This window comes from Myotis yumanensis, unplaced genomic scaffold (genome assembly GCF_028538775.1).
Source record: "Myotis yumanensis isolate MYYU_CA2020_CCGP unplaced genomic scaffold, mMyoYum1.0.hap1 SCAF_7, whole genome shotgun sequence".
In the NCBI taxonomy this organism is placed as follows: Eukaryota; Metazoa; Chordata; class Mammalia; order Chiroptera; family Vespertilionidae; genus Myotis; species Myotis yumanensis.
The window spans coordinates 93,647,159-93,929,038 of NW_027223758.1; the positions used below are offsets into that span (position 1 = coordinate 93,647,159).

The window sequence follows — 281,880 nt, forward strand, 5'->3', positions numbered from 1 at the left end:
CTCCCGGGACTGGGGCTGAGCTGATCGGGTGACTCAGGGGCCTCGCCCCGCGCCCGCCCTCGCGCCGGGGCCCACAACGCCCTCCCCGGTGACCGATGACCGCACGCCCGCGCCACTGCGCCGCGCCTCCGGGGTGCGCGGGCCGCGCCCAGGCCGGACCCCTTTCGGGGACTGGGTTCGGAGCAGAGCTGGCTCGGACCTAGAGTCAGCACGTGTTCCGCCGAGCGGTGGGGGCCGAACCAGGAAAAAGCGTCGCCAGGACCTCCCGTTTGCTAACACCTCCTCGCCCACCATCTTCAACCAAAGAAAAGGACAAAAAGGGGAGACATGGATTTAAAGCGCGAAAACCACACACCGTTGCTACAACCCCAGAAACACTCTCCCGGGGGATTTCAGAGCTAGCGCCCAGCCCAGGCGGAGCTCAGTGGTTAGCGCCCCGGTTCCACACGCCCTGGTCCGGCGCGCACAGGAGTCAGCCGATGGATGCGTAAATAAGTGGAACAAATCGGGTTCCCCTCTCCCTCTAAAATCAATCAACAAACAAGTAAATTAAAAAGAAAAGCCCAGAAGTTGAGCTGACCTAGTCTGGGAGGCCCTGGCCCCACTCCGCCCCCCGCGGGACGGAGCAGACAGGTGCGGAGCCGGGACTCCCGGAGGCCGCTGCGGCCGGGTCTGGTCCGCGCCCCTCCGGGCTGTGGCCCCGCCCGCCCAGCTAGGCCCCGCCCCCTACAATCCCGCCCGCCAGCTAGGCCCCGCCCCCTCCATAACCCCGCCCACCCGGCTAGGCCACGCCCCTATAACCCCGCCCCCCTCCATAACCCCGCCTCAGAGCGTCCTCCTGGCCAAGCAGCAGCGGCCCCGCCCGGAAGGGGGCGGGTCTCACGACGCCTCTTCCTTCCTGACCTGCGCGCGCAGCCCCGGCGCTGGGTCCTGCTTGACAGGTCCTGCTTTCTGTGTCCGCGGAGCCGGGACTGGGTTCTGAGGGACCCGGACCGAGTCGAGCCGAGCCCAGCCCAGCGGAACCTCCGCAGCCCGCAGCCCGTGACATGAGTGCGCGCGGCCTGACCCTGGGCCTCCTGCTGCTGCTGTGCCCGGCGCAGGTGAGCGGCCGGGAACCGGGGCTGCGGCCGGGAACGGGGGCTGCGGCGGCGCGGCGGGGCCGGGAGGCCGGGAGGGCGGCGGGTCCTGAGGAACCACCCCGGCCGCGTCCCGGCCCCGAGGTGGAGGAAGGCAGCTCTGGGACCACGGTTCGGCCTGTTTGGCGCCCGTTCCGCTGTGGCCACCCCAGTTCTGGGTGGAGGACGTGGGGCAGGGGCGGGAGGGGAGCGGGGGCGGAAGGGTCCTGTGTAGCCTGACTGCCTTCCTCGTGCTGCCGCGTGCGTTCCCGCTCTGGCCCATGGTTAGGCTCCTACCCGTGTGTCCCTTCTCCTCCCCAAAGAGGAAGGCGCGAGGGAGGGGAAGCGGGTGAGCTCGTCGAGCAGCTGCGCGGACCGGACAGGAGTCAGCTCGGTCTCCTGAAGGGTGCAAGTTGCTTCTTACCAACTCTTTCCGCGTCTTTGGAAGCTGAGTCCCAGGGGCCATTAACTCCCCTGGTGGCAGGACCTGGTGGCTCAGGACCCAGAGGACTCGGTGGCCCCAGGACCCGGTGGCCCCAGGACCCGGGCGATTCTGTGGCCCCAGGACCCAGGGGACCCCAAGGCCCCAGGACCCGGGGGACCCGGTGGCCCCAGGACCCGGGGGTCCCAGGATGGGCTGGTTCCCCTGGGTCAGGCCGCCTGGGCAGCAGTGCCTCACTGCTGTGTGTGTATCTAAGTTTCCTCTTTGAAAATCGGGGCACGGAGGGGGAGTCCAAGGATCAGTGCTGGTTAAACCTGATCAGGGTGAAGGGGGACCTGGGATGCTGTGCCCTGTGCCCACCTGCCTGCAGGGGGTGGCAATGGGGTGATGAGTCGCACGGCCGGCAGACCAGGAAACCTCTCCTTTGCTTCTGTGCAGCCCCGGGTAGGGGGTCGGAGACGCGACCCAGGCAGGGTCCGGAGCCAGGGGGGCGGTGGCTCCCTCCTGGGTGTGTGTATGGGGGTCCCAGCCGCGTGGGCGGGGGTGCCGCTCACCAGCACTGGCTTTGGGCACGTTCCTATTTCTTTCTTTTTTTAAAAAATATTTTATTGATTTTTTACAGAGAGGAAGGGAGAGGGATGGAGAGTTAGAAACATCGATGAGAGAGAAACATCGATCAGCTGCCTCCTGCACATCTCCTACTGGGGATGTGTCCGCAACCCAGGTACATGCCCTTGACCAGAATCGAACCCGGGACCCTTCAGTCCACAGGCCAATGCTCTATCCACTGAGCCAAACCGGTCAGGGCGCATTTCTCTTTCAAGCCTCAGTTTTTTTCTGAAGATACACAGTAAACACCTCAGAGGATTACTCACGTTGTTAGGTGTGATTTATGGAGAGACCCCATTGCTTTAGTGAAAACTCCAGAGATGGCAATGATGTGCCTTAAAGAAAGTGCAGCTGTCTAACTTCCCCTGCTTAGTCAGGACCTCAGGGGCTTCCCAGGGCCCAGCAGCTTTCACTGAACAGTGAAACCCCTTCGCCTGGAGGTGGTACCCCGGCTGCTGGCCAGAGGCCCTCCTAGGACTTTGGGGGTAGGTCAGAGGTTGGTCACGAGTCTCAAGTTTCTTGCAAAATGCCTGGGAGCCGGGACAGGTCTGTAAAGCTTAACTGGAAAAACTCCTATTGTGATCTCATGAATCAACTCACTGAGTCTGCGGAGGCTCGCAGAACACTGAGCAGGTGGGGTGGGCGGGGCGGCTGTCTTCTGAATTCTGACCTCTGACAGCAGCGCGTCTGGGTTCTGTCTGAGCACTCATAACGTTCCGTCATAGAGGGACAGGATGGCTGTCCTCTGATGGCCTCCAATACATTTTGGAGGGATTTTCCTTCATTTTAAATTTTTACAGATGATGAAATAACATTACTAGACTGAATGGTTTTTTTTTAATTCCTTGTAATCATCCAAATAATGTGTACAGCTTTGAGAAATAGGTTGTGTGTGTGTCTCTATAGATATTATATACATTTATCCTGACTATATTTTATAAGCTTTTTCTAGAGGAACAGGGAGCATAGTGAGGCCTGGGTAGGAATGAAGTCATTCGAACGGCTTTTCCTGAGCTTGGGGATGGTTGACGTTTTTGGCCGAGAGCCTTGAAGAATAACCACCTGAGGATGGCGCGAATGTGGGTGAACTTTCCCAGTCTCTCTGCCCGGGTTGCTGCTGTGATAGCTACTCTCCGGACATCAGCGCTCAGGGAAAGTAGGTTTCCCTCCAGCCAGTGGGCAGCAAGAAAAGGCTCGCTGAATAGGTCTTTGTGCTCCGCAGTGTTTGTCGTGCCACCAGAACAAAGGGCCCCTCTGCTCATGGAGACAGTGTGTCCTCGCGCTCCGGGGCAGCCCTGCCTCCTAAAAGGGAGGCTTCTCGGGAGTTTTAAGGGTGACACCTTCCCTCCTGCGGAAGCCTGGGTCAGATCACGTCTCACCTGACCTCAGTGCCCCTGTCCCCCTCACGCCACAGCTCTCTCCAGCCAAACAAACGACTTGCTGTCAAACCCGTCCGTCTTCCCAGGCCAGTTCAAATGCCCCATCGTCCTGACCTTGGCTTCCCTGCGCCCCCAGCTAGCATGCCTTCCCCGGGAAGCTGTAAGTCTTTGTGTAAACTCCCGCAGCGGCATTTCTGCCCAGCAAACGACTGTGAATTGAAAGACGTGGGTGTGGGTCTGGCCTCCTCCTCTTCCCAGGAGTGACCTTGGGCCAGCAGTGATCCCCGAGCCTCCGTTCCCTCCTCTGTCCACTCAGATGAACAGCTATCCCCGCTGTTCAGGTGCGTGCGGAAGAGAGGACTAGTGTTGGAATTGAACGAGTGGGTCGCCTCCAATGTGGCCGGGATGCTTGTGCGTTTCTCAATCACCAGATCATCAGGCTCTCCTGGGTTCAGGTGAGAGGGTGGGGCGGGGGAGGGGTTCCGAGGCTGGCGGAGAAATGGCCCGGATTTGCACATGGTGTCTTTGTTCTCCATAACCAGTCACCAGCGGTGGCCATGCAGGTTTTCCGATGTTTGGACTGTGCCTCTTATTTTCAAGTCTTTGGAATGTTTGCTTTGGCTAGAAAACGTTAAAGAACAAACAGAACCCTCGCTGATGCAAGTGTGCTGTTGGGGAATTTCAGAGTGAAACTTTAAAATGTGTCCTTTATCTTATGACTTCCCCTCAGGCCACAGAGGAACTCAAATTACCGTCTTGCACTAATTTTATAAAAGTGTTTGCTGTGGACACAATGTAGGAAACAAAAGTAGATCCAACGAGTAAACGTGTAAACGATGCAGAGGGCAGTCTACACACTGAAGTGCTGTGTGATGTTAGCAGCCTCTATGCGTCTTATTCATAGTTGACGGGACGAAGAGTAAATATAGTGTAAAAATCACAATGCAAAGTGTGCTTAGTAAAAGCAGGAAGAGAACGTCCTAGGAGCCCATGCGTTAGCTGACCTCTGCAGGGTCACTCACCAGGTGGACAAGAGGAAACGGGACGAAGTAGGGGGCGGTTACCGAGTTGTTACTAAAACCTGTGCACTTGAAAAGGGTGGACTTCATGGTATCTGAGTGACCTCAGTGAGCCATTGGAAAATAACATCCCAGTTGACAAGAAACTAAAGGGAAAAGAGCCACCTGATTTTTGCCTAGCACTCCCATGGCTGGGGCTCGTCGATCTGGTTGATCTGCAGAGCACCTTTAAGGTAAGTGCGATGCTGTGCTGCAGATGTGGAGAGTAGGGCTCAGCTTTGTCCCGGGTCACATCCCTCGTACATGGCAGGCGGGGGCTTGAGCCTCTGTCCTTTGGTTCCGAACGGTGGGGGTTTATTTACAGTGAGCGAGCGAAGTTGAATGTGTGTTCAGCAAATGTTCCGTGTGGCCAGTAAGGCCCTGGCTTCAGTGTGGTTTCTCCAAGAGTCGGTGATAAGTCAGGGGGATCAGCCCGCCGGCCTGACCATGGCTCAGTGGCCACACTGTGAGTATCCCATCGGAGAAAAGCCTGCAGACAGGTGCACCCCCATCCACTCCCGCAGTTTCATGTTAGTCTTGTTTTTCAAACCATGGGTGCTGGCGCTCAGCAGTGTCTGATGGTATTATTAGGGGTATGATCCTGGGTGAGTCACCTACAGAAACTGCCAACTACTTACCCACTCACTGAAGATAGCTGAGTCCATCTAAGGACAAATGTGTGACTTACACACCCATCTACGGTGAGCCCGGTGCTCACACAAATCACTCCTTGTTTTGTGGATGTGTTCACCCCAAGTTGCTGTAAAACAGAGTTCCAGAGATTTCCCTCGATAGAGTTCAGACCAGACAAGCCTCCACGCCAGTGTCCTGCCGTATGTGTGTGGTCCCCTCGCTGGGGCGGGGGCGTCTCTAGGTTCTGCCTTGAGCTCTACCCGGCAGGACAGGGCAGAGGGAGGGACCCAGCCCTGCACTGCACCTGCCTGAGGTGGAGGAGAGTCACCTGCACTGAGAAGGTGAGCCCTGAGCCGATGGCTGCTCAGCGCTGGACTGAAAAAGATGTCAATGGCACTCAAGTGGCCACGTGTATGTAGGAAGAGGGACACGTGTAGGATTGTAACGATGGGACAGCCCATCACTGGCACATTGTCCAAATCTCATCATACACCTTATGTACCAACTGACTGGAGTTGTGAACAGTACAGCAGCTGGGGGTGGGATGGGAATAGGATGGAGCAGGCTAACTTGGTGCTCAAACCTCCATTCTCAGCACTGGTTTCCTCATTGGTGAGCCATGTGGCCTCAGAGACTCTTTGAGCCTCAATTTCCTTTCCTGTGAAATGCTACAGTACTGCTCCATGGCGGGGGCGGGGGCCGGGGGGAGGCGGGCTCTGAAAAATAAACGAGGAAGAAATCACGTAACCTGGTTGACGTTTGGTAAGCGTTTGAATATGAGTTACTTAATACTTTATTCATTGGGATTTTTAAAAGATATATTTTTATTGATTTCAGAGAGGACAGGAGAGGGGGAGAGAGATAGAAACATCAATGATGAGAATTTTGGATCAGCTGCCTCCTGCACTGCCCCCACTGGGGATCAAGCCCACAACCTAGGCATGTGCCCTGACTGTGAATCGAACCGTGACCTCCTGTTCATAGGTGGACGCTGAACCACTGAGCCACGCCGGGCGGGGGGCGGGGGAGGCAGGATACCCTAAGGGCAGCCTGGAGGACAAGGTCCCGTTGCTGGTGTTCAGAGCTCCTCCATGTGATGAGATGCTTTCACGCAGCTTCCTAGTGGAGTCCTTTTAGCAAGTTGCTGTAGTTCTGACATTTTTTTAGTCTTTCCTAAACTATTCTTATTATTTTTAAATATGTTTTTGTTGACTTTTTTTTTTTTTTTTAGAAAGAGGAAGGGAGAGAGAGATAGAAACATCAGTGATGAGAGAGAATCAATGATAGGCTGCCTCCTGCACACCCTCTACTGGGGTCGAGCCCCCAACCAGAACTGAGCTCCCGTTGGGTCGCGTGCCCTTTTGGCTCTGGCGGACCTCGAACATTGGTGTGCTTTTCCCTACTGGGCGCAGTCCTTCCTCCCGAGTGGGTGTATTCACTGACCTGACATCAGCACCAGGTGCTCCGTATCCTGGTAAAGGCGGACACCTTGCTCCTGTTATCAGGTGCTTGCTGAGGAAAGCACGCCGCGGGCCTGTGCGTGAGCCCTGGGTGCGCCCTGTCCCTCCATCTTGTCAGCATGTGCTGCCCTGACATCCAGGGATCGTAGGTGCATCTGTCCTCTTTGTTGACAATGTCCTGACTGCCCTCTGTGCTCTGGCGATTTGGAGACTGAAAATCCAATCGCTCAGATGCCAGCTGGGTCCTTGACGGGATACAGAGATGAGGGTGGCCTCAGTGCGGCAAGAGGAGTGAGAGATCTGGCTTGAGAACCAGCCAGGCTGGGGTAGGGTCTGGCCTGCCGTTTCTGAGGTGGGCCACTTTACCTGTGTGGCTCGTCCTCCGTCTCGTCTCTGTAAAGGGTGGTGTTTTCGTGCCAGCTTCGCAGACCTGAGGTTAAGGGAGCTGGTGAAGGCACACTCAGCAAGTGACGGGCGCTAGACTGGGCCCGGTGGGTCAGGAGGTGAAGGTGGAAAGTGGCTGTGATGGGGAGCAGGGGTGTGGAGTGCAGGGAGGGGGCTGGAGGGGCATGAACTGGGAAGGACGGGTGGGAGGGGAGCGGATGGTAGGTTCTGGGCAGCAGAAAACCTGCGGCGGTGGCTCAGGAAGTACCAAGTGGCAGTGGACCACACGGAGGACCACACGGGTAAAGTGACCCACCTCAGAAACGGCAGGCCAGACCCTACCCCAACCTGGCTGATTCTCAAGCCTCTGAGACATTGCCCAGGTCTGGGTGGAAGGTGCCATGAGGGCAAAGAATGGCGCCGGGCTCGGCAGGGGAGGCGTCTGGGAGGAAGAGCACAGGAGGCTGCACCAGGGAGCCTCCTGGGAGGTCGGGAAGGTGCCCCGGCTTTAGGCCCTGAGGAGCAGACACTGGTGATGTGGGGCTTCCGAGGAAGGTTAGCTTCCTTTTGAGCACCTGGGTGGCTGGGCAGGGAGGCGGAAGTGGGATAGGGTGAGGGGTGGTTTGACGGCGGGAGGATGAAATTGGAGCAGCATTCACAGGCAGGCGCAGGTGAAGGGGCCAAGAGAGATGGGGTTGGAAATGTGGAAGAGAAGGCAGTCGGTTGGTGGAGGAAGCGCAGGAACACCACCCACCGGGGCCGGGGAGAGGGAGGGCAGCCTCCCACCTTTAGCTGGAGGCGAGAACAGGAAGGTGAAGGTAGAGAGAGGTTTGGGATGGAAAAGGGGCCGCCCCGAGCCCAGGGCAGCAGTGTGACACGTGTGTGCGCTTTGCACAAGGTGGGGAGTGGGAGGGGGGGTAATGTTAGAATGAGGACCTTAATTATACAGTAGATTATGTTTTATTAAGACTGTTTCCTGAAACAACGATGTCCTGGTTGAATCCTGGTCCTGCCACTCTTGGGCAAGTTACTTAGCCTCACTGTGCCTCATCTCTTCATCTGTAAAATGGGTATAATAACAGCACCTCCCGCATCAGCTCATTGTGAGATTCCTTAGTTCATACATGAAGAGCAGTTCAGACCGTGCCTGGCTTGTAAAGGGCTTGTAAGTACTTTGGGCCCCACTGGCTGAGGGCTGCCTGAGGCAGAATGACTTTGGAAGCAAGCCCAAGGACGTTGAGTCCAGCCCAGTGTCGTGTCCCTGGGCCCAGAGGAGCCGGGTGTTTTATTTCCTTCAGGTCTCCGGAGCCTCTTTGCTGAGGTCCCACACGGCTGGGAGACGTTAGGAGTAATTCATTGGTTTGTACCGTGCTTTCACGTTCACCAAGCCCTTCCATGTGTATTCCCTCCTGGATCTTCACACCAACCCTGTGAGGTGAGCGGTAGTGTGACCACATTCACGGGCAGAATGCTCGGCTCCGCGGGATTTGGCACCTGCTGCAGCTCGATTGGCCTTAACAAGCCGTGCCCTGAGCACCCTGCCCTCCCCTCCCCGTCCCCGCCCCCCAGATGGTGAACACTCTGCTTAGAGATAAGTGCTGTCGATTATGAAGCGTGATCTTTGTGAACAGGAGCACACAGCACTGGGTCATCCTTATTTCCTCTGGAGTGCTGAGTGCTGAGAAGGGGCAGTGGGCGCCAGACGCCCATCTGCTGGTCATGCCCGAGTCACGGCTGTGGTTTGTTGGCTGGATTTCTGCCTCTCCAATGGGTGACATGCCAGAGGCCGCCCTCCTTGCCCCCGCCCCCCCACCCCCCCCCACCCCCACCCCCGGGCCCAGACTTGCTTGCCATGTTGGGCTGTTGAGAATGCTGTGAGGTCCAGGGTGGGTTTCTTCTGTTTAAATGGCACGTAAATATCAGCATCGCCTGTCCCGTCCCATCCTCATTGGTCAGCTTTTTTGCCTTTTCAAACTTCAGTAGATGGACAATGACCTTTCAGTTGGAACCCAGAGTCTTAGAAGGAACAATACTTTCCCTAGAATTGGAAATAACTGGGATTCTTTTTGCCTAAAAATGCGATGGAATTTTGTAGCATCTTGCCAAAGGTTTGATATGTGGTGTTTTCGAATAGTTGGCACGTCCTCATTTGTATCATTTGTGTAATGAGTCGAGATAAGGATGTTCTAAAATACCCGAATGAATTCAGAGACAAATCATATCGACCCCTCAGGTTCCCCCCACATATGTTCCCCCGCCTCCTGCTTGATTTTTCTCTCATGTTTCCAGGTCTTCAGGGCCTGTTGTGGGATTTGTTCTCAACACTGAGGACCACAGCACAGACTGACGGCCCTCTCGGGTGTGTGGGTCCTGTGTCCCGGCCCCCGGAGAATGCGCGGCGGCCTCGGTGCAGATTGTTTAATTTGGCTGTCCCTCCAGGCGTTTGGGAGCCCGGTCGGATGTCCTCCGTTTCCCCAGCGACAGGGGACGGCTCGCTTGTGCAAGCCCGCGGCCCCGGTGGCTGGCAGGGCCGGTGGCAGCTGACCCGGTGACTCACACGGCACCTCCTCCCTCCTGAGTTCCTGCAGCCTCGTGACTCTCACATGAGGGACATGAGGGACATGAGTGGCTCTTGAGAAATCTCTACGGGAGAGGCCGTGCATTTTTCTTTTAAGATCGATGAGGTGACTTTCCTTAAAATGAGCACGTTGCTTACCGTCCCCTGACCTTAGGACAAGGTGTGTGTTGCTGCTGCTTCTTACTGAGGGCTTATTGGTGTTGGTGGTTGTGTTCTCCCCAAGAGTCATGAGGGGCTGCTGTTAATTCTCCAAAACAGAGAGGGGCTGTTCTCCCTTCCTTAGCGCTCCTCGCTCCTTACTCAGCTGTGCAGACACGGTGCCTCAGTCATCACATGCTGCCTGTCCTCCTGGATTTTTAGCAATTCTTAGTCATAAACGACAGCTTTCTCTTACGAACCACTGAACTGGCAGGAATAGGAATCGTGCAAATAGGTCGTTTCTGTTACCTCCTTCACCGCCGTGCTTGACCAGGTTTTGGGGGTGGCATTTGCTTTACTGAATTTTTTCAGGATGTTGACCTCGAAGTGCCTCTTGCTGTCACCCCTTCCCAGGTGACAGTGGGAGGTTCTGTGTGGGAGCTGAGGGGTGCTTCCTGCTGCTGAGGCCCCATTTGTGTTGGCTCCGCAGGTGTTTCCGCAGTCCTGCGTCTGGTATGGAGAGTGTGGGATTGCTTCTGGAGACAAGAGGTACAACTGCGCGTATTCCGGGCTCCCGCGGGCACTGCCGAAGGACGGGTATGACTTAGTGCAGGTAAGCCCATCCTCTGGGCGCTGGGGACATGGATTCGAATTGGAGAGCCTCTGTGATCATGTCTGAGATACAGTGGGGCCTTGACTTACGAGTTTAATTCGTTCCGTGATGGAGCTCGTAACTCAAATTACTCGTATGTCAAATCACTGTGACGTTCGCTGCGCCAACCAGCGGTGGGGTATCTGAAGCTGGCTCGTACGTAACCCGAATTTTAGCTCGCAACTCAAAGCAAAAAATCGGCCGAGAGACGGCTCGTATCTCGAAGTCAAGGCCCCCCTGTATTACTGTGCGCGGGGGTTGAGGGGAAACACCTGCAGGGTTAACTCTGCCCCGAAACCACTAGGCAGCCTATGACGACAGAGGAGATACGACGACTCCAGGGGTGGGTTTTCGGGGCTGACGTCACGCCTTTCCCGTGAAGTTTCTCGTTGCAGGTCACTGTTGGGGACTGACCCTGGTGTCCCAGAGGTGCTCTTTGCACCTTCTTCCAAATGGGCTGGAAGTTAGCTTCGCCTGGTTCTGGATTTCAGGACCTGAGTGGACGAGGCAGCCGCGTGGCTGTGGCTTCTTTGTCCTCCGTTCATTTAGTGGTTCCTTGGTCTTCCTCTGAGAGCCTGTGGGCTTGGCTGCTACCAGCATTCTGTTTTCTGTCGTCTCCTTCACCATCCCTGGTACGCAGAGATGTTAGGAAGAATTGGGAAAATCAAGGTGAAAGACTAGTTTAGAGGCGTAAGCATCTAAAATCAACTTGACAGGGTAGCAGGTGTTGCTCCTTCATCCAAATAGTTAAAGGCATTGACCTACCCTGGAGTGGCTCGCGGATACACAGTGAATAGCATTCTGGTCCAGCGTAAATGAAAAAGCACAAGGACAGGTAAGCTGATTGGTCAAGGGAGGAGAGTGAGCTTCCAAATAAGAAAAAAAGTTGAACTGTCTCTACTTTTGTGAATCCTTAGCTTTGAACTGGTGCATTGATGGCCTTTAAAAGAATTCCGCAAGGCCTTTGCCAAGAGGGTCTGAGCCTTGTGCACGGGAAAGGGTTGATAAAGCTGCTTGTTTCCCTGGTGATGTCTGTCTGTGTTGGACTGCGCTGCCCTAATTTCCACACTTTCTCCCCCAAAGGAACTCTGTCCGGGGTTCTTCTTCGGCAACGTCAGCCTCTGCTGTGATGTGCAGCAGCTCCGGACCCTGAAAGACAACCTGCAGCTGCCTCTCCAGTTTCTGTCCAGGTAGGTCGGCCGCCAGGCAAGCAGGAGAAGACGGCGCTAGGTCTGCAGGTCCTCGAATAAGGCCCTTTGCTTCAACGTCATTTCGTTATAATGTCGCCGAGATGCCGTAGGAGCTGAGCTCTTGTGTCTGTCAGTCACTCTGTGGTGACATTGGTTTATTGTTTGTGGTTTCCCTCAGAGCCATTGAGCCTGAAGAAGGCGCTGTGCAGGGCCTCCTGCACTTCTTAGCCGGCACATTCCCGTTCCTTTAAGGTTTTGTTTTATTTTGAGAAAGCAATCTTAAGACTTCCAGGAACAGTGCATACTTTCTGATAAAGTAGTAATGATCAGACTTACTTTTCTTCTAGAACCTTACAGCCAGAAGTATACTTGGTTTTCCTCCGAGCTGTCTTCACCCCCAAGGGCCTCTGCACTGTGACTAACCAGGTCCTTCCACACGGAGCTCTGCGCCCGGAGGTTCTGCTCAGGTCTCTGACCCACACCTTCATGTGGAGTCTCTCGTCGCCCCCCTTCACCTCCCCGGGTTTGCACACGGTCTCTTCCGGGGGTGACGTGATGTGCTTGAGGCCGGGCCTCCCGAGAGCTGGCCTTGACTGTTAACAGGATTGTTCTGGCGTAGCCGGCTGGTTTTGTCAGAGTCAGTTTGCTGTCCAGTCTGTGCTCTATGACCAGGGCAGTGAGAGGGTTATGTGCGAGATGTTCTTGTCTAAGCTATGCAGCAGCTCTCACATGTGCAGAAGGACAAGTGGACGTGGTCTTGTCACAAGGCCAATGGGAAGGACGTATGACATGGGGATGCTGCTCTGTGCAGAGATCTGCAGGCAAAGGGCCCACGTCGGCGTCCACCGAGGAATTTCTGTTCTTCCCAGAAGTTTAAGATGCCGGTAAAGAGGGGAAACAGTCCCCCTTTCCAGGACGACGTGCAATTTAATGACAGATGGAAAGTTAAGATCTGATTGGGCGGCATGTCCTGTGGTGCCGATGGAGCCAGCCTGGAGCCACCGCTCGGCAACCTCGTTTCTTTAGCACCGCCCAGGGGGGGGCATTACGATGTCAGAGGTAACCGCATCGTCTCCATGTTGTCAGCGGTGCCAATGCTTTATCCACAGTGGAAACGATGGGAAGTCGCTCTGTGGAATGCCAGGCAGCTGTCAGATCGAGGACTGTGGAGATTAAATGCATAGCCTGGCGGGAGTTTGTAATTCGTGGAGAGTGACAAAACTGCACCAAAAGTGGTTTTATAAATGGTGCCGGTGTCCTTCCCGTTGTTGTCACGGTAGCGCACAAGACTCCCGAGGGTCAGGGTGTGTGGCTCTGTCTTCACTGAACCAGGGTCTGGGAGGCCCAAACACGTCCCGAGTGGTCGCCCTCGGGTCGGAGCGGTTGTGATTGGTTGTGCTGCAGGTCCAATGAAGCAGTCGTTTGCAGAGAGCTGTGAGCCCGAGAGGAGAGAGAGTGCTTTTGCCATAAAACTCCACCTCAGGAGCTTAAGCTTCGAGCCTGAGGCCCGCAGGCAGCTGTGGTTCTGCTCCTCCGGCCACCAGTGCTGTCTCTCCTCAGGCCACGGAGTGCTCCTGGGTGAGGGAGGCCTGTGTTAGCCGGGGCTGGGAGAGCCCTTCAGTGGGCCGTAAACTCATCACTGTCACCAGGAGGCGTTTAAGTCCCTTTAGCTTCAAGTCATGGAAAACATTTCTCTAAATTAGAAAGTGCAGAATTCAGAGACGCATTTTGCTGTTTGACATTACATCTGGACAACATAGATGTAGTAATAAGGGCCGTGTTTAGAGAGGTGTCTTTATTTTAACACGAGGGTTTAGGCTTATTTTAGTGGCTGGGTGTAATGTGTCTTCATGATAATAAAATTTAAATATGCTTTTCCTATTTTAAATCATCGTTTTGTTAGTCCTATTTTCGGTGACATCATACAGAGTATGGTTACTTTTTCTCTAGATGTCCATCCTGTTTTTATAACTTGATGAACTTGTTTTGTGAGCTGACGTGTAGCCCTCGACAAAGCCAGTTTCTGAACGTTACAGAAACCGAAGAGTATGTGGACCCTGTTACCCACGAGAATAAAACAAACGTGAAGGAGTTGCAGTACTATGTTGGAGAGAGTTTTGCCAATGGTAAGTACACTTTCAGTTTTTCCTCCTTTACAATTGGTATCCGGGCTGTGGATCAAGTTGTTCCTTTTTGCTGTCCTGTCAGCTGTGTGACAGTGACAGTGTGTGTTTCATTGGCCGTGAGTGCAGGTTGTTGCTGCTTGTATCCGAACCCTATTTAACAATCTCCTGAAAGAGGAGATTTGCTTTAACTGCTTCCTAACTATATGCTTCCACATGGAATTCTGAGTATGTGCAAGTTTCCTTCTGTACATTTTAGAAACAATGGAACTGTGGTTCTACTGGGCATGAATTGTGTAACTCCATGAATTACTGCGAGACTGAGGAGCGGGGTGGAGAGGAGAGTAGTTGGCAGAGAGGACATTTTGACTGTGAAGAAACAGGTTGCCATGAGGGAAAGGAAGCAGGTATAGCAGTCCAGGGAGTGGGACCCCAACAACTAGAAATAATAGGACAATCTGAAAAAGACCATATGATGTAAGGAATTTTTTAAAAATATGTTTTTATTGATTTGAAAGAGAGCAGAAGAGAGAGGGAGAGAGAAACATTGATGGAGAGAGAAATATTGATTGGTTACTTCCCACAAGCACCCAACTGGGGATTGAACCTGCAACCTGGACATGTGCTCTGACCAGGAATCGAACCAGCAGCCTTTTGGTACATGGGACAACGCTCATCCATCTGAGCCACACTGGCTAGGGCGGAGATGAAAGAATTTTGAAAGAGTAAGATTCTAGAGAAAGAGAATGAAAGATTAGAAATAGAACCACCTGGACCTATTAATGAGAAATAGTCATTTAAATGGCTAAAAGATAAGCAGCAGATCAGACACAGCTAAATAATGTGCCCAAGAATGACCTATAAAGTAAGAGAGTAAGAATTTGACAGAGTTGTTGATTAGAAGAGCAACATACAACTTTAATTGTAATGACCAATTAAAAATATAACAAAAAATTAATAGATAAAAGTCCCACTCACAGAAGCAACAGAAAGTAAGATGCCTAGGAATAAATTTGCCAAAAGATGTGACATAAAAGACAGTCTGCTGAACAGAGAGAGGTCATTCTGAACCAGGCATGTGAAAATTGATCCATGTAACAGGAGTGCTGCTACTGATTAAGGAAAGTGACTGGTTGATAGATGAAGTGAGAGAATTGATTCCTCTATTCATCTAGTTTCTATTTTTGCTCATTATACTAAAAAATATTTAGACTAAAAATGCTAACCTTGGAAATTTTTAGAAACAAATAAAAAATCAGAGACACTAATGCTAATTAAGAGAATGGATAATATATGGGAGCATAGTCATAGTCAATAATGGAATACTTAAAACTGTTCAAATATCTGAGAGTTAGGGCATTCACATGAATGACTCTCTAAAACAGAGGTCCTCAAACTTTTTAAACAGGGGGCCAGTTCGCTGTCCCTCAGACATTCCACACATGCGCACTGCGGGCCCAGGACGAGTCGGCTGCTCAGCAGGACAGGCAGCGGCGGCAAAAACACCTGGCGGGCCGGATGAGTGTTTTCGGCGGGCCGCATGTGGCCCGCGGGCCGTAGTTTGAGGACCCCTGCTTTAAAATGTTGACTGAAAATGTTACAGAATATACATGTTAATATGTTGTTTATATTAAACAATGCTATATATTCATGAATATGACATAAAAGTGTGTGCATGCATAGGAAAGATAAGCATCAAATTCAGGATGTGGTTGCCTTAAGGATGGAGGATGGTCACAGGGAGGGGAGTCAGCCTCAGTTGTGTCTTTAGTCTTTTTTTTTTAATGTTGAGGCAAATGTAAAGTAGTAAGATAGCTATAGTGGGGTGGTGAGTAAATGGGAATTGTATTCTCCATGTTTTCTGTGTGCTTGAAATATTTACTAAAACAAAAACCTGAAAACCAAGTGGCAGGCGGGAAGATGTGATGGAATTACCCAGAGGACAGCAGAGACTTGCACAGATCATTACAGAAGTGGCACGTGGGGTAAAGTGAGGGGCTCTGACAGAAGACAAGAGAGAGAGAGTTGGGGAGACAGTGAGCAAAAGGAAAATGGCTGAGGACCCTCCAGAATGGATGAGAGAGGAACCCCCAGACGTAGGGAAAGGAAAGAAAAATGTCAGCCAGACAAACTAGAAAGAAACAGAACACACAGGTGGCAGGTGTGGTCCCGTACACTCGCAGCGCATGCTCTGCACGTGAAGTAAGAGAACAGTCCTATTACAGTGCAGTTCCTGCCGCAGGAGGTTTCTGGAGCCAGCTTTGTTGGCCGAGGGGCACTAAGCTCTTAGCTGTCCATCCTCAGCCTCAGCCGCACCTCCGTGCAGGAGGGAGGGTGCCTCTGGGCAGCGTGGGCTCCCGGGAGGACTGGCTTCCTGCCTGTCGTGTGTGAGACTGGACTCTGGCCAAGTCGGTGTGATGAGCTGGGCCAGGGGTGATCTCCAGGGCCGCCCTTGTGCACCGTGGCCGCTCCGTCCTGCCTTCTGCCCTCGGTGCACGTGCACGTCCACTCCAGGTCACACACGGAGGCCTTTGTGGTCTCGCCCTGTGACGGCAGCGGCATTTCCGCCTTCCTCCCTTTCCCCTGCTAGCCATGTACAACGCCTGCAGGGACGTGGAGGCCCCCTCGAGCAACGACAAGGCCCTGGGGCTCCTGTGTGGGAAGGAGGCCGCAGCCTGCAACGCCACCAACTGGATCGAGTACATGTTCAACAAGGACAACGGCCAGGCCCCCTTCACCATCACTCCCGTCTTCTCAGGTGGGCACGCGCTCAGGGTGGCGCAGTCAGGGTGTTAGCGCCCAGGAGCCTTCAGTGCGGCAGGAAGATGAGCCAGGCGGAAGCCTGGGTGTCCCTCCCCTGAGCAGGGGCGTGGGGGAGGTACGGGTGGGGGGGATGGGGGTGGGGGGGGCACTTGTCCTGCCCTGGTCACCGGGGTCTGGGAGGGGAGTGGAGGAGGAGGAGGACTTGCCTTCAGGTGTTGCTGCATGATTGAAAGGGTCACCTGGGCTTTTATTTAAAAAATAAAGGCCAAATCCTTGCAGAAGCCCGGTCAGGGGCTCTGCGCTTGTGTCAGCCTCGCTGCTCAGTGGGAACCAGGCCTTGGAAGGGGAGGCACTCAGATCTCAGCGACAAACCGTCTGTGCTCAGAGTTACCGCAGCAGCTTAACATTTTACAGGACTCAGCGGCAGCACAGACTCTGGTCAGACAGACACCTCCAGTCGTGCTGTAGAGCTCAGGGTGCTTATCATTGGGTTTCAGTGTGTTTAACGCCAGCTCTGTAGTGTTTTTAAATTGAGACTGTCACTCAACACCGTCCTCGCTGCAGACCTCCCGGCCCACGGGATGGAGCCGATGAACAACGCCACCAAGGGCTGTGCCGAGCCTGTGGACGAGGTCACCGGGCCCTGCAGCTGCCAGGACTGCTCGGCCGTGTGCGGCCCCCGACCCCAGCCGCCGCCCCCCTCCCGTCCCCTGGAGAATCTGGGGCCTGGACGCCATGTACGTCGTCATGTGGGCCACCTACATGGCGTTTTTGCTCATGTTTTTTGGAGCCATTTTTGCCGTGTGGTGCTATAGGTAAGCCGTTCGTTTGTCCTTCAGAGTAAGAAGAGCACATGACCCAGACCTTGGGCAGTAAGACAGGAAACAGTTCTCTGCACTAAAGCCATCCCGTGGATGCTTATGTCCGGCAACAGGAAACAACCAGGGCCTGTGCAGACACTGGGACATTAGAAGCTGGTCTCACTGATTCATTCAAAAGGATGTGAATTAGCACCGTGCAGAGACCACCCATTAGAAAGTCTTCGGAACCTAATCGGATGCAAATTTACTTAAATGCAATACTATACTATAGTCCCTTTAGATATTTGCATCTTGATTTAGGACAGTTCATTTTATTTAACTTTTTATTTTAAAATAATTTTAGACTTAGGAGAAAGGTACAAAGATGTGCTGTGTGTGCTGTGTGTGTGTGTGTGTGGGGCGGGGGGGTCTTAATTCATACTTTATCCTTTACCCAGTTTCCCCTAATGTTGTAATTACATAACCCATCGTTTATAATTACCAAAGCCACGGAAATGACAGTGGTATAATCTTAGCTAAGCTACGGACGATATGAAAACCTGCCTGTTTCCCCTGTCGGACCCCACACTGCACCCCCTTTTGCATTTCCTTGGTCTCCTCTAGCCGGTGACAGGTAGTGCCTTAGTCTTTCCCTTTTGTGACTTCGGCACTTCGGGTGAGTCCTGGTCGGTTGTTTGTGGAATGTCCCTCGATTCAGCTTTACCCGCTACTTCTCCTGGTTGGGTGAGGCTGTGGGTTTTGCCCAGGAACCTCACAGCCCTGCTGTGGCACCTCTGTCAGCACGTCCTGCCGGGGGCACGTGATGTCAGCGAGTCCCCTTGTGGGCGCTCCCCGTGAGCACTGGGCTCTCCACTGTGGAGTCACTGTTTCTCTCTGTAGTTGATCGATGTCTTGGGGGAGAGACATGGACCCTGTGTGGCACTCTGTGAACTTGGGGGGCAGAGGACCATGGGAGGAGGAAGGAAGCTTTGAGCGGGAATGTCAGAGACCTCCTTGTGCTGAAACCCCCTGATACTACTTACCTGCTTTCACTTTTCAGAAAACGGTACTTGGTCTCCGAGTACACCCCCATTGATAGCAGCATAGCTTTCCCGATGAGTGTCAGCGACACAGGTAGGCCCCTTGAACTTGAATGAAAGGGTGGGTTGTGTTGGGTGTTTATGCACCTGTGGGGACAGACTGCTCCGGCTGAGGACAGTTCGGAGCAGGACAGACAGGCCCTGCCATGTCACTACAGGCTAGTGGGGCGGCAGGTCGGAGCCAGGTAATTACCAGCAGCCGTGGGTGACCGTGGGCAGGGACCATGGGCGGGACAGAGCTGGGTGCTGACCAGGGCTGAGGCGGGAGCAGCAGGGAAGGTTACGGAGCTGCTGAGCTCAGGGTGCCAGAGAGCTGGCCTTTCAGAGGCGGGTACCTGAGCATCGTCCTCCTGGGGTGGGCCTGGCGGTCATGGTGGGCAGGCAGGAAGGGTGGCCTCCAGGGCAGGTAGGACGCTGAGGGCCAGCGCACGGGGAGGTGCAGCCAGGACTCCTGCCAGGTGGAGGCGTAGCTGATGCTTTCCCTGCCCAACGTTCAGGAATGGCCTGGCCCTTACCGCCCCCACTTCTCCTCCAGGGGAGGCCTCCTGCTGCGACCCGCTTGGCGCCGCATTCGAGGGCTGCTTGAGGCGGCTCTTCACCCGGTGGGGCTCCTTCTGTGTCCGAAACCCCGGCTGTGTCATTTTCTCCTCCCTGGCCTTCATCGCCGCCTGCTCCTCGGGCCTGGTGTTCGTCCGCGTCACCACCAGCCCCGTGGACCTCTGGTCGGCCCCCAGCAGCCAGGCGCGCCTGGAGAAGGAGTACTTCGACACCCACTTCGGGCCTTTCTTCCGCACGGAGCAGCTCATCATCCAGGCGCCCCACACCGCCGTGCACACTTACGAGCCGTACCCCTCGGGGTCCGACGTGCCCTTCGGACCTCCGCTCGACAAAGGGATCCTGCACCAGGTAACCTGCGCCTCGAGGACAGCGGTTCCAGGGCACACGGTGGTTTGCCGGCTTCACCACCAGCTCTGGGTGTGAGTGTGGTGGGAGATTAAAAACCTTAATGGTGAAAGTAGAGCTAGTCCTCAAGAAGGTGAATGACGGGTGTTGTATGTGCTGCATGTGGACGGTCTTGCTTCTTCTAGAAGCTGGGGTGAGTGTTTCTGGACTGAAGCGTCTGTGTTCTAGTTCCCTTGGGAACCTGGGACTCTCCCGCTGGGCATTTAGAGATAATGTGCTAGAACCCAGAGGCCTGAGCCCGCCGGTCCTGGGCCCTGGGAAGAGTGGCCACTGCTCTGCCCTCAGGGGTGACGGTGCCACTGGCTGCAGCTACTGAGGCGTCTGGGACAAGATCCACCTGTTCTCCCCATCTCGCTGGCCCCGGGGAAATGTGCCTGTGGACACACTGCCCCCCGCCTCCTGTTTAATCAGCGATTGCACAACGGCATTAAACTTTGGGTTTCAGGGGGTATTGGTGTGAGGGGCGTGTCGGAGGAGAAGGCCTGCTTCTCTCTGCTGGCCCTACTGGTCAGTGCTGCTCCCTGCCGGTCATTGCCGGTCACTGCTGCTCCCTGCCGGTCACTGCTGGAGAAGGGTGCGAGGGATGAGGCTCATGTGCTCTGCCTGGTGATGGGGTTGCCTCCCCATCTCTCTGGACGCCTCGATATAGGGTCCCCATCCCAGTTTGCCATCTTGGGTGTCATCAGATGCCCTGCCACACTGTCCCCATCCGCTCTGCTCCGTGTTAGGAAGGGTTTCCCTCAGGTACTCTATCTTCTGACCCCTTGGCAGCAGGGATGAGTCAGACTCTGAGAAATCTGACGTGTTTTCGGATTTGTATCTTGTTTCAGGTTCTTGACTTACAAACAGCCATTGAACACATCACTGCATCTTACAACAACGAGACCGTGACCCTCCAGGACATCTGCTTGGCCCCGCTCTCCCCGTATAACAAGAACTGCACCATCCTGAGTGTGTTAAATTACTTCCAGAACAGCCACTCCGTGCTGGACCACGAGATAGGGGACGACTTCTATACCTATGCGGATTACCACACGCACCTGCTGTACTGTGTCCGGTACGTGGCAGGTCGCTCACTCCCCCCCCACCGACCTCCAAGCGCTTGCTGCTGCTGCACCCGCTGTGGGCCTGGAGCCTGGGTGAGCACAGAGGCAGATGTCCCAACAGAGGGGGCCGGGGTGCAGCCCTGGTGCCAGGCAGAGGCAGGCGTGGAGATGGTGAGCCAGGCGGGCAGGCAGGTGCCGGCTTTGGGGTGGGGCTGCTCAGAGGGAGAGGGAGGGAGCTGTGAACTCGGAGGAAGAGTCCACAGTGGACGGAGCGGCGAGTCCAGGCCCAGGGGCATCATCGGTCACACAGCCACACACACAAACGTGAACGCTGCGGTGCCTTCCTTATCGTTATGTGAGGACAGGAATGGTCTTGAACCGGACAGCGTCCCCTTCCCGAGGGCAGCCGGCGGGGGCAGGTTTAGATTCGGGCAGGAAAGCTGCTTCCTGCAGGAGGCGTGTCTGGCTGGCAGAGTGTTTATAATTCAGGCAGTCAGGGGAGGCCCCTGACGCCTTGCCCTGTGCCCTGGCCTGGCCTGGACACGCCTGTTCAGCCGGTCAGACATCACCAGGGCTGTTCTTCACGGAGGAGGTGCTCTGGCCATCTTGGCGCTCTGACTCCTCGCCTGGTGTGATGACCTTACGCTCTGTCTGTTCTTGTTCCTAAATGTGACCCTTTTGGGGCTGAGCTCCTGGCTGTCCTCCCTGGGCCTGGCACAGACCCCGACTGTCTCCCTGCCCCCCTTCCCCACACACAGACCTCCTTCCGCTTTGCGCGCAGTTGCCTTTGGAAAGCAGCCCCTGTCCTGTCCCAGGTCTCGTTATTCCCGTGCCTTCAGGATGAAACACGACACTTAGCCCGGCATCTGTCACTTCCCAGGCCCCTCTCTCTGGGGAGTCCTCGCGGGGTCCCCCATGCTCTGGACACAGGACTTCTTGTTCCTCAAACCGCCACTTCTTGCTTTCTCCTCCCCCCCCCCCCCCCCCCCCCCCCCCCGCCATGCCTGTTCTTGCCCCGCCCCCACCCGCACACCTGAGGTGCAGGGAACAGCCTACTCCCTCCCGGTGGATTCTCCCTGGGCCTGGGGCCTGGCTCTGCACGCGCTGCTGGTGCAGGGACTGTTCTTCCTGCATTAGCTGCTCCCTGAGTCATGCTGTGCTGTTTCCTGCCTCGCTCAGGGAGTCCTGAGGAGCCTTGGGGCCCACGTGATGCTTGGATTTGTGAATGTTCTGCTGAATACATGCGTGAAAACGGGGTGGCCTGGTCAGCAGTCAGGTCTCGGATGGCCCGAGGCTGGTTCTAACGGGCTGTCTCCTCACAGGGCTCCTGCCTCGCTGAACGACACCAGCCTGCTGCACGACCCCTGCCTGGGGACGTTCGGAGGGCCTGTGTTCCCGTGGCTGGTGCTGGGAGGTTATGACGGTGAGTGAGAGGACCTGGCCTTTGATTGACAGTCCAGTGGAAGTCATAAAGGCTTTACACATTCAGCACTTGTATTAATCTCCTGTTTCGTCAATCCCAAATGCAGTATCTCCTGTGGGTTTGGGTTTTTCTGGATTTGGGTCACACTTTAGGAAGCTGTTGAAAGTTAAGGGTGTGTCCCTGGAATAATGTAATTGCATACGTCACACCACATGCAGTGCAGCCTCAGGCATTCCCGAAACCCGGGGAGCCCACCTGTAGGACCCCACGGGATCCGGGGACCTCAGGCTGAGAACCCTGTGACGGGAAGAGACGCCATGCCAGGTGGAGACACAGAACACTGGGGATTCTTTCCTTTCTAAACCAATTGGCTAAAAGCGCAGACACATTTAAGGGAGGGAAGCCATTGGCTGAGAGCGCAGACACAGTTAAGGGGGGGAGCCATTGGCTGAGAGCGCAGACACATTTAAGGGAGGGGGGCCATTGGCTGAGAGCGCAGACACATTTAAGGGAGGGGGGCCATTGGCTGAGAGCGCAGACACAGTTAAGGGAGGGGGGCCATTGGCTGAGAGCGCAGACACAGTTAAGGGAGGGGAGCCATTGGCTGAGAGCGCAGACACAGTTAAGGGAGGGAAGCCATTGGCTGAGAGCGCAGACACATTTAAGGGAGGAGGAGCCATTGGCTGAGAGCGCAGACACATTTAAGGGAGGGAAGCCATTGGCTGAGAGCGCAGACACATTTAAGGGAGGAGGAGCCATTGGCTGAGAGCGCAGACACAGTTAAGGGAGGGGGGCCATTGGCTGAGAGCGCAGACACAGTTAAGGGAGGGGAGCCATTGGCTGAGAGCGCAGACACAGTTAAGGGAGGGAAGCCATTGGCTGAGAGCGCAGACACATTTAAGGGAGGAGGAGCCATTGGCTGAGAGCGCAGACACATTTAAGGGAGGGAAGCCATTGGCTGAGAGCGCAGACACATTTAAGGGAGGGAAGCCATTGGCTGAGAGCGCAGACACATTTAAGGGAGGGGGGCCATTGGCTGAGAGCGCAGACACATTTAAGGGAGGAGGAGCCATTGGCTGAGAGCGCAGACACAGTTAAGGGGGGGAGCCATTGGCTGAGAGCGCAGACACAGTTAAGGGAGGGGAGCCATTGGCTGAGAGCGCAGACACAGTTAAGGTGGGGGAGCCATTGGCTGGCTCTCTGCTGGTCCCCCAGCACCTCGGGGTGGGTCCCCGGCCGTGGGTGCTGACTCACATGGTGGCTCTGGCATCTGAAGCCTGATTACGGCGACTCATGGGTTTCCCCCTCCCCCACCCCCCCCAAATGCAGAGGCGGCATGTTTCCTAAGCCCTGCTCTGCGGGAATAAAGTGCCATTTCTGTGGTGGGAAAGACGGCACCAGCTTGCTAGTCACAGCCGTCAATTAAATTTGATCTCTACCTTATTCCTTCCACCAAAATACATTCCAGATGGACCCCAGGTTGAAATGTAAGAAGGGAAACTATAAAGGACTAGAAGACAATACAGGAGGAATTTTTAAATGGAGAAGGCATTTCTAGCAAGATAAAACTCAAGGCCGCCCCAGGAATCACTGATGGATTTGACTACGTGAGAACTTTAAATTCCTACATGGAGAGCAAACGCCATAGGGTTTAAAAAATAAAAGCAATAAACTGGAGAAAAATTAGTATTTAACATATAAAGAGCTCTTGTGTAAGAAGAGAAAAGGAGGGAAGCCCCATGACAGTTAACATTGCAGAGGGGACATGCTCCACCCCACTCCTAGGCCGTGACGGGCACTCACTCAGTCTTCCTGCCTCACAGGTGAGCACAGGGCTGGGAGCTCGGAACCGATGGGTGACGGCCACAGGTGGGGCATGTGAACTGGGGCCTAGAGTATAAACTCCAGGAAAAGGCAGGGGTCTCACCTCCTTTGTTCACTGATGTATCCATGGTACTTCAGTCCTGCCAGGCACTAAAGTGTCTCAGTAAATATTCTGTTGAGTGAAAAATAGGGTAGAATTTTGGTGGGCAATTTGGGAGAATCAGTCACAATTAGAAATGCACAAACGTTTTGACTCGGTGATTGTAAGAATTGATTCTACAAATATGTACTTTGCATATTAAAAATAGAAGGTTAGTCCTTGTAGTAACTTTGTTGATGATTTTAAAAACTAAAAATATCCATCAGTGGGAGGTTGGTTACATTATACTAGACAATGTTGTACAGCAGAAAAAAGAATAAGGAAGCTCTTTCTGTACTAAAAGGAAACAGCCTCAAGATACAAACGTAAAAGCATGATGTGCAGAGTAGTACGCGGCTGTTGTATAAGAGGGGGGGGGATGTGTGCTTGTGCCTCTGAGGACTGTCCTGGCAGAGTCCCAGGATGGGCAGGCCAAGAGGGAGCGAGGAGAGGAAGGAGAGGGCGCTCAGAGCACCGCTCGGCTCTGCTGGGATGTGTGCTGCGGAATGAATAAAAGGGCGTCTTCCCCGGATGGCAGTGTGTGCTGCTTCCACAGGGAACCGTTTCATTTGTTCTCCACGCTTCGCAGGCACCGTTTCAGGAACTGCTGTTCCGAGCGCGCGGGGCGTGGTCTGCAGCCCGGGGGGAAGTCGCCAGCTGTCCCGTCACTGCCCCTTGCACTGGCCTACTTTTCTGCAAGCTGGTAACCTTGTCGATGTCACATTTTCCCTTTCTAGATCAAAACTACAATAACGCCACCGCCCTGGTGATGACCTTTCCTGTCAATAATTACTACAACGACACGGAGAAGCTCCAGCGGGCCCAGGCCTGGGAAAGAGAGTGAGTGCTCGCAGGGGGTGTGGGAAGCTGGGCACCAGCAGAGACCACCTGAGCCTCCTCCGCTAAACTAACCCTCCACCCCACCCCCCACCCCCTCATCTGAGTGATGTCTTTTCACTCGTTACCAGTGAGATCTGTGAGTAAACGTACCTAAAAACATTGTGTGAACAGATCTCCCTACACAAGTGTACAGGCAGAAACTTTGCCTTCATCGTGTTCTAACAGCAAAAACGGGGAGCTAGCTGGATGTACGTTATTAGGAAGGGATACGTAAGTCGGAAGTGCGCAGTCGTTCAGGCAGGTGGTAAGTGGTTCGAGATGCACTAAATAAACTCGCAGTCAGCACGTGTGAATAAGCATATGCTGCCCGCGCCGCCCACGCCCAGGAAGCTGTCCAGGCCGGTGTCACCGTGCCTGCGCCTCCAGGGAACGGGGCGACGTGAGGAGGATGGGCTGTGACTCTCCCTTCATCATCTGCATCAAGTGCATTCTCCTAAAAAGCAGCTTTCCTGAGACTGGTCCACACCATACATTTCACTCCCTTAGTGAGAGCGTTCGGTCCAGCAGCTTTAGTCTATTCACAGATGATGTGCCGCCGTCACCACAGCCAATGGTAGGACGGTCTTGACCTCAGAACGCAGCCCCACCCCTTTAGCGACTACCCCCACCCTCTCGTCCTCCCCTCCCAGCCTGCGCAGCCACTGACTGCTTTCTGTCTCCATGCACTTTCCTATTCTGGACTTGTTTATATGCATGGAATCGTGTGTGAGATTCTGTGTCTGGCACCTTCCATGTAGCACAATGTAGTCAAGGTTAATCCAGGCTGCGGCGTGTGCCGGTCCTTTCCTTTCTGTGGCGCGTGACGGTCCGTCCGTGGACAGAGCGGGTTCCGGCATCCATTCACCCGCCGAGGCGGGCGGGCGGTTCTCCTGTGACTGCTGCGAATAATGCTGCTGTAGACATTTGTGCACAAGTGTCTGTGGGAACTTTTTATTTCTCTGGGTGTGTGCTACGATTAGGACGGGAGGGCCACATGGTCACTCTGAGGAACTGCCAGCCGGTTTTCCAAAGGGACGGCACCACTTTCCGTTCCCACCGCAGTGTGTGGCGGTTTCACGTTCCCCGTCCTTGTCAGCACAGCCTTGTCGGGCTGTGATGTGGTTCCCTGGTGCCTGACGACTTCTAGCATCTCTTCACGCCCTTACTGCCTCCGCATTACCTCCTCAGAGAGGTGTTTATTCATATTCTTTATCCTTTTTTTAGCTGGTCATTTGTATTTTTATGATTGAAGTATAAGAATTCTTATATAGCCTACAAGTCCCTTATTAGATAACATGATTTCCAAGTATTTTCTCTCATTTTTTGGTTTTTGGTTTTTTGCTTTCTTGACGGTGTTCTCTGAGACACAGTCGTTTTTAACTTTGATGAAGCCCAGTTTATCCATTTTTTCTTTTGTTGCTCGTGCTTTTTGTGTCATGGCTGGGAACCCTAACCCCTGGACGTGCAGATTTATGTCTGTGCTTTTCTAAGAGTTTTATTGTTTTAGCTCTCACATTAGGTCTTTGGTCCTTTTGAGTTCATTTTTGGATGTGGTGTGAGGTAAAGGTTCAGCGTTCTCTTGCATGTGGCTATCCAGTTGTCCCAGACCATTTGCGGAAAAAGTTCGTCTTTTCCGCCGTTTGCTCCTCTGTTGAGAAGTAAGTGGACTCTGGTTCTGCTCCTTCGCTCTGAATGTGTAGCCTGGCGCGGGCAGCGCACTCCTGTTCACTCTTGTTTTGGGATGAGTTTGAAGTCAGGACATGCGGACCCTCCTGCTTGTTCTTAAAATAAATAGCAGGTTTAGCTCTTCTGGGCCTCTTGCGATTCTCTGGGAATTTTAGCATCAACTCACCATCCTGCAAAGGAGTCAGCCAGGTTCTGATAGGGCTTCTTTAACCTGTGGTCAGCTTTTAAATTATACTCCACAAGCATGTATCTTTATCACAGTGCACAGACTTCACTTAGAAATCTTTTAGTAAAAAAGAATGAGACCAGGAACCGATTTCCGAATTTGTCCCAAACCGATTTAAATGGCAGAAAAGTCAGCATGTCTGCACTGTCTCCCTCCCGTCTCCAGCAGAGAAGATCTGAGTGCTTTTGTCAGAGAAGCTGGGGAGCCCCGGCCAGGTGACTCGGTCGTCCCCATATGCCAGGGCTCAATCCTCAGGGCTCATACAGGAATCAGCCCACGAGTGTGCGAATAAGTGGAACAAGTCAGTCTCTCTTTTCCTCCCTAAAAAAGTTAATAAATAAAAATTAAAAAAACCTTTTTTAAAAGTTGGGAAGAAATCCCTCACTTTGCTTTCACTCAGTTTTAACTAAAAATATAAACTTCTTGTACTCTTTAGGTTTATTACCTTTGTGAAAAACTACAAGAACCCAAATCTCACCATTTCCTTCACTGCTGAGCGAAGTATTGAAGATGAACTGAACCGTGAGAGTAACAGTGACATCTCCACCGTGGTGACCAGCTATGCCGTCATGTTTCTGTACATTTCCATCGCCTTGGGGCACATCCAGAGCTGCAGCAGGCTTCTGGTGAGGGTCTCTGGTGTGGAGATGTGGTGTCTGTGTTGTTAGGAGTGGAGGGTGCAGCCTGGGCCCTATTTTTGCCTCTTAATTTATCATGTTCAAACCTGCCTCAAATTCCCCTGTGCTTTTTTAGTTGTATGCAACATTCCCTATTCCCTGCATTTATTTCCTCAGTCCCAACTTTTTCGTTTATCTGCAACTTAAAATTAATTTCACATGGTCCAAGTTTTTCTGATTTGTCTACTTATCACCTAAGAATGGAAGCTCATAAAATATAACTTCTTTAGGAAGACCTAGACAATTTTTCTTATTTTTTTCTCAAACTGGGAGTTGAGCGTTTAGCTCCAGATGGGCCGTCCCGTGTGGCAGGCGGAGACGAGGACTTTAGTGGCAGGTCGGACAGGGCGTGCTGACAGCCGGTGTCTTTGTTGCATCTCAGGTGGATTCCAAGGTCTCCCTCGGCATCGCAGGCATCTTCATCGTGCTGAGCTCGGTGGCCTGCTCGCTGGGCATCTTCAGCTACGTTGGGGTCCCCCTCACCCTCATTGTGATCGAGGTCATCCCCTTCCTGGTGCTGGCGGTCGGGGTGGACAACATCTTCATTCTGGTCCAGACCTACCAGGTGCGTGTCATGTCTCACGGAGTGTGGCAGCCAAGGGCGAGCTCCATGAGCGCTGCTCGGCTCCACACAGAGTGTGTGTGCGGACACTCAGACACCTCCATCCCTCTGTGGTGTCCGTCACTTGTTCTGCATATTGGGGACCAAGAAGTTCACCCCCTCTTTGGTTGGTATGATAAAGTGAGAATCTGATTTTAAACATGTTCAATACAGAGTGACCCAAAAGAATGTGTATGTACACACTTTAACAGCTGATTCTATTATGTTTGAAAATGAAGTGTATTTAAAACACTGCCTTTATAATTATTGAAAGTGTGTGCATACATTTTTGGGGACACCCTCTGCACATGCAGAAAGGGCTGACGGGCTGTGGGGAATATTTTGGGTGCAAGTGCTATGGAACGATTCTCCGCATAGCGTGGAAGGAGAGACTGTCAGAGGGACCACTAACAGGACGGCAGGTCAGCACAGGACCCGCCAGGTAGAAAACGGTCTCCATCACTGTTCTCACTTGGCCCCGCCTTATCCGTGGCCTTCCCTGCATGGGACTCAGTGGCCGTAAGTGGCACGTCATTTCACGATCGGCTGCCTGCAGCCTGCACCCCATGTACTTTCCTCAGAAGTGACCCTACCTTTGCTGGAGCCTCACCTGTCACCTCGCCCAGGGGTCAGGAACACCCTGAGTGAACTAGCCTGAGGCCTGCCGGGTCCCCCACCAAAGATTACGTTCAATCCGTAGATGCCACTAACCATTTTCCTTTACTGTTAACACAGAAGCAAAGCGGTGGCGTGGTGACTGAGAAACGTTCATGTTGTGTGCTTGATTTTTTTTAAAGAGAGACGAACGCCTTGAAGGGGAGACCCTGGACCAGCAGCTGGGCAGGGTCCTGGGAGAAGTGGCCCCCAGCATGTTCCTGTCGTCCTTTTCAGAGACGGTGGCCTTTTTCTTAGGTAATCGGCTGCAGCTGCTGGGGAGGAGGCTGGTGTGGGACGTGCCCCCTGCTCTTCCTTCTTGAGCTGCACTGAGCGGGGAGGTGCCATGTGGACGCCGGAGAGCGTGGGACAGGTCCTGGTGTCCGTTAGCAGTGTCTTCTTTCTGCGTCTTCCAGGCAGTGTCTCTCTTGGGGTCCAGGTGCCTAGGACTCCTCTGCCACTTCCCCTGTCTGGCACCCACGGCAGACATTGGTATTTGAAAATAGCTTCTCGCACAGCCACGGGTTCCTCAAAACAGCCCTCCAGGCAGCAGCTCCAAACCGCAGGCAGCAGCTGCAGGGCACGTACGCTGTTGTCCGGGCAGTCGTCCTGTGCACGCGCTCATGGGACCGGCGTGGTGATAAGCTGGGTTCTCGGGTCTTTCCTCAGCCCAAGGAGCTGGAACAGAACCAGCACTTTCACAGTCCTTCCTCCTGGGGACGTCAGCCAGTCCTGGGGCCGCTGTCTCTGCCGCCTCTGGCGTGTAGTGAGAGAAGCGGCTCATCCTCTGGAGAGGAGGCCGTCAGGCTCACCCAGAAGCCAGAGAAGACACAGCCCACACATGCCTGCGGGCCACCAGGCCTTCACGGCGATTAGGAGCCTCGCAGGGGCAGCCTCAGCACGGACACATCAGCTTCCATTCCCATGGAGCCCTGAGCCCTGCGACCCGCGGCCTGAGCTCCTCTCACGGTGCAGGTGCAAAGCAGCTAGTTCCCCTCTCAGCTCCAGGGCGAGACCCAGGGCGAGTGTGAGGGTAGGCGCAGCTGCTGTGCCTCAGGCGGACACGGGGAGACATGGTGGGGGCTGCGGGCAGGTCCGAGCCCGAGTCCTGTCCTGTCCTGTCCAGTGTGTTGCTGGCCCAGTGCTGCAGGCAGCTTCTTCCTCAGCCGCACTGAGAAGCAGACTCACTGTTCAACGTGGGCTCTTGGTTTTATCTCCTAAGTGCTTTACGTTAAGATGGTTTATCGGGTGTGGGCCAAGCAGGCTGCAGTGCCTGTGGGCCCGGAGCGGCCAGCTTTCAGGGAGTCTGAGCCGTGCAGTGGGCGTGGAGCTCCCTCACGTGGCTGTAAATACACAGAGAGACTGATGTTGGTGTGACAGCAGATGGGAACGTGTCCCTCTTACGAGGGCAGGGAGGGCACCGTAAGAATGGCCTGTGCTAGTGGCTTTCAAGTGTTGATGTGCACACATTGGCTCAGAGAGCCTATGAAATACTCGGGAATTGGGTTGAAGTCAAGTCCACTGTCTGGTTAAGCAGGATGGGGCCGAGCCCAGGAACCTGCATTTTAACTCCCAGGTGGTTCTGATGCTGACAGCCTCTTCTCAGCTCGGGTACCCTCCGGAGACCACCCTTTGGGAGTGGGGGGAGGGGAGCAGCTCCTCGTGTTCTATGGACCCGGGAGCATGCGACGCGCCAGCGCCCTCTGCGGTGAGTGGCAGTGACGACCGCCTCCCTCCCACCCGCCTCCCCAGGAGCCCTGTCGGTGATGCCCGCCGTGCACACCTTCTCGCTGTTTGCCGGGATGGCCGTCCTCATCGACTTCCTGCTCCAGATCACCTGCTTCGTGAGCCTCCTGGGCTTGGACGTTAAGCGTCAGGAGGTGAGTTGTTACCAGATTGCAGGCTGTTCCACCTGCGTCTGGAGTCTGACGCGCTGGAGGGCATGACCTTTGCTCCCTTTGTCCCTCAGAACAACCGGCTGGACATCCTGTGCTGTGTCCGTGGCGGCGAGGATGGCGCCGGCCTCCAGGCCTCCGAGAGCTGCTTGTTCCGCTTCTTCCGAGACTCCTACTCCCCACTGCTGCTCAAGGCCTGGATGCGGCCAATCGTGGTGGGAACTCACTGGGTTTCCTTCCTGTTTTCTCCCGGCACAGACTCTGTCCCGTGCCTCCTAAGAACCGCACGCATGGGGGTCCGACAGCTGTCAGCTGCGTGTGCAGAAACAAAGCTGATACGGACAAATACGTACTAGTAAATGCTTATTTTTTTAAATATATTTTTATTGATTTCATAGAGGAAGGGAGAGGGAAAGAGATAGAAACATCAGTGTTGAGAGAGAATCATCAATTGGCTGCCTCCTGCACGCCCCCTACTGAGGATCGAGTCTGCAATCTGGGCATGTGCCCTGACTGGGAGTTGAACTCTGACCTCCTGGTTCATAGGTCAGTGCTCAATCGCTGAGCCACGCTGGCCGGGCCGTAAATGTTTTTAGCTATTTTTTTGCAGTCAATGTAAGCAAGAGCTTTTGTTTTGAGTTTTTGTTTTGGAATAATTAGAGGTTGAGTTGCAAGGCACAGAGGGGCCCAGATTCCCTTCGCCCAGTTCCTCCTGTTTCTCATGTAGTTGTAATTCAGTCTCAAAACCAGGACTTGGACTGGGCACAGCAGGCGGGTCTGGTTCCTGTCCTTTTATCCCACGTGAAGATTCATGGACCTGCCACACAGTGAAGATCTGTAACCGGGGGTCTCCTGTGCTGCCCCCTAAGTGTCGGCCCCCCCCCCCCCCCGCCCCAGCAGCACCTCGATCTCTGGTTCTCGTGGCCAGCAGAGCTGTTTATGTGGCCCCAGCTGCTGTCTGTCACTGCTCCACTAAGAGAACGTTAGTTTCCAGTGATGGTGGAAGGAAGAGCAGCTGTGGCTCACTGAGCACTGTTGTCAGGTGCTGCGCTGAAGTCTAGATCATGCCTAGATTTTCCTCGTTTCGTCCACGGAACTGGCTGGCGTTAGAGTCTTCGTGTCCCTGGTGTGTTGAGGAGATGGGAGCTAAGAGGCTCAGTGCTTCCCTGTGTCCGCTGCGTGCGGAGGGGCCGCCGTGAGCCGGGTGGTCTGACTCTGGACGCCCGTCCTCCGTGTGCTGGGCGTGCCGTTCAGGCTTGCTGTCCAGTGTAGGGGGTCTGTGCTCTGTGTGCAGAGCCTCACTCAGCTCCTTGTAACCAGCAGTGCTTCTGTGACCCACCCCGTTCCAGATGGCCGTGTTCGTGGGCGTTCTCTCCTTCAGCATCGCCGTCCTGAACAAGGTGGAAATTGGATTGGACCAGTCTCTCTCAATGCCAGAAGTAAGATGCCTTTATTTTAACTTACTCAGTCAGGGGTGGATACACGTCCAAATGTGCACACAGGTGGTTCAGGTTAATGCCTGCTGTGCCTGCCAGTGCTGACGGGGCCTCCTGTGACCTCAGCTGCCACAGGCTGTGCCCGTGGGGCCTGGCACTATGAGCCCAGACAGTGCTGGGCACAGCACAGGTGGGAGCAGCAGGCTGACCCTGTGAGGCGCCCTCCTGACAGCGGGACCTGCGGGAGCACCAGAGCCCAGGAGGGTGGGAACGGGACCAGCTCTGCAGGGAGCCCTGACTGGGCCTCATCAGACGCCCTCAGCGCGCCCACACTCTTCCTGCTGCCTCTTCTTCCAGGACTCCTACGTGATGGACTATTTCAGGTCCCTCAGCCAGTTCCTGCACGCGGGCCCACCCGTCTACTTCGTGGTGGAGGAGGGGCTGGACTACACGTCCCTGCAGGGGCAGAACCTGGTGTGCGGGGGCATGGGCTGCAACAACGACTCGCTGGTGCAGCAGCTGTTCGACGCGGCCGAGCTGGATGCCTAGTGAGTGCCTCCCCCGGCTGCCTGACGAGAGTCCTCCCTGAGAAGGTATTCTCTCGGGAAGTGAGGTTTTCAGAACATATGCTGACTCGAGCCTTCCCTGAGCAAAGCCTTTAGAGGACTAACGTACCGCCTGGGCCTCAGGGTTCCAGAAGGGCCAGTGCCGTGTCCTTCCGCCCGGCAGCAGCGTTGAGTGCAGCCAGGAAGCTGGTGTCACGAGCAGGGCCGGGCCTGGGGCTCCCGGGGCAGGCAGTCACGCCCCTCTCCCCGCAGCACCCGGATCGGCTTCGCCCCCCTCGTCCTGGATCGACGACTACTTCGACTGGGTCAAGCCGCAGTCCTCGTGCTGCCGGGTCCACAACAGCTCCGGGCAGTTCTGCAACGCCTCGGGTATGTCGCCCCCAAGTCTGTCCTGCTTTTCTGAGAAGCGTGGTGACGTGGAAATCGCATGGCACTCACCTCCACGTGTGCCCACTCCCTGCCTGCGCTGGGTCTCCTCCCCTCCTCAGTCACTCGCTGTCCCCCCAGGGCTGCAGGCTGAGCCAGGCCTGAGTCAGGAGCTCTGGTTTCAGAGTTGGGGTTTCTCGTCTTTTCTGACGACACCGGGCACCTCCTGCTGGGTATCGGCCATCTGCTCTGTGGCTGCCCTGTGGTTGCTGAGAGTCGAGGTTGTCCCACCGTTTCCTTGATAAACACGTGGGAGCCCTGGCTCTGTGATGCCCATGAGGCCGTCCTTCACGCAGGGCAGGACGTGTTACAGCCAAGATGGAGGTGGCATCTCAGTCAAATGCGTCCGACTGTGAAACTCACGGGAGCTTGAGCTTTTGGATAAGGAAAAGGATTCAGGAAAAGATACTCATAAATGTTTTAAAGTGAAATCTGGAGACCCATTCTCTTCTCCTTGGCTCCTTCCTTGTTTCTGCTAGTGGCCGACCCTGGCTGCATCCGCTGCAGGCCTCTGACTCCCGAGGGCAAACAGCGGCCCCAGGGGGGAGACTTCATGCGGTTCCTGCCCATGTTCCTCTCCGACAACCCGAACCCCAAGTGTGGCAAAGGGTAAGCGAGCCCGCGATGTGCACCCACCTGTTTGCACCGAAAACTCGGGGAGGGCGGGGGAGCCACAGTGTGTGGGAGAGGCCCTCTTTCCACCCCTCCTCACCCTTTCCTGATCTCTGGGAGAGAAAGAAACCCCAAACCCCTTCCAGGAAGCTCCTCGCTGTCTCCAGCCGACTGCATCTTGGCTGGCACTTGCTCCCTGGGCGTCTCTGTCCGGCCCTCCTGCCGGTCCGTGGGCGGAGAGGAGTGGTCTGTTCCGTGTCTGTGGGCGCAGGGGCCAGTGTCTGCTCGGGTGAGGTCATCCTAGGTCCGTGGTCGGCAAACCGTGGCTGGCGAGCCACATGCAGCTCTTTGGCTCCTTTAGTGTGGCTCTTCCACAAAATACCACATACGGGTGTGCATGTACAGTGCGATTGAAACTTCGTGGCCCATGCGCAGAAGTCGGTATTTTGTGGAAGAGCCACACTCAAGGGGCCAAAGAGCAGCATGTGGCTCACGAGCCGCGGTTTGCCGACCACTGTCCTAGGCTAAGGCTTAGATAGTTTGGGCCCCACTGTGCTGCTCTCCAGCCTGTGCCTGCAGCCAGGCCGCTGTCCCCACAGAAGCAGGACGTCTGGCCTGGAGACGGGGATCCCGGGGGCGCGGGGGGGCGGGGGAGGGCGGGGCGGGGGCGGCTCGGGAGCTGTCGTAGGAGAGGATGCGTGTCAGGGAGGCCCGGGCGTCCTGTTTTCTCCCAGGAATACAGATCGTTAGTCACGGAGGGCACGTCTGTTCCGAGACCTGTCCCAGGCTCTGGGAGTGAAGTGAATAGAAATGGACCTTGCGTCTGGGTCTGGGTGCAGACTGAGTCTGTCCTACACAGGAGGAGCCCTGTGAGCTCAGCCTGCACGAAGCAGTGGCCACCCCTCTGTGCAGTGTCCTGTAGGCACCACCACCTCATTCCCCAGCTCGTCACGTGGCCGCGTCAGCCGTGTGCCCGTCCGCAGAGACGATATTGCGCCCAAATGCAGGCACTCTGCCGAGGGTTCCGGGCCATTCTGCAGGCCGACCTCACTCGGCCTCACTCCACGGCCTTCCTTCCCCACTTCCTGTTTCACATCATTGCTGAGCAGACTCATATGAAAACGCATTGGCTGCGAGCAGAGCCAGATGAGAAACAGTAGCAGCTGTGCACCAACCGCCAGAGTGGGGAGAAGCCAGAGGGAGGCAAGAGCCAGCCCTTCAGCGTCCCCAGGAGGGCCTGCCCTGCGCCCGGCCAGCGGCTCTCCTGTGCCTGCGCGGACTCTGACACCACTGTCTTCTCTCAGGGGACATGCTGCCTACGGGTCGGCCGTTAACATCCTGGGCAATGACACAGGTGTGGGCGCCACCTACTTCATGACCTACCACACCGTGCTCCAGACCTCTGCTGACTTCATCGACGCCATGAGAAAGGCCCGGCTCATTGCTGGTAACATCACCCAGACCATGAGCCAGGGAGGAAGCAACTACCGCGTGTTTCCATACAGGTGGGTGTGGCTTGTACACATGGGGTGTCCTAGGGACGGGCCACACCTGTCCGGCAGGGGACGGCCCTCACCTGTACGGCAGGGACGGATGTTTTTCTGGGACAAGCTCTCAGAGGGGTGTCCTGATTCCTGGGAAAAGCTGTGAACTTGGCAGAAAACCAGTTCTCCTCTGGCCCTGCACAGCCCCATTGGCCTGAGATAATTTTGGGATAGAGCAGAACTTGTTTTTTCAAAATACCCTGGAATAGTCTTTGTACATACCTGCAAAGCAGGGTAGGCTGGGATTATGAACAAAAACTTTATATAAAAGACGGGCATAGGGTCATTGCTAGGCCTGGGGGGCAGTGGTCATCGCAGGCCCGCTGAATCGCTGCCCCGAGTCCTGCTACCCCCGGGGGTGTTCTGCACGGCTCTGCTGCCTGCTCCTGGGGTGGCATGGTGGCAGGAGGGGGTGGAGCTTCCCGGGAGGACGGCTGACGGTCCCCCCCTCCCCACAGTGTGTTCTACGTTTTCTACGAGCAGTACCTGACCATTATAGAGGACACCGTCTTCAACCTCTGCGTGTCCCTGGGGGCCATCTTCCTGGTGACCGTGGTGCTGCTGGGCTGTGAGCTGTGGTCTGCAGTGATCATGTGCGTCACCATCGCCATGATCCTGGTCAACATGTTTGGTGTCATGTGGCTGTGGGGCATCAGCCTGAACGCGGTCTCCCTGGTCAACCTGGTCATGGTGAGTCCTGGGTCACTTCCTGGGGCCCGTTTCCAGGAGAGACGGCCCAGCTCTCATCTCCCTGCACATGGAGGCAGGGCCACAGGCGGGCGAGTGGGACTGGACGTCACGTGCACCAGTGGCTTGTGATGTCACGGCCTAGCGTGGCAGGTGTTCTGCCTTTATTATTCTGTACGGTTTGCAAAAACAGCCTAATGATGGCAACAAGGTCACTTCTTATTTAGAAATATTGCCCCCTCCTTGGTGGAATTCTCGGACCAATACCTTTTGCTTCCCATAGTTAATAACTAGTCTTGATGCTGGGAGCGTTCAAGCAGGTATTAAAGGAAAGTAGCAGCAGTCCATGTTCTTCAGATGTGGCCAGTGGGTCAGGCGGAGCGGCCCGTGCAGGGCGTGGGGGGTGCCCGCTTCCCGAGACAAGCAGACATGCTGTGTGATCCGGGGCGCTGGGCGCCTCCGAGGGTCCCACCAGTCCCCAGGGCATTCAGGCTGGTGTCACGGGGCTTCTCAGTGCTCGTCCTCGAGGGTTCTTAGGGCCCTCCCCCGGGTGCCCTGGGAAGGGGTGGCTGCCTGTGGTTTCAGCCAGAAACGGCGGGTCGTAAAGGAGGCACTTCCTTGCAGAGCTGCGGCATCTCGGTGGAGTTCTGCTCCCACATCACCAGGGCCTTCACAGTGAGTGCGAAGGGCAGCCGCGTGGCGCGTGCAGAGGAGGCGCTCTCCCACATGGGCAGCTCCGTGAGTAACGTGGGGTGTCAGTGTGGACTGAGCACTCGGCCAGCCAGTGCTCAGGAGGGAATCTGCATCCTCTGCTTAACAGCAGCTCCTGGGGTGACGAGGTTTCAGGCAGTTCATGAAATAGCTGTACCCGGCTTCTCTACCATGTTCCTGTGGGTGAAAGCTCTTGGGGCGGCCGGGTGGCTGAAGCAGGAACAGGGTGGATGTGAGCGAGCAGAAGCCTTTGCCACGAGCCCAGGCCAGCGATGGGCGGGCAGCAGGGTCCAGTGAGCTGTCTGTCCTGTGTCTGCAGACTCTCACCCCACACCCTGGTTTAACCCATCAACCACTTGTTACTGAAGAGGGACTGTTACCGAGTAACACAAACCTGTTTTGTAACCATTTTATACTTAAACTGGTTTTCAACGGGAAATATTAAGAAATGCATGAATAGTGTCTATGCAGAAACATAGCTTTTTCCCTTGTACACTGTCTTTGTTCCAGGCTCACAAGCAGTACATAAAGCATTTTAAGTTGCACATCATGTACTAGCAGGAGCTCTGAAAGCTGGGCCTCAGGCCCCCATGACTTCTGACCTTGACTGTTACGAAGTCCCTGTATGAGGAAATGTGCACTTACGATTGGGGACTAGAGCAGGTCTAACACCCTCTCTCTTTCAGGTATTCAGTGGAATCACACTTACGAAATTTGGAGGGATTGTGGTGTTGGCCTTTGCCAAGTCTCAGATCTTCCAGATATTTTACTTCAGGATGTACCTCGCTATGGTCTTGCTGGGAGCCGCGCACGGGCTGGTCTTCCTTCCTGTCCTCCTCAGCTACATAGGTGAGCTGTCTGACCTCAGTGAGGGGTGGGAAGCCTGCGGCCACAGGAGACAGGTGCCTAAAGCAGCTCTGAAGGATTTGAACTATGCTGATGGGTCATTTACAAGTGGGACTGAGTGAGCGGTCTCAGAAGACTCATGTCCCCGCACCTCAGTGCACGGCTAACACTGCCTGGGCGGCCGGCCTGGCTGAACAGGCCCTGAGGGCCGGCCGGGAACGAGTTTGAATGTCGGCCCAGGCAGCGCTGCCTCCACTGAGACGCGTGGCCACAGCCCGCAGTGCGGCTGAGCAGTGTCCCCAGCTCTGGTCCAGCAACAGGCCTCTGCCGCCCCCTCACTTCCATCCGTCCTGAGGATGCTCTTTGGCTGCCATGACGACTCATGGTTGAAAGAACAGGACTGATTTGCTTGATTGGTAGCACGGACGGGGAATGTCGGGTGCGAGGGCCGTATAAGGCATTGTAATGCCTCTGCCAAGGCATTAGGGACAAGTTAATTGTCTGACCAAGCCGGGCAGCATGGCTCAGTGGTTGAGCATCAACCTATGAACCAGGAGGTCACAGTTGAACTCCCAGTCAGGGCACATGCCTGGGTTGTGGGCTTGATCCCTAGTAGACTGATGTTTCTCTCCCTCCCTCTCCAAAATAAAAATAATATGCATTTAAATGCTAATTTTTAAGTTTATAATTTTGTATGGCCCACGAATGATGTTACAAATATCCAAATGGCCCTTGGCAGAGAAAGGTTCCAAACCCAATTTATAGCTTTGTAACCAAGTGGAAGCATTGAAATAGATGGAGAAACCTCCTAAAGAAATGACACAGCTTCTTTCTCCTTCCCAGGACCATCGGTAAATAAAGCCAAAAGCCTGGCCACGCAACAGCGACACAGAGGCACAGAGAGAGAGCAGCTCAATTTCTAGCCCCTCACGGGGCCTGGGACTTGGAACTGTGTCTGCGGGTCGGTCAGTTCCCTGGTGGAAGGAGCTGCGTTGTCAGGTTAAGTTGAACACGGGACGTCACCAGACTCAGGCGATGGATCTGACAGCAGCCGCTCTGGCCACGCGCCTGTCCACTCAGGAATGTGTTACTAACCCTGGAGGCAGCCCTGGACGCGCCTCCAGTTCTCCCGGCATGAAACCCGACTCTCAGCGAGGGAAGGTTGACACTGGACGCTGTGGAGGCGCTCGGCTCCCTGGCCGTCGTGAAGGCCAATCAGTGCAATACCGCTCCTTTTTGAGGAGTGAGCCACCACACAAATTCCACCGCATTTTTAGTAACATTTGAGGATGTTGCAGGTACTTTATTATAGTATTTTGTAGTTTAAAGAGCTTTATTAATGCAATAAATTAACTTTATACATTTTATATATATAAGAACGAGCGTGTGGTTTCAGAGCGTCGTAGGCCTCATGAGAGCTTGGTCTCCAAAAACCTGTTTGAAAAAAGCCACGTGCTCTTCGCAGTGTTCTCCTGGGGGCACAGAGGGAAGCAGGTGAGCACAGCCGCCCCCAGGTGCTGGGTCTAACTTACTCTCTCCCATAAGCACTCTGTCCTCAGCTTCTGGACTGTCCTTTCCGTTCTCAGAGCTCACGCCTCTGCACACCTGGTCAGGGCCCTCCCCGCCCCAGCACCCACGGTGGGGCTGACCTGCCGTGGTCCCAGTGCCCTGACTCCGAGCTGGCAGAGCTGGGAGACCTGCAATAAGGTTGCCTGCTCCTCCCCACCTTGGATCTCATGCCTTTGGACAGCAGATGACTTGCCCATGTTTCCTGCCTGACCCAGAAACATTAATAAGCCCCAGGCCCCTTTAAAGCCTCAGGCACCGGTTCCTGTCCAAGAGCAGCTGTCAGACCTGAGCTGGCTCAGACCCTGGATCGGCCTGCATATGCTTCTCCTCCCCAAACACTTCAAGTTCCGGATCAGTTAGGTCCCCGGGCACTCGGAGTTCACTCCACTACGAATGACGGGCTGAGGGCGAGGCTGGCTGTTGTGACTGTTTAAAACCGAACTCAGGAGTTCTAACCGAGGGCTCCTGGCCCACCTGCTGCCGGGGTCGTCCTGCCAGGAGCCTGCAGCTGCCCAGGCCTACTCACGGCTGCGCCTCTCACCTGGGGTGAAACTGGGGTTCCCCCGTAAGCGCTGGTTCCGCTGCTCGAAGAAGCGGAAGATGGTGTAGAACAGCATGCGGTCTTCGGTCTGCTTCGCCGCATCCAGGAACTTGCGTGCAGAGACACTGTCATGGCCCCCGACACCCCGGAGGAACCGCAAGGCGGCCAGCACCTGGTGCTTGGACAGCAGCACTTCCACGATCTCATCGTTCGCCGTCGAGAGGCGCTGGAGAGAAGCCCGAGTGAGTGCCAGCACAGCAGACGCTTACGCCCTGGAAACATGGACGCACCTTACCTTCAACATATCCAGCGACAGCTGGTGAGCAGGAGGGTAGAAGCTCTCCAGGGATAACAGCAGACACGCCTGAAAGACAGGTTTCCGGCCTATTCAGCACAAGGTGCTGGACGCTGTTAATGACAGAGTAACCCTGGCGGCACCCACCAGAGGCTTGGAGTCGCTGAGCACGTGGTACTGCAGGAGCTGGTGCAGCGTGTAGAACAGGTTGTGCTGGACCAGCGTCTTGATGACGAGCTCGTGCAGGTAGTGCTACGGCAGACAAGGAGACAGGGTTCAGGTGTGGCGGGGCTGCAGCTGCTCTAACTGATGAGCTCCCGTCACTGAAGGGGCCCGTGTGCGGGGGAAGAGCCCAGCCTCTATGACAGGGCTCATCCTGACTCAGCACCACGTGGCGGGTCAGGAAATGGCTCGGACGCCGAGTCAGGACAGCGGGCCCTTAGCACATAGACGGCATCGTAGTCAGGATAGGGACAGTGCTGCTGCCTTAGCGATCCCTGCGCCTCTGACCCGGAGGTACCTGCACTGGAACCTGGAACTGGTTGAGAGAGCGAATGTACTCCATCAGCACGGCAATCACAAACTTGGGGGGCGTCTCCTGGGAGAAAGCAAAGGTGGTCTTAGGAGCTGCAGGAGCTCCCGTGGAATTCCTCCCTTTATTCCTGCCCCTTTGCCCTATTAAACTGGCCCAGGGCTATGTGGCAGGTTTTGCACAAACCCCCTCAGATTCTCCCTCCTCAAGAACATGTTTAGTCCTGAGTGTTAGAGGCCAAACTACCAGCATAGGTCCTCACCAGAATACCAGCCATTCTGAGTCCTAGTTTCCCTCAAGTCCCTTCCAAGGATCTGTTCTGAGAGCCTTTGTCCGGAGCAGCTGACGGCAGTCACTCACCTTCTTCTCCGTCAGTGCCGACAGCACGTGGGTGTACATGTCGGACTGGTCGATCACGGCCTGGGTCCGCACCGGCCTGCGGAGGAGCGGGCTGCACCGGCTCTGCCCAGCTTCCGCCGCCTACGCAACACATTACAGGTGTCACCGTCACCACCTCCAGGTGACGGCGTTTGCAGTTAATCCAAAAAAGACGGAACTCCGAGATGCTGTGAGCCTCAAGCCTGAGCAGGGGTGACACAGGTCACAACTTGGACGGAGCTACTTCCTGTGCTCTCTGGGGCAGAGTCTACTCGAGAAACAAGTCAGTTGGTCATCTTGACAAAACCCATGTTCACGGTGGATGGAGCTACCAGCATAAGCATCGTCTTCTCTTAAGGGACAGCATCCTGTTTTTAACCCCTTACCGACTCCCTAATTTTCTCAATCACAGTCGACCTGGCCCTTGTTATCTAATAAAAATGAAATGGCACCTGTGCTTTATGAAGCCTTAATCTTAAAGGACACACTTGTGTAATGAGTCTATGCCTAGACTTTGAATAAATAAGGCTCCCCAACTACTACTGCCTAGAAAAGCTCCGAGATCGACTCCATGGCCTAAGTTCGGAGAGGAAGGGAAAGGGGGAGAGAGAAACATCAATGATGAGAGAGAATCACTGATCACTGCCTCCTGTTGCACCCTACTGGGGATTGAGCCCACAACCAGGGCATGTGCCTTTGACCGGAATTGAACCCTGGGCCCTTCAGTCCACAGGCCGGTGCTCTATCCGCTGAGCCAAACCTGCAAGGGCGTCTCCTAACTTCCAAAGCCCGAGACCAGTGCAGACCCTGAGGGCAGGAGCTGGGCGGGGCCCGAGAGCCTGCAGTGCTCAGCAGCGCCAGGTACTGCAGGGCTGCAGACAGATCACACTCCACCAGCCAGCGCTTAGGAAGCCAAGAGCCACAGAGCAGGACGCACAGAAACTGCCACCAGACTGCCGACACCCACAGAGCAGCAGGACGGAGAGAAGGAGCGAGACGAGCTCAGCCTCCCCACCTGGCGGAACCGTGTCTGACGGGCAGGACCCACAGCTCCTAGCCTCGGCCACTCCATCCTGTTGTCACTGAAGGGGGGTGGGGTGCTGGCCTTTCTGTTACTGCTTAGAACCTTCCATTTTCAGCTTGAGGACTAACTAGGTTCTTTAAGTGAAATCACTCATCCCACTTGTCCTAACCCCTTTTCTGTCTGGCTTCAGAAGACGGGTGCACTAACGTTATGTAGGAGAGGGAGAAAGACATGGCAAATGGTTCTACTTTTAATTAACTAAGACTAGGCTCTGGCTTGGTAGAAACATGTATAAAAAAAGTAATGCCAAGACGAGACCAATTTTATCTATAAAATAGAAGACCAAGGATCTATCTACATCTAAGATCCAACAGATGAAACCACAGAAGAGATGGAGCCTCCCGCCAATGGGACGCCGGGTGCTGAGTGTCCTGCCATTTCTGCCCCAAAGTACAACTACCAGGTGGGGGCGGAGGAGCCTCCAGCACAGCGCCCGTCACTCACCGCCGTGTAGCTCTGCTCGGCGTCCAGGTACCTCTTGTACTCCTGGTTGAGCTTGTCGAAGACAGTGGCTACCACGGGCAGGGCTGCTCTGTCCGACCCGCTCAGCACTGGGAAGAATCCACGTGCACAGGTCAGCCAGCTCCGCCTGCAGCGCACGCTGCCAGGCAGCAGCACTCCCCCCAGGCCAGCAGCACACATGTGCCTTAAGGGCACCCAGAGGAGCGTCCAGCGTGGAGACCTGAAGCCTGGAGCTCACAGGCCCTCTCTGGCTCCTGGAGAGAGTAGCTGTGACCCTATCAGTGAGATTCTCAATGTAGATGTTAGGGAGGCAGAGACGGATTCTGAAAAATGTTTGCTTTAAAAGGAGGGGCGGGAGCCCCGACCCCAGGTGCGCCCAGGCTCAGACTCGCTTTCACCTGGAACCATCCGGTTTACTCTCTGGTCTTTCTACCCAAGTCCCCACACGGCATATCCATCTACTGACTTCAGAGAGGGAGGGAGACAGAAACATCACTGATTGGGAGGCAGCCCCCAGACAGGGAGTCCAACTGTGACCTCCTGGCTCATAGGTCGACGCTCAACCACTGAGCCACACCAGCCAGGCACTACAAGTCCTTTTTCTATTTAGCAGCCTTTCCGGGGGCGTAAGTCACCCACCCTTCAAGTGAAGAGTGGGCCACAGGCTGCAGACAGGCCTGGGAAGGTGGGGCAGCACAGGCTGGACTCAGACGACAGGAAGGAGCCCCCCTTACTCTGGGAGCAGACGGCCAGGATGACCATCTTGCACTCCTTTCTCTGGAGGAGAAAGTCCATCAGGCGTCCTTTGTCTGGCAGGAGGTTGACGATGGGCTGCAGCTTCACCTGCAGGTTCCAGAGGTAACCTGGGTTCGAGAGGCAGCGATGTCACTGTATGACTCGAACCAGAACAAAACCCAAAAGTACTGCACAGCAGTCGGTGGCTTTTTCTCACAAACCGAAGCCAGTCTAGGACATGCAGGACATGCTGACAACAGGACTGACAGCCAAACTACTGCGTGCCCGGGAGACACCAGGCAACCACGCACCCTCTATGTTCAAGCTGCATCTCCCCAAATACGGGGGCAACAGGCACTCCCCCCTCTGACCCACCTTGGCTTGCGCTGATGATGATGTCAGGCTGAAAGACGATCCAGGACGAGGAATCTGCAGGCTATAGGAAATTCTAGCCCCGAAGTGAGGGCAACAAAAGGCAAACCCGCTCTGATTAAACTCGCCCCCACCGTTGGCTGAGGCTACGCCAAGTGCCCGTCCCTCCTGGTAGGAAACCTCCCCATTTCGGTTCCTGAAACGTCATTCCCTCTCAGACAGGAGGGTAGCGGGAGGAGCTCCCTGCACAGCGCCAGCGCCTCTGTCAAGGATACAGAGCTTACAGGGGACCGGAGACTGGCTGGTCACAGGAGCAGGACCTACACAGGGAGAACATGTAAGTGTGTGGCCAACACATACTCAACATGTACCACTTCTGAAAGCCTGCAGCAACTGTGTGTAGAGACGCGAGGAGGAAGTTGTGGTCGAGAACAAGCCCAGAAAACGGCTTCACGAAAGCAAACAGATCTGGGACCCTCTGCACAGACTCGCACTGCACCCGAACGTGGCCCCACCGACACGGTGACTCCCTTTACCTGCCACGGGGATCTGATAGGGCTGAATGGATCGAGCAGGAAGCACGGGGTGATGGAAGGTAACGGTGCCGTCAAACTCTCCTCGTAACTTGATGTCAAATATTACTGACGTCTGAAGTGCAGGAAAGAACAGACTGTGATGCCAAGACACACCACAGCGGTTAACCCTTTCATGACCTCCTAGCTTGCTATTTCAGATTCATTTAAAGAGCCTGTGTTTAGCCCGGCCGGCGTGGCTCAGTGGCTCGCCCACCTATGAACCAGGAGGCTGAGGTTCAATTCCTGGTCAGGGCACAGGCCCAGGTTGTGGACCTGATCCCCAATGTGGGGAGTGCAGGAGGCAGCCAATCCATGTTTCTCTCATCACTGATGTTTCTCTCTCCCCCTCTCCCTTCCTCTCTGAAGTCAATAAAAATATATCTATATTTTAAAAAGTCTGTGTTTGCATCCCATCCCTAGTTCTTCTCTCAGGAAGAATGTGCTCTGACATTACAACTGTCCCTTCCATTTCCATCTCCCTCACAGAGTCCTGACAGGGCTGACAAGCTCCCGCTAAGGGGCGTCAGAAGACCTTTCAGTCCCAACTCATTAGAGCCGCGGTGGCACCTCCAGGAGGCCTGGGAGACGCCCCCTAGTGGCACAGAAAGAGCAGGACCCATCCCACCTCTTTCTCTTGGGCCACACGGCCTCAAACCGTGCTCATCCCTGCTCACAAAGGACCTACAGGGAGACACATAGCAGAGGGTCGGCAGTGAACACAGCTGAGACAGTTGTTCCACAGTCACTCTCCTCGTGTGCTATTTTCTGAAAGAGTTTTTAATTATTCTTAATGACACGGAATCACTGTTTCTTCTAAACTATCTAAAACCTTTAGCATAGAAAGCACTTTCCAGTCTGTGTTCAGAAGGCTTTGTTCATTTTCGCAACTCTTTTGAGCAACCCAACGCGTACCACGCAGACCTGACCCCGCGGCTCCCACCTCCGTGTCCTGATGGTGCACGACCACCAGGTTGTCCACCACGTTCAGGGCGAACTTCCCCGTGCGGCCCAACTTCAGGATGTGCGTCTTCTTACAGGCGCCTTCTCTGTGGGGAACGGAGAGGTCACAAAGGGGTCGACAAGCGTCCATTCCCACGTCCCCTCGGGAGGCGCGTACCGGGGCAGGTGATACAGCACCACCTCGGCTCCCGCGCTGCTGGAGGCCCGCGAGTGGTGCCGCAGGAAGAGGACGTACAGCTGCCCGTAGCTGTTAGAGAACAGACACAGAGTCACGTGTGCTGTGAGAAACCCTCCATCCTCAGTGCTGAGTCTGCGGCTCTAGTCCAGTAAATCATGAAACAGTCCTGCATGGAATACTTTGCAGCCAACAACACGCTTGCAGTCGTCAAAAACAAAACGCCTACTACAAAGTGAAGGGGAAGGGGTGTGAACTGGCCCAATGTTCTCATTTCATCAGATTAGATGACGAAAGGACTTTCCTCAGACCACGAAGCCAACAAAATCTAAAATGCAGGCCAAGAAGACGGCCTTCGTAAGCTCTGTGGTCACAGGCCCCAGGCACTAACAGGGAAGGGAAGTCCTTGTGGGTCCATGGCCACCTGAGTATTTGTAACGCACTTCTAGTAGCTGCATCACTAAAAGCAATTACAAAAGGAAGTCTCTCAAGAGACAAACATACATGGTTGCCATGGCAATGTCTCTCTCAGAAAGGCTCAGTTTAGTGGACTTGGGTGCCGCTGGTAACTCGATCTCAAACTTGGGCAGCTTTGTCATAGTGCCAGCCTGTGGGGAAAGAGAGTGTTAGGTGTGTCGACCCTTGATGTTTTGTGTTCCGCACCTACAATCACCGAGGGCAGAGAACGCACTCCTGGTCTGTCCCCCCAGAATGAGCCACCCCTGGAGGGGGAAGACACAGGCGCCGCGAGTGGTCGGACGCCGCACGGTTAGTGTTGGAGTACTTGCCCTTGAAGTACTGCAGGGGCACTCGGGGTCGGAGGGAATACTGCTTTAGTGGCCGCTCTCACCCGGAAGTGGAAGGGCTGCAGCACGCTGCCCAGGACGGTGGTGGAGAGCAGGATGACGGAGCTCTCGGGGCAGTGCAGGTACCAGTTCACGTTCAGGCTCTGGCTCTTCAGGAGCTTCAGGCTCCGCTTCTCTGGCAACACCTGAGGCGAGTGCGAGACAGCCTTCATTAAAGAGCAGCCAAGTGTCAGCAGACTGCAAGTTAAAAAGTAATAAAAACAGTAACTTAAATGGAAAAGTACTATTTTTAGCTACGATAGCTTCCAGGCATGGATCCGGTGCTCAGTGCTGTACAGACCCGGCTCACTGACTGCCCACAACCCTGAGGGGAAGTGAGCTCAGCCGCACAGTCACGGTCTGGGCGGCCACTCCCCTGCATGACCCAGCGCCGAGCCTCACCTTCTCAGGCACCAGCCACCAGAGCCAGCAGCAGCGACCTTTCCTCACCATGGAAACGAGCAAACGAACCCCAGCTGGGCGCCCATCAGCCACCCGCCGGCAGCATCGGCCGAACGCCATGCCTCCCATGTCGGGGAGTGGCGCCCTTTTTCTAACAGGTGTGTTCTAGAGACTATAGGAAACTGTTACTTTCCATATACTCTATCTCAGTAATGTTTGCACGTTTCATAAAAAGCATGTTACTTATAATTAGAAAAAAGCCCAGTCAAGAGATTCACGTTCTGGAATCTCAAACGGTCTATTTAGTGCTGAATTCACAAGCTGCTCCTGCAGACCTTCCTCCAGCGGCAGTGACGCAGATACCTGGTAAAACTCGATTCCCTGGTCTGTGATGAAGACGATCTCCGTGGAACTGGTCCAGCAGAACCCTAGTATGTTGGCGTTCTTGGTCTGGAAAGAAAAATCGTAGAATACTCTGTATTGCTCTTTAACGAAAACTACTGTTAACAAATCAAACTTTCTTTTCAATACAGTGACCCCGGATTTTCCCCTGGAACACCCACTGAAGTGCCCGAGTCAGCAGAACAGGAGGAGAAGCAGCAAGGTAACTGACCAGCCCTCAGTGCTCAGCTCCTCCCTTTAGGACCAAAGGACAGCTGACCTCTCCTGGTCACACAGCTTGTAAAAGTATAAAGGCCTAGAGGTCCTCACTGAGTGTTGACCCAGGTGGGGTTGCAGCTGGAGCCACAGCCCGACTCCCTTGGTGAACCTGGGCCCGGGCCGGAGGGCAGGCAGGCTAGGCCTGCGTGTGGCTGCTCAGGAGCAGGAGCGCCTGTGAAGGGGCAGCTACTTGGCGATGTTTCTTTCCTCGTTGAGGAGCCTACCCACACCTCCACTAGCAAACACACTACAGAGATGCCGAGAGCCACCCCTTCCACTAGCAACTCCTGCCAGTCTCCGGGGCCACCCTGCCATCTGAGCTGCGCCTGCTGCAGCCTCGTTCATTACACCCAGCAAGTCTGATGAACATGGGCTAGAATCTACACCTAAGAGAAGAAAGGGGGCATGACAAGGTCAGACCGAGGAAGAAAACATCACCAATAAAGGAAAAACCTCCTCTTCTGCGAACCTCCAAAGAGGCCGCTCAGGCCTGTCCCCAGAGAGGGCGGGGCAGCAGGAGTAGTGCCACCCACCACCCAGGTGATCCTCCAACTCTGTCTTCAGATGAAGAAACAGGCTCACAGCTTGTCCGGGTCACGGAGCCCACAGGCAGCACCTCTTAGCACAAGCACTGTCCCCTCCCGTCTGCACTCAGCTACCAGCCCCCCAGCCGAACACAGACCAGAGGGGAAAGGACGCGGCCCGTACCTTGCACTCTTGAGTGTATTCTAACTGAGAACTATCCGGGATGAAATTAGAAAACTCCTAGAAAGAAACACAGGATAAATTTGGATCAGGCAGCAACCTACTTTAGTACACAACAGACAAAAGAAAAAGAGAAGTACATTTAAAAAGTGATTAGAAAAAAACCAACAAAAACCCAAAGACAGGAAAAATAAAAAGACCAATCTGAACAATCTGCCTCCTTAACAGCAGTTGGCTGACAATTCAATTTTTTAAAAAGTTAACCCAAATATTCAGTGAGGGTTTAGAAACCGATTTGGAAAATTAATTCAAATGGTTGATTTCAGAGAACTGTGCTGCTCTACATTGCACAAGAGGCTCTCCAAAAATTTTAGCAATTGATACTGATGGAAGGAATGAGGGTGCTGCCTCTTTATCAACAGTTTTTTCTCTGCTTTGCAAATGTGATGATGAATATTTATAAAGGCTAAGATGCCAACAGACGGCTCCAACTATGAATACCTGTTCCCATTAGACCAAGCATTCAAAGAGAAGTGACTTCATGGAGTTACTCCAGTTTACAGGGTAATTCACAAAGTAGCCAAAATTATTCCTCACGCAACCTATGCTGGCTGTTAATCCATACAAGAGATGCCTGAGGTTCCAAATTAGTTTTTTAAATAAAACGGACAAACTAAGGTCACCAGTATTTATCCATTCACGTCTTTCTTCAAGAACTCCAAAGGCTGATACAGGAGTGCTCCATAGTTACAGCTTTCATGGCTTTAAAATAACAAGCGGCTCCTTTAACACTGGAAGTCTGCAATTCATTCTCTTCCAGATGCACTTCTAAAATGCTTCCTTTATGCAAAAATGCTTCCTTTATGCCATATTTAGAGGGATGTCTTACCACAGCCTTTGAGGTCCTCTGGACAGCTAGTATCTTGTTTTCTAAGGAAAACTTAATGCATTTCACTTCTCCTTTGTCTTCCATTCTGTAAGGAGAACGAGTATGTTAAGAGTTCCATTTAATAACTGAAGTCTAGCTTCTATCATTTGAGAAGAAAAGAAATTAAATATTCAGGAAGCAGCAAATCTTAGTTTAAAATTAAACTTATGTTTCTGATGCTATCGGTAGTATCTCTTTTCAGAAAACAATCCAGGAGCAACAAGCTGCTGGAGAAATTCGCAGAGCTGCGTAACGCGGCGGGAAAATGGAAGTCACCTGCACTTTCACCAGAAAATCACTTTATACAAATACAGGGATACCTTGTGTTGTTGCACTTCACTGTATAATGCTTGACAGATGTTATGTTTTTACAAAGTGGAGGCAAGACCTCCACCAGCAAACACATTACAACCCACTGTATCTGATGCTCTATGGCGGTGCCTGGAGGAGGTATTCCGATGCCACAGGCACCTCCACAGATGACGGCCTTCTCTCTCCATCGCTGGGACAGCAAAGCTTCTGAACCGAGCGTTCGACCCACTCCCTGGGGGCTCAAGCAGGCCCCGCCCAGAAGCCTCACAACCACCTCCAACAAAGGGAAATCAAGAGAGGCTCACGGAGGGCGTGTGGAAGCCCTGGTACAGGTGCTCGTTCTCTTGATTATGGTGATGGTTTCATGGTGCACACACGTCAAAACTCATCAATGACTGTTAAATATGTTCAGTTAATAATTATACCACAGTAAGGCTATTAACAATAAATAACATGTTTTTAAAAGAGGGTAAATTCAGTATCTTCCCCCTCAAACACTACTGAGCCCCCAAATCTGGGCCCTCATGGCTCACTCTTATTGACGCCGAGGGCCTTTGCGATACCAGTCTCCACTGCCCTCAGTGTGGTCTGCACCACGCTGGCCCAGACCCCGGCATCCTCTCCCCCCTGACGGGCAGGCTCCCAACTAATCCAGTGTCAAGGCTATGATCAGCGTGGTCTTTCCAAACACTGACAGGATCATGCCACGCCCACCTCACCGCTTCAGGAACCAGATAAAGCCCTGATTCCGCAGCGGAACACGTAGGTTCAAGCTGACCCCTGCCAGTGGCCACACCTCTGCCTCCCCTTCCCGCACGGACACATGGGCGTCAGTCACACAGACCTGGAGTTCCCACCCCGTGCTCGCTCGCCCTTGCCCGTGGGGTGCTCTCCACCCGGAAGCCGCCTCCTCTCTTCCCCACCTAGAACCGTCCGTTCCAGCTCTCAAGTTTGCTCCAGGGCCGCCTCCCTCCTTTCTGAGGCCTTCCCCTCCTGCTCCACCATCAATGCTGCCTCTCCTGTGCCCACACTCTGGCACAGCACCTGCACAGGAAACGTGTGCCCCTCACTTGTCTCCACACCACAGCTCTGCGCTCTGCAGAAGGGCGCCCGGCGATCCAAAGCCTTCACGCGCCTGATGCCTCGCACAGGCACTGCCCACGGGATTCCTTTTCTACTTCAAAAAGGTTTCCTGTAGTACAGGCCAGCTAAAAAAACTCAAAGTCCCCCCTGAACTGAGGGCCTCCAGTGTATTTTCTTCTGTGACCACAGGATTATGGCGACCATCCTCACAGCAGGGTGTCACCGCCACTGCGATCTGAAGTGAACCGAGATGCTCTTCCTCATGACCGGCTCAGCGTGCATAAGCTGGGACCGCCAGCCGCCTTAAGCACAGTCGGAGCTGGTTTTCTTAACACACGTTTTTACTGGAAAACCCTGACCAGGAGCCCCTCCACCTTCCAGACTCTCTGCAAAGACCGGAGGAAGGCAGGTCCCCGTCAGGAAAGGACACGGGCACGCCAACAGGCAAGGACTTGCTAGCTTCAAGTGCCGGGAAGCGGTGCCCTGCTGGGGAGGATCCGGTTCCCAAATCCAGGGGACTCCTCCCTCCACCATGTCATGTCGCTGGGACAAGGTGTCCGCGTGTCCGCGGTCCGGTCCTCTCCCTGCGGGCACAGGTCGGCACACGCGGCTTCAGAGCTCTTACGGGGGCAGAGGACACATGTGAGCACCACCTCCGGCATGAGAAGCAGAACACGCCATGTACATGTCGAACTCACTCTGCACGTTAATACTGTTACCTGAAGGAGATGGGGTTCCTGTCATCCGGGCCTTTAACCACCACCCCCGTGGCTCCGCCTGATCGCACCGCGAACACCTGCGAGGGAAGAGACACTGTCCCAGCCCACAGCGACCCCAGCCCTGGGGCCGCTGCCCAGCCGCGCGCCCATCGGGGATGCCAGGTGCTCACGTGAATTTTAAGAAACGAGGGGAGGAACCAAAACGGTTACCACCCCGAACTGCGCAGACGGCCCGGGCCCGGGAGCCCCGCGTTCTCATCCGGTTTGGGAGGCGCCGCGTAAGCAGCCTGCTCTGCCCCCCAATGCTCCCCCCAAAATTCCCGGGATAACGGAGTTCTCAGCGCGGGACTCGCGGCCCAAGGGCGGGGGGAGCCCGGCCGGAGGAGGCTGGTCCCCGCCCCGACAGGAAGGCGCGGGCGGAGGCCCGACTGGTCCCGGCACCCCGCCGGGCGCGCGGGCGGCCGCGGCCCCGGGTCCAGGCCGTGCTGGGAGGAGGGTGCGGGCGGCTCCCACCTGTTTGTTGGCCTCGTCGAAGAAGACGCAGTTGACAGGGTTCGCCTTCTCGAAGTGCACCGGCCGCTCGCACAGCTCCAGGTAGTAGTCCTCCTCGCCCATGGCGGGCGGCGCCGGGGGGCCGGGGGCCGCGGGGGTGGCAGCCAGCGCGGGGCAGGGCCAGTGGCACCCAGGAAGGCACCGGGGTCCGGCCGGGCTGCGGTGGCGGCGATCCGGAGGCCGCTTCCGGGTGCCACGCCCCCAGCCCGCCCACGTGACCCTCGGCCCCGGCGTTTAAGCCGGCGACGGCCGCCCGACCCCAGTGGAGCCCTTCGCGCAAGAGGCTCCTCCCCTTTCCGCGTGGGCGGGGTCCCAGGGCGGCTCCGGGGCGGCAATGGAGGCGGGGCCGCGGGACCGGAAGCCCGGGCCTTGCAGAGCGTGGCGGGGGCCAATCCTAGCCAGGCTTTCCCCAGCATGGGCGGGGCCTGGCTCGCCCCCTTCCGGGAGGTTCGCGCAGGGCAGGCTGGGACGGGGCTGCCCTGGGTCCCTGCGCCGAGCTCTCCTGAGCCTCCTCGGCCTGAGGAGAGGTAGCCCTGTGGTGAGCACCTGTTAACCTGAGGAAACATTGGAACCTGCATAGGATTTTTGTGGGTTTATTTGAGCCAAACTGTTGGCAGTTGCCTGGAAGCAGAATCTCAACGTCTGTCCCGGACAAGGGCGGTTTTCGCCCCGTTTTATCCATCCCATCCCAGGAGGAGATGTAAGCGGGTCACTTGCGGCCGCGGGTGCCGACCAGGCGGGCGGGAGACGGTGAGGAGGAGGACGACTCCGGGGCCGCCACCTCCGGTCGCCGAGGGCCCTCAGCTGAAGGCGGCGGCGGTGCAGCGAGGCTCCGCGGCCTTTGTCGGGAGCGTCCCCGACGCCCCGCGCCCCTGGGCGGAGCGAGCCCTGCGGTCGCCGGACCGGAAGCGCGGCGCCTCGGACGGAGACCGGCTCCGGGCGGCGGGGTGGGGTTCCCGTTTCCTCCGGGTGGCGGAGTAGGGTTCCCGGGGTGGGAACTGGAGGAGGCGCGGCACCGGGACCGGCGGCGAGTTATTGATGGAGCAAAACTCAGACCAAAAGCGGTGCAAGGGATCGAACATCCGACGGAGAGGCACACTCTGTAGACTATTACTACCGATTAAAATTAGAATTAAATAAAGGGAAAAGGGTAAAGTGGTGACACGGCGGGCTCCCGCACCGGCGGCTTGGCCCATATTTAACGGTGGTTTGTCAGGGGCACCGCCAGAGCGGCTTTGGACGGGAGGCTGAACCCGGACCGCCTGCGGCCCCTGCTGGCCTGGGCCTCCCCGGAGCCGGCCGCGGGCGGCCCTGGGTCCACGGGATGGTAGGGCCCGGTCCGTGCACCCGGGCCCCCCTCAGCCCCGGAGGGGAACTGCCCCCGGCGGTTGCCTCACCGACACAGTCCCAAAGCCCCTGCTTGGCAACCACGTTTCCCTCGGTTCCTCGGAGGCCACGGATGAGCCTCTAGAGCAGCGGTTCTCAACCTGGCGGTCAAACGACCCTTTCACAGGGGTCGCCTAAGACCATCGGAAAACACATATATAATTACATATTGTTTTTGTGATTAATCACTGTGCTTTAATTATGTCCAATTTGTAACAATGAAAATACATCCTGCATATCAGATATTTACATGACGATTCATAACAGCAGCAACATGACAGTTAGAAGTAGCCACGGGAATAATGTGATGGTTGGGGGTCCCCACAACATGAGGAACTGTATTAAAGGGTCGCGGCGTCAGGAAGGTTGAGAACCGCTGCTCTAGAAAGTGCATCCAGCAGCACTCGGTCCCACGGAGCCCGGACTATGACGTGGAGCTGGGGCCCTGGAGGCGGGGCGAGGCCCGTCAGGGTTTGGAAAGTTGAATCAGGAGGCGGTTCCCTGAAGGGAAGGACGGAGGACAACAGGTGCAGCACAGACATTAGGGAAAGTAAACAAGGAAACTAAACGTATACCACGGGAAATATTTTAGAGGAATATGATGCACTTTAAAGCTAACGGGAAAAGACAAGTTATTGCCTTTTCATAACTATTTTATTGTGACTTAAAAGCTTTGCATACAACAGCCTCTGTTATGGTCAGAGCTAATAATATAAATTGAAATGCCCTTACCATCAGTTTTAAAAATAAAATACTGGGACCAAGATGTGCCCTAGAATTAAACTGAATTTAAGTTGTGATTTGGTAAAATAATGCCTATGTGTTCGTTGTGTTTATTAATGTTACGTTACGTGAGGGATGGTCTCAGTTGTGGGTGATGTTTATGTAACAGAAAACTGCAGGGCCTGGGCACAGCTTGCTCTTGCTGTCTCCTGCACGCCCAGCTGCTGGGACCACGTGTGCCACCTGCAGAGTCACCAGCTGAACTGCGGGCGCTCGTTGGAGGCAGCAGGGCACGTGTGTAATTGGCCCTGCTGAGCAGAGGGGCGGCAGAGCCAGAACACGGCCCTGGTCCACACGGGACACGTGCATGGTGTTGGCTGATAGGATTTCTTAGAAGAGTATTAACGTAAAAGGTTTCCTCATGGTTCCTCAGCAGTTTTTGGTTCTTCTGGAAACAGTAAAACACGGAACAATTCAACAAACTAACTAGGGTCTTTGTTTTCATTGTTTTGTGGAAGCAGGAGGCCTGTGCCTTCCTGGAGGTGCTGCACAGCCACCGGGCGGCAGAGCCTGAGAAGCCAGGGCGGCGAGAGCAGGAAGCCCAGCGGAGCACCTGACATCGGCTGCCACTCTGCTCCCTGACGGCTGCTCCCAGTGAGGCCGAGGCTGGCCCGGCAGAAGGGGACAGGTAAGAGCTGAAGGGCACGCAGAGAGCATCTCGAGCTACAGTCCGGGCGGCTGGGCCAGCGGGCACTCCAGCCTCGGAGCAGGTGAGCTCCCAGTGGGCAGGGAGAGCGAAGTGCAGCCCCGAGTCAGCTCACCCCTGGATGGTAAGGTGCCTGCCATTTATACATTCATAACTGGTTTGTTTTCTTATGTGTTCTTTGTTGAGAAGTGTAACGCCTGGGATTTAAAAGGTGCTTCTGGCAGTTTGTGAAACCTAATAAAATCACACAGGCTTTTCTGGTTTTCTTTGCTTTGTGTTTTAATTCTCTTTCAGACTCTATGTCTGGAAGGATAGGTACCAACATTTGTAGTACAGTGGTTCTCATGGCTTGGCAAGTTTTCACATAACTTTTGCATTCTTCTTTGAACTTTCTAAATTCCTTTTGGTTTTAAAGTAAACATGAGTAATTTTTATAAAAGGAACTGTTTTTTAAAAGTTAACCATGCCAAAACCAGTTTGGCTCAGTGGATAGAGCATCGGCCTGCGGACTGAAGGGTCCCGGGTTCGATTCCGGTCAAGGGCATGTACCTGGGTTGCGGGCACATCCCCAGTAGGAGATGTGCAGGAGGCAGCTGATCGATGTTTCTCTCTCATCGATGTTTCTAACTCTCTATCTCTCTCCCTTCCTCTCTGTAAAAAATCAATAAAATATATTTTAAAAAAAAAGTTAACCATATTTACTGGGAAATCTTGACTCTGTGTCCTGATTTTGCAGCCTTTTCATTTCATGAGTATTTTGTGTGACTGCATGTGTCCTTACACATTTATGTATACATGTATGTAAAAAGCATTCGGTATAATGTAGATAGATGGTGGTTATCTTGTACTGTGAGTGATTTGTTTTCTTTTTTTCCACCTTTGGCATTATTTGAATTTTAAAAATACATGTGCATTCATAAGCAGAAAAAAAGTGTTTTGAAAGATAGGGTAATAGAAGACATGGAAAGGCCCATAAATATTAACAAATCCAAGTAGCCATCTCGTGCTCCTCTGTAACAAACCCACCATGAGGTCATCCAGCCCTTGTATCCGTGACTCCGATGATAAAGAGATAGTGTCCTCTTCTAGCACAGCTAGTAAAGACTTTTCCTAATTGGATCAGAGTCTTTGTCATTTCCAACCTAATGCTCCCAATTTTAACCTTTGAACCACGCGGTTATGCATTCAGGCATTCAAAATATATTTGAGCTTCTACTCAAGTGTGTGGGAATACAGCAATGAATAAAGCTAGCAACAATCCTACTCTCACCAAGTAATGTTTAGTGAGTAGAAATAAAATGAGTAATACATGTCGGGTAGAAATAAGTTCTACGGAAAAAATAAACCAGGGGACGGTGATACTCGTAAAGGCTCAAATACTGTGGTAGCCCACCTCCCGAGGGCCCAAGACCGCCTCCTCCAGGCACTCCTGACTGCAGGCCCTCCCAGCTGGCGGGCTGCCCTGTGTAGTGAGCATTGCACAAAGGACAGAGCGTGTCTCTGACGCGAGGCTATAAAAGGCCCTGTGGCTCCTGCCTTGCTCCTCCTTGGATCAGTGCTTTGGGGAAAGCGTCGAGGACACTCAGGAGGGCTTTGGAAAGGCCGCTGTCTCCAAGGGCTGAAGCTTCCCACCGGCCAGTGGGCAACTGCGGCCTCTGCCAACAGCATGAGGGAACTGTCTTGGAAGGGGGTCCTCTGCTCCCAGTCAGTCCTTCCTTCACGATTCTCAACTGACATCTTCATTTTAAACATGTTTTTATTGATTTTAGAGGGAGAAGGAAGAGGGAGAGAAACATCCAGGAGAGAGAAGCATCGATCAGCTGCCTCCTGCACACCCACTACTGGAGGTCAAACCCGAAACCTGGGCATGTACCCTGACTGGAATTAAACCGGCGACCTTTTGGTGCACAGGACAGCGCTCAGCCAACTGAACACCAGCCAGGGTCTCGTTGACACCTTGATTGAAACCTCCTGAGACCTTGAGCCAAAACCACCCTGCCAAGTCATTCCCAGATTCTGACTCTCAGCAGCTGTGTGAGATAATGTTTGTTGTTTTCAATCACAAAGTTTTGAGGTAATTTGTTATGCAGCAGTAGGTAACTAATGGACTCACTGAGATGAAATTTGCACAGACACCTGAAGCATGGAGACTTGTGGATAAGCTAGTGGAAGAGCATTCCAAGCAGGCAAAGGCCCTTGTTAAATACCAGTATGTCTGAGGCTTGCCCTGGCTGGGTGGCTCTGTTGGTTGGACCAACTATTCTTATAGTGACAAGTATTCTAATTGTGTTCTTTCTGTCCCAAAAGACAGTAGTGATTTTTTAAAGTTTATGGAGCTCTAAGTAGTAGCTCTCTGTTATTCTGTAATGAACACCCCACCTTCCCCCTCCATCTGCTACTTTATCTTTCTACTATATTGATCTTAACCCCTCAAAAAGCTATGTTTGAGAGAAAGCTGGAAAGCCCAGAATAGCAAAAATAATGCTTTCCCAAATGTAACCTTGTAATATTTTTTAATGGGGGACAAATAGGAAATCAAGAGTAAAAACAAGCTTGCTTGCAAATAAATTGATGTCTCCAAGCATAAAATAAATTTACAAATCATTCTCTAATTTTTATGAAATCCCTTTAAGATGCCAATTAAAAAAATGTCTCTTCAAAAATACATTTTGAAGTTTGAAAATACAATCAGATGAGCTTTTCCCACCTAATTTCTAAAGTGCTGGGAAACGAACAGCTCCGAATTTTAAAAGGCGCGGACAACAATCTCTTCTGATGCCCAGAGCCCAAATGGACAGCAAAAAGGGGTCTCAGCCTCCATCTCCATCTTCCTTGGAGGAGAGGGTCTACCAGGACCAACATTTCAGTCAGCTGCCTCACTCCCACCACCCTGCTTTCCTTCAAAGATTAAAAACAAAGAGAATCACATGCAGAGGGGGCATGGCAGGGAGGTACGCCACGCTGTAAACTGGTTTTTAGAATACAAAGGATGTAGCATTTCTATGCATGTCGTAGTTTTGTAAGCATAAAAAAATGACTTTTTATAAAGAGGAAACTGGCAATTTTTATCTTGAGATAAAAATTCCCTACAGTCATCCTTGTTTTGATAACTTATTTTATTATTCACTTTCATTAAAGTGAGACAAAATATTATTTCCATATTTTAGGTTTTTTTCCCCCTTTTGTATTTATTCTTTATTTAGCAAACAGTTTCCACTTTCTTTTTCCTCTGTGTGGAAAATTTACTGTCTGAGCTATAGGAAAGGTAAAACCTATCTGTAATGTGAAGTAATTTAAAAGTGAAATCTAAATATGAAAAGTTTGAGGGGAAAAAACTGCTTAAAATAGTACTGCTTTATTTTTATGCAAAAGGATAACTTGGTGACAGGACCTAAGTTAATATAAGGAACAGGAAGAAACCACACAAAGAACCAATTCTAAAATGATTTCTTCATTTTTAATTTCTTAAAAAGCATGTTCACAGCACACTCCAAGAATGCTATACAGCAACGGTGTGCTGCTCTTAGTCAAACAGAGTATGTCAGAAAACAAAACAAATTTTAAATGGTTAATGGTTTTTTAAAAATAGGTCTTTGAAATTTCTGTAAAACCAATAATCACCAGTCATTGAAATCTGTTTCATAGTAGTAAACACTTAAGAAATGTAATAAGTATTGACCCCAAATCACACTTCTCTTAAAAGGTATACAACAGAAACAAAAATAAGTATTTTTCGAGAAAGAACATATTTGGCATTTTAAAATAATGTCAAAGGAGGAACTTTCAAGTGTAAGTAATGTTTAGACTTTTACTTTCAGTGACCAGGGTCTCTACTGGTTCCAACCTGAAATCAGCAATAGGAGGAATGATTACATTATAGTTAATGAACTTCAGTCTAACAAAGCCAGTGCAGTGCGTGCTTTATTTAAAAAGTGGCATCCGGCCAGTCTAAAAATTATTAAAAGTGAGGTCAGAGAGTTCAATCAGTAGGTTAACTTGGTATCCAACTTGTTTCAAACTTAGTGTTCATCATTTGACTTACTATATTTCTCTCAAAAGGAATCAGTAAGTACAGAGTTTCAGTGATATGGAAACTGAACTTTGACAAACAGGGTTAAATTTTAGCATCCCACCTTCCCAGATAGCTTACATTTTCCTTATAAATGCAGAGCAGCTGCACCATGCATCACACTCTATCCCTTTCACCCAAATGTAGAAATGCTGAAAGTTAATTTTTAAAAATTTGGGTGGTTAAGTTCTTATATATTTGTCTTTCAGAAACCTACAATCCTTTTCTTGGATATGAACGTGAAAAAGAACTCAATTCATATTCACGACGTACCAATAAAAAGTATTTTGCTTATGTCTATTTCCATCAGCCATTTTGAAACCAGATTTCCATTTAAAACACCTACTAAAAGAAGATATTTTCCTTTAGAATCATGGTCACAATCTGGAAAAAGAACTGAGAAGGACGAATGTCAGGCCAATAAAATATTCAAGGAAAGATGAGACTCAAAGCAGGGATGTATCAGAGCAAGTAGGTGGCAATAAAGGCCTCCCTTGTAAACATCTGGCCTTTCCTCCCATATCTGAAAACGTTACCCACGTTTTAAAAAATTCTCATCAAAACATTTTACACCACGAATCCTGTAAAATCCAGTCGATTTCAACTAGATAACCTGTAGCTGTTAAAGAATTATATTATCCTGTTCATAAGATGAGAGGTAGTGACATTTTATTCTCTCAATGCCGAGCTAAAAATTCCACATGTCTGGCATTAGGGCTACCAGGGGAAAAGCACAGAAGCACCATTGTACACTCCTCGTGTTGGTATCTCAAGTTGCCCGTAACTTCGTTTGGCATTGGCAGCTGGCAGTCGCCGCTGGGTCGCCACTGAGAGCCGCGGGTATCGGTGCTATGCGTCGCGTGGGACTGGAGGACCTTCGTCGTCTTTCAAAAATGAAGCAGCTTTCCTTCCATTCTTCTGAACGTGATCTTCATTCATTTTCTCCAAAGCTTCTATCTACAAAATTAATATTTAACATTCAATCCACTTGTCAACCCTACTTCACTGAAACCACACTTCAGATTGAGCCAGTGTTTACTCAGTTAAAATGAGGTCACTCCTGCCCGACCTGTGTGGCTCAGAGGTTGAGCGTGAGGCCATGAACCAGGAGGTCACGATTCGATTCCTGGTCAGGGCACATTGTCAGGTTGGGGGAGGTTGGGGCTCAATCCCCAGTGTGGGGTGTGCAGGAGGCAGCCGAGCAATGATTCTCATCATTGATGTTTCTAGCTCTCCTCCCTTCCTCTCTGAAATCAAAAATATATTTAAAAAAACAACAACCAGGTCACTCCTAACAATGCTGGCCTTCGATCAGACTTACGTATTAGTGTGTCATATACATATATGATAGCATGACATACACATATGTTTTTACTTGATTATATTACCAGGATCAAAATTGAGTTATCAAGTCAGCAACTAGAACCAAGCGATGTCTTCCTGTGTGCTCCCTCAAGCGTGCAGGGCAGGAAAGGGTTTTCCAGCAACCACAGTAACACCTGCTCAGCAACTGTACTGAGCGAGACGCTAGACTTGCCATCTTTCTAGAACTTCTCTGACCTTAGACTCCATAATAATCATTCTCTGCTCTGGTATATTGTTGGGAATAATTAGCTGCCATTTCACTTTTTAGTTTTTGTTCCAATTCTGAGAGACCTTCTCTGAAAGAGATTTTTTTTTAATGGTTTTATCGATCCATGTTGTAATGACTGGGTATTTCTAAGGATGGTCACTGCTAACTTTCTATATTAAAAGCAGGGACCAGCCCTAACCGGTTTGGCTCAGTGGATAGAGCGTCGGCCGGCGGACTGAAGGGTCCCAGGTTCGATTCCGGTCAAGGCCATGTACCTTGGCTGCAGGCACATCCCCAGTGGTGGGTGTGCAGGAGGCGGCTGGTCGATGTTTCTCGTTCATCAATGTTTCTAACTCTCTATCTCTCCCTTCCTCTCTGTAAAAAATCAATCAAACATACTAAAAAAAAAAAAAAGCAGGGACCACGTATTACTAATTTTTGTATCACCCAGCATGTTTACCACTTAACTTCGTAAAATAGGGGAAATCCAGTGTATGGGAAATGTGTTATTTTCCATCTCCATCAAACCGTGAACTCCTGGAAGAATGTTTTTGTTATGTTTATCTTAGGTTTAAGCCTGGAAAGGACCAAAACTATCTCCAGAAAAGACAAATCTCAAATTCATTTTAGTTTTGAGGGGAGGGAGGATAAAATTCACTCTGGGTTTCAGTATCTGCTATATTCAGTCTCCATTACCAGCAGAGAGAACAGCAGCTCAGCTTACCTCAGCCAAGAAATCAGCTTCATTGTCTGCTGAGATGTTTAAACCTGACACAGCATTAAAGAGCTCTCGTTCATTAAGGGCTTCCTTCACTCCGCCTTTCTGGAAAAACTAGTGAAGAAATATAAGGAAGTCAGTAATTAGCAGTAATGAGTAATTCTCTTAAGAACAGGGAAGGCACGCTTGCAGGCACCTGTGAGCTCCCCCATTTCAGGCTAGCTGTGTTCAGGCTCTTCTTGTTCTCAGTCCTGACACACCCACTGTCTGCCAAGTTAAGTTTGTCACACTCTATAGCTGGGTTAAGTGTGCACCTTCTAAAGCTGTAAAAATGAGTGCTTTATAAAAATGTTTGCAGACTCAAAACATTCACTAAATCCCATGAATTAAAATGGTCAAGACACATAAGTTATTCAGAAAGAGCGTTACCATCTGGGTCTGTTGCTAACAATTTCCTGTAGAAACAGCAAACAAATGTGACCCGACTCTGAGCACCGAGGTTTACCTTCCCTCAGGTCTCCTCTGCCTCACAGGCGTGTGCCTCGGACGTCACGCAGACCAGCTCATTTCAGTGGCGCTCACGCTGCCAGGAGGCCTGCAGGCTGCCAGCTGCAGCCTCTCCACACTGCATGTACTAAGTGTCTACTGGAATGTTCAAATATTTGGAGCCAAAATAAAAACTTCCTCTATTGCCAATTTAATTCAGTGGCCCAAATGTGAGGCATGCAATCAATTCTTGCTGAAAATAAAATCTGACAAATTGATCTTTATATCTTTATCTTGAAGGCAGCCAGTAACCAAACCCTTCATGTTCTAAGAATATCTTGCTTATCTTAGGAGTGAGAAAACTACATGAATCTCTTACATCCCATTACAAAAACTGTATTAGTGGGGGTTTTTTAAATATATTGTTATTGATTTCAGAGAGGAAGGGAGAGGGAGAGAGAGAGATTGATTGGCTGCCTCCTGCACGCCCCCTACTGGGGATTGAGCCCGAAGCCAGGTATGTGCCCTTGACCAGAATTGAACTCGGGACCCTTCAGTCCACAGGCCGACACTCTATCCACTGAGCCAAACCAGCCAGGGCAAAAACCGTATTAGTTTACATGCCTACCTGTGAGACATTCCTACAGTCACGGAACAAGAACTCCAGGCCGTGAGGATGGGTCGGTTCTACAGACTGACTGACATCGATCAACCAAACCTATTTAAATACAGAGCATACAGTGACTGACCTTCACTAAGTTACATCAAGTAATTTAATGTGAACATTAACGGAATATGCTCCTCACCTTTCCAGCATGCCACAGCATGTTATATTCACTGAGGTCGGCATGCACGAGCGTGCATTCATTATATAACTGCTGCATCAGCTGTGAGGAGGCAAGGCCGACATTTAGGAAAAGAAATCATTCCAATTCACTGCCACAGCTAAAATGTCTACGCTCACCCACAGTAACCAGGAAGGTCAAGACAAGGTTAAAGACCTGGACCGAGCTTTCCTTTTTTAAGGCAGGCTGTGACACAGTGAGACAACAGCGGGGATGACTGACACTCCTCCTCCTCGTCCACCTGATGACAATGAGGCCAGGAGGCCACGGGGCACACCTGGATCCCACAGGAGTAAGAGAGCGGCCACGGGCATGGCCACCACTCAGGAGACCAGGCTTACCCTTCACAAAAGGGCAAAGGGCTCCCTGAGTCCGCTAAGGGATGTACACAACTCCACGGCTAAAAAATACTTCCTGCCAGACACAGTAGGAGAAATTTCCTTAGGAATCCCGTGGTGTTATGTTCAGAATCGTGGTGAGCCCTAGCCTTACCGTAGCAATCAGTGTTAATGCTTTGTTTCCCAGCCTTAATAGAATTCACGTAGAAAAGTACAGGATTACTTCATCTCTTCCCCAGCTACCCCACCACCAAAAAAGAAGCCAAAAAGGAATTTCATTTTCCTTTGGATGTTGTCCTCTTGGAGGCAGAGAAAGTTGGATTATCTCCCTAGCTGGGTCTTAAAAAATTACGTTTGTATTCACATCAACTGCTGACTGGCACTGGAGCGCCAGGTAGAGACTGTAAAAAGCTCACGTTTCTCCACTATTCAGTTACAATAGAGAAAAATCACAATATTGGGAGCATTTTCTTATGCTAGAAGGACCTCAGACTGAATGCAGCTGCTGTCCCGAAGCAGGAAGAGCTTCCGTAAGTTCCTGATACGTCCTTGCAACCCTAACGCCTGCTGAGTGGAGATGCACTCCCTCCATCTTTAGTTCCCAGCTGCACTTCCTTATGAGTCCAAATCTTCTGCCCCAGATTCCCAACTAGAAAGGCAATTTTTTCGCACTTAGAGCAGTATCATTCAAGAAGACATGAAAACCAAGCAGGCACTACATCAAACTTAATGAAGTTTTAACAGCTTCATGCCTCCATGTCACTGATGCTCACAACGAGCCTTCACTTGCTTCATTCGTCTATTTTCTAAACTGACTCAACACACACACAGTGGTATAAACACACCTCTTCAATGTGAACATTCCTTCACAAACTTCAGTGTGGCCTTATTCTATCACCATAAAATAGGACTACTTTTGGAAACTTTCAGAGTTAGAAGAAATATTTTTAGAAGCGGGTGTGACTGCTCTGGAGGGCACACGTACGTGGAGAGTTTGGTGGTAGGCTGCTTCCATTTCTTCGCTACTGAGCTTCACTTCTTTCAATTTAGGAGCTGGAACCTGATCATGGCCAATGAAAGACATAACTAAAATGTGTTTCTTGAGCAGCACAACTGCTGGGCAAGGAATTCCAGCTTTCTGCATTCTGTACAGAAAGAAACAATTAAGAAGGTAAAGATCAGGAGAGAATGTTTTACTTAAAGAACATCTAACAAGGCCCTGCAATGAGCTGGGATAACGCACATGGAGGGACAGACTGGTGAGAGATGATCCCAGGGCCCGGGCAGAGGTGGGACAGGAGCTGTGGGAACACACACATCAGGAAGGCTAGGAGGCCAGGCAAATGGGCGTCAGCCCAATAGGCAGGTGGGGACATGCTGGTCTCAGGAGAGAAGCAGCTTGTGGAAGTGCAGGGAGGTGTTCAGAGCACAGTCCACTGGGAGAATGTATGTGAACCAGCACAGCTGGAAGCTGAATCGGAGGAAGGCCATGTGGCTCCGGGCGACAGAGACAGGCTCCGCATCACAAAAGGACTTTGAATTCCACACTAAAGACTACAGGGCGGCAGCAGCATTTTAAGAAAGGCAGAGGTGAGAGCTCAGCCGTACAGGAGATTGGAGGCCAGCAATGCCTCTTGGGACATGATTCTATCCTCAGAAGTGCTGCTGAGGTGAAGAGCTTTGCAGCTAACAGAAAGGCAACTACTCAAGCTGACTTCCAGCTTCCGGGTCTCTTTACCTGGTGAGGTTGTGCATTTCCTTTTCTGCCCACATTCGGATGATCTTACGTGGATTTAGTTTACTGAAGCGATCTTTAAACCTGAAATCATCTTTAATGTATTTGTCACGGTTCTTAAACTCATTAAGGGTTGTTTTAAATACCTTGATGGCACATTCTGTAGGTATAAATTTACTACATTCCTTTTCATCTTCCATGCTAAGTGGAAGGAAAAAAATTAAGTCAGTATAAATTGCCAGCTCACAAGTAAACCAATTGCAAAATAAAGATGTCAAACAGGGTTGGGTCCACCTTCTCTGACCATGACTGGCAATAACCTTGCTCTGCTCTCTCTTTCTTATCCCATACTGCAAGTCTCACTCACATACTGGGTATTCTATTATGTAATTATCTTTATTGACAATAACAATTATTGCTGTAATGTTCTCTTGGTTATACTGTAAGTTCTTTGAGAGTAGAAAACATGTCACACGTATTCTCTAAAAAACCCAGCACAAGTTACTACAGTGGGGCCTTGACTTACAAGTTTAATTCGTTCCGAGACCCAGCTCGTTAAGGAGCTCGTTAAGGAGCTAGTTAACTCAAATTACTCTGTCAACTCAAAGCAAAAAATCAGCCAAGAGAGACAGCTGGTATCTCCGGACACTCGTAAGTCAAGGCCCCACTGTATTCAATTAATTGTTGATTACAAGGCCAACCTGAGAGTAATAGAAACCAGGACAGCTTTGTAGTGGGCAGAACCCTAGGATGGCTCCCAATTTCCCAGCCCCACCAAGGGGACTACCCTTGGATAATCCCCTCCCTTGAGGGCGGGTGGCACAGCCACTCCCTCCATTAGCTCACATTGTACGGCAAAGGATGACACTGCACTAAGACGCAGGCTTAGCTGACTGAAGGGGAAGACGTGACCTACTTACTACGCGGAAGGGCTACACGGCCAGGAGCTGCAGGGCCTCTGGAAGCTGAGGGCAGCCTCGCCTGACAGCCAACAAGCAGAGACCCAGTCCTGCAGCTGCAAGGAGCTGCCTGTGCCAAGGGAACAGGACCCACGCGGCAGAAGGGAGCCAGGCCAGGCCCTCCTGAACTTCTGATCAACTAAAACTAGGAGATAATATGTGGGGGTTGTTTTTAAGCTGCTAAGCCTGTGATTTGTTATGTAGCACAGAAAACTAACAAACTTTTAAAAGCATTCAACTCTCACTTGGAGAGAACCAAATACTCTCTAGTTTTACTAACTATAAGCACAATAAAACCTTGATATAATGGACTAATTTGGGCAACAGGGTGTCCAAGCCAAAAGTCTGTTATATAATGAAGTAGGTTTTCCAAATGTGTGCATAGTCTGTGCCCCAGCAATTTCAGTGTTAGGAATTTAGCTTAAGGATATATTGGCAAAAGCACACCATGGTAGATTTACAAGGATATTCCTATATGTTCACACAGTGGAATGTACTAACACAGAAATGGGCGATGTAAGCCAGTAATATAGAAGGATCTCAGATATATTACTGAAAAGCTAAGGTTCTGAACGTCGAGTATAATCTCTTTTATAGTAACCAAATAAGAAATAGATGCATAAAAATTTCTGGAAGATTTGAGTAAAAATTGTTAATAGTGGTTTTAGAGAAGAGATCTGTGGGGCGAGAGTAGGTAAAATGAAGGACACTTTTCAGTTTAATTCTTTCTGTAAAGTTTTCATTTCCACCACAGGCAATCTTTCATTTTAAATAATTTGTGCCATTAGGTTATTATCTTCCTGGTCTTAGGATACCCTCAAATTAAATTTGGAAAGAGGGAGGGGAACAAAGTTTAAAGTAAGGAAGAAATAAATGTTTACTAAGATGAACATATTCCAGGTATTGTCAGGTATGACCCTCACTTATCCCCACAAAATCCTATGAGGCAAGGGTCAACTTATGAGGTGCAGTAACTTGCTCCAGATCACATAACTTGAAAAACATTCATTTTTATCCTTCCTTTTGGAACTTAACAGTGTAATTCAATTTACGATTATATGTATATATTTCATCTAGAAAGGGAGATTAAATAGTTGAGAAAACCTGCCCTGGTAGGTAGCTCAGTTGGTTCACCAAGTTTCTGGGTTCGATCCTCAGTCAGAGAACTTACAAGAATCAACCAATAAATGCATCAATAAGTGCAACAACAAATCAATGACTCATGTCTCTCTTCTCTCTTTCTCTCTTTTCCCCCATCCCCTTCCTCTCTCTAAAATCAATAAATAAAATTTAAAAAAGAAAACCTAAGGTGAGGACTTGACCAACAATTGTTTGAATCCCCTAAGTACACAGAACTAACTTTCTAAACCTAAAACAACAAGAATAATTTCTGTCATCTATTTTGACATTTTGTTTGTAAACAATGTTAAAGTAAAGAGGTAGCCGAGCTAGTAAGTCTTGCTGTGACTTCCATGGTAAGTAACCAGATGATTTCATAGTCCTGGCACGTTTTTTAAACAGGCTCCACTTTCAAAAAACTTCCTCATGCAGTTCTTGACTCATCTAAGCCCTTGTAACAGAAGGGAAGTGGGGAAGATCTAAACAGCATAAGATCTCTAAAAGACGTTTCTTCAACAATGTAAGCATTACTTAAAGCTGGTATTTCTTAAAGTAAGGATCCGAACTACACGGGAGGCATCAGTGACTGACGAAGCATGTCCCCTCCGATCTGGTACCCAAAGGCCCCACAATGGAAAACCAGGGTTTTGAGACAAACCCAGGTACAAATTTTGTTCTGCTACTTATAGCTGCCTATATGATACAATAAAGTAGAAAGTATATTCATGAAAAAGAGTAAAGGAGTTTACACAAAATTTATGGTTACCTCTGGATGCTGGGATTAAGATTAAGGTGATTGTTTTCCTTTCTACAATCTCATAGTGTCTAAATTTTCTATGGTAACACTTTTTAAATGAATCTGCTTTCCATGTGATGTGAACTTTGATTCTGTGTAAATCCGTTCACACTGGGAAGAAGGAGCTACGCTTTGTTGCCATGATGGTGCCGTATTTTGCTCACTCACCTCCCTCCATAGGCATGAAAGACAACAGATTCCTTCCCTGTGCTGATGCAGCCAGTGATGGTCTCCAACATTCCCGAGTTGACCATTTTATACATAAGTAAGCGTGTCTTAGGATCAACTGCTTTTTCCTACAAGAGACACGGCACAAAGAATAAAAATGTTCACCTCATAACATTATCTGAGCCGTTGCTAATAACAAACATTCAAAATATATATCTTTTTTAAAAACTTGTAACAGGCTCTTAAGATTAGCAATCAAGGTACAATTCATCCCTTTAACTTTAATTCTAATGTCTTTGAAAATTAATATCTAAAAGAATCATCAGAATTCAGACATTAGCTTAGTCAAAATCATATTTTATCTCCAAAGTTTAAACAATTCCCCCAGTGTACTTACCATTAGTTTGTTTTTCTAAAGGTTTAAAAATTACTTTATTCTCAAGATGTTAGACACTGTCTTCGTCAATGTAAAACATTAGAGACTTATAAATTATTACAAATATGTCATAATTTCTTTAGACTCTTAGAATATTAGTATGCAATGTAAACTATACAGTTCAAATTATGACCACTAAACTGTAGGTTTTAAATAAGTGATTAATAACCATTACATTAAAGCTGAAAAGTCTAATAAGCAAAGCTACTGGGTTTATTTACATCTTAGATTTGAAAAGCCAATCTTGTGAAAAAAATACCAAACAGAAAAAAATTTAAGATTACTTACTGCAGTAGAGTGTTCTTTTTTCTCGTGGAGGCGGGCACTTCGACGTTCTTCTGAGTAGGCATGTTGTTTTAAAGCATTGAAAACATGGTTTGATAGTTTTAAATCCATTCCAATTCCATCTCCTACCTGAAACCCAGGTGCAAACTGCCAAAAAGAAGCATTAGCATCTGAATACTTTAAACAGGTTACCTACTCCATAGACAGGCTGTGAAAGCAGAGCGCATTGGCATTAGAGAGGAAATACAAGGACTCACTAATAGACCCAGCAGAGCGGAGAGGGGGCTGTTTCAGAAACTGCAGCAAGGAAGAGGTTTTTCCTGTCCTATGCACCGAAGATATCCACTCACATCTGAAATCACTGCAGCGTTTCTTTGTACCTTGCTTTTACATCAGCAAAGGACACAGTACATTTTAAAGACTACACCAAATCTAACCAAAGAAATATAATTTCATCATCAGTTATTTCTGAGGAGTGGGTAGTACAGCAAGCTCTGCCCACTCCATGACAATTATGTTCGAGAGCTGCAGTGTTCCATATAGCAGCCACTAGCCACATGTGGGTATGTAAAGTTAAGCTAAAATAAAAAATTGAGTTCCTCAATTACAATACCCAAATCTCAGTTCTCAAATATGGCTGATATTAGCACAGATATAAAACATTTCTACTGTCACAAGTGCTACTGGACAAGGTTGTTCTAGAGTCAGATCTGGACTGTTTCTGGAATTTAATAATATGTTTATGTAACAAGTATTTGTGTCCTCAAGTCTAAATGTTTTATATTCACCAAATTTTTATGAAAGAGGAAAAATGCTATTTTTCCCCTTTTTTAAAAAAAAATTACATTTTATTTCTGATTTTTCAGGGGTAGTTCAGGCATAAGCTAAAACTTGTAAAAAGTATTGAAGGGGATAGTAGACAGTATTTTTCTCTCTTCTTGTTATTCCCCAGTCACCACTGTTATCTGTTCTTGGGTAGGGGTGCTATTTTATGAAAAATAATGTGCTGAAAATAAATGTTACTTTCCTAAGACAACTTCTAATTTTAGAATTAATATAAATCAAACTATTTTTCTTAATATTGTAGAATTTAATTGTGGCACATTATATTCTTATTAGTGGCTGAGGGTTTTCATGATACTGCCATATTATAATTTAAAACTTCTTTAGAAAGGATGAAGAGTATTTTTAGAAATTTAAGATGGGTATTTAGAATCCCATGTTTTTAACTTAGTAACATTCTAGTAACATTCTCAGAGATAACACTTTCTGTAACTTACATGCTCCATTCTGGCTGTATTCTTTCTCCCACAGACTACTTCATCATGTTTGGTGGTGATGTCTTTTCCTTTTCCAATAAAACCCTTTTTGGGAGTAGGAACTGGTTTTGCTAAAGACAAGTATATAAAAATAGCAAAAACTAAATTGCTGAATTCAATATTGTCTGAAAAGATATCTGAATCTAATAGTAAATTACCAAATGCTTTTCAAAGATAAAGTATAAGGATTCATGGGAAAACTTAGTGTTCCTATGGCCCCATCAAATAAAAGCCTTGATACCTGGTCTATATGGATCATCACGAGTATCCTGCCAGTCAACCTCATCTTCAGAGCTATCACTGTCTTCATAGGGATGCACTTTTCGATAATTCTCAAAGGAAATGGAAACTTAAAAGGCAAAAATAGTTGAAAACTTATTTAGGAGTACTTTATAAGCATTTCTACCATCCAACGCAGTTGTCACAATGAGGTCATAGTACCTTTGCTATCGCCATTGAATTTTTTTTCTTCACGCCTAAGCTGTGCATCGTATTCTCTGTCAAATTCCATCTGTAGCATCTGAGCCAGCATTAGGTCGCTGGAAGTATCAGTGTTTTCTCCAGTAAGAAATGGTCCTTCAGCAACACTATTCAAAATAAGGCAATATAAACTAACATACCGTGCTTCTGTAAACAGATGCTATCAATTATGAGAGTAGGATGTGCTTTTTCACTGTTAAAAACTGTACTAAAACTTTACCGAAGCACCTCTCCTGCCCAGGCACCCTCTGATTAGTGCAGGAACCTGTGAGAGCACCAACTAGGATGGAGAAAGCTGTGAGAGAAAGCTAGGGGTCTATATGAAATCCACACCAAGACCCAGAATTCATTGTTCTTATCAAAGGAGAGAGAGCATCTATAAAAAAATAAGCTACAGGCACTGGATTAAAATATTATTTGATCATTTGGAGACCATCTGGTTCAACTGTTGCAATAACTAAACCAGAGAAATGGAGGGATTTGCCCAAAATAATACTGAAAAGTCGTCAGAGTCCGGACCGAAACTCAAACATCAGTGGACTCCCAGGATGGTGCTCTTTCTACTGCATTGCTTTTGTAAATGTATTTCTTAATCCTTTGTGATGACAATCACTAATCAAATCCTAAAACCTTGTTATAATCTGCCAGACAAAATTGATTCTTTCTAAATTTTACTTACTCAACTTTAGGAAAAGCAGCAGCTTCTTCTTCTAATTCCAACTCTTTAGCCAACTGCTCACTCATGACATCAGCCAAAGAACAGGATATTGTCTTTTGAGGAGTAGCCCATGGACACTATAAAAAATTTTTAAAAAGGACAATTCAATTCATAATAATGAAATTAAAAGACCTCCCAAACTTGGAAATAAGGTTAGCTTTTGGGAATTAAACTAGTTGAATCAACTCAAAGTAAAAATACCTCCCAGCTCAAATCGGTAGTATGTCCTTTTTAGTTGAAGGGAAAAGGCTATCACAGCATCACCCCACCAGCCAATGAGTTCATGTAACACCCCTTGTTCCACATCCATGCTGACTCACAAGCAACCTTCTGCTGATAACCGGGCTTCCCAGGTAGAATCTCTTATGGGAACAGTCTACGAACTGCACAATTCAAGTCTGCAACACCACCACCACAGCCAAGCGATATTCTGAGACAGGTGGCTAGTCAGTCAGCCTTCCTCAGTGACATCACTGTCTCAGCCCTCTTGACATACAAAACGTAGGTAAACTTCACAATTCATTTCTGAGGGGCAAGCTTTACTTAGCAACAGTGAACGATTACATTTGAAAGCCCAGGGATTAGGACCACCATTACTGAAGACAATGTCTAACTCTCTTGAACTCGCCCAGCTCCCCTTCCAAGATTCTCCCCCAGATACCAAAGCCATCTCCTGTAAGCACCTCCAACCAATCTTTCTGCTGCCAGCCCTGCTTGTTGCCAGGCAGCCACCACAACAGTGGTTCCCCCTCTAAAATGCAGATTTGACTGCTCCAGTTTCCTTACTTAAAGCTCTTTCATTGTTTTAATGTTTCCCACGGCCTTTAGCGTAAAGTCCAGACTCATTCCTTAACTAGTACTGAGTGTCTAATTTAGAAGCAGCACATGATGTTTTAGCCAGACAAACTGTTCATCACATTTAGCCAGTAAAAGACCTCTAGCTGGCCTAAGGGCCTGGCGTGACTCTGAGGACAGCTGGGCCACTGACCCTTGTTCAGGTTCCACAACACTGAGGTTCAGAAATCCACTTGGTTCAGGCTGCCAGGGTGGAGCACTTCAGGGTGATAAATGACAACTATGCCTAAGTGAATCAGAGCCCAGCTTTATCCAGCCTCCTCCCAAGAGGAGGAGAGGCGCCCAGCTCTCAGCACACCTGCACTAGCCCCCAGCAGAGCTGACCGAGAACACAGACGGCTTCCTCAAGGGCTGGGGTGACTCTCCTGGAAGGGTTCTGGGTCTAGAATCTTGAAGCTCTGTAATCTGGAGAACATAGCTCATCTTTTGGCCACATGACTCTGCTGACTTCTTAAACCAGTGGTTCTCAACCTTCCTAATGCCACAACCCTCATGTTGTGGTGACCCCCAACCATAAAATTATTTTCGTTGCTACTTCATAACTGTCATTTTGCTACTGTTATGAATTGTAATGTAAATATCTGATATGCAGGATGTATTTTCATTGTTACAAATTGAACATAATTAAAGCATAGTGATTAATCACAAAAACAATATGTAATTATTATATGTGTTTTCCGATGGTCTTAGGCGACCCCTGTGAAAGGGTCGTTCGACCGCCAAAGGGGTCGTCGGCGACCCACAGGTTGAGAACCGCTGTCTTAAACCCTCTAGGGTAGAAGACTAAATGTTGCCTAGGAATGTTCGGTCTGATCAGTTTCAAAGTACAGGTTCCAAGAGGTAAATGACCGTATTCTCTAACTCAGAATTGTCAATTGTCAATCACATTTGCAATGACTATTAGTAAAATAAAAATTCACTATATTTTAGTCACTGACTAAATATATATAACGTCTAGATGAAAGTCACCATTGAGCAGCTGCAATAGCATCCCTATTTTATAGATTTAGAAACAGAGACACAGAAAGGTTTTTTGTAGATGGAAGTGCTGCACCTAGGATTGCGCTCACAGCATGGTGCCACACTGCTCCCCTCATCATCTTGTCTTGGGACATGAGACGCAAACTGCTGTACCGCCTGCAGTCTAAATGCGAATTCCTCAGCAGTCAGTGTCCTTCAAAACCTGGCCTAGTTTAACTTTCCAGTCTCGTTACCCGATGCTCAAGCAACACTTGACCACATGCCCTTCCACACCTTCACATGCTCTTCTCTCTGATGCCTTTTCCTCCCATTTCCCCCAATTAAATCACCCTCCTCCTCCAGGCCCTCAGCTTCCATCCTCTGGTTCCCATCCCGCTGTGTCCTCTGGGAGCAGCACCAATCACTGCCCTGGCGTTACTGCATCAACCACAACACAACAGGAGCCTTGGAAGGCCGGTGTCTCCATTCTCAGAGCCCAGCACAGGGCTTCACCGTCAGGCACCCAGCACTGACTGAGTAAGTGCCCACAGGAAACCCTGGAGCTCGTCCATCCACTGCCACGTGGTCCCGGGGCTCTAGAGGCCTGGTGCTATTCCAGGTCCTTTTTCCATCTCGAAGGTGTTTCTAGTCTTTTGTCAACATCAAGTAATTCCAATAACACGTGAAATTAGCCGACAATTCCTTAGAAGAGGCATAAATGACAGGCTTACTATGTCATTTATGAAGTAGGCAGAGATTTACCTACTTCTAACATAGACGGAATCAGAAAGGGAGAGCTCAGTGGGCACCAGACACCCAGCCCACTCCCACTGCTCTTGCTCTCAGAGCCTCGGACTCCAGAGGTCTCCTTCCCGTACCTCTGCTGACAGCTCAGCTGGGCTGCCTTCCTTGGGTGAGGGCAAATAAGTAGACTTCCGAAAGGCTGCCAACCCCCATACTTGGATCAAATCCAAACTCTTCAAATCAGTAGTCAAAAGTCCTCCATAAAAATGTGTAAGCTGACAATCCACCACACAGGCACAAGGGGTTTACCACCTCAAGGGGGGCTTAGAAAATTTACCCGGGGCCCCTCCTAGGAATGGTACCATGGACTGTATGTAGGGGAATCCTCTTGTCATCATCTTGCAACTCTCCAGTAAATCAGACACTCTTTGTACTTAGGCAAACTTTATTTAATGCTAGAATAATAATAAATCTAAGACGCCCTCCTAATCTCTATCTTTGCTGTCCAACATCATTTCCCACTATTCCCTTCATCTATACAAATTCCCTGTTGCATCAAGACAGGAAGCCCCACAGTCCTTTCCAGTCCGCTATCTGCTCTCAATGACACCAGGCCCATAACCAGCTCCCTGATTCCTTCTGTCCTGTTTGCTGAAGAACCCGAGACCCACCAGGCTCTCCTCCCCTCGGAATCGGCCACCACTCGGCTCTGCTCAGAGTGGGGTCTTCACTGCTGCCACACTCCCACCTGCCTGATGGGGACATCACCCTTTCCCGCCCATCTCCTAAAGACGACCCCCTGCGCCCGAGCTAGTGTGGCTCCGTGGATAGAGCACTGGCCTGTGCACTGAAGGGTCCTGGGTTCAATTCTGGTCAAGGGCACATACCCGGGTTGCCGGCTGGATCCCCAGTAGGGGGTGTTTCTCTCTCCCTTCCTCTCTGAAATCAATAAAAATATATTTAAAAGAAAAAAAAAAGATGATCCCTAGCTGCCCTCCCACTTTTCTTTGTTTAAAATTCTACTGCAGACAGATACAGGGAGAGAATCAAGCACAATAAAAAAGAGCAAACATGAAGTGGGCACACAACAAAAATCCAGTCCTCAACTCAAAGCAAATGGAGAGAACCCTAAGCCACAGGAAGATCCCTCATCTCCCCAAGCAGCTCCAGCCGTGGGCAAACTACGGCCCGTGGGCCGGATCCGGCCCATTTGAAATGAATAAAACTAAAAAAAAAAAAAAAAAGACCGTACCCTTTTATGTAATGATGTTTACTTTGAATTTATATTAGTTCACACAAACACTCCATCCATGCTTTTGTCCCGGCCCTCCGGTCCAGTTTAAGAACCCATTGTGGCCCTCGAGTCAAAAAGTTTGCCCAGCCCTGAGCTAGACACACACTCTAGGCCAGCGGTTCTCAACCTGTGGGTCGCGACCCCTTTGGCGGTCAATGACACTTTCACAGGGGTCGCCTGAGACCATCCTGCATATCAGATATTTACATGACGATTCATAACAGTAGCAACATTACAGTTATGAAGTAGCCACGGAAATAATTTTATGGTTGGGTCACAACATGAGGAACTGTATTTAAAGGGCCAGAAGGTTGAGAACCACTGTTTTACACGAAAAAAATGTTCTGTGTTGGTATATAAAGAACAATTATTAAGCTAAAATAGTTGGATTCCTTCCTAACTTTAGTTTGAGGAACACAAATCCCAACGGAAGCATTCTTACTTTCCAGCAAGCCCTCAACAAGTGACAGTCTTTTCTAGGGAAAGCATGACAAGCAGCAGCCTGAGACCCAGGAGCCAAAGGTGGACTCAGCCGCCGGAGGAAAAGCTGAATCAGATGTTAGAGCCCAGGGCTGAGTCCCCCTCGGGGTCCGCCTGGGCGGCCAGGGGTCTGGGCTCATCCTTTCCCCCCCGAGCGCACGAAGCTGCCGCGGAGGGTGCCCCCCGCCCCGGCTGTTACCTTTCCGCCGGTTCCGGTGTGACTGGGCTGACTCACTGCGCCCAGAAAAACAAGTCCGAGCGGGCCGTCAGCGAACGTCACGTCTGCAGGCGGGCCCCGCCCACAAGTGCGCGTTTTGGGGCGCAAGGAGCTCCCGGAGAAAGACCTCGAGTCTGGCAGCCGCGCCGTCCCCGCCCCTCCCTCCCGGGCGCCCGCCGCCCTCTCCGGGCCTTCCCAGGACCGGCTCCGGGGACCAGGGCGGTGCGACGGCCCCGAGCGCCACTCACCTTGTTGGGTCCCCAGGCCGCTGCCGGCCCGGGTTCCGGCGATGACACTCCGACCAGATCCATGCGGGGAAGAGCCAGCCGCGAGCACAGGAGCGATGGCGGGGCCGGAGGCGGGGCCTGGGCGACGGGGAGCCGGGGCCGGGCCGGGCCGAAGTGGCGGTGACAGATGGCGGCGGGCGCCGCCGCGTCCGGAACTAGACCTCCTCGCTTCCGCCCTCTCCACGGGGCCGTCGCATCCGATTGGCCAGCGCCCCGGGCTCCGCTTGGAGTCGCTCCGCCCGCCCCGAGGCCGCACTTCCGGCCGCCGCTCGGCGCTGGGGCTTCCTCCCTGCGCGGGGCCGTCCGTCCGCGGGAACTGTCACCAGGACCGGGCGGCGGGGACTGGCAGTAACGGGCGGACGGAGCTCTGTGGCTCAGGACCCCCCGGTGCAGCCTGGACGGAGGGGCCGGGAGGCAGTGGCCGGTTGGACACCGGGAGCCCGAGGAGGACACCGGCTCTTGTTAATGCACTTGGTCATTGGAGGCGGCACGGGCACGGAAATTGGTAAAATGTGTTAGGAAACACTGACCGTAAACGGGGCGCCTAGTAACGACCGTGACTCGGCGTTTGTAGGGACGTTCTCATAAAGGGACCGGGTGGGGGTAGCCAGGCATTACAGTTCGCCGCTGAGCCGTGCGCCGTGCAAGGTCCTGTGCGCTCGCCAGGCCTCAGGATGCTCCGAGGGAACCCTGCCGTTTATCCCAAGGTTCCCAACGGGGAAACCGGGCCGAGGGCGGTGAAGCAGTGCGCCCGGTCGGACAGCAGTGAGGAGCGACCGGACAGGCTGGCTCTCCCGGCTCTCCCGGCTCTCCCGGCTCTCACCGGCTCTCACCGGCGGACCTCCCTACAACCCGCATCTCAGCCCTGAAACAGCCCCGCAGCCAGCGCTGAGCCAGGATCCAGGCCTGACATCCCTGGGCCCTGACCTTGTGATTTCCAGCAGCTACAGTCCTTGCCTCCCTCCCATTCCAGGTCAGAACAGTTCTGAATCTTCCAAACTCCAAACTAAAAGAAGGCAAAACTATCTATAATAATAAAAGCATAATATGCTAATTAGACTGGACAGCCAAACGACCTTCCAGACATCCTTCCGGATGAAACGGCAGCAGGGGCCAAGGCGGAGTGGTTAGGGGCGATCAGGCAAGCAGAGTGGTTAGGGGTGACGAGGCAGGCAGGCAGGTAGGCCAGCAGTTGGGAGTCAGCGGTTCCGAATTGTTCTGGATTGCGAGCGGGATGTCTGACTGCTGGTTTAGGCCGGATCCCGGATTGCCAGAGAGTGCAGGCGGGGCTGAGCGACCCCCCACCCCCACCAACCCCGTGCACCGGGCCTCTAGTAGCTGTATAATAGGATACAGACTTGTGCTTGGCAAATGTTGCCTATATTTGTGAATGTATGTGGGAATTGTGTTCCCTCTTAGTGTTTAAAGGATAAAAATTAGTGTTCAAAGGTATAGTTGAGGACAAGTGGTTGTAACCAGAAATCAAATGGACCTCTCACATCTGGATAAGAAAGGAACAGGAGAGAGGATTAACCAAGAGAAGTTATTGTTTGTTTTGTGTATTTTTTGCCATATGTATTTTTAACTTAATTTTCGACTACAGTTGTCATACGATATTACATTAAAGTACAACGTAGTGATTAGACATTTACATACCTTATGAAGTGATTCCCCTGATAATTCTAGTACCATCTGACACCAGACCTAGTGATTACAATTCTAGAGGCTCGGTGCACAAAATTCATGCACTGGGAGGGTCCCTAACGGCTGCCAGCTGCCCGCCAGGGCCTCCCTCCCTTCCCCCGGCCAGCCCCACCCCCTGATCGAACTCCCAGGCAACTCCTGGTCGAGGGGACAATTTGCATACTACGCTTTTATTATATAGGATTAATGACTATGCCATACTTTACACCCTGTGACTGTTTTTATAACTGGCAACTTGCACTTGGAGCCTCCAAGTACAAATTGTAAACGAGCCAAGAGTTTCTAAAGGTTACTAGAGTGGAATGTTATAGATGTGAGTTAGTTAGGTTCATATGGGACTTGGCAGTCCTGAATTCTATGTAAATCATGGCTATTTTTAAATAACAGATATCTTGTTTTGCTTCCTTTATGGCACAATATGTTTTTAATGTGATGGTTTTTATTGAGGTGTACTTTAAATTCAATGTGTACAGATCTTTAAGGGTTCAGCTTGATGGACAAGATGTAGGACATTTCTATCACCCAAATAGTTCTTTGTGCCCCTCCCAGGAACATCACTTTTTAAACATGAGTTTTCAGTAGCACTGGAATTGAAAAGAATGGCACAATATTTTTAAAAATTGTTATGTTGCTCTAACTGTAAAGGATAAATAAAAAGATAATCTGTCTATCTATCTACCTATATCTATATATAGAGAGAGAGGAAATATGCAAATTAGGCCGGGATGCCATAACGGGTCACGACCGACAGGAGGAGGTTACTCATGCAGGTGAGGCCAGGAGCGCAGATGGATACAGAGAGAGGGCGGCCAGCCTGCAGCCTCTGAAGCTGAGCGCAGGCCCAGAGAGGAAATGGGCCCACCTCCCACAGAAGCAGCGCGGCTCCTTCCCGCCTCCCACGCAATAGGCACGGGTCCCTTCCGGCTCCCGTGGGCACTGGCGGCTCGCTTCCACCTCCCGTGGAAGCCGCTCGGCTCCCGTGGAAGCAGCGGGGCTCTTGGCGGCGTGCTGCAGTTTCCACCCGCTCCCGCGGAAGCAGCGGGCGGCTACTGTGCACGATATCGTGCGATGGGCTACTAGTCTATAATAATAAAAGGGTAATTGCTGGGGTCCAATCCCAGCGGGTCCAGGGGTCCCCAAAGGTGTGGACGGAGTCGGCGAAGAAGGAATGACACGAAGACAGCCTTCAGTTGATCAGCAGCCTAGTCAGGATTTCCAGCCAAAGTTCTGGTCGGAGCTCTGGTTAGGAACTGATGAGGTTCTGATGTTTATTGTCTTGTTACATTCGTATTTATACCAGCCGATTTTAATCCTGTCAATTTCTATGACAAAGGTTAGGGCATTTCTTATCTCCATTCCAGGGAGTAAAGATTATGTAGCTTAACTACCTGCCTGGCACTTAATTAAGGGGTTGTATCCCCTCCCTAACCTCAGGGAAAGATCCCCACCTGGGGAAACAACCTTTCTCAGAGAGGTGACCTTGGTTAAAACACATGGCGCTAAAGGGAGCAAACATATTAAGAACAGTATGCTATATATGCCAGGTCCATTGAAACATATGCTGTGCAGATGTTTCTTTCCTGCAGCGACTGTGTCAAGCAGCAAGGATGGACCAGCTTCCGGCAGGTAATATGCTAATTAGACCGGACATCTTCCAGATGTCATTCCAGATGTCCTTCCTGACAAAGCCAGGGCCGGAGGCCATCCCGGGTCCCAGGTGCCTGCGGGCAGCAGGAGGAGGGAAGCAGCCCTGGTCCTGGGTGCCTGCTGGGGGCTGGAGGAGGGAAGGCTTTCTCTTGCACAAATTTTCATGCATCGGGCCTCTAGTATTTTAATAAAATATATGCTCCCTGGCCAGTTTGGCTCAGTGGATAGAGCATCGGCCTGCGGACTGAAGGGTCCCGGGTTCAATTCTGGCCAAAGGCACATGCCCAGGTTGCAGGCTTGATCTCCAGTAGGGGGCATGCAGGGGGTGGCTGATCAATGATTTTCTCATCATGTTTCTCTCTCCCTCTCCCTTATTCTCTGAAATCAATAAAGATAATGGTATATTAAAAATAAATAAATGAATGAATAAATAAAATATATGTATTTGGTTCCACCTATATGAGGAAAGTCTTAGAAAATAGAATGGTGGTGCCAGGGGCTGGGGGAAGTGGGGCAAGAATTGGATATAGGCTTTCTGTTAGTGAGATACTAAATACTATCGACTTTATACATAGCAGTGTGCATATAGTTAACCCTATTGTGCTGTACAATATAGTGTGGTAAATTATTTGTTATTTTTAATACAATCTCTCTATATAAAACCCTAAGCGACCAGTTGACTGTTTGACTAGTCATTATGACGCACACTGACCACCAGTGGGTAGATGCTCAACACAGGAGCTGCCCCCTGGTGGTCAGTGTGCTCCCACTGGGAGTGCTGCTTAGCTGACCAAAGGGCACCAGACACTGGGCTCATTGCTGGCAAGCGCAGCTGTGGTGCCGCAAGCCTCTTTCGCCTCCGTGGCAGCGCTACTGAGCAGCAGCTGTGACAGGTGCAGTGGGGCTGGGATGAGCCGGAGCGGCAAGGCGCCCTGCCTGGGCTCGGGCTCCTCCCCCTGGCCTGCCAATTGGGGCACTATTACATCCTCGGGGGATGTCGGACTGCAAGTGGGTGCAGGCCAGGCTGAGGGGCCCCACTGGTGCACGAATCCATGCACCGGGCCTCTAGTAAAATATAACTTTGAATATGTAAATATGTCTGAGTAGATTTCATTTGGTTTGCTTGGGATTTGTTGTCCCTACTGTATCTGAGGATTCATGCCTTACATTAGTTCTGGGGGGAAAATGTCTCTCACATTCTCAATATCCTCTTTTTATGGAACTAATATTAAATGACCTTATTCTATCTTTTATGACACTTAATACTTTTTCATATTTTCCATATCTTTGTCTCTGTACTGTGTGCTTTTTATTGAAGTCAAACATTCATACCAGAAAAACAAAGTAATAAGTGTACAACTAAAGTGAATATTTGCAAACTGAGGACATCTTGGAACCAGCATCCATATCAGGAAAGAGACTAGTACCAGCACTCCAGAAATAATGCCCTCCTCCAGTTACAGCGACCTTCAAGGGAAGTCCATGTCCTCTTTACCTTAGTTTTGAAGTAGCTGGTATCTATGGGATGTTTTTGTTAGGGGCTCTGTTGTTGTTGTTTTTTAATAGCAGTTTTGTTGAGATATAATTCACACACTCTGTAACTCAGTACAATTCAATGATTTTTAGTATAGTCACTAAATTGTGCAATCCTCGAGACAATCAGTTTTAGAACATTTTCATCACTCTATAAAGAAACCCATGCCCGTTAGCAATCACTCTCCATTCCCCTTGCCCTCTCCTCCCAGCCCCAGGAAACCACTATTCTATCCTCTGTCTCTAGATTTGCCTATTCTAGGTATTTCATATAAATGGAATCATACAACATGTGGTTTTTGTTACTGGCTTCTTTCACATGGCATTTGAGTTAACTTTTGTATATGGTATAAGATAGAGGTCCAACTTTAGTGGAGATCAGCAGTCTCAGCACCATTTGTGGAAAAGTGCTATTCTTTGCTCGTCAGATTGTCTTGACACCCTGGTCAAAAATCAATTGGTCATAAATGTGAGGGTTCACTTCTGGGCCTCACTTCTACTCCATTGACCTGTGGCGTTTCCCTCCACTAGCACTACACTGTTTTGACTGCCATGGCATTGTAATAATCTTTGAACTTAAGAAGTATGAGTCATCTAAGTTTGTTCTTCTTTTTTTTTTTTTTTAATATATTTTTTATTGATTTTTTACAGAGAGGAAGGGAGAGAGATAGAGAGTTAGAAACATCGATGAGAGAGAAACATCAATCAGCTGCCTCCTGCGCATCTCCTACTGGGGATGTGCCCGCAACCCAGGTACATGCCCTTGACTGGAATTGAACCTGGGACCCTTCAGTCCGAAGGCCGATGCTCTATCCACTGAGCCAAACCAGTTTTGGCTAAGTTTGTTCTTCTTATTTTGGCTCTTATTGGTCTCTTGAATTTCCATATGAGTTTTAGGATTAGCTTGTTGATTTTTTTTAAAAATATATTTTATTGATTTTTTTTTTTTTTTTTTTTTTTTTTTTTTTTTTTTTTTAGAGACCGAGAGAGAGGAAGGGAGAAGGAGAGAGAGATAGAAACATCAACAATGAGAGAGAAACATCATCAATCAGCTGCCTCCTGCATGCCCTGACAGGGGATCGAGCCCACAACCCAGGCATGTGCCCTGACTGGGAATCGAACCAATGGCCTCTTGGTTCCTGGCTCGATTCTCCGCTGCTGGGCTACACCAGCTGGGCCTATTCCTGGTTTAAAGAAAAACAATTTTTTTTAATCATGGAAGGGTGTCACATTTTGTCACGTGCCTTATCTGTTTCTATTGAGATGATGATGTGGTTTTGTCCTTTGTTTTATTGATATGGTGTATTACATGAATTGATTTTTGGATGTTAAAGCAACCCTGCATTCCTGGGTAAATCACCCTTGGTCAGGTGTCTGGTTTTTTTTTAGTTTAAACCTGCTTTATCCCCCCTCCTTCCCCATCATATATATGTGTGTATGTGTATATATTTATTTATATCCGAATTCCACTCACTAGTGTTTTGTTGAGGATTTTTGTATTTATGTTAATAAAAGTATTGATTTTTTAAATCTGTTTTGAAGACGAGCTTAGGGAGTTTCAAAAAGTATACAGCTGTTTCTGCCATATTTTGAAAATCCCCCATGTTTGCTGTCAAAAGATCATTATTAAAATAGATTTGTAAGGGAAAAAACTCACAAGGTATTTTTTAATGCAAGCTCCTCTTCTTTTAAAAATGTTTTTATTGATTTTTAGGGAGAGAGAGGTAGAAACATTGATAAAAGGGAAACATTGATAGGCTGCCTCTTGCATATCCCCTCCTGTGGACCGAGCCCACACCCAGGGCATGTGCCTTCTTGACCAGGAATCGAACCGTGACCTGGTTCATAGGTCAGTGCTCAACCACTGAGCCACTGAGCTGGCTGGGAAGGTCCTCTTTTTCATTCAACAAACATTTACTGAGCACTTACGGATTCATTATAAAAAATAAATTAACTATTCTTTGGACACAAACACCTCAACTAACAGTATAAGTAGTTAAATATTTTTTTAAAATATTTTTATTGATTTCAGAGAGGAAGGGAGAGGGAGAGCCAGATAGAAACATCCATGCTGAGAGAGAATCATTGATTGGCTGCTTCCTGCACACCACCAACTGGGGATCGAGCCTGCAACCTGGGCATGTGCCCCTGACTGGAATCGAACCTGGGACCCTTCAGTCCACAGGTTGATGCTCTGTCCGCTGAGCCAAACCGGCCAGGGCTAAGTGTTCAATCTTTTCATGTGTATAGGATATCTGCTTCAATCTCTTCTATAGTAGCTTATTGTTTGTCAGTGTAAGACCTGATGATTTTATTTTGATTCAGTCTTAGTTTAGTTTGTTTTGTGTAACAAAATAATATAGCTTGGGGAAAATCAATACCTCTGGCAAGATTTGCAGCACCTTTGCTACAAATGTTACCTTCTGCTTACAAGGTTCTTAACTGTGCTGGCTGTTTTTTGCTTGTTAAGCAAATTCTGCCAAACAAAATAAGTGAAGCAATAACCAGGGAATAATAAGGCCTGAATTGAATATGTTTATCTACTAAAAGAACTCAGGGAATCTCAGGAAATCAAATGAAACATTGGTTTCAATCAAATTCTATTGGGCAAAAATTTTCTTTATACGGACAATTTAGCTCTGAAATAGGTTTTCTAAAATAATGTCAAGAGAAAATAACTTGTTCGTTTATGTTAGGTCGGAGAGAGCCAGGATCAGATACATACAGACATGGGATGAGACAATGGACTTCCTCTGGAATTTCTCACAGATCTGGGATTTCTCACAGGTCAACGTGCCAGACACAGATGGCTCCTTCTCCCTGAATACCTTGCTGACCCCCCTGCAGCTGAAGCCTCCTCAACTGAATACCTCAGCTCATGTCCCCGCCCCTCACCCAATCGCAGTATAAAAAAAGCGCCCCCCTCCATGTTGGCGTGAATCCTGTCTTTGGGGGTACGTGGGTCTCCCGGGGACGCAGAATAAACTTTCCTTTCCTTTCTTTTCTGATTCACTGGACTCTATTTCTTGCGCCGCCTCCTGAGCCACCTAACCTAACAGTTTATTTGTCTTTTCTGTAGAGACAGTACGTCCGGTGTTTGCTATGGTTTGACACACAGTGTTAACCAGGGAATAGAATAAAAGGAGAGAAGGTTTCCGGTGTGTGTGGTGTTTCTAAAACCCTGTGTGTCTCTGCTGACAAAGCCCATCACCTTGTTCCCTGTGTGGTCACTACTGCTGACCAGGAGCCCGCGGGGCCGATTCCCAGCCTAGAAACTAGGAGCAGGGCTCTGTTTGAAGACGCACTTTGGAAGAATTTCTTATGTAAATCTCACCACAAATCTCCCGCTCAGCCCGTCTTCTTTTTAAAAATATTTATCGTTGTTAGTGTTTTGTGTGTTGTTTACAAAAGTAACATAGACTCAACGTAGAAAATTGGGAAAATTCAGTAAACCACCAACATTTTAGTCCCACCAGATAGAGACAGCTCTGAACATCTTTCTTTATTTCTTATTTATTTTATATTTTTGTTGATCTTCTCCAGAGGATTTGTTTCCCATTGAGGGAGTGGAGGGAGGGGCAGAGACCGAAAGAAAGATGGATGCGAGGGGGACGCACAGGTTGGTTGCTTCCTCCACGCCCCCTGGGGGCCAGGGGTCCAGCCTGTGGCTGAGGTCCTGCCCTTGACCCGATCGAACCCTGGCCCTTTGGTCCTGGGCCAGACCCGCTACACGGAACCACACCCCCTGGGGTCCTGTCTCCTCTCCACTGTTGCCCGTTCTTCCTCTCCAGGCGGTCGCAACCCCACCCCGCTGACCGGGTTTCTCCTCCGAGGTCATCCCGCAGCCCGGTCGTGGTGCCCCCGGAGCAAGCCACGTCTGGGGGTCCGGCCCATTTAAGAGCCGGAGGGGGCGTGGCCCCCGAGGGGCGGTCCCCGCGCCGATTGGCGGAGCGCGGAGCCACGTGGCGGCCCGGCAGCGGCGGCCCAGCTCCGGCCCGGCGGCTGTCAGGGTCCCGGGGGGCCGCCCGCCCTCAGATGAGCGGGAGGGGGCGCCTGGTGGGCCTGGCCTTCTGCACCTGCTACCTGGCGGCCCACCTCACCAACAAGGTGCGCGGGGGTCGGGGGGCCCGGGGGCGGAGGGTCCCGGGGGCGGGGGATCCCGGGGGTCGGGGGGAGCCGGGCCCGGGAAGGAGGGGAAGAGTGGGGAGCCCTCGCCTTCTCCCTAACCCGCCCCCCGGAGCCCCGATGCCGAGCCTCAGGGAAGCGATGGGCCGCCTCCGTCTCCCCGCGGACTCCGGACCCGTTAGAAGACGGGCCCACCCCGGCCCTCGGGGCGCCCGGAGTGTCGGGATGGCTTTTAGGATAAACCGTCTGCAGGCGGGTCCTGGGCCGTCGGAGGAAGAGGAAGCGGCGGGAAAGCCCTGGCACCTGCTCTGCAGGCGGCGACCTCCTGGCTTGGTGCCCACCCCGCCGGGAAGGTGGCCGCGGGGCTCCCGGGACCGCGGCGGAGGGGACGCGGCCTCTGCTGCCCCCCGCCCCCAGCCCCTCCTCTCTCTGGACCAGAACCGTTACTGACAGCATTTCCTCTTCCCATTGTTTTCAGAGAGGACGGGGGAGGGAGAGAGACATCACTGATGAGAGAGGGTCATGCCTGGCGGCCTCCTGCACGGCCCGCCGGGGGTCCCCTCCGCCCCCCGCCCACACACACACCCGGGGATGGAGCCGGAGCCGGGCCTGGGCCCTGGCCGGGAATGGAGCCTGACCTCCGGGTTCACCGGCCGGGCTGATGGGTATGTTTAAAACAGAATGACCTTCCTTTAACTTCCATAGAATCATCAGAAGGGACAGAGTGACGGGTTTTTCATGATAGCCCACGAGTCGTGGCATTGGCAGGAAGAAAAAGTATCCAGCAGGCGGACAGTGTTTCGTTCACTGACATTTATACCCTTCTGGGTGTACATTTGCATTATTTTTGTTTATTGGGGCACCACAGCATTTTATAGTTAATGTAATAGAGACTGAGTACCTACTATGTGCATCGCCTCAAGGTGCTACATGAAAATAACCCAAATCTTCATGCCCCAGGAATCTCTAATCTGAGTAACAGGGATCACTCAGAGTGTAAACAGTCAGCCAGACAGCGTTCTGCATTTTCCATGCTGGTTGGGATGCGCTGGGACGGGTGGGGAGCTGGATGGAGAGCAGAACAGCAGGCAGACAGGGGAGGCGAGGAGCCGTAAGAAGAGGGGGGAGGAGGTGCCGCCAGGAGTGACGGAGACGCCCTGGCCGGTGTGGCTCAGTGAGTGAGCATTGTCCCGTGCAGTCGGTTTGATTCCGGGTCAGGGCACATGCCGGGTTTTGGGCTCAGTCCCCAGCAGGGTCATGCAGGTGGCAGCCCATGGATGTTTCTCTCTCACATTTAGTTTCTCCCCCTTCCTCTCTAAAATCAATAAAAACATTCTTTTAAAAAGAGTTGTGGAGAGCCGATGGGAGACCCCGGCAGGGGTGGGTGAGATGGTTTTCGTAGGGGACGCGGGTAGGGACTTAGTAACGCGGGTAACGCTCTTGCTTCTTCTCGGCCAGGACCCTTCCTGTGGCAGCCACGGCCCGTGGTTGGACCACACAAGGGCCCAGTGGGAGAGGGGCTGTGCCGGGGCGCCGGGCGTGAGCTGCTGCATCCGGTCTCTGCCAAAGAATTCTCTTCAATAGTGAAGTCCTCTTTGTCGATGGAGAGGATCTTTTCCTCAAGTTTTTAGAACACTCTGTGCCAGTGATGGCGAACCTTCTGAGCTCGGCGTGTCAGCATTTTGAAAAACCCTAATTTAACTCTGGTGCCGTGTCACATAGAGACATTTTTGATCTTTGCAACCATAGTAAAACAAAGATTTATATTTTTGATATTTACTTTATATATTTAAATGCCATTTAACAACGAAAAATCAACCAAAAAAATGAGTTCGCGTGTCAGAGGTTCGCCATCACTGCTCTATGCTAATTTCTTTATTGTCCTATTTCTCTGTAGTTTTCTCCTCAAACTGCTTCCCTCTCTGTTTGTCTAAAGGAAGTTCATTAAGAAAATCTTGCCTGTTTTAGTTCCATTCCTTAGCATTATTACTGTCGAGAAGAGTGGTGAGCCCTAGCAGTTTGGCTCATTGTTTAGAGCGTTGGTCCTTGAACTGAAGGCTTGATTCCGGTCAAGGGCGTGCACCTCGGTTGCAAGCTCGATCCCAGGCCCTGGTCCGGGGTGTGTGCGGGAGGCAACCAGTCAGTGTGTCTCTCTCACATCTGTGTTTCTCTCTCTCTCTCTCTCTCTCCTCCTCCTCCCTTCCACTCTCTCTAAAAATCAATGGAAGAAATATCCTCCGGTGAGGATGAACAAAAAAATCCTATACAATAAAAGCTCAATCTGCAAATCGACCCAACCGTGGAACCACCGGTCCTATGACACACACTGACGGGGGAGGGGGGGGCCGGCGCAGATGCTGCCCCCTGGTGGTCAGTGCACTCTGGGGAGCGCTGCTCAGCCAGAAGCCGGGCTCTCCCGCCTCCATGGCAGTGCTAAGGGGCAGCAAGCTGAGCGGTGAGGAGCAGCGAGCAGGCAGGCGGTAAGGAGCAGGGGTCCCGGACATCCCCCGAGGGGTCCTGTTCTGCGAGAGGGTGTAGGCCAGGCTGAGGGACTCTCCCCCGCCCCCAGGTGCACGAATTTTCGTACATGGGGCCTCTAGTAAGTAAATAAAAGTGGTTGGTGTTTGCTCAGCGTGCGGACAGCAGGTGCTGGGGCTGCCTGGCCTGGCCGGCCTGGTGAGGGGGGCACTCCTCCGTCCGCACTCCTCCAGCGGTAGCCGACCGAGGCCCAGGCAGCCACCTGTCCTTCCCCTCACAGGTGCTAGCCCTTCCGTCTGGAGGCCAAGTCCACATCCGTTCTCCTTGTCATGGCCCCCAAATTGCTCCTTTTCCCTTGAGAAGCTCTTACTGCTCCTCTTCCAAATAGGTCTCTGTCTGAGCAACTCCTTGCTGACAGGAGAGGTGGCCTTTGTTCAGGGATTTCCTTGTTTTCTCGCTGTTCTTGCGGGAGGTGAAGTGGCAGCTGCAGCGTACTCTGTCTTGCCCAGTACCTAGGAGAGGGGTCCTCAAACTACGGCCCGCGGGCCACATGCGGCCCGCCGAAAACACTCATCCGGCCCGCCGGGTGTTTTTGCCGCCGCTGCCTGTCCTGCTGAGCAGCCGACTCGTCCCGAGGCCCGCGTGCGCATGTGTGGAATGTCTGAGGGACAGTGAACTGGCCCCCTGTTTAAAAAGTCTGAGGACAAAGCCCAGCACACAATAAACTAAGTAAATATTTGTTATTTGCAGGAGGGTTGTTAAGGGCGATGCAGGATATGGCCCAGATATTCACGCAATCTTCCTTCTATGTCTGTTGTAGAATGAAAATATCAGGGGAAAGTGGGAGGGACATGGAATTATGGGAGTAAATAGGCCAGAGAAGAGTGAAGGTCATTTCTAATAAACATGTGCACAGCGGGAGCCAGAATTGTGGCATTTAGGAACTCACACAGGGGACCCAACACCGTTCTATTCCATTGTTTAGAGCATGTGAGCAATCAGTAGAGTCCTTCCTAAAGCCCTTTAATAGAATTTGGCTTTTAAATAATTCTTAAAATGTTTAATAATAGAAAAAGGTAGCAAAAGATATCCATAAGGACAACTCCCCCCGCATTCGTAGAGTGCTGTCAGTCTGATTGAAAGACAGTAGAAATACAAGGTGACCTTAGCTGAGCTGGTTTTTAAAAAATCGCTTAAGCCCTTCTGGGTCCGGGAAGATGCTGCGTGATCAGCCGTCCAGCATCAGACCCAGCGGCTGCCCCATTGCCCGTGTGGCCCTTCCTCCCCCTGAGGTGGTCAGGCTCTGGGGGCCCGGGGAGCAGGCAGGCCCACTGTCTGGAGCAGGGCTGCGAAGGCTTTTCTGTGATGTTGTGTCTTGCCCTGTGTGTGATTGTGGTGGGGAGAGGCGGAGAATAAAGGCCTTTTTGAAACTTGAGTGTTCTTATGTTTCTGTGCTAGAGATTTCTGTGATGATGTGGTTTCTTTCAGTTCTCTGTCATTTGAAAACGTCCATTAACTGGGTATTTGTTTTCCAGTACGTCCTGTCGGTCTTGAAATTTACCTGCCCTACATTGTTCCAAGGGTGAGTATTGCTGTGCTCTTTGCACACATTTGCAGGAGATGTTCTACCAGCATCATCAAGTCTCCTTTAAATATAGATTTAAGAATGTTTCTAATTAAACGTATTGGGCTGACCTTGGTTAATAAAATTACATAGGCTTCAAGCTCATGATTCTGTAACACATCGTCTGTATGTGCCGTGTGTTCACCACTCCAAGTCAGATCTCCTGTCCCCAAGTACCTGACCTCCTTTTCCTTTTATCTTTAACGTATGTTTGATGACTGCATGGATTTTTCACCAAATAGGTATACTGTAATTTATTTAACTATTCTATTCGTGGGCATTTAAGTTGGGTCCCAGTTGGGTGGTATAAATACAATAGAGTTATCAGGCTTTTTTTATACTTAACTCTGCCAAATTTCCAACTATTTCGTTGGCATCGATTCATTCCTACATTAGAAATTTGGGTTAAAGAATATGAACTTCTTTAGTATTCTTCTTGAATGTTAACAGAATCTTTTCCAAAAAATGCTTTACCAATTTACATTGTCACCAGGCTGTACATGAGAGTTCTGTGTTGTTATACTAGAACCATGACTATTTTTTTCTTCTCTGCTGATTTCATGAGCCAAAATTGGTATTCCATTGTTTTATCTTATCATTTCTTAAATTACTCATCAAGTTGGACAGTTATATTTATTACTCACTTGCATCTTTTTTTTTCTAGTGAAGTATCTATATTTCCCGTTTACACTTTTATTTCTACAGGGTTTTTTTTTTTTTTTTTTATATCTTTCTTAGCAGTTTAATGAATTCCTCATATTTTAAGGATGCCAACCACTTGTCCATTATCTTTATTGGATTTTTTTATTTTTGTTTTTTTTTTACAATTTTATTTTGTTCTTTGCCTTTTTATTTTGGTGAACAGAACAATGAACAACCAACCGAGCCCGCCGGGTAGGCCTCCCATTTATTATGCTTTATTTATAACCCTTTCTAGCCTTTGGGTTGTTAATGTAATATATAAAGTTGTTTCTGTCTTTTTCAAATGTTTTTAAATTGATTTTAGAGAGAGAGAAAAACATTGACCAGTGCCCCGCCCCCCCATGTGCCCCAACCAGGGATCGAGCCCCCAACCCAGGAATGTGCCCTGACCAGGAATTGAACTGGTGACCTTTTGGTGCATGGGATGATGCTCAACCACTGCACCACCCCGTCCAGGGCTGGAGTTATTTTCTTGGGATCTATTTTTAAATATTTTCTTGGTAATAAATTTCCTTCAGTTTTTCCAGCTACAGTTGACATAAAATATTTGTTCCGCTGTACAACATAGTGAGTAGACATTTGTATAACTTATGAAGCGATCACCCTGATAAATCTAGTACAGGGTATATTATTGAGTACTTCTTTGTCAACTTTTATGGAAAGGGGCCACGCTAAATTGTTTTAATTATTAGCATTTAAATATGTGGTAGAGCTCGTCATCTCTCATTTTTCTTCTTTTTTGTATTACACACATGCAAACAAAAAAGTAGGGCTCATGATCTTAATGTCAGACAAAGCTGAATTCAGGACAGAAAGCATGAAACAAGTGAGGATAGATACGTGTGATAATGCGGGAACGTGCAGTTCAAAATGAAAATGATGGTGATGAATCTCTGTAACCCAGTAAACAGAGCATCATCATTTATCAAACAAAAGTGCAGGAATACCAGGGATAAATAGAAACATACTAGTAATAGGAGACAAGTTTACTACTATATTTCCATGACAGTTCAATTAGACAAACAAGAACTTCATATGTATAATAATTATATTAATTAGCATACACACATATATGTGCTAAATAATACAATCTATATATCTATCTATATATATAGATAGATATATAGCCTAAGCGACCATTACGACCGGTCGCTATGACACTCACTGAGCACCAGGGGGCAGATGCTCAATGCAGGAGCTGCCCCCTGGTGGTCAGTGCGCTCCCATAGCCAACCTCCTGTGGCCGGCCAACCTCCCGCAGTCCCTCCATCCCCCCACCCCCCTCGGCTGGCTGCCTGATCAGCATTGGGCCAGACAGCCTCAATTGGCCCCATTGCTGCCAGGCCGAGGGACCCCACCCATGCACGAATTCATGCATTGGGCCTCTAGTATATATATATATATATATTAACAACGGTCGATTTTTCCTAGTGCTGCAGGTGTCAGTTCTCAGCCACAACATATGTGGGGTCATGAAGCTCACCTGAGACACACTTCCTCAGCCTGCAGAGTTTAGGGGGAGCACAGGTTATAAAATAAGCACCCCTCCCCTTCCCAATGCAGAAAAAAGTATAGCAAAATACCAAAGTATTGAGGGAAACTATAGGCATAAACTTATCCTGTTTCCTTCTAGTTGCTTTTTTATTTAGGCAGCACATTCATAAATTTCAAAGCCATATTTTTAGTTATGACTTGAGACATGACCTCAGAAATGATTACCACACACCTAGGTATCGCGACACCACGGTAGGAACCCTGGCCTAGAGGATGAGGTCATTGGTGTGACACACAGTCCTCCCAGGGCTTGCACCCGCCCCTCCCCAGGACCAGGTGCTGTCTCGGGCCAAGGGCAGCCACATTCCACCATGTTAACCGCCCAAAGCCTTGGGAATGTGCCAGGCCATTTCGCACTTCTGAGAGTTTGCCTGTGCTTCCTCTTGACCTTCTTCTAGACCTGCCCAGAACAACATAATGTTCTTCCATCTCCTGTGTGGTGCTGAGCAGCTGCTTATTCTAAGATCCAGTTTTCCAGTCCCCCTTGCGAAGCCTTCATGACAGGCAGGCAGAGCAGACGATATGGGCCGTCCCCTCAAACAGCTTGATCTAGAGCGGTGGCTCTCAGCCAGATGGCTCCCGCCCGCCCAGGGGGTACTGGCAGCATATGGAGACAGTGTGGGTAGTCACAGCCGGGAGGAGGAGAGGGGACGGTTGCTCCAGGCACCTGGGCAGTGGAGGCCTGGGTGCTGCTGAGCTCCCTGCCAGGTGCAGGACAGCCCGTAACACAGACGTCCACTTGGGAAAGTGCCCTCTTTCCGAGGGAGAGGGGATCTTGGAGAAAAGTAAGACCAGGGGCCAGAACACACATTAGGAGTTGTTAGAGTAACTGAGAGAGGACAGTGGCTTGGGAAGGGGCAGCTGGACGAAGAAGGCGGACATGTTCTAACCATGTCCAGGAGGCCTTGGTGGCTACCTGCATGCTAGGGCTGAAGGAGAAGGAAGCAAGAATAACCACGAGGTTCCAGTCACTGCAGGTAAATCTAGGGGCGGGCAAAAGAGAAAGGCAGGCCCACCAGGACAGGGGTCTTTGTTTTCTTCACTGATGCCTGGAGTGTCTAGATCAGTGCCGGGCACACAGAATGCACCCAATAAATATTTGTAGAATGAGTTACTTTGCCCTACTGTGCATCTCCTATTGTTTTGTCCATGGAGAATATTCCCTGGGCATTTGCGAAGAGAACATAATCTCTATTTGCAAGATAGAGTGATATTTATCTAGTAACTAGAGGCTCAGTGCACAAATTCATGCACGGTGGGGTCCCTCAGCCTGGCTGGTGATCGGGGTCGATCTGGGGCCGGCCAACTGGGGGTAGGGACCACAGGAGGTTGGCTGGCCACAGGAAGTTGGCTGTGGGAGCGCACTGACCACCAGGGGGCAGCTCCCGCATTGAGTGTCTGCCCCCTGGTGCTCAGTGTGTGTCATAGCAACCGGTGATAAGGGTCGCTTAGGCTTTTATACATATAGGTTTTTATTGACTTTAGAGAGGAAGGTAGAGGGAGAGAGACATAACACATCACTGATGAGAGCGAGTCCCACAGACCCCCTACTGGGGATGAGCCTAAAACCCCAGGCATGTGCTCTGAGCTGGAATTGAACCCATGACCTCCTGGTTCATAGGTTGACGCTCAACCACTGAGTCACACTGGCTGGGCTCAACCATTTGTAAAACAAGCGAGTAGAACATTTAAGGTTGCATTTTAGAACAAATCCTTTGGCTTCAAGGGAGAGACTGGATGGGGTGGGGCAGCCTGGATGGGTCTGGTGCTGGTGTTCAGGTGGCAGGCCATGAGAGTCTGAGTAGGCAGAGGCGTAGGGATGGAAGGAAGGCTTCAGACGTGGGAACTGTTATGGGGATAAATCTGTTGGATTTTGCAAGTAAATGAGGGAGGTGAGGATGGAGGAAGGGCTAGGACAGCATCTAGCTTTCTGGTTCGCTGATTAGTGAGAGTGGGAAGGCGACCAGGATGGAAGGCGGAAGTTCCAGGGAACGTTTTTTGGATGTGTTATATATGGGAGCTTGTGGGTTTCGGGTGAGCAGGGCGACTGGGAATCGTCAGTGCAGAGGCAATGGGGACGCAGGTGGCTGTGGGGAGTTGTTCAGGGCAGGTCTTGGAAAGGAGAGGCCCGATGTCAGCTCTTATGGATTCAAGGGAGTAAGTAGAAGTTGGGAAGGACAGTGAGCACTGGGGTGGCAATGGGGGAGAGAGGGAGGAACAGGCCAAGGGGTTGGATGTGTATATTTGTGTCGACAGATCTTCCTTCCGGGGTGATGGCTTCTGAGACCGTTAAGTTAAATTCAGATTGGAAAAAAATAAATAAAAAATTAAAAAATTAAAATGGACCTTTATTCCTTTCAGGTGGCAGACGTTAGTCGGTGGACTTTTGCTGCATGTGTCGTGGAAACTGGGCTGGGTGGAGATCAGCAGCAGTTCCAGGTAGAGCCTCTCTGTGCTTCGTGACTCAGACCTGCTTCCTCTTCTGTGATTTCTCGCGGCTTTATGTTGGGAGCTGTTTGGTCTCTTAGTTCCCTTCTACCTTTAAGATGCAATGATTTTATAATCAAATAGGACGCAAGTAGTGTTTTTCTGGTTAGTAATGCCACTGACATGGTGTTAAAATGAAGTGAGATATGTAGTGTATGATACCATACTAGTTTGACTTTGTTTTACATCAGAAGACCACTATGAATGAGTTTTTAAATAAACTTTTAAACATTGTTAGTAAATTTTGGAATTGTTTTCTTATAGAAGAATTAGAAAGAATATAAAGAATTTCCACTCTCTTTACTCAGATTCCCTAACAGGTGGGGGAGAAGTCCCACCCCTTAGTTTTCCATTGAGTGTCTTTGTGGAGCCATAACAGATATCTTTATAAAACTTCCACATTTACCAGTCCTGTCCCTAAAGAATGAACAGTGAGACAATCAGTTAGGGTCCGGACTGTACTTTCTTTTAATGATGGGTTATTTCTCTTTTTATTTTATTTCAGAGAGAGGAAAGGAGAGGGAGAGAGAGAGATAGAAACATCAATAATGAGAGAGAATCATGGATCGGCTGCCTCCTGCACACCCCCTACTGGGGACCGAGCCAGCAACCCGAGCATGTGCCCTGCCCGGGAATCGAACTGTGACCTCCTGGTTTACAGGTTGACACTCAACTACTGAGCCACACCGGCCGGGCAGGAACTGATTTCTTTGAAACCCTTGTTGGGCTTCAGGGATTGTCAGAACTTCGCTGAAGGTGTCAGGGTTTCCGTAGCAGCACAAAATGGGGTTACTCAGGCCAGCGAAATGGGAACTGGGGAGAAGTGATGATTCTGGAGGAGAAGGACCAGTGATGACAGTGCCCTGAAAAATGAAACTTTACCACAAAATGGCAGCGATCCCGTCTTTCTAGCCAGGGATACCCCTCGTGTGTGAAGCCTTGGGCTCCCGGCTCGTAGGTTCCGTAGGTGGGGACCAGGCGGCCTTACTTCAAACCAGGAGCCAGCAAGCAGAGACAGACCAGGTATGTCGGCTTTGTGGGCCGGGCCGTCTGTCACAGCCGCTCCCCTGCCTCTCATGGAAGCAGCCACAGACGGACGCGGACAGGAGTGGTCGTGTGCTAACAAAGTGCCGTTTGCAGAGCGAGGCAGCAGGCTGGGGTTTGGCCCAGGGCCGTAGTTTGCTGACTCCAACTTTAAGTTGAGCTCTGTGACAGGGCGTAGCATCACAGCGTTCTTGGGACCAAGCAGTATTGGGGTTGAACTTTGTCAGGGGCACGTGGCCTGTGAGTCAGAGGAAGAGGAAGAGGGAGGAGAAAGGTCTGAGAGAAGGAGGAGGGCGGAGAAGAGAGAATAAGGCTCTGTGGGGGCCGTATTCACCAGTAATGGACCCCCAGATGGAACCTAGGAGCCTCCTGCAGTATAGAGCCAACGTGTCTAGAAGTCCTGTGGCCTGCCAAACACATGGTGATTGACAGCTGTGAGGCGTTACTGTGGAGGCAATGCCGACGGCGCCACGTGAGCCTGGTGTCTTGGTCACTCGTTTTCATGTGTGGAAACTTTCTCGGTCCACTGGGTGTCAGTATAACACAGGGAGTTTCCAAGAATTCAGCCCGAAGGGCCCTTGAGGCATTCACGAACAGACAGACCGAGTGTTCAGGGAGCAGATGCACCCTCAGTGAAGTGCGCTCTATTTGAAAACAAGTGATTTAATGTAATCAGCCTTCATCTCAATAACGACAGTTTCATCGTTCACGCCAGCATTTCACATGCTGCTTGTAAATGCTTTCTTCACCGGGTGCTCAGGGACAGGAGTGTGCGCACACAAAAACAGACCCACAACTCCAGCAAGATGCAGCATTTGTGCTTATAAATCCTGTGAGGTATAAAGCATAAATCCTGTGAGAATAACTGTGTAGCCCCGCAGTTTTCAAACCAGACCCTGTGGCAAATAGTTCTTCAACAGGGACTGTACTCTGCAATTGTACAGTCTAATCCAGGGCTGGGCAAACTTTTTGACTCGAGGGCCACAATGGGTTCTTAAACTGGACCGGAGGGCCGGAACAAAAGCATGGATGGAGTGTTTGTGTGAACTAATAGAAATTCAAAGTAAACATCATTACATAAAAGGGTACGGTCTTTTTTTTAGTTTCATTCATTTCAAACGGGCCGGATCTGGCCCGCGGGCTGTAGTTTGCCCACGGCTGGTCTAATTTTTACCCCCAGGAGTCGCTGTGAGCTCCTTTCCTTTACACACACATGCACACATACATATACTTGGACACACACACACGAGCACACATGCACACGCACACACACACATGCACACACATGCACACATGCACACACACACCTACTCACTGGCTCGGCCGCTCCTGGAGGCCCATGGACCACAGAGAGCCAGGACCACCCCAGGATTTAATGCCCTCTGGCCTCCTTCGTTGGCATGGAGACAATGTAAGATCACCCAGCACTGAGGTCCAGATGGTGCTGCCTTGTGAATGAAAGTTGGAGAAAGAGAGAGTGCGCTAATAAGCAGTCTGTGCTCCTTTGTTCCCGATGTGCAGGCCACTGGCTCTCTTAGAATCCTGCATGTCAGAGCTGTAAAGGAGGGTGTGTTAGTCAGTGCAGGCTGCCATAACAAAAACACCACTGAGCCACACCAGCCAGGGGAGACGACACATTTTAATGCCATGCTCTCTGGGAAGTTGTACAAAGGCAGGTCTGACCACGGAAGGGGTGCTGCTCATGCTGATGAAGTTGACAAAGATCATGTTTGAGCGGGAACCACCCCAGGAGAGCAGGCCGTTGGTTAGTTGGGATGATCATGTCACATCCTGCTGAGATGGCTTCATTTACTGATGCCTGTTATTGGAATAACTCAGAACTTGAGTTTGAGGACTGAATGCATTTGTAACTGATGGGGAAGCAAGCTGCCACCTTGGTGAGATGCACTCCCTATAAACCGGATTTTGCTTTTTCTGGGAAGAGCGGGTTCTAAACTTCCTTGAAAAAGCAGTTCTTGGTGTGGCCATGACTGAATCAGTCCTTAGAGACTCCGGAGCCGGCACTCGGGCTCTCAGTCGGAGAAGCTGGCACGTGGCCTCCCAGCTCAGGCTCTAGCTTGGCTGTGTTTCCAGTTCTGTCCTTGGACACTGTGGGTCCTTTGGTTGTGGTTCCATGGAGCGGTTTGGTGTATTGCCTTTAAAATTTTTAATAATGTGGCATAAGTTCAAAACTTCTGGCTACTTAACATCCAAAGAATAATGTTCACTGCCTCCTTAAAAATTAGATTTGTTCCCCCTCCCAGCCTGCAGGAGGCTTTTTCCACGTCCAGCTCACCTGTGTCCTGCGGTGGGACCACTGCCACTAGGTAGGTGGCCGAGTGGCCTCCATCACCCTCAGAGATACACTTGTCATACTGCTCGACTCCCCCAGGGATGTGTCATAGCTGCTGTCACTGCATCTGGGGCACCTGAAGGTAATTCCTTCCAGCGAAGGCTTTGGACATAAAGTGACGGAAGTATTATGGCCTCTTTTCTTCTTTCTAGATCTGATGTTTTGGCGTGGCTTCCTGCTTCGGTGCTGTTTGTGGGCATAATCTATGCCGGTTCCAGAGCATTATCCAGACTGGTGAGTGTTGGAGGTTTTGGGGGACAGCCCTTCTCTTGTCTCTTCTGCCCCGCTGCCTGCTAGCTTATTGCATCCGGTTAATGGGACAAAGCTTTGATAATGGTATAGCTGAGTGGAGAGCAAGCCCTGGACCTGAGGCACATGGGCCGTGACCCACTCTCTCTCCCTGGATTGCAGACAAGCAGGTAACAGGGAAGGGCCGGCTTCTTTTAGACGAAGAGATGCCCAGATGGAGGTGCAGGAAAAAGGGTGGTGGTGACTTTGTGGAGCTGTCGATAGGGCCGTCCTCGGGCCAGGAGAGGGTTTAGCCTGCCCCTTGCTCCCGGGGAACGGTAACCCTGCCCCTTGGTAATGTGGCCGGGCCATGCTGGGTTCAGGCGTGGAAGTACGTGCCTCATACAGGGTTGATGCCCAGTAGCATGGGATGCCAGTGAAAAGAGCCTCTCTTCTATCCTCCTACCCTGTCCCCCTGGATTGAGCTCAAAGGTGGGAACTGTGAAGAACAAACTTCTTCTAGTTACGTTATATGGGACTCCAAAAATTTAGTTATTTTGCCATTAAAAGATAACCTTTCATACCACCACTGACCAGAGACTGAGAATGTGGCTTAAAAAAAAAATCTAACGATAGTAATGCCTCTTCCCATTTTTTAAAAAATAAGTTTTTATTGATTTCAGAGAGGAAGGGAGAGGGAGAGAGAGAAACATTGATGATACAGGAGAATCATCGATAGGCTGCCTCCTGCCCACCCCCTACTGAGGATCGAGCCTTGACCTCCTGGTTCAAAGGTCAATGCTCAACCACTGAGCCACGATGGCTAGACTAACCTCTTTCCATTTTTTACCCTGGGACTAACTTTTTATCTGTCGGAAAATGATTGCATTCCTGCTTTTGGAAAACGCAATATTTGCAGAACAGTTGAGGCCTTTTACGTAAAGTTTGTTGTTATGTGAAAGCAGTAATAAAACAAACGAGATCTGCCTAACTGGATAACAATATTATTGCTAGGACAGCTCCCAAGTTACAAAATAGTGGTTGAGAATTAAAAGCAGTAATTTATAAATTAAATCAACATTTTTCTTTCACGATTTATAAGCCTGAGTAGATGGGCTGCTGTGTGCCGTGGGGGGAAACATCCTGGGGGGGCTGAGAAATGACCCCGTGCTTGTCTGGCCTGGCCGTGGCAGCCTCTGCTTGATGCTGTGCCCTCCTGCGAGTCTGCTGCCTTACTTGCAGCCGTGACCTGGGGGGCTTCCTCTCCTCTGCAGAGTAGAGCACTGGGTAAAAAAACTGTGTTGTCCAAAGGTTTTTAAAGTTTTTGTAGGATCTGGGTAGTTACTGATGCCAGAATTTTGAAGTTTGAATAACAGAAGTGCATACTAATAATAACTTTTTTTGTTGTACAGTGTTTCCATATGTTTCTAGAGTGATTTCCCCCTGTGTATTTGTATGTGTTTCTCATAGTCACTTGATAGGTGATGGGTGAGGCAGATGGTAATTGCCTGACAGAAGACGGAACTCAGGTGTTTCAAGTCTTGGTCATCTGCCTCTGGTTCTAGATAGTGGTCTAGACAGTGGTCTAGAGAGTGGGCTGGACAGTGGTCTAGAGAGTGGTCTAGAGAGTGGTCTGGACAGTGGTCTAGATCAGCAGTCGCCAACTGGTGGTCCGCAGACCACTGGTGGTCTGTGAGGTCTGAAAGGTTGGCAACTGCGGGTCTAGACAGTGGTCTGGACAATGGTCTGGACAGTGGTTTAGAGAGTGGTCTGGACAGTGGCAGCTCTTCTGGCCTTTTCCCTTTCCAGATTTGCTCTTTAGGACCAATGCATATCCACTGAGAGTAGGCCAGTCCATCTTGCAGGTGTCCACTTATTCACGGGATGTGTCCTCTGTACCTGGCACAGTGCTTGACACACAGCAGATGCTTAGTAACTGTGTGTTGATGGAATAGCCGTGGAAGGGAGCCTCTACATCCACCTCACCTAGCCCAGTCCATGCAGACGGGGTGTTGCTGGTGATGATTATATATACTAGTATATGTGAATGCCAAAAGTTCCCACGGATCTTTATTTTTAAGCAGAAATCAAGAATTATGTAAGCATGAGATCACAGAAAATGTTTTCATGCTTCTTATTCTGTTTCCTTTCAGGCCATTCCTGTGTTTCTCACTTTGCACAATGCAGCTGAAGTTATCGTCTGTGGGCACCGGATGTGTTTTCGGAAAGAGGTAAATGATAATGCATGATGCCAGTTTCACGTCCCTTGCTTTAAATTTCAAAGCATGCCTTTTTTTTTAATGGCTGAAAGTAGTGTCTACCTTCTCTGGATATCTGTTGCCAGTCAGGACTGCCGGACAGGGGTTATTACTTTCGAGGACCATGGTTTTGACATCTGTCATCCACCAAGCATACGTGAGAGTGCGTGTTGACCCCGTGGGCCTCCAGGCCAGGCCTGAGCCAGGGCCTGGGATGCAAAGAGGGATCCCCTGTGGGCCTGGTGGTTCCCCTCCCAGCATCTCCCAGTGCCACGTGGACGCCCATGTCCAAGCTTTCTGTAGGGCACTGGGGCATTGCCCACTTCCCACGGCAGGGACAGACATTCCTTTTCCTTCCCAGTTCCAGCTCAGCCTCAAACCAGCTAGGACATGCTTCTTCACCTCTGTGCCTCCGTCTGTGAGGGGGCAGTGACCTCACCCAGCTCATAGCACTGTCAGGAGGGCGCAGCGCGGCACACATCAGTGCTTCCCACGGTGTCTGGTGCGTAGTAGGTGCTCTGCATGTTAGCTGTGTTTATTGACATTATTAGTGGTGGTTTTAACTTGGCCCCTCTTTCAGGAGTTACTTTTTTCCTAACATCTTCCCTTTTGAAATGATTCCATATCAAAATTTTGGAACTTTTAAGAGAGGCTGGTGAGCCATTCACCAGGCAGCACACTTCTTACAGGTGGGCAGGAAGGAGGAGTCCCTCCTGTGGCGGAGGCCACTGAGCACCCATGCGTCCTGTCATTCCTGCCTGCAGCTCCTGGGTTACCTGCCCTCCTCTCCATACTCGTTACCCCTCCCTCTCTGTTGGCTGTTTCCCTCGGCCCACCACACGCTCAGTGCTCTCAGTCAGGGGTGGAGCAGGTCCTGGGAGACCCACTCACAAAAACTGTGCTTACTTTTAAATTTATCTTTATTGTCGAAAGTATTACAGATGTCCCTTTTCCCCTCCATTCACTCTCTCTACCCAATGCTCGTCCCCCTTCCCCACCCTGGTCCTTCACTGCATAGTGTCTGTGTCCACGGTTAAGCATATCTCCACTAATAAAAGAGAAACATGGTAATTGGCGTACGACCGCTACCCTTTTCATTGGCTAATCAGTGAGTATATGCAAATTAACTGTCAGCCAAGATGGCGGCCGGCAGCCAGGCAGCTGGAAGCGAACATGAGGCTTGCTTGCTCCAGGGACTGCAGACTCCAACGTTCCCCGCCTGCGCTGCCGGCCTCTGAGCCAGCAGTTTGAAACATTCTAACAAATATAGGCCGGGATCTCAGAGCTGGAGTTATACATTGTTTCTATTACAGAACGGCAAACAAACCAGCAGCGGAAGCCTCAGAGCTAGAGCCAGAGCTAAAGCTGGCCCAGAATAAAAAAGAAAAAAAACAAAAAAAGGAGCGGTTGGGAGCTTCAGTTAATCGCCAGCCTTAAGGCAGCCCTCAGCCCCTCACCCAGACTGGCCAGGCACCCCAGTGGGGACCCCCACCCTGAAGGGTGTGTGACCAGCTGCAAACAGCCATCATCCCCTCATCCAGGCTGGCCAGGCACCCCAGTGGGGACCCCCACCCTGACCCAGGACACCCTTCAGGGCAAACCAGCTGGCCCCCAGGCCTCTGTCCTATATAGTAAAAGGGTAATATGCCTCCCAGCACTGGGATCAGCAGAGCTGCGAGGCCTCCTGGCACCGGATCAGCGTGACAGGGGGCAGCGCCCAAACACCCTGATCACCCTGCGGATCTGTGTGTGACAGGGTGTGGTGCCCCAACCCCCCCACCCCTCCACAGGCCCTGCTCTGTGTGTGACAGGGTAGAGCCATAACCTCCCCATCGGCCCTGCCCTGAGTGTGACAGTGGCGGTGCCCCAACCCCCTGATCGGCCGTGCTCTGTGGGTGATAGAGGGCAGCGCCCCAACCCGCCCCCCCCCCCCCCCCCGACGGGCTCTGCTCTGTGTGTGACAGAGTAGAGCCATAACCTCTCCATCGACCCTGCCCTGAGTGTGACAAGGTGCAGCTCCCCAACCCCCTGATCCGCCCTGCTCTGTGTGTGACAGGGGGCGGTGCCCTAACTACCCTATCGGCCCTACTCTGTGAGTGACAGGGGGGAGCTCCTCAACCCCCTGATGGGCCCTGCTCTGTGAGTGACAGGGGGGAGCTCCCCAACCCCCTGATGGGCCCTGCTCTGTGAGTGACAGGGGGGAGCTCCCCAACCCCCTGATGGGCCCTGCTCTGTGCATGACAGGGGGTGGCGCTGCAACCTCCCCATCGACCCTGCCTTGAGTGTGACAGGGGGTGGTGCCCCAACCCCCCAATCGGCCCCACCCTGAGCGTGCCTGAGGGTGGCATCGCAACCTCCCAATCCGCCCTGCTCTGTGCATGACAGGGGGCAGCACCCCAACTCCCCAATCAGCCCTGCTCTGAGCCCAACCAGGGGCTGCACCTAGAGATTGGGCCTGCCCTCTGCCACCCGGGAGCAGGCCTAAGCCAGCAGGTCGTTATCTCTCGAGGGGTCCCAGACTGCGAGAGGGCACAGGCTGGGCTGAGGGACCCCCCCCTTCCCCCCCCCCCCGAGTGCACAAATTTTTGTGCACCGGGCCTCTAGTCTATATATATAAAAGGCTAAGCATCTGTTTGACTATCCGACCAGTTGCTATGATGTTCACTGACCACCAGGGGGCAGATGCTCAACGCAGGAGCTGCTGAGCTGCAGTGACTTGGCAGTGGCAGTTCTTGGGTGATGCACCCCGGCACCAGAGAGTAGGGAGCCCGATTCTGGGTGCGTCACCCAAGAACCACCCTCTTGCAATCCGGGACCCCTCAGGGGAAGTCGGAGAGCTGGAGATCCCCGCAGGCCAGCCGAGGGACCCCTCCTGCCAGAGGAACCCTGCTCACTCTGCAGATGCCCTTCGAGCTGTGGTGCCACCCTAGCTGTGGCCGGTCAGGGAGGGACCATGGGAGGTTGGCTCCAGGGTGTGTCCAGCCTGTCTCGCCCAGTCCCGCCCTGCCGGCCACCTTCTAATTAATTTCCTTTCAATGTGCACGAATCCATGCACCGGCACTAGTCCTATAAAGGGTGTCCCAAAATTCACGCAAGATTTGAATTTTGTGTGAGCATTAACAACAACAAAAAATAATAAAAGCCTAATTTTACTTGGTTTATTGAATTAGATTCTAATAACTGTTGCCCTTTGATTTCAATCCCTTCCATTTGATAAGCATTACCAACTACCAATTATGGCCCAGGAGCAGGGACAATGAAGACCAGTGAAGACCACGGCTTTTCGTATGTGCCAGCAAAGCCGTGGAGGCCATTTACCCGATGTGCTATTCCATACATAACCCTATACTGTATACTTTATGAATCAATAAAAAAGATACAATTTTTAATTATAAACCTGTGTTTTCTATCAAAATTACTTCTTGCGTGAATTTTGGGACACCCTTTATAATAAAAGCCCAGAGATTGAACAGTGGAATGACCAGAACGACCACTTGACCAGTCTCTATGACGCACACTGACCACCAGGGGCCAGATGCTAAACACAGGAGCTGCCCCCTGGTGGTCAGTGGGCTCCCACAGTGGGAGCACCACTCGCTCAGCTGACCAGGATGAGCAGCTGCTCCCACAGAGGGCCGATCCCCGCAGGCCAGTCCCCCACCAGTGCACGAATCCATGCTCTGGGGCAGTAGTATACGTATAAGTTCTTCGGTTAATCTCTCCCCACCCACCCTCCCCTGCCAGCCCTCTGAGATTCTGCACTCTGTTCCATGCCTCTGTGTCTCTGGATCTGTTTTGTTCATCAGTTTATTTCGTTCATTAGATTCCACATAGGAGTGAGGCCATGGATACTTGTCCTTCTCTGAATGGCTTATTTCACTTAGCACAATACTCTCCAGGCCCCTCCTTGCTGTCTCAAAGGGTAAGAGAGCCTTCTTGTTTTACAGCTGCGCAGTATTCCATGGTGCAGATACACCACAGCTTTTTTATCAACTGTGTTTATAAAACCAAAACTGAACAGGAAAGCCAGCACGCTGCTGTGCCCATGCACACCCCTGCCCACCTCCACTCTTCTCGTCCTGGCCCTTGCCCACCACTGAGTCTATGCTGTCCACATCCTCCCGTCTCTTTCATCTCCCACCATTTCCTGCTTTCGCCCCCACCATTACCTGAAATGCTCTGGCAGAAGCCCCTGATGGCTTCCTGTTTGCGACTCTGTTGGTCTTTCGCACCTTTCACCACCCCACACCCTTCTCTCGACTCCCTCGGCTCACATGATCTGCATTCCCCTCCCTGCTGGCCTCTTCCTGAGACACTGGCTCTTTCTTCATAGCCACCCGTCCAGGGCCTCCCGGGCTCTGTCTCGGGAGCCTAGGAGACCAGACACTTTCTGGACTCCACCCTGCGGCACCGGCTGCTTCAGTTCCCGGTGACTCCCACGTCCCCGTCTCCAGCCCAGCGCTGCCTCTTCAGCTCAGCCGTGGGGCCTGCTCGGTGTTTCCTGGGCAGCTGAGCTGCAAAGGGGTCCAAATGGTACTGGCGTGTTTCTCAGACTCGCTTCTCACTGGGCTCTCCCCACCCTGATCACTGTCTCTCCAGCCAGAACCAGCACGTGAGGGCTGTGGCCTGAAAGGGCTAAGGGGTGGTGGTGCGGGTGGACAGGCCTGGCCGGTGGGCTGTGGCCGAGCAGGGTCATAAAGGGCCGGGCTGTGCCATTAGGTTGTGTGTCCCCAGCCCTTCGACCTTGGGCAGCTGACCTAATTTCTTGGGGCCTCTGTGTCCTCACGTGTAGCCCATAACCCAGGACCCTAATGAACTCGGACGCAGTCAGGACTGGTAGAGTGCGAGGCTAGCCACGGCCAGAGCGAGGAGCTCTGGAGGCAGTCCTCTAACCCAGCCACGCAAGATTTGTGTGTGACGTTGGCAGTGACTTGGAGGCGTGGCCTTACCCCTGGATGACACCCCCCACCCCGTGTTCCTGGAGCCCCGGGGGATGGAGCTCTGTACTGACTTCCTGCTCATTTTTATGCTCCGTGTCTCAGGTCTGAGCTCCTTTAGTCTGAGGGTTTCAAAATAAAAAAGGTTGCCCGGCTGGCATGGCTCAGTGGTTGAGCATCAACCAATGAACCAGGAGGTCGAGGTTGGATTCCCCGTTAGGGCACATGCCCGGGTTGCGGGCTCAATCCCTAGTAGGGGGCGTGTAGGAGGCCAGCGATCAATGATTTTCATTCATCATTGATGTTTCTATCTCTCCCTCTCCCTTCTGAAATCAATAAAAACATTTAAAAAAAATAATAAAATAGCCCTAACCAGTTTGGCTCAGTGGATAGAGCATCGACCTGCGGACTGAAAGGTCCCAGGTTCGATTCTGGTCAAGGGCATGTACCTTGGTTGTGGGCACATCCCCAGTTGGGGGTGTGCAGGAGGCAGCTGATGGATGTTTCTCTCTCATTGATGTTTCTAACTCTCTATCCCTCTTCCTTCCTCTCTGTAAAAAATCAATAAAATATATTTTTAAAAAAATAATAAAATAAAAAAGTATTCTCTCCTCTGTGGAATGGTGCGCTTGCTCAGGCACGGACTGGTTTGCTGCCCTGTAACAGGCTCCCAACAGCTGGGTGAGCATGTTACTCATAGGAGCGTCGGGGCCTCCCTCCTGTCTCTATCCCTCTGTCCCTACACGTCCGTCAGTCCTTGAGATGTTGGTTATATTTAGCTCCGAATCTCTTAGGGACACATTTTCCCCGTCATGGGGACGATTATCCAGTTGTTCGGAGCAGGTCACCTGTGCCTGGGTCACCCTTTCTGTACTGGAGGGCTAGGTGTCGCCACCAGGGGGCAGTGGAGGCACGGTTAGCCTGTGCCCTGTCCCCTGTGCCCTGCTGAGGCAGGACCCACAGAGATGAGCGAGGAAGTCTGTGCATTGAAACAATGGGGGCTGGACTGTGTAGTGATGGGGAGACTTAGGGTCTCCTCATAGCAAACCAGGCGTCCTCTCGTCGGTGCTCTCTTTTAATCAGTGTGGTCGTACTTCACCCTTAATCTGGAGTCAGAAAATCATAGTTAGACCCGGCCAGCATGGCTCAGTGGTTGAGCGTCAACCTATGAAACAGGAGATCAGGGCACATGCCCAGGTTGCAGGCTCAACCCCCAGTGTGGGGCGTGCAGGAGGCAGCTGATCAATGGTTCTCCCTCATCATTGATGTTTCTATCTCTCTTCCCCTCTCTCTTCCTCTCTGAAATCAATAAAAATAAAATTTTTAAAAAGTATAGTTTGTTCTCAGCCAGCAAAATAACCCTCTGAAATGCTCAGGATTGACCTGTTCTCCTACTTGACCGTTTCCCCTGCAAGTATAGAGCAGTCTGTGCTCCTCCCTGCTAGACTTTCTCCCTGAGTGCAAAGACTCATCCCCCTAAGCCCACCACAAACAGGAGGTGACCAAGGGAGCGTCCGCATTAGAATTTCTTCATTTCCCCGAGCTTTGAGGGCCAAGTTGAGATTCCTGCTCTTATTTTTCCTTCTCGGTCAGGGTGGAGTCCAATGTCCCTTCTTTTTTTCTGTTTCTTAATTTACACATCATGCCAGAGAATTTATAGCACCGCTGAGAGTCAGAGCTGGATTAATGGAAGGAAAATTAAAGAGACGGCTGGACCGGGAGTCGGACACATGCGTCAATCCTTTATCACAGCTACATCGGCCTCTCCCTCCCTCCCGTGGTGCATGGGGCAGGGGAGGCTTGGCCGGTGTCTTGCTCTCTCACAGGGGACGTATTTGGACAGGGCTGGGGGTGGAGGGAGGACCGGGTGGCGGGGATGGGAAGACTGCACCCACAGGGCGCTCTGCCGAGGCGACAGCCTGGGCGCTGAGTCATCCTTCCTCTGTCCCAGCAGCGAGGCCTCAGCAACACTCAGTGCAGCTGCTGCTCGGCCCCCAATGAACTTGGTCTTAACGTTTTCTTTTAAGGAAGAGGGTTTTTAAAGACTAATTATAAATCTCTTTATTTTCATGCAGAAAACGCCTCCTGCCAAGATCTGTAGGTAAGTTTAAAACACACACACACACACACACACAAACCTCTAAAATACAAGATTTAACCTGATTTTTAACTTCGATGATAAAACTGTTGAAGATTCATACTTGAGAGTTGACAGAGGAATTTGTTATAAATACTCATATATCCCTGTTTTGAGTCTTACTCTAAAACTTACTTCCTCTTTTTCTGGAATATTTTATTCCTAAGGCAAAAACAACCACTGCTCGATTTCAGTCGTCGATGCCCAAAACCTCACAGAGTTGTGCAATCCCAATGGAGAGTGAAAATGGAAAACATGGAATGACTTAAAAATTTAAAAATAGTGTTCACAGTTTATTGGGTTGAAAACATTCCCAGTGGAGAGAGCACTGGCTTGCGAGTCAGGGATCTGCATTGTGATCCTGGGAGACGGCCAGGTGACAGTGGGCAGGTGTCTTCGCCACCCCCTCCTCCGTGCCTCAGTGTCCCCGGCAGGAGCTCAGGCAGGCGTGCGCTGGTTCTGACCCGGACGCCTGGTGCGCTTCCTGTCCCCCTGCAGGAGCTCTGTGCCGGGGCGAGAAACCCAGCCAGAGGCTTGTTGTTCCAGCATTTCTGGGCTTCCATTCAGTCTCTGTTTTCCCTTTATTACAGGCTGCTACTTGGAAAAAAGAAAAGAAACATCAGGACTCATCCCCTTGTTTAAGAGATTAGCAGGTGCTGCCCTAGCGGGCGTGGTTCAGTGGGTAGAGCGTCTGCCTGCAGACTGAAGGGTCCTGGGCTCGATTCTGGTCAAGGGCACATGCCAGGGTTGCAGGCTTGGTCCCCAGTGGGTGACATGCAGGAGGCAGCTGATCAATGATTCTCTCTCATCATTGATGTTTCTATCTCTCTTTTCCTCTCCTTTCCTCTCTGAAATCATTTAAAAATATTTTTTTAAAAAAAAGAGATTAGCAGGTGCTAAATAGGCATGAAAGCCCACCAATACTGAGGCAGGTAGGCATTGCCCAGGGCCGCGGTTGGTGGGAAACCAGGGCTGTCTCACCTCCCCTCAGCCTGGGGGGTCGTCAGCTTGTGGGGACCCTCATGCTCATGGCCTGAGGATGAGGAAGGGTCCTGCGTTCTGTAGAGCCTTCATCCGAAGGTAGACCCCAAACTCATTAGGAGCCTCTCTCCTCCCACCTGAAAACCTTCCCATTCCTGGGCAGCCCAGCAAACCCTCCGACAGCTTCACTCCACCCAACCTGATGCCTCTGAGCCCGGAGCAGTCTGTGCCTTGGAGTCCTCCGGGTGTGTGTGTGTGTGTGTGTGTGTGCTGGGGGGCTGGAGAGGGGAGCCTTTCTGAGCCTCAGGATGTCCCATGTTGTCCTGACCTTCCAGGTCGTGTTGCCCCCACTCTGAGGGTCCCTCCATACCAGCCCCTGGGCCTTAGGCCCAGGGCCGGGGATCGATGCTGCAACTGAGGTATGTGCCCTTGACCGGAATCGAACCTTTCAGTCCTGTGGCCAATGCTCTGACCACTGAGAAAACTAGGGCAATAGTTTTCAACCTGTATCTCCACCCAGGGCCTCCACTCCAGCAGATCTCAGGCACCGTAGCATCTCATCTGTAAATATCTGAGTATGGATAAGAGACTTTCCTCATAAAACCTTTTATTTAGGAAAGAGGTTTAAACCTACAGAAAAGTTGCAAGACCGTTACAATGAACTCGCTCGCATATACCTTTTGCTTAGATTCACCCATCGAGAAAATACATATATACATACATATCACATAAATAAGAATGTGCATATACAATTATTCTCTAATTTTTTTCTGAGCCCTTTGAGAATAAGTTGCAGAGACCTCGTCCTTACCCCTGAATACTTTAACGTGTATCTCCTAAAAATAACACTCCTGTGTAAACTGCAATTAAACTTAGAAAATACGTATCTTGCACAATCCTGTTCTCTAATGTGGAGTCCATGTCCACACTTGGCCGTCTATCCCAATGTTGTCTTTCATGGTAATCTCTCCCTGAGATGTTGTGTCTGCATGCTCTTCATTCTGGACGGTTCCTCTGCCTTCGCAGTGTGTGTGTGTGTGTGTGTGTGTGTGTGTGTGTGTCTGTGTGTGTGAAGTTTTTTTCTGTTAAATTTTTTGGGTGACTTTGGCCAACATGAACATGTGGGTTTCAGTGTGGGTTTCTGTTGACAAGATCTCTATATGCACCTTGTGCCCAGCACCCTAAGCCAGATCTCCTGTCCCACATGTTATTAGCCTCGCATTTTTGAAGAGGGGAAGCCCAGTTTTGTGGATTGTCCCTAAATTTGAGTTTGTCCCAAGTGTTTGCTTACGATTCAGCTTTGATTTTGCAAATATCCTGCCAATGCCCGTCTTTGGGGAGACGGCTGGTGGTCGGTGGGGCACACAGTTGAAAACTGCAGAAGTCATGGGCTTTCTGAGAGTGGACAGGGGCCGGGCTCGGTCTTGCGGGACCGTGGCCTCCACCGAGCTCCGTCCGTGTATCTCAGCCCCATGCTCTCGAGGATTCACGGATGCTGAACCCTGATGCTGCTTGTCTTCCTTCTCTCCACAGTGCCCTCCTGCTCCTGGCCGCTGCGGGGAGCCTCCCCTTCAATGACACCCAGGTAAGCTCAGTCAACGTGTTTTCCCTCCCCAGTTCTTTTACCATGAAGCCTGCTCATGGGAGCAGAATTCCCCAGTCCTCCCTTTTGGGGTCAGAATGAGCCTGGCCTGCACGCAGGCATTGAGTGCTTTCAGGCCGGGTACCTGCTGGCCAGGCCAACGCGTTCCCTCGGGGCCCCAGCTTCTCCCCGAGGCTGCTCAGTGGGGCCACCAAGCTCTGGCCTCTGGGTGCTGCGGTGGGTGCTGTGGTGGGCGCCGTCTGCCTCCGTAGGTTCTCGGAGAGCCTGCAGCCAGCGCCCGAGTTGCCCGAGCCTCGCACATTGGGGCCCAGCGGACTTCTCTCCCCAGGCCTCTTCGCCTGCCCCCCTGTTTTTCTGTCTGAGGCTGAGACCCAGCCATACTCCAGGAGTCCTCTCGCTGCTGGGACTTTCTTTGCTCCCAGCACTTACCAAGGCTCCAGGAAGTGTCAGGCCCCGAGCCAGACTCTGGGCACAAAGACGTGTCCTCGTTCAGACAGAAGGCGGGGTCTCGTCAGAGCAAAGGAGAGGAGGGCAGACGATGGAGAGGATTGACAGAGCGGCCAGGGCTCTGCCGGGCGGGTGGGACGTGTGAGCACCTGAGAGACCTGAGGACACGGGACGGGAAGCTAACGGTTCCGGGGCCTGCTGTGTGCCGGGCTGGGGCCGATGCTCCCTGTGCCCCACTTAAACCCTCAAGCCCACAGGGATCACTGTGTCTCCATGTCGTAGCCAAAGACGAAGGCGGCCCATGTGGTCACCAGCGGACGATTGAATGGGATTTTAGAGTTTAACCCAGATCTTTCCGATGCTGGAGCCAGGCCTTGCTTTCTGGACCTAATCATGAAGAGGGAGGAGGATTAGCCAGGAGCAAGCAGGGGTGGGCCCGCCCTGGGGTGCCCTAAGCATGCTGGGACTCAACTCCATTGAGCACCTACTACGCATGTGGGTGCTTCTAGGCTGGTCACTGGCTCCTAGAATTTACGTTCAAGTGCAGGTGGCGACAGAGACAGGAATTAGTAAAACTGGGGGATGAGAAGCTCTGTGGAGACAGGAGGGGAGGGGAGGAGGGCTGAGCCGGGGGAGCATTGAGGCCGGGGAGAGCGAGTTCCCTTTCTCTGTAGAGGGGCCATGGATGCGCTGGAGGGAGCAAGGGCTTGTCACGATGCCGGGTGCCCTGAGTTTGAAGACCACCCTGAAGTGTCCCAGGAGCACTGCCGAGGGATTTGAGGCCATAGGTGGTGACATCATCAGGTGGCCTTCTAGATGCCGGTGTGGGGGTGGTGGTGGTGGAGGGGGGAGTGGGAGAGGGCTGGGGGCAGGGAGCATGTTGGGAGGAGTGGCAGGCACCTGGTGAGACCCTGACTCCAGGCCCCACAGTCCCGTCTGGGCCCCTGGCTGGTGCCCGTGCCTGGCACTGTGCGCTGACATTTAGGGTATCTGATTGCCAGACTGGCCTGTTCATGGGAACCTGTAGCCATATTTCTTCAAATCCTGTCTTACAGTTCGATCCAGATGGGTACTTCTGGGCTGTAATTCACTTACTCAGTGTAGGTAAGTCTTAAAAGAACTCTTACTATGACAATTAAGGCTTATTATTTAGATCTTACTGTGAATCTACTTTTTAGTGACTTTGGACAACAGGAAGATTAAATATAGTGTCGAGGTTAAAATAAATGGACATTCTCTGGTTTGATTGTCCTGTTTGGGAGGTTTCCTCAAACTGTATTTCCAATACAGTCTCTCTTCAGGGACAAACATGAACAAACTCATCACGGCTCAGCTCTGCTGGCTCAGGCCCTCCATGGGGGGCTGGTCGGTCTTCCCTAAACACGGTGGGAAGAGACCCAGAAGTTTGTGCCAAAGACACCCCATCAATATACAAAAAGTAACTGGGTGAAATAGAAGGGCCACCTGACTGTGTTCAAGTCACACGTTCAGTGCTCTTGGCTGTGGTCCTGGGGGCACCATGCCCCGAGGTACCCACTGTCAGACATCCCAGTGTTTCTCCTGCCCATCACTCAACAGCTTCCTGTTAACCACACCATGACCACCAGCCTCCCCCAGCACCTCTGTGCCGAAGGCATCACCACCAGATTATCCGCTTCCACCTCAAACCCTCCCGGAGTGCGGCTGCCCTGTGGGCGTGGGGGACCCTCCTGGGGAGAGGGCCTCCGTCTCCCTGTGGGTTTGCTGCTTCCCTGGCGGTGCAGGCAGCCCCTTCCCCAGAATGTCCTGTGCCAGTAACACGTTGCTTCCTTTTCAGGGGCCTATAAGATTGTTCAGAAGTCCCTGAAACCCAGTGCGTTGAGGTAAGCGTTCAGAGTGGTGCGTTGTGGTTTGGTTAAGGAGCAGGGTGAGACCCAGGCGCCAGGGCTGCTCCTGGTCCGCAGACTCTGCCAGTCGGGTGCAGTGGGCAGCAGTCTCGACAAGAGCCCTCCCTTTGTCTCTGAGCCGCTCCAGACAGGTGCCCAGGGCCTCCCACGGGCCAGCGTTAGCGACGGGCAGAGAGGGAACGTCTGTCCGCCTCCTTCAGGGGTTACTAGTTCTTCCTCGGCTCAGGGCTGTTTTTCCTAATTCCCAGCCCTCCCCAGCCTGACATGGGTTAGACCCCGAGTCCCCGTCAGTGGCTCTGTGCTGGGGAGAGTGAGGCCCTCACTGTGGGCAGTGGGCGAATGTGAAGGAAGGGAACCCAGGCCGGGGCTGGGCTGGCCGGTGAGGTCGGAACCCCAACCAGCCATCTGGCTCTGGGTCCTAGGCCCTCCTAAGGCCAAGAGGGAAAAGGTGCGGAGGGAGTGGCTCCTGGGAGCAGGTTACACCTGAGAACGTGTGACTCGGGGTCCGATAGCACCCGTTGTTCTTTTAATAAAGTGTTTTTTGCTGCAAAAAGCCAGTCAAGTTGCCAGATAAAATATAGGGTACTCAGTTAAATTTGAATTTCAGATAAGCAGCGAGTAATTTTTTTTTAGTGTAAGTATGTACCGTATAATAATTAGAGCATGTTATAATGAAACATTGTTCTTTATTTGAAATTCTGGTTTCTTTGGGTGTCCTATATTTTTAGTTGTCAAATATAGTAACCCTAGGAGCTGGACCCCTGATCTGAGCTAGTTGACACTCCTTTAAAGTGGCTGATGAACCCATCTCTCTCTCTCTCTCTCTCTCTCTCTCTCTCTCTCTCTATATATATATATATATATATATACACTAGAAGTCTGGTGCATGAAAATTCATGCACTGGAGGGGAGGGGGGTCCCTCAGCCCAGCCTGCCCCCTCTCACAGTCCGGGAGCCCTCAGGGGCAGCAGGCGACCTGGTGATCAGGGGAAGGCGACGCCCCATCACACCTCTGCTGCTGCCACTGTGGGCAGCGCAAGCCTCGGCTGGCCCTGGTTACCTGACCCTCAGATGGCCCTGGGTGTCTGGGGGGCTGAGGGGACTGGGGGACTCTGGAGGCAGGCGCACAGAGCGGCCAGGCCTGGCCTTGCCCCATGCCTGCTGCCCCAGCGGGACTGAGAGGACTGGGCTCCACCATCTCTGAGGGTGTGCCAGTCAATTAGCATATTTCCTCATTGGCTGTGGGCGCTGCCATCTTTGAGGGAGTGACAGTCAATTAGCATATTCCATCCTTATTGGCTGTGGGTGAGGCCATCTCTGATGGTGTGACAGTCAATTAGCATAATCTCTCTTTATTGGCTGTGGACGCTGCCATCTTTGCAATGGTGTGAGGGTCAATTAGCATATTCACTTTTTATTAGGGTATTAAAAGCATAATATGCTAATTAGACCGGACAGCCAAACGACCTTCCGGACGTCATTTTGGACATCCTTCCAAACGAAGTCGCCATGGTGGGGGCCGAGGCAGAGGTAGTTGGTCAATGAGGCAGGCAGGCAAGCGGTTAGGGGCGATCAGGCAGGAAGGCGAGTGGTTAGCGGTGATCAGGCAGGCAGGCGAGTGGTTAGGGGTGATCAAGCAGGCAGGCAGAGTGGTTAGGAGCGATCAGGCAGGCAGGCAGGTGAGTAGTTAGGACCCAGCGGTCCTGAATTGTGAGAGGGATGTCTGACTGCCGGTTTAGGCCTGATCCCTGTGGGATCAGCAGTTGGACATCCCCCAAGGGGTCCTGGATTGTGAGAGGGTGTAGGCCTGGCTGAGGGACCCCCCCCCTTGCACAAATTTTGTGCACCGGGCCTCTAGTCTTACCTAATAATAGACAAACATGGTAATTGACCATACCTTCGCTACGCCTCACATTGGCTAATCAGCGAGATATGCAAATTAACTGCCAACAAAGATGGCGGCCGGCAGCCACTCAGCTGAAACGAGCAGGAGGCTTGCTTGCTCCAGTGATGGAGGAAGCCAAGGTTCCTTGCCTGCCACAGCCGGCTCTAAGCTACACTCAAAGCAACAAAGTTTCAATTATAGAAGGTAAATAAACCCCAGAAAAAAAAAAGAAAAAAAGGAGAGGCTGGGAGCTTCTGTCGCTGGGGAGGGTTGGCCAGCCTGAAAACGGCCCTCAGCCCCTCACCCAGACTGGCCAGGCACCCCAGTGGGGACCCCCACCCTGAAGAGGGTGTGACCAGCTGCAAACAGTCATCAGCCCCTCACCCAGACTGGCCAGGCACCCCAGTGGGGACCCCCCCCACCCTAAAGGTGGTGTGGCCAGCCTGAAAACAACCATCAGCCCCTCACCCAGGCTGGCCAGGCACCCTAGTGGCACCCCAGTGGGGACCCCCACCCTGAAGGGCAAACCAGCCAGCCCCCACCCATGCACCAGGCCTCTATCCTATATAATAAAAAGGTAATATGCAAACTGACCCTAACAGCAGAAAGACTGGGAATGACTGGTCACTATGACACACACTGACCACCAGGGGGCAGACGCTCAATGCAGGAGCTGCCCCCTGGTGGTCAGTGCGCTCCCACAGGGGGAGCTCTGCTCAGCCACAAGCCAGGCTGATGGCTGCCAGCACAGCGGTGGTGGTGGGAGCCTCTCCTGCCTCCTCAGCAGCGCTAAGGATGTCCAACAGCAGTTTAGGCCTGCTCCCCGCTGGCAAGTGGACATCCCCCGAGGGCTCCCGGGCTGCCAGAGGGATGTCTGATTGCCAGCCTAGGCCCAATCCCTCAGGGGAGCGGGCCTAAGCCAGCAGGTGGTCATTCCCCGAGGGGTCCCAGACTGTGAGAGGGCACAGGCCGGGCTGAGGGACCCCCCCACCCCCCGAGTGCACAAATTTTTGTGCACCGGGCCTCTAGTATATATATAAAAGCCTAAATGACTGTTACAATAGAACGACCGGTCGCTATTATGGGCACCGACCACCAGGGGGCAGGCGCTCAATTCAGGAGCTGCCCCCGGCCGGCAGGCCCCTATCACCCGATTAGGGCTGGGTCCTGGGCTGGGCTGGGGAAACAGGAGTGGGTGGCGGCAGACGCAGCCCTTTTCCCAGAGGGGCTGAGGGCCGGCTCCCTCCTTGGGGCCGGTGGCCAACCTCCCAGGCTCCTCCCCGCTGCCGGCAGGCCCCAACCACCTGATCAGGGTCAGGCCCCGGGCTGGGACGGGGAACCGGGGTGGGTGGCGGCAGACGAGGGCAGCGAGGGGAGGAGGAAGAGGGGAAGCAGGGAGGTGGGAAACCTGATCAGCCCTGATCGCCAACCAGGCCTAGGAACCCCCACCCGTGCATGGATTTCATGCACCGGGCCTCCAGTGAGAAATAATCAGCCAAGTGAGTGTGTGTGACCAGACTAGGACATGTGTTTTTTAAATGAGCAGGATTTAGTTTTGACTATGAAGTACTCTTCAGACCATTTATTGATAATTTATAAATGTAGTAACATGCATGGATATAATTTATTAACACAGGGTAGTGACTACTTTGTATATGTAAAACACTTCTATTATTTTATGTCTTGTCTTTTTTTATTCCTTAGTGACATCGACCAGCAGTACCTAAACTATATATTCAGGTAAAATATAATTTACATTTTCAAAGAGTAACTCATATATTTCTAGCTTATTTCCCAATAATGTGACTTGGGAGTTCTGAGCCAACATGCCCCCACGGAGGTGAGCTAAGTGTCTGTGAGGGACCAGTCAGGACACCAACCGGCAGCCCTGCCTAGACCAGGTGGGAGGGAACCTGGACCAGGTGGGAGGGCCTCTGTCCTGCCTACAATTCAGAGGCTCAGTCTCTCCCGGGAGTGTGGAGTCTGTAAGGCTAAGGGGACAATTTCCCTAGAGCCCACAGCCTCCCTCTAGCCTGGGCCCTGGACTTTCCTCCCCGAGTGGTCCTGACCTTGATCCCAGGGCCTCCCTGGTCTGTCTTCCCAACTCACTCCCAGACCCAGCGGTGCCCGAGAGAAGGCTGTCGGTGGAAGGTGGTGGGTGGACTTGCAGGCTGAGGTGTCCACATGCAGTATGTGAGGTCCTCGGGGTGCAGGACGCAGCCTAAGGTGGAAGGGGCAACGGAGCCAGGAGCCAGAGCCAGGGCCAGGTCTCCCCATGGTGCCACCTCCATCAGGGAACTCCTGGGACTCCGAGATTCTAACTTTTAATCTGGCCCAGGTTGTTTGGAGGCTATAATCTCTGTTTATACCCCCTCCTTGTTTTGCAGATGAAATTGTGTGAGTGTGCACATGTGTGTTTGTGTGCATGCGTGTCTCTGTGTGTGCATGCACATGTATGTGTGTGCGTGCATGCACGTGCATGTGTGTGCACGCTTGTCTCTCTGTGTGCATGTGCATGTGTGTGTGTGTGTGCATGTGCATGTGTATGGTGTGTGTCCGTGTGAAAGGGGTGTGCACAGCTGTTCTCTCTGGGGTGTGACTTGTGAAACAAACAATGGATTGGAGCTCAGCCTGTGGAGATGATCGTTTCTCCTATTTCTCCATTGCATTTCCCATGAGTGTAGGAGTGTCTTCTCTCTTGTTTGCTATGTCCCCAGATTAGAGCAGCACCTGGCACTTCCTAGGCACTCAGTAACGATTGCTGAGTGAATGGATTTAAAAGGTCTGCTGGTATCTGGCCTGATTGGTTTTGGGTAAAAAGTCTTATTTCTGACCTCTGACTGGACCCGCTGCCTGGGTGGCTGGAATGGAGAAGGACAGTACAGAGGTGGGCTCAGGCCCGGGAGGCGCTGTCCACGGGCCAGGAGGCGGGAGAAGCTCCCAGAGAGGAAGGTGGGAGGGTGCCAGGAAGAATACAGCGTCAGCACAGAACACGCTTCCTCCTCCTCTTCCTCCTTTGGCATCGATTGCAAACCAGTCGAGGTAGTTTTCAGGCACGTGGTGGATGGGATGGGTCATTTTGTGGCTGGCTTCTTGGACATTGAACTTCCCTGCCATGCAGTTAATTTTGTGGCAAAAATAGACTGAGCTCACGGTCCACAGCCACGGGTTAGCGCGCAGCCGGCTGGAATTCAGGGGCTGCTTCACGTGGCAGACACGGCTCTCTGTGGCGGAGGCGGGTGTGGACAGTTAGCGGCACGGCTGGCCCTCGGTGGTGGGGCGTGGACGCTCAGTCCCCGGGCAGGCTCAACCCCGGGCCCAGCCTGCAGCACTTCAGGTGGGAGGGAACCTGGACCAGGAGGGAGGCCCCCTGTCCTGCCTACAGTTCAGAGGCCTCACTGTCACCGAGGAGCTGGACTCAGGGAGGGAGCCCGTCCGTGAGGTCGCCTGCCCGGTCCACTGCTTCCGAGTGGAAGGGGTGGAGGGTGGAAGGCGTGCTGTGCCCCATGCGAGCTCCTTCCCTCGTGTCTCCTTTTCAGCGTGGCGCTCCTGGCAGCCGCAGCGCACCCCACAGGTAAGCTCACCCTGCGTGTGTGTGCCGTACGGTGTCTGTTCAGTGCAGGGCCTGACCCACCGTGTCCCTGAGGACGTGTTGGCGGGAATGGGGCTGCCTTCCAGGGGGTCACGCCCAGGGTTAGAAATGGCCTGGAACCTTCCGGAGTCATCGCCCACACACTCACTCTCACCCCTCCTTTAGTTAAACACACACATGTGATAAATGGAACAAAACAATCCACTTGATAAAACACACACAGCCCCCAGAGGGAATTCAGAACGTTTCTTCCAATCTAGACGGTAACCATTGGAAATTGTTTGGGTCTGGAAGGGCCGCAGGCCTTGGTCTTGTGTCCTGAAGTTCCTGATGAACGAGTGCCGTGACGAGGAACTGCTGTCTGTGCGGCCCATACAGCTCCTGTGCTACTAATACTCGGCACACCCGGCCACCCTCCACCCGCCTCCACCACCCCCACACCCCCTCCATCCCCCTTCCACCCCACACCCCCTCCATCTCCCCAACCTCCCACACCCCCTCCATCCCCCTCCATTCCCCCAACCTCCCACACCCCCTCCACCCCCAAGCCCCCCACACCCCCTACAACCTCCCACACCCCCTCCATCCCCCTCCACCCCACACCCCCTCCATTCCCCCAACCTCCCACACCCCCTCCATCCCCCTCCACCCCACACCCCCTCCATTCCCCCAACCTCCCACACCCCCTCCATCCCCCTCCACCCCACACCCCCTCCATTCCCCCAACCTCCCACCCCCTCCATTCCCCCAACCTCCCACCCCCCTCCATCCCCCTCCACCCCACACCCCTCCATTCCCCCAACCTCCCACCCCCCTTCACCCCCAACCCCCACACCTCCTCCACCCCAGTCCCCCTCCAGCCCCCCAACCTCCCACACCCCCAGCTCCAGGGCTTCAGAACCAGGAGGCGGCAGAGCAGGGCTTGAAGGCCCGGTCCGACTCCCAGCTTGGGAGGATGAGCGTCGGCTGTGGAAATGCTCAGTTCCTTTCCTCGGGACGTTTTTGGAAAACTTGCTGCTTTTTTAATCTTTTGACTTCTTGTTTGTGACCAAGTTCAAATTCCAGAGAGGGAAGCAGCCGTGTGTGTGAATATTTCCTCTCGCACCAAGTGGGACTAAAAGAATGAGCTGACTTCCCGCGAAATACATGTGCCCTTTGGACCGGCACCTAAAATGAGCGTGCACGGCCGGCCTGGCCCTGCGCCGGTGCCGCCATTACATACGACAAGGAAGAGGATGTCAGGCGGCTCTCAGTCTGGTCTGAGGTCTGAGGGGGAAGAGAACAGAACAGTCTTTTGAAAAGAGGATTATTTTTGTGCCCCCTCTGCCGCGGGCGGGCAGGGTGCTGCTGGGGAAGGGGAGGCTCCAGGGTTGCCGGGAGGGGTTCCCGCTGTGGCTCCCAGCTCGAGTGGTGCCGTCTTGGGCAAATCTCTTAACTTCTCTGAGCTCCAGGCAAAGGGGGGTTACGTTACATTGTCAGGGCCCCGAGAAAGGTGATGTGTGCAGCTTCAGCAGGGGTCCTGCCAGGGCCGACCCCCTTATCGGGCATCCTTACTATCAGACTGTTATTGTAAGAAAGGGCCGTAACAGGAGCCCTAGGGAAGCTGGTGTGAACTCAGTGCCGGGCAGCTCCTCGCTCAGGGGCTGGGCGGAGGCCCTGGCCATGCATTGCTGGGACCGTGGGCCCGGGCGCTGGCCACCGTCTCACCCTCGCTGTGCCCGCAGGTGACCTCCTCCGCGCCCTGGACTTCCCCTTCTTGTATGTCTACAGATTCCACGGCAGCTGCTGCGCCAGGTAATCTGACCTCACGAAATCCTCGCACTGTTCATTCCTGTTTTGTGCTCCCAGCTGTGTCTTCGCTTCGGCGAAGCCCAAGGTCACCGGCGGTTACCCATCGCGTGGCCGGGCGGTGGCGGGGGCAGGCTGGGTGCTCTGAACACCCTCGGGTGCTCAGAGCTGGCCTGGGCCTTCGAGGACCCCTGTCATGCGGAAGTGTTCAGGTTCTAACAGTGGTTTCCAAACTTGGTTTCCAAGACTGGGATTTCCCGACTTTATTTTCTCTCCACAAGCAATTCTTTCAACGTTAGTCTGAGCTAGTTGAGTTCAAGGGAAGATTGGGGTCCACAGTCCTACCCTCTCCACTTCCACCTTGGCTCCCTTTTGCTCCTGAAGGGCAGCCTCCAAAAAAGAAACCCCACAAAAACCTCCACTGAACCCCAAGGTTATGAGACAGATTGTGGGAACCATTGAGTAGGAGCTGGCTGGACGAGGTGATCTGGAACATGGGCCTCGGAAGCACTCAGGGATGTGGGCCAACTAAGTACGCTGTCCTGTCTCCCTGTACCCTCCCCCCCCCCCGCCGCCCCCCCGCCGCCCCCCCCCCCGCCCCCCCCCCCCCCCCCCCCCCCGGCCTGACTTCGCTGCACTGGAGGCGCAGGTCTCTGGGGCAGGCTCACCGTGTGCCCTGGGCTGTGGTGGGAAAGCTGACTCGGGTGAGGCCCAGCCCGTGCTCCCTGAGGGCGTCTTGGCCACGGGATCCTGCTTCTCCCCGCCCCCCCCCCGCCCCCCCCCCCCGCCCCGCCCTCACTTCGTTTCCTGGTCTGGAGAAAGGGAAATAGTAGCGTGCAGGGCTGTGTGTACTGGAGAGGGAATCTGATGCCTGTAGCTGTGCCTGTGCCTGGCCCGTAAATGATGGCCATCGTTGTTCCTGCTGCGGCCGCCTGTGAGTCCAATGCCTGCAGGCTGTGAGCCAGTGCTCCAGAAAGTCCCAGCCAAGGCCAGGCCCCGCCCTCCCAGAGCTCAGTCAGGTCAGAGCCACCACCAGCACCTGCCACATGGTCAGAGGGAGGCCCCGGGGGTGCCAATGGCCCAACTCCCAGACCTGCCCGTAGTTTGGGGCACAGCTGCAGGCGTGTCTCTTGCTTTTCGAGCCACACTCCGCCCTCACTGTGCTTATTTGCTGAGTCGGCCTCCGTCATGGCGTCCCTGCCATACTCCCTTCCCCAGCCCCCTGCCCCCAAATGTCAGGAGGAGCCATCGTTCTGCTTGGCGTTCCCTTTGCTTTGCACTTGGCCACATGGTGACCTAGAAGACGGTTCTCGTGCAGGCCACTGCTTCCCCGACCACGGCTGTGTCAGTGCCGTGCGGCCCCCAGGGTGGGGGCGCGTGTAGTCACCCCTGGGGTAGGCTCGTTCCTAGAACGCCACTGCTGTTGGGTGACCTCGCTTGGGGATGTGTCATGGGAGCCAGCCCTCCCCTTTCAGGTCTTACCTCGAACCCAGACCCTCTGCCCGCAGGTGGTGCTTTCCCTTGGGAATCTGTCCCTGCCTGTGTTCTGCTGGGAGAAATGGAAGCTGCTTGGCAAGCACCAAGCTCCAGCATAACGGGGGTGCTGCCCCCCTTTCTTTCGGTCAGGATGTAACAGCCCTCCCACATTTCCGTGCCCCCTCCCCACCTCTGGTAAATGCTCTCTTCCCACATTTCCGTGCCCCCTCCCCACCTCTGGTAAATGCTCTCTTCCCACATTTCCGTGCCCCCTCCCCACCTCTGGTAAATGCTCTCTTCCCACATTTCCGTGCCCCCTCCCCACCTCTGGTAAATGCTCTCTTCAAAGCTCCTGAGGAAAGTAGAGCTTCCTGGGTCTTCACTTGTCTTTTTTAAATCTAGAGATCACTGGAAGCAGGTGCGCTAGGTGAGTGACAATTAGAAAGTGACTGGTGAAGTGTAACAGGAAATAGTTCCCTGTTGGCTCCGAGAAGACAAGCCTCACTCACAGGTGGCTTCTCCTTCCAGTGGCCTTTTGGGGTTCCTCGTCACACTCAGCGCCGTGAAGCTGAAGAGCCTGGTGGCCCCCGGGCAGTGTGCGGCCTGGCTGCTCCTGGCTCAGGTAAGAGACGAGGGTGGGAGTGGTCTTGGGCTGGACCAGAGCTGGCACTGTCAGGGGTATCTCCACCGAGTCCCTTCTGGGCGCCGGCCCTCGCCTGACCCCCACTCAGGTCCATGTCTGCGCTTCCTCCTCGTGTTCCTGGCAGGGGCGCTGGGGACCCCCTCGCTCTCCTGACCCTGGTTTCCCATCTGAACACGGGAGGTTTTATAAACAAACAAACAGCATCTCGAAAGCCTCTCCGTGCTAAGAGCCTGGCCTCTGGATGCCGGGGCTCTGACCCCTTCCTGGGCCGTGAGTGTCCAGAGCCCAACTGACCAGGAGTCTCACATCAGAGGCGGCAGAGGAGGCAGTGGGCCCAGACCAGGCACTGGATGAAGACGGAAAAGGGTGACTTACGGTAGGACCGCCCACGGGCACCTGACTGGCCGGCTCTGCGTGAGCAGGGAGCTGGGAGAGAGGAGACAGATGGGGGAGCAGGGGCAGCTGTGGGACAAGGACCCGCGGAGATCCTGGGGGCCGTCCTCCTGGTGGAGCATTTGGTTCCGTCGTGTCGCCCGCAGGGGCTGCCTGCAAGGAGTGGCTGTTGTTGATGAACTTGATGGAGTGAAATAACCACCGAAACAGGTGCCCTTATCATCTTGATGTTGATTGGCCGGCCCCCCCCCCTCCCCGAAAACAAAGGCAGGTCTTTGAAATGAGACTTCACAGCGGCCTCTTCACCTGTGTGGTCTCCTGAGGGAGAGCATGACCAATTCTGACCCCACAGACGGGAAGCGTGGCTGAGATGCGACTTCCCGCGATGGGGGAGCATGTGGACACAGCCTTCCCACGTCAGCCAGAAGGCCAGAGCGAGGCGGACGGACCACAGGACGCGGCACTCGGAGAGGCTTTGTCCCGAGAGCGATGGCTCTGGGTCGGGCAGCGCTGGTGGCGTGTTCTCACCTGAGGTTGCTCCCCTGCCTTTTCCGCAGCTCTGTCCGTGTGATGGTGGAACCAGAGCGGGCGACTGCGAAAACCAGCAGCCTGGTTGGTGCTTCCAGACTATTCCATGCGCAGTATTTTCAGTTAAATGGCCGTGTCAGTGTACATGAGCAAGAAGAGCCAGTGGCCCCACTGTCCTGAGCTCACAGCCCTCTGTGGTACAAGTGGTGGACAGTGGTCTACGGGGACATGGGGAGCTCTGGGGGTGAGAGGGCCATCAGGGGCTGGACAGCTCTGCATGTGCCCAGGCTGTCTGTGCACCAGACGCAGAGGTGTCGTGCGCCGGAGCCCCCACACTCTGCCTGCAGAGCCCGAGCGCACTCACAGGATGGGAGCGAGCCAGTAGCAAGGGAAGGCCGGGCGGCATGAGCCCCCTGAGATTCGATGTGCATCCTGTCCACTCACAGCCAGAAGCAGAAGTCTTTCCGGCTCCGGGTATGTGAGCACGACAACTCTAAGCTGTGCAGATGGGGAGAGGGGGGTGACCCCGAGGAAAGCAGGCTGTGCACACTGGGGGCAGGGGTGACCCCGAGGAAAGCAGGCTGTGCACACTGGGGGTAGGGGTGACCCCGAGGAAAGCAGGCTGTGCACACTGGGGGCAGGGGTGACCCCGAGGAAAGCAGGCTGTGCACACTGGGGGCGGGGGTGACCCCGAGGAAAGCAGGCTGTGCACACGGCGGGGGTGGGGGTGACCCCGAGGAAAGCAGGCTGTGCACACGGCGGGGCGGGGGTGACCCCGAGGAAAGCAGGCTGTGCACATGCGGGGGTGGGGGTGACCCCGAGGAGAGCAGGCTGTGCATACAGTGCGGGGGGGTGACCCTGAGGAGAGCAGGCTGTGCACACAGTGGGACAGGGGTGACCCCGAGGAAAGCAGGCTGTGCACACGGCAGGGGGCGGGGGGGGGGGGTGACCCCGAAGAGCAGGCTGGAGAACACACATGGGAAAAGTGGTGAAGACCTCAGAGCTGCACCTTCCCCGGGAGACGGATCTTACAGACTCGGTCCAGGCAGGTTCCTGAGCGAGCAGGACAGCACCGACAACAGTGCTCCACAGGAAGTCAGGCCTAGAACTGCTGCCGTGTGTTACGTCAAGTGTCCGGTGTCCAACAGAAAATTAGACGCTTTCCGAGAAACAGGAAGGCGTGATTTATGCCAGGAAAGTCAGTCGGTAGGAACCATGTCTCTGCATCCTCAGATTTGCAGCTTAGCAGGAAAAGACTGCAGGGCGGCTGTTTAAATATGTTCAGACACAGAAAGGAAACCACATTCAGAGAATTCAAGGAAAGACAATACAGAATCTCAATAAAGAGACCGAAATGATTTTGAAAAAGAAAGCCAAGTGGAAAATCGGGAGTTGACAGTATAACTGACATGAAATGACAGATTCTATTCAATAATAGATGTGAGATGACCCAGGAGGCAGAACAAAGGGAATTCTTCGATCTAAAGAACAAAGATTAAAAAAACCCTGAAGAAATATAAACGGAGGCTTAGAGATCTGTGGGACATCAACCACAGCAACGTATATATAATAAGAAATCCAAAAGAAGAGGAAAGAGAGGTAGAAAAAAATAGTATTAATGGATGACTTCTCATAAAAAACAGCGGAGGATAACACACTTAATGTGCGGAAAGAAAATCTCCAACCAGGAATTCTGTACACAGCAAAACTATCCTTCAAATATGAGCGAGAAAGAAAGACATTCGCAATTAAAGACAGGGATTTGTTGTCAGCAGTCATATCAATAGTTGCATTAAATGGGAATAGACTAAACAGCCCACTCAAAAGTCAGAGATTGGCCGAAACCGGTTTGGCTCAGTGGATAGAGCGTCAGCCTGCGGACTGAAAGGTCCCGGGTTCGATTCCGGTCAAGGGCATGTACATTGGTTGGGGGCACATCCCCAGTAGGAGATGTGCAGGAGGCAGCTGATTGATGTTTCTCTCTCATCGATGTTTCTAACTCTCTATCCCTCTCCCTTCCTCTCTGTAAAAAATCAATAAAATATATTTAAAAAAAAAAAAAGTCAGAGATTGTCAGTCTGGATAAAAAAGCAAGACCCAGCTGTCTGCTGTCTGTACGGACACAGCTTAGATTCAGACACAGAGGTTGAAAGTGAAAGGATGGAAAACAACCGTGCAAACAGCAGCCACACTGCAGCCAGAGTGACTCCATTATCAAACCAGACTTCATGACAGGAGCTGTCACTAGAGAGCGACACTTAGTGGACAGAGGGTTAAGATGTCGGAAGATGGAACAGTTATAAACATCACCCCTAACAGCAGCCGCCCAACGTGTACGAAGCAACAAGTGACAGAATAGGAAGGAGAAACAGTCAGAGTTGACGATTCCAATACTGTGGGGGAGCAGGCCAGGCAGCCACTGGAAAACGGTGTGGAGCTTCCTCAGAAAATGAAAAATGGAACTGCCTTTTGACCCAGTGGTTGAGCATTGACCTAGGAACCAGGAGGCCACGGTTTGGTTCCTGGTCAGGGCACATGCCTGGGTTTCGGGCTTGCTCCCCAGTAGGGGGCGTGCAGGAGGCAGCCGATTGCTGATGTTTATCATTAATGTTTCTAATTCTCTATCCCTCACCTTTCCTCTAAAAAAAGAATAAAAATATATTTCTTTAAAAAGTAGAAGGATTTTTAATCCTTCCTAAATGTGAAGGATTGAATAAAATGAGCCATTAAGGATTCTTCTGGCCTCAATACATCAAACAACCTTCCTTCCTCTCTTCTTTTTCTTTTCTATTTAAAAATAAACTCTGTGACCCTCAGTGGCATAATATTTACCCATCCTGACGTGCATTTACCTACAGATCAGACGTGCTGACATTGAAGTCCCCCATAGTTGCACATAGCAACGCAGCACTTCCCCGTGATGTCACTGGGACTGCGGGCGCCAGTGTGTAGAGTGACTCGGAAGGACGCTCCGTTGGCCCCAGAGGAGAATTTGGATTCTGTGAAAAACTCGCAGATACACAGGCAGAGGCCGTTCAGAAGGGCCTGGGACACCTTCGTCCTCGTCCCAGAAGCTCCCTGCTCTGCCATTTCCAAGGAGGTGTCAGTCCGCGTCGTCATGTCCAAGTCTGGAGAAGAGGCATCCCTGCTTCTCTCTGTTCCTCGTCTTTCGCTGCCTCTTCCCTGGGTCTCATGCTCAGCAAGGAAAAAAGTGCCTTCGAGGTCACTGTGTCGGCATCACTGTCATTCCTGTTCTTCCTGGGGATTTTGAGGGGCCTTCTAAGAAGCTAGAAATAACAATATTTAGCAACCTTTTTCAATTCCTTCGTTTTGGTAAGTGAGCTCTGTGAAATCTAACGCAGCTGCATAAAATCTCGGGGTCCCTTCCCACTTGTGCTGAAAAAGCATTGCAGGAAAAAAGTGGCTGCATTTAAGAGAAAAGCGATGACGTGTAGACGCACAAGGAAGACGTGTTCGAGGGTGGGTCGCTCCAGCAGCTCTAGGTTCTCGTGAGAGTTCTTCCCGTGTCGAGTAGCGTCTTGTCTCATCCTTCAGGCGGACGGCAGCTCTCCGCGTCAGGGGAAGAGGCAGCCGAGGCCCGAGTGCGTGTGCGCTGAGGCCGAGGCTGAGCCAGGAGAGACGCAGCCCCCAGACAGCAGCTCTGGCCCCGCCCGGCTCTTGAGGACCCCGTGTTTGCTCCCCACGAGGGCAGAGTCTCCTTCAGGCGAATGCAGTGTCGCTCCACCGCGTCCCGGAGGCAGTGGCAGCCCAGGAAGCGGCTTCCTCTGCTCCTTTGTGACCCTCAGAAGCAGCTTGCTGTCCTTGCCTGCAGTGTCTGTTGACTTGGTGGAGTTAGAGCTTCGTCTTTTAGGCCGGGAGCAGGTGGCTGTGTGTGGCTGGGCCCTGCGGCGTGGTGTCTGCGTGTGACGGGATTCTCGGCTGCAGGAGTGAACGAGCCTCCCTCCATGTTGCAGCCGAGGGGCCTCACCCACCCCGCCCCAGGCCCTCCTCCGACACGGTCAGGCGTGCTGCCTGCACAACAGCTGTGTGTGCAGTGGGGTTTTCAGGTTACTGGTTTGTACACTTTGGGGGACATTGGAGGTGCCTTTGAAGGGGGGGCTCTGAGTTGAGGCAGCCGAGTGGCTGAGCCGGCCCTGTCAGCGCTGAGTGTCAGGTGTGTGACATGATGGTGCGGTGTGTGCGCCCCGTGACGTGATCGCGCGGCAGCTCAGCACCCACTCCTTACACGGTCACAGGAGAGTATGGCCACTGTGTGGGCGGCCTCCACGGCAGCTCATCTCCGTGCCGTGCTGGTTCCAGTGTCCGTGCTGGAACCTCCCTCTCTGTTGTCTTCGTCACCATCCGTCTCACCGTCTCACTTGCTGCTGTTCTGGGGTGAAGCCCATCTCGGAGGAGGAGGCCCCCCCGTTCGCTGTCAGTGTCCTCCATAGTCCGCACCCTTCTTCCTGTTGCACTCGGAGTCTCACGGGAATGCCTGGCTTTCCCGGGAGCAGGTCCGGCCTGTGTCTTCTCCCTTCGGCTGTTGCTTTGCGCCTCTCTGTGCCCTGGAACGGGCTGGGAGGGCAGGTGGCTGACTCCAGCGAAGTGCACGGTGAGTGACTTTCCTGTGGAAAGAGTGCACTTTAAAACCTAATCATGAAGCCCTGATCGGGTTGGCTCAGTGGATAGAGCGTCAGCCTGCGGACTGAAGGGTCCCGGGTTCGATTCTGGTCAAGGGCATGTACCTTGGTTGCAGGCACATCCACTTGTGCAGGAGGCAGCTGATCGATGTTTCTCTCATCGATGTTTCTAACTCTCTGTCCCTCTCCCTTCCTCTCTGTAGAAAATCAATAAAATATATTTTTTAAAAAACACAAAAAAAAACCTAATCATGGCTGTTTCCTCATAAGTCTGAGCCACCGTGGTGATGAGAATAGTTTTTCGTGGAAAATTAAAACCTAGAGGCAGCAGCAGCAGCGCATTTCCCCTCGCAGCCTCTCGCTGGGCGGCCACAGCGCCTGTCCGTGTCGTTCCCTGGCGTCTGCGGGGCCACGTGGCAACAGCACAAACTTCTCTGGGAATTATTCCTTCATGAGCACGGTTTTCCCAGAGCGACTTGGGCGGGGGTATAGTTTTGGATTAAAGAAAAACATTAGCCAAAACCGGTTTGGCTCAGTGGATAGAGCGTCGGCCTGCGGATTGAAAGGTCCCAGGTTCGATTCCGGTCAAGGGCATGTACCTGGGTTGCGGGCACATCCCCAGTAGGAGATGTGCAGGAGGCAGCTGGTCGATGTTTCTCTCTCATCGATGTTTCTAACTCTCTATCTCTCTCCCTTCCTCTCTGTAAAAAATCAATAAAAAAAAAATATATTTAAAAAAAAAAAAAAAAAGAAAAACATTAAAATTCCATTTCCTATTGTCAGGGTAATTCATGGGGAAGCGAGGCATGTTCATGGACGTCTTCCTATTTTGGATGAGGTTGTTTTTCTCGTGTCCGATGATGAACTCTTAATTTTTTTCTGGACTATTTTTAGAGCCATTGATCATCCCAATGTTCTGTGCTGCAGAAATATGATAACAATTCTGGTTTCACAACTCTGACCTGCATGAGTTTGCTTATTGAGGAAATACTTTGAATTTCTGTAAATTTCCTGGCTGCAAGGTCTTATATGGATGCTGTTATTGTCCAAGATTATTTATGTATTTAAAGTGTCTTTACTAATTTTGAGAGAGAGATACAGGGAGAGGGAGAGAGAGAAACATTCCTCCATAGACAGCAGCTCAACAACCAGCCAGGCTTTAGGTCCTGGTCCACCCGCTGCTCCCTGGTCCCTGGAACAATGGAGTGCGGGCGGTCACAGCCACCATCGTGCTCTGTGTGCAGCCGTGTGGTCGGTACGTGGGCACCTGTTTCTTACCTAATCCCCATCACGGCCGTATGGCCCCACCATGTGCTTCTCTGGCCCCTTTGGACGAGAGGGAGCACAGATGTGGGTGACTCCTCTGGGTTAGAGCAGAGGAGCTGGGGCCCTGCTCCCCCCGCACCCCCCCCCCCCCCCCCCCCCCCCCCCCCCGCTCGCCTTCCTTGATGCGAGAGACTGGGTGAGTGCGTGCGCTGGGGTGAGTGTCTCCGGGGAGGAAGGCTGTACCCCTGGTAGTTACCATCTCCTTAACCAGTAACCCACAGCGTGGAAAACCCTCCGGGAGCTCATGGGAAACAGGAAGTGAGGGGACTCGACCTGCTGTGCTTGGGAACCCCCGGCCACCCCAGAACGCCGTGCTGGCGGGGCCAGGGGGTGAGGGCGCTGGCTCCCGCTGAGGCCTTTGGTTTTCTGGTCGGTGTCGAACTGCAGGTGTGTTCTCCACTAGGGAAGCAAACAGCTTTTTCTTTTATTCGTCACTTTAATTTTGATCCATGACTTAAATCTTGATTCCCCTCGAAAAAAAACCTTAGAAACCATTTAGTTTAACTCCCTTCACTTAAAAATTTTCAAAAGACTTATGATAGAAAAGCGTACGTGATCCCAGCACTGCGGCCTTCTCTGTACACACACACCTGGGGTCATTCTCTACCAGTTGGCTTCTATGTAACAGTATTGGGGACGTTTCCCCACGTGGGGCGAGTGAGGGTGAGGTTTCCAGGGAGCTGACCTGAGACCCTAGGGCAGGGCTGGCCCGCGTGGTGCTGTTGGAGGTGCTGAGGGCCGTCTGGTCTGCCCACAGGGCATTCATTTCCTGTCTCTGAACATTTCAAGGGGTACTTTTTATGTGTGCTCTGTGCTGGAGACCAGCGTTGTCACCTGGAGCAGGTGCTAGGAGATGCCCAGATGGGTGGGGCAGGGCCACAAGGTGTTACTGGCACCTGACACAGGAGGGCAGTTGGCAGGTCCCTGCTGTGCAGGGAGTAACCGGCTCCTTGGAGGACTGCGGGGGATTGTGAACGCATGTGGACTCCTTCTGAATCCCAGCCTGGGCCTGGGCCCCAGGGTCCCCGTTTCTTTAGGGAAAGGGGGGGTGGCCCACTCCCGCACCTGTGCCTAGGTTCCACCACGGAAGCCAGGCAGAGACCAGGGCACAGTCCCTGAGCCTCACGAGGGTGTGCCGGGAAGTGGGATGGGGACAGGGCACCGCGTCTCTTCCCTCTGGGTCCTTCGTGGGTCTAGTGGCAGCAACTGACTTACCGCCACCAGCTTCTGCTTCCTCTGAAATGTCCGCACCGTGTTCACTTTACACCTGGGAGAGACTCAGAAGAAAGTGCACGGCCCCCTCACCTGCCGCCGTCTCACTCACAGGGCTCAGAGGTGGCTGAGCTTGGCACTGCTGCCCCCTCCCGCCATTCCTCGGGCAGCCTCATCAGTCCTTGGAGATGAGCCCCAGTGGAGTGGGGCTTCCTCCCACCACCCTCAGCGTGCACCGTGTCTCAGCACTTCGCACATCCCGCTCCGGGATCTGTCAGGGACCCCGGGAATCGGCTGGCCGGGCCGAGCTGCCGTGAGGCCAAGGCTTTTGCCTCTGAGTCTTGCCTCTCAGGTGCCTCGTGTGGATCGGTGAGCACACTGGCCTCAGCCTCATCCAGCAGCAACGCCAGGCCCTTCTTCTTTACTTCTATGTCAGCTTCACTTCTGTGACCATTAGTCATCGCTTTTTTAAAACTTTCATTTTTAAACTCTCCAAAAGAGCGAGGGATACGTCTCAGCTCAGGCTGCTGTAACCAAATACCACTGACATTTATTTCTCATCGTCTTGGAGGCGGGAAGTCCAAGACCAAATGCCGGCAGAACAGGTGTCTGGTGAGGGCTCTTCCCGTGGTTTGCAGATGGCTGCCCTCTGGCTGTGTTCTCACCGGAAGAGAGGGGGAGAGGGAAAGGGGGAGGGGAGGGAGGAGGAGGGGGAGACACCACCCCCGTCATGAGGACCCCTCATGCTCTCATCTCACACCAGTTAATTTCCCAAGGCCCCATCCCCCGGAGTCAGGTTGGCAGGGGATGGGACAGTTCAGTCCATCCGGGCGACCTGGTGACATTTGCAGTGAGTGCCAAGCTGTGTGGCAGGTGCTAGCAAGTCCTCGTGGTCTGCGTGTCCCTGACGTGGCCCGAGTGGTCGGCGCGTCCTGGGCCAGCGAGGTGCATCTCTCAGGTTCTCTCTCCGGTCCGGTTGGACTGTACCAGGTCCGGAGCCAGGACCCAGCCTGGCATCGTGGCTACTTCTCCCAGCTGAACCAATGCAGGGGTCGTGGGGGTTCAGGAAGGAGGCTGCCAGGGTGGCAGGAGGGTTTTGCCGAACGGGCACCACATTTTCTGTCTTTGAGCATTTCCAGGAGGTGGTTCATGTATATCTTCTGGCAAATGTATTGTCACCTCCGTTATTGCTCGGCACAACGATAATTGAAGTTGTATCAAAAGGAGATGAAGAAACCCTCCCGGCCTTGGAGCAAGTGTAACTGTGGTGCTTTTATTTAAAGCGCCTTTGAGCTTAAATTCATTTCATTCCCAAAAATAAGCTGCAGAGATGAGATCCGCCCTTTGAGCGAATCAGAACAACTTAGGGAATAAAAATGCCTCGGCCACATGCCCCTCCGGCCGGGCGTGCTGCTTCACTTGGGAACTTGAGTCCACGGGACAAAGGTGACCCGTCGTTCTGCGAGCTGACAGGCAATGAGCACATTTACTGTAAAATGAAACCGAGAAGCTGAGAAAGTGACAAGGACTAGAATGGACGCGACTGACCCCACACCAGGCGTCTCTGAGTGAGTCTTAGGAGAAGTAGGATAGACTCAAGTTCCCCGTTTGTCTTCTGCAATTGAGAGCTTTAAGGACGTCTACATTGTTGGGCTCTTTATGCTACTTGCCAAGGCAGAGTACGTGTCAAATGCAGCCTCTTTATTAAAGAAAATAGGAAAACAGACCAGCTAAACCCACCGAGCCAGGTCTTGTGGGCTGAGCTGCACCCCTGAGAGCGGGAAAGGACATGCCTCCCAGAGGTCCCGGGCGCACCGCTCCCCAAGCAGGACAGCCCCAGGCCTCCCAGCCAGGGGGAGCGAGCACCTTCCTCAGGACTGTCCATGGGAGCAGAACGCGCCAGCGCCCACCGGTTTCTGAAGGTGCGGCCAGGGGACCGGTGTCAGAGGGTGTGAGAGAGACAGGCCTTCTCAGGACACAGCTGGTGTTCACGGGCTCGAGTGCTGGTACCTGCACTCTGCTCCCTGCGCTCTCTTCCTTCGTGGGGTGCAGACGAAGGGGGATGCCTCCTGTGCCAGCCGAGGCCTGGACGTCTCTGTCCTCGCTGCGCAGCTCTTTCCACCGACAGGGGTGGCTGGTTACAGACGCCATCAGGGCGGAGAGCCACTGGGTTCTCAGGTCCAGGCCCCAGGCACCCCTGACGCACGAAAAGGAAATTTAAACCAACAGCACACTGACCTTCGGGCTGTGCACCCAGCGCTGGTGGTCAGAGCAGTCCCATACGTGTGCCAGGCGCTTGCCTGGTGCCAGTCTCCCCTGGGGCCCCGGGCACGCTGTGTGCAGTCCCTGCCGGAGACACGGTCAGTGGCGTGGCCTGTGCCGGCAAGTAGGTGTGGGAGCCCCAGAGGGGCCTCGTCCACTCGATGTGTGGGCAGGCCCGGCGCAGGGAAGGCCTTCTGGACGTGGATTTCAAAGGGTGAGTGGGAACGTGTGGGGTGAAGTCTCCCAAGCAGAGAGGACTTCGAGCACAGGTGAGAGGATGGATGAAATCGAGTTTGAAACCGGAGCCGGTTAAGTGGGGCAGGGCTATGCCGGCAGTTCCCGTGGAGGGCACCCTGCAGGCAGCACTTGTTAAAGAAATTCACAACAAATAGCAGCAAATCATAGCAGCCAGCCTGAATCTCAGATTCGCCCCAAATACGTGACTTATCTGGCAGGTTCCACTAACAGCCACTGCCCTTTATTTTCTTAAAAACACACAAAAATTTATCTTTGGATTGGAATGAACATTTCAAAAACAAACGCGGCCTGCCTGCAATACCAGCCCCGTGTGAATAACACCAGGTGGTGACATCCTTCCACGCAGCCAGGAAGTTCAAAGCCGGCGCAGACCAGGGCGCGGCGTTCCTGGGGTTGGCGTCCCTCCGCGTGGCGGGCCCTGCTGTTTGTTATTCGGACCTGCGTGTGGGACGGAGACGTTCCTCAGACCACAGAGCTTGCTTTGCAGACAGATGAGTCCTTTAGATGCTCTTGGTGAGCAAGCACGATGGGTAGCAATGGCTGCTGCTTTCATGTGTCTTCAGTGTCCAGTCCCAGGAGCAACGTGAAGTCTTTCATGAACAGATTGTGGCCCCTTGAAAGCTCAGGACCAAGCCATGCTCTCACGGACCTCCATCTCCAGAACCTCTCATCTTCCAAACAGAAACTCTGCCCCGTTAGAAACGACTCGTCCTCAGCCCGTCCCCTCCCTGCCCGTCTGTGACTCCCCGTACCTCCCGCGGGTGGGGTCGCAGGGTGTCTGAGCACAGGGTCCCCCGGCCTCCCTCCCGCTGTCGCATGTTGCAGAGCCTCCTTCCTTTTCGGGCCGAGGAATACTCCGTGTGTGTCGTCACATGTCGCTTGTCTCTCGTCCTTCAGCGGGCCGTTGGGGCGCTTCCCAGCGGTGGCTGCTGTGGGTGTTGCTGCTGTGAACATAGGTGTGCAGATGCCTGTTTGCGACCCTGCTGTCAGTGATTCTTCCCCTTGTGCCCTTGGATTGGAATGAACCCCGCCCCCCCCACCCCCCCACCCCCCCCACACACACAAAAGCTGCAGGGCGCTCGGTAGACCCTCGTTGAGTTTCTGGCTGAGAGAAGGCAGACCTGGGAGTCGAGCGTTGGTGCCTCTGCTCGCTGCCTGAGGTGACCAGGCCTGGAGCAGACCCCACACCCTCTCTGCTCGAAGTCTCCCCGTCTGCACTGAGGGCGTCCCTCCCGCTCGGGCTCCACCCTTAGGTGACTGCGTGAGACCTTCTGCACAGCCCTGCAGTCGCTGGCCTCGCCCGGCTCCTGTTCTTTGATGGAACTGGAAGGGGCGGGCCCTTGGCATGAGCGGATCTGTCATTCTCACCTCTGAGTGCCCTGAGCACCCTGACAGCCAGGCACATAGAAACCTGCCACTCGGCCTGAATTAACCTCCCACGGACGCGGGGCCACGAGTCTAAGTCACCCATGGAGTGGTGCTCGGGGCGACCAGCTGCCCTCCGCCAGGTGCTGGCTGCTCTCATCCTTACGTGGTGGCTTTTATGAAGGGTTAGAACTTTGGTGAGTGTGTGGGGGAGGGCGGAGAGGGAGAGACGGGGAAAGGCGAGGGGGAGAGGGAGAGAAGCTGGGGAGAGAGGGAGAGGGAGCGGGAGGGAGGGAGCCTCCATCCAGAGCTGCTGCTGGGGCTGGTGATGGCGATAAAGGGGAGGAGCCTGAGAAGCTGCGGTGCCTACGGAACGGACTGCACAGAAGCCCATGTGACTCCCCAGTGCAGGCGCGTTCGCTCTACGTTCTCTGCAGAACAAGACAAGCCTGTCTGCGAAGCGCCAGCGAGTCAGCCGCAGGGCAGGACGTGCTCCGGGAGATGAGATGTGGAGCCGCCCGAGAGCGGCCATGACGCCTCCCAGGGAGCAGAGACGGCAGAGGCCCCAGTGTGGCTGCTGAGCGCCTTACGCTCACGGAGGGCTGGTGTGACCATGGAAGATGTGTTTTTCTTGGCAAAAGGTGCAGTTCATCGGTACAAGCAGGCCGGCCGTCTACCTCGGAGCAGGCGAGGTTTTTCCAAAGGGAAAGGAACTCACAGGGAAACAGGCGAGTCTCAGGCTGCGACCTGCAGGCGCGAGGAGGCGTCCGCTCCTGGCTTATTCTCTGACTTTTTGTTGAGATGGTAAACGGGCCACAGTGACTCAGTAAACGCACTTTCCTCCTGACCATGGGCTGCAGCCCCGAGAGGCCTCGGTGACAGCATATGTCCCTCCGTGAGAGGGCGCCCAGCACAGCCTCCTGCTGCTGCTTTTAAAAAATGCTTTTATTGATTTCAGAGAGGAAGACAAAGGGAGAGAGAAACACCAATGATGAGGGAATCGATCCGCTGCCTCCTGCACGCCCCACACTGGGGATCAAGCCCGCAACCTGGGCCTGTGCCCTGACCGGGAATCGAACCCTGACCTCCTGGCTCACAGGTGGATGCCTGGCCGCTGAGCCAGCGGGCATGCAGCCTGCTTCTTTCTTGTTCTTGCAAGAAAGCCAGCCCTGAGAGTGACTTCCCCTGGACGCTGTTGGGCAGGTTCTGGGGGAACATCTTTTCCTGAGCAGACGTTCTCCGTGTTGACAAATAGGGCCTTTGGTTCACATACAGGCACTGCAGGGTCCTGTTACCGACATTCCTCAGAGACTTTCCTGTAATTTCTAGCTCACATGTGGGAGTGCCCCCCTCCCGCCGGCTTGTGTTTGCAGATAGTTAATGATCTAATTGCCTGGTTTCCTCCAACGTGTGACATGAGCCCAGAGACAGAGGCGCCACTAGGCAGGGAGTCCGGGGGCTGCAGCAAAGGCAGGACACAGGCGTGTTGTCGGAGGACCGGGGACGGTCGTGGCCCCGCTGACCTGGGTTCAGCCGGACGAGATGGAAACGAGTGCTCTGCTCTGCCCCCCGGGGCGGGGGGAGGGGGGTGAGCGCCTGAGGGGGGCTGCCCTGCCGCCTCTTGACCAGTTTGGGAATGAAATGCTTCTTTGCAGACGCCCACCTCCAACACAGACAGGTGTTAGCTTTTCCCACCCGGTGCTTTCCTCAGAGGCAACACTGACTACAGGCACTGGGCGTGGGGAGGCGGGAGGGGAAGGACCCGGCCCAGCAGGCGCTCGGCTTGTGAAGGGCTCGGAGAAGGTTCTGGAGTCCCGTGCTGACGGCCTCTGTTGGGCTTCTCTCTGCAGGTGGCCACAGCTGGCTCGTCAGTGCTGCTGTTCGAGGGCGTCCTGACCAGGGCGGCCGTGGGATGGTGAGTCTGAAAGTGGATGTGGGTTCTCCAGGTGCTGCCTCTGCTCCCAGTGCCACGGGAAGGGCGAGGCGTGGGCTCAGGCATGCAGCAGGCCTTTTCTGGGTGAACAGAAAAGCCAGGTCATCTGTGATGTGCAGTGAATCTAAACAAAATGGGTTCAGAGGTCGTCACCTTAGCAATTCTGCAATAGGGTCACCTGGAGACTCCATGGCATCAGCCCCTTTAGCAGACGGCCCGGCCGCTCCGTGGGGAGCCCTCCCGCGGTATTTCCTCCAGAGCGTGACCCAGGCGCAGTCTCACACACACACACCACCCGTCAGGCGAGTGGACACAGCCCCTCTTCCATCTTGCAAACTGGCCCCCCAACCTCAGCTCAGGGGGACTTGGCATGATTGGCGGCTCCTGGGCCTGACCTGGAAGTGGGGTGAGGGGAGCCCCCACGGCAGAACCAGGGGCGTCGCTCACCCGCGAACGTGGCGCCCGGCAGCCTCCTGACCTCTCGACTCTTTTGCAGCCTCCTGCTCGGCGGCCTGGGAGAGGCCTTGCTGGTTTTCTCAGAGAGGAGGGGCGCCCCGAGATGACGAGGTGACGAAGGAAAGGGAGACGGGCTGGGCCTGCGTGGGAGCAGACGCCCGGCTGGAGCTCGGATGAGGGTGAGGAAGCCGAGCACAGCTGGGGCCGCTTCCCCTGCGCCAGGAGCTCTCGGGTCTCTGCTGCAGAGAATGGACCGGTGCCTCTTCCCAGAGAGGCTCGCCTGAGCCCCACCTCTGGTGTGCGGACGCCTGCGGACGCCCCGTGGAGGCGCCGCTCACCTGCCGGCATGCGGCCTCTGGAGCCGGCACAGGCGCTGCTCTCCCTGCTCACGCTCCGTGGGGGCCGCCCCGGCATTTGGGGTTTGGTTTGTGTGTTTACATCTTCGGAGCCTCCTGGGCATCCGTTCCTCGTGCTCGTGCGGGCTGGTCCGAGCCTCACCCACCCCTCACGGGGATCCCTCCGAGGGCGTCCATGGGGCGAGCGGGGGCTCGGCCATGAGAAGCCAGCAGGGGCCATCGCCCCAGAGTGGGTGCCAAAGCCCTGACGTGCGTGTGTTCCTTCTGTTGGGTTGTGTCATAGAAAGTTCACACTTCTTTTCCGCTCACCGTTCAGTTAACCTGACACGAAACGGTCACCACAGCAAAGAGGTGGATGAGCCGAGGGTGTCCTCCCGGGCAAGGGGAAAAGAAACATGTCTAACACGGACACACACGCCTGTTAAAGTCACTTCCTATCGCTCTGAATCCATTCATCCCCCAAATCTGAGGAGGTTTCAGTCATTGAACACAAGTATACTTTTCAGGCCGATTAAAGGTTGGATTAAAGCTCTAAACTGTGCCTCAATGGGACTCAAAAGAAATGAATTTGCATGAAACGGTTGTTTGATTCGGAGCCCACAGTGAAGGTTTAGGGAAATAGTGCCGAATCCACGTCTCTGCTCAGAGGAGGTGTGTGACTCCTCACCTCTGCCGGTGTCGGCCTGGGCCCTCGGAGATGCAGGAGGGCAGGACCCGCCCCCCCAGGTCACCATGAGAGCCCCCCCCAGGTCGCCATGGGAGCCCCCCCCCAGGTTGCCATGGGAGCCCCCCCAGGTCACCATGGGAGCCCCAGCCCCGGGAAGGCTCCTGCCCACCCTCCACCTGGGAGGAACAAGGTGGGCGCGGCCCTGGCCCTGGCCATTCCTTCTGCGTGTCCCTGTGTGTGTCCTCCCGTCCTGCCCTCAGCACTCTCCCCCGCACCCCCCGTGGCCTGGCCAGCTGTCCTCCAGGGCCCTTGGGGCGGAGCTCTGGCCCCTCTGGGATGGGGGAGACCCTCGGGCGCCCCCTCTGCCCCCCAAACCCCTTTACTTGAAGGACTTCTGTAGCTGGACAGACACCACCATCACCAGGTGACAGAATGGCCTGGCTCAGCCCTGCCTTGCTCCCCAGCCCAGCCTCCTCTGCAGCCGCTGACTGTGGGGGTGGAGGGGGACCCCGAAGGCTCCAGGCCCTGACGGGTTAGGGGAGGCCAGGGCGGAGGAGGGAGGCCTGGCTGTAGGCACTGACCTGGAAATGTCTGAGGGAGAAAGGATTCAGCAGCCGGGCAGTAAGCAGCTTTATTGGCTGTTGGGGGAACCCCATTTCCACATCAGCGAGGCAGTGTCTGTGGTGTGTGTGTGGGGGGGGGGGGGTGAAGCTAAGGGCTCACCCCAGAAGGGCCTGCGGGGTGAGGAGGGAGCCATGGCAGGATCATCTTTTGTTCCCCCCCCACCCCCCCGTATCAGGAACATGCTTGGCTTTGGGGGGTGTCCTGCTCAGGTTTGACGAGGAGAGGGGAGTGTGGCGGCTACACAAGTGTCACTGGGCTGCCGGGCCAGGCCCAGGGCAGGTGCTGGGAGCAGGCCAGCCCCTCCCGGGGGCACAGAGCAGGCCCACCACCTTCTCCCAGGGGCGCGGTGCGTTCCCCCCACCTCTCAGCTGACAAAGCAGCGAGGAGCCCTGGGACCCCAGGACAGTCTGGGGAAACCAGTCAGGCTGAGAGGCCAGTGCTGCCCTGGAGCATGGGGTGTGTGTGAGGGGGGGGGGGGGGCTGCAGGGAGCCCAGGAGTCAGCAGGGCCTCAGGGGCTAGACCAGTGGTCCCCAGCCTTCTGGCCACGCTCCCCTAAGCATCTCTAACATCTTGATGCCCCCCCCCCAACATATAATTCTTATTATTCAAAAAGTGAACTACTCACGCGGAGGGAGCCTAAAAGGCCATGAACTTGGTCTAAACAAGCATCCAAGGAACATGGCATCCACGAAAGAGAAAAATAAAAGCACGCCAGGACAGTGGTCGTGCTGAGGAAGACATCTCTAGAAATTGTTAAAAAATAATATGAAGTGATATGAAAAAATAGCAAATAGTTTCAAAACATAATAGAGAACTGAAATGCACAAATATGTCGCAATCTATATTTATATGCTGTATAGGAGGCCCCTAGGCCCATAAGAAATGCAAAAAGTTCACTGTTAATAACTCATCCTCGAATCGCCCCGCTTAAAAGTCAGACTGCCCCTTGTGGGGGGCGTGTGCCCACGTGGGAACCACTGGTCTAGAATATGCTGAGTGGCCTCGTCCTGACCCCTTCCAAGCCCAGGGCTGAGGCCGTGTCTGAGACGCACCCAGCCCACTCCTGAGTGGCTCTGGCAGCGAGCGCCCCCTCCCCCAGCACCCTCTTGGCTGTCTTTCCCTCGGGGCGACGTACAGATGGTCTCATGCTATGGACAGACCTCTGGACACACATCTTCCATTCCCCCCAACTAAATTCAACCCGAAAGCCCCTCACTCACAGCCCACAGGCCACAGCAGTGAGACTTGAGTCTTTTGAACCAATGGCCCAACAATGTGTAGAAGGAAAAGGTCACACCAAACAAGCCACAGCCAGGAGCACCCGCTTCCTCCCTCGGCTGGACCAGGGCCTGTCAGCCATCAGACATTCCAGGCTCAGCCCCAGGCAGGAGGTGAGGGGGGGGGCATGGCCCTGCCTGGCAGAGGCTTCCCGCTCCCCAGGCCTCTGGGGGATAGGGGGCCCGAGAGCCAGGGCCACCTGGGAGCTGGGGGAAGACACCGGGAGAGCAGGGCCCAGGGCATGTGGGGCCTCAGGGGATGGAGATGCTGGGAGCACGGGGCTCCTTCCCAGATCTGCCTCACCCGCTGCAGGGCCCTAAATCTTAGCAGGTCCAGCCAGACCCTCCACAAAATCCCTTACACACAATCCAGCGAAGGAAACATTCAGCAACTGCTTAGCACCGAACACAGCCCATCAGGAGCCTCCTGTTTACTCTCTAGCGGCACCAGAACCTCTGACCTGTGCCAGCGAGTTCGGTCCAGGCCACTAGGAGGCTGCGCCCAAACCCTCCCCACACACCCCCCTCCCCACACCTCCCCGGAGATGTGAGAGGCTTCGCTTCCTGTGTGAGGTCTGCAGTGGGAACGGCAGCAGGAGCATCAGTGATGCAGGGCAGGGTGTGACCACTGAGACACGTGTGCACACACACACACACACACACACACACAGACACACACACGGATATAGAAACATTAAAATACTTTAATTCTCTTTACACGGCCACAGGCCTTCCCCCTGGGCGGACCTCGGAGGGCGCTTCTCTTGGGCTTTCAGGTGAAGGCGTGGTGACTACAGGCGGTGAATGCAGGTTGGTCACGTACAGGTAGTCCCAGCCGTCAGCACAGCCCGCACGCAGGGGTGAGCTCGCCGCCTCTCCAACGGGCACAGCCTCAGCCTGAGGCAGCTGGTGCCAGGGGCTAAAAGCCTCTGGTATGAGCCGTGTCTTACCCTTGTTCTGATTTTATAAAACACGGTTACGTATGTACATACAGCACAACAAAGTGCCTAGCGTGCACTCTAACATAGAGCACCGAGCCCACTGCGGAGCGCTGCCCTGCCGGCCCCATGGGCAAGGGCGGGTTAAACACCTGCACGGAGGTCGGATGCAGGAAGGTGCGGAGCCGCCAGCACCCTTCCCGTGGGACCCCAACATGACCCTTCCTTCGGGACCCCAACACGACCCTTCCCGAGGGACCCCAACACGAGGACTGGCTCTTGTCCCATGGGGGGCGGAAGCGACAGAAGCCAGGTCTTTATCTGGGGGCACAGCTGTCAGACCACCTGGTACTGAGACAGCGATGGCTACTCAGAGGTTCTCCAGAAACCACCATGAGGGCCAGCCTGGCTCATGGCCCTGGGCGAGGGGTCCCCAGGCCAGGAGTCCCCAGGCGAGGGGTCCACAGGCCAGGAGTCCCCAGGCGAGGTCTGTGCTAAGGGGGCAGGGCTGGCTGGGGCTCAGGGCTGAGGCAGCATCTCTCAGACACCCTGACACTCACGCGGACACACGCCCCCGGGGACAGTGCCCTCCAACAACTGGTACAGAGACACACTGGCACCCTCTTCTGACACCGAGAGGGCATCTTTGTAAAGCTTCCCTCCACCTGTCCACGCTGTTGTCCCTGCTCTGCTCTGGCTTGACGCTCAGACTTGGCGTGGGTCTGGAGAGCTCTGGACCGGCCGGCGGGTCTGTGTGTGCCTGGGAGGAGGACTGGGGTGGGGGGTAAGAACTCTTGCTGGTGGACAGCCTGGAGGGACACCGTGTGTTCTGCCCAGACCTCCCCTCCCCCGGTGGGTAGTCACAGCTCCCAGGGGCTCTCAGCCAGCAGACCAGGCTCCTGGAAAGGTCTCCGGCACAGCCTCTGCACAAGCGCGTTGGGAGGAGAGTCCCGTGTGCTGAGCTCCAGCAGCAGCGGCGCGGCTCTCCCATTGGGGGAAGTGTCTGGCCTCCGGCCCCTGGGCCTGTGCTAGGAGCTCAGCTGGCACCAGGAAGCGCCTGGCCTCTGGGCCTGTGCTAGGAGTCGCCCTCCCACCCCCCACCAGGAAGTTTCCGGGGCCAGGAAGTGTGCATCAGGGCTCCCACCCCTGGGCCTGTGCTAGCAGCTCTGCCGGCACCAGCAAACATCCTGGCCTCCGGGCCTGCGCTAGGAGCTCTGGACCAGGCGTCTGTAATGGGGCATGACCTCGTGCTCCGGCAGGTGAAGGGCAAACTCCAAGGCCACCAGCACCGGGAACTCGAAGGCGATCAGTTCTCGTCTGTTCAGCCGGAACTTCTCTTCCAGTTTCTGCAACAGAAAGAGAGAAAACCAAAGGCACGTTAGCGTTAAAGACCGAAATCCCAGGCTTTCTCCACGCGTGACGCCTCCACCCACCGCCAGGGAGGTTTACAGAGAAACGCTTGGTGGGCAAGGCCGTGGAGAAGCTCAGGAGCAGAGGGAGTTCTTGTGACGGGACTAGTGCTGTGGCGTGTGGGGCACTGGCTGTGGCGTGTGGGGCACTGGCTGTGGCGTGTGGGGCACTGGCTGTGGCGTGTGGGTACTAGCTATGGCGTGTGGGGCACTGGCTGTGGCGTGTGGGGCACTGGCTGTGGCGTGTAGGGCACTGGCAAAGGCATGTGGGGCACTGGCTGTGGCATGTGGTATTGGCTGTGACATGTGGGTACTGGCTGTGGTGTGTGGGTACTGGCTATGGCGTGTGGGTATTGGCTATGGCATGTGGGTATTGGCTATGGCGTGTGAGGTACTGGCTGTGGCGTGTGGGGCACTGGCTCTGGTGTGTGGGGCACAGATTGAGAAGTGTAGGCACTATGGCATGTGGGAACGGGCTATGGCGTGTGAGGCACTGGCTGACGTGTGTGGGGCACTGGCTGTGGTGTGTGGGGCACTGGCTGTGGTGTGTAGGTGCTGGCTGTGGTGTGGGGGTACAGGCTGTAGCGTGTGGGGCACTGGCTATGGCGTGTGGGTACTGGCTGTAGTGTGCGGGGTATTGGCTGTGGTGTGTGTGTACTGGCTGTGGCGTGAGGGCACTTGCTGTGACGTGTGGGGCACTATCTGTGGTATATGTGCAGTGGCTGTGGTGTGGGGGGTACTGGCTGTGGTGTGTGTGCACTGGCTGTGGTGTGTGGGGTACTATCTGTGGCGTGTGGGGTACTGGCTGTGGTGTATGTGCACTGGCTGTGGCGTATGGGGTACTATCTGTGGCGTGTGTGCACTGGCTGTGGTGTGTGGGGTACTAGCTGTGGTGTGGGTGGCACTATCTGTGGTATCTGTGTACTGGCTGTGGTGTGTGGGGTACTAGCTGTGGTGTGGGTGGCACTATCTGTGGTATGTGTGTACTGGCTGTGGCGTGTGTGTATTGGCTGTGGCGTGTGGGCACTGGCTGTGGTTTTTGGGGCACTAGTTGTGGCAGCCTGAGCTAGCACGCTCCTCCTCTTAGGAACGGTGACACACTCTCTCTTCGGTGGCAGCTGCCCCCTCCCTGCTGGCTGCCCCCTCCCTGCTGGCTGCCCCCTCCCTGCTGGCTCCCCCCACGTTCTCTGTGAACTCAGTGCCGTGAAGCAGGCCTCATGTACTCGCCTAAGGAGATGAGCGTTTCCTTACGCCAAGGGGGTCTCCTTTGAGAGAGAGGAGAAACCCGCGCACTCCCCCGAAGAGGAGGCCACCGGAGGCCGAGGCCAGTGACCCGTGTGTGTGATGGACGCCCTGGGGTGACCGCCCATGAGACCCCGTGGCATTTCCGTGGCTCTGTGGCTGAGACAGTGACCCTGGGTGGGGCGGTGCAGCTGGCCACGGCCCCAGCCACTCACATCAATCAGGTGCTTGACCTCGTGCTTCCTGAGGTCGCTGCCGATCTTGGCCGCCAGCAGCACACAGGCCCCCGCACAGAGCTTCCGGTTCTGCTTGTTCAGCTTCCCCTTGAGGGCGAGCTTCTCGAAGTAGACGAAGGCCATGGCCACCGTGGGCTCCTCGAAGCCGCAGTCCTCCTGCGCCAGCTTCCGCATCTCGCGCTTCAGGCTGGAAGGGCGGGAGGGGCGGGAGGGGCCTGTTGGAGCCTGAGCACCAGGCCCCGAGGACAAGACTTCACCCAGAAAGCACTGCCCTGCCGTCCCCCAGGGGACGAGCACTAAACCGTGAGATGCTGCGTCGCGTGGGGAAGAGACTCGTCTAGACCGGCGGTCGCCAACCGGTGGTCCGTGAGGTCCGAGAGGTTGGCGGCCGTGGTCTAGACCACACGGCATAGGTGCACACTGGACCCCAGGATGGGCGGGGTCCCTGGACACTCGGAGAGCTGCCCAGACAGAAGAGGGACCCCACAGGAGGGACGAGGTCCTGACAGAGACGGAGACGGCTGTGAGGTGGGCGCCTGGAGTCAGCGCTGTGGAGTGACGGTCACGTTCGTTACTGACGTCAGACGGTCAGGCTCAGCACCCCGTGAGCTCAGGGCGGCTGCCCAGCGAGAGGACAAAGTGACCGTCTTCTTATCTTTGGTCAAACCCGACACGCCAGCACCAGCTCAGCACTAAGATTCACGCGGACATAAATGCTGGCACTTACTCCAACATGGCGTTGTTACACGCAGTCCAGCCCCACTACCACACACACACATGCCCACACGCACACACATGCCCACACGCACACACATGCCCACATGCACACACATGCCCACACGCACGCACACGCTCTCCTGGTACACAGGCCTCACACGCCAGTTTCCCTCTGGCGCAGCCAAGGACTGCTTGGCCGGCAGACATGCGCCCCCATCGGCCACGAGGGAACGTGATTTTGCTTCAGCTGCTTTGCTGCAAGACAGGGCTCGGCCGTCCCTCCTGGGAGTGGCTGTGGGCAGGGAGCCATTTCAGACCCAGGGCCCAGCTCCTCTGTCCTGCTTTGCCTGCATCTGAGAACGCAGGAAACCCGTGTCTCTATGCCGTTTCCCGTAACATAAATCGGACTGAACGGTGGGCTGCAGAAATGACAGCAGAAACGATTTTTCCCTAACAGGCGCCTCCCCCGGTCCTTGCCAGCTCCTGCCATGAGACCGCCCTCTGGCCTCTGCCCCCTGCCCTCTGCCCTCTGCCCTGGCGCTCACAGAGGCCCTCCCAGCAGCTAGCCCCTCGTGGGCCTTTGTTAGTTCTCACCCAAGGACATTCTCCCATTGATTTTTAGAGACAGAGGAAGAGGGGGAGAGAGAAACATTGATGTGAGAGACGCATCAATTGGTTGCCACACACATATCGCCCCCAGCCGAGGCCGCAATCCAACCTGCAGCCAGGTCCGGGCCCTTGACTGAAAAGCAAACCGGAGACCCTCGGGGACGCCCGAACCACCGAGCCTCCGCCAGGGCTCAGGGGCCTCTTTGCTGAACGTGCCCACCTTTCGCTTGAACCATCGTCCAGAGCACAAGTGCGCTGGGCGCTGGGAGGGGCTGAGGGAGCTCGAGCGGACGGCCACCTACCTCCTGATTTTGCTGAGTGTTAACTTGATGTGAGGGAACTTCTCCCTGAAGGTCTCGTTCATGTCCTTCTTGAGGTCCGAGGGCTTCACGTAGGCGATCACTGTGGTCTGTAAGGAAGGCAGCGAGGTCACGCCCTCCACCGAGGCCACTGCAGGGGATGCCCTCGGTGACTCCCACGCCCACGCCCGGGGAACCGGGGAGCCCTGAGCCTGAGGAGGCCCAGCCTCCAGAGGCAGAGGGGGACCACTCCCTGCTCTCAGGACCGGGGGACGCGCAGCACAGGGCCTCTGCTCTCCAGGGCCAGCGCCCGGCAGGGAGGGAGCCCCACTCGCACACCACGGACGCGCACGGGTGTCACCCACTCCGGCCACCACCGGAGACTGTTTGTGACCAAACCTCAGGCTGCACCTGCAGAGAGTGAGGCGGCCCTGCCTCCCAGAGGGCTACTTCGAGAACCACGGGAGACGTCCGTTGTGCTTGGCATTCAGCGCACACTCAACAAACGTGAGTACTTTTCCAATTGTGGGAAAACACACAACACGGAGACTCGTCCCCATTAAAGCCCCTTCCTCCCTCGGCTCCTCCTGGCCACGCCACCGTCTGTCCCTGTGACTGACGACTCCGCGTCCTCAGACGAGTGGGACCATGTGGTGTCTGTCCCTCAGAGACTGGCTGTCTCACTGAACACACGTCCTTAGGGCCCATCCACGCGTGGCACACGCCGTGGCACATGTCAGCACATGCTGTGGCACGTGTCAGCATCACCTTCCTTTGCAAGACTCAGCAGCGCGGGCAGGACCAGTGTGGCCCCCGTCCCTGCTTTTCTGTCCTTAATCCAATGGAACAGCAGCAGGAGTGGGTCTGCGTGGGGTCAGGGCTCCCACGCCAGCCCCCTGTCGCTCTGAGAACGTGGCTAACTGGCCCGAGTCTCACGGCTGCTCCTCTGCACAGGAGAGAACCCCTGGCGGCTGCCCCAGGGGCCGACCGAGACGACACAGAACAGAACCTTCCGAGAGGCCACGGGCATCTCATCGAGAGCATCGCAGGGAGGGCAGCACCGCTCGCTCCGCCCACAGTGGGTGCCTGAGCTGGGCCCGCTCTGCAGGTGACGCTGCCCAGGGAGCTTCAGGTAAGTTGTGTCCTCCTGAGCCCAGGTTCTGGGGGCCGGGGGGTGACTGCCCTGCCGTCCTCAGCCCCAGTCTCTCTCAGGCACGCTTTCTGGGGTCCAGCAGCCACGACTCTCTGCATGGACCATGCACCTGGGAAGGACTATGCCACCCTCGGAGGGAAGACCATCCTGAGAGCCGGCCACGGGGTCACCATGGCCCCCGGGCACCCTCCTCCCAGCCCGAGAGAGCGTGAAAAGCGAGGCCAAGGCTTCTCCCCAGCTCTCCTCTCAGTCTAACTGCAGTTCAGAGCAACATGCCGCGCCCGGACCCGTGGTCTTATGTTACGGAGTTGAGGTGCTAGCACCCAGGCTGTGCAGTCCCTTCCTGGTCACCCAGGGCCTTGTGCAGCCACCGCGGCTGACACCTGGGCCGGCCGTGACATGGCGATGGTGGCGGCTCCAGGGCACCTGCGTGCTTGCAAGGGAGCTGCCCGGCTGCAGGGAGCGGCACACGCATCGCTGCTCAGAGGAGGTCACTGACCGCAGAAGGTCTGAGAGACGCAGCTCGGAGAGGAGCCCGCCCGCCGCCCGCCGGAGGCAGTTAGGGAAGGAAGGGCCGGCACCCCAAGTCCCTTCTGAGGTCACAGGGAGAGAGGGTAAGACCACGCTGTCCCCACACCTACTGGGGAGACAGGCTTTGCTGGGAAACAATTACGGGACTGAGTCATCAGGAGAGCAGAGAGGGCCTCCACGGAGCTGAACGAGGGCCCGTCCCGGCCACGGCAACGTCTCGATGCCCAAGCGAAGGCCTCTCGGGCTGGGGGGGCTGCAGCGGGAGGGGAGGGGGGCAGAGCGGAGAGAAGGGGCAGCAGGCGTGGGGGGGGGCACAGGCCCCGTGACAGCACTGGGGACAGCGGGGCTCACGGCTGACAGGCCGCTGATGGGAACAGAAACAACGGAAAAGGTGCTCTACGTCGGAGCCTCCTGGTCTCTTCCCCCGCCCGCCCCCACCGCCCTCCACATCGCCCCGGATCCGCGTGGGCAGCCTGAACGGGGTGAGCTGGCTGTGGACTCCCTACTGCTCCCCTCTGGGCCCGAGGGGCCTGGGACAGGACATGCCCAGGGAGGCTGGTCCAGCCCAGGGACCCCCGGGAGCTGGGGCAGGCAGGCCACCTCCGGAGGCCTGGTTCCTGGGTCCCTCACTCCTGGAGGAAGGAGGGAGAGGGGTGAGCGCTGGGCTCTCCCAGCACCGAGTCCTGCCCAGCCAGGCTCACCTGCTCCTATCGCACCTGTGGACACCACCGCCACCACCGCCGAGCTCAGCTGGGAAACATGCTCCCGCTCGCTCAGCGAAGTAAGTAGACGGCGACCCTCAACTAAACCTCCCACCACCAACAGCTGGGCATCGGGCTGCGCTGAGCAGTAATTCTTCCCCCGAGAGGACAGCAAACCACAGGGAGCGATGGGGACGGGCAGGCGGCCGGCGCATCTGCTGCTATTTCTACCCATTGGTTCCGAACACAGAATCCTGGGTCTCCTCTCCCTCACCAGCCAGAGGGGAGCAGCTCTTCATGTTGCTTCGCAGAAATAAAGTTGAGGAGAGAAACTCAGGAAAAACGGCCTCCGCTTCCAGTGTTCACACGTCTGCATGGGTTTAACAGGTGCTGCCAGAGCAGGTCCACAGCTTCAGATATTAGTCAAACATTTACCGAGCGTTGAAGAAGCTCCCAGAACATCCTCTCCGCCTGGGTGACCCTGGCTGCATGTGGCCCGAGTTCACGCTCACCCGGCAGGATGTGGACGCACTTTTGTTTGCACGGTGAGCTCAGAGCATGAGCCAGCGAACTGTGTGTGGAGGTCATGTAGCTGGATTATCAAAAGTCTGAGACAGACGCACAGACCAGGAGTAGCTGCTGCCACATGCTGGGGGAGTGAAAAGCTGGTATTTCATTGTGTACCTTCTACAAGGAAGACGGGGTTCTCAAAAAGCCGCCCCAATACCGACGCTGCTGTGACGGGGTGCACGTGACGCCGTGACCAGGTGCAGAAGGCACATGGCGTACGACTCCATTTTATGAAACGCCCAGAACAGCCAAGTCTATGACAGAAAGTGGTTAGTGCTGCCTGGGGCCCATGGGGTGGGGACTATGGCGCTTCTTGTGGGGAGAAAAATGTCCTCAATTCAACTGTGGTGATGACTGCATGCCTTGTGAATATGCTAAAACCTGCTGCACTGCACACACTGAAAGGTGAGCTGTGTGATATGTGAGTTATCTGTACTAATAAAAGAGTCATATGCTAATTAGACCAGGAGACCTTCCGGATGTCCTTCCAGACAAAGCCGGGGACTTGGCCGGCCTGCAAACTGCCCCCAAACAGCCCTTAGCCCCTCACCCAGGCAAGCCACGCCCCCCAGCAGGGACCCTCACCCCAATTGGGGTGTGGCCAGCCTGAAAATGGCTCTCAGCCCCTTGCCCAGGCCAGCCCCGCCCCACAAGGGGACCCCCACCCTGATCCGGGACCCTCTACAGGGCAGACCAGCTGGCCCCTACCCATGCACCAGGCTTCTATCCTATCTAATAAAAGAGAAACATGGTAATTAGCCATACATCGGCTACCCATCCCATTGGCTAATCAGGGCGATATGCAAATTAACTGCCAGCCAAGATGGCGGCTGGCAGCCAGGCTACTGACACGAACAGGAGGCTTGCTTGCTTCAGTGACGGAGGACTCCAACATTCCCCGCCTGCCGCTGCTGGGCTCTGAGCTGCTAAGAAACATTGTTACAAATATAGAAGCTAAACAAAACCCCAGAAACCTGTTTTCAGCAGCCAGGATCTCAGAGCTGGAGTCGCAACAAAGTTTCAAATACAGAAAGTAAACAAAGCCAGAAACCTGCTTTCAGCAGTGAGGTCTCACAGCTCCAGTGACAGCCATAAATCCAAGAATAAAAAAAAAGGAAAAAAGGAGCGGTTGGGAGCTTCAGTCACCCGCCAGCCTGAAAACAGCCCTCAGCCCCTCACCCAGACTGGCCAGGCACCCCAGTGGGGACCCCCACCCTGATCCAGGACACCCTTCAGGGCAAACCAGCCGGCCCCCACCCGTGCACTAGGCCTCTATCCTATATAGTAAAAGGGTATCAGCCTGACAGGGGGCAGCGCACAAACCCCCTGATCACCCTGCAGCTCTGTGTGTGACAGGGGTGGGGCCAAAACCTCCCTATCCGCCCTGCTCTGTTCATGACAGGGGAAGGCGCCCCAACCCCCTGATCGGCCCTGCTCTGTGCCTGATAGGGGGGAGCTCCCCAACCCCCTGATCGGCCCTGCTCTGTGTGACAGGGGGTGACGCCGCAACCTCCCCATCGACCCTGCCTTGGGTGTGACAGGGACGGCGCCCCAACCCCCCAGTCGGTCCTATCCTGAGCGTGACTGAGGGTGGCATCGCAACCTCCTGATCCGCCCTGCTCTGTGCATGACAGGGGGCGGTGCCCCAACTCCCCAATCGGCCCTGCTCTGAGCCTGACCAGGGGCTGCGGGGCAGGCACCTAGGGATTGGGCTTGCCCTCTGCCACCCGGGAGTGGGCCTAAGCCAGCAGGTTGTTATCTCCCGAGGGGTCCCAGACTGTGAGAGGGCACAAGTGGGGCTGAGGGACACCCCCCCTCCCGCCAGTGCACAAATTTTTGTGCATCGGGCCTCTAGTCTATACTAATATAAGGATAATATGCTAATTAGACTGGAAGACTTTCCCGGACGTCCTTCCAGACAAAGCCATGGTGGCGGGGCCAAGGTAGAGGTGGTTAGGGGTGATCAGGCCAGGAGGGGAGGGCAGTTGGAGGTGATAAGGCTGACGGGGCGCGTGCAGTAGGGGGCAATCAGGCTGGCGGGGGGGGGGCAGTTGGGGGCGAGCAGGCTGGCAGGGGGGGCAGTTGGGGATGAACAGGCTGTTGGGGTGTCAGTTGGGGGTGAGCAGGCTGTTGGGGGGTCAGTTGGGGGTGAGCAGGCCGGCAGGCGGGCATGCAGTTAGGAGCCAGCAGTCCCAGATTGCTTGGCCTGTACCCTCTCGCAATCCAGGACCCCTGGGGGATGTCAGAGAGCCGGTTTCGGCTCAATCCTACAAGCCAGGCTGAGGGACCCCACTGGTGCACGAATTTGTGCACTGGGTCTCTAATAGCCAATAAGGCTGTTACAGCCTCCCACCCCGAAAGAGAGCAGCAGAAACCACCACAACGCAGTCAGCACTTTATGTGTAACACCCACACCGAGGCCGGCGCCCCACAGGCCTGCTGCACGTGGAGGCCTGCGCAGCTGGAGCAGGTTCTCCCAGGAGCGGGGAGTCCCCTTCACGTCCGGGAGGTGGGGCACCCACGGTGTCTGGCGTGACTTCTCTGCAACAGGGTCTGCTGACCTGAGGAAGCTCCGTGCACCTCGAGCCTCAGGGCCCGGAAGAGACTGCAAGGGAAGCCGCGGCTCAGCTGCTCTAGCTGCTCCGTGAGCCATGTGCAGGCAGGCGCTGGCGTGCGTCCCGAGAGCTTCCAAAGACAAGGCAGCGTGCATGGGGGATGGGCAGGGCCCACGGGAGGGACTTGTCTGCCTTTCCCATGCTCAGCATCGCATGCCGCCCCCGAAATTGCGTTCTGAGCCACATTCCCGCCACCCTCGGGGACGGCGGGAGGAGGGTCTGTGGGCACCGAGGTTGTGACAGTAAGTGATCGGGAGCAGGCACTGGGCCAGGGAGCTCGGCCCAGAGCTGGCCCCGGGAGCCATCCAAAGGGTCTGTGTCCAAACAGTGGGAGGGTTTATTTTTCCTGAGAAAGGAAAAGGGTCCAGAGACCCATTCAGCTCAGGTTAATCCTGTTGGCGTTGCCTCGTCAGCTCTTTGGCTCTTTCTCTTCCTGATTGCTCTCCACACTCATGGGAGGGGGCGGGGGGCACTGTGGCCTCAGCTGCTCTAACAGCCTCCCTCCCGCAACTTCCATGACGAGCAGGCGGCACGCGGAGCAGGAAGCGCCGACCCGTCCGACGCCCCGTCCGACGCCAGGCCTCCGCCTGTCCTGGCCCCGAGAAACACCGTCCTTAGTGAAGGCCGGCGAGAACCTGCAGGCAGCCAGGGGCTCGCACCCTCCCATGGCCGTGGTCTCCTTCTAGGAACTTGGCCAAGACCACAGGGGCTGCGCCCGTCCGGCCTCCACACCTGGCCGGGGAATGTCTGTGTTCGTCACGACCGCTGACCTTTCCGGGGCTAAGGGGAGAGACCTGCACGGTCAGCGTGAAACCACGACGGGAACGTGACGGCGAAGCCAGCTGTACGGGGAGCCACTGGACCCGCGTCAACCACAGGCCCCCTCTGGGCCCCAGGACTCGTCCGCCCCCGGAAACCCCCACTTTACGCCGTGGCCCGACCCCGAGGACGAGTGGCCTTTGAACTTGGAGCAAACATGAGTGAACCTATGACCCAGCTACATCCTGGCTGCTAACGTCACCTACACTGCGACGCAGGGAGTTGCCCAAGAAATAACATGTCCTCAGAGACGTGCACAGGAGCCCATCACATCCCTAACCTGGAAACGGCCCCATGTCCCTCAACAGGACGCCGGACGAATCCACTCTAGTGAATTCACACAAAGAAATCCTACTCGGCAATTTTTAAAAAGCTCACTGATGCGCGGTACCGAGGAGAAGCTCAGATATTGAGTGGAAGACGGACGAGGAAATAAAAGAGCACACGGAACGTGATCCTTTCATGTGAGTGAAAGCCAGTGGTTCTCAACCTTCCTCCTGCCGCCACCCTCTAATGCAGCTCCTCATGTGGTGACCCCCAATTTCATTGTTACAAATTGAACGTGATTAAAGCATAGTGATTAGTCACAAAAACAGTATGTAATTATATATGTGTTTTCCGATGGTCTTAGGCGACCCCTGTGAAAGGGTCGTTTGACCCCCAAAGGGGTCGCGACCCACAGGTTGAGAACCGCTGGTGTAAGCAGAACCGGGTCTGTGGGGACAGGACTCAGAACCACGGGGGCCTGTGAGGGGTGACGGCAGAGGCCGGGCAGGAGGGCATCTCCGAGGAGACAGTGTCCTGGGTCTCGGTCAGAGAGGCTGCAGAAGCCACGGACCCGAGCACTGGTAACGGTGCATCTGGTCGGGGTCACACAGTAAGAAAACGAATGGTGCAGCAGCGTCGGGTGGGGTCAAAGGACCAGCTCATCATGGTCAGGGCTGCTTCTCTCTGTAGAGGCCACAGGGCAGCTCAGCCCTGGGATCCCACAGGTCAGGACACCCCCAAACACCGGACACGCCCAGGTGTCCAGGCTCGAGGCCCCCACGGGGGGTGGGGGAGGGACGCTAACTCAGCTGCCCTGGGACCTCAGGGGACGGGCACGAGCAGCAGAGCCAGGGGCCTGGGCGACCCCGAGGGAGGGGGTGCCGCACAGACCTCTGCACCCAGCAGGCCACCCCTCCCCAAGCTCCACGCCAAGGCCTCCCTCCGCAGGGCCTGGAGGGGGCAGAGTGGGGGCCGCACAGGCTCGCACAGGCCTGCCGTCCACTGCAGGGGTGCCCGCCCGACATGAGGGTCACCCCGCAGCAGGCGTGCATGCAAGGCCTGTGGAGGCAGCGCCCACCCGCCCAAGGGCCGAGACCACAGACCTCAGAGGGGCCTCGACAACCCGGGCTGAGCAACTGCGTCCTCCGTGTCCTCGGTCCTCAGTGCCTGTTACACGTGAGGCTCCGCACCCGGGGGAGAGGGGGCCAGTCTGTCAGGAGCGTCATCCTGCAGACTCAACTTTGTGTGCGTGTGTGCGCACACATGTGTGCATGTCTGTGTGCGTGTGTGTCCATGTGCGTGTGCGTGTGTGTGCGCCTGTGTGCAGAAAGAGTAGGACAGCGACTTACTGTTTTTTCGTTTTATTGATTTCAGAGAGGAAGGGAGAGGGAGACAGAAACATCAATGATGAGTCATGGGTCGGCTGCCTCCTGTACACCCCACACTGGGGATCGAGCCCGCAACCCAGGCATGTGCCTTGGCCGGGAATCAAACCATGACCTCCTGGTTCATAGGTCGACGCTCACCACTGAGCCACGCCGGCCGGGCTGACTGTTCTGGGATCTCTGTTCTGCCCACCCCCCATTCACCGCATTGAACCCTGTCACACCACAGGGCCTCCGAGTGGGCTCCCTGCCGAGGCCTGGCATGGCCCCTTCCCAGCACCCATTCTCAGGGAGCCTCTCACCTCTGACCTCCGACCTCCAACCCTCCCTGACATCTACCATGAGGTCAAGGAGCATGGGGACTGTGGTGGGTTTAACCTTCTCTGAGCAGGAAGCACTTGGCCTGGCGCACAGTAGGCCCCGTCAATCGTGGCTGAGTGGACAAATCCTATGCCTGTTGCCCAACACACAAATAAAGCAACCGCCCCCCCCCCCGCTCGCTCCATGTGAGATGCACGTGAGGGGCCCGTGCTCCGGGCCCACGTCTGGCGAGGGAACCCCGGGCGCATGTGAGGCTCATGTGACACGCGCATCCATGACCGAGACGAGCGTGCCGAAGCGCGGGCGCCTGCGTGTTACCAAAGCGCCCGTGTCTACAGCGAAGGAGCGTTTCCTTCTCTGGAAAGCGAACCACGACAGGAAGCACGGCAGGTTCAATGCGGTGAATGAAAAACGAGCGGCCTGGGAACACAGAACACGGGGTGGGACACGTGTGCGGACCGGGCAGGTCACAGCCACGGCCCACGGAGGGAGAACCCCGTGCGCAGCGCCCACGGGGACTGCAGCCCAGCCCGCCAAGCTCCCGATGAAATGATTTAAAGAGAAAACCCTGACCTGGCAGCAGCCGGACCCCAGGCCTATGGCCGGAGGAGCTGGTGTCATCCCGGATGTGACGCGTCTGTGGCCGAGCTCCCACCAAACCTCCACGTCCATGAGAACGGCGCCGGATGCTCTGGGGGCCGAGTTTGTTAAACTGCTGACCCAGAGAATCCCTTTCTCGTCCCGAAGTCGGCGGTGCGGCCGTGGGCGCCGAGGGCTGTGGGGTTCAGCGGCGAAGGGAGCCAGGCTCTGCGCCAGGCGCTCCGGCCCCACGCCCACTTCCTGTCTGTCACTGTGGCAGCCGGTTGGCTCTGGAGTAGCTTCCTGCCCAGTCACTTAACAAATGAAGTGACTGACAAGTCGAGCAGGGACACACGGGGCCTCTTCCTACAGTCAAGACGGCTCTGCTCTCCCTGGACATCAGGGCAATGCATCTGGCTGTTCACTAAGCGCTTACTGTGCGCTGGCTCAGACCAATGAGCTCCTCACTGTGCGCTGGTTCAGATGAATGAGCTCCTCACTGTGCGCTGGCTCAGAAGGATGAGCTCCTTACTGTGTGCTGGCTCAGATGAATGAGCTCCTCACTGTGCGCTGGCTCAGAAGGACGAGCTCCTCACTGTGCGCTGGTTCAGAAGGACGAGCTCCTCACTGTGCGCTGGCTCAGACCAATGAGCTCCTTACTGTGCGCTGGCTCAGAAGGATGAGCTCCTCACTGTGCGCTGGCTCAGACCAATGAGCTCCTCACTGTGCGCTGGCTCAGACCAATGAGCTCCTCACTGTGCGCTGGCTCAGACCAATGAGCTCCTCACTGTGCGCTGGTTCAGAGCAATGAGCTCCTCACTGTGCGCTGGTTCAGATGAATGAGCTCCTCACTGTGCGCTGGCTCAGATGAATGAGCTCCTCACTGTGCGCTGGCTCAGAAGGATGAGCTCCTCACTGTGCGCTGGCTCAGATGAATGAGCTCCTCACTGTGCGCTGGCTCAGAAGGATGAGCTCCTCACTGTGCGCTGGCTCAGACCAATAAGCTCCTCACTGTGCGCTGGTTCAGACCGATGAGCTCCTCACTGTGCGCTGGTTCAGACCGACTGGCTCAGAGCAATGAGCTCCTTGCTGTGCGCTGGCTCAGATGAATGAGCTCCTTGCTGTGCGCTGGCTCAGAAGGATGAGCTCCTCACTGTGCACTGGCTCAGACCAATGAGCTCCTCACTGTGCGCTGGTTCAGACCAATGAGCTCCTCACTGTGCGATGGTTCAGACCGATGAGCTCCTCACTGTGCGATGGTTCAGACCGATGAGCTCCTCACTGTGCGCTGGTTCAGACCGATGAGCTCCTCACTGTGCGATGGTTCAGACCGATGAGCTCCTCACTGTGCGATGGTTCAGACCGATGAGCTCCTCACTGTGCGCTGGTTCAGACCGATGAGCTCCTCACTGTGCGATGGTTCAGACCGATGAGGTCCTCACTGTGCGCTGGTTCAGACCGATGAGCTCCTCACTGTGCGATGGTTCAGACCGATGAGCTCCTCACTGTGCGCTGGTTCAGACTGATGAGCTCCTCACTGTGCGCTGGTTCAGACCGATGAGCTCCTTACTGTGCGATGGTTCAGACCGATGAGCTCCTCACTGTGCGCTGGCTCAGACCGATGAGCTCCTCACTGTGCGCTGGTTCAGACTGATGAGCTCCTCACTGTGCGCTGGTTCAGACCGATGAGCTCCTCACTGTGCGCTGGCTCAGAGCAATGAGCTCCTTGCTGTGCGCTGGCTCAGACTGATGAGCTCCTTACTGTGCGCTGGCTCAGAAGGATGAGCTCCTCACTGTGCGCTGGCTCAGACCGATGAGCTCCTTACTGTGCGATGGTTCAGACCAATGAGCTCCTCACTGTGCACTGGCTCAGAGCAATGAGCTCCTCACTGTGCGCTGGCTCAGAAGGATGAGCTCCTCACTGTGCGCTGGCTCAGAAGGATGAGCTCCTCACTGTGCGCTGGCTCAGAAGGATGAGCTCCTCACTGTGCGCTGGCTCAGACCGATGAGCTCTGGTGGTTGTTTTTAAAGAAGCAATGACCTCACAGAGGTCAGAGTGGAAAAGCACTACCCACAGGTCTGGCTCACTTTCTGTGTCAGCAGCTGGGGAATACGGAGGGAAGAGCAAAAAGTAGGGCCAGTTTTAACCTAAATGCCTTTGGCCCGGCTGGCGTGGCTCAGAGGTTGAGCATCGCCCTACGAGGAGGTCACGGTTCGATTCCCGGTCAGGGCACATGCCTGGGTTGCAGGCTGGGGTGTGGGGTGTGCAGGAGGCAGCCAGTCAATGATTCTCTCGCATCACTGATGTTTCTCTCCCTCTCTGTAATCAATAAAAATATATTTTAAAAATTAATAAATACACTAAATGCCTTTGGTAGTTCGTCCCGACTCTGGCACTGGGATGTCTCTGGCTCCCTGCCCGTTACAGGAGGAGACGCGGGCGGAGCTGGCCAGGCCCAGGTGTCTCTGACGTCGGCCCGTTGCCAATGTTCTGTGAGGAGGCCAGGGCCCGGCACGGAGGCCGCTCAGCTCTGAGTGGGTGCCAGGCGCCCTTTCGTACGTAGGCTGGGCCCACTACGGCTTCCGAGACACGACAGGGGGTCTGTCCCAGGAGAAGGGCCGGGCTCACTGCTGGGCCGGGTGCAGAGACCGCATGGGCGGGGGGGGGGAGGGGGGGGCGCTGGGCCGTGTGCTCAGCTGCACCCTCCGGCCGGCAGGGAGGCGACAGGGCGCTCTGGCCGTGCTCTCCCACCGATTCCTGTGTGCAGCCCAGGGGCAGCGGTTTCCCGAAAGCCCTTGCGCCTCTCCCCACGGCATCCAGGGCTCGGCCTGCCTCCGAGTTGGCGCGTCTCCCCAAGAAAGTACCGGGGCCCTGCCAGACCCTCTGATCTCGGGGAACGGCCGCCAGGAGCCGAAACCAGACTCACAGAGGAAAACAGGAAAAGCCCGAGGAAGGCTGGCGTGTGACACCCACACTGTCCTGCTTCCCTTTCCCGGGAGAGGGCTCGGTCGCCCTGAGCCCGGGCCACGTGTTTGCTCAGTGGGCACTGCAGACCCACCCTCGCGAGGACTCCACCAGCCGGCTTGACCTCAGTGCGGCCGGTGGCCCACCCTCTCCCAGTGGGTCTACAGATGCCATGCTTGGCGAGTGAGCCAGTAGCTAATGTGATGTGTGCAGGCCAGTGACCAGCAGAACCCTGGACCGGCCACGTTCTGGTCTCCCCGTCAGCCCGGCACCTGGAGGGTCTCCAGGCTGAGCAGGGTCTGAAGGGGCCCCGTTCCGGACAGTGCAGCCGAGGGAAGGCCTGCCTGCCGCCTCCACGCTACTCACCATGTACGAAGGGAAGATGAGGACCCGCTTGTGCTTCCCACAAGGCCACTGGGGGTCGTCTAGGAGGTTCGGGTCGTAGTCCACAAAGTCTCCCAGGTCGCTGCCTAAGGGCCACAGGCAGAGGGACAGTTAGGGCCAGGCCTCCGGGCAGCGCAGAGGTGAACACCCGTGCAGGGGACTGAGGGCTGGTCAGGGCACCAGCTCGGTCGCCTGCCTGCCTGCCATGCAGTCAGTCTCTGCAGCCAAGGAGGCGTGTCCTCTCTGACAGGGGCACCAGATTCTTCACGTGACGATGACATGTAAATATCCCTGACCCAGAGAGCACAGGACCCCGGAGCATGAACAGCACAGGGACACTCGGATCAGAACACGTGGCGCCGAAAGGCTCGTTTCTAACCCTGCAGGTCACTGGAGCTGAGCCCCATGAGAAGCACGTTTTGGGGTGAACCCTCCTGGGCAGACTACTGTGCCCACATAAACACGGATCAAAGCAGGCCGATGCACGCGAGGACCAGCGTGGCGGGAGCATGGACAGTGTTTCTGACTCAGCACCTGGACAGGCTGAGCCCTCCGACTGCCTGGGGTCTCCGAGCAGTGGCACTGCTCACCGAGAGCTCCCATCAACCCCAGAGGGCCGCTCAGGCCGAGCAGGAAGCACCCAGCCTCCTTCCGCAGCCCCTCCGCTTGCACGAGGAGAACCATAAGGGGTGTTCTCACACCGGGTCCTGGGCTTCTGGCCCAATTATTTGAAGAAAAGCCCAACTTGAGCACTGAAAAGTGTAGGCAAGAAGCAGGTAACAGGGAGGTAACTGAGGCTCAGAGAGGTAGCGAGAAGCCGGACCCTGCCCAGCCCCCTCTGCACGAGGCGTGGGGTTTCCCCGGGGGCGCTCAGGGGCTGGGCGGAGGCATCTCATTAGAGAGGCCACCCTCTGGACCAATCACGTTGCCTATGGGATGAGCTCACACTCAGGGACCCGGCCCTCCCGTCTGCAGAGAGGAGACCCACCCACACTGTACCCCAGACGCCTCCTGCCGCAGCCCCCAGACCTGTGTCGAGGCTCCCCTGGGTGCTGCTGGCCCGCCCTATGGAGAGGCTGCGGTGGCTCAGGGTGCGGAAGTGGGAGAAGGAGGAGGTGGAGTCGATGGTGCCCCTCCGGGCTCCCAAGGCGTTTGTGGGCCACAGGAACTGGGTGTACGACACCGTCTGGAAGGAAGACAAAGGGCAGGTGAGGGGCATCCCCGGGCAGCGTGAGGCTGCGCCCGACCCAGCACGTCTCCCACCGCGACTGACACCAGGGACCTGGAAGACGACTTCTATTCCGGCCAAATCTGTGCCAGAACCGCTGCCTGTGGCTGTCCCTGACCCCCCTGGTGAGAACGCTCAGGTGACGCGGCCGATGTGTGTTTGATAACAATGTGTTGTTGTCCTAGATCAGGGGTGGGCAAATTTTTTGACTCGAGGGCCACAATGGGTTCTTAAACTGGACCGGAGGCCGGAACAAAAGCATGGATGGAGTGTTTGTGTGAACTAATATAAATTCAAAGTAAACATCATTACATAAAAGGGTGCGGTCTTTTTTTTTTTTTTTTTAATTTTATTCATTTCAAACGGGCCGTAGTTTGCCCACGGCTGTCCTAGATGCTGTGGGGATGGTGTGGCGGCGTGAGGCACAGACTGGCACCACTTTCCATGAACCAGCACCCGCAGCATTCCAGGCCCTGACGGCTGGAGTCCCTGACGAGGGATGTGACCCCGTGCCCTGCAGCAGATCCATCCACGGGGCTCACCTCCGCTCTGTCCCTCCCCACAACCCCCCCCCCACCCCATTCCTGGGTGGACACTCAGCCTTCAGGAGAGAAAGCAGCACATGTATCTTTCTCTCCACCGGCCTGGGGACCACGGCTCAGGCCCTGGGGAAGCTGTGCCGGGGGGTCCTGTGCCACCCCAGCAGCTCCCTGCATGTAAACGGCTGGGACGGTCTCCCCAAGGACACCCTGCACGGTCTCCCCCAACAGGCTTTGGGGGGGCTCATGAAAGACTGGACTCACCCTTCACACCCTAGACGTCACCCCGCAGCCTGGAGAGCTGCGTGTGGAAGAGGTGTGGCAGCCCTGGTGCCTGGGGTCTCCGTCGGAGGCCAACACCCCTGTCTAGTCGTGGGAGGCGGCTTGCGGGCACCATCCGTTACTGCTGTTCACACTACCCACATCCCTGCACCCCAGAGCATGCATGTGGACACGTGTGTGCGCACACAGGCAGGGAAACCTTGTGTTGCTATGTAATCGCGGCCTCGATGGACTTCGCCTGCCCGCTGGGAGCCCAGGAAGGTGCCCCACACCCCTCGAGCGAGGTGCGTGGCCTGCCCCCTCTTCTGCTTCCCTACCCTGTGGCTTGGGCACAGACTCGCCAAAGGGAGCCGGGCAGCCTTACCTTCCCGTCAGCGCCCAGCTCCACGCCTTCCAGGCCAATGACCTCTTTCAGGCTCACGGCACCTGCTGACTGTCTCCCTCCGTCCGACTTCAAGTCCCTGGGAGGACAAGCCAGAGAGGAAAGCTGCTGTTTGCACCCAAAAGAGGTGCTGTGATGCTCACTACACGAGGCACCAGTCATGCTGACGAAAGGGACCGAGCAGGCCTCCCCTCGCCCCTCCGCCGGGCCGGGTCAGCGGCTCAAGGGCAGCCCCTCCCACGCCCCCCACTCTGACATGAAGGACACGCAGCTGAACGAGTGCCTGAGGGAGAAAGGCGGGTGCAGAGTGTGGATCCCCGGCCTCCCTCCACTCAGCAAGTCTCTTCTATGAGACGGTCATGGCACAGGCACTAGGGGGCACCCCGGACACAGGGACTACACTCTGCTGGGCTCTCGCTGCTGGCTTCTTCTTAAATCTGGGGGAGACCCCTCTCGACCCCCCCTTTATTCGACAGGAGAAAGAATTTCTCATCCTGAACAGCTCTCAGGCTCACTGCTGGCCATGAGAGAATCAGCGCCACAAGTCACCCTCCTACCTTGCCAGGCCACCTGGAAAATGAGTATCGTTCTATGAAACAATGTCCAGTGTGAACAGCAAGCAGTCATAGAACACTTCACACCTGACACAGACTTTCACACACCATCCCTTTCATCCTTTTTTAAAAAAAATATAATTTTACTGATTTCAGAGAGGAAGGAAGAGACGGAGATAGAAACATCAATGATGAGAGAGGATCATGGATCAGCTGCCTCTGCTGCCCCCTAATGGGGATCGAGCCCACACTAGGCATGTGCGCTGACTGGGAATCAAACCATGACCTCCTGGTTCATACATCAACGCTCAACCGCTGAGCCGCGCCCGCAGGCCCCTTCATTCTTGATGCTGCCCTTATCAGACTGCTGTTGCTATTACTGTCCCATTTTACAGATGAGAAAACGAGGCCCAGAGTAGGCAGATGGCTGGCCACGTCCCCTCTCTACAGTAGTTCCCACTAAGCTTCGTGCTGGAATCACCGGGGATTTCTGACAAACTCCTGCGGTCTGGCTCCCACCCCAGCCATGCTGATTCCATGGTCATGGTGCAACCTGGGTGCAGGAGTTCTGAACGCTCCGGGGGTCTAAATCGCAGCCATATCCAGGAAGGACCGCCTTCCAGCTGCTGCCTCTGTGTGCCGGGAGGCACCGTGCTCAGGGCTGTCTCCTGTAAGATCGGGGGCTGTTTTGCAAGAACGAACAGGTTTAAAATGGTAAAGGAATCGATGGGAAAGCGAGGTGCCCTGGAGCCAGGTGAGTGGGGGAGGAGAGACGAGTGCCCGCCCCCCATGGAGGAACCCAGGACCCTCTGATGTGCTGAGCAGTCCTCCTCGCCTGTGGGCTCCCATGATGGACTGGCTCCCGCATCCTGTGATGCGGAGTGAGGTCAGCAACAGCTTCCAAAGACCCACCTCGACCTGCTCCCAGGAGGACTGCCTTCTGCAGCCACGTGGAGGCCAGCTCTGCCAGCCCAGAGCCTCTGGGCCCCTTGGAACTGACACTAAAGTCTTCACACTTCACACAAAAACTCTGGTCAGTGCCCCCCCCGCCCCACTGACCGGATGTGGCTGTCCGTGACCTCAGACTCCTCCACGGACAGTCAGAGAACTGTGAGGTCACTCGGAGGTGCAGCTCGTCCATCAAGAGCTCCACGGCGTCCTGAGCCACAGAAGTGCTCTCAGGAGAGATCGAGCTCCCGGGGGAGGGGGCGGCCCCGCCGGGACCAAGCTGCCTGAGGGCTCCAAGGTCCAGGCTTCCCCACTTCATAGAGGTGCTGTGCCCACAGGAAGCTCACATCCCAGCTGTTGGCCTCCAACCTGCAGCTGGGAGACCAGCAGGCTGAAGCAACGCTTACGACCAGCACCTCAGGGCCACAAACCAGGGACCACCTGCCCCGCCTCCTCCAGGAGCCTCCAGGGCAGCCCTCACTTCCTCCAGCAGAGAGGACAGAGGATGCACCCATCATGAGCAAGGTCTGGGCACTGAGGCTGACACAGCCTGTGGGTCGGAGCGAGGCCTCTGGGGGAGACCCCGAGGGGAGCTGGAACAGGCCTCAGGGGAGCGAGGAGAAGCCAGAGACCGTGGCCTTGATGCCCCCTCTTTTCGAACCCGAGAGGGTGGGAACAGTGCAGAAAGGCCCGGAAGGTGCGCTGGTTCCCCCAAAGGGAGAGTTGAAAACACCCAGCGGAGCAGCAGCCGAAGGCAGAGGACTGACGGGTGATCAAGTCTTCACGTTCCCTCTCAGATCATCTCTCCCATCAACACAGGGCGTGAGCACGGACATCACGCGGTGCCAGCGCTGACCCTGCGGCACCCAGAGGCGGACCCTGGGGAGCGGCAGCTGAAGGTCTTCAAAGCAAATGAACTTGGGCTTTGCAATTGGTTTGAAAAGCCTCAGAGATCATTTTTCCCAGATGCATGTTGAGTTCAAAAATGAATTTATTTATGTTCCGCCTCCTTCTAAGCATGGAACGGAGGCAAGTTCCACCGCCCATGTGGGTCTCGTCCAAAACCGCGAGCAGAACCGTTTCCGAGTCGCTGGACTCGCAGGAGGGCACGGTCGGTCAGGCTCAGGACAGGACCCCGTGGGAGGAGATGCCCTGACAGGACCACTGCTCCCATTCCCTCCGCGCCCACAGCCCCAGGTCTTATTTAGCTACAAGACCTCGTTTCTCATGCTATTTAAGTTTATTTAAAAAAATATATATTTCTATTGATTTCAGAGAGGAAGGGAGAAGGACAGACAGAAACATCGATGATGAGAGAGAATCATGGATCGGCTGCCTCGGGCACACCCCACACAGGGGATGGAGCCCGCAACCAGGGCATGTGTCCTGACGGGAATCGAACTGTGACCTCCTGGTTCCTGGCTCATGCTCAACCACTGAGCCACACCGGCCGGGCCTATTTAAGTTTCTTAACCTTTGCAGAGGCTGTGAGCAACAAACACACTTTGAAAACCTAGGGTGCACGCGCGCGCGAGCACACACACACACACACACACACACACACATTGGTTGGCCAATGGGGGTGGGAGGGATGGGAGGTAGTGTGAGGAGGACAGGGAAGGGGCCACAGGAGATGGGGGAGGGGATGAAAACACACCTGGGGAGACAGCCCCACAACAGTGATCCCTCTAAGCAAGAAGCAGACGCAGAGGTGGGCTCTCTGGGGCAGAGCCAGCCCGCAGACGGCACTGCAGTTCACCCCGTGGGTCTCCTGGGAAGCCCGTCACCTCGTGGCAGGAACCCCCAGGCCCGTCTTAGTTTTGTCCCCTGACACAGCGGATGTACACCATTTCATCGTGGTGGGTCGTCTGGTCAGAGCAGAGGCCGGTCTAGCTCTCCTGGTGCCCAGAGCGGGTCCCCTTGGTGCTCAAGGCCACACACGGCCAGCTGCTGACTCCCTCCTGTGGGCAGCACAGTGCTCCCGTGTCCTCTTCCAGCTCACTGAGCCGCACCGCATGGAACTGGACAGCAGGGCCGAGCCAAGGCCCATTCCTTAGGGAGCGTTTGGCTAACGAACCGATATTCCTCTCAATAAAAGCAGCAGCCGTACGTGCATGTGACTTAAAGCATTAGCACCTGGCAAGTGCGTGACCCAAGTGTGTTGTGGCCAATGAGCTCGTCTCAGGGCCTCCGCCTCCGGGACGTGACGGGGCTGCCTCTCAGGCCGGGGTTGCCAGCCGGGAGCCCCTCTGGGCATCGCTCTTTAAAGGACAATGCGTTGAAGACGTGGATGTGTAAATAACTTAAAAGCTAATTAAATGTTAACAGGATTTCCAGATGCTTAAAAAATAACAGGCCAGAGATCTGCTTCACAGAGAGCAGAGCGTGAGGCTGGCTGGGCAGCAAGGCCGCCTCTAGCCCGACACCACTGGGGGCCGCACCCCAGGCTCAGCGACAAGGGCTAACGCGGCTCCAGAATCCTCGCTGTCGCCCCCGCAGCACCCGCCATCGGGCAAGTCTGCCTGCTGGTCCAGAGCAGAGCGCTGCCCCCAGTTCAGAAGCAGCAGATGGGCCAGGCCACCAGGCCGCGGACAATCAGAGCAGCGTTCAGTCCTGCCAGCCTTCGGGCTCCCACTGAGCACACCACCCACACGCCACCCCCCGGGCACTGGCAGCAATGAGGGGCCTCTGCAGGCAGCTCCTACAAACAGCCGATCACGGCATGATTCACCCGTGAGATCATCCCAGAGCCGGTCGCTGGGGGAACACGCACGGAGTGCGAAAGCAGCACAACCGTGAGTGTGTGATTCCCACCACAAAGAGGCGTCTTGGGGGGACGTGGGGGAGGGGCGTGGAGGCTGGAGGCCTCTCTGGAAGGGCCGTCCTCTGTGTCCCCAGGTGACGACGCTCAGGAAGTGGGCCCAGGGGACAACCTCACCTGAAATTCCCAGCAACAAAGGCTGAGGACACGAACGCCACGCGAAGCTGCTGTTTAAAGCTTCCTGTCCAGAGACACTGGGGCTCCGACCGTGCAGTCGGCTCACCCAGTGACTGTCCGTCGACCAGGAATGCTTCTCTCAGTGGGTCTGTCCCCAACACACACACCTCGCAGGCGCTATTCTGTTGGGATCACGAGCGTGGTTATTTTCTAGAATCCTCAGCCACAAGCTACGTGGACTCACTCCGACCTCCTTCCAATCGGATCTACACGGCAAAAGTAGGCTCACAGCCCTGGCCTGTGTGGCTCAGTTGGTTGGGCATCGCCCCAAAGGTTGCTGGTTCAATTCTAGTCGGAGCACAGGCCTGGGTGGCAGGCTCAATCCCCAAAAGGGGGCCTGCAGGGGGCAGCCAACGGATGTTTCTCCCTCTCCCTTCCAGTCTCTCTGGAGTCAATTTAAAATAAAGGTAGGTTGACGGTTGTACGAGAAACAAGAGCTTATTCTTGTATTTATTAACGTTGTATTGCTTCCCATGGAAACAGCTGTAACCCTCCTGCCCCGGCCTGTGTGTGCAAAATGACTGCGGGTGCCCCACCTCCAGGGACTGAGGACCATCTGGCTCTCATGGCAGCCGTGTGCACGGGGCGGCGGGGGCAGCTCCGACTCCAGGCCTGCAGTCTCCCCCTCACAGGGGGACCCGCTCCCAAAGCTCTGGAGTTGGTGTCTGGGACGGGTGTGCCTGTTCCCGCTGACGGGACGCCGGGAATGGAGTCTCCCCACAGGACGCCCTTCTGGCCTGTAATGCAGCTGCACTCGCCTGGGGTCCAAGCAGGAGGTCCTGCCGCAGGAGGGACAGGCCAGAGGGTGGTAGAGGGCGGGAAGCAGGAGGAAGCTCTGGGTCCTGGGCGGACCCCCCATTGCATTATTCCCACCTCCTGACTCCCACCCAGAACGGACCTGGGGAAACCACCCGCTTCCAACTCAACGTGCAGCCAAGAGCGTCCCTGCTTCCCGCAAGCCCGGTGCCCGTGGAAAGAGCCGCGTGTTCATCTGCTCGCACGCTGCATGCTATCGGCATTTCCCACCGACCGCAGGATGCTCGGTTGGGAGCTGACACGGAGCTGGAGGGCGAGGCCAGCAAACTGCCGACAGCCAGAGACCCGAGGGGTGTGGACAGGGACTGGGGAGCTGGGAGTTGTCTGAATGCACCCGCCCTGCATGCCCCCCCACCTCCGTGCCCATCATGCCCCGGGCAAGACTGAATTCCCAACGGGAAAGAACCGGAAAAAAAGACAGTTATTAGAAGCATCTCCTATCTAACAGAGCAGTGAGGAGCCAGGAAAATTCCAGGGCAAGTGGAATAGGGAAACTGAGGCAGGAAAGTGCAAGCAAGGCCAAACAGCCCTGGCCCGTGTGGCTCAGTGGATAGAGCATCTGCCCGCAGACCAAAGGGTCTCGTGTTCAACTCCTGGTCAAGGGCACGTACCCAGATTACGGGTTTGATCCCCTGCCCGGGTGAGAGCTCGTGCAGGAGGAATCAATCCATGTGTCTCTCACGTCAATGTTTCTCTCTGCCTCTCCCCTCCTCCCTCCCTTTCACTCTCTAAAAATCATTGGAAAAAAATATCCCAGGGTGAGGATTAACCAAAACAAAACAAAAACCCAAGTCCAAACAGTGTGGGCAATTTGCAGCCAGCTTGTCACTAACAAGCCATGGTCTTCCCCAGCCAGGACGAGAGAGCAAAGGGTCAAAAGCTCCCTAAGGAGGGACGCAGAGAGGGAGGGGGAGGGGAAAGGGAAAAGGGCCCTTTCACTCCAGCAGAGAAGCCAGAAGCCGCAGCCTGGGGCTTGGCAAGGCAAAGGGGCAGGTGCTTCTTGTGGATTCTGGGAATTCTGGGAAGGCCACACAAAGTAAACAGGGGCCTTGAGAACGAATCTGCACCAAGAGAGTCAGCAAGGAACCTGGAAACCTACAGACAGGAGGGCATCTAAGGACTCGGACCCCACCCCACCTGCTCTTCAGATTAGCCGAGAGCTGAGAGCCATCTGCGCTCCGTAAGCCGCAGGTGTAGGGCTGCTCGCCTTCTTCTCTAGTCAGGTGCAGGCTTCAAGGGCTTTCATACATGGGCTGGATCACAGCGCCGGCGAGGTCTGAGTACGAATCCACGTACGTGAGAGGACTAGGTGGAGGCTGGGACAGCCTCTCCCTCCGACTCGCCTCGACTCTGTGTTGGTGGGGCCCTAGCAGGACGACTGTCACGAGCACCTGTGAAGCCTCCCCTGGGCTGGCCTGTCTGCTTAGCTCAGCAAATGTCAGGAGCCAAAGTCAGTCCAGTTCAGCTTAAACCCAAGAACAAAGCTGGGGGGGGGGGGGGGGGGGTAGAGGGGCTGGGATGCTCCGGCAGCCGCAGGGGCCAGAAGACAGACCCAGAAGAGATAAGGCCACCCCGACAGATGCTCTCCAGTCGGGGGTTCAAGTGCAGTGAAGGGACTTTTGAGTTTCCTGTCTTTAAATCTTTCTTGGGATGAAGCTAGGACGCACATGGACCCGTCCGCGGCTGGTCTGCGCCTGTCGGAATACTCGGGCACACGTGGCCTGGTCCACGTGCCTAGGCACAACGGAACCACGGGAGCCAGAAACCGTGCGTTGAGCAGCCCGGTGGCCGGAGTCGGGTGGCTGGTTCAGCTGGGGGCAGGGAGCCTACGGGCTCGAGCTGCAAGGCAGGGAAGCCCCCTTTCCACCCCGGGAATCCTAGGACTTACGTCCTGGTCACGGAGAGGCCTTAGCGTAAAGGTAAAGGAACTTTCCACAGTGAAAACATACTAGTTAGTATGCACATGAGCTGCAGTAGTTTAAAAATCCGTATATGTATAAATTTACTATAAACACTTGTCATTTAAGCATAATTATTTCCCAATAATTAGCTTAAAGATCATAATTATAAGTGGCAGTTATTACAAATAGGGTATCTGTTCATTAAAACATTTAAAAAGCAGAACAGCCCAGCCAGCATGACTCAGTGGTTGAGCACTGACCTATGAAACAAGAGGTCAGGCACATCCCCAGTGAGGGGTGTGCGGTGCGGGAGGAGCTGATCCATGGTTCCCTCTCATCATGGATGTTTCTCTCTCCCTCTCCCTCTCCCTCTCCCTCTCCCTCTCCCTTCCTCTCTGACATCAGTGAAAATATATTTAAAAAAATGACAAGCAGGACACTGCTGAGTCTCGCTGCTCAATCCGACTCGTGCTGCCAGTTTCTCCTGAGGACGTCAGCATGTGCCGCCCCCTCGGGCGTGTTCTCTTCTCTGCTGGTGACATGGGGGCCCGGCCGGGGGCTTTGTCACAGAAATTACCTTTTCTGCATCTTGGTTTCTCATCTATAAAAGCTGAGGGAGTGGCGAGTTTGCTTGTTCGTATCCAAGATGTGAGGTTACGTCCCGTGAGCCCTCGCACATTCCGAGTCTGCATCTGGGACAAGTGGCAGGACGAGTCTCCTAATAACCCCACAGGTGACCCCCCTAAATACTGCCGTCCTCCCTTATCCACGGCTTCGCTTTATGCGGTTTCAGTGACCCCTGGTCCACTGGGGCCAGAAAATATTAAATGGAAAATTCCAGAAACAAACAGTTCGTAAGTTTAAATTCTGTGCCATCCTCAGGCCAGAATGGAATCTGTGTCCACTCCTTCCCGCCCAATGGGAAGCCACCTTGCCAGTGCGTTCACGCCACAGACGCCCCCGCCTGCTGGTCACTCAGCAGCCGCCTTCGTTACCAGATCCCGTCCAGTCCGCAGGGTTTGTGCTTGAGCGGCCCTGGTTTACTTACTAATGCCGCGTTCTCATAACTCATTGCAGCAGATTGTTACCACTGTCCTATTTCATTACAAGTTACCGTTGTTAATCTCTACCTGTGCCTAATTTATAATTAAACGTTATCATAGTTGTGTACACACAGGAGAAAACATGGTATAAACAGGGTCAGTACTACCCGAGGTTTAGGCACCCACGGGGTCTTAAAATGCATCTCCCGTGAACCAGGGGGCACCCTAAAGGGTGAAGCAGCACCAGGACCTGCCGCCCTCCCTCGGGCCAGTCCTGTGGACAGCCTGTGACCGTCACAGCGCCCAGAAGGAGGCCCTGCATGAGTTTGCAGAGGTCAGTGCCGGCACCCACGGCGCTCCCACCACCCACGGCGCTCCCGCCACCCACGGCGTTCCCGCACCCACGGCGTTCCCGCACCCACGGCGTTCCCAGCGTCCTGCCCTGAGCCCCTGCAGCTCCCTGACGACACAGATGCAGGGAGCAGGTGCGGGTGAGGGGCAGGACTCAGAGAGGCACAGAGTCTGGGGCTGGGGAAGGAGGCAGCACTTTGCAAGGTCAGAGCCTCACTACCTACATTTTTTTTCAGGCCAAAGGAGGAGCTTGTTGACCTTGAGAGGTGGCATTCCCCCTCTGCTTCCGGTCCGCTCTGCTCTGGTATTTGCTCCGCAGGCTGGTCGGGTTCCAGCCCCAAGCCCAGTACAAGGAGGCAGAGTGGGCACACGGCTGTGTCATTCCTTTCCTGACCTCCCTGTCTCCAGAGCTGGCAAGGCCCAGGGGGTGGGGTGGGCCCTGCATTGTTCTTGCTTCACAGGATCAGGATATGCCAACGTGCACATCATAAGCAGCAGGCAGCATGGCGAGGACACACACACACAAACACAGATAAACACGGGGATACACACACAGACACACAGATAAACACAGAGACATACACACAGGAACACAGATAAACACGGACACACACACACACACACACACACACACCTGCAAGGACGCTTTCTGGCTGAAAAGAGGGTAGAACTCTTTCCTTCAACTTTCCCTGAATGTCCAGTGTCAGAGAGAGGCCAGCTGCTGGGAAGGGAAGGGCAGCACCTCCCACACGTGGTCCCACAGCCTCTCGCCCGAGAGCCACGGCGAGTGCAGGTACGTACCCGGCCTGGGCGCTGTCCCGATACGGCAGCACTGAGAACACGCTGCAGAAGGATCGCCTGCCACTGAGGAGGACGATTCTACAAAATAAAAACAGAAAAAGAACAAACAACTAAATGCAAAGACTCTTAAATTTAAAAATCCCCGAGCGATGAAGCGCTCATGGGATGCGCAGCGGCGTCTGCCCCTCTCTCCATTGATGCTGACGCTGCCTCTGATCCCGTCAGCCAGCGAGACACCCTGCTCGGAGAGTCTGCAAGGAGCGCAGCGAGTCCTTCTCCGGGCGACCTGCTGGCTCTGGGCTGCACAGGCCAGATGGGTGCAGGGCTGAGCTGGGTGCCCGGTGCTGTGCCCGCAGCCACATCAAACCCCTGGCTCCCACCCTGCAGTTACGGAGCAAGAGCAACGGGCCAGGAACCTGGAGCAGGAGAGACACGCAGACGCTCGGCAGGTGTGTCTCCCAGGCTGCGGCACGTGGGCTCTGAGGGTCAAGGAAGGAACAAGGCAGCAGCCTCGGCCCCATCCCTGCGACAGACACTCCTGGAAACGGCCCCGCACGGCGCTCTCACGCGATCGATCGATCGACGGGCACGCGGACAGGCATTAGCGAGCTCTCAGCAGCACGGACCCTGGCATCGAGAATAACGTTTGCGAAAGAGAGTGACGGATGGAAACAATGGAGAAACGAGTGGAAATTAAAAAACAACATTCTTTGGTGCCATGGCAACACACATCAGATGCGAATCTTGTTGGCTTCTGTCATCTTTCCCTTCAGTAACTAACCCTGAAGCCAGCGGAGCAGACAGCACCACTGGCATCAGATTGGGGGGCTCTGACCTGGTTCACTGGGACATTCCGTGGCTTCCACGCTCGCAAGTCGGGCTTCCCAGCACGGCACCGGCCTGTCTCCTCGCTCTTCCTGCTTCTCTGGCCCTCACACACGGCACCCCCCACGCCCCCCACTCACCACAAAGGACTTGCACACCCACCTTCAAGTCCCGCCTTGCACGCCTGTCCTTTGCTATTCCTTCTGCCTGTTGTGCCACACGGCACTTGGGACCTCGTATTTGTCCCTCAACACCGGCTCCGCCGTCCCCTCCCCAGTTACTCATCCCTCGGCGCTGCTTCTGCTCCCGATTTCCTCCTCAGGAGGGTACGGACCCCAGAGCGGCGAACCAGGGGCTGCTCCCCTCTTCCCTCGGTGGGTGCAGCCGAGGCACCTGGCAGCCCCCCCACCCCAACGGCCTGGGAGCACCGAGTCCCCATCACCGGGGACAGGACTGCGGCTGCTCACTGCACAGTGACTCCCGTCCACAGTGGCCGACGGGACCCACAAAGTCCCAGCTTCACACACGGGGGCTTTCCTCCGAGCCCCGTGTCCCACATGGAAAGGACAGGAACTGTAACTGCCTTGTTGGAACGTCGCAGCAGTGATGAGAGCTCAGGACGCCCCGGTCCCTGGAGCCCGTTGGGTGGGGGGGGGGGGGCGGTGAGTTCACCAGCAGAGTCTCAGACTGAGAACCCTGCAGTCTGTGCTCCACGGACGACGAAGGACCACACGTGTGGCCTGTCTGTGAACGGACACGCACACAGAGGGCCTGTTCTCTCCCAAGGGGGATTCTCATCAGCCGCCACAGCCCCGAGTCCTGGCCACTTCTGCAAGGACCTGGCGTCCACCCGGAGGGGCGGCCGAGGCCTGCAGGCCACACCCGCTGCTCCCTGGTCCGCTCCAGAGAGCCGGCTGCCCGCAGCACCATGTTGATTTGCTCAAGTAGATGTAATAGCTCCTACTCACAAGTGTCTATCAGACGCCAGATCTAAACACTGTAACGAAGGGGCAGGGGAGCTGGCACACTTGTGGGTGTGGCTGACGGTGGGCCCCATCACCCCGGGTGCCTGAGGCCACGCTCCTCTCTGAGACCAAAAGAGGCTCCTCCTGTGGGCTGGGCCGGGCACCCAAGGGCTCCTCGGACACCCAGTGATCTGCCTTCACTGTGTTGAGGGTGTCTTTCAGCCTGGCCTGCAGGTCACCAGGCGGAGCGTGGGGTGGGGACAGAGGGTCACCGACCCCAACAGCCGCCGTGACATCAGGGCTCTGTGTCCCCCGCTCTGCACAGCCTGGGCCCCTGCCCAGATGGGAGGAGAGGGGTTCTGCACCCCCACCCCCACCCCCACTCCCACCCGCTTTCCACCAGGAGAAAAGCCTGGAGCCCCGCCCTCTCCCCGTCCACGTGAGGAAGGAAGACGTTGGACAGACTCGTCTGGCTTAGCGGACGGCATCTCGTCACTCGGGCTAAAGTGTCCTCCTTCCCACACACTGAACTTGTTTGGACATTTTTACTACAACAAGAGAATGAGAGCGTGTAATGCCTGTGAAACGCGAGCATTCTTTCCGAGGCTGCAGCCACCACATGCCCGTCAGTAAATGAGCTGCATTGTTCGCGACATGAGAGCTCGCACTGTGTGGTCTGGCCAGCAGGCCTGGGAGCGGCCGACAGCTCGAGTCTCATTCAGAAAAGCATGTTCCTCTAAGCACTGGGCAGGCTCAGCAGCGAGTAGGTGCCTCTCTGGTCCAGCAGCTGGGCTGGGGGAGGCGAGGGAGGACCACACGCCCCTGGGCACATCCAGTCCTTTCTCGGCCGCCATCTGTACCCGCCCACTGTCTCAGGGACAGAGAAGTCCCACAGGTCTGCAGCGGTTCACACCCCACGGAGCTGGCCAGTCAATGCAGCCGCCGAGAACACAGCCCACGTGTGTCCTGAAGTAGCTCTGGGATCCGGGGGACGGCAGGCCTCGCCCGAGCAGCAAATACCAAGCGCGGCGAGCTCGTGCCTCTGCTTCCGACAGCGGCAGCTCCACGCAGTGACTAGAGCCCCACGCGGGGTCCAGACCTGGGGTTCCTGTGAAGGTGCTGATTCGCTCTTTGTGAGCGCCAGGCAGCGTCCGTTCTGCACACACACAAGGACGTCAGACTCGCAGCCCTACACACGCGTGTGCGTTTGCAGAAGCAGATCAGATGCAGCGCAGGACGACATGACAGCCCGCTCCGTTCCGATGGCCCGATGGGCTTGGGAAACGGGCTGCCCCCATGTCTCCCTTCCGGCCATGGGGGCGCCTTCTCTCCTGCACGAGTGGCCTGCGAAGCCCAGTTTCCCGTCTGCGACACGGAGCCGGAGCTGGTCGGGATGAGCAGGGAGCAGTACATGGAAGGGAAGGGCTTCACAGAGGCACGAAGTCCAGAGAGATGGGCCTTTGAGGGAATAGAGATCACATTCCCATACGCAGAGTGTCAGCGCGGCAGGCCCATGGCTGGGCTCCCTCCGGTCCAGGGTTTTCCAAACCCTCCCAGGAGGCACCCTCTACTTTCTTCTTCACTAGCCCCTTTTCTGTGCTTAGGAAAGTGTTTCTGGTCTGAGGGAAGTTGTGCTTCAGGCCACAAAGCCTGCGTCCCTGGTGAGATGCTGGAGGGCTCGGGACGGCCGGGAAATGCACACGGCCCCCGGCAGCCGACAGAGCCCATGGCCCACGTGCACTGCATCTGCCTTCAACCCGGCTGCCCGGTGCCCAGTGTCTGAGCAGACGGCGTCCGGGGCCATCCAGGGCTTGTAGGTGATGCCTCTGAAGCCCCAAACCAGCAGCTTGCTCTATTTCTAGACCTCGAGGCGTCTCTCTTGGCGTGAGGAGGCCTGAGGTCTGCAGGTGGAATGTTCCAATTGGGCAGAAACGTTCTCCTCCAGACAGGAAAACCAGCAGCCGACTTCAGAAGTTGGAGCGAAGAGAACAGCACGCACCACATGAAGGCTGAGTCAGTGACGCAGGAACACAGCCCAGGCGTCCACGGGCCAGGCGTCCACGCGAGGTGCCGGGGGTCCACGGGCCAGGCGTCCACACGAGGTGCCGGGCGTCCACGGGCCAGGCGTCCACGCGAGGTGCCGGGTGTCCACGGGCCAGGCGTCCACGCGAGGTGCCGGGTGTCCACGGGCCAGGCGTCCACGCGAGGTGCCGGGTGTCCATGGGCCAGGCGTCCACACGAGGTGCCGGGCGTCCACGGGCCAGGTGTCCACGCGAAGTGCCGGCACACAGGCAGAAACACACTCTCAGACTCTGCAGTTCACCCTCCATGTGCCCAGGGAGCAGGAAGGAACACAATGAAAATGTGTCGAACCGTGTTCCCCAAAGGACGTGTGGAGTCCTGACTCCGGGACCTGTGCGTGCGGCCTTAGCTGGAGCCAGGGGCCTGGCAGATGCAACGAGCCTAGGACAAGGCCATGCTGGAGGGGTGGGCCTGAGATCCAGGGACTGGGTTCACCAGGAGAGGGGTTTGGAGAAACCAGACACCGAGGGAAGACGGCCACGAGATGGGGAGGTGGAGGCGGGAAGGCGCCCACGGAGGAGAGGGACCTGCAGCCGAGCAAGTGTGTGCCCCGTGCAGAGAACAAGCCGCATGTTTGGCGCCACAATGCAGACCATGTGGCTGAAGATGGTGTGATGAGTTCTTTTCCTTTTTTCAGGCCGGGGGGGGGGGGGGGCGGGGGCGTGGAGGAAGGAAGGGAGGGAGAGAGAAACATCCATCGGTTGCCTCTCATACACACCCAGTTCTTTTTCTGCCTTCACACGGAGACAGGTCGGCGGTGGGGAGTCATGTTGGACTTGGCAGTTGGAGAAGAAAGCAAAGCTTGGCTGGGTTTGGGGAGAATAGAGTTCAGACTACGAAGTGGATGCGGGGCTGCGGGCTGGATCCCCAGTAGGGGGCGTACAGGAGGCAGCAGGTCGGTGATTCTCTCTCACTGATGTTTCTCTCTCCCCCTCTCCCTTCCTCTCTGACATCAATGGGAGTGGCTGCGGAGACGGCAGTGGGCAGTCACAAAAAGACGGCTAGCAGCTCCATGATGACAGCACCACCAGCCTGCACGGCGTGCGTAGACCTGCCAGGCATTTCCCACCTGACTTGTGCCAGCTCGGTGCCCCGCCCCCTCGCTCCGACGCCCTGTGCAGCCTCACTCACCACGGTGCTGGCCATGCTTCCCTTCGTCCAGGCTCTCCCTTTCCCGTGCCCGCCTGTTGGCCCCGTTCCTGCTCCAGGACCTGTCCTGGCCCAGCCCACTCCAAGGCCAGTCTTCTAGGTCCCTCTTCTCTGAGGCACCTTCCCTCCTCCAGCCCCTGAACTGGAACAGTATGTCCCATGCATCCAATGTGACAGGACCCGGAGCAGCGGAGTGGCTGAGGTGCGGGCTGAGCACGCTGGGAAGAAGTGGCTGCAGCCGCTGCCCGTTCCCTGGGGCTGCGCCACAACGCGCCACAACGCGCCACAACGGGGCGACTTCAAAAGCACGCTGTGCCCGCTCCGGGTGAACGTGGAGATGCGTGGCCCCAGCTGTATCTCCAAGCAGCTGCCCTGATGTTACTGACCACGAGGCTGACATAGGTGTTTTGTGCTGTTTTCCAGGAAACACAGGATTGTCTTATCACGCTTGGCCTTCAGTTTCTGATCTTTCCCCTTTTCTCCCTTAAACTGTGCTGAACATGCAGGGTCAGGTCAGGCGTCTTGTCCGAGGACAGCTGCCCTCCCTCCCGCCAGCTGCCCTCTGGTCCTGGCGGAGCCAGAGCCTCTGCCCACGGGAAGCAGGTGTGGGGACCGAGGAGCCCCGTCCGGCCTGCAGCCTGAGTCACAGGAGGCAGGAGCCGGGCCCTGAGAGGACAGTCGGGGGGAGCAGGCTCCCTTCCGGGGCGGGAGGAGGCGGGAGGAGGCGAGCACGGCGGCCCTGAGGCCATTCTGTTTTCAGTCTAGACCAGTGATGGCGAACCTACGACACGTGTGTCAGAGGTGACACGCGAACTCATTTTTTTGGTTGATTTTTCTTTGTTAAATGCATTTAAATATATAAAATAAATATCAAAAATATAAGTCTTTGTTTTACTATGGTTGCAAATATCAAAAAATTTCTATATGTGACACAGCACCAGAGTTAAGTTAGGGCTTTTCAAAATGCTGACACGCCGAGCTCAAAAGGTTCGCCATCACTGGACTAGACATGAGTGGCCTTTTGCAAACCAGAAGCTCAGCGAAGTGGTCTGCCCAGGACCTGCGCCCTGAGACAGTGTCCCTAACTCCCCGCTCAGGGGAACCACTGCCCAGGTCACAGGTCAGCAGAGGGAGCTGCCCCTAAGGGTGCAGCACCAGGGACCCCGAGCCGCCTTGGGCTCAGGTCCAACGCTGCCCTCGCTGCCACGAATGGACGCAGCCACCCCCTCGCAGGTGCGCCAGCAGTGATGCCTCCGATCTACGTGTCACGGGACAGTGTTCATATCGGGGTCGTGTAAATTTTCACTGAACAGCGCTTTCCGACGGGCCCCGTGAAGAAGAGCTGGAGAAACAGGCGCCCAGTGCCAGCAGCCAGGCAGCATGCCAGTGCCCAGGGGCACCCGCGGGCAAGGCCGTGGCTCCACGCTCCTGCAGCTCCACAGCGGCACCAAGACGTGCCCAGCACAGGCTTGGGGGGCATCCGCTGACCAAGGCGCACCGCCCAGGTGAAGACAGAAAACAGCCCAACAGAGCAGAAAAAGAGGGAAAAGACAGAACACGAAATTTCAACTGTTTTTCTCTTCAAAGGTTTCCCTGCAAATATATGTGCGTATTAAAGACTCAGTGCGGCCCGGGCCGGTTGCTCAGTGGATAGAGCCAGTCGGCCTGCGGACTGAAGGGATGGGGTCGATTCCGTTCAGGGCACAGGCCAGGGTTGCCAGCTTAGGTCCCCAGTAGGGGGCGAGCAGGAGGCAGCCGATCCATGATTCTCTCTCATCATGGATGTTCTATCTCCCTCTCCCTCTCCCTTCCTCTCTGAGATCAATGAAAATATAGTAAAAAGTAAAAGACGGCGCGTGGTTAATCTAAACCTCACCAAGCCTCTGGGCAGAGTGAGGAAGCACTGCCTTCTACAGACTTCTTGGGACGGTTCTGGCGGGAGGGGGTGAAAGGTCACGGGAGAGCCTGCGCTTCCCTTGGCCGGGTCCAGCCATCGGCGTCCACACGCCCTTCCCCCTGGACCCACCCCTCCTACAACCAGGAGGCCGAGGGCGCGTCTGTGCGTAGTACCTGCCGTTCCTCGTGTCGTGTTGCCGCATGTTCTTGATGAAATGGATCTTCTTAAAGTTCTTTGGTCTGGGCGAACCGGAGAGAGTTCGACATCTGAAAAACAGTCATTTCAAAAATACAGTCAGTGGCCGCTGGACAGCTGAGCCACCTCCACACAAAGACAGGAAGGAAAGACCAGACAAACGGGGTGAGTCACCCCAGGATAATGAGGACAATCTGGCTGGGAGCAAGGAAGCTTAAAGAACCCGAAGACAGACAACTTCCTTGATGATGCTGATAACAGTTTATATGGGCCTCCAATACGCCAGCTCACGAAAACCACTGTCCTCAGGTACAATCACTCCACCTACCGGCTCCAAAGACATCAGTCTTTCTTGTCATCTTAAAAAAGAAACCCTCTTGTGTCAACGCAGGTAACGGAAACAGAAAACTGTAAATTAAAGGGTTCGGAGGGGAAACCACACGGGAAAAGTCCGTGTGAAACAACCTGAGCCCCCTTTCTTGTCCGCAGCCCTCTGGCCTGAGCTGAGCTGCTGCGGTTCTCACGTGGCTCCACATGGAGCTTCACTCGAATGAGGATCAGCCCCGGCCAGGGGGCGGCTTCTTCTCCTTTTTGTTTTTAAGATAAATTTTAAATAAATACTTGTTGAACAGAACGACTTGGATTGAAATTATTTTTTCCTGGAATGTACGACACGGGCTTCCATGGGCTGAAAGACCTGACTTGTGTGTGTGTTTCCACAGTTACCGGTGCATTCCAAGCTCCACAGCTGCAATAACACAAGGAAAGCAAAACACCCCACACACGAGTCTTTTCTTGGAAAAGGGAGCTGACTGGTCTGTTTTGGTTTCTGCTGCCAAATGCTGTTGTTCACTCAGACCTTTCTGACCCCAGGGCTGATTCTGCCATTGGGAGCGGGGACCCCAGAACTTAGCCTCCGAGGGGAAGTCCCAGGAGCTGTGCCCACTGCCGAGGCCACAGCGAGGTCTGGGCTGGGTCTCCAACCTCAGTCAGGTCTGAGCTTTGAGGCTTCAGGGGCAAGAGTGACAAGGTAAATAACAAGCAGGTGGGTGCGGGCTCAGGACCCGGGGGGGGGGGGGGGGCGCAGGTCACAGACCCACAGAGTAGCCCAACCTCTAACATCCCCCAAGGGCCAAGCTCAGGGGAAATCAGTCCAGACCTCAGGGTGTCCATCCCCCAAGCCCCTTCCCCACCTCTAGGAAGGGCCAGTCTTTCTAGAAGCCTTTCACCAAAGGGCACTGACATTTATTTATTTTCTAAGAAACAGCCCTTTACAATGTGACTTAGCTTGCGAACAATCACAGTGAAGCCGTGAGCGCCGACGAAGCAAAGGCGTGACACCAGGTACGTGGTGCCTCTCGAGGAAAAGGGGGTTCCCTGGCCTGGAGTCTAGTCAGGTCACTGCATCCGAGCAGGGTCCGCAGCCCCGACCCGCACACTCGTCCCTTCCCTGGTGCTGCTGTGAGGATTCCCGCGGCGGCCTGTACAGAGCTCCGCCATCTGTAGGTGGCGCAGGATGCAGTCACATGGAAACATGCACAGCCGTGCACTTGCACGTGGATGCAAATATGCACACACGTCTCAGGTGTCGTGGTTCTTAAGACCAGTGGCCTCAAAGGGTGCACACTCGGTGACCACTTGCCCCCTATGTTGTTGAAAGTGCCGTCCTTGTTAAGGGTCCTGAGTTCTTGGTTTTAAATAGATTCTTTCAAAGACCTGCACTGCCTGCCGGAGGGCCTTCAGCAGAGCTTCCTGTGGACTTCGGGGGGAAGCACCCCAAACCCCACTCCCCCGCAGGCTCTAACCCAGGTTCAGTCTCCTGGGAGCTCCTCCCGCCTTCTCGGGCAGCTCTGTGGGGCAGGCCCAGGACCCCCTGGCCTCACTTCTACCCCCAGAAACCAACGCTGGACTCTGCAAGTCACTCAAGGTCCCCACTGTCGCTCTCATACACACAGAGGACTCTCGAAGCTCAGTCCCTGGCGAGGGGCCTCTGAGAGTGCAAGGACGCTCCCAGGGGATTCTGCACAGGCCGAGGGGTCAGTTGTGCCTCACACCCTCCCCCGCCTTCCCCACTGGAGAGCTTCCTCGGCCGGCCAGTCCAGGACAGTGGCCACAGCAAAGTGAGCATGGCTGTGAGCACCTTCCCATCCTGCTCCAGGGGCCGGAAGCCCGACTCAGTCCCAGGCCTGAGGAGGAACACCGGCTGCTCCCTGCCTCTGGGCCCGCAGAGAGGGCTGCAGGTCGGGGGACACAGCCCCACAGGCCTCTGCAGGAACTAGGAGTCATGGGTGGCTGTCAGCACCAGCAGGGGAAGGAGGAGGTGCAGCAATCGCTGAATAGGGCACCAGACAGGCTGGAAACTGGGGCGGCAGCGGCTGCCACGTGTGCGCAGGTAAACGAGGTTTTTCTGGACACCTAGGGAGTCCTGGGTTCTTATTTCTAGGGCACTCGGTAACCACCAGGCCAGAGGAAACCCCCTCCTTGTAAATGCTCAATTCTTGGAAACTTACTAACACACTGGGATGCACAAGAGAAAAGCAAGACTTTCAAAAGGAGAACTTAACAAAGGTGCTTTATGTGGCTCTCAGCGCCCGATCCTAGCTGCCTGGGCTCCCTTTCAAGGAGCAGTGTGTTGTCCTGCGTCTTTTAAGCATTCAACTCCACCCCCAGGGAGCCTGAGGACACCCTAGGGAGTCGTGGCGTTAGCAACCATTGCCAAGGAAACCGGAAGACTGAGCACGTGTTGTGGTGGGGTGAGCAAAGAATGAATTAATTTTGAAACCGCCTGAATGAACATGTAAATATCCATTTTAAAACATACACTTTAAGTGATGCCAAATTAAATCAGGGTAGGATTAAATGAAAAACTAATTTAATGAAAGATTAGCTCTTTCTTGTTAGCACTGATTATAGGACACATATAATTATGCAAAAGGTTTTTAATAGATGCCTTGGAGCCACTTGTTCAATGTGCTCAGTTTAAAAGCAAGTTGGGCATTAGCATTCCACCCCCAGGTCCCCCAAAATTTCAGTGCCGTTAATGATACATTCATTTCACAGAACCTGGGAGCTGGGAAGGACCTCAGCGATCAGCCCCTTGTCCCTCCCGCGTTACAGATGGGAAGACTGAGGCCCCAGCGAAGCTAAGGGAACTTCCAAGGCCGTGTGACCAGTTTGTAGAAGAATCCGGTCAAGCCCTCAAATCCCCTGACTCCTAACCTAAGGTCCCCTCCTGCTGTGCCGTGCTGATGTTATTTCCTAGGAACAAGCATATTTCTAAGAAAAAAAATTTTAATTAAGAAAGAAGTCCAGGGGAAAATGAAGACTTCTTAAACTGCCTTGATTCCCTTATTTCTGACTGATGGTTAAATGTTGGATTTGAACAAGATTTGCTGGGAATTCAGCAGTTTCTGGAAGAGCTGAGGGAGACACCCGGTCTCACTCTGCCTGTGCTGCCACCAGGACACAGGCCAGAGCAGGCTCAGCCTGGGCCAATTCTGAGAGGAGCAGGGTGACGGGCGTGCGCCCAGGAGCGCGTGCCCAGCGCCCCCTCGGCCCCTGAACCACCTGGGCCCCTAAAGGGGAGCGACGTCTTCCCACCGGGCCCCCTTGGCGCACGGCCACAGGCACCCTGACCACGAGCTGCTCGGGCCCTGGGGACACCAGGCTGCCCGCTCTGCACACTGGTTTCCCGTGTGTGGCACCTGCTCACAGCACCGCCCCCCCTCGCTGATCACCTGGGCCAGCGCCTGCCCCCACAGGCTTTAGTGCCGCTTCTGCAGCTCTCCCTCCAGGAAGCAGCCCTTCTCCCAACACTGACAGCAGCCATGACGGAAGGACACACGCACCGCGCCTGGTCATCCTGCAGCTACACGCACTCACCGGGGACCGGCCCCGAGTCACGCCCTTTTTCAAAAGCGGAAACTGAACCATCAGCCCCGCTGTCTCTTTGGAATAAAGTCAACGATGAGATTCAGGGCATCTGACACATTCGACCCGATGCCGGCCTGTCCATGCTCCACCCTCCACCCGGTGGTCTGTGCACAAGACCCAGGACCTGGGGGGAGGCTCTGTGCCCGGAAGGAGCTGGCTCCAGGGTGAGCTGCCTCCCTCCACATGAGCATCTCCCAGGCCCACAGGGAAGGGCCCGGGGCGCCCCAGTCCTGACCCACGGCCCGACCCACGGGTGCAGGTGTGGGTTCCCAGAGGAGCGGGTGCGAGCTGAGGGCACACCCTCCGCAGGCTCCCCTGCCGCTGCCACGTGTGCCCTGTCGGCCAGCGCCTGGCTCGCTCAGCTCCTTCTGCAGGAGCAGCCCCCACGGGCCACAGGCTGGGCGGCAGCGAGTGCTGCCTCCTCCAGGGGCCTGGCTGGCCTGCGGTGCGGACGGGGCGGCAGAGGGGGTTAGAGGAGGCACGGCACAGCTCAGCACTGCAGTCACCCAAAAAGGTGCCGCCAGCACTTCTGTCATCTCCAGGGAGGGAGGGAACAGCCCCAGGGAGCAGGCACAGCTCCCCTCATACGTTGCCCAGCACCTGGCCGCACAGGGCACTGCGGGCACCGTCAAGTGAGCCTGTGTCTGCTGCGTCACATGGCACCTGGACAGGGGCCAGCAGCTTTCACAGGGAAGGGAGAAGGGCCCCACACTGTTCTCCTGGTCCTCAGGGCAGGGGTGACCCTGGGGCTCCGACGTCATTTTAAACACTTAATTCTGCAGATCAGGAGTTTTAACTGTGGCTGTGACCTTGCCCAGCGAGCGATTTACACACAGAAACGCCAGCCGGACACTCACCTCCGCAGGGGGGCGTTCTCCTCAATGTCTTCCAGCGTCTCCAGCGAGGACCTCTGGGAGAGGAGCCGGCGTCTGCGGAGAGAAGGGAGAAGCCTGGGCGTTAAAACTGCCTGTGAAAGGGACCGGGCGCTCTGTACGTCGAAAGCTGTTCTAAGAAAGAAAGTCCAATAAAGTCCAAAGAGATCAGACAGCAGCTTCTTTACGAGGCCGCGTGCCCCAGCCACACCCTGAAGGGGCAGCTCACGGGACCCTAGGACAACAGCTCGCAGCTGTGACTCTGAAGCGTCCAGGCCACAGCTGAGGCGCGGCTGCTCCCAGCCCTCACCCAGGCTGGTCTGAAGCCCCAGAGGGACAGCCCGACGCCCAGCAGGTCACACCCCTCCCGCCAGGCCCGTGTCGCCTCATCCAAAGGGCAGGGCAGTTCCACAAGGAGCGCGCGTGCCGTCAGCCATGCACGTCAGTCCTGGGGTGGGAGGCTTTGGAGCTTAGCAAATGCCTTCATCCTGGAGCCTCAGTGTCCTCGTCCATGAAACGGGAAAGTGAGAGCAGGAAGCAGAGCTCAGGAGTGCTCGACGCAGGGCAGCTGCTGACATGCAGCTACGGGGCTTCTGACTGACACTCGTTTCCTCCACTGGAGATGCACCCTGACCTGCCTTCCCCTCAAACGACCGGATCGGGAGGCTGTCCTAGCCCTGCCCCGCCCAGTCCCAGTCAGGGGCAGGGTCACCCCAAAAGGCCTTGTGCCTGAGCTTCCCTGGGACCCTGCTCCTTCTACGCGTGTACACCTCTCGGCAGAACTAACTCCTGGTCACCTTTGCTGACGCGCTGGCCAACTACAAAATTAGCCCCTTCCCACCCCGACTGTTCCTTTACATTGGGTGACGTGCCTCCCTTTCTCGTGGGAGGAATGAGCAGCGTTTTCTCCGAGATGCAGAGCTTGGGAAGGACCACCACTGGCCGTTACCAAGAAACCGTCACCGGGCACCATGGAGACAGACGCGGGGCTGCCCTTGCTGCGTAAACAGGGGCTTGTTCGCTGCCTCGAGGGCCTGCCCGTGGTGGTAGCACAGGGAGCTCACCCCTGCCCTCTGCCCTCTGCCCCCTGCCAGGCCCTCCCAAGCCATGCAGCAACCTCTCCCCTTGCTCCCGTCCCCGGAAAGGCCGCCACGGAAGGAAGGCTCAGGGCAGGCGCCAACCCTCACAGGCACTTTCCGCCCACACGTGCCTCACACACGAGGCCCAGTGCCAGGCAGACTCCTCATCACCAGGTACAGCCAACAAGCAAGGTCTGCGTGTTGTAATGACGGACAATACCTGGTCTTGGACCACAGTGTCCTGCCCCTTATGAACCCACAGACGCCAGTGAGAGGCCGACAGACAAAACAACAGCATCAGGTGCCACGTCATCAAAGGGAAGCGTCTGCGTCTGGTCCTCAGAGCGAGTCCTCAGATTCCTCCTGTCTGACAATGACACCCTGGCCCCTCCTCCCGGCCGTCAGCACATCGAGGCCGTGTGGTTCCCAGGCAGCACCCACAGGGAAGGCAACCTCCCTGAAGCCCAGATCCTTCTGGAACCTTGTTCTTGCTCCACTCGGCCCGAGTGAGGGCATTGTCAGCCAGGACGAGGCTGTGCACCTGGGAGCACACTCACACCCAGTGAATCCGCATCGTCAGGGCTAACGGTGCATCTGGGAGTCAAGTCCCGTCCCGGCCCCCTCACAGTGGAGGCAGAATAAACGCACCGCACGGAAGGTGAGGAGTCACTGGGAGGAGAAGGAACCAGGAGGAACGCGTGTGCTGGAGAGAGGACGCGGCGAGGCAGGACCCAGGGCCGTCTCTCCAGTGTCATTTAGCACAAAACTGTCACTGGCTCCATTTTGGGGGCAGGAGCGTGGCCCACCACCCCACTGACCACCCACCCCACTGACCACCCATCACCCCACTGACCACCCACCCCACTGACCACCCACCACTCCACTGACCACCCACCCCACTGACCACCCACCATCCACACTGATGACTGGGAGCAAACAGCCCACAGCCTGGTCAAGCTCTGCCATCGTCCGGATGGACAGCATCCTGGGGACCCAGGAGAGAGAGGGGGAGGTGGGAGCGGGGCTCAGGGCGCCTCCATCAGCGTCTGGAAAGAAGGGCATCTCTTCTTGGACTGGTGGGCAGAGCCCCTGGGAGAGAGGGCTGGCATGGAAGGACTCTGGGCTCACTGCTGTCCCTGCTGACCGGTGAGGCCAGGACAGGGTGACCCTGGGACCAGCAGTGCCAGCTTGTCATGGCTGATCCCCTTGTTGGGTAACCTGGGCAGTTTAGCCCAGAGACCAATGTGAGTCTGTGGGCACCACAGGGCCCACTCCGGTCTGAGAGGTAGGACCGTGTGGCGAGGAGGGCGGCCCTGGCCTCAGTGTCCAGGGAGGAGGTTAAACTGGGCCCACACGCTCCCTCTGGTGCATCCGGACTCCCAGGGAGCGTTAACATCTCTAGAGGCAAAGCAAATTCTGAGGGCAGAACCCCAGGCCATGGGGGCGACCATCGCTCCCACCTCCCTCCTCACAGGAGGCCATGCCCATGTGGCTCTCGTGCCCCAACCCCCCCACAGGGCCCCTCGGCTGTCAGACAGGCCACAGTGGGGGAAGCAAGGGCTTCACGCACCTCGATCACACAGGTGACGGGAGCCGGGTCATGATGACCTCGGTTCGTCCAGACAGTTATTACGACAAAAACCCCAACCATGGAAATAACTTACTCACAGTCATTGACACCCACACTTGTAATTTATTTGCTTGGTCACCGTGTCTGTCTCCCACTGACCTTCTCCCGCCTCGACGGACTGAGCCACACCAGACGGTCGGCTGCTCCTGGAGGGACCCCGCGCCTCACCTGTCGCCCAGGGAGGGCCTCTCAGCAAAGGGCAGGCTGAGGACTCGGGGCTCCCGTGTCGGGAGGCAGGCGTCTGTGATTCCCCAGAGACCTCTGACCTCCCGGCTTTCTGCACACGCTGCCCCGGGGCTTCCCACCCACACACAGGCTGCAGCCCGTCACCAGAAGCCTGAGGTCATCCTCAGAAAGCCTCCCAGCCCCTCACTACAAGCAGGACAGGGAGGCAGACACCGTGCAGCGGGAGGGACGGGTGGGGGAGGGACAGCCCCCCAGGCACAGCTGTGCAGTTCACAGGGATGAGGCAGGATCTGTTTAAAATGCATTTCTTCTGCTTAAGATTATTCAATGTTCATTTTTCCAAATGGAATCTTATATGCCTCACTTTTAAAAAATTCAAACCAGGCCCGGCTGGTGTGGCCCAGTGGTTGAGCACTGACATATGAACCAGGAGGTCAGGGTTCAATTCCCCGGTCAGCGCATAGGCTCGGGTTGCGGCTCAATCCCCAGTAGGGGGCGTGCAAGAGGCAGCTGATCAATGATTCTCTGTCATCATTGATGTTTCTATCTCCCCTCCCTCTTCCTTCCTCTCTGAAATATATACATTAAAATCAATATTTTAAAAAAATCAAACCAGGAAATGCATAAAGTAGAAACCGAGGGTGTTTGGAGCCGCCGTCGCTCTCCAACACCTGCACTGCCTCCAGCTCCCGAGCTCCAGCCGAAGGAGAAGGGGTAAGTACAGAAGTCTCTGTGCCATGGCTCGTACCAAGCAGACCGCCCGCAAGTCGCAAGTCTGCGTCGTCACAGGCCTGGCACCGGGCACTTTGTGGAATCAGACGTTATCAGAAGTCCACTGAGCTCCTCATTCGCAAACTTCCCTTCCAGCCTCTGGTGCGAGAAATTGCTCAGGACTTCAACACAGACCTGCGCTTCCCAAGTGCAGCGATGGGTGCTTTGCAGGAGGCGGGTGGCCTTTTTGAAGACCCCAACCTGTGTGCTCTCCACGCCAAACGTGTAACAATTACGCCAGGAGACATCCAGCGAGCACGCTGCACACCTGGAGAACGTGCTTAAGACCCACTATGCTGGGAAACATTTCATTCTCTTAAAAAATTTTCTCTTCTTCCTGTTATTGGTAGTTCTGAATGTTAGGTGTTCTTTTCCATGGGGTCAAAAGGTGCCTAAGTATATGATTGCAAGTTGAAAATAGGGGACAGAAATCAGGTGTTTGGCAGTTTTTCCATTTTCATTTGTGTGTGAATTTTTTTAATATAAATGCAGGGACATAAAGCATTAATGTAAGTCAAATGTTTCAGTGAACAAGTTTCAGCAGTTCAACTTTATAACAATATAAATAAACCTGTTAAATTTTTCTGGACAATGCCAGCATTTGGATTTTTTTAAAAACAAGTAAATTTCTTATTGATGGCAAAAAAAAAAAAGTAGAAACTGAGGATGATCTGCTAACCCAAGGCCCGGAGTTTGGCGTGTGCCCTGTCAGTCGTTAGAACTGTGAGAAGGAAAAGGTTTGTCTTTTCAAACACTAAGGCAACGAGGAGGAACGCCGCCCCCGCACCGAGCTGGAACCTGGCTCCCCCATTGGCAACACTGGTGTCTGAGCCGATAGGAGTGCGGAGCGGGTAGGAGTGCGGGGCGGGTAGGAGTGCGGGGCGGGTAGGAGTGTGGGGCGGGTAGGTGAATGAAGTCTCGGGAGACAGCAGCCGGGAGGGAATTGGGCTCCTCCCCAGGCGGGAGGCGTTCCCCGGGCTGGGCACCCGGTTCTGTCCAGTCTCTGGCTGTAGGTGAGGCTGCAAGAAGAGTCATCACATAAAGGAGCCTTGTTGGTGGCTCACACCAGCTGGGCCGGGGCGGGGTGGGGGGTGGGCGGCGGGGGAGAAGGACCAGGGCTCCAACCTCATCTCCAAGGCCTGGTGACCCCTGCGGGCCCAGCAGCCTTCCCCACGTGGAGCTGCAGGTGTGGGAGCAGAGGCCTGAGACCACTATAGGGGGGAAGAGCTACCAGGACTAGCCCACTGTCCAGGTAGGGCGGGTACTGCAGGCCCCAGCGAGGAGGCGGGGCATGGTGGGGGGAGGGGATGCAGGACGATGAGGGGCCCGGCAGGGTGGGAGCCTACAGGCTTCCTCTGAGCCTCCTTCTCTGACTTGAGTTACAAGCTTTCACACGGCCCCACCAGGGCCCAGAAGGAAAGGGCCTGGGTCACCAGCCTAGAAAGCAGAGCTGCCCTTCACCAGACAGAGCCCCCGTCACGTGTCCTAAGATCGTCCGCTTCTCATCAGACACGTTTGTCCTGGGAACTGCTCGGCACAAGTGCTCCTGACGGGCAGGGCCGGGCTGTACCTTGCAGACCGAGGGTCCCGACAGAAGAACCTCCACACACCCAGGAATTAACTTTCCTCGATGCATCTTTGGTACAAATGCTGGTTTTCAAATACCAGGCTCTCCGAAGGCCAAGGGCCCCTCTAAACACCACGATTTTACCCGTCGTTTCTCTAGCAGCTGAGCTGTCGAGGCGGCAGCACCATGCGCTCGCTCTGCAGACTCCGCTGCTAAATGATGACAGCTTCGCTTGTGATCTGCCAGCTCCCACAGCCAGGACTCCAGATGCTCTTAGAGCAGAAGTCAAATCAGACTGTGTTCACTGAAGGAGCAAACTGTTTTGCAGCAACACATATGTGTTCACAGATGAAGACAGAAAAGGCAGCTGTCGCCTCTGAGCAGACACCACAGAGTCTGGGAGCAGAAGCGCCGTCGGCCTGGCGACGCCTCCTCAGACACTATGTGGGTCTAAGCTTTGTCTCGCAGCAAAGCTGCTGGTGAACCGAGCGTGGCCTTGCCGGCTCACCTGGCAGCGGCTGCCGGACGGGCTGAGAGGGAATCCCAAGGGCAACGCGGGCTCCGACACGGCCCTGCAGACGGCTGGGCAGGTGACCAGGCTGCAGCCACCCACAGAGCACCCTGCGGGCCCGTCCACCCTGCAGTGGGCACCCGGCTGGCCGGCTTGTGAGGGAAAAGCCTCCTCTCCCCAGGGCGCTTCTGTGCCTAAAGCCGGACCCACACCCAGGACACCGACAAGCATTTCAAACTCCCCACCAGTCACAGGAGTCTTCCTTGTAAAGGATGAAAAATAGGGTCACCTTTAAGAAAAGGAGATGCACGATCCAGAAACGGAGAAAACGCAGGGAACGGACTTCGAGTCTGGCTGTTTTCAAGTCTCCAGCTGACAAATCAGGCAAAAGTCAGGTAATAATTGCCGAAACCGGTTTGGCTCAGTGGATAGAGCGTCGGCCTGCGGACTGGGGGGTCCCGGGTTCGATTCCGGTCAAGGGCATGTACCTGGGTTGCTGGCACATCCCCAGTGGGAGGTGTGCGGGAGGCAGCTGATCGATGTTTCTGTCTCATCGATGTTTCTGACTCTCTATCTCTCTCCCTTCTTCTCTGTAAAAAATCAATAAAATATATTTAAAAAAAAAAAAAGTCAGGTAATAACTCAATACACCGAGAACTGCCAATCCTTGTTCAAACAGGATCTGTTTCTACATTTTTATAAGCAGGTCATGAAAACAAGTCTGAATGTTTACAGAGAATACAAAGGCCCTCAGCTGCCGGTCTGCCTCCGTTTTAAGGTTCTCATCAGACTTGTCAAATTCTGGAAAAGGAAGGTGTGAGGTCATCTCGGCGCCCAGGGCTTTATGAGCAGAATTTAAAACCTGGCCGGGGACTCACTGCTCAGTCTCCCGGTGCCACTTCCCACCTGGAGAGGCACTTCATTCCCGCTGGGAACAAGTTCAAGGGCTCCCGAAGGCACCTGCCCAGGTTCCTAGAGGCCTTGGGTTTCAGGAGAGAAAGGGGGGCCGCGACGCTAACTCCTGCTCAGCCCCACCCCTGGGGCAGAGCCTTGCCCTGCAGCTGAGGGAGCCAGCTGAGCAAGTGTGCAGGAGAGAGAAACCAAAAGCAGTTGTACTAGTTGGGGGGGGGGGGGGGGGGGTGTGTGTGTGCAGGATCCAGGAAAGTTTGGGGTTTTGTGAGGCTGATGAGGCGAACCACCTTGTCCTTGCTACATAACATGCTGGATGCCCACTGTGGGGGGTGGACACGTGGGGGCCAAGCCAGGACAGGGTGCAGGTGTGAAGGATACACAGCAACGGAAAACCACTCAGAATAAAGGGCCAGCTTCATCCTCGAGGAAAAAGAGCCCATTGATCTAACATAACCCGTCCAAGGAGTTTGGGTCAACTCGCGTGTGTTCCGGGTGGGCATCAGCGTTCAAGGAATCGAATCCAGCGTTCCCTGTGAAAAGGGCTTCCTGAGCCAGGCGGGGAGGGTGGCTGGTGTCCTGCACGTGGACCCAGAGGTCACGGCCAGGACAGACCAGGTGTGGCGCGTGGGAAGCAGAGGGAGGCGCTGTGAGCTCACAGGGGAGCCCCGTTTAACTGGGAAGACAGGGGAGTACCCCCGAGAAGGACTGCCCAGACCCGTGTGGACGGCTCAGGGGTGAGCCAGGAAGGACTTCTCACACACGCTGCCCAGGAGGGGCCGAACCCAATGCAGCAGCCAGTGTGTGCAAGGCCCAGAGGACGCCCTGAGCAGAGCCAGGGCAGGAGCCAGCAGGAGGCAGGAGGCAGGAGGCAGCTGGGCCCCAGCAGACCAGGCCCAGTTCTAGAGGGAGCTGGAGAGACCCCACAGTCATTTCTAACAGATTCAAGATTGATGGGATTTCGTCCATCTTTATTTTGTAGTTTTTCAGATTCATGGTGACCTGTGCTCAATAGCAGCTCATGGAAATGAAGATTGATGCTTCCTTATCCATCCAGCTTCAGCCAACACATCCCTTTTCCTTCCAGGAAATGAGCTCATTCCTTTCTGGAAACATTTAAAAATGCCTTGTTTCTGCCTGACCACCGACGTTCATTCCCAATGCTATACACCGAATGGGCACAGCGGAACCCGACTGCACAGGGAGTAACGGGGTGAGGGTGCCCGAGGGTGACCAAATCTCATTTTAGAGGAAAACTCAGAATCTGCTCCATCCACCCGCCCGAGCCCTCCCCAGGCGCCGGGTGCTGCCACCTGCTCTGCAAAGCTGTCCCTGACACGTTCTGAATTCCTACCTGTTGTCCCTTCTCTGAATCCCCTTCAACGAGCAGCATATCCCCTTGTTGGTGCCAAACACACCCAAAGTACAGCATGGACAGCTGCCCACGCCCGCCCACCAGGGGCAGGGCTGGCTCCTCTCTCTCCAGGAGTCGGAGGAGCATGTTTCTGAGAGACTCAGCAAGACAGCAAAGCCCCACCCATGCGAGGAAGAGGCCCCAAACAAAGCCGGCCTCGGACCGCTGGCCTCAGTTTTTTTGTTTTGTTGTTTTTTTAAATATATATTTTACTGATTTTTTACAGAGAGGAAGGGAGAGGGATAGAGAGCTAGAAACATCAATGAGAGAGAAACATCGATCAGCTGCCTCCTGCACACCTCCCACTGGGGATGTGCCCGCAACCAAGGCACATGTCCTTGACCGGAATCGAACCCGGGACCCCTCAGTCCACAGGCCGACGGTCTTCCACTGAGCCAAACCGGTTAGGGCCTCAGTTGTTTTTTGAGCAACAGAATATTTTTTTGTGTGTGTGTGTGTGTGTGTGTGTGTTTTCAAAGTAAGCCTTAGGTCAAACCCCCAAACATAATCTAGAATAATTATAAATTTTTAGACTAGATTAGAATAATTATCTTACAAATCTGAACGTACACATTTCCTTGTAGCTCAATCACTATTAGAGCAACATAGTTAGTTTGATAAACAACAGATCTGAAACCAGGAGTTGTGACTGGCACATGCAGTCCCAGGTCAATCCCAGCATCTGACTGACTTATCTTCTGGTCTGTTGTACAGTATGGACATGATCCCAACAGACGCAGATGAGTAGGTGCCCATGGCAACCGTTTCTAAACATCTCAGCGTCCAATTCAATTAAATGTGGCAGGTGAAGTTCACTTGCACAAAATCACAGGACTCTGGCGGCACAAGTTAATTAATGTGTAACGAACGTAATGACGGCCACCAGTGTGACAGGGTTTGCTACAGAACACTGCTGGGTTTATATATTTACTGCAGTTTCAAAAATACTTTATATCACTATATATGTCTGTAAGTATATAATATGTACACATGTAAATCAAACCTCAAAATGTTAAACATAGAATTACCCCATGTGCCCTGCAACTCCATTACTAGATATAATCCAAGAAGAACGAAAGCATACCCACACAAAAGTTTGTACATGAATGTCCGCAGCAGCATTCTTTATAAGAGCCAGGATGTGAAAACAACCTGAATGCCCATCAACGGACGAGTGGATGGATAAAATGCACTATTATTCAGCCACAGGAAGGACAGAGGTACTGACATCTGACACGGAATGGATGAACCTGGGAAACGTTACCTAAATGAAAGCAGCAGCCACAAGTGACCACAGAGCGTATGATGCCACGGATAGGATCTGCCCAGAAGAGGCCAAGCCACAGACAGAAAGGAGATTCGTGGCTGCCCAGGCCTGGGCGTGCGGAGTGGGAGGAATGGGGCGTGACCGCTAATGGCCATGGGGTTTCTTTCCTGGGTGATGAAAGTAGTCTAAAATTAGGTACTGGCAATGGTCACACAACTCTGTGAATATTCTAGAAGCCACTGAATAGTATGCTTTAAATGAATGGTGTATGAATTACATCTCATCAAACCGTTAAAACTTATATGAAATTTATATATGTAAAACTTACACACACAGTTATAAAACTTATATATTATAAAATGTATGTATGTAAGAAAGACATACTTTGGAAAAAATACATGGCAACATGAATCAGCCATTTGTGGACCACCTAACGCCCCTGCTGAGACCCTGGGCTCTAGAGAATAGAATTCTGAAAACAACGGATCGGTTCCGTTTCCTTTGATTAGCACCTTGGAGACTGAGCTGGACTGACCTGCCCAGGCCAGAGCTAGATGGTGGGGAGCGAGGATCGGCCCAGACCACCTCATCGCAGAGCCAACGCCCCCCCCTTTTCCTTTTGAATGTGGGGGAGGGACGTTCAGCCGCAGGCACAGGTGAGCAGGAAGGCCAGGCACCAGGTGAGCATGGAAAGCAGCTCCTCAGGTTCACTGGGTCACCCTGAAGCTGCATCACCCAAACCTGCTGACAGCCCCCCGTCCACCCTGCTCCCTGCCTCCCCACAGCACAAAGGGAGCCTCCCGACGGCACCCGTCAGAGCGGGGTTTGTTCGGGGGCTGAGGTGCCGGTTCCTTCAAGGAGACACACGTGCAAACGCCCCTCTTGGAGGCGGCGCCCAGGAGGAGGAGGAGCAGGGCATGTCCTGGAGCCTCTGTCGGTCCATCTGGGGAGGCAGTGTAATCTTTCAGCAGCTTGTGCGGACTTTGTGGAAATATATCATTAGTGCAGCTGCCTCGCCGTGGACATCATCAGCCGCCCGGTGCAGGCTGCTCAGGAAGGTTTCCAACGCGAATCTGCAGCCGAGAGCCGAGCCTGAAACCACATGAATCTTCACTCAGCTGTCACGTGGCGTCTGCTGACGGCTTCTTTGGCAAAAGCCTACCCAAGGGTTTGAATGGTCCCTTTATGTCAGGGCTCAGGTATGATACCACGCGGTTATTATGGAAAAGAATACATTCTGAACTACTTGAAAGTTGGGGGTATACCGTTTTCAACCGATGTTTTCAGAAAGCAATGGACGAAAATAAATGCAACCAGCTGCCATTTTATTTTCCTAAGGAGGTTCAATGGTGTCATTCTCTCTCTCTCTCTTTTTTTTAACCCTCACCTGAGGATATGTTGTTGTTTTTTATTTTTTTAGATTTTTTTTTATTTTTGAGAGAGAGAGAGGAAGGAAGAGAAAGACAGAAACATTGATCGGTTGCCTCCCATACTCACCCCGACTGAGGTTGTGCCCCCACTGGGAATGGAACCCACCACCTTTTGGTGCATTGGACAACAATCCAACCCAGCCACCGGCCAGGGCTCAATGGTGCCATTCCTCAGGGCAGGACCTGTGACCTGCGGTCCCTGGACCACCGAGGGTCTGGGCATCTTCTAAAATCGGGCAGAGCACGCCTGTGTGCACCTATGTCCACTTCCCCTCTTTTCTAGTCTCTATGAGGCCAAGAAAAGACCAGAAGCCCTGCTATCAGGCAAGAGGTGGTGCTAAGAGGGCAGCGGGGGTGGCAGGGCAGGTTCCAGACCCACTTCTGTCTCTATCATGTGACTTGGAGCAAGTTGTCATTGTCACAGTCATCACCACATTCAAGGATTCAAGGTTCTTCAGGGCGGGGGAGGGGCCCTTCTTCCTGCCAAGGACCACGTGGGTGTTTACAACACTATTCGAGGGCCACACAGAATCATCAGCTTAGAAACTAGCCTTCAATGAACTCACCCTAACGCCATGGCAGGGCCAGACCCCATGATTTCTCAGGTCTTATAAGGTCCACAGGCCAGATGTCCTCACCCCCCTTCTGGATGTGAGAATACAAAGAAGCTGGTCCCTGCTCTGGGGGCTCACGACCAGGATGGAGGCGGCAGACACAGCTCTAAAATCTTTAAGATTTTGGTTAAATACAGACCAGAGCTTGGGATGCAATCAAGCTCAGAGCCCTGCCCCGGCCAGCAGGGATGCAAGGCCGATGGGGGTGGGACCCAGAGTTCTGTGAGGGTGGACGTGGGGAGGGGGAGTGCCCAGGGAGGACCTGCTCCGTGGGGGCCAGGCCACTAGGGGTCAGTGGGTGGCAGGAATGTTGGAAAAAGCCGAGGGTGAGTGTAAGCCACAGCAGAGTGGAAGTGGGGGCCCCCACTCTGAAATCAGGTAGGTTCCTAAGGAGAAACAGTAACACTCTGATCTGTCAAAGGGAAAAGAAAGGGTAGCAAAACAGAAAGACTACAACTTTGCCAAGAATGGAGGCATGACACAAGACATGCAGGGCTGACGAGAAGAGAGTATTCCATCAGGGGATGGTTCAACACACATGAGCGTTCTCCTCCACCACCGGCACCGAGCTCAGCAGAACGACAAACTGTCCCTCATGTGTGCGTGCCATCATCCATCTGTCACCTACTGAGCACCCGCAACAAGGTGCTGGGCATCCAGGATGAACAGCGCACAGTCCCTGCCCTCAGGACAACCTGGGGGGGGGGGGGGGGGAGACACATTAAGAGAGAGAATATGGCCGGTGGGTGTGGCTCAGGGGCTGAGCACTGACCCAGGAACCAAGAAGTCCCCAGTTCAAGGCCTGTCAGGGCACATGCCCGGGTTGTGTGCAGGAGGCAGCTGATCCATGATTCTCTCTCATCATTGATGTTCGTTTCTCCCTCTCCCTCTCTCCTCCTCTCTCTCTTTCTAAAATCAATAAAGACATAAAAAAAGAGAGAATTATGGAAGCGGAGAGTGCGCTGACAGATGAGTCTGAGGTGTTGAGGGAGCAAGAAGGGGGACCCCAGGCCTCAGGGCAGGGCCAAGGAGGAGCAAACAGGAAGGTCCCTGGGGCCAGTGCTGGGATGGACCTGGGAGACCACGAATCCTGGTGAGAATACCTGCCCAGCTGTGCCGTGCGTGTTAGCAAAGGCCACCGGCCCCGACACTCCACCCTCGTCTCTAAGGGCAAAGCAGACCTCACCTCCCTGCAACCCACACATATGGGAAAAGGCCTTCAAATTGGTCCTCGCTCCCTGCTCAGTCCACGGGATTTCCGTTCCTGCATGTTCAGATGTGTCCTCTGAGACGGACGCCCGTCGAGTGTCAGGACGCACAGGGCTCACTCCGAGGCGGGACTTGCCTGCTCAGTCGCTCCACAGACAAGGCCTCACAACCAGCACAAGCCTGTTTCCCCGGGTCTAGAAAACCCAGCCTCTGCTCCTGATTTTAAATGAATAAAAAGCATAAGGGGTAGACACAGACCCACGGCCGGTCAACATGCTGCGAGAAGCTGTGGGTGTGGCAACACAGCGGACAGCGTGGCAGCCGCCCTGGCGCCCAGCCCTCCGGAGGTCAGAGTGAAGATGAGAAAAAAAGGGGCCTTCGCCCTATGCCTGCCTCACACTCCTGCAAACAGCAGTCGGGAAGGCCCAGGCCAGATCGAGGCCCTGGTTACAAGTTTATATTTCATTTTGCAAACAGTACATACCATGCACTTTGCCAAGGCGTTTACAGACATCTTTGCATTTAATTCTTACTCCTGTAAGCCTGGTACTATTCTGACTCCCATTTTACAGATGGAGAAACTGAGGTTCCAACATGGAATGTAGCTTGCCCAAGGCCACAGAGCCAGGGGGTAGTAGGTAAGGAACAGGGCAGAGAACCAAGCACTCCGAGGTGTCGCTCTGACAAAGAGATGCCTCTTTGTGAGGTGAAGCAGAGTTTGCTACCCCAAAACGTGTCCTTTAAAAAAGATAGTGACTATTTTAAGCTGGTTATTTATTTTTATTTTTGGTTAATCCTCACCCAAGGACATTTTCCCATTGATTTTTAGAGAGAGTGGAAGGAAGAGGGAGAGACAGAGAGAAGCATCGATGTGAGAGAGACACATCGCTTGGTTGTCTCCTGCACAAGCCCTGACCAGGGCCGGTGAACCTGAAACCAAGGTGCGTGCCCTTGACCGGAATCAAACCCAGGACCCTTCAGTTCGCAGGCTGACGCTCTGTCCACTGAGCCAAATTGGCTAGGGCTTAAGGTGGTTATTTTTAAGAAATGAAAGATTCCGGAGAAACTTCTGACCTTCCCTCTCCCTGGCTGTCTGAGGCCCTGCTCCGGGAAGGGTGAGGCCCTCACTGGCAGGTCCCGTGTGATACGAAGTCAAGTCGTGTGGGAGACAGGGCGGCACCTAGCGAGCCGTTTCCTCCAGGGCCTCTGGTCTCACTGTTACAGATGCAACCACTGGCCCCAAGCACCTGCCTTTCCATCTCCATGTGAACTGCCTCCTGCCCTTTGAAGCCCCAACCACAGCCCTCCTCTCCTCCTAGTCCCGGGGGCAGATGAGCCTCCACCCTTGGTCTCAGTGTTGTGAAGCCCCGGTATGTACAGAGGATACACTTAGTCATTTTCTCCTGTTCATGTAAATTTGAGCATTAAGCCAGCTGGAAGAGCTTAGAAAGGTCGAATAAAAATCATTTCTCCTCCCCACACGTGCACCTGGGTAGAGCTAACCTGTGTCTCTTAGGCAGGTAGGGAGGCTGCTCAGTGACCTCTCCCCCCACAGCGCTGGCAGCCCCACGGGGCCACCGCCAAGCCCAGGCACAGCCTCCGCCCCAGGCTGCCCCAGGCTCCCACATGGTGGCGGCTCCAATTAGGGGAGAAGCCAAGGGGATTTCAAAGGCATGGCAGGAGAGCTACTGCAGGTCACAGCCAGCCAGCCCCCTCACGCAGTTCTCTGAGCCACAGGACACCTCTCCTGAAGTCTGTTTCAAAGGAACTGAAGCGCTTTCTGTTCCTGCCGTGCTGGAAGGGAAGCTGTTTTAGCTTCAAACCACTTCAAAGTTTATTTTCAAATGAAAGTTATTTTGCCAAAGAAATAAGTAAGTTTTACCCAAGGAGGGAGCAATGACGGGTCTAAAAATAAAGTTAACTTTGGAACCTTGGATTGGGCCGTGCTTGGAACTCGCAGGCCCACTGACATGAGAAATGACTGCTTTCCTGGCAGGCCAGGCGGCTTGTGGGGAAAGTATCTGACCGCACAAGAGTCCCGTGTTCCATCGTCGGATCAGGTCTCCAGGCGGCTGGAGCCTGTGCAGAGCATGCATCCTGGGTCCGGTGGGCGACCCTCTGGTGAGATGGGCAGGTGCACAGACCCCTTTTTCTCCTCAGGACGGGGGAGGCCTCAGCCGAGGGAGGTGGAGGGGGGCATCTCCTGATGGCTCAATAGTCAGCCTTTGGCTGGGGCACAGCTTTGCTTGGGGCCACATCTTTTTCTTTTTTTTTCCATTAAAAATGTTTTGACTGTGGTAAAATAGACACATAACCTAACGCTACCATTCTCACCATGTTTACGTGTATAAATTAGTGGCATTAGTACATTTACACTGTTGTGCGATCAGCACTGCCATCCATCTGTGAAATTCTTCATCATCCCTAACTGAAACTGTCACCCCTCCCCCTTGGCTACCACCCCTCTCCTGTCCATAAAGTTCTATAAATGTGACCACGTAGGTAGATCTCTTATAAGCAGAGTCGCAGAACATTTGCCCTTTTGTGACCGGTTCACTTCACTGAGCATGACATCCTCAAGGTTCATCCATTCTATGCACATGTCAGAATTTCTTTCCTTTTTTAATTTATGATACTAGTGGCCCGGTGCATGAAATTCATGCACATTAAAAGGAGATTAATTAGAGGAAATATTTTAATATTGCTATTTTCCCTTTCTCTACAATGGAAGTGTCAGAGATGAAAGAAAATTAGTAAAATGTATATAAAAATCTTCTTCCTGTCAGATTCTGGGGCGCACCACGGAGCCCAGAGTCAAGTCCCCACCAACCCATGTGCACCTCAAAATCACGCGAGACCCAGACCGGCCGGCCCCTCCCCATTGGGCTAGCTACAGACCCGACTGGTCCCACCCTTGTCAAGCCCTGCCGGGAGGGGGGCGCAGCCTCAGGTCCCCTGTCAAGCCCCACTGGTCAGGGGGTGCACCTTCAAGTCCCCCGTCAAGCCCCGCCAGGCGGAGGGCGCAGCCTCAGGTCCCCCAGCTCGGTGCCAGGAGGGGGGCGCAGTCTCAGGTCCCCTATCAAGCCCCACCGGGAGGGGGGTTCAGCCTCGCCTCAGGCTCCCCGTCAATCCCCTCTGGGCAGGGGGTGTGGTCTGAGGTCCCCCAGCCTGGGGCAAGGGGAGCAGCCTGAGGTCCCCTGGCCCAGCACTGGGGCGAGGGGGGGCGTGCACCTTGAGGTCCCCCGTCAATCCCTGACGGGTGGGGGAGGGATGCAGCCTCAGGTCCCTGCTGATTGCTTGTTAAGGCTCGTTACAGGAACTCGGCCTCCGCTGTGGGTGCAGCCATCTTTGTGGCAGAGTGACAGTCAATTTGCATATTCCATCTTTATTATATAGGATAGCAAAGGTGGAAATTTACTGAAGAAGTACAGACTCCCACGTGGGGAGGGGGGAAGAGTCCCTTCTTTCCTTTAAGGCTGAACTGTAGCCTATACCAACCTTGTGCAAACATTCACCCACTGACGACACCGGGGCTGCTCCCACCTTCCTGCTGCAATGAGCACAGGGAGGCAAAGAGCTGCTGAAGCTCCACACCGGCTGTTTAAACCCTGGAAGGGAAACTGGCCTCAGTCACCAGATGCCCAGGAACTGCCTGGCTCCGTCCCGCCCCAATAGCGGGCATCACCCCAGGACCTGCCGGCTCGGATCTCAGTGCTCACGGAACCTGCCTGTTGTTCTCAAGGGTGGGAACGGACCAAGGGCACAAGCCCTTGCACGCCTGGTCTCCTTCCACGCCCCACACGCCCGTCCCTCCAATGAGGCAAAGCTACCGGCTGAGCTCCTCCAGAGCACACCTTGGGCTGCAGGGGCCCTGCTGGGGGTGGCCTCTCCCGTCCTCCCTTGCACCCTCTCTGCACATAGGGTCCCTCCTTGCTCCCATGGCATCCTGAGCAGAGCTCTGCCACCGCAGCCCTGCACTATCCTGCATGTTCTTGTCTGGCTCTCCTACGTGACGCAGGGCTCCCTACATCCAGGGCTACACCTCACATTAGGTGCACAGTGAATACCTGCTGAACGACTGAACAAACCAAAATAATCAGCACCCCAAATCCTCAAAACAATTACCATAGACCGATGACAGCGGACAGATCTAACAATGATTCCAGCAGGGGGGCATCTGTGCAACTTTACAGCATATTTTGAACAAGGTAATAAAACGCGAAAAAGGAGGCATCTGGTAAATAAAACAGACCCTGTGTCTCTAACCAGCCTTTGAAGAAACTGGCTACAGCTGGGCTCCTGGAAGCCTGGACTCTCCGAGGGTGGGTCCAGGGCTCTGTGAGCTTTGTGGCCTCAAAGATCTCAGCTCTGGGCGAGGAGAGATTCAGGAAGTCCTCCAAAGAAGCCTGGACAGTTTCCTCTCTTTCTTTCTTTCTTTTTTTTTTTGAGAGAGAGAGAAAGAAAAACACATGGAATTGAAATAACCATTAAGCAAACATAAAATTATGAAAGCACACTCCCAGGAGATCAGGGAAAACAATTTCCGCTGATAGTGATCTTGAGAGTAGTTTTACCGCATGAAGGAGCACCAGGCAGGGAGTGATCTGGTCTCTGTTCCAGCCCCATCCCGGTCAGGCCCGGCATGTGGAGCTCGGAGCTGCTTCTCCTCCTGACGAGGGAGGAGCCACCCGACTTGGGCCTGAGGGTGCAGAACCTGCAGGGCTCCTCCCGGGCAGCGCAGACGCTGCAGGACCAGCCACTGACAGTCACGGGGCACGATGCAGTGCCAGGACGCACGACTTAATGAAAAAGGGAGCCTTCCAGAGTGACACGTGCAGCTGGTCCCTCGTATTGAAACGAGAGAATATGTACACAGACACTGACACAATCGCCCTCCCCCCCCGACCGCATGCCTGCTCCACACGCCACTGGCCACCTGGGTGGCAGGGTAGGCGTGAGGGAATTTGTGTTTTTTCTAAATGTTTCACACAGGCATTCCTTTTTGTTACCAAAAAGAAAAAAAATGGAGTTTAAAAAAAATGACGTTTGTATTATATGCAGATATAAATATGTATGTGTATATACATTGATGTGCAAAATTAGGTTTACAATTGTTCATAATAAATAGTAATTAATAAATAAGTAATACAAGAATAAGCTGTCTCTCATACTCACACTGTGAACCTACTTTTGCCCACCCCTGTATGTAGAGATGGTATTCTAGGTAGTATTTGAGAATCAACTGGCACCATTAATTGAAGAAAATAGGGAGGAAGGCAAAAAGAAAAAAAAAAAAAGAATAAAAGGTTGATAAGACAGCCCATTATGATTAAGTAATTTCTTAGTTGCTTGTACACATTTCAAAATATTCCTAGAATTGCTTCTTTCCAAAAGACAGGAAATCACTCATTTCCCTGAAATGTGAGTACTCAGGCATCAATTCTGATGAGGAATCGGTGCATTCAAACAACCTTGCCTTTCCCTGGAAAGCCGCCCGCACAAGGCTGCTTCCAGATGGAGGGAAGGGAGAAGCTGGTACCAGGCACACCCGCCCTCACAGCAGCAGCACCCACAGCAGCCAGAGGTGGAGCCACCCAAATGCTCCCTGACGGGGGACGGATGAACGATGTGGTGTGTGCATGCCATGGAGTCGTGCAGCCTCAGAAAGAAGGAGATTCTGACAAGCTACATGGATGGACCTTAAGAACCTGATGCAAAGTGAAACAAGCCAGTTACAAACAAATACTGGGGTTACACATACACGGGGCACCCAGAGCCGTCAAATCCAGAGACAGAAAGTGGGTGGCGGTTCCTAGGGCTGGGGGGTGGGGGTGTAGTGAGGAGCTGTCGATGGCTACGGAGTGTCAGTCATGAAAAATGCAGAGCAGCACCACCGCACCGTACAGGTGAGAACGGCTCAGATGTGATGTAAAAGCCTGTGTGGTCGTGTGCGCTCCATGCTGCTTGCTGACGGGTGCACGGCGCAATTCCTAGCCTCCAGAAACCCGCTCCCGGGACATCACGCCTCTCGCTTCGCCTGTACTTAAACCTAACCAGGAAAAGAGTATCATTCCTGCTTCTGCAACTGGCCATGAGGCCCAGAGGCCTTAAAAACTACAACAGGGTCCCGGCCAGGCAGCTCAGCTGGTGAGAGCAGCATTGTCCCAAAACACCAAGGTGAGGGTTCAATCCCCGTCAGGACACAGGTAAGAGTCACCCATGAATGCGTAAGTGGAACAACAATTCGCTGTTTCTCTCTCTCTTCCTTCCTCTCTCTCTAAAATCAATACATTAAAAAAGTTTAAGAAAATATACAACAGAAAAGCACCTTCCCTTGAATGCACAGCCCACACAAAAGACTACAGTATTTCAGGAGAAAGGCTGAAGGTGAGACATGACAGATAAAGGAATGGTATGTTTTTCAAAGAAAGATTGTATCACAGTCCCCGGGTCAGTTTGTATTTGGACGGAGCGTCCCTGGGTGCACAGCGCCTACAAAGTGCCTCTGGGAACCTCTGGGAGGCAAGCCCAGGGCCCCTCCCCCAGGAGCCTCCTGCTGTAATGACTGCAGACGACAGAGGTGCCTGGTCCCCCCCAGGAGGGCCGGCTGGAGGCCAGCAGGCAGCACAGGGCCACAGGGCGCAGCCCCCTGGTGCCTGCATGCCCCTGCTTGGCACTGCACTGGGCAGGGGGGCTCCCAGCAGCAAGCTGGAGGCTGACCTGGGAGCTGGAGGCTGACCTGGGAGCTGGAGGCTGATCTGGGAGCTGGAGGCTGACCTGGGAGCTGGAGGCTGACCTGGGAGCTGGAGGCTGATCTGGGAGCTGGAGGCTGACCTGGGTTACCTCCTCCCCATCTCCCCACTCGGGGCTCTGGTCATCCATCTGCTGTCAACACAGTCACCTGAAAATCAACATGTTTTTGCAAGTTCTCACTTGAGAGGAGTTATCTTATTTGGGCAATTTCCGAGCTGCCACAGACAAGAATGACCTCGCAATTCTCCAGAGACGCGGAGGGTCCCAGCACCAGGGGAGGGTGTTGTAACTGCAGAACTGGACAATGAGTGAAAAATAATTCAAACCTTTGTCTTCTAACTACCTAGGCTGTTATCTTTAGATGAAATTTTGAAAATCCTAAATTCTTTTGAGAGGAACATGAAGAGCCTCTGTAACGCAGACGAAGTCCAAGCAGGCTGGCAGCACCTCTGTCTGTGCATGTGCTCAATCGTCTTCTTAAACTCAACAGGTCTTTTCTGAGCGCACACAGCCATGATCACCGACTGGCACCTATTAACAGCGAGTCTCCCACGGTCGCCTTGGGCTCCGCAAACACAGACACAGAGGAATCACTTGTTCACTAAACAAAAGCGTGCACATCAGACAACATCTTCAATAAACTGTCTACTTAACACGCGTCACCAAACACTTGCTTATAGGAAAGGCACCCATCTCCCCTTAAGGAAATAGAAGTTTCCTAACAAGAAACTCCATCAAGCTTGTAGTTATGAACACAACCAGGGTAGGCAAAGCAAAGCTTAATATTAGATAACAGAACAAATGTGAATTTAGGGCTGCAATTTCTTTGCAAGCAAATAACAGTGAACGAACACACACACACACACACACATGGGCTGGAATGTTCCAGACTCCGTTTCTAGAAAGCACAGAGAATGTCCTACGTTGCTCTCACTGCTGCCTTATGTCCTTGCTCCCAGCTAAACCCACAAAAAGTTTAATTTTGTGTCACTCAACTGTGAGCCGGGTCTGTGGAACGAAGACACGGAGAAAGTAACTAACTGCCCAGAGCGAGGCCTCCAGAGAGAAGATAAAGAATCGGTTTCCAAGTGACTGCCACCTTGTGATTGTACGGATGTGGCAGCAAGTCCACCTCCTGTGAGCTACCTCCTGCTGGCGACCTGAGGGCAGTGCCAAGCAGATGGACTGGCTGCTGAGGTCTGGTAAGAGGGCACAGGGCTGAGGTCTGGGGGTGACTTCAGGTGGGGACCCTCCACACGATGTGCTCTCCCACCCTTGGGGGGCATGCAGCCGCTTTCTGCTAACATCTCCGCCAGATGCTGAGCAGAAGGGAGGGAAGGACATCCTGGCAGCTTTAAATACACTTTAGCAGCTGTAGAGACAGAGGTTTTGGGGCGACAAACAAATTTGCTCTTCTCATGCCTTAATGACACTCTGCTTTGCAACGCCCGCCGCTGGCATTCTGCTCTCCCCCCACTTGAATATTCACAGGCGGAACCATTAAACCGGCGGGCGGCCCAGCACCCAGCAGGTGACCACTAATATTTCCTCATTGATTAGCTGTCCGCTCATCCAAAATGACAGACTTGACAACGTCAGTTTCACGTGCTGGCCGCTGACCGTCAAACTAGACGAATAAAGCTCTAAACAGATTTTCCAGGTCTCAGCTCTGTGACCCAAACGGACCAAAAGGACTGGAAAGCTGCAAACTCTCCTCTCGGCTCCGAGCTGTGCGACTGCCACCACCCCTCACCGTTCCCTTACTTTCAGAGCCAGCACTGATCGGCAGGGCACGCATTCCCTGAGGAGCCATCACCCGGAGTGGCACCGTGGCTCACACACAGCCTGTGCCAGACGCAGACCTCAACACTAAACACGCATCAACTCACCTGGTTCTCACCAACCCCCCACACCGGGTGCTCACTGTCTTTATTTACAAAGAACTAAGCCAGGAGTCAGGTTTTCTAAGTTGCCCCCAGCCCCACAGGCAGGGAGTGGCTCGGGCACAAGGCCATGCTGCCCTCGTGTGAGTGAGTCGTAAATGAACGATGCGACAGGTGACTTTTAAGCAGTGTCAGCATTTGATGTCAGCCTTCGGATCCTACTGTCGGAAGCACCGGCTTATTGTGTGCCGATGCCCGCCGGCCCAGCTTGGTGGGAAGAACAGGGCATTCGGTGCCAGAAGGTCACGCTCACTTCCCGCTGGGACCCGAGCGACACAGCTCTGTTCTCGTCTCCTCGTCAAGAAAGCCAGCCCTCCCCGAAGGTGCGCTCAGGAATACAATGGGAGCCAATGGGCAGCCTCTGCCCAACAGAAAACAACGGCCCAGTCCTGGGAAGCTCCAGCGCATGGCACACGCGTGAGGAACACCTGCGTGAAGTACAGCCGTCCTCCCTCGTCCGCGGGGACTCAGTCCAAGACCCCCAGTGGATGCCAGAGACCGAGGGTAGTACCAACCTCATACGCGATGGTTTTCCTGTACGCTCATAATCTCCTCAGTCAACAGCTAGAATCACACGCTTGCGCTGTGGGGACACCCTTAGGGGAAACAGGGGACTTGAGCACAGGCCCTGGGATACAGCCACGTCGACCTGATGACCGGGATGAGGGCCACTCGTCGCAGGGGCTGGGAATGTCTCCCGTGCGGATGCGCTGGACAAAGGGAGGATTCATATCCCTCGAGGGATGGTGTGAGATTTCAGCGTGCTACTCAGCTCGGCGTGCAATTTTATCTGTATGAGTGGTTTATTTCTGGCATTTTCCATTTCATATTTTGGGACCGCAGTGGGCTGTGGGTAACTGAGACGGAGGAAGGCGAAACCCTGAGGAGGGGGACCTGCACACTGGGTTCTCAATCTATGAAGATTTCGTGGCTGCGAATTCTCCTACTTGTTTACATGTATTTGCAGCTCCAAAGTCAGTCTTCAGGATGCTTGTCGGCCATCCGTGGACACGTGCACTGCAGGGCAGAGAAACGCCTAAGAGGCTGTTAAAATGGCGGGCGCGGGAGAAGCACTGAGGTGAGGGCCACATGGCCACGGAGAACACTGGGTGAGAGGGGCCTGCAGGCTGCGTTACTGCCGCTGGGAGCACAATGCCAGTGAACTAACCACACGTGTGAAGCCAGGCATCTTTACGCAGGAACACAGAGAGCAGGTGAATCGACTGGACGATGAAAAGGAGACCGGAGGCTTGCAAGCTGAACCCCGAATTTCTGCTTGGAGCCATGGTTCCGTATTCGGTGTCAGCAGCTACGGCGGGTCCACGGCAACGTTACAGAACATAACTCTGCGACTGAGGATCGCTACACAAGCTGGGCACTTGGAACACAATTCCCTGCCTGCGGTAAAGGCAGTGAAGGGGGTGAAGTGCAGCCACCAGGCTCCAGGGAGGAAACGGAGAAGCCTGCACACACCGCCTGGGCTCTCCGCGTCTCCGTCCAACGCTGGAGGCCTGTGGCGAGGTCCCCATGTACCCGTCCATGCCTGGGGCTCAGTGCACGGCAGCCTCGCCTCTGTGGGCCTCTGAGATCTCTTCTCGGGCAGCTGAACACTGATGGCCTGGCTCCTGTGGGAAATGCCAGGACAGGCCTGGGAGCAGCCTCACTGCACTCCTCTCCCTCAGACCACCCAGCTCTGATTCCTCTTTTCCCTCCGAGTGATGCTCACCAAAGCCTGGCAGAGTGAGTGTCGCTCTCAATTTAGTGAGAACTTGAGGGTGCAGAGCCAGAACTGACGCGGCTCGCCCGGTTACCCGGGTGACGCTCCAGCCGCTCAAGGGGAGACTCGGCAGGTGTTCCCACACAGCAGCCCCTACCAGAAAACACGCAGGGGGCACCCAGAGGTGTCGGGCTGTTCAAGCTCACTTTACGAGTTATTCAGGTGCCAGCAAAAACGTGGCCCATGGGCTAAGGGAACACTGTTGAGACCAAACCTCAGACTCACAATCAAAAGCCACTTTTTTAAGCCATAGTGGGAAATGGGCAACCCCCTGTTACCCTCAAGCCTGGGGTCCTGCCACCTGGAGACCCAGGAGGCCACTCCCCAGACAGAGCTGCTCTTGTGTTTCTCCTCCTTCCTTAGGGGAAGGAAACCGGGGACCAGTGACCAGCTCGGGACATGGCTACACAGGCCCAACTCCTCCCCCTGCTCACAGGAGACCCAAGGCTGATAAAGTGTCACCCAATCCCTTTGCCAGGGTCATAAAAAGAAACTATAGAGACTTCCTCCCTCGGGCATCTTCTGTTAATTGCCATTTATGAAGTTCCTGTATGCAAGGCCTGTACTATGCATTATTTACCCTCCTGAAACAAAAAGGAAACCCTAAAACATCCATCAGCATTCCAAACAGCCAAGTGATTTGTTTTCCAACTCACACTCTCGGATCAGCCTGAAGTCTGTCTGACATGCAGGCATCTGGGACTAATTTGTGACAATATAAAATCAAATTTGAACTCCTGTGTAAATATCCTATATAATAAAGAGCTAAGCTGTTTCCAAATCTTAGCTATGGTGAATTGTGCTGCTATGAACATAGGGATGCATATATCCTTTCTGATTGGTGTTTCTGGTTTCTTGGGATATATTCCTAGAAGTGGGATCACAGGGTCAAATGGGAGTTCCATTTTTAGTTTCTTGAGGAAACTCCATACTGTCTTCCACAGTGGCTGCACCAGTCTGCATTCCCACCAGCAGTGCACGAGTGTTCCCTTTTCTCCGCATTCTCTCCAGCACTTGTCGTTTGCTGATTAGTTGATGATAGCCATTCTGACAGGTGTGAGATGGTACCTGATTGTCGTTTTGATTTGCATCTCTTAGATGATTTGTGAATTTGAACATGTTTTCATATGTCTCTTGGCCTTTCTTATGTCTTCTTTTGAAAAGTGTCTATTTAGGTCCTTTGCCCATTTTTTTTTTTTTTATTGGATTGTTTATCTTCTTTTTGTTAAGTTGTATGAGTTCCCTGTAAATGTTGGAGATTAATCTCTTATCGGTGACAACATTGGCAAATATGTTCTCCCATGTAGTGGGCTTTCTTGTTGTTTTGGTGATGGTTTCTATTGCTGTGCAGAAGCTTTTTATTTTGATGTAGTCCCATGTGTTTATTTTCTCTTTAGTTTCCTTTGGAAACAGCCTAAGTGCCCATCAGCAGATGAATGGATTAGAAAACTGTGGTACATCTACATGATGGAATACTATGCTGCTTTTAAAAAGAAGGAATTCTTACCATTTGCAACAGCATTGATGGAATTGGAGAGCATTATGCTTAGTGAAATAAGCCAGTCAATGAAAGAAAAATACCACATGATCTCACTCATTTATGGATAATAAAGACCATTATAAACTGATGAACAAAAATAGATACAGAGGCAGAGCAGCATGGAACAGACTGTCAAACTACAGCGGGAAGGCCAGCGACCACGTCACAGAACCTCTTACTAGTTATTGCTGCTCCTCTCTTACTGTGCTCACCTCATACATTAAACTGTATCCTAGGATTCCCGTGTAGGAAGAAACATAGTGAAAATAGAACTCAGTACTCATCACGGTTCCGGCATCCGGAGGGGCTGGGCATCTGAGACACATCCCCGAGGAGAAAGGGGGAAGGATTACACACAACCACCAAGAAAACTAGAAAGAGATGCGATTGCTGCTGGCCTATTGAGACTGCACCCGGCCTTATGCGGAAGTAGGGACCCTGCGGCCCTGGGTACCTGAGCAGTCACGGAAGCCGTGCATTTTTCTCTCCAGGAACAAATCTCTACTCTCCAGGTCCAGTCACTCGGGCTCCGGCAGACACGTGCACGCTGAACTGGGGACGGTTGGAAAAATCTTGTGATCTCACTGAAGAGTGTTTTTTTCTTTAATAAAAGTAAATGATGTATCTTTAACCGAAAATAAATGAGTGAAATCTGACTTGGGTTATTTGAAACGGATATGGTCAACATTTACCTTAATAGGTATTATTAGAATTTTTAGGCCCAAAAAGTTGGAAATGAGCATAAAACTTGAGATGATCTCATTGAGTATGAACGGCACCCACGTTGGAAGAAAGAGGAGAACGCCCCCACACACACCCTCATCAGCATGTCATCTGTAAGCCGCAGCTCCGCCACCTGGAGCTCTGGAGAGTCAAGGCACAAGTTGGGGAAGAGAACAATAAAGAAATGAAAGGAAGCAGGGCCACCTTCGGTTCCACAGCTCTCCCCTGGGCGGGGCTCTGAAACGCATGGCATCGGCCTGCGCCCCAGTCTCCTCCGGCCACAGAGATGGCACCGCCGTCCAACCAGGCCACACACTGAAGGCATATCCCTTGACTGCGTCTCCCGTCCTCCACAGCCAGTCCATCTCCAAGTCCCTCCACGCCTCCTGGACCTCCCCCCACCCCCTTCACTACACTCTCCCGAGGGCGGCCGCCTCCTGCCGGGACCGTGTCAGGGCTCTGGCTTCGTTGTGCACCTGTTCTCCCACCGCCGTGGCGCACTCCTTTCAAAACAAGCCTCATTCTGACTCCGTCCAGCTGATTCCCTTGGGGGCCCCACGCTGAGGACGCAGATCAGAATCCTCAGGTGGCCCTATTTCCCTCCTCCCCACCTCCCTCTGAGCTGCAGGCACACGGCCCTCCATCTGCTCCCTCCAGGGCTTCCTTCTCTTTCCCACTGGAAGTCAGCCCAGGCCACTCTGCAGTCTGGCCAATCCTCCCAGCCCTTGTTCACCCTGAAGACCCAGCTCAAGGGCCGGGTCCAGGTGGCCGCCCGCTCCCACGGTTGGCACAGGATCCTGACTGCCCCTGCCGCCTACGCCCAGCTGCCTGGGCTGTAATTCTCCTTCTCTTCTGGGAGTTGGGCGCTGGCCCCCATGATGTTGGAACAACCCAACCACGTGGCTGCTGCACAGGGGTGTGTGAACCTGGCACACAGAAGGGTGTGGGCTGGCTGATGCCAGGTGGGCTGGCTCCATTGGGGTCCTGGACAGTCAAACTCGGTCTCTCCAGGGCTCAGAGAGGTGGGGTCAGGTGCAGAGAGACCTGTGAACAGCGAGGGGAAGCGAGGGAAAGGTGAGGCCGAGTTGCCAGAGCGACTCACGGCCACATGGGCCCGGGGCCCCAGGAGCCTCACATCAGGGGGCCCTGCTTAGAGCAGGAGGCTACGCGGGCAGCACAAGGACCACAGGGCGAGGGCCGCCGTGGCTTCTGCAAAGGGAGTGAGCCAAGATGCATCTTCCAGAATTGCCCGTGGGGACACAGCCCACATGTGCGGCCATGAGGGCTGCAGGGATCCCACACAGGCAGCATCCTGGGTCCGGCGTGGGCTGGATGCGCTGTCACTCATAACCTCCCGTTCTGCTCGAAGGGTCACCCCTGAATGTGTGAATGCGCCTTGTCCTCCCTCCCTGTCCCTAAGGCCTTTATTTTGGCAACGGAAATTGTTAAGACTCCGTGTTTCTAGGGCAGAAACACACTGCCTAACGGAGGGGGCATTGTCTTCCTTGGCTTCTCTGATTCTTTTGTACTTTACTGAAAACTAACACAATGCAGCCCATTATCTCTCCACTGCAGCACAGCTCCTCCAAAGCAAACAGCTCCCTCCCATGACCCCAGCGACCTTGTCAAGTTTCTCAACTGCTTTTATTAAAAATAGTATATAATTTTTTTTTTTAAGAGAGAGAGGAAGGGAGAAAGAGAGAAACATCATTGATCAGGTGCCTCTCATATGTGCCCTGACTAGGGATCGACCTGCAACCCAGGTATGTGCCCTGCACAGGAATCAACTGAACCCATAACTTCTTGGTGTTTGGGACCATACTCCTACGGAGCCATCTGGCCAGGGCTCAACTGCTTCTTGACAGACAGACAGTGCAGGGCACAAGGCGACTGTGAACAGAATTAGCAGCTACGGTGCCACTGACCAACCCCCACGGCCCAAACCTCTGCTGGCACTGCAGGCGATGCCCCCGAAGGCAGGGATTATTATTTCCATCTTACAGACGAGGATGCTGAGGCTCAGAGGGATTGAGTGAGTTGTCCAAAAGGTACCACTAAGGGGCAGAAGCTGACTCCCACGCTGGTCCTTCTACTCCTGAATCTGTTCACTCAACTTCCTGAGGAGGAGGCCAGGCCGCAGGGTGCAGGGAAGGAGGACCCGACACCAAAACTATTATGTGGAGAAAGGTCATTACTGGGGTAATTTTCCACATCTCAGGCCCCAACCCAGGGTTCTGCTGGCCGGCCCAGGGTTATCATGTGGAAATCAGCATCCGGCCTGATGAGAAGCTGGCTGGCCAAAACCATAGGACACTATTTCTTTGTATTTGAACATACTGCCCTTGACTGACTTAGCCCACCGTCTGCAATGGATGTGGGCCCAGCATTGTTCTCTTGAGGTTCATATACAAGTGGAAGATTTGGACCAGATGGAGAAAAAATTTTACAGCACCTAACAGTTCTTTGTTTCTCTTAAGTGATACTGCTACGGTAGAGTTTGTTTGTTTTTAAACTCTCAACTTAAAGTAACAAATGAACTAACAAAACAAAAAACTCATAGATACACAACAGAACCGAGGTTACCAGAGGGTAAGGGGGGACGGGGAGGGTGAAATATAAAGGGGTCCAATATACAGTCACGGATGGAAACCAGACTTTTGGGTGGTGAACATACAAGAGAGCATCCAGATATCAAACTGCAACATTGTACACCTGAAATTTATATATTAACTGATGTTATCTCAATACAATTTTAATTTAAAGAGACAAACAACCTCTCCAATTACTGTTAGAAAATGTAGGTTTCGAAATCCCAGCTGGGCCACATGTGGAGACTTAACCATGGATGAGTCACTCAGTTCTTCATGGTCTCCACTCTCTAATCTATAAAACAGCTACCACGTTGCTTTCTTGAAAGGACTTGATGAAATAATATATATGCAAGCATTTTGCAAATTTTTATAAAGCCCCAAACAAGTGTATAGAACTGATATGATCAGATGTTTTTGTGGATGAATTGGAGCCTCAATTGCCCACACAATTACCTCGGAGATTTGTGATGTCATCTTCCTTCTTCACTGTTCTCTCCCCAAAGCAAACTGTATTCAAATCAATAAAATCAACGCTTCATCAAGACTACCTTTCACCATCGGATCAGCCACTTATCCCCTAACATGCCAGGTTTTGCTGTTACTTGTTCCCAAAAAACGACAGGCTTCACCTCTCCTCCAGCCCCTCCCATTCCCCCTCCCTCCTAAGATGATCAAAGCAGACAGTCTGCTTTATGTATCAGTGGGTCCGTGAATAATATGCTTTAAAATAAAACTTGATGTGCAAAGGCACATAGAAATCTTTGGCATTCTTGAGTATTTGATTATTCTCTCCTTGAACGGTCTGTCATCGATTTATCACGACATTTACCTGAGAGTTAAGTACACCTCTGAAGCTGGGACGAGACAGGGCCCTTCATACACACACATTATCATAACATTCCAAGTCCTCGACTCCTAGTACTTGCATGTTCCGTTTTAGAAGCTTTTGTCTTTCTGACTAAATGGAGCAATAAACCCCAGACCACATTAATGATAACCCTGTTAAATATAAACTAGTGTGCAGCTATCCAAAATGCTAAGACAAACAAAGAGGGGGGGGACAGGAAACCGACTGATTGGTTTTTGAAAGCCTCCAAGAGCATACAAACAAAAATAAAACTACAACATTACACAGTTTTACGGAAGAGTAAGGGCTAATGATTTTATGATTCCTACACGCAGTCTCTTTGAACCCCACAGTGTCTGTGAAAAGTTCAGTTTTAAAATTGCCTGTCGGATGAAACTTGAATGGGTCAGATATTTTTTAGGTGGAACATGGGTAATGGGGAAATTCACAAAACTCTGTGAAGTAACAGATTCTCATAAAAGTGCCTGGTTTTCACCACTCTTCCTCTAGTGACAGCCCCACAAGGGAGAATGGGAGGAAAGAAAAAGCCCTGACTTGTAAAGCTGGCCAAATCTTGTCACATAAATATATACTCAGGTCACCAACCAGCTCAGATTCCTCCATCACAGGAGCCAGCGAGAGCACACTACGCGGTCTAGACAAAACCCGCTTAGAAGCCAGAGAAACCAGCTTCAAAGTCTAGCTCTCGATTCCAGGTACCAGGTCTTGGGCAAGTTTGGTAACAAGCCTCAGTCTCCATAGCTCTGAAATGGGTATAATCCCCAAGGGAGCAGGGGAGCTGCAGTGGTGGCCATGGCTGCCTCCCATGAAATACAAGGAATTTAACATGAAGCAGATGTGGGTTTCAGCTGGGGGAGAAGGTGTTGGTGGGTCCAAACGGAAGCCGGGCGCATCCAGAAGGCCAGGACAGGGAGGGTGGAAGGGCCCAGCACCCACCTCCAGGGCAGAGAGCACTGGCCTAGGACAGGGGTCACACACTTGTCCTGTCAGGAGCCGGAGAATGAGCAGTGTTAAACTTCTCACCCATGTGGTCTCAGCCGCAACTCTCAGTGCTGTCCTTGGAGCACAAGGGCAGCCAAAGACAATGCAGGAATGAACAGCAGATTTTATTTCCACAGCCCCTGCCCACACTGGGCCCATGGTGGGCGCAGCCTGCAGACCCCTGGGCTGTAGGGGAAAGGGTGAAGCTGAGAAGACACGGAGGGTTCAAACCAAGGAAACTCACAGGAAGGAGGTATTGTTATTCCCATTTCATAGATGAGAACCTTCACGAAGTAAGTGACAGCCAGAGCCACAAACGGCTCCTGCGGTGCCAGGCCCTGACCCCACTCCACCAGGAAGTACAGCGAGAGGCACAGGAGCCCCAGGTGCTTAAGGCAGCAGCCAGGCATCAGGGAGGAGGTGTGGGGGGAGGGGGAGCAGGCAGGCGCCCAGCAGGAGATTTCCTAGTCACTGAGGCCTCCGTCCACCCTGGAATGTCCTCTGGGCCCTCACACACAGGGTCCTTCCTGAATGACTGAAAGGCAGAAACCACACTTAGGGAGCCCAGGGCGAGGAGGGTCAGCCAAAGCCAGTTTAACAAACATTTCTGAGCCCGACTCAGACCACAGCCCAGGGAGCGGAGTGGGGACGGAAGGGCACAGACTCCGGTGCCAGATGCCTGGGGCTGGGCCCAGGTCCCACATGTGGGCTGAGGGACCCTGGGCAAGGCACTTAACCTCTCTGTGCTCTAGGTGAGGGTGATGAGGTGTGCTACCTGAGGGCTGTTACATACAGGAATCCACTTAACCCCCTTAGATACTGTGTTAGATAAAGATACTGTGTCAAGGCACTGAGCCAGCCCCCCCCCCCCGCCCCCCGCCGGGGGCAGTGTCCCAGGCCTGGTGGGGGCTTCAGCCAAGCCCTCCCGGGAATAAACGGCCTGTTTATATCGCCCAACAGATGGGCCACGCTGCTCATCCAGAGGACCAGCACAGTGGCACCACATACCTGATGGTCACTGTGTTCAATGTGTGTTGAGTGGATGACACAAGACACAAAGTTCCAAAACCAGGATTTCCTCCACAGCATCCCTGACGGCCAACAGAGCCCCAAGTCACCCTCTGCCCCTCTGTGACCTTGATTCCTGCCCCTCTGTGTCGGTAGGGGCTGAAATCTATGTCTACAACCTGCAACAGAGGCGACACCTACAGATCACTTCTGGGATGTGGGGGGGGGGGGGGGGGGGGGAGAGGAGGAGAGAATGGGGGGGTGGCGAGGACTGACCCCTCCCAGGGCAGTGGGTCCAGCCTGGATGGCTCCTGAAGTTGCCCGTCCAGTTGTGACACCTTCGCTGCCAGATGGAGCTCCGCCAAAGGTGGTTTTTAAAGGCCTCCCTCACACCGAGAGAAACCCATTCATCACTCATGTCCTATGACCAGAGCTACTTGGAACAAAGGTAACACCATGTCTGCATCTGATTCTAAGGTCAGGTTATCCAAACGCCCCCAAGCTAGACACACAAGCCTCCGCAGCAGGACACAGGACGACGGAGAGCCTCAGTGCCCCTCCATCCCAACCCTCTAATCCAGCGGTTCTCAACCTGTGGGTCTCGACCCCTTTGGTGGTCAAACGACCCTTTCACAGGGGTCGCCTAAGACCATCCTGCATATCAGATATTTACATTACGACTCATAACAGTAGCAACATTACAGTTATGAAGTAGCAACGAAAATAATTTTATGGTTGGGTCATAACATGAGGAACTGTATTTAAAGGGCCAGAAGGTTGAGAACCGCTGCTCTAATCCCACAGGGAGAGGGAAGACAGGTAGGGCGTGAGGTGACAGCCCAGGATTACCAGCCCCAACAGCCCAGGCCCGGGATCCAGGGCTGCCATGTCTGATCTGGCACCCTGATCCCATCCCGCCCCCCGGCCTCACCTGCCTTCTTCCCCAGTGCGCTCGAAAGCCACCTGCCCTTGGCCCTCTCCCTGCCTGACAACTCTCCTTCCGATGGGAAAAAGCCCATCAGGCAGAGCTTCCTGGGCAGCGTGGGCACAGCACAGAGCCAGGCTGCAGCTCTCCCTGCCCTTCTTGAAGGGCAGAGGTCACACTTGGGCCTGCTGCCCTCTCTGGGCACTGGCCAGCAGTAAGCAGGCTTCTGACTTATTTCCCCTTCCAAGCTCACCCCCAGCACTGCGGACTTGGTGACTGCCAGGAGGGCAGCGGGTGAAGCTGGGCCACCGCCTGGGTCCTGCAGGGCACAGCCTCCCCGAGCCTTGGGTGAGCTCCTGACCAGGGCCCCACTGGGACGGCAGCTTTGCTTCCATAGTTCATGTTGCTGAAAAAAATGACTCAACAGTAACATGGGTCGGCTTTCTGCGGAGGAGCTCAGTCTTTCACTGACCTCTGAACCCCGGAGGGTCAGTCGATTACAGCCGAGCAGAGTGGTGACCTTGCCTGAAGTCACAAAGCCAGGTGGCGAGAGTCAGGGAAACGCGTTCAATCCCCTCTCTTCCTCTGGGGGTCGATACCCTAGTCAGCTCAGCGTTTTCTTTTCAGTAGAGACGGAGGCAACAGTCACAGCCGAGCCCAGGTTTCACCAGAGCAGGGCAGTGCAGAGAAAGGGAGTTCGGAACTCGAGTCTGCAAAGCGGCGGGTGTGCAGGGAGCCTGGGCTCGGTCTCAGTGCTGAGTAACTGTGGGCAGTGACAGCATCTCTGAGCCCAGGCTCTCTCAGCCCCAGGACAGGAGCACAGCACTCGGAGCCTGTTCTCAACGTGCAACTCAGCTGCATCCCAGGCAACTCCTTAGAAACAGCAATGGAGGTCCCTGCAGACCTGCAGGGCCTGAACTTGCCTTCAGGGAGGTCCCCTGTGACTCTAAACACATTTACATCTGAGAAGCTCAGGTGTGTACAGCAGTCGTTACATCCCCCTGGCCAGTTCTGGGTGATAGATGTTAAGGGCAATTAGCACTTAAAAGAGCCCAAGACACAGACTGAGGCTCTTGTGAGGAAACACCCAGAAACTGAATAACTTGCTCCGGGTCACACAGTGGCATCAGGATTCAATCCCAAGACTCGGGGCTCTTCTGTCCCCATGGCCCGTCTTACTGAAGTCCTAACTCCCCACAAGGTACCATGCTCACTCAGATGTCCTAAGAAGCAACATCCTCATGTTATTTTAAAAGAATACGCTGGTCACCATGCACCTCTCCTGTCAAGGCTCAGACTGTGGGCTTCTGGGTGGCTGTCTGCTGCCAGCTGCTGCCTTAGAAAAGACACCTTAGAACACACCTCATAAACTTATACTCCCTTTCACCCATTACACCTTCCCCACGGGGAACCCAAGTGGAGAAACACGACAGGGTATCAAGGAAGAGGCATCTTTTTGACTTCCACCTCCGCCACCTGGCCTAAGAGCCAATCCCTGTGCAGGCTTCCCAGGCTGGAGTCCGGCCATGGGGCCATGGTTCTGGGTCCCCTAGAAATTACAAGGAAGAATGGCAAGTAGCAGGGAAGCTGGGGGGCCCAAACGCAGAGGCCACACGGGGCCTGTGGAAAAATCCACACACGGTGGCTGTGAGCATTAAATGTGATCAATGTCAAGCTTCCAGCCCCGGGCAAAGCGATTATGTCATCGTCCCATGGACACATCTGTGCCAGGCCTGGGCACAGGAAATTTCCTGTGTCGTCTTTCAAAGTTCGGAAGTCCAAGCAATAATTGGGATCGGTTTTACAAGTGTCCAGGTGGAAGTAACAAAAAGCAAGACTTCCAAGATTTCAGAGGGGATAATTCTGAAAGCTTATATACCCATAACAAACCAGGTACATGAAATCTCAGGTTCAAAAAAGAGACAGATTTCAGATACACTGAGGCAAGGAGCTCCCCATTTCCTTTTGTAGGGAACCAGCTGGGGATCTTGTTAAAATGCAGAGTTGGTCTCAAGTAATCTCAGTGGAAACGGAGAGTTCACATTTCTGAGAGCTCAAAGAGCACACACTTTTGAGCAGAAAGGTTTAAATAGCAAGGAACAAGTGCAAGGAGAGCATAATTGGATTTTAAAAAGACATGCCAGGGAACCTCCATGAAGGCGTACAGGGAACCAGCCAGCCTCGCAGGGTTTCTTAAAGGAAGGCACACCAGGAAAGCAAAGGGCATCCTTTCTCCAAGTGCATTTGCAATCTACATCACTTTGTCTGGGCAGGTTAAAGGGCTCTTTAGGGATCGTAAAAGCAACATACTTCTGACAGAATCCTTGGAAGCAGCGCAGCACAGGGAACCAGGCATCCCAGGGAATTTCCACCTCAGCAGCTGTGGCCAGGCTAGCTCTCATGGCCTTCCTTACGTCAAGTTTTGCCCATTTACCTCCTCTCTGTACAATACATTTGATGCTGTTTCTGTGGACAACTGTAATTTCTTTTAATGTTCACCAAGTTGTCAGTTATAGAAAATCCCGAAGTAGTAAGATGAATGTGATTGTCAGGTAAGGAGGGACCTTACACTGACTAACCCATCTTAATGTGTGTGTGGTGGGGAAAGATCACACAGACAAGGGCCTCGCAGTGATAGGATCAGAGAAGAAATTCTAGCTCTTCTTTGGGTCAGAAGTACCAACACACAAGAGCCTCCATAGGCCCTTACAGGACATTCCTGAAGATCAAGCGTGAGGTCATCTGATCTCTGGCTGCTCTTCACACAAGAACACATCTGTCTACCAGGAGACACAGGCCTGCCTTGCACACTGGCTTGGAATACCATGGATGTTTATTGCAATCCCTGTCTTGACCTTCTGGACTAGCTGGGTTTATGCTCAAACTACAGACATTATGAGCCAGTGAGTGATGTCAGGCGGTAACACCCAGATGCCCAGAGAGAAGCTGCTGAGTGTGCACCACTGCCCAGAAGGGAAGGGATTTCCCTCCCACACTCACCCGCTAATGGGAGAGGTGAGTGCCGACAAGAAATGCCAGGGCCAGACCGTCCCCTGTGCCCAGACTTGATAATTCATCCGCACAGTCCCAGGCTGCTTCCCCGCTCCCTGCCCCTGCCTGCAGCCCTGGGAGCTCACCCTGAGCAGAGGCGGGACCTCACCCACTGGGAAGAAGGAGACTTGGCAAACTTCTGGAGGAGTACAGCTTGCTCTTCCCCATTTGTCCCCTGGGGAGGAAGTGAGGTTCCCAGCAGGCACCTTCTTACTGGCCAGAGCGTGCCTGAGCTTCCAGCCCAGCATGACAGGAAGGTTCTCCCTCACCTCAGGCCCGCCACTGACAAGTTAGGTCCCATCCCAGAGAGCAACCCAGGCCCGCAGGAAGTCACACTAACCGAGCCCAGGTGGAGTCCGAGCTGTCACTAGCGGCCTGGGGGGCTGGACACTTTCTCGGGAACAGGCCAGCATTCCCAGCCCTCGGTCCTCTTCCAACCTCCAGTCCCCTGCCTGACAGTCTAACTCCCCACTGTCCTCTGAACACATGGTGACAACTCCAACTACTTCCTGAGCAACAGCAAATGTCCAACATTTCATGTTTTTGCTAAGATGCTCAATACCTGCAGATAACAAGTTAGCAAGTAAAACATGCGTTTAAGCAACTCTAGCAAATTCATCTTGGAACGGAAAAAAGAAACCGAAGCCCTATTTCACCCCTGGCCTGGATCAAGGGAATGTAAGAAGGACTTGACATTTTTTGAGACAAGTGAAAGGAAAACGCCAAGTCTTCCTGAGACACAGGAACACTTGAGCGCAGGCAGGAATTTCTCAGGAGGGATTCACATGCGCCCTGAGCTGCCTGCGGACCCACTGCTCCACTGTGCGCCCCGCCAAGTCTCCCCGGCTGGAGAGAGCGCATCTCCGGGTCCGGAGGTTGGCGCCGCTTTTTAATGGGCTCCCGCAACTCCTAAGTCTGCACCCACTGCGTGGCCATGGTGCTTCTGCTCTGCGGGCTGCGCACACTCGTGTGAACACACGCCGGGGGACTCTCCCACCTTCGCGTGCCCCGTGGTTTGGAATGAGGGCCAGAAGCCCAGGGACCCGCCGGGCTCGGGAACCGGGGAAGGATCGTGTTCCGCGGCGCAGAGCCGGCGGGAGGGGCGCGGGGAGCGTGCGCGAGCCCCGGACACTCACCGGGACCTCTGCAGCTGCTCCAGGGCGCCGGCGCCGCAGACCGGGCCCTCCAGGGCGCAGAGGGTCTGCGAGGTCTGCCTGGCGAAGGCGATGGGCAGGATCCCCGGAGAGAACGAGCCGAGACGGCCCCGGCTGCCGCTGCCGCCCCCGGGGGTCGCGGGGCCCAGGAAGGCAGCCGCGGGCCCCTGCGCGCCGGCGAAGGCGTCGTCCTCCTCCAGTTCCTCCGGCCCGTCGGGCGGCGGCGCGCAGGCGGCGAGGCCGGGCAGCGTGGCGTGGCCGCCGGGGGCCGGGGGCGGCGGCGGGGAGGGCTGGGGGAAGCAGGGCCCCGGTCCGGCCTCCGGCAACGCCGTGCCCGCCGCGGCGAGCGGGCTGAGCCGGGTCCTCGCGCCGCGGTCCTCGCTGCCGCCGCCCTCCTCGTCCTGCAGCGGCGGCCGCCCGTCCAGCGAGATGCTGGTGAGGAAGGAGAGGGCAGCCCGGCGGCGCCGCGGGTCCACGCGCGGCTTCCTGGGCTCCGGCGGCTGGGCCGGCGCGGCGGCTGCGGGCGGGGGCTGGGGCTGCGGCGGCTGCGCTCCGCTGGTGCCCGAGGCGTCGGTGCTGCAGGCGGCGGGGCCGGGGGTGGCGGCCGCCGCCATGGTGTCCAAAGGCGGCGATATTTCCGCGGCGCCCAGTGCTAAGCGGCGGGCGCGAGCGCCGGCGGCCCGGGCTGGGCAGGGTGCGGGGCGCGGGCGGCGTGCGCGGCCGACCGGCCCCCCCGCGGGCGGGCCATGCTGGCCCCTCGGCGTCCGAGCGGGGACGCCGCCGCCCCGGCCCACGCGCGGCTCCCCGGCTCCTCGGTTCCCTGGCTGCTGGCTGCCGGCCCGCGGGCCCCGGTCGGCCGGTCGGTCCCGCCGCTCCCTGCCCCCGCGCGCTCCGGCCGCGGGCCCGGTGTCCGTATTTATAGGGGCGCGCGCCCCACGCTCGCGCTCCGAGCGCTCTTTGCACTAACGGTGTCACGTGTGGGCACGGAACCTGGAGGAAAACAAAGCCGCGGGCGGCGGCCGCGGAGCCAGGCGGCGGGCGGCGAGGCCGCGGGAGGAGGAGGAGGAGAAGGAGGAGGAGGAGGAAGAGAAAGTGGAGCGGGTGGCGGGCGGGGATCCGCCGGGCGGTCCAGGTTCGCGCTTCCCAGGGAGAGAGTCGGTGGTTCCCGGGACTCGCGGGAACCAGGGAAGGAAGCGAGGACACTTCCTGGGCGCGCGCATTCCGGGGATTAGGGGTGCGAGCAGAACCCCTCAGTCGCGGCGTGAGGAGGTGGCCCCGGGAGTTGGGGGTCTGCAGGACAGTTATTTGGAGCAGCGTCCAGATTTGGCCCTTGAACTTTTTAACTGGACCCTGCGCTGCCCTTGGGCCCGGAGAAGTAAGTCGTTGTTAATAGTTACAGGGGCAGGTCCACAGCCCCTTACACGGACTGTCCCACCTTGAAACTGTAGCTAAAAACCATGGAGGTTGAGCCTCGTTCACTCTCAGGAGGAGGATGCAGCCTCTGAGAGGAGTACACGCCTGAGGCGCCTGAGTCCGGGCGCGGGGACGTCCTTCCTGTGGCCAGACTGACGGACACGACCCACCACCCACCGGAGGGGCTGTCGCTTTTCATCTCTTAGCAAAGGCCAACCTGAATTTTCACTTTGGCCCTGAAATGTGCTTCGTTTTCTATGACGTCAGAGGCGGACTACGATGGCCTCCCACACCTCCCCCCTTTTGAGGCTTACGATCTCTTCTTATATAAACTGGGACCAGGATGCATTTTCTGTCATTCATTTGATAACACCCATTTTGCACCTTCCCTGTCTTCTCTAAGTATGGGTTCCTGCCCAGAGTTGCAGCTCTGGATCTGGGAGGAATCCTTGAGTGCAGTAACCCCAGCCCCACCCCAACAAGTAAGTGCCTGCCCTGCGGGGGGAGGGGGGGGGAGGACAGGGGGCGGACGCGGGGGAGGGGGTGGCAGAGCTGTGTGGAGGGAGCAGGTCTCCCTCAGGTGACTTGCATCTTCACACTCAGTTGAGCTCTGCGACATCTAAGAAACCTCTCTACACGTTTCTGAGGGAGAAGCAATGTGTTTGAGATCAACGGATTAATTTAACTAAAGGTTTAACTCTAGCCCTGGGGCTAATGGGTAACTGCATGGAAATTCCACTCCATGCCCGGTTCAGGGGAGTAAGCTGAGTAACGGAGAGTAAATACACCCTGTCCAGAGATGTGCCGCCAGCCTGGAGGACGAGATATGGGGGAGTTTCAGGTGACATTTGCTCAGGACAAACATGGCACGTGGCCATGTACACGAACAATTGCTCATATTTTATTTTATGCCATTTTTAGGCTTTTTGTAAGAGGGAAACCTGGTGTCTATTTATAGTAGCCTTACAGCAGCTAAGCCAAAGCTTAAGGACCAGCTGTGTGAAATTTCATTAGGATTTTAATTACTTTGTTTAACTAACTACCTAGAAACTTCCAAGCTGCTTTATTACAATTAACTTACTTTCCATGACCACTGGCCTGGTTGTGCTGGCAGGCAATGTTCACGAATGGCACCAACTGGGCACATGTAAAAGAAAACCTATTTTTTAAATTATGACAGTGATAAATTTTCATTGCAGAACATTTAGAGAATAAGATAAGCAAAGTAGAAAAAAGGCATCACTTACAATCTCATTTCCAATGAAAATAACTTAAACTTTTGATTTTTGTGTTGTGTGGGGTTTTTTAAAATTTGTCTTTATTGTTGAAAGTATTACAGATGTCCCCCTTCCCCCCCATTAGCCACTTTTAGCCCACCTCCACCCCTACCCTATGTCCTGTGTGGTTTTTTAACCAGAAGCAAACGCAGGCTGTGTCTTGTGATTTTTAGCTTGCTGTGCTGTAATCATCTTTCCATGTAGAATATTCTTCTACAGCATAATTCGAATGACTGCATGATGTTCAATTTGACAGAGAGTAAATCATTAAACCTGTGCCACACATTAAACATCTAGGTTGTTTCCACTTTTGCTGTTATAGTGGTGATGACATCCTTTGTTTTTCTAAACCTTGCTGCCACTCAGTATTGGTTTCTTAGGTTACATAATTTCTGGGGCAAGCGGCACGTCATGTTGAAGGCTTTCCACCTAAAAAAGTTCCAATCTGATTTCCCATCCTTTTGCCAGCATTGGGCATTAACATTTTTTTCAGAAATATTCATTTCTTTGCTCATTCGATAGAACTCTTTCTATTTTTTAAAATATATTTGTTTTTTTTACAGAGAGTAAGGGAGAGGATAGAGAGTTAGAAACATCGATGAGAGAGAAACATTGATCAGCTGCCTCCTGCACAACCCCTATTGGGGATGTGACCACAACCAAGGCACATGGCCTTGACTGGAATCGAACCCGGGACCCTTCAGTCCACAGGCCAACGCTCTATCCACTGAGCCAAACCGGTTAGGGCTAACTCTGCCTATTTTAAATGCCAAATGTGCAAACTAATTTAAAATATTTATTCAATCATCAGATAAGTATCAATATCTACTTTACCTCCACACTGCTCATGTGATCCTCTTATAGGGATACTGCAGGTATGATTTACTGTTCACCTACTGTGTGCCAGCCACAGAATATTTCTAATCCCATGACCACCCTGTAGATGGGTTGCATTACATCAATAGTTTACAGATGAGGCTCAGAAAAATTAAATAATTTCCCCAGGGTAACCTAGTTCTTAAAGTGATTGGGCCAGTAAGACCCAAACATGTTCTAGCACTCTCTGCTGGTGAGGATGTTTTATGGAAGGAGGCCAACTCCAGATTTAATCTTATATTTGTAGTAGTGGCCCAGTGCATGAATTTGTGCACATTGACAGGAAATTAATTAGAAGAAATATTTTAATATTGCTATTCGCCCTTTCTCTATAATAGAAGTGTCAACCAAATTCACAATCAACAATGACGGATGGAAACACACGTGTGCAATTGGCCCCAGAGAGAGCTTTATATGTATCGTGCATGCGCGAGTCAACTTAGCCTTTTATAGATATAGAATAAACTTGCTTAACTAGACCTGCTTTCTGATGTAGCTAAACTTTTTCTAGCCCAGTGAAGCACCCCAACTTCTCTTTCAGGTAATTGTCAGCAACACAGCAGTAAATATCAACACGAAGCAGATTATTATTGTAGATCATGCAGAGAACAAAGGGTAAAATATTTAACTGCAGCAGTGTTTGACTATATTCTGCGCAGTGAGAAAACCTGAAGTCATTTTCAAGGTCCACCATTTCTTACTTCTTTTCAGTCAGGTCAAGTTTCTAAGCTTTATAAATCTCTGTTTTCTGGCTAATGAAAAGAAAATAGGATTCCACTGAGTCTCCTATCTACCTATTCCAGGACCTCTGTGAGGATCAAATGAGATGAGGCACAGGAAAATGCTTCATAGACATTTGATTAAAGTGAAAATGTTTTTACCTGGCTATAAAGCTAGTCGTGTCCCTGGGCTGAAGAAACTGCAAGGAGGCTATTCGTCACTAGGAAGAGGAAGCCATGTGTTGCTACTTGATGTCATTACCCGGACTGACACTTAGTATATTAGCCTTTTATATATATAGGTTTCAGCATCAACTATAATGGAAATAATAGAAGCATTAGAGCAAGAGGATTTGGGTGTCAAAAAAAATCTCTTAACTTCTCCATACCAGTTTCCTCTGTGGGTTATTCTGAGGTACAAATGAGACTGAATGAGAGGCATTTAAAAGCCTTAAAGTACTTTTTAAAAAAATGTATATTGTTATTTAAACCATCCTAATCTACTTACTTTATGAATTATTCCAAATTTATTTATTTTTCACCTAGTTACTGATCAACTCTGGGCAACTTCCATGGCACATGGCCACCTTGCCACAAAAGGGATAAAAAGAAGAGTGACCTTCAGCCCTGGTGCCCTGGACAGTGAAAATAGTGGAAAACAGAAGCTCGGGTCACATTTAAATAAAAATGCAAGGCTGACTCGGATTAAGTGAGCAATCTATAAATGTTATCAAAATGTGAAAAAAGGGAGCTCTTTATCGGAGGTAAGGCCTGAGGGGAAGAGCTGACCTGGCCAATAAAAAAGGGAAGGAGGGCCTACTTCTGGGAGAGAAAATTCTACAAATTCCTCCTGGATTGCAGGCCTAGGAGACTAGACCTTAAAATGTAATTCCTTTTGATCAACCAAGGTTTTTATTTCCAATTACTTTCATATTGCCCCTTCCAAGCACCCATTCTGAAAACTTTTTTTTGCATGCATGAAATGTTTTGATGGACATATATAAGTGTTAATTTTAAAAAGAAAGAAAAAGAACCTGCAAGTAATGGCTGACTCTTAAAAACAAACAAACATAGCAGACTTTGAAGACTGAAATTAGTTTAGGTGTGACTGGATATCACTCCTAACAGAAGCCATCTGACAGTGGAAAACAAGAGGCTGTGGTTTTGAGCTCTGGGGGCCCCATGTTGGCCCCCGCTGCATGCATAGACTTCAGATGAAGGTGCTGTTAGACGCTACACTAATAGGCTGACCTAGAGGGCTCGGTCTCCAGTATAAAAAGCATTGTTTTATAGTGTTTGGCACTATAGAGTGGTTCTCAACCTTCCTAATGCCGCGACCCTTTAATACAGTTCCTCATGTTGTGGTGACCCCAATTTCATTGTTACAAATTGAACATAATTAAAGCATAGTGATTAATCACAAAAACAATATGTAATTATATATGTGTTTTCCGATGGTCTTAGGCGACCCCTGTGAAGGGGTCGCGACCCACAGGTTGAGAACCGCTGGTTCAGGCCATTCTCACATCAGCATGGGGTGAATGTGGCCACATTTGGGGCACATCACCATTTTGCCCACCACTGGGAAGTTCAGCTGGACTAATTGGTGGTCCATGGCGACCTTCCCTGAGAGATACACGCTGAGACAGCTCAAAGGAAGGGGAATGCATGTGCCTGGCAATCGCTTGAAAGGAGGAGAAATAAGAGTGAGGGACACTCTTACGCTGCTGGTGGAATGGAGGCTGAAACAACCTTCCTGGAAAGTCATGTGGCAATAATACCAAGAGCCCTAAAAGGCCATGACTGAGAGTATGAGCTTTGGAGTCAGGCTGGCCAGGTTACATTTTGGCTCCACTATCATGGCTTTGAGTGTGTCGGTCAGCACGGTACTTACTTATTTGTGCTTCAGTTTTGTCATCTGTGAAATGGGAGTGAAAATACCTACCTTATAGCATTGTTAGGAGGATTCAGTGCAGTAAGTGCTTGAAAGCACTCAAGAATGTACTTGCTGTAATGATCCTAAAGGGCAATTGAGAAACATGGCCAAAGATTGATGAACAAAAATATTCATTGCAACATTGTTTAAAATAAAATTTAAAAAAAGAAATCCTAAATGTGGAGCAATGGAAAACTAAGTAAATTATGGCTTAGTCAGTTGGATAATATGCTACTATTTTTAAAAAATTATCTTTACCAACCTTTCTTAAGGACATGAAAAGTGGTTTTTGGAACAATGCTAACCAAATAAAACAGAACAGAAACTAGATCAGAAGGTTAAATCAATGGCTGCTAGGATTATGGTGATTTCTACTTGCTTCTTTTTGCTTATCTAAGTAAAATAAGTGCGTGGTCATTTTAGAAATTGCTTAAATTTAAACATTTTAGAAATTGCTTAAAATCAACAATTTAAAGAATATTTTTAAATGCATGGAAATAATGGGTTTCCTTTTTATTTGGGAGCCCCGCAATGGCTTTTTCTACCTACATCCTTTGACTTCTCACCGCCGTCTTGCTGTTTATCCTGTCTGACAGGTAAAGAGACAGAGGCTGAACGTAAGATGGTGACACGCCCCGATCCCGTGCTACCCCTGGATCGTTCCTTCTGTAACCCCTGAGGGTGGTGGTTTGGGTCAGCAGGATGGCCTACTCCTAGGGTCTGAGAGGTCCCTCAGAGAAGGTGATGTTTGAATTTGGACTCCAGTTCACATGTGAGATCGGGCATCTCAGGCCAGGCAATAGCATTAGGACTCGATTACAACAGGTCAGGCCTGAGGCAATGAAACTTGGAATTGGCATTGAGAATGGAAAAAGGGTCAAGTGCGAGAGACACTGAGGAGAAACTGGTTTTCAGATGTCCAACCTGGGGCGGGGGGCGGGGGGTGGGGGGAGGCGGGGCGGGCAGCTGTAACTTCTGAAAGAACCAACAGGACCCCAGGGAGGGGAGAACAGAGGAGGGGTCAGATGCTGGCTGGATTTTGGCGTGAGTTCCTATACCACCAGACAGTGGCCCAGGGAAAAGGCTAAGATCTCTTTTCTAAACCACAATGTCCCGCATCCTTATGACTAGAAGAGAAGAAGGCTCTGAGTCTGCCATGGCACAACCCTCCACTGTGGTCACCTCACAGGGCGCACAGCTGCAGTGGCCGAGGACAGGGGCTCGGGAGCACCCTGGGCTGGCCACACTCACACAGTCCATTTGCCCTTTGAGACACAATTCAGAGGGAAAGAGCATCCTGGCTCCCTGTTGTGACGTCGCAAGAGAAGGCTTCAGAAACAAACCATCCCCGGGCCAGGCCCATCCCAGCCTTTCGAGGACCTCTTTGATGGCAAGTGACAGACATCCAAGTCAAAGCAGCGCAAGGAGAATATACTCTGAGGATACAGGAGGGTCTCAACCAACACGGCTTCAGGAGTACAGCTGACGCCCAGCAGCTCACAGAGAACTGTGGCCGTGAACCTTGGGGACCCCCCTTTCTTGTCCACTAACCTTCTCCGGTGCTCAAGTCATGCTCCATCACCTCCCTCTGCTGGGCAGGTTCCTCTGCTTCTCTGGTACATGAGGTGAGAAATGTGCCTCAGACAGATTCCCACCTTTGTAACTTACAGAGACTGGCCCCTCTAGGTTTCTATTTCAAATTAACGTGGGCCATGATTGGCAAAGCTTGTGCAGAGCAGGTCCTGGACCAGTCAGCCTGGAGGGATCTCATGCTAACATGTTCACCTCGGGAAGCAGATGGGTGGGGTGTGTGGAGTGGGCAATTCCCAGAAGAAAGGAAGTGCTGGGCAGATAAGACAATAAAGGGTTGACCCTGGTGGGGCACTTCTTAATGAGGCCTATTTTCCTTACTTGGAAAATGGAGAGCCATACCTGGTGTGGCTCAATTGGTTGAACGTCATACCATGCACCAAAAGCTCACTGGTTCAATTTCTGGTCAGGGCATGTGCCCAGGTTGCAGGCTCGATCTCCAGTTAGGGCTCAGTGGGAGGCAGCCAATTGATGTTTCTCTCTTTCTCTAAAATCAATAAAAACATATCCTATATAATAAAAGCCTAATAGCCGAAACTGGTTTGGCTCGGCGGATAGAGCGACTGAAAGGTCCCAGGTTCGATTCCGGTCAAGGGCATGTACCTGGGTTGCGGGCACATCCCCAGTAGGAGATGTGCAGGAGGCAGCTGATCAATGTTTCTCTCATCAATGTTTCTGACTCTCTATCTTTCTCCCTTCCTCTCTGTAAAAAATCCATAAAATGTATTTTAAAAAATAAATAAATAAAAAAATAAAAGCCTAATATGCTAAGTGTCCGACCGTTTGACCAGTTGCTATGATGCACACTGACCACCAGGGGGCAGAAGCTCCGACTGGTAGGTTAGCTTGCTGCTGGAGTCCGGCCAGTTGGGACTGGGTGAGATGGGCCGGACATGCCCTGGAGCCCTCCCGCGCTCCCTCCCTGGCTGGCCAACGTTCCATGGTCCCTCCCTGGCCAGCCAGCCCCCATCGGCCCCGATCGGGACTGGGCAAGACAGGCTGGACACTTCCTGGAGCCCTCCCTCGGTCCCTCCTTGGCCCTGATCATGCACCAGTGGGGACCCTCGGCCTGGCCTGCACCCTCTTGCAATCCGGGACCCCTTGGGGGATGTCGGAGAGCTAGTTTCAGCCTGATCCCCGCAGGCCAGGCTGAGATACCCCAGCAGTGCACAAATCCATGCACTGGGCCTCTAATTTAAAAGAAAATGGAGAAAACAATCTGCCTTGGAATTTATTATTGTGAAGATGAAAGCAGGTTAAAAGATTTGATGCCCAGTCTTCCCACCAAGGGCTCCTAAAGATCGGAGAGAGTGGACTCACAGTCTGAGGGGTCTGTTGATGGAGCTTCAAGCAAGACATCCCTTTCAGGTTTCTTTTTAACTTAAAAATGTATGATCTATGGCTCTGGGTCAGTCGGTAGGAATGTCATCCTATACACCAAAAGGTTTTGGGTTGGGTTGCAGATTTAATCTCTGGTCCCAGACCCTAAGGGAAGCAAATGATCAATGTTTCTCTCTCTCTCAAATCAGTAAAAAACATCCTCAGGGGAGGATTAGAAAATGTTTTTGTTTGATCTATGGGAATTTAGCATATGATAAAATTGACATATCAAGTCAGTAAGGAAAAGAGACATTATTCAGTCAATGATGTTGAGACAACTGGGTTGTCACTTGGCGGCGGGGGGGGGGGGGGGGGGGGGGTGCGCGCAAATACCTCACCATTTACACCAGATTAAATTCCTGATGGAATTAAGATTTAAGTCATTTAAGTGTGAAAAAAAATGAAACTATGAAAGTACTTAGGAAAGTGCTAGAAACCTGAGCCAAAGAACTCAGAACATGGACTCGTTGTTTTGTTCAGTGCCGGGCACAGAGTTGGAGCACAGTAAATTTTCAGTGAAATGAATTCATAAAAGAATGTTTTTTAATCACTTCAGATAGGGGAGCATCCTTTCCAATATGGCATAAAACCCAGAAGCTATAAAAGCAAAGGTAAATTTGCCAAAAAAAATTTAAAAATGACTATATGGCGAGGAGGAGAAACTAAATCAAAAGACAAACATACCGGAGGGCAATATTTGCAATTCATATTAAAAAAGGTACCTTTCCTTAATATCTAAAGAAATCCCAACTGTTAAGGAAAAAGCCAACAATCAAATAGGAAAATGATATGAAGAAACAGTTCCCAGAAGAAGAAATACAAATGGGTCTTGAACATTTAAAAAAACCATACTCAACCTCCTTCATAGTTAAGAAAAGCAAATAAAAACTCTAATGAGATACCAGTTTTTACTCATCAGATTGGCCAAGGTCAGAGAGTTTGAAAACACTTATCTGTGTGTTGGTTAATGGGTGAGGCAAGATACTCTGGCATGATGATCGGGAGATTGGACCATACAGTACACCCTGGGTCCCACTTCTAGGAATTTTGCTACAGGTACACTACCTGTGTACAATGAGGAAAATTTGGGGTTATAGTTACTTAGTGTTGTTTGTAATAGGAAAATATTGGAAATAGCAGTAATTGGGCCAGTGGACAAATTCTGGCTCATCCATACCGTGAAATATTGTGCAGTTGTTAAAAGAATGAAATAATTCTATGAATGTGTTATGAAAAGACTTCCAAGATGTAGTGTTTATCTGGAATAAAGCAAGCTGAAAAGCAGTGTGTATTTTATGCTATCATTTTTACTTAAAAAAAAAAAAGCAACTCACATGCGTAGCTACTTATTGTACTACATATAGATGGTCTGTGGGATGATTCCTAAGAACTCAGGAAGAGCAGTTGCCTCCTGGGAGTGAAGTTGTGTAGTTGGAGGACAGAGATGTCAATTTTTATTCTTAACTCTTTTATACCTTACTAGAGGCCCAGTGCACGGATTCATGCAGCAGTGAGGTCCCTTGGCCTGGTCTGTGGGGATCAGGCCAAAACCAGCTCTTCAACATCCTCCGAGGGATCCCAGATTGTGAGAAGGTGCAGGTCAGGCTGAGGGACCCCACTGGTGCACGATTGGGGCCAGGAAGGGACCACAGGAGGGCTCCAGGGCATGTCTGTCCTGTCTCAGTCCTAATTAGGGCCGATCAGGGGCAATCAGGGCCAGCCAGCCGGGGAGGGACCATGGGAGACTGGCTGGCCAGGGAGGGGCTGCGGGAGGGCTCCAGGGCGTGTCTGGCCCATCTCGCCCAGTCCCGATTGGCCGGATCCCAGCAGCAAGCTAACCTACTGGTCCAAGTGTCTGCCCACTGGTGGTCATTGCACATCATAGTGAACAGTCTGACACAGCATATTAGGCTTTTATTATATAGAATGATTTTTCTCCCAGGAACATATATTACATCTTCAAATAATAAATTAAATTAAGAAAATTGTGTGTTACTTTAGCATTCTGCTCCATAATATATCCACGATTGATTTAATGTAAAAATAATGTTTTAAATTACTTATCTTACACTAATTAACTTTCCATCCCAACTCTACATTGAAATTAACATTCTAGAAAGATGCAACACATTCATCCTGGTCTTTGGGCACAGCCAGTATCCCCTTTTGGAAGAGAATGGAACTTGGAGTGTTTGGCACATGTAGTAGCTGCCCTACAAACATGAGTTCCTGTCTCTGTGGAAACAACTGTTCCTGGGAGCGGAGCTGGGGGGACCCACTCCTTGGAAGATCAGAGGGCTGATAAGTGACCTACGCCCTAAATAGGGCTTTGGAGATATTATCCCATGAAATCCATGTTCTTTAGCCTGGACCAGTGCCTGGCTCATAGCAGGCACTCAACAAAAACAAAATATCTATATATATTTCTGGAATGAACACACCAAGAGTTGCAGGATCTCACCTGAGAGAGAGACAAATGCTGTTCAGAAGCATTGGGGGAGTCCCGTAAGTAGGTGACATTTAACCTGGGGCTTGAAGAAGGAACTCTTCAAGTAGAGGACAAGGAGGAGACGAGCGGCATTTTAAGGGGAGAAAATGCGGGTAGGAGAGTGAAGGGAGGGGCCTGGGAGGTCCTGGTGGCAGCTCACAGCGATACCTGCCCAGCTGGGAGCAGCAATCACGTGGGGCCAGTTACCTGGGGCATCAGACGTGGTCTCCTGACAAGTTAATGAGTGAAGGTCCATGGGTCGGCAGCCAGGAAAGAGAATAACCAGGTCACATCCACTTGAACCTAGATGGGCTTTGGGAAGGGAGACCTTGAGGACCCCATGGGATTGGGGAGGTGGGGGTAGGGACAGACAGACTGGGAGCTGGTGGGTGGAGCTGTGCTCTCAGCCTATCAATCCAGCGCCACCTTCTTACATGGGCCCCTCATTATTGTCCAGTGAGAGCCACAGACAACAGAGGGCCAAGATCCCTATCCAGAATCCAAACAGTTTGGATAATCCAAGTGTGTGTGTGTGTGTGTGTGTGTGTGTGTGTGTGTGTGTAAGTTTAGGAGCAACACCTATTTGCCAGCAAAACCTGCCCCGAGTGGACCTGAAGCTGCAACGACTATCTGTACCACTCTGTGTGTTTGTCTGTGTTTTGCTGCAGAAATACTCGTGTACTTGAGTATAGGATGCTGGTTTAGACCCCACTAAGGCGTTATATAATGTATTGTGTATACTGAACCGCATCCAGCACAGCCAGTGGTGAACTTGAGGAGGGGCGGTGAAGGATTAAAGAAAACAGACAAGAGAATATAATTGGGGACAGGTGGATCACTGCGCCTGGATGAGGAAACAGTGACACAGCCTGTAAGCTGAGTCTTTATTTTATAGTCAGATCACTCAAAGCAAAACAAGGGTGTGGTCAAGATGTTTACAATGTTCTTGCGAGTTTCAAATATACTTAATTACATGCACCTGAGAACTCTATCAAGCTTTGTTTTGGCAGCACTTGCTGCACCTCCCCCAGCCCACATCCCTCAGCTGCCTAGTACTACAGGGTCAGACTATAAGGTCACGCTTACAACCATAGCCTTTGGCTATAATTGTGCTGGGAGGGCTTTGCCCTCCAAGCTGGGACTTGTATGTGGCTTTGCTACAAGAGGACCATGCCCTCTGGTCAGTCCGAGGTTTGAACCTGTCCAAACGCTGTAGCCACTCTCCACAGTGTACCATGTACTTTTATAAAATCTGGGAAACTGAATTCTGAAACACATCTGGCCCCCATGATATTTGGATGATGAGTTGTGGTCTAATATAATTGACTAACATACATAATGTTTAAAAATAAAAATACTATAATGCCCTGAGTGTAAAATAATGAAGATATGAAAGAATAGCTGTTTATAAGAGTATAAGGTATATTTCAATATGTAAATGCTGGGGCAGGAAGACCTAAGAAATGAATTGGATACTTACCCCTAAAAGGTAGACTCTCTGAATGTGGCAATTCAAATGCAACTGAGAAAATTATATATACTTTTTTGCAACAAAAATACTACCAGTGTCATTGCTGTGATTTTACAAAATGATGAACAACTCTAGTAAAGTTCCAAATATTTAAAAATGCAGTCTTTCTCAATGTACTCCATAGTTGCATTCCTGGAAAACCTGGTGCATATAAAACCATGCAAAATTACTTTGTGTACATTTGTAAAACATAATTAGGTCTTGGGCTCAGATAATGACACTGAGGCTCTTTGCTTACGAGATACATGTTAACGAGATGTTTGAAAGTGATTCAGGAGGCCCGACGATTCTGTTGTGGGCAACTGCCTCACATAGTAGACAGGGGTCCTGGCTCCACATGTTAACCATGAGCAGCACTCCCAACTGGGTCATTATGAGAACAGAAATGCCCCTGACATTTCCACAAAGCCCCTGGGTGGTGACTGCAGGAGGGGAAGCAACTCCTCCCAGCCGCGTGGAACCACCCGGTGGAGGAAGCTTCCAGGGGCTGGTGCTGAGCCCACGGAGCCCAGGCTCTGGTCGAGCTGGGGAATCCCAGGCAAGTCCAGACTGAGCTGTTTGGATTTGAAGGACCTTGTTTACCCTGGAACCTAACCCTTAGGGAAACAGACTGGAATTACAGCCTGTTTTTTATCAGGTGTGCCAGAGGGGATCTGTGGCACTCCCATTGGCCCACCTACAGGAGGTTTTGGCTGCAAGCACCTGTCTTCCCAGCCAGGAAGGTGGAGCCTTCTTGAATGGGCTGATGGGCCACATGGTACTCCACTGATCAGGCGTCTGGGGTGTGTCACGAAACCTGTAGGCTTGGTGTCCTCCTTTGAGCCACTCCTCTAAGTTTCAATGTATCTTCATGTTTAAGAGAAAACACAGCAGCATTATTTACAATTAGTGGGCTGGTGCACAGATTCATGCACATTGAAAGGAAATTAATTAGAAGAAATATTTTAATATTGCTATTCACCCTTTCTCTATAATAGAAGTGTCATCCAAATTCACGATCGACAATGACAGATGGAAACACACGCATGCGATTGGCACCAGTGAGAGCTTTATATGTATTGTGCATGCTTGAGTCAACTTAGCCTTTTATAGATATAGAAAAAACTTGCTTAATTAGACCTTCTTTCTGATTTAGCTAAACTTTTTCCAGCCCCATGAAGCACCCCAACTTCTCTTTCAGATAATTGTCAGCAACACAGCAGTAAAATCAACATTGTTCCAATTATCTATGGGAACGTATGCACAGGTGACCCAGAGCGCCTCATTTGGATATACCAATACAGACGTCAAAGGGTACTTACTATTAGTTAATATGGCCGAGCTTAACCAAAAACTAAGGAGAGAGAGAGACACAGGAGATAAACAATGCAAGAAATCACCAGGTTTATTTACCAGAGAGCTGATGGGTTTCAGTCCTTGGCAGGCCACCCGGAGACACTCGCTGACAGAGACACATGGAGGTCGTCTAATATGCCACGGCAAGGAGCTCGGTCTCTTGACTCGAAGAGAGGCCTCTAGCAGTTTGGGCTCAAAGGCAGAGCAGGAATGGCAGTTTGGCAGTTTGGCAGTTTCCAAGGGGGAGGAGAGCGTCTTGTCTGTGGAGGATCAGACAGACGTCTAACTGCTGCTGTGAGAGTCCTTCTTTTATACCCCATGGGTGGGCTTCTTCAGTGTCTCATATCAGTGTGCTCCGGTGGCCTTCTGGGCTTATCAGGATACACATGCAGGGGGTTACAAGGTACTTATCAGGAGTGCACACGCAGGGAGTTGTTGGTCAGGAGTTACAAGTTATTTGTCAGGAGTTAACATGCAGGGCGTTATAAGTTACTTATCAGGGTTTCACACACACACACAGAAATTAAGTTCCTCTTCTAAGTAAAGTTTAAAATTCACTCCAATAAAAAAATGAAATTTGATTATACTATCTTATACTAACTAAACTTATTACTATAACAAACATGAAGCAGATTATTATTGTATATCACGCAGGGAGAACAAAGGGTAAAATAGTTAACTGCAGAAGTGTTTGACTATATTCTGCGCAGTGAGAAAACCTGAAGTCATTTTCAAGGTTTACCATTTCCTACTTCTTTTCAGTCGGGTCAAGTTTCTAAGCTTTATAAATCTCCGTTTTCCGGCTAATGAAAAGAAATTAGGATTCCACTGAGTCTCCTATCTACCTACTCCAGGACTTCTGTGAGGATCAAATGAGATGAGGCATGGGAAAATGCTTCACAGACATTTGGCTAAAGTGTGAAATGTTTCCACCTGTCTATAAAGCAGGTTGTGTTCCTGGCCTGAAGAAACTGCAAGGAGGCTAGTCGTTGCTAGGGAGAGGAAACTGGGTGTTGCTATGTGACATCATTACCCAGCACCCACATTGACTGTTTCCAGGCTGGGCTGGGCTGTGGGCTGCATTTTGCACCACGGGGTCTTGTCAGCATTGGCTGCAATTTGGTGGGCTGTTGCTCTGGGGTGGTGGCGGGGCCTGTGTCACATTTGGGGGAAACCGAGTGTTGCTTTGTGGGTGCCAGGTCTGCGGTGCCATTTCTCTGTGCACATCACAGCAGCTCCTGTGTTGACCATCTGCCACCTGGTGGTCAGTGTGTGTCATAGCAACTGGTCAGACGGTTGGACACTTAGCATATTAACCTTTTATATATATAGACTAGATAGCAAAAAGGTGGAGGCAACCCAAGTGTCTGTCCATCCAGAGGTGAATGCACAAACAAAATGTGGTGTATACATATAATGGAATATTATTCGGTCTTAGAAGGGACAGTTGTGACATGCTGAGGATATTATGTTTAGCGAAATAGGCCAGTTACAAACAGACAAACACTGCGTGATCCCACCAACTGCATTAGTCAGATTCAGAGACGGAAAATGGAGCGGTGGTTGCCTGGGGCTGCTGGCGGGCACAGGGGATGGGAAGGGAATGGTGAGTTGTTTAATGGATACGAAGTTTTCATTCTTACAAGATTAAAGGAGTTCTAGAGATGGATGGTGAGATGGTGGCTGCACAACAACATGAGTGTACTTAGTGCCACTGAACTGTACACTTTAAAATGACTGCATTGGTAAATTTTATGTTATTTGTATCCCACCACAAATAAAATTTAGAAAATAAACAAAAAGCAAAGGCTCTGATGGAATTGTTAACAAGCAAGGGCTCGCTGCCTGGTGCCCATAAAAGCCAATACTATAGTACTAGCTTTAAAAAATATATATGTTTTTTATTGATTTTAGAGAGAGTGGAAGGGAGAGAGAAACATTGATTGGCTGCCTCCTGCACATCTCCTACTGGGGATCGAGGCTGCAACCTGGGCATGTGCCCTGACCGGGAATTGAACTGGAGACTCTTTGTGCATGGGACATGCTCAACAAACTGACCCACACCAGCCAGGGCTGATAGCTTTTGAGGAAAGCAAAAAAGCTTTTATTGTGATGCCAACTAGCAAGGCGACAGGAAGCAAGGCTCAAATCTGTCTCTCTCCCAGACCCAGGGTTGGGGGCAAGATTTCAGAGGTCCCAGCACCGGATCTTCCTGGACAATGGACCCGCCCTCTGAAATGTTCCTGTCCTTGCTTCTATGGAGGGAGCAATTAAAGATTCAAACATGTCACATGCGAGTGGAGTGCCCACGGTTTAAACGTGGCTTCCAGGTCTTGTTAGAAACAGGATGGGACCGGTTTGAGCTGGTGTTGTCGTTACAGAGTGACCAGTAATCACAGCAGGCTCTGCTTGTGGCTAGGTGAGCCTCTCTGCGCCTCAGTTTCCCCATCTGTGAAACAGACAATGATTGCACTCTTCTCGAGGGGGAGGTGTGGGGTTCATGGAGACCATGTGTGTGAACCCTGGCACGGCGCCTGGCTGGCACAGCTCTCAGGAGGCGTGGTCACTGGGGTCATGCCACTGCTCACGGCACAGTCTTTCCTCCCAGACGCCCATAGAAGTATGTGGGGCTTCGCAGCCAGGTCAGGAGGACACTGACGGAGAAGAAGGACTGGGTCAGGATGGTGCATGTGTGACCTCCCGGGCCGCCTCCTCCTCACTCGGCAGCACACAGTCCCGGGGGCCCGGGGAGGACTGTTTCTGGCCCTGGTACCCGGAAACTCAAGGGTATTCCGAGCAACTTTGCTGTTTCCGGAGAAAGCCCTCCTCAGTGGACCCCCAAGGGACACTCCTTGGATGTACAACCTCCACACCCCACTTAGACTCACCGGGAGAGTTGGTCATTGCTGACAGCAGTAAGAGTTCATTGTCTTTGTTTTGATTAAACGCTAATGTGATTGGAAAGGCTTCCTGGAGCAGTAATTAATGACCAGCTGGAGTAGCTAGCACTGGAGGAGAAGCCAAAGGCACTGAGCCCCACTGGTCACTAGCCTCCAGGAACTATTAGACCTGGAGAGAATTCCTGGCCGGTACAAACTCTGAAATTGGTAGGAGGAAAACGGGGGGGGGGGGGGGGGGGGGGGGGCTCAGCAATTTCTTTTTGTGCAACGAAAGGTTAAAAGTGGAGCGTTGCATTGCACAGACACACTGCTCCTCTGGCTGCCGCATGCCTGCAACCAGCTGCACAGCAATTAGGCGCCTTGTCAGCGGGCAGCTGTCCCAAGCACCTGCACTGAGCCTGCAGCTCCGGCTCCTGCGGAAACCCTCAAGCTTTCACTCCACCTCATTTCCTTGGGAAGTGTTTCTAATTACACACTTCGTGCTGCCTGCTCCAGGTCAGGTCTTCTTGCATACAATGTACGAAATGCATAAAATCACAAAACAGCCAGGGCACCCTGGAGTGGCCCAAATTGCTACCTAAGCATTGCAGGGTATGATACTTTTGCACGAGCAAAAACACCAGCAAAGGAACAGCCTGTGCCAACAGCCTGTGCCTCCTCGGTAGCTCTAGGGGTCAGAACCACGGCTGTGTAACCACACAACTTTCAGCTCCAACTCAGGCGTGTTTATTAACTATTGTAGGTAGTAGGGTCTTTTGGATGATGGCCTGGGGTTTGCCATTTAGGGGACGTCTGGCAATTTAGTTTCCTGGAGCTGAAAACAGTCACCTTTGGACCCTCTTAGTTTAGGAAATTCTCCAAGATGTAAGGCAAATGAAATCAAGTTAAACCTAAATCCAGATGCTACTATTTGGATATTAAGTTTTTTGTTTTTTGGTGTGAGTGTGAGTGTGTGTGTGTGTGTGTGTGTGTGTTTAGTTGAGTAAATTAGAAAATTCTTTAGCTCTTGAAGAAGGGACAAAGTAGTTTCTAAAAGCATGGATTCGACTGGACTGGGGCAAACCCTGCCCCACAGAGGGGGTCTGTTCCCACCCCCTTCCCCACTCCACCCTGTGTTCCCTGTGGGACCGAGGGGTCCTAACTATTTGATCATCGTGTGGGCCCAGGAACTGTAGCCAGTTGAGCACCCAGGCAGTGCCCACTTGGGGAGGCTTGAAATTGATGCTCATGGAAAAACCTGTCCTGCCCCAACCCCACTCCCTAAGGAGTTACAGCAGGAAGTGGCGGCCTACAGAAATGGCGTTTGCTCCAGGCTCCTTCTGCCCACCATTCCCCCCACCCCCTCTCTAAATATTGAACACCCAGGCCTCCGTCCAGGGCAGATTCAAATAACCCTTCAGCCTCATTAGCAATCAAAGAAATTCTTAGTAAAACCGCAATGAAATAACATTTTTCTTTTATCAAATTGGCAAAGTAGCCCTAGCTGGTTCTGCTCAGTGGATAGATCGTCAGCTTGTGGACTGAGGGTCCTGGATCTGATTCCAATCAAGGGCACATGCCCGGGTTGGGGGTTCGATCCCCAGTAGGGGGCATACAGGAGGCAACCCATCAATGATTCTCATCATTGATGTTTCTATCTCTCCCTTTCCCTTCCTCTCAGAAATCAATAAAAATACATTTTTAAAAATTGGCAAAATAGTTTTATTAAGATAATATGCAATGCTGGCAAGACTAAGGAGTCTGAAATTGATGTTTAAAGGTGCATGTCAAAGCCTTCAACATGGGCATGCTCTGTGAACCAGCATTTCAACATCCCCAATCTGGGCCAAAGAATTTATTGCTGAGATTTGCCAGGATCTGAACACAAAGATGCCCCATGAAATACTGGCTTTAATAGCAGAAAATTGGGTTAATGTCCAGTAATTGAGACTCGGTTAAGTAAATCATACCACTACTCTTACTGATATAGCTATTTCAAATGCTGAAATGAAATATTTAATGAAGTGGAAACATATTTATCTTATATAGTTAATTTTTTTTTTACATTTTTATTGATTTCAGAGAGGAAGGGAGAGGGAGAGGGAGACAGAAACATCAATGATGAGAGAGAATCATTGATCGGCTGCCTCCTGCACGCCCCCTAGTGAGATTGAGCCCGAAACTCAGGCATGTGCCCTAACTGGGAATCGAAACATGAACTCTTGGTTCATAGGTCAGTGCTCAACCCCTGAGCCATGCTGGCTGGGCAGTTAATATTTTATAAAGTTAGTTTACACGGCAATGTAGACTAATTTAATTCATATATATATATTCCATAAACATAAATGTAATATATATATATATAAATATTATATATATATATATTATACATATATATTCCATAAACATAAATGTTCATAGAAGACTAGAAAAATTTACACCACAAATTTTAGGATTCTGGATTTTATGTTTTTCATCTTTTTTTTATATTTTCAAACTGTCTACACTAAGTTACATTCTTTTCTATTCAGGAAAAAATACCATTATTTTTTTTCAGTAGTGTGGAATTTGCCCCTGAAAGATAGCTGGGAAGGCCATTTCTGGCTGTTTCCTCAGAAAACATCCCAGGCCCCGGGCACACGTTTACAACAGCCCACTCCCTCCTGAGAATGGGGGTGGGAGTAATTTTGGTGACTGTTTGTACTTGTAGCTCGTCTTGCAGTAAATCTTTCAGGCTGTGGGAATAGGTGCTTGCATCCCATGGAGCTTGGTGACTATACCTCAGGTTTCCTGTGGAAAGGTCTGGGAGTGGAGGGCTTCGTTCATCTAAATGCCACTCCTACCCCATCAGGACCATTTCCGTTTCCTGGGCAAATGCCCTGCTTGATTTGCCGTATTTCCTCCAATCAGAAGTAAAAGGAGGGCACAGTGGTCCTGTGCACGGCATGTGGGGGTGGAGGTTAGGGATCCACCACATTATGTAGCAGAGCGACCACGGGGTGGATGTGAGACGTTGGGTCATAAGAGGGAAACACCGTTTACTGATCGTCTCCCTCGTTAAGGTCTCTGTTTTCTGGGAATACACAAACGCACCTGACAGGAATAGTCTCTAAAATGAAAAAACATAAACCTGTGGCCCAGCTATCATGAATTCCTCAGACTCTATTTCCAAAAGTAATTCCTACATAAAACTACCCCCTTTCACTTTGGGGACCACTAAAGTGAATATTATAGGACAGAAAAAAAGGAAAAAATTGTAAAAATGTGTGTTCAGATGCTTGCACCAAATATTAAAACCTGCCTGTCCACAGTGTAGAATCCCGCCTGCCCATAGTCTAAACAAAACATTTCTTTCACTCCCTGGTATTTTTTCCATGCTATTATTGCTATTATCAAAAGATTAGGCAATGTCTTAAAATGTGTGAATGGTTTCTTTTGGATTTAGGAAGCTTTGAATAACATAAATGAGCTCTACATAGATGCTTCTAGAAAGTTTATGACTCATCTCAGATGTTCCCAGGGAGTGGTCAGCTCCATCCCACCTCATGGGGCATATGACCATGAATGACGTCAGAGGGGCTATAATTCTCTCTCAACCTTCTTCAGGCTGAAACCTGGAAGTGCCACAGAGAACAGTAAAGTCAGTGACGCATCGGATTGTCCTCCCTTGCCTGCAGCCCCGCCCAGGAGGGGCCAGGACTAGGAGGTGCATTAGGGTCTGGAGCACCTCCAGAGGCTGGAGCTGGGGGTGAATACGGAACCAAAGAGGGGACATTTATTTAATGGTCTTCCCTTGTTTCTGTTCTTATTTCACTCTTGGACAAGCCAATGAAGGAAATGGTTTCCAATGACCTTTTCCATAAAATTATTTGCTTATTTAACTGAATTATCTCTAAAAATGTTAAAGGGCAATTTAATAACCGTGCAAAGTCCCCAACTCTCTCTAAATATAGCTCCCATGCTCTCCCGCTGCCCTGTGAGTTTTATTCCTCCACACCCCAAGTTCCCCCAGCCTGGCCAACTCTGGCCTTCTCTCTGATCCTTTTCTCATTTTTTTCAATGGATGTTTCCTCCTTCCTGGAGCACCTTGTTCTTCCCGTGTAAGTCCATCATCCTACCTTGGCTCTTCTCAGTTTCCTCCCTTACCCCTCACAGGAAGGCACAGAATCTGCGAGGAGAGGAGGCATTGTCCCGTTGGGTGGAGAACTCTGAGTATCAAATACAGTTCACTCACTTGGCAGGTGTCAGGCCCAAGACAGAGAGCGGGTATGTCACTTACCCAAAGCCACACAGTCCTCGAGGCGCAGAACCAGTCTTCAGACTCCCTCATTCCAAAGCTTGGGCTGTTTCCAAAGTCCAGGGGAGGCCGCCAGAGGCTCTGGTGGATGAGGAAGAGCTCAGTCATATTCAGGGGCAGCCACATCCTCTCCAAGTCCTGGTGTTGCATATGCTTTCGGGCCCAGGACAGTCAACAGCCCTCCTCCCAGGAAGCATCCTGGGGTGTGTGTCCCCAGAGAATCCACAGCGTCGTGTGCCCAGAAGCGTGCTTGTACTCAGAGGCCTGTACCTGCACACACCTGGGGGCAGTCACACGTTTTTGGTCAAGGGTACCCCCTGGAGCTGTGGAGGCCTGGCCCTGGCTGCACAGTTCCTGTATGTCCCACAGTGGCTTTCTGGAGGTCTTGAGGGGAAGGACTGGGATGTTTCCATGCCCTGCTGTGGTTCACAGCCCATGTTTGCACCGGAGCCCTAGCTTCTGATTCCTCCCGCCAGCTCTCACTGACACTTGAGGTGGGAACCAATAACTAAGCTTGGAACTCAGATTGTGTTATGAACCTAGAACAGTGATGGCAAACCTTTCGAGCTCGGCGTGTCAGCATTTTGAAAAACCCTAACTTAACTCTGGTGCCGTGTCACATATAGACATTTTTTGATATTTGCAACCATAGTAAAACAAAGATTTATATTTTTGATATTTATTTTATATATTTAAATGCCATTTAACAAAGAAAAATCAACCCAAAAAATGAGTTCACGTGTCACCTCTGACACACGTGTCATAGGTTCACCATCACTGACCTAGAAGAATCAACTTCTCTGACAGTTGAAAGTATTTCAAAGGTGCCGAGAAAAAGGCATCCCAAAAATGTATGTGTAAATATATGACCACAGTCTCTAGAAGTTACCATTATATAAAAGTCAAAAAGAATCCCTTTTAGGTGAGATTCCATAAGGCATTTTGGGGAGTGCAGGGGTGGGAGAGGGGAAGAGCAGGAATAGCGGAGACTTTAGGATTTGTATGGGAACAATGTAAGGGGAGGGGGATCTTCTCCCATTTCTTAGGTCTGTCCCCCCAACTTTGCTGGGCCCATCAGAGGTAGAACTCCACGTTTCCATGGCCAGAGGCCCTGCAGTTTGCTGGCTTGACCTCCTGGGGAGCTGGTGACCCATGGGAAGACCAGCTTCAGTGAGAAGGCAGCCTTGATCTCGAGTGAAACTCCGTGTGCTTGGGGTGTGGATGAGCCTGAGCCTACTACCGCATTTTTGGTACCCATCTTTGACCTGTGTGTGAAACCAGTGTGACTGCCCCCCACCCCGGGCATTGTGCAGACACAGGTGCTGTGATTCTCCTGAGACACACACCCCAGAGCGCTTCCTGGGAGAAGGGCTGAAAGCAGGTCGGCAGACAACTGCTACTGAAAAGTTCTGTAAGCACAGAAGGAAACTGAGAAAAACCCCTAGGGAATAAAAGTGACAAAAATAGGACTGAGGTACATTTTTTCCCCTTTGTTGATTAAGATATTACAAATGTGTCCCTATCCCCCCAATTACCCTCATCCCCCCAATCCTGCCCTCACCCTCACCCCCTGTTGTCCACATCCATCACTCATGCCTATATGCATGCATACAAGTCCTTTGGTTGATCTCTCCCCCTCACCCCCACCCTCCCCTATCTTCCCTCTGAGTTTTGAGCATCTGATCAATGCTTCTCTGTCTCTACATCTGTTTTTGTTCATCGGTTTATGTACATTTTTATGAGCAGGTATTTGAATATTAAATGTTGAAAAAAAGATATTTATTAATTGGAGATAAACTCTTCAAAACCACTTGAAATGTAAATATGGGACATGATCATAATACATAGGTACTTATTTCTCCCTTTGAAAGTTATTTTAAAACACAATTAGGAAAACAAAGCAGAAATTAATTAGGTTGGTGTTTCCTCCACATCACCAGCCCTCATGGAGAAGAGAGGGCTTGTTCTCTATGGGACGACGGGATCTGCGACTAGCCCTGGGTGAGAAGCGCTGGCACTTGGAGTGGCTGAGCTGCATCTTGGGGCCCAGGGGCTCTGGGGTGTGGATTGTGCTCCCTTTTGCTGTCAGACCCATCCCCTGCCTCTCACCGCTGCTCCCTGCTATTCCAGGCACCCTCACTTGTCCGGTTCCTGGCCCTCTGGCTTGATGGCCCAATGGAAGCGACTGGAAGATTGAAGTGAGGAAGGGAGAAGCCCTTGTCCTTTTCTCCCTCTGTCTACCTTGGACGGTGCCTCCGAGAATGGCGTCTGGCACTGGCGTCTGCCAGGCGATGCCAAGCCCTGGGCTGCCGTACCCACTGCTCCCTTTGCCTTCCGGACTCAAGAGCTCCCGGTGCTGCTGATCTCTGGTTCTGCACTCTCATCACTTACATAATGAATTCTCTATTCAACTCCCTCCCAAACACTCAAACTGGTTTCTGCTTTTCTCACTAGATCAGTGGTTCTCAACCTTGGCTGCACATGAGAATCACCTGGGAATCTTTTTAAAATCCTGATTTCTGAGCTTCATCCTCGGGAAATTCTGTTTCTTTGTTATGGGGTGGGGCCACCACATTAGTAACAAAGAAACAGAATTTCCGGAGGATGAGGCCCAGAAATCAGGATTTTTAAAAAGAGTCCCAGGTGATTCTAATGTGCAGCCAAGGTTGAGAACCACTGCACTAGATTCTGGCAACAAATTGATTATAATTAAGGATCCTGCTGGGAATGGCACGCCAGCTCAAATGAACATAGAGAGCGAGGCTATTGCACAGAGTTAGTGCACCATCAGATACATTTGTTGCGATGGCAGCGGTAAAATGCAGGAGCTGCATAACCTGGGGCTTGTTTACTCACAGAGATTTGGAGAGCATTGTAAGCATGCATCAAAAGAAAAACTAAAATCTGCTATCTTAATGATCCAGGCCTGATGGCTGACATCTGCGGGCTGTTGGTGTATCGTGTGGAGAAGCCACTTACTTGCGAAGGAGTGAACTTTTTGATTCCAGGAGCTGTTCTCTTGAGTAGAGAACATCCACATTTAATAAAACTCGAGCAAAGCCTGGATACAGGAGGATGCCTCCCATTGCTTTGTTAAGCACGATTGGGTAACGGAGCGAATATGATTTTTTAAAAACCACTCTGGGGTAATTATTAGCTGTTCTTTACATTTTAAAATTCTCCACTCTGTATTTATGAAGCCAGGACCATAATTTGTGAAATAAAAGAATTACCCGTTGCTATAGTTTTGTCACGACGGGGAAATCCTATGATAGAAGCCGGCATAGAACACCCGCCAGCTGTGCCCTGTAAAGAAAGAAGGCAAACGAGATGGGCTCGGTGTGGAGAAGACAAATTGCTGCTGAGTGAACGCCTGCAAACCTGAGATTGTCAATGAACAGAACGAGCAGTTCGTCCTGCCTGGACTGAACAGTGCCTGTTAAACGGGGCTTCGAAGAACGGTAAGGCCTTGTGCAGGCTGGGACCTCAGAAGACCAAGAGGGGGCGTGGAGAGCGCGAGCCCCAGCCAGGCGAGGCTGGAGTGGGGAGTGTGGGGAGGTAAGGCTGGCTTTGCTGGCCAGATTCAACAGGTTTCTCTTTCTTTTCTTTCTGTGAGCGACCACAGAAGTTTCTTGAATTGAGTGACATGATCAGATCCATGCTTTGCAAGCTTTTTGCATGTGCAAATTCAATAATTAATTGTTAAATTATATTCTTGAAAGATGATAATGGAACAGCAGCTTTAATTCTTCTGAATGTAATTATAGTGCTTTAGGTTGGGAGCATTTTCAAGGCAGGGTAGTGAACACCTATTGTTGGTTTCCTGGCAACCATGCATCCTTTTGGTGGAGAAATTAAAGGGTCACTTGAACATCTCGACTAGAAATCACTCAAAGGACAGTATGTTGCAAAGGAAACATTTACCTCATCTGTTCCCATAGCTTCCAGGGGATACATGTCCCGGTCAGAAGGGATGGTTACGGTTTGGGGTGAGGGTGGGACCCTGCTACTGCAGGGGAGTGGGGAGCACAGGATGAGGGAAGCTGTTCAGCGCTCTCCCATCATGCATGTTTCCATCAGAGGGTCCTCACAGAAAACTTAAATACAAAGCAATTAGCAGAGAGAGGCTCAGATGGTATGGGAGGCAGCAGGTTGTCAGATGAAATCTGAGAGTTAGATGCGGGTGAGGAAGGACAGAGACAGAAAGGGTGAAGAGACATCACTAAAACACTAAGCCTCCTTTTAGTAACCCTTAGAACAGTCCTGAAGGAAGTTGCTATCGTGACCAATTTATAGATGAGCAAACAGAGACCCATGGAAGTGGCTTGACCAAAGGAGCAGATCGGGACCTCGTCACTCTAGGGCAGTGATAGGAAACCTTTTGAACTCGGCGTGCCAGCATTTTGAAAAACCCTAGCTTAACTCTGGTGCCCTGTCACATATAGACATTTTTTGATATTTGCAACCATAGTAACACAAAGACTTATATTTTCGATATTTATTTTATATATTTAAATGCCATTTAACAAAGAAAAATCAACCAAAAAAATGAGTTCGCGCGTCACCTCTGACACACGTGTCATAGGTTCGCCATCACTGCTCTATGGTCACAGGGCACCAGCGCAGAACTCATTGGCTCATCTTGGTCACCATTAGCCAACTTGTACTGAGTCCATTCTCTGCTGATCTTCCTTGATCTCTCCTTGGTATTTACTCATTTCCCATTTTCTCCTCAAAACATTGCATAGGTTCTGTCCCCACCCTCCCACCGCCTCCACCTTTTACCTCTCCAGCTGCTCCTTGTAGCATCTTTGGCAGGCTCGTCTGCCTCTGGCCACCCCTTCCTCTAAGACAGCGGTTCTCAATCTGTGGGTCAAGACCCCTTTGAGGGTCAAACGACCCTTTCACAGGGGTTGTCTAAGACCATCGGAAAACACATATATAATTACATATTGTTTTTGTGATTAATCACGATGCTTTCATTATGTTCAATTTGTAACAATGAAAATACATCCTGCATATCAGATATTTACATGATGATTCATAACAGTAGCAACATTATAGTTATGAAGTAGCAACGAAAATAATTTTATGGTTGGGGGTCACCACAACATGAGGAACTGTATTAAAGGGTTGCGGCATTAGGAAGGTTGAGAACCACTGCTCTAAGAGGTGGCATTCCCCAGCGCTCCATGACCAGCCCCCTCTCTTCTCAAACCCTCTGCAGTTATTTGCCTACCGCCCTGGCTTTAACCTCCACTCACACAGAGCTGATGACCTGCAAATGTCGGTCTCTGCTTCCGACAGTCCGGCTGCCTCTAGTCCCCACTTCTCAGGATGTATGTGGATCTCCCACATCATTTCAGTATCAGAGAAGAACCCCTAAGCCACCACCTGACTCGAACTTCTGTATGAGCCTCACCAGGGGACAATAGTTTCAAAAACATGGCCCACTGCACCTCTGGGTTCCTTTCAGATCTCAGTGGTCCAAGTCTGTGATCACAGAATCTGAAATAGATCACCTACTAAGAAATTAAGACCAGCCCATCCTCTCCAAAAGGGAAAAATAAATCTTGATCTGTAATGTGCGTTTCAGAAACTGAACCGCAGCTTTGTCCCAGACGTGAGGTTTGGTCAGTAAACCTCTCACTCCTCACTCCCACCTTTCGCTGTCCCGGGTGATCTTTTTCTTGATTTTATCCAGTGAGAAGGGGGAACGAGGGAGAGAAGGGAGGTAAGGAGACCTTCCCTAAAGCCAGTTGCCTAGCAACAGTGCCCTCATCACCTCACACAGGTGTTAGTCTGTGATGTTCCATTTCTCCCTCTTTCTCTTAGGGCTGCCCTCAGTGTTTATTTTAACTAAATTTTACACATTAAAATTGGGAGGTAGGAGATGCATATAGCATGTTCTCATAGCTAAATATGGACTTGGCGAACCATAGAGAAATGCATGATTCTTCAAATATAGATGTTTTCTTTTGGCCATTACTTATTTAAATACTATTTATTGAATGTGTTTGCAATGTGTCTGATGCTCTGCAATGTATTAAGTTGAAAAATCTTCCACAGGAAGTTTTAAAAACAGAAATGAAACATCCAAGAAAGACTAAGAATTGCTGAGGGAATGGGCCTAAGCTGTTAGTTGGACATCCTTAGCACTGCCACAGTGGCGGGAGAGGCTCCTGCCACTGCCGCTGTGCTGGCCAGCCATGAGCTGGCTTCTGGTTGAGCAGTGCTCCCCCTGTGGAAGCACACTGACCACCAGGGGGCAACTCCTGCATTGAGCATCTGCCCCCTGGTGGTGAGTGTGCATCATAGCAACCAGTCATTTGCTGTTAGGGTCAATTTGCATATTACCCTTTTATTATATAGGATAGTCTTCTTCCTAGAATGTCTCACTTCTTGCCTACACCACCCTCTATAAATTTACATCCCAGTTTCTCGATGGCATGTATTGACTCTCTTATCTTCTCTCGGGTGAATACCCTCTTGGCACCAGAAAGTATTGTTCCCATGATCATGTTCTGGAGTTGTGGTGACCTCAGTCATTCAATGTAAGGACAAAGTTCTGGAAGATTCCATGTAGACCTTGTTTTGGTGAGATGCTCTGTGTGATGGTTCATCCCAATGTCTAGAGCTTTGGGGTCACTCTGCCACTGAGACACAGCTGTGCTGAGCTCACGGGCCACCCTGGTTGTTTTGACTGGGCATCTCTGTCATCTCCGAGTTGTGGCTATAGTGGTTTTGGGATGTTAAAGCTTCTCAGATGACAGGTCAGACTGTAAATACTCCATCTCCCATCACACACACACACACACACACACAGCCTAAGGAAAACACCAAAAGCTAATTGAAACTAAAACAATTGAAAGTAAAACAGTACAGACTGTGTTCTCTGCTGGAAGGCACAGGTCTTATATTTTGGCCAACTTATGGGAGCAGAAATTGAAATGATAGTAGCAAACAAAGAATGCATTTCAGATTGGTATTAATTAAACTAAAAGAAACATAATGGTATCTAAGGGAAAGATTATATATATATATATATATATATATATATATATATATATTGATTGTTACTGGGAGGATAAAGTCATATAAATCATTTACTTAAAATAATAATTAGCCCTGACCGGTTTGGCTCAGGGGATAGAGCGTTGGCCTGTGGACTGAAGGGTCCCAGGTTCGATTCTGGTCAAGAGCATGTACTTTGGTTTCGGGCACATCCCCAGTAGGGGGTGTGCAGGAGGCAGCTGATCAATGTTTCTCTCTCATCGATGTTTCTAACTCTCTATCCCTTTCCCTTCCTCTCTGTAAAAAATCAATAAAATATATTTTAAAAATAATAATAATTAATTTCAGCCAGTTACCTTCATGCTGATTGTCTGGTGTTTGCACAATGTCATAGGAAGCGCACAGAGGCAGGAATGAGGATAAATGGCACAAGGAGTTGTATAACTCTGAGCATGTCACCTAACCCGGTTCTAAAGGGACCTCTGATTTCTTCCCCTGAAAAGAAAGAAGAGAGGAGAAGAGTAAAGAAAAGAAAGGATGTGGTAGAGGGACCTCCAGGGAGATGTGCCATCATCCAGAGGCCTGAACTATTCGACCTCTAATGTACTGGCTCAGACTGTGGACTTGAACTGTGGTTCCCAGGTTTAAATCTCTTAGAGACCAGCTGTGAAGGGAGACAAGTAAATGGGAACACATGTTTTAGTATGATCCATGCTATGGTAAAAGTGAGACAGGAAAACAATGGGGTCAGGGAAGGCTCTCTGGAGGAGGTGGTATCCGATTTGTGTCTTGAGAGATTTGAAAAGTTGGCCAAAGTATAAGACCTGTGCCTTCCAGCAGAGAAAACAGTCTGTGCCCATGTGTGGGGAGGAATCAGGGTGGGACCAGCAAGAGATTCATGGTGCATGGAATAGGGGACAGGTAACCTGGATTTTAAAATGAATCTGAAGAAGAAAGGGAACTAAGTGAGGTGATGATGTGTTAATTAACTCAATTGTGGTGATCATTTCTCAATGGACACTACTAAATTACATTGTGCATCTTTAAAAAATCATGCTGTACAATCTAAATATATACAATTTTTATTTGTCAATCATTCCTCAATAAAGCTGGGAGGAAAAGAACTTGGAGCAATTTCAGAACAGAGGTTGTTCTATAGTAATCATAAGAGTCTCGTGTCAGGTAGCAGCCACCCAATTCTGAGTGGCACCGACAGGACTGCAGGGATACATGGGTAGAACCTGCTGATGACAGAAGTCGGCCCAGCTGGGCCAGACCAGCCGAGCTAGGCACTGGCTGAGAACACCCACCGACTCCTCGTGTAGAGGGACAGACAGGGACCTCCTGAGCCCTCTGAGTGCTTGTCGTGTGTTCACCTGTCATGCTTCAGCCAGGCGATGAGTAAACCATGACATGGTGCTCAATTCATGTTAGAGAAGCATGTGGGGTGGGAGATGCTCTCTGTGTGATACTCGTGCTACGCTCTCTGCTCCCCTCATCTTTTTATAGGTGAGGAAATTGAAGACTAAAAATAAGCCAAGTCACCCAAGATCACAGTGATCTTATTTGGTCTTATTTTGGTGAGCTGTGGGAAGAAATGACAAAGAAAAAAGATGGACTAATCTTCTAAAATAGAGTTAAGCAACCTTTTTCTTAAAGCACCAGAAAGTAAATACTCAGGGTCAGGAGCCATACAGTCTCTGCCATTGCAGCAAAAGCAGCCATAGACAGTGAAAGAATGGTCATGGCTGTGTTCCTATAAAACTTTATTCACAAAACAGACAATGACACTGAGATGGCTGTAACAATTTAAAAAAGAAAAGCAAGGTTAGAAAGATGTGGAGAAATTTGAACCCTTGTACATTGCTGGTAGGAATGTAAAATAGTGCAGCTGCTGTGGAAAATGGTTTGGCACGTCCTCAAAAACCTGGACACAGAGTTACTACATGACCTTGTGCCGCACCAGCACGGCCAAGGGTGAACCTGAGAGAGGGTGGTGAAGGGTTGAGAAAAGACAGAGAAGAGAATGAAAGCTGGGTCTCGGTGGGACGCTGCTTCTCTGATGGAGAGACAGTGACAGCGCCCACAGCCGTGTCTTTATTTTATAGCCAGATTCCACGAGACAAAGTAAGGGTGTGGTCAAGATGTTTACAACGTTCTCGTGGGTTTCAATCCTACTCAATTACATGCACCTGAACTCTATCAAGCCCACATCACTCAGGCACGTGGGGCCACGTGTTCGGACCATAGGTTCAAGCTTACAACTATAGCTGTTGGCTATAACTGTGCTGGGTGGGCCCTGTCCTCCAAGGTGGGACTTACACGTGGCCATGAGAGCACTGTGCCCTCTCATTAGTCGGAGGCTTGAACCTGTCCAAACACTGTAGCCGCTCTCCACATGACCTGGCAATTTTACTCCTAGGTATGTACCTAAGAGAATGAAAACAGTGACTCAAACAAGTACATGTACCCACATGTTCATAGCAGCCTATTCGCAACAGTCCAAAGGTAGCTATAGCCCAGATGTCCATCTATCGATAAACAAGTTATTGGATACATAGAAAATAGAATAGTATTCAGCATAAAAAGGAATGAAGTATCCACACACACCACTAAGTGGATCAACCTCCATTGTGCTAAATGAAAGAAGCTAGACACGAAAGCCTACATATTGTATGATTTCTTTTATATGAAAGATCCAGAATAAATAAATCCATAGACAGAACACAGATTGGTGGATGCCAGGAGCTGAGGGAAAGAGGAAATAGAGAGAAATCATTTCATGGGTACAGGATTTTACTTTGGAATGATAAAGATGTTTGGATTGAGATAGAGGTGGTGGTTGCACAATACTGTGAATTTACTAAATGCCTCTGAATTATTCACGTCAAAACAACTAATTTGGTTATGTGAATTGCACTTCAATAAATCTTTTTTTTAAAGGACAACAAAGTGTATAGATATGGCCCATAGACTATATAATATCCCAGTTCCTGTTGTAAAAGAGACAATATAATGGTTTAAAGAACAGGTTTTTTTTTGGCCAGGGAGGTTTGTTGTTATTATAATATCTATCTTGTTAAGGAACAGACATAAAAAAAATTTACAGGAGTAATATTCACAGCCAAGAATATGAACAAATGTGAAGATGCCTGCAAACCTAACCATGAGACTTTTGGACACATTTTAGACTAAATATAAATCCATTGGCCCTAACCGGTTTGGCTCAGTGGATAGAGCATCATCCTGCGGACTCAAGGGTCCCGTGTTCAATTCCGGGCAAGGGCATGTACCTTGGTTGCGGGCGCATCCCCAGTGGGAAGTGTGCAGGAGGCAGCTGATCGATGTTTCTCTCTCATCGATGTTTCTAACTCTCTACCCCTCTTCCTTCCTCTCTGTAAAAAATCAATAAAAAATATTTAAAAATATATATATAAATCCATTGAATCTTTTGGTAAAAAACAAGATTCAATGTTAAAGAGCTTTTTGCTATTTTTAGAGCTCACTGGACATCCCCCAGCCCAATTTTGGGAACAAAAATAAATATTTGGAGCTTTTTATCAACTTCCTGTTTCTAAAGAAGAATAACCTAGAAAAGACACATGTAAAATGTGCCAGAAGCTTTTGGAACATCAAAGAATTCCAAAGAAACTAGGGAATTAGTTCATTGTAAAAGAATCTGAAAGACTAGATAATTTTATTTAATAAACACACAGAATGACTCTTTCCCAAAGGAGATTTAAGGGATTTAATCAATTTTGGGTACAGTGACCCCAAAGCCATGTCTAATCAGGCTTGAAAACAAACTGTGTGAAGATTTGTGTGTGATGGAAAGATGAGAAATTCTCACGTGAAACTGGACAACTTGGCCTGATTAGGCTCACTGCTATTTTAAATTAATTTTAACAGTTGGTAGGCATGAGAGAAAGAGGCTATTTTCAGAGAAGAAGGTAGAAAAGAAATGATGTCTGTGATCTGACTTGTGTCCAGACCAGCTTCCCCGGTGATGGAGATGCTATGGTGCCATTTCACCAGAGGATAAGCCCCTCTGTGGCTTTTGCTCAAAGAATGGTCATGTGTAAACTTACCCTAGGATCCATTTGGGCTTCAAAAGAGCCGTTGAGACAAAGGCCTGCCTAACATTAGAATGGCTGTTCCTGAATGAGCACCTGCCTCCTAACCCAGATGCCTAGAGTCTTGCGGTGTCTCCTCCTTCTCCTGGACACACAGAAAGTCCTTAACTTACATTTCCATGTGAGTGAGTCTAAGGCAATGCGTGTTTCTATTTAGTCAATTTTAACTGTGTTCTCACGCTGAGGAGCAGATGGGAAAAGCGTATTTCTGGGCAGAAGCCTTCTTGGGTATCCTGAACTTTCACTTTCTAGGGGCTCCAAATTCTGCCCACGACTAAGGATGGCCCAGGAAGTGCCAACACTGGCTGGGGGACTATGCATGAGACACTCAGAATGAAGGGCAGATACCACAGCATTTTAGGGTTCTTGACCATGAAAGATTCACTTAGCTTTGCCTTCACAGCTGGGTGGAAAGAGGGCTATTGGTGATTCTTATTTTCTTTATGCCTTAATGACTTTTCTGCAATGGGATGCATTATTAAAAATCAGTTATGCCCAACCGGTTTGGCTCAGTGGATGGAGCGTCGGTCTGCGGACTGGAGGGTGCTGGGTTCAATTCCGGTCAAGGGCATGTACCTTGGTTGCGGGCACATCCCCAGTGTGGGGCGTGCAGGAGGCAGATGATGGATGTTTCTCTCTCATCGATGTTTCTGGCTCTCTATCCCTCTCCCTTCTTCTCTGTAAAAAATCAATAAAATATTTTTTTTAAATCAGTTAAAAAATTTAAAAATTGTGAAATTAGCCCTAGCTGGTTTGGCTGAGTGGATAGAGCATCGGACTGCGGATTGAAGGGTCCAGGGTTCGATTCTGGTCAAGGGCACATGCCGGAGTTTTGGGCCTGATCCCCAGTAGGGGCCGTGAGGAGGCAGCCAATCAATGATTCTCTCTCATCATTGATGTTTCTATCTCTCTTTCCCTCTGTCTTCCTTACTGAAATCAATAATATATACATATATAATAAAAATATAAGCTTTAAAAATTGTGAAATTAAAAAAAATAGCTTTCTGTCCATAATTACTTTCACTGGCCCAAGACTCATCCAAATTTGCACTAAATTGCCACCATTCTGAAACTGCTTCATAAAATAATTGCAATGGGATCGATGTGGTTCTGTTTTTGTTTTTTTCTCTATACAGCGATGGAGAGCTGGGAGGATCAGCTAGTCTGTCTCATGGGTGAGGACAGATTGCTACGCTTGGTGTGATTGAAAGAGACAGTTGGAATTGTTGGAATGTTATGTCCCTGTGTGCGGAGACACAGTCTTAGAAATAGTTGTCCTTTTGTACCACTCCCCACATCCTGAAACAAAAATACCACAGCTACTCTGTTCATTGTTCACAATCTGATCTCCCACATTTCATTGTGGAAGAATAGGAGAAAGGAAGGGATGGATAAATGTGGACCCCAGGGTACTGCGCAAGCATGGACTTCAAGGAGACACGGAAGGGAAGGAAAGGGGTTATTAAAATATATCTATTAAGCATATATAAATATGACATATGTTAAATATATTTTTTAAACACTCCTTTTCCTGCCTATCCGTGTCTCTCTGAAGCCCACGCTGATGCTATATCCTGGGGTCCGCATTCATCTGTCCATTCGTATTATACTGAGGCTGCCTCACTGCCTTCCAGATCATAGGTATGTGCTATTTTACAAGTTGTCTGTGATCTTCAACGCCCATTTTTATTTTTTTTTCTTGCTATAAAAATACATCTCTGGATCAGTATTCTAGTCTGGAGGAATGTAGAAATATTTCACTGTCAAAGAAAGTTGCTAGGCTGGCTTTCCTTTTGAGACTGTAATAAAGGGTCTAATCACCAAACCAGAGCCACTTAGCCAGCTGGTCATCCTGGTGCATGCCAGCCCCGCCCGCCTGCTGGCGCAGATGACTGAGTGAGTGGATGGGAGCTCCACACACCACAGGCCACAAGGCGATCGTGGTCTTGGACTCATCAGCTCAGAGTGCAGTTAGAATAATAATGATTCTCTCCTTTTAGATATTCATACATTGTGGCAAGATTATAATGTCAATGATCTAAGTTTCAAGTCTTTCATCAAGATGCTTTTTTGGGGAGCAGGGTTTCCTCTTCTTTCCTGAGCAGTTAGAATCCTTGCCAATGCACTCCCCTACCTCATGCCCTCTTTATTCCCCACAAGCGGTTTGAGACACATCACCTGCTTTAGTGGAACACATTCTTGTTTCTATTTACAAGCCTTCGAAAGTAAAGCATGTATCATGCAAGCAGTTCAGGTTTCTAGAGATGACCCATTGGAGCTCCATGGCATGTCACTGTTCTCATCTGGGTTTTACATATTTGGAGTCTCGCATCTTGCAACGAATGACTTTGATAAGCTGCCTGGGTCAACCAAGGGCTAGGACAGATGATCTCTCTTGTGCCCAGCCATCTGTCTCAGCCTGGCATCCTGGGAAGTTGCATGTTGGCGGAGTGCTCATGTCCCAACTCCTAACTTTGCAAGTTCAGATACTCAGTATCATCAGGTCCCCAGAGCGAATCAGGCTTTTGGAGTCCGATATCCAGAAACCAAACTCACAGAAGGCTGATGGATAAACGTACTTATGTGCTTATGAGGGTTAAATGAGAGAGTGGATATAAGTCTGTTTGGCCCATAGAGTAAGTGTCCTGTAACTTGGCTTTTACTTTATCCCGTGACCCATCAAACCAGCAGTTCTCAACCTGAGGATTAACAACTGACAAAAAGGCTAAGCCACAAAGCTTTATTCTGGAGGGGCGGGGCCAGGCTGGAGTGAGGGGCGGGGCCAGACCTGAGGCTGGAGCTGGTCTGGGACTTAGGGGCGTGGCCTCGCTGTGTGTCTTCAACCAAAGGACCTGCGGGCAGAGCGGGAACTGAGGCGAGAGGCGCGTTGAACCTGAGGGGAGCGGAGGGTGGACCTGAGGAGGGGAAGGGGCCCAAGTGGAGCCACACGGGGTTCAGGTACGAGGCAGGCACTGGCGGGCCTGAGGCGAGTGGTGGCCTGGGAGCAGCGTGGCCGGGTCCTGAGGTGAGAGGCCAGCGGCTCAAGGAGAGGCCGGCGGGCGTGAGGCTGAGGCTGAGGCTGAGGCGAGCCCGCGGAGGCCATGAGGAGAGGGGCACGAGGTGAGGGGGGCACAGGGGTGTGAGGCGTGAGGTGAGGGGGGCAGAGGCCGTGAGGTGAGGGGGGCACAGGGGTGTGAGGCGTGAGGTGAGGGGGGCAGGGGACATGAGGAGAGGCCTCCGGGTGTGAGGTGTGAGGTGGCGGGAACCCAGGTGAGGCGGCTCCGGGCGGCTCCCCTGTCGCTGGGACTTTTATGTCTCAGGAGCCACAGCCGCCCCCGGCCTCTCCTGTGGCTTCTTCTGCGCGGAGCCTCTGGGTGTCACTGTCCGCAGCTTGAAGGACGGTCTCTGAGGAATGGAGACGCGTTTCAGCTGCGACAACATGGCCCCGGGACTCGGTTGGTCCTGGACGCAAACAGTGTCGGCTGTGATCCCAGGTCCCGGCGGGTCCGGGTTTCTCCAGCTCCTCCTCATCCGCTGAAATCAGTGAGGATTAAAGGGGTAAAAATACGTAGATAGTTTAAGCTTCTGGATGTGAAGCTTTTATTTACCGTCCAAAGTGGGAATAAAGAGGACACAGCTGTGCCTCGTGCATGTTGATGTAGTTTCTTCCTAAGAGGTTTCCATGGCGACGCCTGGTGTCAGGAGGGAGGTGAGCCCAATGGCCTCAGCCTCAGACCTTAAGGTGCAGACAGGAGCATGTGGGCCCCCCACCCGTCCACGTCCCATTGGTTTGGGTTTTCGTATAAACACAACCTGCCGAGCATGCTGTGCTTTTCCTAAATATCACCCTGCCTCGCTGTTTCCCAAAGTGTTTGTATTCCAAATATTACCTTATTGCTTTTGCATTCATTTGTATGTAAATTAATGGAACAGCATAGAAGTGTTAGTAAATGACCCCAAACCATCAGTAAATTGTGTAAGATACAGATGTCTCCATAGATCAGTTGCGTCAACACGCCTCATAAAATAACTGATTTTGGGACACGGGACAAACAGTGGGTCACAGATAAAAGACAACCAGCAGGATTTTTCCTGACTTGAGAGGCAGGTGGACATCAGTGAGCCTTTCCTGTGGGACCACCACCAGAATGTGCAGCCGAGAGGGAGTGGAGGCAAGAGGCCCCATGAACCTGAGGGGAGTGGAGGTGTGGACCTGAGGAGAGGAAGGTGGCCCAACTGGAGCCTACACAGGTTCAGGGTACATGGCAGGCAGCTGGTGGACCTGAGGCAAGTGGTGGCCTGGGAGCAGTGAGGCCCGTTCTGAGGTGAGAGGTGAGGGCTGTGGAGGATGTGCGGAGAGGCCGCCGGGTGTGAGGTGTGAGGTGTAAGGTGTGAGGTGAGAGGTGAGAGGTGAGAGGTGTGAGGTGAGAGGTGAGAGGTGTGAGGTGAAGGGTGAGAGGTGAGAGGTGTGAGGGGAGAGACGAGGGCTGTGGAGGACGTGTGGAGAGGCCGCCGGGTGTGAGGTGAGAGGTGTGAGGTGAGAGGTGTGAGGTGTGAGGTGAGAGGTATGAGGTGTAAGGTGAGAGGCGAGGGCTGTGGAGGATGTGTGGAGAGGCCGCCGGGTGTGAGGTGAGAGGTGTGAGGTGTGAGGTGAGAGGTGAGAGGTGAGAGGTGTGAGGTGAGAGGTGTGAGGGGAGAGACGAGGGCTGTGGAGGACGTGTGGAGAGGCCGCCAGGTGTGAGGTGAGAGGTGAGAGGTGTGAGGTGAGAGGTGAGAGGTGAGAGGTGTGAGGTGAGAGGTGAGAGGTGAGAGGTGTGAGGTGAGAGGCGAGGGCTGTGGAGGACGTGTGGAGAGGCCGCCGGGTGTGAGGTGAGAGGTGTGAGGTGAGAGGTGTGAGGTGTGAGGTGAGAGGTATGAGGTGTAAGGTGAGAGGCGAGGGCTGTGGAGGACGTGTGGAGAGGCCGCCGGGTGTGAGGTGAGAGGTGTGAGGTGTGAGGTGAGAGGTGAGAGGTGAGAGGTGTGAGGTGAGAGGTGTGAGGGGAGAGACGAGGGCTGTGGAGGACGTGTGGAGAGGCCGCCAGGTGTGAGGTGAGAGGTGAGAGGTGTGAGGTGAGAGGTGAGAGGTGAGAGGTGTGAGGTGAGAGGTGTGAGGGGAGAGACGAGGGCTGTGGAGGACGTGTGGAGAGGCCGCCAGGTGTGAGGTGAGAGGTGTGAGGTGTGAGGTGTGAGGTGTGAGGTGAGAGGTGTGAGGTGTGAGGTGAGAGGTGTGAGGTGTGAGGTGAGAGGTATGAGGTGTAAGGTGAGAGGCGAGGGCTGTGGAGGACGTGTGGAGAGGCCGCCGGGTGTGAGGTGAGAGGTGTGAGGTGTGAGGTGTGAGGTGAGAGGTGTGAGGTGAGAGGTGAGAGGTGTGAGGTGAGAGGTGTGAGGTGTGAGGTGAGAGGTGAGAGGTGAGAGGTGAGAGGTGTGAGGTGAGAGGTGTGAGGGGAGAGACGAGGGCTGTGGAGGACGTGTGGAGAGGCCGCCAGGTGTGAGGTGAGAGGTGAGAGGTGTGAGGTGAGAGGTGAGAGGTGAGAGGTGTGAGGTGAGAGGTGTGAGGGGAGAGACGAGGGCTGTGGAGGACGTGTGGAGAGGCCGCCAGGTGTGAGGTGAGAGGTGTGAGGTGTGAGGTGTGAGGTGAGAGGTGTGAGGTGAGAGGTGTGAGGTGTGAGGTGAGAGGTGTGAGGTGTAAGGTGCGAGGGGAGGGCTGTGGAGGACATGCGGAGAGGCTGCCAGGTGTGAGGTGAGAGGTGAGAGGTGAGAGGTGTGAGGTGAGAGGTGTGAGGTGTGAGGTGTGAGGTGAGAGGTGTGAGGTGTGAGGCGAGGGCGGCAGAGGATGTGAGGAGAGGCCGCAGGGTGTGAGGTGTGAGGTGTGAGGTGAGAGGTGTGAGGTGTGAGGTGTGGGGTGTGAGGCGAGGGCGGCAGAGGACGTGAGGAGAGGCCGCAGGGCGTGAGGTGTGAGGGCCACAGGGGAGGCAGCTCCAGGCGGCTTCCCTTTGCCGCTGCGACTTATTTCTCAGGAGCCACAGCCGCCCTCCCAGGCTCTCCTGTGGCTTCTTCTGTGCTGAGCCCTTTGTGTCCCGCTGTCCCTGGCTTCAGTGGGCGTTCTCTCAGAAATGATGTGTTTCGCCATAACAACCTGTCCAGAGCCTGCCATGTGGCTCAGTTGGTTGCCACATTGTCCCGGACACAATGTTGTTGCTTTTATCCCAGGCGTGTCAGGGAAGCGACACATTGATGTTTCTCTGTCAGATCGAGGCCTCTCTATCTCCTCTTTAATGTCAGGGAAGATGAAGGGGGAACCGTGTGCAGATCCTCACACGCCTACAGCGGGTCCTCATGGCATCGGCTCCCAGAGGGTCATGTTCTCTGCAGGGAGTGCCCTGTCTCCTCTCTGAGCCCGTGGAGGCTGTGGTGTGGCGTCCAGTGACTGCCCCGCAGCGCAGCCCGGAAGCCCAGGAAGCCCAGGAAACGGGCAGAGAGACTGCCCGCTGCTCAGGTGGCACCGTGTCCCTGAGGCCGCCCCATGTGCCTCAGCAGACACGTAGGGGCACCTCCATAGTCCGGAGGCCTTGCCACAAACCATGAGGCAGAACGAGTGTCCGCCTGCAGAGGACCAGCGGGGGGTGGCTGGTGTGGGAAACGGTGTGTTTTGTAGTTTATTGTGTGTTGTAATGTAGTGAGAGATTGGGTGAGGAGTGGGGTTACTGAACACAGATTTATTCATGCTTTGCTTCATCTTTTAGAGGAACTAAAGACATTGGGACTATTAGCAAACATGTCCTGTGGAACGTTAAAAAATTGTACTATGAGAAAGCATATTTCTAGAAAGGAGTTTGTTCATGCATTTACCAATCTAAAGAATACTGGTGTCACAGACAATTCACATTTCTTATGAAGGGGTCACTGTTTTGCCACCTGATGCCGATACCTGGAATCTTGATCATAAGCTGTTTATCAAGAACAGGACTCAGAAAGAACCTTTGGCCCCGCCCCTTTTCCTGCCAAGAAAATGCTCTTCTCTGCTGCCTCCCTAGTGTGCATAGTAGGAATAGCATCTCCTAAAGCGCCTGCTCATGTCATTTTGCAAGGTTAGCTAAAGAAACATTTGTGGCCATAGCTGGTTTGGCTCAGTGGATAGAGCGTTGTTGGCCTGCAGACTGAATGATCCCAGGGTTTGATTCTGGTCAAGGGCACATGTCCTAGTTTCGTGCTCGATCCCCAGTGTGGGCCATGCAGGAGACAGCTGATCATTGATTCTCTCTCATTATTGATGTTTGTAGCTCTCTCTCCCTTTCCCTTCCTCTGAAATCAATAAAAATATTTTTTAACATAAATAAAGTAACATTTTTGATACTGAATGAATTTATCAGTGAAATTTGAAACAATCTACTAATTTAGCTCCTGGATGTAAAACTTTTATTTATCGTTCCAAAGGTGGGAATAAAGAAGACCAAAGTTTTGCATTTTGCATGTTGATTTTAAACTGGTAGTTAAGAAGAAAGAATTTAAGAAATAACCTTTTTCCTAAGAGATTTCCGTGGAGATACCTGGTTTTAGGAAGGGAACGTTATCCTAATTGCCTCAGCTTTAGACCTTAAGGCTCCAAACAGGAGCGTGCTGACCACCCCCACCCATACATGTCCTATTGCTTTTGTTTTTGTTTGTTTGTTTTTTTACAAACACAACCTGCCAGGTGTGCTGCGCTTTTCCTAAATATCACCTTGCCTCACCATTTCCCAAAATGTTTTATATACCAAATATTTAATCATCGTTTTTTGCATATTTTGTATGTTAATTAATGGAGAAGCATAGAAGGTTTAGTAAATTACCCAAATCAATCATTAAATTTTGTATGATAAAGATGTCTCCTTAGATCAGTTGTGTTAACATGCCTCATAAAATAACTGGTTTTGGGACACGGGACAAACAGTGGGTCACAGATAAAGGACGACCAGCAGGATTTTTCCTGACTTGAGAGGCAGGTGGACATTAGTGAGCCTTTCCTGTGGGACCACTTTTCATGGACACGTCCTGCATGCTGAACACCAGCATCTGGAGCACCGCTTCCCTGTTAGTCCACTGAGCTGCACGCTCCCATCCTGTAGTCTCTCTGGAGGCACAGCCAAGGTGCTGAGGCTCAGTCTGTCAGCAATGAATGTTCTAAGCTATGAAACAGGGTGATTTGTCCTGGCTGGTGTAGCTCAGTGGTTAGAGTGTTGGCCTGCATCCTGAAGGGTCTTGGGCAGCAGTTCTCAACCTGTGGGTCGCGACCCCTTTGGGGGTCGAACGACCCTTTCACAGGGGTCACCTAAGACCATCGGAAAACACATATATAATTACATATTGTTTTTGTGATTAATCACTATGTTTTAATTATGTTCCATTTGTAACAATGAAATTGGGGGTCACCACAACATGAGGAACTATATTAAAAGGTCGTGGCATTAGGAAGGTTGAGAACCACTGGTCTTGGGTTTGATTCCCAGTCAAGGGCATGAGTCTGGGTTGCAGGTTTGATCCCCGGTGAGTATGGGAGGCAACCAATCAATGTGTCTCCTTCACATGGATGTTCCTCTCTCTTTCCCCCTCCTTCCCTCCCTCTCTCTCTGAAAGATCATTGAAGAAAATATCCTTGGTTGAGGATTAACCAAAAAAAGGTGTGTGTGTGTGACTTTTGCAATTTACAGAATAAAGACCCCGAGAGGTCTGTTCTGTGTTGAAAAGAAAATAGCTTGTAAACGTTAGAACCAGGCTCAGGTAAATTCCAGGGACCCAAAGCATAGGAGTTTCCTCTCAGAACTGCTGGGATTACACATGAAAAGTTGCATATTCCGAAAGGAGCCACTTTGGGCTAAACAATTAGAAAGAACTTCTAGTCTCTTTAGACTAAGAGACCAAGGTTGGTGAGCAAAGGAAAGACTTGTGTTGTCACCACAATAGTCTAGCTTATTGTTTATAAACTAGAGGCCTGGAGCACGGGATTTGTGCACGGTGTGTGTGTGTGTGTGTGTGTGTGTGTGTGTGTGTGTGTGTCCCTCAGCTTGGCCTGTGCCCTCTTGCAATCTGGGACCCCTCGGGTAGTGTCCCTAGGCCTGGCCTGCGATCAGGGCCTATTGGTGCTTTGCTTTCCTTTCCCCGGCTACTGGCAGCTTGCCCCGCCCCCACCGCTGCCACTGCTTGCCATCTGTGCAGCGCTGCACCCCCCTTCCCTGCCTCCAGTGGCCTCCCTCTGCAGGTGACAGGCGTGGGGTGTGGTGGCTTGGCTGGCCTGGGCCTCCCTCTGCAGGGCGATTGCTGGCTGGCCCCGCACACCTGCCACAGTGTTGCTGACCAGTGGCCCGGGCCTCTCTCTTTGGGGCAATCAATCATGGAGCCCCCCCATCAATCGCCCCACAGAGGCCTGGGCCTCCCTCTGTGGGGTGATTGTGGGGCAATTGCGGGGCCCCCCGACCAATGGCGTCGCACTCACCTTGGCTGGCCTGGCTCCAGTGTGTGTCATAGCATGGTTGTCCGGAAGGTCGTCCAGATGGTTGTTCTGCTGTTCGGTCATTCATTTGTTTTGCATTTTATGGTTTTATTATTATAGATTATCCCATGTTTTCCTCTAGAACATTTTTTCCTAAAATGAAAATGCCTTTGTTGCAGTTTACTTAAATAATGCAGAAAAAATAAAATTAATTCAAAATTCTACCCCAAGAGTAAAAAAAACCAACCTGCTATGGTTTTAAGTATATCCCCCTTCAGACATCTATACATGCACATATTTCCTTTGTTCTGTTTTCTCTTGATTTATTTTACTGTTTTAGGTATATACATATATTGATTTCAGAGAAGAAGGGAGAAAGAGAGAGAGATAGAAACATCAGTGATGAGATAGAATCATGGATCGGCTGCCTCCGCATGCCCCCCACTGGGGATGGAGTCCACAACCTGGGCATGTGCCCTGGGATTAAACTGTGACCTCCTGGTTCACAGGTCAATGCTGTGAACTGAGTTGCACCAGACAGGCTAGGTTCCTAATATGGATGCAAAACATGTAAAATTTCAGCTTTTATTCCTAATATGTGCATATATGAGTCCACATTTTTTTATCATAAGTTTTGGTATGAACTATTATCATTCAGTTGAAATTATTTTCTAACTCGAATTGTGATGTATTTTGTGGGTTATTTAGAGGTGTATTTCATATCTTGTAAATATTAGGAGTTTCTAGGTACCTTCTGTTCCTGATTTCTAGATGAACTGCAATGACATCAAGAAACATACTGTATATAATTTCAGTTCTTTGAAGTTTGTTGAAACTTGCTTCATAGCAGTGCATGGGCACATAAACTATAATTTTTTTTTTTTTTGAACATCAGTACCCAAAGAATGTTAGAGTTAATTAGATTTTTTTTTAAATCTTTATTGTTCAGATTACATTTGTTCCTCTTTTTTTCCCCCCACATAACTCCCCTCCTCCCAGTTCCCGCCCCACCCTCCGCCCTCACTCCCCACCCACTGTCCTCATCCATAGGTGCACGATATTTGTCCAGTCTCTTCCCGCATCTCCCATTCTCCTTTCCCCCTCAAGAATAGTCCGTCCATTCCCTTTCTATGTCCCTGATTCATTATAATCACCAGTTCATTCTGTACATCAGATTATTTATTCACTTGATTCTTAGATTCACTTGTTGATAGATGCATGTTTGTTGTTCACTATTTGTATCTTTACCTTTTTCTTCTTCCTCTTCTTAAAGGATACCTTACAGCATTTCGTATAATACTGGTTTAGTGGTGATGAACTTCTTTAGCTTTTCCTTATCTGTGAAGCTCTTTATCTGACCTTCAATTCTGAATGATAGCTTTGCTGGATAAAGTAATCTTGGTTGTAGGTTCTTGCTATTCATCACTTTGAATATTTCTTGCCACTCCCTTCTGGCCTGCAAAGTTTCTGTTGAGAAATCAGCTGACAGTCGTATGGGTATTCCCTTGTAGGTAACTGAGTTTCTTTCTCTTGCTGCTTTTAAGATTCTCTCTTTGTCTTTTGCTCTTGGCATTTTAATGATGATGTGTCTTGGTGTGGTCCTCTTTGGATTCCTTTTGTTTGGGGTTCTCTGCGCTTCCTGGACCTGTAAGTCTATTTCTTTCACCAGGTGGGGGAAGTTTTCTGCCATTATTTCTTCAAATAGGTTTTCAATATCTTGCTGTCTCTCATCTTCTGGTAGCCCTATAATTATGATGTTGGTACGTTTGAAGCTGTCCCAGAGGCTCCTTACACTATCTTCGTATTTTTGGGTTCTTTTTTCATTTTGCTTTTCTGGTTGGGTGTTTCTCACTTCTTCGCATTTCAAATCTTTGACTTGATTCTTGCCCTCCTCTGGTCTGCTGTTGGGAGTCTGTATAATATTTTTTATTTCAGTCAGTGTATGCTTACTTTCTAGATGGTCCTTTATCACACCATCGAGGGTCTCATTAGATTTCCTGTACATCTCATCAAGTTTATCGACAGACTCTAGAAGCCTCTTGAGAGACCTCAAAAGTGTGGTTCTGAACTCAATATCCTCCCCTGATAGTTTTGTCCTGTTTCTTTGTCTCCGCATTTTTTACGCTTTCTTGGTACACCCCCTAGTAGTCTTTGTGCGCAGTCTTCTTGTAGTTAAGCCCTGATTGTTGTAGTTAATACTAGAGGGATTTCCATAAACTATAATTGAAGTGTACTCCTCTGCTGCCACCTCGTGTGCAACTTGGGAATAACACCTTCATGCCTTTCAGCAGGAAAGGTTGGATACAGTGTTTTCTCTGAATGTTGAATAGTTTGCTGCTCAGGTTGTTGAAGTTTTTTACATCTTTACTGAGGTCTTTGTGTGAGGCTATTGGTTCTGAAAGAGGTATGCTCTGTCTCTGAGGGAGAGAGGTGTGTTAAATGTATTATTATTATTATAATTTGATTATTATTATAAAAGTATTTAGTTTCCCTTGTAGCTCTGTTCTGTGTACTTTGATTTCATGTTATGAAGTGCTTGTGAATGTGGATCTTCCTGGTAAAATGAAGTTATTGATCTGAAGTGCTCTTTATTTATATTGATGCTTTTTGTCTTTAGGTCTTGTGTGTTATCATATAATTTTCATTTGGTTTATGTTTGCTTAATGTATCTGTTTCCATTCTTTCACTTTTGATCTCTTTGTGTCCTTATGTTTTAGGTAGCTTTCAGTTTTTTATACTCGTTATGAGTGAAATTGGTTGATTTTGTTTCAATATTTTTTTCCCATTCAGTTGTTCTAACACCATTTCCCACTGGTCTAAGGAGATATTTTTATTACATCAAATTTCCATATGTATTTTAGTCTATTACTGAACTTTGTATTCTGTTCCATCAACTTTTCTTTTCTCAGGACATTACCCAAATTTTTAAATTACTGTAGCTTTATAATACAATACATTTTCCTATCTGGTCAGTGCAGCTTTTAATCATTCATTTGCTTTTTCAGAAGTTTCCTTTATTATTTTCAAATATATGTTTATTGATTTCAGATATGAAGGGAGAGGGAGGGAGAGAGAGAGAGAGAGATAGAAATATTAATGATGAGAGAGAATCATTGATTGGCTGCCTCCTGCACACACCCCACTGGGGATCGAGCCCACAACCTGGGCATGTGTCCTGACTGGGAATCAAACATGACATCCTGGTTCATGGATTGACGCTCAACCACTGAGTCACACTGGCCAGGCTCCCAGGATTTCCCTGATACTCATATCTTACCCCTGCTCTCCATCCTATAGTTTTTGAGATCACCTAACGAAAATTAACATGCCACATATCCTGCACTCTTCCTAAATATCACCCATTTCACCTCCACAATCTAAGACTGTGGTCCCACATTTTCTGTTTCTAATATTATCTTACTAGAGTCCCAGTGCATGAAATTCGTGCATGGGTAGGGTCCCTAGTGGCTGCTGGCTGCCAGCCGGGGCGCTTCCCTTCCCCCAGTTGCCTGCCACTGCCAGCCCTGCCCCCTGGTTGAACTCCTGGTCCAACTCCCAGTTGAACTCCCAGTTGAGGGGACTATTTGCATATTAGGCTTTTATTAGATAGGATTGTCTTTGGCATTCATTTGTATGTGAGTTTTCCTTGTGCATGTATTAGATGTAGTGCATCTCTTGTCAGTTTGATCATGTTAACTTGGTTATTAGCCCAGGTGTTAGAATTTATGAGGTATGAGGCAAATAATTACTTTGTATTTATTTATTTTTTCAAAAAAATATATTTTATTGATTTTTTACAGAGAGGAAGGGAGAGGGATAGAGAGTTAGAAACATCGATGTGAGAGAAACATTGATCAGCTGCCTCCTGCACACTCCCCACTGGGGATGTGCCCGCAACCAAGGTACATGCACTTTACTGGAATCAAACCCGGAACCCTTGAGTCCGCAGGCCCACACTCTATCCACTGAGTCAAACCGGTTAGGGCAATAATTACTTTTTAAATCTCCCACAGTTTTGAAGAGCCAGCCTTGTGAAATTATCGTCTGGGACATGGCTAACTTCTCACACTGCTTCAGCCAAGAGATCATGGACACCTGCCAGCAAAGGTAAGCATTATCATTATTTTTTCATTCTGTTAGCCTTATGTGTGTGGCACTGCAGGATTTGGTAGAATTTTGAAGTTCTGGAATTATTTTTTTCTCTTATACATTGACATTGGCATGAAAAAAAAGTATTTGTGAAACTAGCTTCTTGGACTTAGAGTGACATGGGTTCTCTTTATTGAATCAAGGGTTTTTGTACAACGTGAGAATCTGGTTCAATTCATGCATCTGGCATCTGGCAACTGAGGTCTGGAGTCTGTCTCCAACTCCGGATTGTGGCTAATGCGTCTTAGTCACAGATCCCTGCTATATGTCCAGGGTCTGTGGTTTTAGGTCAAATATGTATTTGGGTATGTGTCTGGGGTTTTGGGTCTCTTTGGGTGTGGCTTTGTGTCCTGGGTTCTGTGTGGCGTCCGAGTGCAGCTATAGATTCAAATTTTGGTGTATGGAATCTGGTCTTAAGAATCAGCTGTCAGTCTCTGGCATCTGGTTTCTGGCTTTTGTGCTGCATAGTATGTTTGAGTCAGGGGAATCGCTTCAAGTTTCAATCCCAGGGCCGGGGCGTCTAGGTTTTGGCTTATGGTCTGCTGTAGGATCCCTGTTCTGGAGTCCAGGGTGTGTGTCTGGGGTCCTGATTATGGCTCTGGCATCTAATGTCTGTCCACTGATGGTCATGGCGTTGAATTCAACACTAATAAGAGTTCCCAAGTTTATCGAGTTGTGGCTGGTTATGGAAAAGCTAGGAAAAGTCCTTGGCAAGTGGAATGGAAAATCTGAGACTCTAACAGGGCCTAGTAATTTATAGGCACAACTAATAAATTATAAAAACGTATCTTCCCTAACCTAGGATGCTTAGAAGCAAATGGGGTACACGTTCCAGACCATGTCTGGGCAGATCCACCTTGGTTCAGATCCCTTTCCAGTGACATTTTTAAAGGTGAAACTGATCAGAGAATGACTCTTATCACTGTTTATGCTCTTTGTAATGCATCAGCATAGCAAAGGACAGACTTGGAGAGTTGATAAATATGCTATTGAGATATTCCATTGAGACCTCCCCTAAAATTGTCACCTTTAAAGACCAGGTCAAACCTTGCCCTGGTCCTTTTGACTCAGTGGATAGAGCATCAGCTTGTGGACTGAAGGGTCCCGGGTCTGATTCCGGTCAAGGGCCCTGGTTGGGGCTTGTGCAGGAGGCAACCAATCAATGTGTTTATCTCACATCGATATTTCTCTCTGTTCTGTTTTTCCCTCTCTCTTCTATTCTCTCTAAAAAGCAATGAAAAAATATTCTTGGGTGAGGATTAAAAAACAAAACAAAACAAAGCAAGTAAAACCTTTGCCCTACCCATTGTGACTAACTTGGTTGAGTATCGTTCCATGCATCAAAAGGTCACCTGTTCAGTTCCAGGTCTGGATACATGCCCAGATTGTGGGTTCAACAAAAGGCAACTGTTTGATATACCTCTCACATGGATGTTTCTCTCTTTTCCCCTCTGTTTTCCTATCTCTGAAGTCAATAAAACTGTATTTAAAAACCCAAATAAATAAAACAGATAAAACCCTTAAAACAAAGGTGTGTGTTGTTCCTCACTCGTATGTCTTTCCTTCTCTTATTTCCTGTTTTTACTTTGTTTCTCCTAAGCTGTAAAGGTCCCAGTTCCTGTGAGACTTGCAATGGGGGAGCAGTGGGCAGCGGCACCTCGTCTGGGCTAGCTCCCTGAACCTGTTTCCAAGGGCCCCTTGAAAATTGTCTCTTTTATTTTAATTCCTTCCTGTGTTTCACTCTGTGGATGAAAACAGGCCCCTTGCTAACCTGACAAGGTTAGAGGTTATCAGAACCCAGGCTATGAGGTGAGACAGGAAAAATGGGTGCCTGGTTTTTAAATTTGGCTTTTCAATTTGAATTGTTTTCTGAGAGTTTGAACAAATGCCTTTGCTGTGTAAATGAGAGCTGAACTAGTTCAGCTCCTAAGATAAGGGGCACCGTCCTCTCTCCAGCCTGAATTTCTCATGCTCTTAGGAAACTAAAAATCTTGGTGGAGGTGTCAGAGGTCATTCCTCATGACCCGTAAGGGCTCCACAGGGAACCTCCAAGTCAGCTCTAATGAAGAAATTGACTCATCCAGGGACGCGCGTATAAAGGTTGGTCACCTAGTGCTCCCAGTCCTCACGGCTGTATTAGGCAGCTGAGGAGAGAAACCGAGGCACAGAAGAGGGTTGAATACCACTCAAGGGCTGAGAGCCTCGAAGAGCTCAACCTATAAGCTGCACACTTGGACCCACTACATAGCCGCCCTAGAGAATTTGCTCAGACTGCCAATGTTCAAAGAACCCCACTGCAATTTACATGGGAAATTGTGCCTCCAAGGCTGGAAATGCCCAGATCCCAGCCTTCAAGAATACTCCTGATAGGAATCCTATTACTGACAAGCACTTTACAGAAATAAGGTGATTTCACTAGAAATCTCATCTTAAAATGGCCACAATGCAGGGATCTTTGGTTGCCTAAATTAAAAAAAAATTAATACAAATCCATGTAGGCAATAATGGTTACTTAATTTTTCATTATCATTGAAAGTCTAGCTTTCCGAACACTAAAAATTCTCATACGTTAAATTACTGTAAATTAAAAAAACATAAAATATGGGCATGCATCCCTGGCTGGCATTGGTCAGTGGTTAGAGCAGTGATGGCGAACCTTTGGAGCTGGCCGTGTCAGCATTTTGAAAAACCCTAACTTAACTCTGGTGTTGTGTCACACAGAGACATTTTTTGATCTTTGCAACCATAGTAAAACAAAGACTTATATTTTCGATATTTATTTTATATATTTAAATGCCATTTAACAAAGGAAAGTCAACGAAAAAAATGAGTTCGCGTGTCACCTCTGACACGTGTGTCATAGGTTTGCCATCACTGGGTTAGAGCATCGTCCTATGCACCAGAGGCTTGCAGGTTTGATTCACGGTCAAGGGTACTTACCTGGGCTGCAGGTCTGATCCTATCTCTAGTCAGGGCACGTGTGGGAGGCAACCAATAGATGTCTCTGTCACGTTGATGTTTCCCTCTCTCCTGCCTCTTTCTCTCTCTTCTCCCCTTCCTTACTCCTCCCTTCCACTCTCTAAAAATCAATGGAAAAAATATTCTCACTCCTGGTGAGGATTAAAAAAAAAATGAAATATGAAAATACATATTTAAGGAAAAAAGGTGAGTTACTCTTGAATTATGTGGCTGCCAACTTCATCCCTGGGCCCAGCCCGGGGAGCTTGGCCTGAGCGTGGGGGAGTCATTTTTTGTAATGGGAACGTGTGTTAACGTAAAAAAAACCATTGAAACCTGTAAAGAGTTTTGTGAGTTTATTTGAGCCAAACTGTCGACATATGCCGGGAAGCAGAACCTCAACGGATTGAGATAATGTTCCGGAGAATGGTGGGGTTACATCTGCATTTATACATTTCAATCAAAGGAGGCACATAGGTGGGTTACATGAAATTCATTGGTGATAGATTAAACAGGAGGGATAAGCAAAGCAGGGAAACCCCTGGGATTGGATAAAAAATACACATACTTAGGTGGGTGCAGGAACAATGAACATGACGATGAAGTAATTTGTGGTATCTGTCCTGGGGCTGAGCACATTTGGTTGTGCCCCAGGGGCTCCAGATACAGGGAAGTCACAAGTTACCCAGACATTTCAAGGGTATGTTATAGATGCAAAAAGACAGATAGGCTCAGTGAAGGTCAAGGTTGACCTTGTCAGTGAAGATACTGGCCTAGGACGTAACTGCCCACCATAACTGCTTTTAGTTAAAGTTTAATTTCAGACCATCCTTTGTGGTGACTTTAGGTCTCTGAGTTTGCAAGACTGCCGTGCAGGCCTCCCCTGAGCTTGTCAGGTCAGCATGTGGCCCCTTTTGTCCACATGTTAGTACCAGGAGAAAAAGATTGTGCTGAACGGCTTGTTACAGAAACAATGTTTTTATTTAGGTAGGAAGTTATTTGTTTTATTTTAGAAAGGAATTGAGAGAGAGGGTGGGAGGGCGGGAGGGCAGGAGAGAGGGAAATATCCCTGCTGAGAGAGAATCCTTGATGATAGAGAATTCCCTGAAGTCACTGTTCTGGCTGTGGGCTGTGCACACCCTGCAGCCCTGCGAAGGGGCGTCCCGGAGACGGGTGCACTGAGGTTCCCTGTTAGGTGACTCACCGTGTCCAAACTGCTGATTTTGTGGCCTTTTGAAAGAAAGCAGAGAGTGTTGGTTGTAGCACGTCTATCTGTGAAGCTGATGCAGCGAGCAGCATGGGCTAGTGCTTGTCTTCTCTGTGAAAGATGTCAATTTGCAACCATTCCCAGGCACTGTAAGCAGAAATAAACATGCCTTCCTGCGCCTGTTTTGAGCACGTGGCATGCATAGGCTTTCTTGTTGAAGTGGCCATGCGCTAAAGTAGGATGGTTGTGTTGTTTTCCCCATGCTAAGTGTGAATGTGATCAGCATCCATCAGTGTGTCCTCGTTTCTGAATGTTGTGAATCCTTTGAAGTTGCCATGGCAAGTTCACTGTGTTTGAAATCAGCTGGGGAAAGAGAAGCGATCTTTGTTGAAAGTGAAATGTTTGTATGGTATTTTTTTCTTGCACTCCTTGTGTGAGTATGCCGCTACAGAAATAAGATTTTTTTTTTCAAAGCACAGGCATTGAGAATGAATCTGTTCCTTGGCATGGAAGTGTGGAGGGAGGAGAGCATCCTAGTCTTGTCAAGTTCCTCCCAGGAACCTGAGTGGGAACTCATGTGTCTGTGTCCGTGTTGGTGAGAAGATTGCAATTGGAATGGCGTGTCCCTGCTTGGCCAGCAGGTGGAGCCAAGACCTAGGTGAGGAGGATGTTTGTGTCTGTGTTCTTGTTGGAGAGATTTGCTTGTCATCTGTGCACGATGTGAGGCTCCTGAGTGGGCACTGAGGGCAGAGGTGCCCCTTGGTAGCGGGTGTATGGAAGGCGGGATCCCGTGGCTCCGTCCTTTTTGTACTGGAAGCCGTGTTTTTTGTCGGCCGGAATGGCAGAATGAATTCCCGGCCAGAAAGTGTTGTAGCCTAGCCAGTGTGGAGCTGTCTTGAAGAAGTGCAGACTGCCACGTAGGGAGAGTGAAAAGGGTCCCACTGTGTTCCTTTTTTTTATGTCCTGTGAAGGGTGTAGCTCCTGGTGGCTGCTATTCCCTCTGCTGGGTCCATATTCCCCTTGGAGTTGGTTCCCCTAGTGCTGTGATGGCGAACCTATGAGATGCGTGTCAGAGGTGACACGCGACCTCATTTTTTGGTTGATTTTTCTTTGTAAAATGGCATTTAAATACATAAAATAAATATCAAAAATATAAGTCTTTGTTTTACTATGGTTGCAAAGATCAAAAAATGTCTCTGTGTGACACGGCACCAGAGTTAAGTTAGGGTTTTTCAAAATGCTGACACGGCCAGCTCCAAAGGTTCGCCATCACTGTGCCTAGTAAGTCCTGGGCTCCAAGGTTGACCTTCCCATGGGCCTCGTGAGGTTGTCCCCACCTGCTTCCCTGTGGGCTTTCTTCTTTTGCACCTGAATGAAGGGCTTCCTTGTCTTTTTTTTGTAAATGTTGACCTTTGTTGGCTATTTGCATTTCGTTTGTTTTATGCAAATGCGAGTGTTGGTGTTCCCTTGTGTTATGGAGATGTGAGCGCCCCTGGCTTGGTTGTATTGTGGCCATGTCCCTTGTCCCAGTGTGTGCCCCTGTGTTTTTTCCATGGAGCCCAATGGTCCCAAATGCCTAAGCCTGCCTGCATCCCCCCTGAAATGGTTGGTTGACTGTGACCGCGCGGCAGCTCAGCTGGTGCTAAGGAAAAAGGTGTGCTGCCATTTGTCATGTGCCCTGAGGCCCACGGACCCCCCTGTTCATTGTGTTGTGCATTTGTTTTGCTCCCCCGAGCCCAGCGTGTTTTAAGCGAGGCCAGCAGTCCCCAATGTTGCGAGGAGTCGGGTTTTGTGGAGGGTTGGTTTGTTGATGGGCCATGCAATTGTGTAATGGGTGAGGTGGCAAAGGCTTGGTGTGTGAGTCGTTGAGAAAAGGATGGGCTTCCAGGTGAAGCATGTGAAGGTGTTTTTGTGGCGTTGGGGGGTGAGGTCCCTCGGCCATGTGAGGAGGGAGGGTCGGTGGCCTCCCCCCCCCCCCCCCCCCGCTGTGCCCCTGTGCCCGTGCAGGCTTGAGTTTGTGAGCCCACGCCTGCCCAGGTGTTTGAGCATGTTGGGTGAGTCCCTGTGATGGGGTGGGTGTTGGATGTCAGGTTTGAGCCATGAATGGGTGGCTGTGATTGGAGAAGCTGGCATCTGCCATGTCCTATTTCCCTCCCCTGCCAGGATGTGGTTGGAATGCCAGGATGGAGTGTTGAGCTGGAGTCTGTGATGCCATGGAAGTGCGTTGAACTCTGTTGTCGTAGGAGAGAGCAGATGGGATATTTGTGGTTCTTGTGTTTGGTGGATGTGTTGAATGTGGCGTTTGCATGTTTGCATGAGTCCCTGAGGGAAGTGCTTTGCAGCGGCGTCAGCAAGGGAAGAGGCGGAAGTCCCCCGTGAGGATGTCCTGCCAAGGCAAGTGTTAAATTGCAAAGGAGTTTGTCGTGGTTGGTGGTGTCCCCCGGCCCTGAGCAAGATGCATTTGCATGTGGATGGAGGCTTTTGTGTGTGAGCTGAGGTAGTTGTGAAATGTCTTTGTCCCTTTGAAGTGGCGTTTGTTTGTCCCCTTGAGGGCGCAGCCCGGGTGGCTCGGAGCAGAAGTTGCTATATTGTTGTGATTGTTTGAATGGTTAAGCCTGAGTGTCCTGCAGGCACGTCCCTTTATCCACCCCCCCCACCCCCCAGCCTAGAGGTTTGGTCCACTTTGGTTTGTCCTTTTTCCCCCATGTCTCAGGCGTGGATTTGAAGTGATGCATTGAGCTGTCCTGGTGTGATTTTCAATGTGTCCAACAAGTTCCTATTAGGTTTTACGCCGCCGCAAGGAAAAACCGTGAGTCCAATCAGAGACCAGATTAAACAGGCTTTATTGGGAGCACACGGGCGGGTTCACCAGCTCGGAGAGGGGAGCTGCAGAAGCCGTGCCACACTGGAGCAGGGGCAAGTTTTTATGCTGGCAGAAATTGGTGGCAGTGGGGGTTTTCCGGGGTCAGGTGAAACCTGCGGTCTGTCCTGCGGTTTTGGCCATTTCCAGGAGCCGTTTGTCCGGCAGGGACTTTCCACCGGGGTGGGGCAGTTTCTGGACGTCAGTGTGGTGAGGTCAGTTTTTCACCGGCCCAAGAGAGGGAGGGGGTCTTTTCGCCCCCGGGGCAGGGTGCCAGCGAATACCGGACAGTTCCTTTGTGTGGAGAGAGCAAGGGCAGCGTCGGGGTGCCAAGTCGTTGAGACGAGTTTTGAGGATTTGGAAGGAGGAAGTGGCTGTGGGTATTTGAAAGGGCTGGTAAGGGAGGGAGGGAGGGAGGGAGGGAGGGAGGGAGGGAGGGAGGGAGGGAGGGAAGGAAGGAAGGAAGGAAGGAAGGAAGGAAGGAAGGAAGGAAGGAAGGAAGGTGCAGAGGAGGTTTCTTTAGGCCCAAGCACAGGTTTGTGGTGCAGAAGGTATGTGTTTGTGGCGTGATTGTGTATGTGGACCCACTGAGTCCTCTTGTTGAGATCCGCCAGAGGGTCCGTTTGCCTCCATGCAGCCCCTTTTCCCCTGAGTGTTCCTTGTGCATGTGGTTGAGCTGGTTGTGTGGCTTTGTTGTGGTTGTGTGTTTTTCATGGTCCTTGTATGTATTTGTAGCAGAATGGTTGTCTGAGGTAGGTTTTGTGGTCAGATTGTTTGGTCGAGTGCATGGTTTGTGTTTTATTGGTTGAAGGAGTTTTCTTTTTTTTTTTTTTAAAATATATGTTATTGATCTTTTACAGAGAGGGAGGGAGAGAGAGTTAGAAACATCAATGAGAGAGAAACACCGATCAGCTGCCTCCTGCACACTCCCCAGTGGGGATGTGCCCACAACCAAGGTACATGCCCTTGACTGGAATCGAACCTGGGACCCTTGAGTCCACAGGCTGACGCTCTATCCACTGAGCCAAACCGGTTAGGGCAGTTGAAGGAGTTTTCATTGTCATGCATCTGTGAAGCTTAAAGTGATGGCGAAGAGGTGTGGCTCTTTGCTGTGAGGGCAGAGGCGATGTGGGGGTGGAGGTGAGAGGCGGGGCTGTCTTTGAAGGAGTTGTCCAGTATGCTCCCGAGGCCAAGGTGTGGTAGTCCGTGAGATGAGAAGGTCCGTGAGGCGAGCCGTGAGGCGGATGTAACTGTAAGTTGGAGTTTACAAGTGGTAGGGCGTGTTGGTGAGGGGTGAGGTTTGGTATGGGGCTCCGTGTGGGGGCCATTTTGTGATCTTGTGCCGTGTTTAGGTGCAGCCAGGCTGTGAGCGATGAGGCAGTGAGAGAGAGGTGTTGGGCAAGTCGTTTGTTTTGAAGTGATGTCCATGTCCTTTCCTTTGCAAGTCGTTGAGTGTTGTGTGGAGTGGTCCGTATAGCAGGCAGTGGCCAGTGTGTCCCTGTTTGCTGATGCTGTCAGCGAGAGAGACAGGTGTTGTGTGAAGATGTGGTTTTTTTGAGTGCATTTTGGATGGAAAGCGTTTTGTATTGTTGGGGTAAGAAGTGGGTCTCATCCGTGTGTGGCCTGTGATTTTGTTGTGTAGCCCCTGTTGTGTCGAGTTGAGCAGAAGGCATCTGTTTCCAAAGCCAAAGAGAAGAGGCCATTGGAGATTTTTCCCAGAAATGTGTTCGCAAGGCGTTGTTGTTTGTAAGCGGTGGGGTTCCCTGGGGCCAAAGCTTGATGGATGGGTCATTGTGGAGGCGATGAGGGTGGAGGTTTGTGGCTCCCCACAGGCATGGCCATGTGGGTGTGACTGTGGAAAGGGCAGGTGATGGTGGTGTGTGGTGGAAGTGGTGTCTGGATGCTATTAGGTTTGCAAAGGGGAGGAAGGGTGAGGTTTTGTGTTTGTTGAGGGAGCCGGGTGTTGTTTCGGGCCTCGTTTCCGTGGAGGTGTGTGTGCAGAGGGTCCAGCGCTGGTGTCGGTTGTGTGGGACGGAGCCTGTCCGGTGGGGCGAGGTGCATGTGGGCCGGGAGAGCGGGCTGAGTGTGGTGCGTGTCTGTGAGGCCCGATGGCAGGGACGTTTGTGAGGAGCCAAGTCAGGTGAGATGGTTGGTTGTTGAGTGATGTCAGGAAGCCGAAGGTTGTGTGGTGTGTCGCCAGGACAGGTAGTGTGTGTGTGTGTCCCAGGGCCGGTGAATGGTATCCTGTGGTCCCATCGGGGTAGGGTGTGTTCAGCGGCGTCCGTTTTCGTGGGAGCCTAGATGAAGACGGGCAGGTGTCGTGGGGCAAGGGAGATGCGCCTGTGTAGGCGTGAGGAGGCGTGTGTCCCAGCCACTGAAGCTGTTTGTCAGCAGCAGGTGATGCATTGTGTTGTTTGTGAGGCTGAGAGGCCGTGTCCGCTGAGAGTGCAGGTTGTGTGTAGGGATCCCAGTGGGTCCGTGTCCTGGCGACGAAAGGGAGGCCCTGCGAGGCTCTTGTTGTCCCCCAGGTTGAGGGATAGGTGCAGTTTTGCTGGATGGAGCCCTGGCGTTGGTCCCCGTTTGTTCAGAAGTGGGTTTTGAGGTGATTTGAGTGTGGGCAGCCATTTTGCTGAAGGGCACTGTTGAGTTTGGGTGAGCCGATTGGAATGTGTCCCCTCCGGGTATTCGCGAAGAAGTCTCCTCCCCGAAAAGTTCCCGCCGTTGCCAATCCCGCCCAAAGTCATTTAAAAGCCGGCGACTCCCCTGCCTGGTTTTTGTAGGCATTGCCGCTGAGCCACGCTTTGTGCGTCTGATGGAATGGATGTTGAACCTGTGAGCCGTGTGTCATCGTGCGTTGTTCGTGGGGCAAGCGACCCACCCGTTGTCGGCTGAGGTAAGCGGTTGAGTAGTGTGGTGATTTTGTGGTCCCGTTGGTGTGGGAGCGGGTGCATGTGTTGTTTTTGGGTGCTTCCTTGTGCAGGCGGTGTTGTTTTTGGAGTGTGGTTTGAGTGGGTGGTGAGGGAGAGGTGTGTTTGGACGTGTGTATGTTGTGGGTGTGTGGTGGAGCATGTAGGTGGGCGGTGTGTGCCATGTTGGTGTCGAAGTGTGTTTGTGAGCTGACCAGGATGTTGTTCGGCATGTGAGCCTGTTGCCATGGGTCCTCCGTTGTGCGTGTGCAAGTGTCCTTCACGTAGTCGAATTGTAAGAGCGTGCGGTGATCGTTTTCTAAAAGGTCTTTCAGATGTTGTTTCCCCCCCCCCCCCCCTCAGTTTTCCGTCCCTGTGTCCCTTCATCTCCCTGCCTGTGCTTCCAAGATGTTCTGTGTGAGAAGGTTGAGGGCAGGTCGATGCCCCCCCCTGGCTGTTGGGTGTGATGGCAGAGGCCAGGTGGGTGCCGTGGCAGTGTCCTTGGTGCCCTAGGTTTTGATGGGGGAAGGAGGGACGGACGGAGGGAGGGAGGGAGGGAGGGAGGGAGGGAGGGAGGGAGGGAGGGAGGGGAGCTGAGCAGAGAAAGCAAGATGGATGTGAGAGATTGTTGAATTGTCATTGTGAATTTTCTAGAGTTGTGTTGAGTGTTGCATGTGTTTGTTGTGCATGGTTGTAGGTGGGAGCCCTTGGGCGGATGCAGGTCGTGTGTGTTTGTGTGAGTGTGTGTGGGGTCCTCTTGGCGAGGTGGGTGTGGGGAAGATGGGTGTTGGTCCCTGCGTGCCGTGATCTTGGTCCTGTGGGATGTTGACGGTCGTGGTCTGGTGCCGTTGTTTGCACAGGACTCGTGTGGGCAGCTGTTGGAGGAGCCGCGGCGGAGCGTGGAGGCGGTGGTGAGTTGTGCCAGCCCCGTGCCGGGTGTCGTGCGGGTGTCGTGCAGGCCTGTGAGGGTCTCCTCCTAACAGTATGTGTGGTGTGGTTTGGGTTCCTTCCCAGTGTGTTTGGTGAAGGCTCTTGTTGATATGTTTGTCGAAATGCTTGTTGCTTCTTTTTTTTCAGGGAAGTCATGTATGGAAGGTGGACTTTTCGGTGTGGCCCTCCATGCGAGGTCGTCGTCGTTTGGAGCTTCCCTGTGCTGTTTTCCATCGTGTCCTTGGGTGGATGCCTTTGTGTTGTGAACAGGTGAGAAGGTGTTGTGCTTGAGAAGGGTGATCGTCGGTTGAGGTGACAGGAGGCTCTGAGAGCAGGAGCGTTTGCTGAGGTGGCCATGTCGTGTTGTCGAGGAGTCGAGCGCCACGGTATTGTTGTGGGGCCACCTTTGGGAATAAGACCACCGGCTCTGATGAGGTCTTGAAGAGCAAGCGAGGATTCCTTGAGCTGGCCAGCGGCTCTAGTGACAGCACCCTGCCTAAGCAGAGGCTGCACTGCAGTACAGACTCTAGGAGTTGTATTTTACCAGCCAATTGTGTGGAGGCCCAGAGAAAAATGTGTCTTTGAAGTGGTGGGCCTCCACTACGGAGGAAACGGTTTGTGTATCCTTTTTGCAGTCCTTTGTGTCCCCCATTTGGAATGAGCCTTTCGGGCCTTCCGGAGAAAGAAGGCCCGTGTGGTGGGAAGGGGCCAGGAGAGCCTATATGAAGGCCGGATCGGTTTGGTGTCTCTTCCTATGTATGTGTTTTAGGAACCTACAGCACAGCATGAGCCGTCTGCCAAAGCGCCGGAGAGGCAGCCCAACGCAGCCCAGTCCGTTTGGAAGGATTTTCCTAAGCGAGGCTCCGAAAGAGTGACAGGTGAGCTCATGAGGATGTGTTTTGTGCCTTTCTGAGAAAGGCTGCGTCCTGTAGTATTGTTGAGTGATTCTCATTCTGTGTATGTGTTTGTGGATGTGCTTGTGTCCCATGTGGATGTGGCCAAGTATTTCCGTTCCTTCTTGTAGGTGAAGCAGGTATGTGTTTGTGTTGGATGTGCCAGAGCAGGAGGTTTCGATGGCGGTCTGTTTGGAGCGTGTGCCGGTCGTGCCTTGCTTGCGGTACCGCATGGGATCCCGTGTGTGGAGTGTTGTAGAGGATGGAGAGGGTGGGGCACAGAGGACCCTGTCTTGCCTCCAAGTGTTGCCATGTGCCGTGAAAGTCGGGAATCCTGGATGTTGGCTTTGTGTGTGTTGAGTTGGACAGATCGATAGGATTTGTGTGTGTGTGTGTGTGTGTGTGTGTGTGTGTGATGTTTCCTGTGTTGGCACTGATGTTGTGTGACATGGTGCAGTCATGTAGTATTTGTGAAGAAGACTGGCCTGGTGTGCTTGGATCCCTTCGGTTCTTCTCTGTTTGGCTGGTTCCTGGGGGTGACGGTGTGTATTTTGATCTTTGCTGAGTGTGGTCCAGCCTCAGAGTGTGTCATCTACCTCCCGAGTGAGTGTGGGTTCCTCGATCGCTGGCAGGTCCTGCGTTCCTGTGTTGTTAGGCCTCGGCGGTGTTTTGTGTCCTTTGTTCCCTGGGTCCTGACAGGTGTAGGAAGGGCAAGGAAGTTTCAGATGGGAAAGGAATGTCAAGGACCATGGAGGATGTGAAAGGCCTTTGGGGGAAGCAGGCTTGGGCAGGGCCCTTGCCAGGAAGGGTCTGTGAGTGTTTTTTCCGCAGCATCCTTGTTTCTTGTGGAGCGGTGGGTGGTGTTGGAGGGCAGGAGTCCCACGTTGGCGTGAGAGCCAGTGTGCGACGAAGGGAGCGCCAGGCCATGTGAAGAGCGTGTTTTGTGCTCGGAGGTAGGGGAGTCACATGAGATCATTTCTGTTGCTTGTGTTAGGAATGTGTATTTTCTCCTTGTCATGCAATGTATTTGTCAAGTTTTCTGGTGGAGCGGGCTATGCACATGGGTTCCTTGTCTGTTCAGTGTTCTTCAGCATCTTCTTTTCTATTTAAGAAGACAGTGTCTTTTTGAGTGTCCTACAAGCTGTCCATGCAGGTTTTTTGCAGAGCATGCTTTTTTTGTGCGGTTTCTTTGGAGGGGTGCCCGTCTGTCCTCCCTCTGTGTCGTGTGAAGGGTCTGCCGTCCGTGACCGGTCCCCCGTGAAAGCTGCAGCGGCGGTGGAGCTCCCAGGCTTTTGGGGGTATGTGACGGACAGTGACGACTGCCTTTTTTAAGTGTCTGGGGGATGTTCCCGAAGGATAGAATGTGGAAGGATGTTGAGGTTCTTGCTTAGATGGCTTTCTTTTGCCATGGTTTTTTCTGCCACACATCCATGCCCATCGTTTCTCAAGATGCATAGTGTGTGTGCTAAGTGGGTCCTGACTTTGAAAGAGGGGAATGTCCATGGAAAAGCAGGGAGGGTGAGAGGCTGAATGGAATGATCTGATGTTGGTGATCTGTACGTATCATGGCAGGTTTTTCCATGAAAGTCCATTTTCCGGATGGTGTTACAGAGAGGAATGGAGAGGAAGAGGTGTGGGATGCAGAGGTGGAACCATGGATCCTCTACCTCCTCCACAGGTGGAACTGGTGACAGCTGTGCCTACCTGAAAGGTACCCATGTAGCGGTAAAGTGGAAAGAAGTTAACTAGAAGAGGACGCTCTGCCGGGAGAAGGCGTGAGCCTGCAAGCGGGCCGCGTCAGAACAAAGTCTTGCACGCGAGACTTACTGTTCTGAGGCAGAACTTTCCTTGACGTGATGAATAGTCCATGAGGGCATAGCAAGTTCAGGGGAGGGTGCACTGCTGCAGGTGGAAAGAGTCTTTGTATTGTGTAGGAAATTAATAGTGTCATGTATAACTTAGCTCTGATGATTTCATAAAGTATGTTTGTTAATCATTGTCACTTGCTGTACCCCATTGTTAATCATTGTCACTTGCTGTACTCCATTGTTATTTGCTGTGCTCACCCCCAATAAAAGCCATGAGGGATCAGAGGATCTTGGCTATTCGCCTGAGCAAGCGGTAGCCCTCCGCTTCTCCGTATCCTGTCGTCCGACTCATCTCTGCGCCTCCGTTCACCAAGAACATCAATATACCCATGTTTGGCTGTTATGGAACTTGGGGTATTGGATGGTGCATGCCGATCCAGCGATGCAAAGCGGTGTGTTGCCGTGGCAGCGTTTGAAGTGGCACGGGCATGTTTTGGAAGTGGAGTGATGTAGAGATGAAGTCCATGTGGGCTGGTTTTGGGAATGGTAAGTTAGCCAAGGGTGTGCGTGACTTCTTAAGGGATGGATGAGCGTTGCCGTTTGTCTCAGCTGAGAGAAACTGGAGAGAATGAATATGGGTATGATGGATGAGTATGTCCTGGAGGGAGGCTTTCCTGGGTCATGGCATGAAGATGTTTTTTCCCTCTTCACTGTTATTCCTTGTGGATCGTGGTAGCCTGCGGTGTGAAGAGCCTTGTGTTTTAAACAGGTGCTGTGCCCATCCCTATCCTGTAGGTGTGATCTGTGTGCCCGTGTGTGTCTTATGCAGGAGAGGAGGCAAGATCCTCCGTAGGTGTGGGTTTCTTCCATGGACCTGTTTTTCCCCTCTGTTGCCCTTGTGTTGTGCTGTCCAGGTGCATGGGAAGTCATTGTCCTGAGCTTTGAAAGGAAAGATAGATGCTTGCCTGATATGTGCACGGTTGTATTTTTTTAAGAATTGTTATTTTTTCCACATGACAAAAAGAAGTCCTCATGTGAGTGCCTCGAAGGTGTGGTTTTGGAGTGTGAGGAGTTCTCATTGTGTAGGAATTCGTGTGAGCGGTGGCTTCCACACATTGTTTTTGTCAGATTCGTGTTCTTCTGAGCCTGCTTTGTGTTTATTTTAGGGTTGTCTGCCTGCCGTTTTCATGTTTGTTCTTCTCTGTTCCAGTGTGTGTCAGGGACATCCATGGGAGTTTTGTGTGTCTGTGCCCCAGCTTCTGTGGATTGTGTGTCCCCCGGCACCGTAGAGGAGTGGCGTGTCTTGTTCCTGTTCGTGGGTGTACATGCCACCCTTGGAAAGTGTGTTGTTGGAGCCATGCATGGCCTCCCACTGAGGGTCCGTCTGTCCAGTTGTGTGTGGTTGTAGGCACCTGCAGGGAAGCCTGTTGTTTGTTCCCGCAGGATCGTCAGGGAAGGGCAGAGTGTTTTTGTCATCCTGCAGAAAACATGGAAATAGAAGACACCCTGTCTTTGTTGCTTGGGTTCCTTTCTTGCTGTCGTGGTGTGTAGGTGTTGGACCTGGAGCTCCACTGAGAGGTGGATCCAGAGGAGCTATGGATAGCACGAATGTTGAATAGAATACCCATGGTTGGAAAGGTTGTGGTTTGGAGATCCAGTATTCTTGTTGTGTTTGTGAGTAGAGAAGGACATGCCTCGGTTGGGCCTCGAATCTCTGAGGAGATGGATGATGCAGGATGTGTAGGAGATGGCACCTTAGCAGGCAGCCATCCTGGGCAGATGGGTGGTGGGGATGGGGGGTCGTTGCCCCTGTCAGGGAAACCTTGCTGAGACTGACATTTCGGTTAATAGGTTCGTGTTTTTCCAAATTGGGTTGCTTAGCCTTGAAAAGCCATCATCCCTGCCACCGGTGCAGTGTAGGCATCTGTGAAGCGTGCCACATCATTGTCGTCAGTGAAGTCTCAGTTCCTAAGGGTTCCCCTTCCTGCAGAAGATGTCCTTCCTTGCTGCATGGAGGATCTTAAAGCAGGTTGAAGTGTTTTAGTTCATGTTGAAGTCCATGGTAGTGATATTTGATCACCTGTAGGCCTATAGAGTAGGGTATATCCCAGGTCTGTATTTGTTTGGAGTCTCATGAAGTCTATGTATTGGGTGGGTGAGTGGGTGGTTGAGTGAGTGAGTGAGTGAGTGAGTGGTTGGGTGGGTGGGTTGCTGGCTTGGGCAGGGGTAAGGAATGGGTTTTCTGTGGCTCAAGTTCTGTTCACATGCCGTGTATGGATTCTACTAATAGACATTTTTCTTTTCTAGGTCTGTGTGCTGTTCCTGCCTGGTGGCCATGTTGATATGATTGAGGGAGGTTGCTGTTCTGGAGGGATCTGTGCCTTGTTTTGGAGGGGCCGGCGACCCTGCCCTCACCTGGCCAGCGTGGAGCGACATGTGCTGTGCTTGTGATGCCCCAGGGTCCCCTCATGTTGTGGTTTCTTAGAGAAGCGAAGATGTACCTGTGCGTGCTCATTGCCATGTATCTGTGTTGCTTGTGCCCATGGGGAGCTGACGTGTCTCCCATAGGACCTGTGACCACTGTGTTGTTTGTGAGGGAATTGTTTGGTTTCCTATGTTTGTGTACATATGATTGTGTATACACACACAGATACAGACAAACACACAGACACACACAGACACACACACACGGACACACACACACACACACACACACATACATATACACACACACACTGTATTGGTTGGGTGGGCTTTGAGGATCATTGAATCCTGAGTCCCCATGGAGGGGTTGGTTGGCTCCCAGTGTGTGTTGCTGTTTCTGAGACCTTGAATTTGTAAGTAGAACACTTTTCCCTGAGGTACTCCATAGATGCTGCCCATCTTTCATTTTTCAGACCTATGTCATACACCTCATTTAATAGTGTGCCTCAGGTGCAGTGGGCTGAATGTGTCTTTGGTGTGTGAAGCATCCATATACCCGTGACCCTGTGTGAAGGTGGGTCCGTTCTGTTGCCCTCCCTCGCATGTTTCTTGGAAGTGAAGAACTGAGGGCAAGCCTTCGTGGAGTCACTGATGGATGACCTCAAGGTGGTTGGCATGGTTTGTTGGAAGCTGTTGATATGAGCAGCCTCCTCTCTTGTGTCCCACCAGGTGTTCCTTTTGTGCACATAGGTTGGTCCATAGAGTGTTGTCCCCTGTCCCTGTTTCTGTAGAAGTAGCAAGTAGGCACGTGTGCACATTCCTCTTCTGACAAGGGTGGGTTAGCCTTTACAGGGGTAGCAGGATCTTCCCCTGTGCCTAGTCATTGCATGAATGCCTGTGAAAGTGGCCCCCCACAGCGTGTCCAGTGAACTGGTTTGCAAAAATAGCTAGCGGAGCACCCACCTGCTGATGCTCCTTATTGTGCATCCATGAATGCATTGTATAGTCCGTTGTCCAAATACCACTTGGCCCAGTTCCTCACTGCAATTTGTTGGTCACCTGGGCCACATGTGGTCCTTTACTCTTCCAACATTTGCTCTGCCCCCCCCCCCCCCATTGTAGCCCCTTTGTTCTCTGTATGTTTGCTCCAGGTTGTGTCTAAAGGCAATGTGTAGCTGGGAGTCCCAGTGTAGGCCACTTTTCCCATTGTGCGCCGCCCCCCCCTCCCCCGCCCCCGCCAAAGCAAAACTTAGTTCCTCCTTTTTTACCTGTCATGTGCCCGTCTTCTTGCCCTGCTGCCAGATGAGCATCAGTCATTTTTCTGATCCCGGTTTAAGGGGTGGATGGGCTGTTGTGAAGCCAGTTGCAGTTTAGGAAAGCCTGTGAATAAAGACGCCCACCCACCCACCCACCCCCTCAACCCCGGCTCAGGGCCGTGATGCCAGGTGCCCGCCCCACCCGCCTCAAAACCCCCGATGTTCCATAACCACTGGTCATCCTGTAGCTTATTGGCGGCATAGGGTGGTTTTGCACTCTGGAGTGTCCATCCACGGGCCTGCGCCCCCCCCCCCCCCCCCCCCAGGTCCTGTGGCTATGCGGCTTAAGCGGCAACCAGAGGGCCATTCTGAGTGAAGTCAGCATGTGTTTTGCGAGAAAAACAAGGTGCGGCTCTGACCTGTCATCCAGGCCTTGCAAAGGTCCCCAGTAGCGGCACCTGTATCCAAAAAGCCGGGCCCCGGCCCGCAAAACATTGGTTTTCCATCCACTCCCGCAATCTCAAGGGTCGCTATTGGGTTCCTGGTTCCAGCAGTGGCCCCCCCCCCCCCCCCCAAGCTCTGTGGTGTCATCATTCTGGCGCCGCCCACTGCCCACCCTCCAACCACGGCAAACAGCAAAATGTGCGTGGGTGGCCTTCCCCTTCCCACGCCCTGAGTATGCAACCATAGGTTAAGGCCACCAGTCAGGTGTGCATTTGCGGGAAATAAAAAAGGCATGTAAGAGTGCACGTTAGGGTCCTTTATGTACATGGCCAGCTGAATCCTGCCGCTGGATTCTCATCAGAGAAATTGGCACTGCCGCCGAATGCTGCATGTTGCCCACCCACACAGTCTTCCCCGGGGTGCTCATTCCATTTTGAGCTGCCGGCCTGCCCCTGGGGGTTTTCGTGGAGGTGAAATAAAATGTGATGGTCCTGACTGAGTCTCAGTTCTTGATTTCCTCCCCCGCATGCGGCCCCCCACGTGGTAGCGTCTGCATGGATCATGTGGTGGAGCCTACAGCGATAAGGGAGCCAACATTTCCACCCTATGGTCATCTGTGCGTGTTCCTCTGGAGGTTGGAGGATGCTCGTGGGTCCCTGTGAATGTGCAAGCATGAACCTCCCCCCCCCTTGTGTTTATTCTCCGTGCCATCACCTCCTCCCCTCACATCCCCGTGGGATCGATGAATGCCACTGAAAGCCTCCCGACGCTGGCAGTGTTCTATGCTGTTGTCCAGCACAGGGACTACTCATTGGTGAAGCCCCTCACCCCCCACAAAGCATCCCGGTTCCTCCCCTGCCCCCCACTTCCCCATAATGTGCCGAGCCCACTCAGTGCCCTTCCTGTTTTAGGTGGCAGTGTCCCTTGTGTACCTTTTTGGGTTTGCTTAAAGCCTGTACGCTCCTGAAATAAATGAAGTCTATGTTGTGAAGCCTACTGAGTCTACTTCTCTGCGCCTTCACCCCTTTTCCCCCTCCATTGGCCTTCCACTTGTGAAGTTGAGGCCAACTCCTAGGGGATGCAGAGTGAGTATAGCCCATGTGGCAGAGCAGCCTCTGCCAAAAACGTGATCAAGAGAATGGATTTGTGGTCTGTATGCATCTGTGTCATCTCCCACTGCCCCCACCCCACCTTGTATGTGTCTCATTAGTCTTTGTGTGTTCCTGGACCTTGTGTTGTCATTCCTGTGCGTGCACGAGCATGCCCTCCCCCTTTCCCCTCTTCTTGGTCCAATTCCACTGCTGTAGTGTGCTGCGCACAATGGCAGAATTACTGTGTTGGTGTCCCCCTCTCTCAAGGGTGTTCCTCCAATGTTTTCTTTCAGCCCAATGCTGCTCCGTGATGCCCACCTCCACCTTCACCCTTGCCATGTCCCCAGCGCTTTTTGAAGGAGGAATGTGCTGGTGCATGCCTCACCCCAGAGCTTGGGCTTATGTCCCTCAGAGGTCTTTCCCCATCTCCCTGCCCATGCCTCATGCACATCTACTGTGTCTTCTGGTCTGGTACATGTCCTGTCATTGTACCTTTTCCCCCAGTGCCCACCATCCCATAGCATCTTGTCTGTCCCCAATGTTCAATGGAGTCACTGAGTGGCTGTGAAAAGGGTTGTGGCCAGAGGGGGCAGGACAGGGAAAGGCAAGGAAGTCAATATGGCAGAAGCTGGGGCCAGGGGTTCATGGCAGGTCCATGGAGCACAAGGCATTGGTGCGACGCCAGGCTGGTCCTCGGAGTCCTGTGTGGCTATTGCAGCTTCTCGGGGATGGAGGGTGCAATTGAGCTTGCTCCTTCCTGGCTTTGCTCTTTCAGGTTCATGTGTCCAAGTCCCCTTCCATGTCCCTGGCTGTGGGTGTTGGCGGGCAGTTCTGCCTGAGGGTGTCTTAAGCGAGGAAGGTGCCTTTCTGCATGTTCTCCAGGTCTTGGGCTCCAGCAGCATCATCATGCTTCCTGGAACCTTTTCTCCTGTGTGCTGGAAAGGGATGGGCCTTGGTCACTACTTTTGCCCTGTCAATGTCCATGCCCTGGCAGTGCCAGGGCAACCATTATGTCCTGCACCTGTCCCCCACAGAGCCACTCCTGTTCTCCCCACAGCAGTCACCGGCAAGGCTCTCTAGGTCCCCTTTTCCAACCTCAGCTGGTGTCTGCCCAGAAGCTGCCTATCAGCCTTTCCGTCTCCCTGGTGCCTTGCAGCTCAGCCCTCCATCTCTTTGGAGACAGCCCCCAGCACTCACCTCTTCATCTGTCCTCTTTCCAGCTCTGCTTCTCTTCCCAGGAACCGTGTTCCCTTTTTCCCCATCTTCCAGAATCTTGTTGGAGTGACCATTGCAAGTGTGAGGCTCCGCCAACGCCTCCCAGGTTCCGTGTCATCTCCCCTAAATCCCATGGAGTTTTTTGGGGGAGCAATCTGTCCTGTGCTGTGGCCCCAGGGATGCTGGTTGCTCCTCCTCTGGAATACAGCCTACTCTACCTGCCTCCCTCCTGTGCCTTCCCCCCCCGTCCCACCACGGAATGTTGCAGCCTCCCCCCTCCCCACAATCCGACAACCTGTTTATGTGCCTCCTGCCCTTAATGGTGGCTTGTGCTCTCTCACTGCATTGCCGCTGTCATGCACTCAGCTGCGATGGGTGTGCAATTGCTCCCTCTGTGTTCATGCACAGACACTCACTTCCTTGCTCAGCAGTGCATGGATGTGAAATCGGCAATTGGGCTCAATCCCTTCCATCAGATTGCATTTCCAAGGAAGCCATTGCATTGTCCTCTTCAGCCCGGTCTGCTTTGATCCCCAGGAGCTGGCCCAGCTGTGAATTACAGTGAGTCAGCGTTGTCCCCCCTTGCAGATTGCCTGCCCACAGTTTCTGTTGCCATCCAGGTGTTCCTGGATCGTGACATAGTTCGTGGAAGGTGCAGCACATTTCCTTGTCTTACCGGCCATCTGGTGTCTGCATTCTCATAGGTCTC

The 281,880-nt window shown here is 52.6% G+C and overlaps 5 protein-coding genes and 1 long non-coding RNA gene across 12 annotated transcripts; 3 read left to right on the forward strand and 3 right to left on the reverse strand.

Moving 5' to 3' along the window:
- Nucleotides 1-958: 958 nt before the first annotated feature.
- NPC1 (NPC intracellular cholesterol transporter 1) lies at nucleotides 959-38,634 on the forward strand. The gene is given in 27 exon segments (XM_070421275.1): nucleotides 959-1,100; nucleotides 10,287-10,409; nucleotides 11,532-11,638; nucleotides 13,589-13,764; nucleotides 16,352-16,519; nucleotides 17,089-17,219; nucleotides 17,221-17,339; nucleotides 18,385-18,458; nucleotides 18,960-19,330; nucleotides 20,218-20,444; nucleotides 21,756-21,856; nucleotides 24,557-24,659; nucleotides 27,047-27,236; nucleotides 27,670-27,852; nucleotides 28,686-28,800; nucleotides 30,295-30,422; nucleotides 30,512-30,652; nucleotides 31,787-31,876; nucleotides 32,231-32,421; nucleotides 32,692-32,710; nucleotides 32,712-32,808; nucleotides 33,345-33,474; nucleotides 34,782-34,982; nucleotides 35,480-35,711; nucleotides 36,333-36,446; nucleotides 37,106-37,268; nucleotides 38,109-38,634. Coding segments are annotated over 27 exon segments (3,828 nt in total). The 5' UTR covers nucleotides 959-1,046; the 3' UTR covers nucleotides 38,189-38,634.
- Nucleotides 38,548-51,396, reverse strand: RMC1 (regulator of MON1-CCZ1). The gene is made up of 20 exons (XM_070421276.1): nucleotides 51,111-51,396; nucleotides 50,598-50,674; nucleotides 48,445-48,529; nucleotides 47,559-47,615; nucleotides 46,554-46,640; nucleotides 45,794-45,934; nucleotides 45,448-45,551; nucleotides 44,926-45,015; nucleotides 44,749-44,854; nucleotides 43,770-43,881; nucleotides 43,509-43,553; nucleotides 43,237-43,290; nucleotides 42,861-42,989; nucleotides 42,109-42,215; nucleotides 40,563-40,682; nucleotides 40,191-40,268; nucleotides 39,818-39,922; nucleotides 39,671-39,739; nucleotides 39,376-39,601; nucleotides 38,548-38,737 (listed from the first exon to the last, which is right to left on the reverse strand). The coding sequence occupies exons 1-20, from the start codon at nucleotides 51,210-51,212 to the stop codon at nucleotides 38,658-38,660; spliced, it is 1,974 nt and encodes a 657-aa protein (XP_070277377.1). The 5' UTR covers nucleotides 51,213-51,396; the 3' UTR covers nucleotides 38,548-38,657.
- A 6,003-nt stretch (nucleotides 51,397-57,399) lies between these two features.
- On the reverse strand, nucleotides 57,400-74,986 carry RIOK3 (RIO kinase 3). Of its 4 annotated transcripts, none has more exons than XM_070421277.1 (13): nucleotides 74,807-74,984; nucleotides 69,970-70,085; nucleotides 69,252-69,397; nucleotides 69,052-69,159; nucleotides 68,772-68,881; nucleotides 67,495-67,638; nucleotides 66,771-66,898; nucleotides 63,732-63,929; nucleotides 62,979-63,138; nucleotides 61,617-61,697; nucleotides 61,439-61,528; nucleotides 60,331-60,438; nucleotides 57,400-58,990 (listed from the first exon to the last, which is right to left on the reverse strand). In XM_070421277.1, exons 1-13 carry the CDS (start codon nucleotides 74,867-74,869, stop codon nucleotides 58,883-58,885), a joined length of 1,560 nt encoding a protein of 519 aa, XP_070277378.1. In that variant the 5' UTR covers nucleotides 74,870-74,984; the 3' UTR covers nucleotides 57,400-58,882. The 4 variants fall into 4 exon arrangements, with proteins under 4 accessions (XP_070277378.1, XP_070277380.1, XP_070277379.1 ...); XM_070421279.1 differs by lacking the exon at nucleotides 74,807-74,984 and adding an exon at nucleotides 74,541-74,586; XM_070421278.1 differs by lacking the exon at nucleotides 60,331-60,438 and having other exon boundaries at nucleotides 74,807-74,986.
- Nucleotides 74,590-82,729, forward strand: LOC139014261 (uncharacterized). Its single transcript, XR_011472219.1, has 2 exons — nucleotides 74,590-75,818; nucleotides 82,426-82,729. It is a non-coding gene; the product is annotated as an uncharacterized lncRNA (long non-coding RNA).
- Nucleotides 82,730-83,711: 982 nt separating this feature from the next.
- Nucleotides 83,712-135,222, forward strand: TMEM241 (transmembrane protein 241). Of its 4 annotated transcripts, none has more exons than XM_070421283.1 (15): nucleotides 83,712-83,836; nucleotides 87,868-87,914; nucleotides 92,574-92,651; nucleotides 96,249-96,330; nucleotides 98,478-98,555; nucleotides 105,595-105,620; nucleotides 108,171-108,222; nucleotides 109,743-109,791; nucleotides 110,504-110,549; nucleotides 114,163-114,198; nucleotides 115,998-116,032; nucleotides 117,775-117,844; nucleotides 119,843-119,936; nucleotides 133,792-133,856; nucleotides 134,371-135,222. In XM_070421283.1, the coding sequence occupies exons 1-15, from the start codon at nucleotides 83,765-83,767 to the stop codon at nucleotides 134,435-134,437; spliced, it is 897 nt and encodes a 298-aa protein (XP_070277384.1). In that variant the 5' UTR covers nucleotides 83,712-83,764; the 3' UTR covers nucleotides 134,438-135,222. The 4 variants fall into 4 exon arrangements, with proteins under 4 accessions (XP_070277384.1, XP_070277383.1, XP_070277386.1 ...); XM_070421282.1 differs by lacking the exon at nucleotides 87,868-87,914 and adding an exon at nucleotides 84,333-84,519 and having other exon boundaries at nucleotides 83,747-83,836; XM_070421285.1 differs by lacking the exons at nucleotides 87,868-87,914; nucleotides 133,792-133,856; nucleotides 134,371-135,222 and adding exons at nucleotides 84,333-84,519; nucleotides 123,737-126,767 and having other exon boundaries at nucleotides 83,747-83,836.
- A 2,719-nt stretch (nucleotides 135,223-137,941) lies between these two features.
- Nucleotides 137,942-215,675, reverse strand: CABLES1 (Cdk5 and Abl enzyme substrate 1). The gene is made up of 10 exons (XM_070421286.1): nucleotides 214,640-215,675; nucleotides 178,742-178,813; nucleotides 173,930-174,022; nucleotides 166,839-166,916; nucleotides 157,409-157,505; nucleotides 156,025-156,181; nucleotides 154,978-155,081; nucleotides 142,709-142,815; nucleotides 141,060-141,267; nucleotides 137,942-139,539 (listed from the first exon to the last, which is right to left on the reverse strand). Exons 1-10 carry the CDS (start codon nucleotides 215,269-215,271, stop codon nucleotides 139,399-139,401), a joined length of 1,689 nt encoding a protein of 562 aa, XP_070277387.1. The 5' UTR covers nucleotides 215,272-215,675; the 3' UTR covers nucleotides 137,942-139,398.
- Nucleotides 215,676-281,880: the final 66,205 nt, after the last annotated feature.

Bases quoted from the DNA above. Each gene is read 5' to 3' on its own strand.
- RMC1 (XM_070421276.1), bottom strand. From the start codon at position 51,212: ATGGGCGAGGAGGACTACTACCTGGAGCTGTGCGAGCGGCCGGTGCAC. The intron at 42,216-42,860 runs GTAAGGGGGGCT...GATTCTTCCCAG, and splicing joins CCTGGCCGTCTGCTCCCAGA to TGCTGAGCGGGTCGGACAGA. The intron at 38,738-39,375 runs GTGAGAGGCGCA...CTGTGCCCCCAG, and splicing joins GAACCCCAGTTTCACCCCAG to GAGAACACTGCGAAGAGCAC.
- RIOK3 (XM_070421277.1), bottom strand. From the start codon at position 74,869: ATGGATCTGGTCGGAGTGTCATCGCCGGAACCCGGGCCGGCAGCGGCC. The intron at 63,930-66,770 runs GTGAGTGAGCAA...CCTTCCACTTAG, and splicing joins TTTCATGCCTATGGAGGGAG to CATGGAAGATGAAAAGGAAT. The intron at 61,529-61,616 runs GTGAGGAGCATA...GTATTTAAATAG, and splicing joins TGCTGTGGCATGCTGGAAAG to GTTTGGTTGATCGATGTCAG.
- TMEM241 (XM_070421282.1), top strand. From the start codon at position 84,377: ATGCCTGGCGGCCTCCTGCACGGCCCGCCGGGGGTCCCCTCCGCCCCC. The intron at 108,223-109,742 runs GTAAGCTCAGTC...CCTGTCTTACAG, and splicing joins TCCCCTTCAATGACACCCAG to TTCGATCCAGATGGGTACTT. The intron at 110,550-114,162 runs GTAAGCGTTCAG...TTTATTCCTTAG, and splicing joins CTGAAACCCAGTGCGTTGAG to TGACATCGACCAGCAGTACC.
- CABLES1 (XM_070421286.1), bottom strand. From the start codon at position 215,271: ATGGCGGCGGCCGCCACCCCCGGCCCCGCCGCCTGCAGCACCGACGCC. The intron at 174,023-178,741 runs GTGAGTGTCCGG...ACTGTTTTTCAG, and splicing joins GAGAACGCCCCCCTGCGGAG to ATGTCGAACTCTCTCCGGTT. The intron at 157,506-166,838 runs GTACGTACCTGC...TTGTCCTCCCAG, and splicing joins CGGGACAGCGCCCAGGCCGG to GGACTTGAAGTCGGACGGAG.